Below are 238,473 nucleotides of genomic sequence, written 5' to 3'. Positions count from 1 at the left end.
TCCTTTTCTTTTTAAAAATAATATAATTACTGAGGGCTGCTGCACCTTTGAATTCCCAAATAGTTGTCAAACATTAATATGGAATAAAGTGAACATATGTGCACATATAAATAAAATCCTATTGCTAAGAGTATTTTTAATGTTTATTTACAGTAGGTGAGTGTTTAGAAATTGCGACCTAAAGTTCATACTTAGGTGGTTAAACCTACTGTAGCCTCTCCACTTCTGTTTTAAGATAAAAGTTTGCCTGTTTGAAACATTACTTTTCCCAGAGACAGATGTTATGCATTGTATATATCTTTGATGAAACTATGGGAATATGTATATCAGAAAACAGTGTTGAGTACTATAGCCTGAAAACATGACTGTGAACTTGCACAGGAAGGGAAAGCAGTCACATCACGTATAACTTGTTATATGGCAACTAGTGTCTTGTAAAAAAAAAAAAAGCATTGCCCCCCAAAAAATCCAAAAGAAAAATCAAAAATACACTTTTTATTTTTAAATACACTTTCTGTTCCCTGGAGAATGCACTTTTACGCTTTTTTTTTTCTTAAATCTTTTTGAAGCATGTGCAAATGATCGCAGCAGCTACCTTAATCTTTCAGATGATACTGGAATTTGCATTAACATGTTATGTTTTGGAATCCTGAATTTGACATAAAAGATTTTTGTAAGTATATCCCCATCTGGATAGTTAGTTTTTAGAGTGTCTTGTTCATAATCTATATGCCTCAATGATCCAGAAATTGCATTTTTCTATGTGGACAAAGTAAAATGTGTGAATTAATCTGTCTGTTACAGACTGGGAATTCCTTTTCCTGGTTAATATATCCAGGAAGAAGGAGAACAAAATGAACTGATAATGCAGAAATGCTGTTATAAGGTCTCTAAGAAAATACATTTTCAGGTATAATAAATATATGAAGGGCTAAACTAGATGTAACACAAATAAGTATCATTTAATGCTATTGGTGGCATTCCCAGGATAATCCCTTTAAAGAAAACCCTGCAAGAATGAGCAATGTGTCAAAGATTAATATTTTGGGATGTGTTTTTTCAGTTGTTTAGTTGTGGAAGGTTTCTGATTTCTGCTCATTTTTCTACCAGTTAGGGACTAACTTAATGTTTATCTTCAGCAAGGGTCTAAACCTCAGTTTGTTTTATCATCTTTTATATGCTGTACTGAAGTGGCTCTGAACACCACATTCATTAGGAGGTTCATTTCAAAGGTAAAAAAAATCAAAGCCTTTACAGAAATACTGCATGGAAAAAGGAATGGAAAACTGTTGCAGACCTTAACTCTGCAGAACTGTGGATGTCAATAAAAGCACTTAATTTAGTTGATTACAGAAATCTTGGATCTTGAGGCCAAATATAAATCTGATTAAAGATTAGGTCTGAATGTCAAAAGGCAATTAAAAAAATCCACAACCAACCATCAAGAAACCCCATCCAAATACATTGCAAAGCTATGTTCAATTTGTCTTGTTTACAATTTCTTAATAATGCTGTATATGTGCACCACGTCTGAATGGTGCTAAGCAGAGAACATACCACAGAATAATAGGTATTTTTTAAAAAAATTCTCTATTTTTGCTTATTAGCATTAGTTTCTTGTTATACTCCACTTACTTCAGACAAGTAGGATTAATTTCCCCCATTATGTTAAATGTTTGGGAATGATGAACAGTTTTATGTTAGATCCTGTTCAGCTCATCTCCACTGTTCTGGCTATGCAACATAGCCAAAAAGCAGGTGCAACCGTTTATATCTAAAGACCTGCAATACCGCTAGATAGTATGGGTTCTCACACCACATGAGATCTTGTTGCTTGTCTGCCACAACCTCTCAGGGACTTGTAGCTGCCGGTACTGCCTCTGTGCTGTTGGCAGCTCATCCTAGGACCAAAGAAACACAAGTGTAATTTATACACACTTTCTTCCTCATTGCCTGGTCTTGCACAAGCAAAGCTCAGCTGCAACAATACCTCTGACAGTTTCTGTTATTTTTCAAATGCAGGCATGGGAAGAAGTAGTAACCATCAAAGATGGTTTAGATTTTTTGGGGGGAAATGTAGAGTTGTCAAAAAGATTGCCTTACATGGACCTTCATAAACAGTACGTGCATCTAAATGCTAAGGGGAGAAGACCTACACTGACAAGATATAAGTGTAATCTGCATGTATGGATTCCCCCTTTTGAGTTATATTAAATAAGGTCATGCAGATATTTGCAAACTTAAGTTTTTCAGAGAGAGAACAAGACCTTTGAAATTCTCTGAGTCTGTATTGTATTTTGTTAAATAATGACAGGAATTTTCTCTAAAAAAAACAAAGGAAATGGGAAGCAAAATGATTTTGTACTTCCCTGCAAGAGAGCTATCATAGCCCTTAACTGTGGATGGAAATGTGAAAATTTAAATCTTTCTCTGCATCTGAATATACAGTTCTTTTTTGTAATTCTAGCAGTGTTTCTCAGGAACCAGAAATATGACTTAAAAAGCAGTGAAAGGCACAGTGTTCTCTTCAACTTTAACTTAGTGAGAGGAGCCAGAACAGTAATGTGCGCAACTCAAGTAGTATCTAGTGTGAACATCCTGCACCAAAGTCCCTACTGCTCAGCCTCACTGCTACACCCTGATAGCTATGTGGAAGCTTGCTCAAATGTGGCTGCACTTGCTGTCTGTCCCAGAGGCATCCCTAGAGGATTTGTTGTCCTTTGTTCAGAAGCTGCTGGTTGTGTTGTAGCCCTTTTGCTCCAGAGCATTCTGCACATTTGCTGATTTGCATGCAGGAGATGAAAACAGAGGGGAAATTTTGTTCAACAGATCTGAGAGAAGCAGAATAATGTGCTGGGTTGATATAAGCACCTTTTCCCCACCTCTTTGAAAGAAGAAGGAAAAAAAAAGCATTATTTGGGGCGGTTCTTATTTTAATTTAAACCTACAAAGTCAAAACTTTTTTACCCTATTTTTCATGTATTTTTCCTTTTTTGTGTCTATGTTCTTTTTGCCTGCATAACATGGAACAGCTAAGCACATATTTACAATAAATATAATAAACTGCTTATGGAACCAAATACATAAAAATCCAGTGCCCTGCTTACCAGGCAGGCACATCAGCAACCCAAATGAAAAGCACAGAAAAGATAGCTGTAGGTATGGGGTGCTGCCTGTTGTGTCTGAACTTTTCTTAGCCTCAGCTAAGGAGTCAGACAACCAAAGAAGCTGAGAGAAGAGGCAACAAGGAAGCATCAGGAAGTATTTTGAGTCAAAGCTGGCTAAAACAGTGAGCAATGCAAGTATTTTCAGAAGTCAGGAGTCTGTATGCTTTTTATTGATGATGACTGCTTTTCAGAAATAGAAAATTCCTATAATGTGTGTTAAACTCCTAAAGTCAAAATACAGTAATGTGTCAGGACTGTCAGGCTGTTTTCAAAAGAAATTAAGCTGATTTTCCTGCTAAAACAAAGGGATCATATACCAGGCAGCAAAACTTCCTGTCAAGCCGGAGGATTTCAATCATCACCTAGGGTAGGAGACTGGTATATTTCAAAGGAATTAGAGCAATATTTGGAAACTTCCCTGAGAGAACCAGAAAAAGATGAGCACGGAGCTCTGTACAGCAGCTGCAATGTGCCTGAGTCTGACTAGGAAATTTACCTACAAGACTTCCAATCTGGACTGGCAGGATGGGTAGGTAGCAAACTGTGCTGTAGGTTCAAAGGTTCATAGAATTATAGAATGCCAAGTTGGAAGGGACTTCAAGGATCATCTGATCCAACCTTTCTTAGCAAAAGCACAGTCTAGACAAGATAGCCCAGCACCCTGTCCAGCTGAATTTTAAAAGTGTCCAATGTTGAGGAATTCACCACTTCACTGAGGAGATTATTCCAATGGCTAATTGTTCTCATTGTGAAAATTTTTCCTCTTGTGTCCAACTGGAATCTCCCCAGAAGTAACTTGTACCCATTACCCCTCCTCTTTTCCATATGACTCCTTGTAAAAAGGGAGTCTCCATCTTTGTAGTCACCCTTTAAATACTGGAATATTGATAAGGGCTCCCCTAAGTCTTCTTTTCTCAAGGCTGAACAAACCCAGTTCTCTCAGCCTTTCCTCATGTGGCAGACTTTCCAGTCCTTTGATTATCTTTGTGGCCCTTCTCTGGATCCTCTCCAGCCTGTCCACATCTCTTTTTGCGTAGCAGGGACCAAAACTGAACACAGTATTCCAGGTGTGGCCTGACAAGCGCTGAGTAGAGTGGGATAATGACTTCTTTATCTCTGCTGGTGATGCCCTTGTTGATGCAACCCAGCATCCTGTTGGCTTACTTTGCTGCAGCAGCACACTGTTCACTCATATTGAGCTTGCTGTCCACTAGGACCTGCAGGTCCCTTTCCACAGAGCTGCTTGCTCCCTAGCTGGGTAGATCCCAGCCTGTGCTGCACCCCCAAGTGCTGAGGGAGCTGGCAGATGTTATTGCTAAGTTAGTCTCCATCATCTTTGAAAGGTCATGGAGGGCAGGAGAGGTGCCTGAGGACTGGAGGAAAGCCAATGTCACTCCAGTCTTCCAAAAGGGCAAGAAGGAGGACCCAGGAAACTACAGGCCAGTCAGCTTCACCTCCAGGTGATGGAACAGCTCATCCAGGAGGTCATCTTTAAGCATGTGGAGGAAAAGGCAGCTATAAGGAGTAGTCAACATGGATTCACCAAGGGGAAATCATGCCTGACCAAACTAATAGCCTTCTATGATGGAATGACTGTCTGGGTAGACAAGGGGAGAGTGGTGGATGTTGTCTACCTTGACCTCAGCAAGGCTTTTGATAGTGTCTCCCACAACATCCTCATAGGTAAGCTCAGGCAGTGTGGGTTAGATGAGTGGACAGTGAGGTGGATTAAGAACTGGCTGAATGGCAGAGCTCAGAGGGTTGTGATCAATGGCAGAGTCTAGCTGGAGACCTGTAGCTAGTGGTGTTCCCCAGGGGTCAGTACTGGGTCCAGTCCTATTCAACTTATTCATCAGTGACCTGGATGAAGGGACAGAGTGTTCCCTCAGCAAGCTTGCTGATGATACTAAACTGGGAGGAGTGGCTGATTCACCAGAAGGCTGCACTGCCATTCAGAGAGATCTGGACAGGCTAGACTAGAGAGTTGGGTGGAGAGGAACCTCGTGAAGTTCAACAAAGGCAAGCGTAAGGTCCTGCACCTAGGGAGGAATAATCCCATACACCAATACAGGCTAGGGGTTGATATGTTAGAAGGCAGCTTTGCAGAGAAGGTCCTGGGAGTTCTGGTGGAGAGACTGGGGTGCATGAGGAGGAGTGTGTCCAGCAGGTTGAGGAAGGTTATCCTCCCCCTCTACTCTGCCCTGGTGAGGCCGCATCTGGAGTACTGTGTCCAGTTCTGGGCTCCCCAGTTCAAGAGAGACAGGGAACTACTGGAGAGGGTCCAGCAGAGGGCTATGAAGATGATTAGGGAACTGGAACATCTCCCTTATGAGGAAGACTGACAGAGCTGGGCCTGTTTAGCCTGGAGAAGACTGAGAGGGGATCTTATCAATGTCTACAAATATCTTAAGGGCGAATTTCAAGAGGATGTGGCTAGGCAATTTTCAGTAGTGCCAAGCAACAGGACAAGGGGCAATGGGCACAAACTGCAACACAGGAAGTTCCATCTGAATATGAGGAAGAACTTTTTTACTTTGAGGGTGACAGAGCACTGGAACAGGCTGCCCAGAGAGGTTGTGGTGTCTCCTTCTCTGGACATATTCAAAACCCACCTGGATGCAACTGTGCAACCTGCTCTAGGTGAACCTGCTTTAGTAGGGGTGTTGGACTAGATGATCTCCAGAGGTCCTCTCCAACCCTGACCATCTTGTGATTCTGTGATTATGTTTTCCTAGGTGCAAGACCTTAAATTTTTCCTTGTTGCACTTCATAAGGTTCTTGTTAGCTCACTCATCCAGCCTATTCAGGTCTTCTTTCAGGGTGGCTCTCCCTTCCAAAGTGTCCACTTCCCCACTCAGTTTGGTATCATTGGCAAATTTCATCAGGGTACACTTGATCCCATCATCCAGATCACTTATGAAGATATTAAACAGTGTTGGGCCCAATATTGATCCTTAGGGGACCCCACTTGTGACAGGTTGCCAGTTTGAAAAGGAGCTATTTACCACCATCCTCTGGGTGCGGCCTGTCAGACAGTTCCCCACCCACCACACAGACCACTTGTCTAGACTGTAACACATCAGTTTCTCTAGGAGGAGGCTGTGGGAAACCATACTGAAAGCCTTGGAGAAATCCAGGTAGACAATGTGCACCACTCACCCCACATCAACTGAGAAGGTTAGTTTGTTGTAGAAGGCAATCAGGACTGTCAAGCACGATTTGGCCTTGGAGAATCTATGCTGGCTTTTCCCAATCACGTGCTTCATTTGACTTGTGCTAGCCCCCAGAAGGATTCATTCCCTAACTTTACCAGGGACTGAAATAAGACTGATGGGCATATAATTTCCTGGATCCTCCTTTAAACCCTTCTTGTAGATGGGGGTGACATTAGCCTTCTTCCAGTCTTCTGGGATGTCTCCTGATCTCCATGACTTCTCAAAGATTATGGCGTGCAGCCTCTCAATGACATTGGCCAGCTCTCTTACCCTAGGGTGGATAATATCAGGGCCCATCAATTTGTAGGGGTCAAGCTCCCGTAAGAGTTCACAACCCAACTTTTCCTTCACTGACGGTGGGTCAGTGTTTGCATTAACCTGCATTAACCTGGAATTTTGTTCCCAAGGCCTCGGGCCCAACAGTGCTGGTAAAGATAGATGAAGAAAGTGTTGAGAACCTATGCCTTTTCAGCATTGTAGGTGACTAATTCACCTCTCCTGTTTAACAGCAGGCAAATATTTTCCTTCTGCTTGTTTATGTACGCACAGAACACTTCCTTGTAGTTTTTGTCATCTCTAGCCAATTTCAATTCAAGCTGAGCTTTTGCTTTTCTAACTGCATCTTTGCACAATCTGGCAATTCCCTTGTTATTCTCAATGGGTATTTGGCTGCTTTTCCATCTCTGTTATGCTTCTCTTGGTTTTGAGCAGACTCAGAAGCTTGAAGTTAAACCAAGGGGGGTCTCTTGATCTGCCTACTTCCGTTAGAATAATAGAATGGTTTGGGTTGGAAGGGACCTTAAAGGTCATCTAGTTCCAACACCCCTGCCATGGGCAGGCAAAGAGGGTCCCCCGTGGAGAGTCGGCCAAGTCACGACAATCACACCAATATGGCTACAAGCTACAAAGCTACCCTTTATTAAACAAACAGGTCATATTTATAACTTAAACCGACCGCTCACATGACTCTACACACAGGTGATTGGATAAAGGTTTCCGGCCACGTGGGCGTCTGTGCCGCTGATTGGTGAGCATGCTGCAGGCGCCTGACCAGAGTGTGCCGATGAGAGCGTGTTGATTTCGTGGTTCCCAGGACTTGCTCTGCACCTGGCTTCTTGTTTGTGCATAGCTTGTTTTCTTTCTCACACTGCTTGTTCCCAGGACAATTTATAGTTGCTCTGCAGCTTCAACTAACAGGCCTGGGTTGTCCAACCCAGACAATGGTAACATATGTCCTCGGTCCTTTAAAAATCCCTCTACATATCCCACTTTTTCTTTTTGGAAAACCCATGTCTGTTTCACAATAGAAGTTAAAACTTTCTTCAAACAAGAAAATAAACAGCTAAAAACTAAAAACATTACAACAATGATTATAACAAAGCGTATTCCTTCCGTCAATAACGTCTTTAACCAACCTATTATGCCCAGTCCTCTCAACCATTCCTCAAAGGGATTATCATCAGCAAGAATATGCTTCATGTTTCCCTGCAGTTGTGACAACTTCTTGTGCATCGATATGGAATGATCAGAATGGTTCATACAACACATCCCTTCAAAATCCTCACAACCGTGTCCATGTGCTAATAATAAAAAATCTATTGCAGCTCTATTTTGTAACGTAGCATGCCTAACACTATCTACATCAAACAATAATGAACTTAAAATCTGTAATGTAAGATTAAATATTTTATTTCCCCAGCACGCTAACCTTTGTATATTCTTAGCACTTAATGCTGCCATTGCCCCTGGCATAAATATGAAGGCTAAGACATTTGTTGTTACAGACTGCAGATTGACTCGGTCATTACATGTTTCATCAAAGGTGCGCAGTGCCCTCCGTGATCTATAAGATTATTGAGTCATCTTTACTAAGTCTTTCATATGTGGAGCAAAGAAAGTGAAACGCCCTAAATAACATGGTCCACCGACAGGATACAAAGGAATCCCTGGCCACGCTCTGTCCCCACATATCAAAAAGACTCCCAGTGACAACTGATAGCCCCCTGATACATCTATATGGAAACCCCCAGTTTTTAATTAACCCCAAATAAGTGAACCGGTTAGATTTTAAAAGCCTGTATAAAACCCCCGTTCACCTTGACGTGTTAGCCATAACTGCCATGGGTCACCAAACCAAATTACTCCAGTGCCATTCAGGGGTTGAAGTGGTGATGACATGTGGGTACATCTGCCATATCAGTTGCAGTAACATAAACATATTCAACAGGTACAATGCTAGCCAATGGGTCTAATTCCTGCAAAGGTAAATGATGTGGCTGATTTAAATTCTCAATAACCGTCTTCTGCCATGCTGCATTACGCATAGAAGGCCAAACAAATTGCCCATTTGGACTCATACATGTACCATTCTCATTGGAAGTCAGATCCACTGTTTTAACATTCCAAAAAACCATCAGAATTTGTTTCATTCTCTTGCAGGGGAATACCAATTAAACAAGTTCTAAAGGGGTTCTCTGCCTGTTGCAGACTTAAACAAAAGTTTGTTACTCCCGTGATATTTGCCCATGTCACCCATATGTTTGTCCTAGGCAAGATGTCAAAAATGCTTTGGCCAATGGGTAAAAAATTCATCAAAACCGCAAACCAAGTCCACCACTTAAACATGTTTAGTCCTACAATTGCCACTTTTTTTTTCTGTTTGTTTTTTTTTTGTTTGTTTGTTTTTACATTCCACCCCACAAATCTGTGCCTTCACAGATTCTGATGATGTTGTATACTGTCTCCAATCAGCATGGTATTACACTAGTCATATGTTTTCTCTTGCTTCATACCCAGTTACTAATCAAACACATACACTCTTTACACCATTTACATGTAAGCTTTGGCTTACGGCACCGTTTTACCCCACATAGCATACATTGGCATAATACCCGCAGTTTACATCCCATACAACATAGACAGTTTATTCTGTCTGCTCGCTCTGAGTCTTCTCTTCCGCCTTCTGATCTTGACATGCAGGTCGCACAAACTTGCTAGGGACCCATATAGGTCCTTTATCCGTTGAGATACAAAAATAACCTCTATTGATAAATAACACCGGATTAGGTCCTTCCCATACACCTGAAGCCATATTTTTATACAGAACACTCAAACCAGGAACTGTAGTTGTTTGGTTCCCTCGTGCTGTTTGGTGATGTATAACAACAGGTGGTCCCTCTCTATCCTCCGTAAGGGAGAGAGAGTTTAAGGTAAACAACACCTTAGTCAACCGTTTAGTTACATCTATGTCTTGCGATGCTTTCTGTCTCTGAAGATAATCCTTCAGGGTATGGTTTGCCCTTTCAACAACTGCTTGCCCCATTGGGGAGTGAGGAATCCCTTTAACGTGTTTAATTCCCCAAGTTGTCATAAACCTAGCGACTCGTTGGCTACTATACGCCGGACCATTGTCTGTCTTTATTTCTACAGGAACTCCCATGACAGCAAAACAAGACATTAAGTGTCTCTCCACATGTAATGCCTTTTCACCGGTTTGTGCAGTGGCCCATATAAAATGAGAATAGGTGTCAATTGTGACATGCACATACTTAAGCTTCCCAAAGTCAGGCACATGTGTTACATCCATTTGCCAAACCTGAAGTGCCTTCAGACCTTTTGGGTTAGTGCCCACCCCTAAACCTGGTCCATGATGACTACATTGAGGACAGGAGCGGACAATACCCTTTGCATCTGCTATGGGTATTTGATACTGTTGATGTAAAGACTTTGCATTTTGATGGAACATCTCGTGGCTGTTACGAGCTTCTTCAAACTTCTTTGTTGGAGGAGTTATTGCCAGACAGCTGACTGCTTCATTAGCTCTAGCATTACCTTCGCCCAACCCAATGATCCACTGATGACTTCTAATATGCATAATACAAAATTCATGTTTTCTCTGTCGAAGAGTACTATGCAGTTGTATAAACATTTCACCAAGATGTTGGTTCTTTGTCTCTCTCAACAAGGCATCTTCAATGCGCTGTGCTACACCAACTACGTACAATGAGTCTGATACTATGTTTACAGGTGTATTGTTCCAGCTTCCCAATGCCCAACACACTGCTTTCAGTTCTAAGGTTTGAAGGTTGTCCCCTGATTCACACCTGGTGATCACGTGTTTCTGCCACTGATTATCGGATTGCCAAACACACGCAGCCTTCTTCATCTTTCGTCCTGCATCTGTAAACACCGTTGGCCCTTCAACTGGTCTTTTTGAGCATAACGGTCTCGCAATCCACTGGTAATGTTCCAACATCTTCCAGAGAGGTCCTTTTGGCCGGTTGTTGTGTACAACACCTGTATAACCCATCAAGATTTCTTGTATGGCTGTTGAATGTCTCAGGAGCCACTCATAATCATCCCCACGGACTGGAAAACTGATATCTGCTGGTTCAGTCCCATCAATTTCAACAATCCTGTCTCTTCCTTTTCTCACCAAGGCCGCTACTGCTTCAGGACAACTTAAAATACGATGCCTGGGTTGCAGCGGCAAAAATAACCACTCTAAAATGATCACCGTATTTTCCCCCTTTTTCTTTTGCCATTGTAAAATAAGGGCAAAAGGTGAAGTGGCAACATTACAAACCAAAAAAGATAACATGATTCGCCATTCGGCGACCACACCAGCCAGTCTGAATCTTGCGGGACACAACTTCCAGGGCAGCCCGCTGTTCTGGTGAACAAGTTCAAGGACTGTTGGCTTCTGTGCCATGCAACCAGGATCGGAACGGTTGCAAATCAGCATTAGTGAGGCCAACTATATTACAAACCCACTGTAGGTCTCCTAAAAGCCTTTGCGCATCATGCAGATTTGTTATTTGCGTAGTAAGAGTTACCTTCTGTGGTCGGATCTGAGCATCCTAGATGAGCCAGCCCAAATATTTCCATGGGGCTGAACGCTGAACCTTCTCAGGCGCAAAAATCATACCACATGATAGAAGGTGGTCAACAAGCCATTTCAGTTGATCATCTTAAATCCCTTGTTCAGCAGCCAATAAAATATTGTCCATATAATGGTAGATCAGGACATGAGGCCAACACAGTCATACTGGAACAAGTGCCCAATCTACAAAAGTCTGACACATCATAGGAGAGTTCTTCATTCCTTGTGGTAAAACAACCCATTCATAATGTTTGACCGGAGCGGCACAGTTTATTGATAGCAGAGTGAATGCAACTCTTTGCGTGTCATCAGGATGTAAGGGAATCATAAAGAAACAGTTTTTCAAGTCTATCACAACAATTTGCCAATTCTGAGGGATCATCTTAGGAGTTGGAAGACCAGGCTGCAACGCTCCCATCGCTAACATCTGATCATTAACCTTCTGTAAATCATGTAAGAGTCGCCATTTCCCAGTTTTCTTTGGTATCACAAAAATAGGAGCATTCCAAGTACTTGTAGAAATTCGAATATGACCTATTCTCAGTTGTTCCTGCACCAATTCCTCAGCAATGCGCAGCCGTTCTTTTGTTATAGGCCACTGGTCTACCCAAATTGGCTTTTCTGTTAACCATGTAATCTTCAGTATGGGTGGCTGCCGATCAGTGGCTGTGGTGCAAAATGCTGATCAGTTGTCATAACTAGTCCCAAATGTGACAAAACATCCGCCCCAATCAACCCAGATAATGTGGGTGGGAGTTGCATTACGTATAGCCGAGTTACAATAGCCTGGCCATCTTCAAACTGCAATGTAATCAAGTCTTTACTCTGTTTTGGGACTTTTGCACCTCCTACTCCTACCACTTGGGTGATTGGAGCTTGCCGTTCCCAAGTCTGGGGCCATAGATGTTGATTAATGATGGTGACACCTGCCCCAGAGTCTAATAGAGGTTCCAGACTAATTTGCTGACTGCCTTTCTTCAGCTGAATCTTCTGATATGGTGTTTGATTAAGGTCTAATGTGAAACACACCCCAGGTCTGGTAGATCCAATATTGTCTGCTCCTCCTATCTTAGATGTCTGGCCTTGTTATCTGAGTTGCTCATAAGACTGTCGATGCTCAACAAGACTCTCATAGGGAAGTATTTGAGCAATTTTACTTCCTTTTGGAATAGTAACAGGTGGTTGTAACGCATAAGCCATAACTTGTACGTGTCCTGTAAAATCTGCATCAATTACTCCAGGTAAAACAATTACTCCTTGCCTTCCTGTGGAAGATCTCCCTAATAAAACTCCTCCAACTGGAGAATTCACGTTAGACAAAGGTCCTTTCACTTCAGTTGGAATTAAAGTCACTTTTTTATTATTCAAAGTTACGTCTACTGTGGTTGCCACGTCCTGGCACCCACCCTGGGTGGGTGGGATGCGCTGGTATAAGAAACCACATTTCTCATCTGCGTTGTTGGGGCCTGTACTTGTGTCTTTGCACGTAGACCCGATGCGCTGTGCTGCATGTTTCCCAACCTGTTATATCTACATACAGCAGTAGCATGTGTATCTAAGTTACATTTGTTACACCAGACAGTCTTTGAACAAGTACGCCTCATGTGTCCAGATTCACCACAACGATAACAAATACCAAATCCTGATTTACCATTATTCCCCTTTCGATGTCCACCTATATGATTTGTTAAGGCTGCTGCGATTATATGCCCTTGCTCCCTCAATGCAGCAGTAAAGGCAGCAGCTTGATTATTTCGTTCGGCTCGAGTAGCTCTAATCAACATTTCATCAACAGGACTTCCTTGGGGTAGTGTTGCTAAGATCGCCCTTGTTCTTGGGTTAACCCCTTCACAGGCGAGGGTGCAGAACAAATGTTCCTGCAGGTCCAAAGGTAAATCAGAATTGTCCTTTAATGCTGCAGACAAACCGTCTACAAATTGTCCATAGGGCTCTGTTGTCCCCTGACAAACAGGGGTATAGGAAGCAGGTTTCTTCTTGTCTGGCACAGACAAAAGGGCTCGATGTGCTAAAGTTTGAGCAAGTTGATGCATTTGTACAGGATACTGCAATTGAACCTGCGTAGTAGAGTAAAGCCCCTGCCCAGTTAACATATCTGCCTGTACACCATAAAGTAGATCTCCTATATCTGGATCTTGATGTCTATTTGCTTCCTCTACGGCTAGTCTCTTCCACTCCCTATCAAACATTAGATATTGAGGAGTCAATAACAAAGAAGCAAGTCCAGCACAATCAGCAGGTGAAAGAACGTCTGCTGTGAAAATAAACTGTATGATCTGTTGCGCAGCCTCTGAATGCAGACCACGAGCAGTGACAGTTTGCTTTGCCTGTTGTAATATTTTCCAATCATGTGGCTCCCAAGTATATGGACCAAGATTATTAACTGGACAAGCTAACGAGCTAGTCACCTGCCAGTCACCCTCCAAAATAGCATCACGAACACCACCAGACCAACGCTGTAGAATTGGATCTTTTCCCAAGTTCAGCATCGGAGGGGCAGTTGGGCTAACTGGAGGAACTACAGGTATTGAAGTAGTAGGCAGGTTCATTTCAACTCGCTTTTCCAGGTTTCTTAATTTATCTATTACCTCCTGTAAAGATTTCTCTGTATTGTTATCACAAAGTTTCTCCCCGCCTTCCTCTTCAAATTCGTCTGATGTTGTTTCAGGAAGAGGAGGATATGACATCAGACAGCGCTTTTGCCCCCCCTGATATGACCTATGAGCTGTAGCCACCCTCCATTTTGACCTTGCTCCACCCACAGCTCCAATTGGTGCAGCATGACTCACTGCTCCTCCTTCCTGGGGAGGCTCAGCAGCCTCTTCCGGTTTTGGCTCAGTTACAACAGATCCCAGAGAGTAACTTCCGGTTTGTCCGCTGTCTTATCTAAAAGCACTGTTGAACACGCAGGGGTGGACATACTCTTCATAGGATGAGTATGCCCAACTCTGAAAAATGTAGCCAAGAGAGAAGGCTTAGGTGAATCACCCTTCTGCTCTATTGGCTTTTCTACCACATCTCCTCCCAATGCTTCTATAGCTGCTGCTGCTGCTACTTTTTTTTTCGCCTTCAGAATTTCCAGGGTGTTAATTATAGACCGCCACGTAGCTCCTAACGCTTTAGCTTCTTTTCCTTCTTTGCCTCCCTCGATCGTAGTATCCCAGAGGCAGTTTCCCACTTCTCTCCATTCCGCAATACTAAACAATAACGCGGGCTCGGGGATCTTAATCTTTTTTCGTTTCCAGCGAACTAGTCTCCACTTCTGTCTCTTTAACGCCCTCCCCTCTCTCAAAGAGGATGCTAGTTAACAGTTTAATTGCCGCGTCTAATTCCATCGTGGTCTTCTCAGAGCTCTCCCCTCTCACATAAAGGATATCAATGGGGAGCTCCGCCGCACTTGTTGCGGTCTTCCGTAGTGCCCCCCCCCCCCCCCGCGAGAGGAATTCAGCGGGGAGCCCCACCGCGATTTACTCGAAGCGGTCTTCCTTAATGCCCCCTCCCCCCTCAAAGAAAGGAATTTAGCGGAGAGCCCTGACGCGTTTTACTTGATGCGGTCTTACCACCGGCGGGGGTGCAATCTGCAGCTCTACACCGAACTCTGGACTCCGCTTTTCCCCTCCAGGTTCCGCCCGCCTCCGACCTCCAGCTCCCTAATCGGACAACTTCCCTTCGGGTCCGATGCATGGAGACTTCTGCATTTAAGGGAACAGCATTTAAGCTAAACCGCATTTAAGCGAATAGCATTTAAGCGAATAAATGGGTCCCTGTTCGGGCACCAGATGAAGAGGGTCCTGAGTGGAGAGTCGGCCAAGTCACGACAGTCACACCAATATGGCTCCGTATAAAGGGAGCCGTGCTCCCTTTATTAAACAAACAGGTCATATTTATAACTTAAACCGACCGCTCACACGACTTTACACACAGGTGATTGGATAAAGGTTTCTGGCCACGTGGGCGTCCGTGTCGCTGATCGGTGAGCATGCTGCAGGCGCCTGATCAGAGTGTGCTGATGAGAGTGTGTTGATTCTGCGGTTTCCAGGGCTTGCTCTGCACCTGGCTTCTTGTTTGTGCATAGCTTGTTTTCTTTCTCACACTGCTTGTTCCCAGGACAATTTAAAGTTGCTCTGCAGCTTCAACTAACAGGCCTGGGTTGTCCAACTGATGTGAATAAGTTGTAAATAATATGGTCAAGTTTGTACTCATAAATCAATATTCATTTTAATGCATAAATAAGCTTGTAATTGTATAGCAACAAAGGGGTTAAAATGTCTGAAAGATCATATAGACTGTTCTGGCAAGAAAGTTGCAAATCTCTGAAAGGGGAGCTGTCCTCCCTATCTGCAAAGCAAGCTGCCCTACCAAGGAGATAACGGGACAGCAGGATGGCCTTGAGTCAAATTAACAAGGAGTATTGTAGAAACCCCGGGAAAGATTTCTACAAGTCTGCCAACTCATCACTTTTGAGACCTAAGGTGAAAAGTACACCGTGAGGAAGACCTACGGCCTTCCTCCCATAGACCACTGCCCACATTCTAAAGACCCCGGCCCACAATTTTTGGAAGAATCTGCGCAAGCGTGAAGGACTGATAAGCTAATTAGCATACGAAGCGAGGGTAGGCGGGTTCAGGTGATGAATATGTATAGGCGTTAATGGAATATTCATTGTTTCATTATATAAATATAAGATAATCTGCCCCTCTGGGTGTGTACGATTGGTGGAAGGATCCCCCGTACACCCGGCGCCGACAATAAAGAATACTTAATCACTAAGAAATTCTGAAGACGTTCTTTGAAACACAACCCAGACAATGGTAACATATGTCCTCAGTCCTTTAAAAATCCCTCTACAGGCAGGGACACCTTCCACTAGAACAGGTTGCTCAAAGCCCCATCCAACCCGGCCTTGAACACTCCCAGGGATGGGGCATCCACAGCTTCTCTGGGCAACCTGTTCCAGTGCCTCACCACCCTCACAGTAAAGAATTTCTTCCTTATATCTAATCTAAATCTGTCCTCTTTCAGTTTAAAACCATTCCTCCTTTTCCTATTGCTACATGCCCTTGTAAAAAATCCCTCTCTAGCTTTCTTGTAGGCTCCCTTTAAGACACTGGAAGGCTGCTCTAAGGTCTTCTTGGAGCCTTCCCTTCTCCAGGCTGAACCACCCCAACTCTCTCAGCCTGTCTTCATAGGAAGGTGATCCAGCCCTCTGATCATCTTCATGGCCCTCCTCTGGACTCATTCCAGCAGGTCCATGTCCTTCTTATGTTGGGGGCTCCAGAGCTGAATGCAGTACTGCAGGTAGAGTCTCACCAGAGCAGAGGGGGACAAGCACTTCCTTTGACCTGCTCATCACTCTTCTTTTGATGCAGCCCAGGATACAGTTGACTTTCTGGGCTGCAAGCACACATTGTCAAGCCATGTTGAGCTTTTCATTCACCAGCACCCCCAAGTCCTTCTCCTCAGGGCTGCTCTCAATCCATTCTCCTCCCAGCCTGTATTTGTGCTTGGGATTGCCCTGACCCATGTGCAGGACCTTGCACTTGGACTTGTTGAACATCATGAGGTTCACACAGGTGCACCTCTCAAGCCTGTCAAGGTCCCTTTGGATGGCATCCCTTCCCCCCCAGCATGTTGACCGTACCGCATAGCTTGTGGTCGTTGGCAAACTTGCTGAGAGTGCACTCAATCCCACTGTCCATGTTGCCAACAAAGATGTTAAACAGCACTGGTCCCAGTACGGACCTCTGAGGAATGCCACTTGTCACCGGTCTCCACTTGGACATTGAGCCATTGAAGATAACTCTTTGAGTGCAACCATCCATCCAATTCCTTATCGGCTGAGTGGTCTACCTGTCAAATCCATGTCTCTCCAGTTTAGAGACTCCTTGTCTGTGTGGGACAGTGTCAAAAGCCCTTACCTTTAAAGGGGATGAACTGGTGGTGTGCTTCCAGGAGAGTATTCTTGAAACACCCCCCCCAGCACTTGCTAACTCCTTTATCCTCCATGGAGGCTTCCCACAGAATCCTTTCCAACTGAGCTTTTTTAAGGAAATTGTGACACTTTAGCCAAAGTGTAGCAATGAAGCTGTAACAAGGACATACGTATCTAAAAATAAAATTCAGAAAGGAATGAAGGCATCACAGCAGAAGTCAACTCTGTGGCTGAGCAAGCAACCACACTAGGGACTCTCAGTATGTCCAGACATATGAGATCACCTCTATAACCCTGGCAGAGAGCAGGGTTTTAACTTATAGGATAAAACACCAACAGATTAACCTTCCATCGAAGCTGAATTTACAGTTCAGGAATAGCTACTAGGTGGCTGTGGAATTCACCATGACACTGTAAATCACTCTTTCAATGTGCTGCTCCAGAAAAGGAAGCCACTATTTGAGGAAGTTGTAAGCAAGCTGACCTTCATGACCCCCGTAAGACTATCTCTGTGTCTTATATTGGACAAAAGCTGGGGTATGGCTACTTGGAAAATACTTAACTGGCAGCAGTAGTGACAGTGGTGTTTCAAGGGATCAGGTCTTCATCATCTGGAAGGTCTTGGCAGATATGAGTGAAGAAATTCTCATTTACAGTATTTCAGTATCTTTATGAGATTTTTTTTTTTTAAGGAAACTCCTTGACTTATTATCGCAATGACATGTTGATGGGCTAACAGAAAACATCTTAGTGTAGTCTGTGGAAACACCTAGGCCCCTTCCACTAGTTGAGCTCCAAAGGGAGCAGGAGCTAAATTTTGCATTCAATCATTTAACCAAACTGGTACTGGCAGTACCAAATGCTTTCTTATTCAGATGCATCTCTGAAACCGAGTATCCACTAAGAATTTCAGCAAATTAATGTATCTGGGCTTCATAAAGCAGAAAGACTTTAGACCTGTTGGGTAGTTGATGGCTGGAAGAGAACCCAGGTTTATCCCAAATGGCTGATAGTACAGTCTTGACAAATGCTGGTTGGGACACCGAATTTTCATTTAAAGTTTCTTATCACAAATTGAGATTAAAAGCTAAAGTCTCGAAGGGTTGGGTTTTTTCTGTGAAAATGGACAATATTGACTTGGGACTATAACTGCTTTTGATTATTTAAATGTATTTTAGATGTAATATACGTTAGGTTGTATGCAAAGCTAAGCAAAGCATGTCATGGTAGGCAACTTGCAGATAATGTTTTCCCTGAAAAAGTAGCCTGAGTAGACACATTCTTTTAGAAAAATGACAAACTTTCCCAAACAGAAATTTGCTCTATCAATCAAGCATATTTAACTAATGCTACCTTTTACTGAGGACAAGTCCTGCACTCTTCCCTTCTCCCATCTTTTCCAGGAAAGGATTAAATGAAAGTAGACATGCTGTGAAGTGTCACTTGCTAGCATATGCTTTTCTTGATCCTGTCTGATGGCCATGAGCACCAAAGGAAGCAGCCAAATGGCCAGACCTCCCAAAGGCAGATCCAATAGCACAGCACAGCACAGCATGGCCTGTGTCAAGATGACCCACTGAGTGGGGTTTAATTTAAAAATGAGTGACAGAGCAAGGCAGGGTGGGATGGGAGATGATGGGACACAGAAAAGGCTGTTGCAGAGAGGGTGGAAATAATTTGTTCAGACAGATACAGTGGGCAGGACAAGAAGTAATGACCTTATGTTTCAGATATTAAGAGAAGCCTTCAGTAGGCACTGCAAAGGATCACTTAGAGAGGCTGTGACATTCCATCAGTAGAAGCCCTTAAGAAACTATTTTGGTAATGACATACCTGCTCCTGCAAGAAAGGGATAAGCTATGTGATTTTTATTTTTTAATGCTTACTCAAGACTTTTTTTTATTTCTTTTTTTTTTTTTTTAACAAATCATTAGAAACAAAGAGTAGAGTGCAATGGCTAATTTGTCAAATGGTTTTTGCAGGGCTCTGTCCATTCAGGCAAGTGGAGGGGGGAGGACATCACTTTACGATGCTTCATACAAAGTTGATTCATAAAACATCTGTTGTGTGAATTGTGCAGTTAACATGCATGGCAATTTGAGCATGCATTGATGATTTTGTACACTAAGAGACCAGTTACATTTCTGCTGAAATTTAATGGGATTAAAATGAAGTACTGAGGAAGAAAAATTATAGTTAATACAAATGTTTTGCATGAATTGCATGATTCTTCAATTTTTTCTTATTCCTGTGAATTTCAATCATAATATACAGAGGGAGTGTGATGCAAATTAGAGAAGTTTAATACAAAAGAATGACGTAAAAAGTGAATATGTTTGAAAGACCATGAATGTGCTTGGCCTTATATATGCAATGTGGGACAGTGAGATAGAATCATAGAATCATTTAGGTTGGAAAAGACCCTTAGGATCAATCATCAAGTCCAACCGTTAACCTAGCACACCAAGTCCACCACTAAACCATGTCCCTAAGTGCCATATCTATGTGTCTTTTAAATACCTCCACGGTGGTGACTCAACCACTTCACTGGTGTCCTGGTTTTCGCTGGGATGGAGTTAACTTTCTTCTTAGGAGCTGGGCAGCCTGTTCCAATGCTTGATAATCCTTACAGTGAAGAAATTTTTCCTAATATCCAATCTAAACCTCCCCTGGCAAACCTTGAGGCCATTTCCTCTTGTCGTCTCACTTGGTACTTGGGAGAAGAGACCTACCCCACCTGCCTACAACTTCCTTTCAGGTAGTTGTAGAGAGCAATAAGGTCTCCCCTGAGTCTCCTTTCCTCCAGACTAAACAACCCCAGTTCCCTCAGCCGCTCCTCATAAGACTTGTGCTCTAGACCCTCCACCAGCTTCATTGCCCTTCTTTGGACACACTCCAGCACCTCATTGGCTTTCTTGTAGTGAGGGGCCCAAAAATGAACGCAGTACTTGAGGTGCGGCCTCACCAGTGACGAATACAGGGGGACAATTGCTTCCCTGCTGGCCACGCTATTTCTGATACAAGTCAGGATGCTATTGGCCACCTTGGCCACCTGGGCACACTGCTGCCTCATGTTCAGCTGGCTGTCAACCAGCACCCCCAGGTCCTTTTCTTCCAGGCAGCTTTCCAGCCACTCTTCCCCAAGCCTGTAGCATTGCGTGGAGTTGTTGTGACCCAAGCGCAGGACCCGGCACTTCTCCTTGTTGAACCTCATACAATTGGCCTCGGCCCATCGGTCCAGCCTGTCCAGATCCCTCTGCAGAGCCTTCCTACCCTCCAGCAGATCAACACTCCAGCCCAACTTGGTGTCGTCTGCAAACTTACTGAGGGTGCACTCAGTCCCCTTGTCCAGATTGTCAATAAAGATATTCAACAGGACTGGCCCCAGTACCGAGCCCTGGGGAACACCACTTGTGACCAGCCACCAACTGGATTTAACTCCATTCACCACCACTCTTTGGGCCTGGCCATCCAGCCAGTTTTTTACCCAGCAAACAGTACACCCGTCCAAGCCATGAGCAGCCAGTTTCTCCAGGAGAACGCTGTGGGAGACAGCGTCAAAGGCTTTACTAAGGTCCAGGTAGACAACATCCACAGCCTTTCCCTCATCCACTAGGCAGGTCATCTTGTTGCAGAAGGAGATCGGGTTTGTCAAGCAGGTCCTGCCTTTCATAAACCCATGGTGGCTGGGCCTGAGATGTCTCAGAGAAGTCAAGTCTGCTGCCTTCTGTGGTGAGGAGAAAGTGAAAAGAAGATAATACAGGTGATAGTCTGTGGTGCAAGAGTCTGCAACAATCATACCCACAGACAGCACACAAATATAGTAGGGAGAAAGGGAGAAGGCAGCGGATACAGGGACTAATCTTGAATGTAAGTTTTGTTTTGTTTTACCAGAGTTTTGGTTGATTAATGAGGAGAGAATTAACCCCAGCACTAACACAGACAGGCAATAGCTGTAACAGCACAGATAAGAATCTCTGCCTGGTTTTATCCACTAGCCCTTCTTGTTGTGGCAAGGTTTTGAGGGACATGTGCTGTCTTTTACTGAGTTGATGAAAGTCTGGATAGTCAGCATGACAGTGGTGAAGATTTGCATAAATTTTAGAGAAAATAACAACTGAGAGTCTCAGAGCAAAAGTGGAAAGTGCAAGAAGGCATCTCAGTGGAAATGAGTCAGGTCTACAGTTCTGCAGGATGGAAAGTTGAGCAGTAACTTGCAGTGCTTCTGTCAACAAATTGGGTTATGTGGCAATGCTGCTATAGCAACTTGGTAAAACCTTTGGAATAGTTGTCTACTATCATGCAGTTTGTATTAGCAAAGTTATGCTTGTAACCGTTAAACAGTCTATATAATATGTCTAACATTTACAGAGGCTATTATATAGTTAGATTAATTACATTCCTCCATCCTAAAAGATAAAAACACCATGGTAAAACTCTATAACATTAGACCTAGATAAGCTATCTGTGTTGTGAGCATAAAGCTCAGACTCTGGTGTCGGTGGGGACATGCTAGTGATTTGGTGATTCAGAATTGCTGCAGAAGTCTGGGATTCTTATAAGCTCGTTCCTACAACAGGAAGAGTAAAACCTGTAAAATGGGCTTCTCTCTATGATGGGAATCACCAGTAAGAACTACGAACTGCTGAGAAAAGCAACGGTTCATAGGTGTTGAAAAAAGGGATCTGACAAACTGACTTTCCATTTTTACTTCTCTCCTTTCCCCACATCCCGTCTGCTGAGTAATAACTTGTGTAACAGAAGCAAACCCTACATATACCAATGGTTTCTGTGAAAAAGAGGTGGTTTATTTCTATAAGTTTGAAGACTGTGGCCCAATGAATATTTATTTACGACGTATCTTTCCTTTACATCTGACATGTACCTAACATGAAAAAAAAAAAGGTTCTACCTATCTCCCATCTTCTATGTGTTGTACAAACATTTAGGCCTTATTCCAAGTAGCATACCACTGCCTTCCAAGTGCACCTACAGATTTAATCACTAATTTGGAAATCTGATGCACACATTAAATATACTTCCAACCTGTAGGAATATCCATAAAAGTCATAAAAAATGAGTTACTTACCTACTCAAGCCAGCCAATACCAAACTAGGCACCAGTTGATGGTAGCAAACGTTCTTAGAAGTTTGTTCTGTACAGCAGAACGTGTTAAGGCATGCACACCAGGATCACACACTCTGCTGAGGGCACAGTGAAAGCATTAGGAACAGACCCCAGCTACAAATAAAACCCTCTTCTTTCAAGAGAAGAGTCAGTGATGATCAAAGAATTTGCTTATTTCAAAACACATTTCCTACTTGTTCTGCCACAATCCAAACTTAATAGCATCTGCCATTATCACCAAAAGTGAAAAACAATACTAGAAAACCTAAGCCAGACAGGCCTTGGATTTTGGTAAGATACTTTGTAGTGTAGGTTTGTACTACAAATGCAACCTGTGTTTCACATTGCTATTAGAAATATCGTACCTTTTTCTTGTTTTCTCAGGATTATAATTGCACTGAGCAGTTCTTCTTCCATAAATACACAAATTTTTTTTTCTCATGTTAAGGGACCAGCTGGCCATAGAACCTGCCAACACTGGTGTACATGCAGTGTAGTTCTTGTACCAGAAACACAAGAGTGAAAGGAAAAAGATACACAGTACAAACATATCTCTGCACACCATTAATATTTTCATAAATTTTATGTCTAGATAAATAACAACATAAAGGGCTATAGGAGAAACAAAACAATACAAACCAGATGGCAACTCTAGTCTGGGAAATGATTGGTTGTGTATTTTGGGGTATTCCCTCCCCCTCCCAAAAAAAGATAAAACCCTTCAAAACACTCATAAAGGTACTTCTAAAATAATCTGAGTTCTTCCTATACAACTAGTTTGCTTGTGAAATATTATATTGTACATATACAAAAAAACCCCCACAAATAGTGGAGAAGTCACATGGTTTTGATTTGAGCTTTTCTATTATCATTACAGTTTGAAGTGATTGCAGGTGGAGGCTTGTTTTCTCCATGTAATGGTATTGCCACCAGCTACCTCTAAAAAGAGTAGGAGAGTGTAATAAGGGAACTAGGCTCTTAACATTTCTGGGTTTAAATTTTCATAGAATGTTTTTGTCTTTAGATTAAGAGATGGAAAGTAGGTTTGATTTGTATTTAAGCTCACCTATCCTGCATTATTTAAGAGCAAGATTCTTCTATAATACCTAAATCATTTTTTATTTAGTTTACAAAGATGTTACCTAAATTATTTCCTGCTGCAACATAGCTTAGACACAACCACCTGCCATTAAGCAATGATAGTTAGGCAGCTTGAGGAGTTAAAAAAATAACAATGTAAGCCTAAATGAATGATATATGATTTTTTTTTTTTTGGGGGGGGGGAAATGAAACTGTACTAAAAAATATCTTTTTTACATTGGTACTTATTTAAAATGAAACATCAATCAAATAAATATTTTTTTAATTAAAAAAAAAAAGGAATTACTTTAAAGCACCAAAACTGTGAGTATGATCTTACACCGCATATACAAGAAGGCGAGTTTGGTACTTTGTGTACTAGTTTAAAATTCTGAGTCATATTAAAAACCATTAATACATTAAAACCATTAAATACACAGCAATAAACTTGTATTGCAGAAAAGCTGCACTAAAGAAAAAAGAGCAAGAGGCAGACAGTAGATAGTTAAATCTCTTTTTAGTTTTTAGGTATTGCTAGAAATACTTAGTTTTTTTACTTTTTAAAACATGCTTGTTGCTTAATACTTTATAACATTAAGATTTTTAGCTATAGTAAACTTATTGTTTGCAATAAAATATGCATTTAATATGTTCTTTTGAATATAATGGAGTTAAAAATCTTTCTTAAAGCCAAGCACAATGTACTAGTGTTTAAGACTACCAATAATATTGCACAAAGCTAGTGAATGGCAAATTTGTTTTCTTTTGATTATTTCTCATTTATTTAACAGGCTTAAAAAAGAAGTTAGTTTCATTAACCTTTACTGGCTTCATTCATACAAGAATCTGCAGCCATCTGTATTTCTTGAGCTTTCATCTTAATGATGCTGTATTTGTATATATACAAGATGAAATCCAAAAGACAGCAACCACAGTAACACAGCTGGGAGTTGTTAAGTAAGCATCCCTAATACTCAACACCTATTTCCCAATTCAGAGATCAAAAACAATGTTCCTAAAAGAATCTTAGAAATCAAGCTGGTCTACAGCAAACTAATTACTGAATAGGTGACAGTTTCTTGAATAAAATCTCTGTAGAATTTGGACTATACTCACCAAAATGGCCATCATCCTTCTTACTCTTTCTAAATGGACACACTACTGCTTAATAGCCTTAGATATCAGCTTCAAATAATACTCTACATTAATATTAGAAACTCAGCAGAGTAAAATTAATTGCTTGGTTATTTTCCATATTAGAGGTACAACAGAGCATTCACATTTCAGAATTGAAAGACAGTCTTTTCTGTCACATTCTGAAGCTCTGGGCCACAGAATATAGAAGACCTGAATCACAATAAAAATACACAAATGTCAGGTTGCAGATTCACTACAGTCAGAGCTGGGAGTTATGGATTAATAGTCAAATTGAACAGGAAGTGCAAAGAAACATATATACAACAGCCTCTCCCTAAAATATACTGGCATGTCCACCCACCCTCAATCCTAAAAATTCTAACTTTAAGTACATGTATTAGGCAGCAATTAAATATAAATTTACTTTGTAGGAAAAAAATAAATTACAGTATGTTTAGAGGTTAAAACCAGCTATTACTGTATTTCTTACAGCACTGATAGAAATGTCAGTGTGCTTACTACACCAAAGAACAATTTAAAGTCGTTTAGGATGACCTACTATCTGTCAGCTCTGGTAGCATTGAAATTATGCAACACACTCTCCCAGTAAGGTGCTTCTGTTTACTCCTTTTCTTTGCAAGGAGCTTCACCTGTTAACTTGTTACATTAACCCTGTAGTGCTAAACATAATATATTGTCAATGCTTATGGAATCATTACCAGAAATGTATACAGGTAAGTACAGAAGCCCACACTGGAGCAGGCTCCTGGCAGGACCTGTGGATCCATGGAGAGAGGAGCCCATGCTGGGGCAGGTTTGCTGGCAGGGCTTGTGACCCCACCCCATGGGAGTAGGCTGTTCCTGAAGGACTGTACCCCATGGAAGGGACCCACGCTGGAGCAGTTCATGAAGAACTGTAGCCTATGGGAAGGTCTCACGTTGGAGAAGTTCATGGAGGACTTTCTCCTGTGGGATGGACCCTGCGCTGGAGCAGGGGAAGAGTGTGAGGAATCCTCCCCCTGAGGAGGAAAGAGTAGCAGAGATGTGTGATGAACTGATCACAACCCCATCCCCCTGTGCCACTCAGAAAGAGGAGGTAGAGAAAATCAGGAGTAAAGTTGAGCCCAGGAAGAAGGGAGGTGTGTGTGGGAAGGTGTTTTTAAGATTTAGTTTTTATTTCTCATTAATCTGATTTGATTGGTAATAAATTATCAATCTGTCTATTTTGCCTGTGATGGTAATTGCTGAGTGATCTCTCCCTGTCCTTAACTTGACTCATTATATTTTCTCTCCCCTGTCCAGCTGAGGAGGGAGAGTGATAGAGCGGTTTGGTGGGCACCTGGCATCCAGCCAAGGTCAACCCACCACAATTACACATGCACAGTTTTCATAGAAAATTGGAGGATTATGTGAATAAAAATGCAGGCTGGAAAATAGGAAAAAAAAAAACATAAAAGTTGCTTAATCACCACTACTAATTTAGCAATAAGTTTCAGATTAACTGTATAATCTGAATTACCATTCTACATCATAGTTTTATTTTGTGCTACAGCCAAAAATTTGATTAACTCAGTTTTAAAGTGTGGTGTGACTGGAAGTACAGACAAATGTAGAGCAAAAATATACCACAGCTTACAGTACAGGCAATGTCAAATGAGTATGATAAACTTTGAAATTGCTGTTAATGCTGCATGAACACACTATTAGACAGCTTACAACCACACCGTGTAACTTGGGGTTCAGAGAAGTGGTTTAAGAAAAAAAATAGAACAACAAACATTGTTTAGTTTTAGGTCCCTGGAAAGCCAGTATCAAGTGTTTCATAGAGCTGATCTCAGGACAGAAGAATACAGACCTGACAACTAATACACACAGCAAAATTGATACAACTCTGCAATAATGTTGCTCACAGGTGCTTTGAAAATGAATGTTCACTAACTTTATAAATAAGGCAACAAGGTTATGAAAATGCCTGTCGATAGCAAGGATAAAGTGATATCCTTTTGAGATGTTTGATAGAGCTTTAATTTCAGGACAGCCACAGCTAAACAGCTGAAGGGTCCAACAGCTGAGCTGCTAAGGTAAATTCTCCTGTTCCTATTTATAAAAGTAAATGGCAAGACATGAAATCTACTGTTATAAAAATTAACACAGTACATGATCTATTACATGACAGCAGCAATGCATAACTCCACTTATAAAAAAACAACCACATAGTAGTTAGTCTTTCACAAGAGGAGTGGTGAATGGAACACACTACACAAAGGACAGGGATTGTGTATTTCTCAAACAGTGTATGTCATGCTAGTAAAAATAAAATGCTAGTGAAAATTCAGTTTTCTTAGAATTGTAATAGGCTGACTTTACTGTAATATCACATAGAGTTTCTAGATGGTACAAGGCTATTTGTATTTCAGTACTGACATAACTCTTTAGTACTGTGATATCATAAGAGTAGCTGCCTGCAGCCATTAGTCATGAAGTTTAGGATTACTTCTAAGTAAGTATTCACTGCAGTTGAAGTTGTAACTCTCCTTTAAAAAACCTCAGGATCAAAAGGGAAGTGTTTTGTTTCAGCCAAGAGACTTTTGGGTATGAAATACAAATATTTTTGCAGCCACTAAAGGCAATAATAAAAAACAGCAAGAGAAACATGATTTTCACAACTGAAGTATCAGTATGTATAAGTGTTTTGATCTTTTTTAAAGAAGGCTGTTTACAGTAATCAAAAGCCATTTTAAACCAAAAGAGAAAAATAATTTTAAGTATGAAATTACAAAATATTGCTTCTTATAACAAATGATAAAGTACAACAAGCTTGGTTCAGCATAGCTAAATATTATTTTTAAAAAGCATGAAAATGTCTACTTTAAAAAGGTGTAAGACTATAAATAACCTTCTAAAAAGGTGCTGTAGTATGTCTTGCTAAATGTACCATGCTGACAACAAACACATTCTTGAACATGTACTGAATTCAGCTCTTATTTCTCATTGTGCTGTAGTCACTTGTTATATTTCACACTGACTTACACTTCTTCAAACTAAGAAGAAAAAAACAAATCTTAGTTGCACATTACTGAATTTCAGCTACAGTAGTGCAAATAGGAATTCTGCTCATTCTAGAACATCACACTGCTACATAGCAAGCTTCTCTGCAAGGAGCTATTTAATTAGTTTTTTGAGTAGATGATATATTCAGTGCAGTGAAAGGGAGTTTTTATGGCTGGTTTAATGTCTTAGCTGAATCCCAAAGTTACTCTAACAGCAAGTATTCTCCCAGCTCAAAATGCCCCCTCCCGCTCACTTAACTGGCCACACATTACTAACGCAAATATAAAAAGTGCTTAAGGATTGGGCATTCCTGATTATATAAAATGCACATCTGAACAACTTAGCTTTCTGCCCAAAACAGAATTTTTGGAACAAATTAAAGAAAGAAGTGACCTGAAAATTAACATTTCAGGCCATTTTCCCCACACACTGAATCATTTGACAAAGAAAGACTTTTTCGACAAAGAAAGCCTTCTATAGAATTGATGGTCAAAACTGCTGGTTCTGAATTTTCAGAAATTAAGAGGAAAAGTAATCTTCAACCAGGTTTTCTTTTCTCACTTCAGTGGCTGTGAATCACCTGTTTGGGGGGAGGGAAGCAACATCTGAAAAGCTAAATGGCTGTACAAATTATCTCTGATCAACATATTTGGCAAATCCAACATGCAATACTGAGCAGTGTCTTTAAAAGCCTTGATTCTCTCTTTGCTCCCAGGGTAATGACACTTTAACTCTGGAGCCAGGAGACACAGAGTATGACCAAGTCTTTTTTTGCCTTTTGGTATTATTGGCAATGAACACAGATTAGAGCTTGAAGAGGCCCAAAATACTGGATTAGAAAACTATGGAGAGCAAAAGCTCGCTTCTTCAACCAGTTACACTGTCCATCACTCCCAGGAACCTGGGCTTCGCATTACATACAGTACTCTAAATGTATTGTACTGATTTATGTGTACCATTATGTGCACATACACAGATAGGCTTGGGACACTTTTGATAACCAATAACATTCTGTTTTTTCATACAGAAGCTACCACATCTTTATACTGCTTGTTCATCTGTACTTCAGATACACAGAATGCCTCAACATTTTTGTACATGGGTTACTGTCCATAAGGAAGGAATTGCTCTTAAAAGAAACAAAGTTAGTCGCAACTTTATGTACAAGTTAACTCATAAAGCAGGCAATACAAGTGATGACTATATCTGCAGGAATTAGTTACTATTAGTTTGTCTTGAAACTTCAACAATTAAGGAAATCACTTCAATGTGCATTTTAATACTACTGCTGCACATACATTAAGACACTTTTGGCACTTAATAAACATACGTCATTATATCAGATTTAGCCTCTATTCCTAAGGCAAATAATTACATTACATTTAGCCTATAAGGATGCATATATATTAAGCATAGTTTGTAACATATGTGCCAATATACTTTTGTATAACTGTTTTCAACCTAAAACCTCTATGCCACTGTTTTTTTTGGATGTGCAGAACTTAGTTAAAAATCAGTAGATCAATCTTTTTAATAAAGCATGGTATTAAACCGATACTATTATAATGAAGAATACTATTCTGCAACTTCTACAACAGACTTTTATTAAGATTTTTCTTCTTGTGTAATAACTACTGAGTAACCAATCTATATGTTCAAGCAAGTACACTCAACTATGTGAAAAGTATTTATTCAGCTGAATTTCATGAGGGCTTTGTCTCAATCTCTCTGTTCTCTCAGATTATTTCACAAACTTCCATAGCAGGGGCCCTTTTTTCCTTTCTGAGCTGTTAGCTATTTTGTACAACCATTTTTAAGTCAAATCTGTACTAACTGTTAAACAGTCTCATTTCATGAAAACAAGATTGTTTTCATAAAAAAATATGGTATTGGTAAGAGAAAACAGGTCCCAGGTGTGTGAAAAACTGCAAGGAGCACACACTCAGAACTCTGCATCCTGCTTTAGGTCCAAGTGATTTCCCAGGACCTCAGCATTTGACAGGAGAGCATCTTTAAAAGGGGAAAATGCTATAACTGTAGACTGTTAAAAAGGAGACAACAACTGGTGCACTACAGGTACTGACTGAATGGCAGTGATTTTCAGTCTGCACTCTGAACTGATTCTAAAGGGCTGCAAAAGATAGCAGAGAAAAACACATGTATTTATATTATACAGCGATGTACACAAAAGACTTCTAAGAGGATACTCTTCCAATGGAAAACATTTAGGATGTACACCAACTAGATTAAAAAAAATCAAAGTCACTCTTTGATAATTTTTTTTTTTTTAATGACCCATAGTGTTAAAGAGTATTCTTGCTAAATAATGCAAACAAGATCCCAAAGAATAAGTTAGGTTTACTAAAACCATAAAGTCAAATCACAAAGTTGAAATTTGCTCAGTTATCTAGGAAATTAAAAGAGAATAATTGCACTGAGAAAGCCAAGTAAATTCCAAGGCATGTCTTTTTTTATAGCTATCACTTCATTTCTGAAGGGCTGTGGTAGCGGGAGTTTTCAGTATGCAAAGAACAGAAAAAGTTAGATCCAAGCAAAATTATTCTCACTTTGAGTTTCAGCAAGAGTTAAGTATACCTCCACTCCTGGATTTTCCACTCCAAAACTAACAGTACATTTGGTATAGAAGGAGTATGACATAATTAAACAGTATTAAATCATTAGTGTGGCCAATGGCTAGTTCATGAAGAAATAAAGGCAACATTTATTTTCCTTCTTAAAAAATGATAAATATAATTAATATTTGAAAATAGCATATCAGTGGAACAGTTTGAGACATAGTATTTCATAATCACAACATTCAGCAGATGATGTGCTAAGTCACCATCCCTTTTTAAACAGCTGTAGCACTTTATCAATAGTCACTCTCCAGCTATGGTAATAACTAACCAGGATAGAATAGCCTGATTGTAAACATCCAAGAAGGTTATCTTTTTTTCTACTGCTACCTGTGTTGCAAGGATTATAAATATTGATCTCCCATACTCTTGAAATAACCTTTCATCCCTAAACAAATGTTTAAATTCTTAAGAGATTGTCATACCTCTCTTTTTCCAATTTTAAAATACTTGCAAATAAGTTTAATGGAATCTTTTATTTAGCCTTAAATTCATCCATATGGCAGTAGCAGAAAAGAACTGCCACAGAATAATAGTGCTATATGGTGGTGTTGTAATCAAGAATCTCTTTGTGCTACTGATGGAGCCTTAATTTTGAAAACACAACTCTTGCCAATTTCTGGTTTGTTCTGAAATCAACTTCATCTGCTGAAGTCTAATATCTGTACTTTCAGGCACTATAGCTTAATATAATGCAAGTTCACAGGATTAATATGAGTAACAGAAGTATAAATGATATTTGTATATTTGCTGTTTATAGTCTAGAAATGCAATTAAGTCTGTGTTTACAGATTGAAATCAAGCTAGCAAAGAGTCAGTCACACAAGGTAACCAATGAGATTTCAATGTGTTCAGCAGTCAAATCTCATCATCCATCACTTGGAGCTATTCAGTCTGAAGTGATAAACATGCTAAATTTTTACAAGGCCAGAAGTAATTAGAGAATAAGTGCAGGGTGTGTCCAAGAGAGATTGTGCTGCTTTGTTACTTAAAAGCTTTTTGAAGCATTTTGGTAAGATGCAAACAGTCCCTTCAAATTTAGTAAATAAAATAGAGCTTTTTATAGGAGCAGTTCTGTCACTATTCAGCAAAAGAATTCAAACAATAAATGGCTAAGATGTTGCCTATAAAAAGTTTTCCTTACTATAAACTGTAAATTCCTTTGAAAAGTCAGTGATACTAAATTAATCTGTGCATGTTTTACCACATTGGATGTCAGACAGTTTAGTCACATTCATAGAAAGACTCCTAGAATGCATAACCTGAGGCTTAGCAGCTATTGCTATACAAAAAGCATTGAAGAAATATATTTTCTTAAATGTAGATTAATTACAGTTTAATTTTCCCAGTCTGTGCAAGGCAAACTCTCCTCTTCATCCTCTGATTCAGGTGATGCTTCCTTAATTCGTCGCAATGCTTCATGGATGCTCCTTGTCAGAGGGTCAGTATTGGGCAGAATTGTAAAGGATTCTCTCAAAACATCTTTCTGCACTTTCTTCAATTTCACCCCTTTCCTGATCTGTGTCAAGATGTTTTCGCTATCTTCTTCATCGGGAAAAGGAGGGAGATGTCTCTGCTCAACTTTTCTTAAGTGAAAACTGCCATGCTTCAAGGAAGCTAGCACTTCATCCATTGGGGAACTCACTGCAGAAAAATCAAAAATCCTTCAGTATCATTTCTACTAAATTTATTCAGTCTTTTGTACTGCCTTCCCCTTCTATAACAAGGTCTTACAGCTATTGCCTGTCTGTGTTAGTGCTGGGGTTAATTCTCTCCTCATTAATCAACCAAAACTCTGGTAAAACAAAACAAAACTTACATTCAAGATTAGTCCCTGTATCCGCTGCCTTCTCCCTTTCTCCCTACTATATTTGTGTGCTGTCTGTGGGTATGATTGTTGCAGACTCTTGCACCACAGACTATCACCTGTATTATCTTCTTTTCACTTTCTCCTCACCACAGAAGGCAGCAGACTTGACTTCTCTGAGACATCTCAGGCCCAGCCACCATGGGTTTATGAAAGGCAGGACCTGCTTGACAAACCCGATCTCCTTCTGCAACAAGATGACCTGCCTAGTGGATGAGGGAAAGGCTGTGGATGTTGTCTACCTGGACCTTAGTAAAGCCTTTGACGCTGTCTCCCACAGCGTTCTCCTGGAGAAACTGGCTGCTCATGGCTTGGACGGGTGTACTGTTTGCTGGGTAAAAAACTGGCTGGATGGCCAGGCCCAAAGAGTGGTGGTGAATGGAGTTAAATCCAGTTGGTGGCTGGTCACAAGTGGTGTTCCCCAGGGCTCGGTATTGGGGCCAGTCCTGTTGAATATCTTTATTGACGATCTGGACAAGGGGACTGAGTGCACCCTCAGTAAGTTTGCAGACGACACCAAGTTGGGCTGGAGTGTTGATCTGCTGGAGGGTAGGAAGGCTCTGCAGAGGGGTCTGGACAGGGTGGACCGATGGGCCGAGGCCAATTGTATGAGGTTCAACAAGGAGAAGTGCCGGGTCCTGCGCTTGGGTCACAACAACTCCACGCAATGCTACAGGCTTGGGGAAGAGTGGCTGGAAAGCTGCCTGGAAGAAAAGGACCTGGGGGTGCTGGTTGACAGCCAGCTGAACATGAGGCAGCAGTGTGCCCAGGTGGCCAAGGTGGCCAATAGCATCCTGGCTTGTATCAGAAATAGCGTGGCCAGCAGGGAAGCAATTGTCCCCCTGTATTCGTCACTGGTGAGGCCGCACCTCAAGTACTGCGTTCATTTTTGGGCCCCTCACTACAAGAAAGCCAATGAGGTGCTGGAGTGTGTCCAAAGAAGGGCAATGAAGCTGGTGGAGGGTCTAGAGCACAAGTCTTATGAGGAGCGGCTGAGGGAACTGGGGTTGTTTAGTCTGGAGGAAAGGAGTCTCAGGGGAGACCTTATTGCTCTCTACAACTACCTGAAAGGAAGTTGTAGGCAGGTGGGGTAGGTCTCTTCTCCTATATAACAGCAACAGGATAAGAGGAAATGGCCGCCAGGGAGGTGGTGGAATTGACATCACTGGAGGTGTTTAAAAAATGCGTAGATGTGGTGCTTAGGGATGTGGTTTAGTGATAGACTTGGCAGTCCTGGGTTAACGGTTGGACTTGATGATCTTAAAGGTGTTTTCCTACCTAAATGATTCTATGGTTCTACAGACCAAAAAGTATCCACATACAATTACTGTGATAGTCCCATACCATAAGTTTAAAGGAGACTGTAGTATTTTCAATTTTATCATTCTGTAGCTCTATTATTGTTTTAGCCTCCAAATTTATCTTCCCTATTACTAGGTCAAAACTGGATTATACAGACAATTATAATTTCTGAAACCAAGTAACCTCCTATCAGGCAGGTAGCAGAACTTTTTGAACAAGATGGCTTTCCTGTTTGCACTCAAGAAAATCAAGACAGCTGCAATGAATCCAACATAATGAAGGTGTATATATATTACTTTATATTTCTTGACTTTTAAACTCAGGTAATGAGTATGCATCTTAAGTATTGGACTGTGAAGTCACAGAAATGCAAGCACAGAGAAGAGCCTACATTCTCAGCGCTTGCATTTTGTGGCTGATTTTACCTACTGTATTATTATTAGTATGTGCCAGTGAGGGAAGCAGCAGTACAGTCAACTGCAACAGCATGCATTTTCCTGCTCCTCTGGATTCATGTATGTACCAGCACCTAGTCACAACATGCCTATGTAAATTCCCTTCCTTTATAATTATTTAAAACTGAGAAGTAAGAGCTAATACTTTATCACAAATCCTTCCTTTATTACCAATTTGAAACTAGTTCTCTGCAGAAATAAAAATTGTGCTTTGGCTCTTTGAAGAGCTACAAGTAGGTAAGATCTCTATGTCAGAGAATGCACTATAATAAAGCACAACAGTTCAAAATACCTCCCACACACTAGCACATACGACGTGCATCACGTATCAATCAACAGATGAATATCCATCTCCAGGGTTCTTTTTTATATTTTTGTATATTTTTTAAAAGATGTTTTGCATTTTTGAGTGGACTTTGTCCATCAAACTAATGGACCAGACAGTTGGAATAGACATGAGGAAAAGAGAGAAATAAGAGGAAAACTGCACATTTGAAGGAGAAAGGAAGGACTGACTGTAAAATACTCATCTGTCAGAGACACAAATTTCTGAAGTCACTTGGAGACTTGGAACATCTTGGGGAATACAGAGCAGCAGGTAGAGTACTGCTGCAGATATTAATGATACTCTTAAGAGGGAGGATATAATTTGATTATATATTTGTCATTTTATGATTATATATAGTCAAATTGCACACAAAACACATGCTTTATATAAAATTGAAAAATATCAGAAAAATAAACAATAAGACTACAGAAAAATAAACATGGAGCATTGGCAGCATCAAAATTGATAATGAACTTAAGACACTGTACCTGCGACTTGCAAGACTCGTAAGACCTTAAAAATTCTACAACTATTCAGTTGCCTCAAGGTTTTTCAGTCATTTAAGGACAATTCTAGAAGAAACACTCCTTGTTTCTGCCTGACAGATGAAAACAGTTCTAATTTTGATTTTATCTGGATGAGGGAAAAGGCCAATTGAGGGATGTTTTCTGTAGTTGTAACTGACAGAGCCAGATAGAGCTTTAATAAAAGGTTATTACAACCATATTACAGTAGTGTGAACCAGGGCACACCTGAGGTACTTTTTCTCAGTGACTTCCAGTAAAACAGTTCAGCTGAGTGCTTTTGAAAATCCCATCTTTGATTTTCAAATAAAAGCTTTGCCCTAATATAGCATGTTTCATCGAAACATCAAGATTATTTTGTTCAAACGTGGCTGCCATTCTCCCCATTTTATATATGGGATAAAGGATAAACAGTTAAAAACAAATAGCACAGAATCACAGTGAAGGTGTAACATCTCCCAGCTCAGCCCTGTGCTCTATTCATTCACCTCAGTTTCCAGATAAGTTTTTGATCTTTTAAACTATTTATTAACATGCTTTGCTGAATGATTATAGATGTAATTCTCAGTTGTAGTTAAATGTATATATTCTTACTCAGCTCTCAAGGGGACTTGAGAGTTTGTGAATTTTTGTATGAAAACTTGAAGAAACCTTGAAGAAAGCAGTCTCAAGGTTTCCTATGTCCCAAGACAAGTAATCATTTTACTAGGTCATAAATTATGTAAAATTATGTTATTAAAAAAACCCACTGTGCCCTCAGGTGAAGCATATAATATTTGCAGTGCTAGCTGTAAACAAGATAGGAAAAAGTAAACTTTTAGGCTATGTTTAGCTCCATTTTCCAGCTAGTCTAACGTGGTGTATTGTAAGATCAGTTTCACAAGTGTTTTCTGCCTAACTGAACAAGTATACCGCACGCTGTCATACAGATCTTAACATTTCTTTGAGTTGCCAGCATTTGTCAACTGAAAAGGTTTTAACAACTTTCCCATTAATAATTATAAATAAATCACAGCATACACTTCTCTATATAGCAATTCAAAAGAGGAATTGATATGCATTACAATTAAATACACAGAAATTAAAACATTACCTCTCCTCCTGTGTAAGCCCTCTAGATCACTGGTCTTCTTAAGCTTCTTCTTGGCACTGACTAGCTGACTGCTGTCAAACAGATGTGCTGTTGGGACACTGGAAGAGTGCTGGACTCCCTTCTCCTCACTCTGATGTTTAACAAAACTGTTGCTTTTCTTTAAGGATTTGGTGTCATCTTCCTTGGAGGGCAAAGGTGGAAGTGGAGGTGGGGGTGGTGGAGGCAAAGGGGGTGGAAGCGGTACTACAGTAACAGTCTCTGGTTGAAGCTCATTACTGGCAAGTGGAGAAGTACTAACATGAGGCAGTTCAGAGGTAACACCATTGGGAGGTAACAAGATAACTTGAAATTGTTCGAAGCTTGTGGATTCCTGCACTTGCAAAGGCTGAACTGTATTTTCCAAGTCTACCTCTTCACTTTTCTCTTGGATTTGTATGGTTGCTGGCAAAGATTTAGGCTGATCTACACAGGACACTGAGCTGGCTGCACATTGTCTTCTTGCATGAGCCAGTTGTAGTCTGGTTGATTTAAGTATTACTTGCCCAGGGTACCGCTAAAGTGAAGAGGTTATTTACAATTAGATAACTACATGCAGCACACTATTTTAGATAGTAAGTACTCGTCGTTAGGGTTTGCCTTTCTGCCATTCTGACATTAGAATTCATCTAATTTTTTCATTCATTTTGCTCTGGGCATAAACCCAAAGCAAATATATCCTCACCATTATGCAAAAATGATCTGTTTTCTTAATTTTTATTCTTGGTTAAGCCATAATTTACATGTGATTGGCCTAGTCAAGGATATACATGGGTTAAAGTTAGGATTTCACTAAGAACCAGATTGTACATTTGAAACCTTTTTCTGAAAACTAAAATTCAAAATTCACTCTTGCTTCCCTTTTCTAAAACTGGCCAGTGGTGCTCTGCAGTAACGTCCTCTCTGACCTAATATGCTGGCCTTAGATATGAATCATACTGCTTAAAAAAGGCCTCTCTTGAAAATGTCAAATATTTTGAGAATTTCCAAAGTGTTTTTAATGTAGTTCTTATAATTGCTACTTCAATATCTGTCTTTTCAAATTAGCTTCATCCATAGCCATTTTCATGCAAAAGTAAAAACTGCTTCTGAAATGCTGGTCTAAAACATTTTAGACAATTGTGGCAGGCCTAAAGCAATAGAAATCATATCAATATAAACACACTCATACATAAAGTCAGTTCATTAACAGGTGCTGGTTAAAATAAGTAAATCTGCTTTAATTTACAGAAGCTATGCAATTCAAAAGCCTTGCAAACAATAAGGATATGAAGAGTGTACTGCTAAACAAGACAGCTTTCCAGTAAAGAAACTTCTCATATCTATAATTTTTTTATGTATTCAGCAAAACAAAACAAGTCTTCACCAATTAATATTTTCTATTTACTTGCACTTTCATCCCTCTCCTTATTCTCTCCCCTTCATTCCATCTTCTATTGATTTTCTCATACTTACATTGTAATAGGAAGGGGCAGGTATTGGGAGGTGTTATTGCAATCAGTGGTAGTGGGGGTATGTCAGATGATAATGGTCTTTGTGGGAAACACCATTCAGATCATACTTCTTTTTGTAAAATTTGCTATGTGTCTTGTCACAATGTGTAGATGTGATAGCAAAACAGAAGCTTATTACGACACTGGGAACACAACGTCCAAAGAAATTTACTACCACCAATGACATATTTTTTGTAAATTTTCCAAAGAACACTATACAATGACAGGGAATATCTAATAGCATAGTATAGTCCTGGAATGAGTGAAAATTTCTTTTGCAAAAGAAATTGGCAGAAAAGAACGACTCTTCTTCTGTTACCTGTTTAAACATGCGAAGTCTGTCCAGTGTTTTCTGTCGTTCCTGACTAACCCAGGAGCTCTTTCTTTCCTCTTCATCATGTAGCTGATCTTGCTTCTGGGAAAATATATGTAAAACATGTAAATATCACATCCAATGCTATGGTTAGCATCATTTAAAAACCCCGCAAACCTGAATTAAAATAACTCTTCTACTAATTGTTAGGAATTACCTAACAATCTACTTCTCAAATAAACACATTTCTAACCTTCAGAACTTTGGCTTTGTCTTCCCCTTAAAAGAATATTATGCGTTTCACGTTTTATAACCTTGAAGAAATGCAAAGCTCAGTAAAGAAAGATTTCAATCTGGAACTGGAGCACTTGAAGACCGGAACTTTTTACCTTGAAAGATGATAAATAACTAGAGATGTAACAGAATATTACACTGAAAAAAATTCCCATAAATTTACAATTGTATAAGTTAGCCAGACAGCAAACCAGTATTCATTTTCTCTCATTCCAAAAACAAAATGACAGTTCAAATTGCAAGGTTGCACATTTAAAACAAGTCATATTGAAATTTTTACAGTGCAAGAAATCACAGAACTCAGTGCCACAAAGTTTTGAAGACAATATTGAGCAAATTAAGTAAACATTTTCATTATAACTTACACTAGTAAACTAAAGTTTTATATTTAATTAACTTACACTGTCATTATTTAATCCAGCTTGATTTTCTGTAATCTTTAAATAAAGGTTTGAAGCTCTTCCTTGCAGCTAAGACAGTTATATTATTTTCTTGTTTGGGGATTTTACCTCAGTGAAAACACACATTTGGATCTACCTCCTTCAAATAGTCATTCATTTTCTCAAAACTTCAGCAAAGTTACTACATCTTTGAAACAAAACACTATGTTTCAGTCAAATTTATTGAAAGTGGACAGTAGTTATCAGATGGCAAAAGTCATCGTATGTATAACTTCGGAAGTTATCAGGAAAAGTGATAGAACAGGTGACTATTAAGAAAACCTGAGCAGAAACAGCAGCTTTAATTCTTAAAAGACTCACAGTATTAAGTATTACTTTTAAAAGATGATGATCATTGTCATTAAAAAAATGATGTCCTTTATAAAGGGCCAACTCCTGCGATTTCAAGAAAGAAAAGTATAGATATGTTAGGGAGAGCAAGAAAAGGACATGTCTGAAAAATGGTAAAGACAGGAAACAGGAAAAGGAGAAGAGGACTAGAAGCATGTGGTGAAAAGACAGAAACTGAGCAATGGGGCAAAGAAGTTAAAACAGAAGCATAAAGATTATAGCAAGAAGAAAGAGTAGTTCTACCACCATACCTGCATGTTTCATTTGCAATCAGGTCAAACTGAAGCAGTCTCAAACTCAAGGGTTTTTTTGTCTGTTTTGGGTTTGGTTGTTGTTGTTGGGGGGGAGTGGGGTGTTTTGAGGTTGTTGGGGGGGGGATATTTGTTTTTAAATAAGAATAGTGAAATTGCAATTCTTATTTGGTTTCAGGTTTGGACACCTTTGAGATTATCTTTTCAAAATTCTTCATGAAAACTAGTGGCTGAAAACCTATTTTACAATAATAGCAGAAATTTTCAGTCAAATTATTAACAGAAGACAAAAAAATTAGCATAAGGTTCTTTATGAAGTGCAAGCGGGCAAATATAATGAAAAAGCCCTGTAGTGTTTCAGAGACAAAAAAGTCCTCCAGCTTTGTCATCTTATTTTTAAGAGAGTGATAAATGGACTGCAGTCCACATAGCAAATTCCTTTGCCTTATTGTAAGAATTGAAAATAAATAATCTGTTTTTTTAACTTCCCGAAAGAGTACACCAATACATCCAGTCTTTCACAAGTAGCCTTTTCATAAAATAAATTATGCAGCTGACTTCCTGGACAAATATATCAATGTTAAAAATGTATAAGGATGAAATAGAATCTCTTTTGCTAATCTAATTGAAGCCTGAATTAAAAAGACTTGTATTTCAATGTATCTTTGTCAGTGATCTTTATTAAATATTGATACTATATCAGCTCCCAAGACCTAGCTCAGTATTTGAATATTCTTTAAGATAAAGTCTATCACTATATAAAGTCTAACACAACAGTCAGACTAACTAGCCTATTCTCTGTGATGAGGCTGTGCAGAGAATTGTGGAGCATGCAACTGGAACTACATACTTTATACAATACAAAGTGATTTCTTTTGTAGAGAAAAAATAATGAACAAGCTTATTAAGATTCAAGAACAAATGTGTATGGTTTCTTTACTCATTTCAGCATATCTGAGACTGTACTCAGAGATGTCCAGAATCATCTATGTGCACATGATAACAAACTGCATGCAGCCTAACCCTAGCAGTAATCACTTAGACTGTGAACCCAGTATTAATGAACTGTTTTATTTGCTTGGGTTTAATGTCATCCTAACACAGCTATATACTCCCCCTTACCAGCATAACGAGATACAGAAATCCATGATCCAAAGGTCAAGAATACACACTATCTTTTAAAAACAGCTATCACTTTGAATGTTCTACTAATTAATGTATAATGAGGAATGCAAGCTATTAACTAGAGGCTAAACTGAACAGCAGAAAACTCAAACTTACTAGCTGAACAGTATGGAGCATCTTGTATTCCTCCTCACTCTCGTGATGATGCTGGATCTTTTCATTATGCTTTGTGATACAGATCTCCTGTAGAGACATAAAACATTATTTATAAAATATAAATTTTCAAATATCAATTTACAGTGTATAATGTCATATGTAGCAAACAACACTAAGATTTAGAAAAATAAAAATTACAAAGCCCATCTCAGACAAGCTAATTTAACCAGGCTAATTTAACTTACAATAAAACCATGAAATAGAAACAAACCAAAGAAAAACCAACCCAAACCTATTACTTTTAACTGTCAAAAGAATATATATAAGTAACAGCTGCTTGAAAAGCTTATTCTACAATACTAGTACAAAAGTGGCAAGAAATACTGATTTGTCAAATACTTCATAAAACTGTTGTTGCAACTCCATGTATTTGTATACTTTGATAATAACTAACTCCCAAATATACTACGTATTTCTGTTTAGGCAACTAGGCTGCTTCCTGTTTACAACTGTCAGTTCATCTTTTGCACGTACGATTTGCAAGCATGAACATTGATAAAGTTGTTACAATTTTATGCATACACAAGCAGGTTGACATTATACCAAGTTCATGTCTGTAATGTCTGCTTTAAAAACAAGCATTTATTACATTGCCTGCAAATAAGAACAGGTTAAAAATTAAACAGGACATGTTACAATAGATGCATTGAAGAAGTATGACACTTAAGGTAGATTACATAAAAAGAACTGAATTAAGTATCAATTGCAAAGAAAAGGCATGTGCAGGAATTTATAGTAGCAAAGAGAAAGACAAGATCATAGGACAATACTGAGGGCCAGGAAATCAGACAGTAGGGGCAATGAAATTAAGCCCAGAACAAGCACCAGACAGAACTAGGTCAAACGTGCAGTTAGAAACAGGACTCATGGCTGTATAAGAGGGGGCAGTGTTAGGAAACTGGAGTGTGACTGTAGCTAGAACACCAAAGTGAAGGGCTTTCCAGGCATCAGTCAACTTGACTTACTGGGTGGAGCCAGACAGGAGCTTTGCTGTCACAAGCATTGCTTGAGGCAGCTGATAGAGTATCAGCCATCAAGCAAGATACTACAGTAGTGGCAGAAAGACTCAAAAAACAAGGAGGGGAGGGATAAAAAAGCTCATAGTTTTGGACACGGGGAACTGCAGAAAAAGCTATGTTCTCCTAAAAGCTATGGACATACTGTGATCAAGATTCCTCTACAGGGAAGAAATACCATGCTGTCTTGAATGTTTCTAAACAGTAAGACCATCAATTTTGCTACTGTATACAGGTAACACTCCAACAAGAGCACAGGTTTCTGTAGAAACACTGTCCCAGCTTCATCAGAAGGGGGTGTGTGTGTATCTATATATATCTAAACTCTGCAGGGTTTTATGTTTGTTTGTTTGTGGGGTTTTTTACCTGATGAAAAGAGTTAATCCATTTAATTTGTAACTGCAAAACTAAAAACTACTTATTTTCTACATTTCAAAGACACAGCAATAACTTTGGAACATTATTAGAGAATCTGAAAGATTTTTTGTAATACTACTATTGATTTACCTTTATAGTTTATTCTGTATTTACATGTTAAGTTCAATTAAATGAATATTTAAAGTAACAAGACCATATGTTAGGTTTGGGTTGGTTTTTTGGGGGTTTGTTTTGTTTGGGTTTGTGTGTGTTTGGTTTTTTTTTACAGGTTGGCAAGACTAAAGAAATTGAAACAATACGTAAGATACGTTAATATGCAAATTACAGGAATATACTCTCACAAATACTTGGGGGGGCACACTTTTCTGAAACATTTATCTTTAGCATCAATATTTAAATCTTTCTGATTAAGAGCAATAATGAAAGATATTTTAAGCATGTAAATAAAGAGGTTAAACCAGACCAAAGCACATTTGGTGCTGACTTTCATAGAATCATTTAGGTTGGAAAAAACCTTTAAGATCATTGAGTCCAACTGTTAACCTAACACTGCCAAGTCCCAATAAACCATGTCCCTAAGTGCCACATCTACATGTCTTTTAAATACCTCCAGGGATGGTGATTCCACCACTTCCCTAGGCAGCCTGTTCCAATGCCTGACAACCCTTTTAGTGAATTTTTTCCTAATATCCAATCTAAACCTCCCCTGGCATAACTTGAGGCTGTTTCCTCTTGTCCTATTGCTTGTTACCTGGGAAAAAGAGATAGATAACCACTTCACCACAACCTCCTTTCAGGTAGTTGTAGAGAGCAATAAGGTCTCCCCTGAGCCTCCTTTCCTCCAGACTAAACAATCCCAGTTCCCTCAGCCGCTCCTCATAAGACTCGTGCTCTAGACCCTCCACCAGCTTCATTGCCCTTCTTTGGACACACTCCAGCACCTCATTGTCTTTCTTGTAGTGAGGGGCCCAAAAATGAACACAGTATTTGAGGTGCAACCTCACCAGTGACGAGTACAGGGGGACGATCACTTCCCTAGTCCTGATGGCCACGCTATTTCTGATACAATGCTTATTTGTACTAATAAAGAAACAACCTACTTTCATGTAATTAAATTTCTATAACTTGAAATAATAAAAAAGACTAGGAGGGGCTGAAAACATGTTGCGGCACATCTGAATCATCTTACCTAACTACAGAAATGGCCAAAAAAAACCCCTAATCAAAACAGGTTGCAATTTCATAGGGACAAATACAGGGTTCTTTCTACCTGTAGACAAGATTAAGTGACTGCAAACAAAGGATGAAGAAAAAAATAGCTAGGTGACGATATTAAAGAAAATGATATGGATTATTATGGCAGATGACAAGTGGAACATAAACCAACAATCTCATACTCTGGCAAAAAAGAAAACATCATGATTGGGTGTATGAGGAGAAATATAGCCTGCCACTGTGGTGGTGCACTTCTCCCCCTTCTTTGGGCTGTTCTACGACCCCAGTAGTTGCTGACTAGGCCTTGGTACCTTGAGTAATGAGTTGGGCAGTTAAGCGCCCCTTGACCATATCAGGAACTCCTACTCGGCTAAGGCAGAGAATGGCACTGTCTGTACTGGAACTCCCATTGACTGGTCAAAGCAGGGAACAAGAATGGAAACAATCAATTATTCCCTGACAACCCCAGAACACTCCTGCCCAAATCATAGCCCAAGTGGTAACACGAGTGGAACGATACCATTGTTCTTGGAATTTCTGAGAAAATTACTGACTTGGGTTGTGGCCAGGAAGGAAATTTACAGATGACTAAAGCCAATCATCTCACAGCCTTATAAACAGCAGTCCTAAAGTGAGACCCTTTTGAGATCTCCTGGACTGCAGCGGGCTGCGACCAGCATCTCCCTCTGAGCAGGAAGCCGCTCAGAGCTTGTGAACTAGCAAGTTTGCAATACTAGAGGGACTGTCACAGAAAACTGACGATGGGGCCTGGGCTGATACCCCTGCTCCTCGAGGCTCAACCCTTCGCCCATTGAGGAATGCAAAAGGCATTAGATGTATTTCACTGAACTTGAGGGGAACTTTTAACAGGTATACCTTTGTTCTAATATACATTGCTAGCTTGAAGTAGTTAGGTTATTTTGTGATTTGAACAAATTTTCTTGATTTGCTTTGCTGCTAAAATCCTATGAACACATTCTCTCTCTCTTTCTCTCTCTCCTCCCTTTAGATACAAACCATTGTCCAAGTCTGAGACTAAGATTGGACCTAGCCACACCTAAGCTTTCTAAGAGTTCAGAAAGCAAGGGGGTCCACTCTGAACCTTGTGAATCAACAGTAGAATTCCCCTTACTCTTTATATTTCTCTAGATCTAATCTGTTGTCCAAGTCTGAGACTAGGAATAGATCCAGTCACACCTAAACTCTGTGAGAGCTTAGAAAGCAAGGGGGTCCACTCTAAACCTCGTGACTCAATGGGAGGATCTCCTTTACCCTCTTACACCTTTGATCTTTATAAACTGTTTCCAACTCAATTTTGACTTGATTTCAATTTGATTTATCTCTGTACATTTACTCCATGTAATAAGTAATAGAGTGAACCTTGCCATCGAATCTTGTGCAGTTGCATTTCCACAAATTCATATTAAATCTATTTCACTCAAACCCTTCGGTGGTGATTTTGTAAGTGACCTGACCTAAACCACTCCTTTTGCGACAGCCACACATGTGAAGTAATCCTTCCTTCTCAGCACTGGGAAAGCAAGAGCATTATGTCCAGTTAGAGCCACACTTCAAGAAAGATGTTGACCAACTGTATAGAATTCAGAGAGCATCAAGAAGTAATGTTCATTTCTCTTTTATCAGCTGACTGATTTCTGTAGTATCAAATTGTACTTCTATGGAAAAGATAGAAAGGGAGAGCTGAGCAACCATTTCAACCCTCATCACTGGATACACTACCATGTTTAAGACTAGTAACTTGTAATATATGTAAAAGAGATCTGTATCAGTATTATATTTAACTAGTTCCAGTGAGCCTTGCTTTCAGGTTAAAAAGGATCTCAAGTAAAAAGGTAGCTTCTCATTTAGTAAGCTTAGTATGTGCAGAGATCATATTTTATTGCAAGTATTCTATGTAGTTATGCCCTTATATTATAATAATAATAATAATAATAATAATAATAATAATAATAATAATAATAATAATAATAATAAAGCATACCAAGTAACCCTATGTCAGCTGTCACTACAACTAAGCAACTAAGTAACACTTGTCTTGGCATGGGCTATGGTTTAAACTGTGGGCTTGAAGAGTAGTAAAGGTGTCCTATTAAATGGACATGAGACATGAGGTCATCAAAGCATGTGTTATGAACATACCTCAAACAGTTTCACCAACCAGTTGCTTCTCCCAGTCTGCTCATGATAAGGAATTTGATTTCTTCATAACCCTATTTTTTCAAAGATATTTTTCTAGATGCATTCTACATAATTTATTTTTTTTTACATTGACTCTTTGCTATAGATTTAGCTCCCTAATAAAACAGCTGTTTGTTTCATATGATAACCTAATTAATGCTACTGTGTAGCCAGCAGGGGTAGACTGGGATAACAATAGAGATATTGAGCATGAAAAATCTGTAACTAGCTTTCAAGAAAGAAGAAAAATAATGAGACCGCTATTAAAATCTTATTTTTGAATAACTAACTCAGTCATCAATGCAAAGGAACATCAGGAAATGATTGCTTAACAAATGCAAATAGTTTTATATAACAAAAAAAAGAGAATAATGAGTTTATACTCATGTTAGTACAGTGAAAGAACATCAACCACAGTAAAACCATACCTTTAAAAAATGCTGGCTCAGTAACTCAGAATCACAACTGAAAGAGGTTTCTAACAAATCTTTAGCAAAAGTTTCTATATAAAGGTTTGGTACAATTATTTGACAACATTATTAAAAAATAAAAGCATCAACTGCCAAACCAGGGAAAGAATTACTGGAAAAAAATTAATAGAGACTATAGTCACAGAAGTTTATATTTATATTACATAAAATCTTATTCTACACACAGTAATTGATTCCCTCTCCATTTGTTATCTCCTCAACAGACAAAATTTTCAAATACCCAAGATGATGAAACTACCTCCTCTGAAAAATAAAAAACAACAATAGAGAATTGTTTCCTATTGTTTTCTTAATCGTGATATCTGCTGCTACAAAGGAGGCGTTCTCCTAAGGGAATCTTCAGTCGCGAGGAGGAGGAGGAGCAGTGGTGTTAGGAACACAATCCGAAAAACATTAAGCAGACTCTCATCTCAGTTCAGCAATAAATGTTTCTTAACTGAGAGTTTTACCACATAATATGTACTTTCCAAATCCAACCTAAAAAAATCATCCTTTTCTCCACTTAGCATTCAGTCATCGCTGTGCTCATTATCACCATCTAGACTCCACTTCTGCATCCCATCGAGCTCTTTGTTCTGCATGCTTAAAATAAACTGCAAACTCTTTTAGAATAAGAATCTTTTTTTCCTCACAGATTTCTAAAGTACAATGATCCACATCAGGCACTATAAGTAGTGTTCATTAACAAAAAGTTTTGCAATATCATTAGAATAGTCACTCAAGATACAATGCGTCCATATGTTTGAATCAAACACACAAGAGTCTTGATTTTTCAGGTAATTACTAATAAGCTGTACTGGGTTTGCGTGGCAAGGTTTTGCTAGAAGGGGAGGCTACAGGGGTGGCTTCTGTGAGAAGCTGCTAGAAGCTCCCCCCGTGTCCAACGGAGCCAATGCCAGCCGGCTCCAATACAGACCAAGGCTGAGCCAATCAGCAACGGTGGTAGCACCTCTGTGAGAACATTTTTAAGAAGGGGGAAAAAAATGCTGCACAACAGCAGCCAGAATAGAAGAGTGAGAATATGTGAGAAACAACTCTGCAGACACCAAGGACAGTGAAGAAGGAGGGGGAGGAGGTGCTCCAGGCCCCAAAGCAGAGATTCCCCTGCAGCCTGTGGTGAGGACCGTGGTGAGGCAGGCTGTCGCCTTCACCCCATGGAGGTCCATAGTGGAACAGATATCCACCCTGCAGCCCATGGAGGACCCCATGCCAGAGCAGGTGGATGCGCCTGAAGTAGGCTGTAACCCCATGGAGAGTCCATGCTGGAGCAGTCCGTTCCTGAAGAACTGCACCCTGTGGAAGGGATCCACACTGCAGCAGTGTGTGAAGAACTGCAGCCTGTGAGAAGGACTCACACTGGAGAAGTTCATGGAGGACTGTCTCCCATGGGTGGGACCCTGCACCAGAGCAGGGGAAGAATGTGAGGAAGAAAAAGCAGCAGAGACAACGTGTGATGAACTGACCGCAACCCCCATTCCCCATCCCCCTGTGTTGCTTGGGAGAGAGAAGGTAGATAATTCAGGAGTGCATTTGAGCCTGGGAAGAAGGGAGGGGTGAGGGTAATGTGTTTTAAGATTTGCTCTCATTTCTCATTATTCTTCTCTGATTTGATTGGCAATAAATTAAATTAATTTCCCCGAGTAGAGTCTTTTTTGCCCATAATGGTATTTGGTTAGGGATCTCCCTGTCCTTATCTTGAACCGTGAGCCTTTTGTTGTATTTTTCTCCCCCCGTCCAGCTGAGGAGGGGGAGTGATAGAGTGGCTTGGTGGGCACCTGGTGTCCAGCCAAGGTCAACCCATCACTTAAGCTTAATAGGGCTCCGTGTTATTCAGCAATATTAAGAGCAGCTACAGTAAATACCTCTAACAAAAATATCAATCAAAATGGCTACATTATTTTCTCTCCAAGTGCTGCAAAATGGCACACCACTGGCTCTGCCTATTCTTTTTGCTCAAACATAAGTCTTTGATTTCCTCCTGCAAGGCTAAATACATGTTATTCTAATCTGTGATTTTTTTAGTAGATGAAAGGTAAATATCTCACTGCAGCACTCAACTGCAGATAATGATACACTGGGCAATGAAATCAGTAGAGAGCTGGACCTAGTTCTGAGTGCTGTGATGTCCATGCAAAGACATCCAGCAGTGAAGTTCCACACAGACACATTACCTCAGGTCCTGAAAGCAATATAGCCACATTCTTCCAGAACAATGTTGAGCAGTCATGACTGTATTACTTGCGCACGCAGACCCAGATTAGCATTAGTACCATATACATCTCTGCATCATGTCTCTGTGCACAAGTAGGCATGCTGCAACTAATGTTACAGCCTAGAACAACAAATTCCTTCAGCTTAAACAAGGCATTTTATCATAGCATAGCCTGAAAACAAATGAGCCAGTTGAAGATGACTAGTTAATTACATAGATTAGAAGGCATGCTAAAAAAATCTCTGCTCCTGCTTCAGGGTCATTTCTCAACTTGTTAACTCCCTGTCCTGGTTTCAGCTGGGATAGAGTTAATTTTCTTCTTAGTAGCTGGTGCAGTGCTGTGTTTTGGCTCTGATGTGAGAACAATGTTGATAGGACACTGATGTTTTTAGTTGTTGCTGGGTAATGTTTATACTAAATCAAGGACTTTTCAGTTTCCTGGGCCCTGCCAGCAGATGACTGGAGGGGCACGGGAAACTGGAAGGGGACACAGCCAGGACAGGTGACCCGAACTAACCAAAGAGGTATTCCATACCATATGATGTCATGCTGAGTATATATAAACTGTGGGAAGAAGAAGGAAGGGGGGGACACGACATCTGGCTGTATGGCATTTGTCTTCCTGAGTAACCATTACGCATGATGGAGCCCTGCTTTCCTGGGGATGGCTGAACACCTGCCTGCCCATGGGAAACAGTGAATGAATTTCTTGCTTTGCTTTGCTTGCGTGCACAGTTTTTGCTTTACCTATTAAACTGTCTTTATCTCAACCCTCGAGTCTTCTCACTTTTACTCTTCTGATCATCTCCCTCATCCCACTGTGGGGTAGGTGAGCAAGTGGCTGCGTGGTACTTGGTTGCCAGCCAGGGTTAAACCATGACACTCCCATAAGTTAAGTAAGGAACAGCAACCAGCCTGTTGCTGTTAAACAGGTTTGTGTACTCCATAAGGTGCCAGTAGTGTCTTTTCATATTTAGGAGAAAATAGCGTAACTACCATAATGTAGCCTATATTAATTGGCATGACATGACAGATAGGATCTATTCCTTAAAGTACAAAAAAGTCCAGCTTCTTAATACATTTTTCTTTTTACAAAATCACATAAAACAACCTCAATGACTGAGCAAACTACTTTCCATAACTGGCTAACAGGAGACATTTCTCTTATAATAATTTATTTACAGTCTTCTCCATATTGTGTTAATCAGAGACAAGACAGTGACTGAAGAAATATAAAAAAATCCAAAATACAAGATGTACCAACTACTGTTTGGCTTCAGATTTAGGTATAGAAATAGATATATTACTTATGAAGGAGAGGAAAGATCTGAATGTTTTACCCTCAATGCACTAGAACTGTTTATATAAAGGTGTCATCTCCCTTATCAAGTGATGTGACTGGGAACATACAACCCCAACAACCACCCCAACCCCTGATCCTAATTTAGAATGAGGTCTGAAATGAGACTTATGCATAGCCTTATAGTATATAGCATGGGGTGAAAACCTATTTTTAACAAGTATTACACTGCTCTCTCAAAACTTTGATCTATTCTACTCATTAAGTTATCTCACTTGTTAATAATGCACATTGAAATAACTGCAAACTGGTAGGGAACTGTAAACAAGTCATTCTGGAATAAAGGAATGAACATATTTACCTACTAAATTGTTACACAATTTCAAAACATTAGCTACATTAAAACATTTTTTTGCACAACATCCCATCTGCGGCGAATGAAGAGACGGGACGCAGCTTGATGCAAGCAAGTTGTCCATTTATTAGTGATTTTCTTACAATTATATACGTTTCTACCTTCTACATATTACACACTGATTGGTTAAATCTTAAGCGTAAAAAACACTGATTGGTTGATATTTAAGGCACACCGTTAGAACAATAGGTACTTACTAGTTTATCTTGACCTAGCAATAATTTCTATTCCAAGGTTAGGGAGTTTCTTTCTACGCGGCTTTCTTAATTACATATTGGCGCCATCCGTTCCCTCATCTGGCTACTTGTTTCTCTGTCCGTCTGGTTGCCTCCTCAACTGTGCTGGCTCAGGGGTCTGCAGTTAGCTTGTTCCTTTGCTCCCAGGGCTTGTGCCCTACAAGTTCTAACAAGTCTCTATTCATCAGGCTATCAGTACTTGGACTCTTGTCCTTGAGGCCTTGTCCTACACCCAACCATGTAACACAAAGAAAGTTGACTCTAGTTTTATAAAGTAAGAATATATACTAGATTTCCTGTATATTTCCTGAATATAGAGAATCAATGACACATGACGTAAGTTTAAAAGGATGAGGTGAGAGAATGAATATAGAACTAATTAGCGAGAAAACACCCTTGATTCTCTTCTGCAAATACTACTCTCTGTAAAAACATGCATTCCAGCATGTACTTTCCACATGAAAGTATTCTGATTAGTTAATAGAAACAAGTTTATTTGTTGACTTCTTAGTGATTAAAGGTTCCTTTAAAGCTAAATGGTAAACTGAATCTTAAATATATCAATTTAATAATACATGCTATTGTACTTGGTACTCTCTAAAACAGCTTTTAGTAATAGTAAATATAATTAAAAAAATTGAGAGATTTGGAAGCTGTATATGAAATTAAATCTTTTGAAGTTTTATTAAATTTGCTAATTATGCTAGAAGTTTGCAATTTAATAATACCTTCTTATTTCTGAGGTAGGCTTTCTTGGCTGAAATATGTCCACGCTTTGCTTCCAGTTGGCGGAGTTTTCGTTGTAACTTTTGCATCTCCTCTTTTTGCAAGTGTACAGACGTTGCCATATCCTCTTTTTCAAGCATGGCTTCCATACTTTCATAAGTGTCATAATATACCACTTCATCTCTCTTCTCTGTTTTAAAAATATCAGCAATGAAAAAGTCAAATCAATAGTTTGTATTTGATTAGCATTTTGTTTTGTTCAACAACATCCCCCCTCACTAAGTTACAAGATTTAATGTAGAAGAATGCTATAGTCCTTTCAGATGAAGAGCAAAATCAAAAGGTCAGAGGAAAAGCACTGAAGAGCAAAGCACTGTAGGGCTTTAAAGTTTATACAAAGAACATAAATCAGTACCAATGAAGCACAGCCTGGTATTCAGGTAAGCACAGAGCATTAAAGAACAAATACAACTGTAAATGTATACTTGTGTCTGTAGTCTAACTTGATCACAATGTCCATACATGTTTTTGGGTCTCAACTAATACAAGGGACCCACGATGTGCAGCAATATCCTCTGGTTTTCACTACAAAGTTCGGGATATACAGACTCTCTCAAGTCTTTGGCATGAGATTATTCTGCCACAACCTACTATTCATTTCATGAAAGGGGAATTAGACAATAAAACACCAAAAATCCTCTCTTAGGTTTTTGACCACCCAGTCACTGCTACTGTTCAGAGGCTGCAGTGGGAGGGTAAATTCAAAGCAATCCTTCAAAGCATTACAGGCCTAAAAAGGAAGTCATTACTAATAGTTGTTTCAATACTCATAATTTTTAGTCTCCTAAGTGAAGCATTCAGTATAACATTGAGCTCATTTCTGAATGCTGCCTTCTCATCTCTTGCCAAGAAGGAAAGAGAGATTATTATAAATCCCTTCAGAATGTTGATATGAAAAAGCAGCAAAGGCCTCTTGTTCTTTATTTCACTGGCATACCAAGTAGGATATTTTTGTAATACACCAAGAGGGATATACATTACTGCTGGCTGAAACAGGTAGATACAGCTGGCATGACTGTCAAGTGTCTACTCTGCAGCACCAACAAATCTTCTCATTTCACCTTCATCAAATACCTTTCAGGAAGACTGTAACATCTGCTACTAGATTATTTGGGGAGAGGGGCAGGGTTTTCTTCAGAACACTGTCCATTTTAAAAGCTGTTGTCACTTCATGTTATTTGTGTGCATGGTCTCTGCTGCAACCAAAATTTTGATTGTCATGTTAATTTCAGCTCAGCACAGGATATGGCAGGACCAGAAAAGAAAGAACATCACTATACTAACCTTGAAATAAAAACTAATAGAAACAGACCTACTTGAGTCTTTAGTGATCAGTTAAAAAAAATAAATACATAAAATTTCATCCATTTGTAAAACAGGCAAATCATTAGAACCCACTTTGAGACATCAGCGAGTAAAAACAAAACTCATGGCTAACAACTATATTTTGCTACACCCTTATAAAATGGAAAAATTTACATGCAAATTTTGTTTTAGAATACTTTCATGCAAAGTTAAAGATAGGAATTTACAAGTGAAACCCCAATAGCTCAGCTGCAAACGAGTAAAATCTACCAGTTCTAAAACATAATGCTAAATTATGTTTTACTGTTTGAAAAAAACCCTTGGCAACTCTATTGCAACCTCCATCAAACATTCCAAGAGTTTTCTACAAACGGCTTATAGGCATTTGCAAGGCTCAAAAATTTGGTAAGTGCTTAAGCTTCTAACGACTCCACCACTTACAGTAAAACAATTAGAACGATTCCTCTTTAGATATGATCCACACCATTTGAACTTGTTCAACCCACCCCCAACCAAAGCAGGAACCAACTATCACATTCTCTGTTGATAGCAATACATTCACCACAAAAAAACATCTTACAAGGATTTATGGATAGTTATAAGACCCTTTAAAATTCTAACATTAAGTAAAAAAAGGTCCAAAGGACAGAACTGGATTCAAAATGCTGTATGATTTACCTGTACCATTTCCATAGTTTATAACTACACAGGATATAGTAGGTTCTCAAAACATAAGATCAGTGACATGGCAATACAATGAGTTTCAAAGTTTAGCTGAAGGATTCTGATTTGCAGGAATACCTTTTGAAAACCAGTCACTTCAAAGAAAGGAATAATGCCAATGCAAGGGTTTTTTTAATGAGACAAGTCCAGTAATTAAAACATTTCCTCCTCCATAAATTTAGTTTTCCAAACCTTACATAGTATCTTATATGCTTACTTCCAAACACAGACAATGAGAACCAGACCAAAACTTCTGTATGCCTATGTATATGCCTTATGAACAAGTTAAAATTTTAATTTAATGGTACTTATGTTAGAATATCCAGCTCTTCACATGGTAAAGAAACTGTTCTCATTTCATTCCCACAGGCTTTACTACTCTTAGGAAGAAAATTATCTTTTACAGATTACATCTCAATTAAAATGTATAAAATGCACCTGTCATCAGTCTTCTGATGCTTTCAAGTTGTGCTGTCAGCAGCAGTTCTTCACATTTCAAGATCTCAAACTGCACTTCATATAATTGAAGCTGTAGATCATAATAATCAGCTTCTAACTGGTCCAAATGGGCTATGGCTTCTGTACCACCTTTCAGACTTTGCATCTAAATGGAAAGAGAAAAAAAATAAACACACAACTCCAGAATAAGGAGAACAAACCCACAGACTTTATGATTACAGCTAGATACAGTCTGGTACGCCAAATATACCATGTTAAAATTGAACACATCAAGAGAAAGTTTTGATCAGCCACATACTTTCAGACATCTTAAATACCTGACATTTTTTCTGCATGGTAATAAAAAAAAAAAATCCATGGCATTGGATTGCTCTTTGTGACTGTTTAAGTGGCAAGTCATATAGTGAGTAATGTGAAACAACCCTACCGCTTTTTTACTCTACTACTTGATTCTCTGAAGATACATAATGAAATTAGTATTTTCTTATCTTCAACAGAAAAAGTCTAAAAGCTGTTTTGCTAACAGCGTCTAGAAAACTAGAGTTAAAACTGTCAATTAAGTTGAACTTGAAAATACATGCACTGATCCTCTTGTAATGACAACTTAACTGAGGAGATTCTCTACAAATTAAAAAAAAAAGTGAAGGGGATAAATCAGTGATTTTTACCATATTTTGTATATTTTATTGCATAGTTAGCTTTCTTAAAGCAGAACATCTGTCAAGCCACAGGCTTTTATATTACTTTTCCCAGTTGTGGGAGAAGAGGATAGAGTGCGGCGAATGAGGAGACGGGACGCAGCTTGATGCAAGCAAATGTCGGTTTATTGTACAGGAGCACAACTTTATATACACTTTCAAAGGCTGCGCGTCTTAAACCAATTGGTTCCTGAGGCTAAGCCTTGCATACTAGGCAATCCCTGATTGGCGGCTAATTAACAGCAAGATGTTGCCTTTCCTTGGCGCCAACTTTGGCGCCATCCGTTTCCCGCTCCCCTGTGCTCTGCAAACAGGCCTTATCATGTTAATTGCTGTCTAGACAAGCTCATCATGTTGATTGTTGTCTAGACAAGCCCGAGCACATTCCCCTCAGCTAACTGATTGCCACGCATGGTCCTAGTTTCCAGCCTGCTCCTGCATCTCCCCCTTCCTGTTGCACAAAAAGAACCCCTGAAACCAAGCAAAACCAAGGCACAAGTAATAGAACAAATAAAAAACCAACTAAGACATGATATCAATGTCAAAATAACCCACTGTCCTCGTTCCGTACAATTTTACAATTTCCCCTTTTTGCTTTTTGAACAGCTAGTACCAGGTTTGCCATGTTCTGCAGGGCCCTTGCAAACATGACAGCAACCAAGGCAATAGCAAACAAACAATACTGCCAATTGAGTGAATGAATGCTACAAAGGCTGAAATTTTCTCAGATTTTGATAACATGTTGCTGCAGTGGGGCGCCTAAAATCCACGCAGCACATACCATCCAAATCCTCACAGCCATGTCCCTGAGCCAACAACAAAGGCAGTAGCAATTTTGACTCACATTCTTAACTGCCTACCAAACAAGGTGATTTAACTCTTTAATGCTTTTCCTACAGTTACTCTGGGTAAGATAAGAACCGCTGCGATACACGTTCCTATCATAGCCTCCTACTACATTAACATCTACAGAAAGACAGTTATCGACAAAGTGTAAACAATATCATCTTTCTTTTAAATTAACATTATACATAGATGGAAGGGCACACCAAACAAGAACTGGTTCAATCAAAAAGTTCGAAACAAACATCGCATGCCTTCTTTGAACACACCTCTGGGGTCATTCCCTTCATTCCCTCTCTTTTTTATGCAAAGAGAGACACTTTACCATAACAGAGAAGCCCCTATTTACATCTCTGAGCCCGGACACAAGCCGCAGCTGTATGCGCCACCAGGCTCAGGGCAGAAATCATTCATGTAGTTACATAACTATATCTAAACAGTAATCTTCACACAGTTTTTATTTCATTCTGTAGGGTCGGTGTCGGTATCAGTTGTCTGCAATAAAGGTTCACGGAAAGGTCTTACATTCTTCGCTGGGATCCATCTAGGTCCTTTGACATTTGTTGATAATAAATGAACCGAGGAATCGAGCAACATTACTGTGTGTGAGGTTGCCAGGTCCAATCCTGCGCTGCCTGAGGTTGCTGGACAGAGACTTGAGGTGTCGGTACTTCTCTCCGAGCTTGTTGAAATGTCAGCTGTGGCATTTGTGTCTGCGCGCGTCGCTGCCCCGCGCTCTGCGGTCCGTTTCCCTGTATCGGTTGTCCCTGGAAATCATACTTAGTTCGACATTGATTAGCATAATGACGCCCTTTCCGACATGTCGGACAAACTCCAGGACCAGGAGGTTGTTGTTTATTCCCCGCAGCCCGCGCAAGACAATTTCTCTTTAAATGGCCAGGCTTACCACAACCATAGCAATTCCCCACACCACGCATTGTTGCAAAAGCAGCAGCCATAGCTTCAAACTTATGGTCAACCGTACCGATTCGGTTACATGCTTCCACCATTTCCACCAGAGTGGGGTTTGGGTTGGGAAGAGACTTCAGTAGCCTTTTACAATCAGCATTAGCATTTTCAACAGCTAGTTTTGTTAGCAATATATCCCGAGCTTCCGCATTATCTACTTGACGTTCCAAAGCCTGTTTTAGTCTATCAATAAACTGCATATAAGGTTCTCGAGACTCCTGAGTGATGTTAGTAAAAGCTTTTTGTGGCTTTTGTACATCAGGAACCTGGAAAAAAGCCTTTTTTGCCTCTTCTCTAATTGCCTCGAGAGCCGCACGGGGGCAGTGTTGAGCCTGTGTTACCGGATCAACATGTGCACTGGTGCCCATAAGATGTTCTATTGTTAGTGCAGCTAATACAGGATCATTATGATTAACATACGTGAGCAGGAGTGCTTGCAGTCCTCCTCTCCAATGCGACTCCCACAACGTATACTGAGTCGGGGTTAGTAACAATCGTGCTAAAGATTTCAAATCATGAGGAGTCATGATATAAGTATCAAACACAGAAGATAACAGGCTTATAAAATAGGGAGAAGAAATACCATGTTCTGTAACCGTGCGGCGCAGTTCTTTAACAACCGAAAAAGAAAGAGCCTCCCATCGTGCTCCCCCTGCCCGACCCTGAGAATACAAGACCGGAGCAACTATAGTTTTAGCCATGTCCAAATCCCCCTCCTTTAAGGCTTGTTTCTTTATTTTTGTCCACACATCACGTAGATCAGGAGGGTATAAATCAGGTTCTTTTTCACGGTCTATCGGTCCTGGGTCAAAAGGATCTTCTTCTGGCGGATACCCCACTGCATTGACACCCAGGGGTCTAGAGCACTGTGACTTAGAGGCTGATGAGGAAAGAGCTGTAGGAGCTTGCGATTCCTCCTCCTCTCCTTCCTCTGCTTTCATAGTCTCAAAAATAGCTCTCCACGAAGAGAGCAGACGGTGGGACTCAGTATTGCCCTTTGTCGCAGAATCCCATAATTTCACCCCTGTGTCGTCCCAAAGTTCACGCGTAAAAATTGTAGATGCAGTCACTGCGGGCATATTTACTTGCACCCACCTGAGCATTGCTTTAAGGTCTTGTCCAGAGATATTTTTCTTATGTTTATTAAGAAGACCTTTCATAAGCTCATAAACGTCTCCTTCTGGGGACGAAGCCTGATTCCCCATTACGGATTCCCCACAGCTCACCTCTCACCTCCGGAGGGATTTCTGGCCGGCTCCTGCTTCCTTTCAGCAGATCATTCAAAGTTCTGTGGGATTCGCTGCATGTCGCTCAGATAGGCGATTCGAGAGCCCTTCACGTTAGATCCTTAAACGTATCACGTCGGGGTCACCAATTTGCGGCGAATGAGGAGACGGGACGCAGCTTGATGCAAGCAAATGTCGGTTTATTGTACAGGAGCACAACTTTATATACACTTTCAAAGGCTGCGCATTTTAAACCAATTGGTTCCTGAGGCTAGCCTTGCATACTAGGCAATCCCTGATTGGCGGCTAATTAACAGCAAGATGTTGCCTTTCCTTGGCGCCAACTTTGGCGCCATCCGTTTCCCGCTCCCCTGTGCTCTGCAAACAGGCCTTATCATGTTAATTGCTGTCTAGACAAGCTCATCATGTTGATTGTTGTCTAGACAAGCCCGAGCACATTCCCCTCAGTTAACTGATTGCCACGCATGGTCCTAGTTTCCAGCCTGCTCCTGCAATAGAGAGATGTCTGAAGAGAGATGTATGAGAGGAGGATGGAGATTATCTGATCTGGCAGGAGATGAGAGAACAGCTGGGTATTGTGAAGGAAAGTAAGAAAGATAAACATGGTTATCTAGTAGTCAAAAGGTGTCTGCATGCTTGTAGTGATATATAGCTATGTAACTGCATGAATGGTTTCTCCCTGAGCCTGGTGGTGCATGCAGCTGGATTTTGTATCCGGGCTCAGAGATATAAATATGAGCTTCTCTGTACAATAAAGTGTCTCTGGTTGCACCACAACCTGACTCCGTGCCTTCATACGCCAAACCCAGGGTTTTCTCCAAAATTCTCATAACCTCTATCTATCATTGCAATTTGAAAGGAACAACATGAGAAAATTTAAGAAAACACCAAGTTCTGTCTAATCAGAATGTATTGATTTTTACAGCATCATTTTCTCTGGAGTCTTTCACTGGAGAAAAAAGATCTAGATTAAAATATTTATATATATTTTAGTGCTTATTTGTCATATGTCTGACATAGAAAAGTGACACAAGAAACAACCAAAGAGAACCAAAATCATTCTCTTTCATTCAGCCAAACAAGAATTAACTGATCAGTTGTGCCCGTTGCCAACAGTTGGCCATTCAGACCATATTCAATAAATACTGATATGCAAGGGGATCTTATGTGCTGTCTCACTTTGGAGGGAATTCAAAGCCATGCAGCTCTACAAACTGTGTGCAGAAGAATTAGGGCCACGCTCAAGTTCTCTATCTTCTCAAAAAAGGAAACTCTGGGATTTTCTCTGAGATGAAGGATGAAAGTAATTATAAATTGTACTGAAGATTTTTGATCAATCCACCATTCTAATGAAAGGGGATCTAGTTCCTATATTACAGGCATTCAATAATTAAAAAGGGATGTCTAACAAGGAAAAATAAACGACCTAGCAAACACATTTAAAAAAATATTTGCTAGTAGTTTTTTACATTATGGTGGTTTCTTCAAGGAGTAAAAATGTATCTATAATTAATACCGAAAAAAGGGTTTCCTAGGTTTTATTTATCACATATGCTTAAATATAATTATACTAAACCATAAAGATATGTGTATTGAACCAAACCAAAAATCCATCTTACTCAATACCTTTTTTCGGACAAAGGTTAACAGCAAATATCCAGGAAGACAAAACATAGTAGTCAGTACAGTGATACTTCCCTAAAAAGTTTCACCAGCCTCTAATGCTGACGGCAGCTCAAGACTTCTTAAGCCACAGTGCTGCCTTTTATACTAAATAAACTTACAGGATTTTACTTCATAAATTGTCTTATCCCCTTTTTACAGAACACAAGCTTTTAGCACCTGCATCATTATCCTTTGACGGGGATTTCACAGCTTAATTAAACACTTAAGGAAACAGTTCTCTAAATAATGCTTCTTTCCATATGAGATTGAAAGATGGAAGGCTTGTGAATTAATTTTTGTAATTTCTATTTTAAAAATTTCTTCTACTATATTGTATACTTACTGAATGCATTGTTTGTATATCAATTATTAGCCTGAAAGGATCAATAAGTCTTTAAGTGAGTATCATAAATCTTACAATCAATAATGTATAATTTATGTTACAGCCAACTGTGACACCAAAACGTCTCGCTATGCCATTCTATTACTCTGAATCCATATTAAGTTACTAATCATGACCAAAACAGTAAGTGACAATGATAGAATATTTGGAGTGAATTAGAGGCTAGTTTTCAAGACAAAAGGACTGATTCTCTGGAACCTTCCAGTTTTTTATATGAGAGTGATAATGTTCATTTGCCAGGCAGGATATCCTGGGTTTTGGCATTTTCAAAGGATTTTCTCATCGTAAAAAAAAAATAAAATCACCAAACATAGGAATTATTTTTTTTCGAATTAATGCAATGTCATTCAAACTTCTTACCATGCCTAAGAACTACCACTTTGTTAGTGAACTGTGAAATTCACATATATTTATACTTTTTTTCCTTTAAAAAAGATGTTCCAAATTTAAGTCCACAGACTTTCTATAAAGACTGCATAGAGATATAAATGGGCTGTCTTCAGAAGTATCAGCTAATCATGTTATATCAGCTAAAAATTTCATTCAGCCACACCAGTATCTGCCAGATAAAAGACCTGCCTGACAACTAAATCTTAGCCCTGCAAGCATATATTACAGATGATACAAGCTACCTGGACTGTTTTAGAGGTACAACATCACTGTATTGCATTTTCAGGTGCAACAGTAATTAATGGGAAATTAATATTGTTGTATGGACATCCTAGCTACATAACAGCCCCCTACAAAAAAGAAAAATGGGAACTTTAATTTCAACCTTTGATGTTAAAACTTTGTGAGATACTATATATGTGTGACAATTGTTTGTTAAAAATTTAAGACTGGTTCAATTCTTAATGTTAAAAATTGCTGTCTAATCTGTACTAGTAATTTCCTGCATCCTTGGTAGGAAAGATGAAAAGGTAAAAAAAGGTCTCGGGCTGATCAACAGAGTGAAATCTCTGCTCCTGCTTCAGGGTCATTTCTCAACTTGTTAACTCCCTGTCCTGGTTTCAGCTGGGATAGAGTTAATTTTCTTCTTAGTAGCTAATACAGTGCTGTGTTTTGGCTCTGATGTGAGAACAATGTTGATAACACACTGATGTTTTTAGTTGTTGCTGGGTAATGTTTATACTAAATCAAGGACTTTTCAGTTTCTTGGGCCCTGCCAGTGAGAGGGCTGGAGGGGCACGGGAAACTGGAAGGGGACACAGCCAGGACAGGTGAGCTGAACTAGCCAAAGGGATATTCCATACCATATGACGTCATGCTGAGTATATAAAATGGGGAGAAAAGAAGGAAATGGGGGACATACGGCATTATGGCATTTGTCTTCCCAAGTAACCATTATGCGTGATGGAGCCCTGCTTTCCTGAGGATGGCTGAACATCTGCCTGATGGAAAGTAGTGAATGAATTCCTTGTTTTGCTTTGCTTGCATGCACGGCTTTTGCTTTACCCATTAAATTGTTCTTATCTCAACCCTCAAGTTTTACATTCCTTTCCAATTCTCCTCCCCATCCCTCTGGGTGAGGGGTGAGTGAGCGAGCGGCTGCGTGGTACTTAGTTACCAGCTGGGGTTAAACCACGACAATAACTGTAGAGATAGCATAAAAATAAAATTTAAAAAATAACTAAGCTAATTTTCTCTTCAATTCAGACTTCACATATGTTGTTCGAATTTCAGGTATCTACATCTGTGCAAAGTTACAGCCCATATGCAGCTTCGCCTACTGTACCTGAATTGTTTAAAACCCTTATCACATTATACTTGCAATTACTGTCCTTCCACATATGGAGATGCATTAGTGATATATTAGAATCTCTAGTTTTCCTAGATAAATCAAAATATTAAAATTGTCATTTTATTAAAATTTAGAACACACTATCACTATTTAAAAGACACCATCATTTACATGGACAGCTTCTGCAAGCAGTTTTTGATGTGTGATTGGAGTAGTCTTCAAAGAACCTATACACAAAAAAATCAAATACATTTATTTGGTTTACTTTTTATAAGAGCTTGTCACAATGACAAAGAAATTAAGTGAAGTATTAAAAAGAGGACTCCTCTTAAAGTTCAACTGCTAACTTCAGCAGTTTTATATTATTTTATCCACTAAATAACATCCATGAAGATTCAAAAGAATCAAATACAGCAGACCCGCTGTTCTTCCCTAAAAACTACAGGTAATTCCAAGCAAATAACTTCACAATCAATATAATCTTTTAATGAGAATTTGCACATTACTTTCTAGCAGGGCTTCTTGTACTTCACAAATATCTATTCCCTCCAAACAGAAGGATTAAGTCTCCCTGAAGTGTATGCACCCAGTATAGCTGTTTGGCAGGCCAAGTATCTGCTGCACCAAACAGGTACGCAGAGCAGAAGAGAGGCTGTAGCAAGTCCAGTAGAGGTATAGCTTTAGGAAATTTTGGTCCCATATCTTCATAATGCTACAGATACTTGCTGATACAAGTGGAAGGTGGTGCTAGGTCTCTGTCAGCCTGTCAAGAGTCGGGGGTGACATGGCATCCAATATGGCTCCATAAGTTTTAATCCAAACGATACGTTCACACCAAGACAGAGATAATCACTAATAAACACAAAGAAAAATTCTGAGATTGATCTTTGCTCTGCTACACTAATGAATGTCCTGCACTCTGATCCAACAGTGCTCCTTCCAACACAGTCTGCCCTTAACTCCATCTTACATAGGCTTTATCAATGTTGCAAATTTTTATGCTTCTCTCCATCTTCTCCAACTAAACTTAACACAGTACTTGGAAAACTGTATTGAAACCAAAATCATAACATGCTGTTCCTGCACAGGTAATTATTCTATTATTCTTTTTTTTTTTAATATTATAGAGAAATCCATTTTATTACTACTCAGGTGAGAGGTGATTTGCATATCATAACTTGGAAAATATAGTAGCTCTCTAGATATTTACAGTGTGAACACATTTTAGGAAACAAAAAAATGCCAAGTTAACATACTAAGTGAAAACTACAGAAACAAGGACATTTTTATTGTCCATCTTAAAAAAAAATAAAAAATAATCAGTCAGCAATGTGGCTTTAGATTTGGAGAAGAGGGAATTATTAAGTGCAAGAGAAGCAAATCTATTATTTCCCATGTGTCTCCCTTTCCTACTTAGTGGAGGCAAATTTATATAACCAAGCACAGCAGGAAGGTCTTCACTTCTTAAGGTTCAAGGAGAAACTCTATCACTTTTTTCTTTACTGTCACCTCTTCCAAATACATCAGCTAACATAATCGCCAAATATTTTCTTTATGATAAGACTGTAACCCTTCTTCTCCAATATGGGATTCCCAGTCAATTTTGTTACATCCAATTCTGCATACTTAGGGCTATGACATTTCAGAACAGTTGTTGGTCTTGATATCTCCCCATCAACCATGTTTTGATCCAGAGCTGTCTATACCTTGTAACACACTATCCCAAAGCACCATGCCCATGCATGCCCATCAGATTTTCCTCACTCCTCTTTCCCAAAAAGAGGAACCTCTTCAGTTCAGAGCCCTCCATCCTCTCACTATACTGCAACAAATCTCTCCTTTTTCTATCCAACCCCTAATGCTTTTGCACATCAAACCAAACAATCAACTATTTACCAGACTGAGATCTCATTCAACAAAAATTCACAGAAGAACTCCACTGGGGAAAAATAAGATGTGCTAGGGAAAAGACAACTCATGGCTGCCCTAAACTTCTGAACATATTAAATATAATATTTCCAATTGGTACTGTTGGATTCTCTCAACTCTTAGCTGAGAATGGCAGCAGCCTGATAAACTCAGGTTTCCAGACAACTCCTGGCTTTCTAAATATAAAGAGCATTGAAATGAAGCAAATTTTTTATTTTTGTGCTCTGGGTCTTGCTCTCTTCCTTGCAGATCAAGCTGTCTTCTACAGAAGCTCCTAAAATAGGCACATAGTCTATCATGCTTGGAAACTTACCAATCTATACAGTGCTAAAGTCATGAAAAGGTTATCCAGAGAACTCACAACAGAGCCACCAGTTTAGTCAAATTTTGCTGAAAGATTTGAAAAGTGCTATAAAAACCAAGCAACTGATTGGATAAAATGTAAATTAACGTTAGTATGACAGAAAGCTCTTAGCACAGAATATCCATATGATAGCAAAATTTAAAAGAGAATTTACAGCATTTTTGCTTTTGAGGAGGTGCCATAAAATCCAATAAACGTGGGGAGTTTCTGCTAAGACATTTAAGCAGAGTTTAATGCATGCACTCTTTCCCCAGTAAAGCTGCAGCTAGTACAACCCCCTCTGGAAGACTGCCTTAATAATTAGGGTAAGCAGAGACAAAGAGTGCAGTACAACAGGCTAGTCATCTGTATATTTACTAATGTTCAGATACCTTCCATCTGGAATGTCAAAACTACTCCAAAAAGGTGATCATGCCTCCAAGAGCTAAAGTGTGAAGGTTACATAGCAGCAGATTTCTGTTCCTATCCCTTCTCTTCATTTTATTCCATCTCAGTGGATAGCTGTAAACATTAACAGACTGACCAGGAAAAGGTGAACAGAAAGCATAAGTGGAACAAAACTCACCATACCTACACTGCAACTCCATTTGCCTAACATGATAGAATGTGGTAAAAGTTAAAATACAGGCTTTTATTATTAAAAGTGGAAAAATAATTACTTTCAAGTATGTTGGTTTTTGTTGTTTGTTATGGGTCTTTTTTCCCCCAAGTACATCAACATTCTTCAAGGTTTGTTTTTTTCTACGTTTTATTTTTCTATTTATTGGTATGAAAAATTACCTCCTCCTTCAGTGCATGTTTCTTCTGCTCCAAACAGATTTCTTTAGCACACATCAAATGCAAAGTCTCCTTAGAAACTGCATACTGAAGCTTTTCCATACGTTCCGCTGCTGCTGCCCATGCTGCCTTGCCAAATTTTTTCTGGTCTGCTCGCATTCGATCATACACAGCTAGAGAAGGGAAGAAAAAGCAGACAGCTTACCAGTCTACTCTTCAGATCACTAGTGATTCTACTGTAGAGACTATGCACACATTTGTATCCAAAAACATACAAAGTTCTCTTAGCAGAGAGTAGTCATTCTACGGAGCACTAACCTTCATCTCCAAGATGTAAGTACTCTTAGGATTTGTATAAATATGCAATTAGCTATTTGTTGATCATTTAATCATTATAATTCCAATTCTTGTTACCCAAAGAGAAACCATTCTGAATACATAGTACTTGAACACTTGAACCACACATTCAGAACTCTTGACTTAATAAAAATAACTGGTTAATATTACCATGGGGTCTTAAACCACATCCCAAATTTTCCCTGCTTCTGAAAGCCCCAATCATCAGCTACTAAAGTCTCCAGTTTCCCTTGATAACTTTTGCAGTGCAGTCATAAGTTTAACACAAATCTGCAGAGTGAAATAAGAATTACAGTTTAAAACAAAAATTCCAGCTTGAACTCAAGTGTGATTCTGTAAGAATACCAAATTAAATTTAAATAAGAACATTTTTTTTTTACCTCAAAATGCAGGTTCCTTTACAAAATTAACTCAAAATAACTAAACAAAATACAATCTGCCCTTAATATGTAGAGATGAACAAGAATATTTTCAGTAAGAGTTCAGAGTAGCAGTAGTCCCTTGCTCAATTCATACTTTCTCTTCTTGAGCACTAGACATCATCTAGGCTGACACACATGAGACTTTAATAATTTTTTAATATACGGAACAATCATATGATACTGTATGCTTAGCTTTGGAAGCAAAAGCCATGAGAGTCAGAACCAAAGGGGTAGCATTCAGTCCCTAGGTACTAGAAGATATTACATGCTGTCACTAGATAATAAAAAAATACCTTTTTGTTCTCATGTGTTTTTCCTCTGTCATCTGTTAATATTTTGGTATATAAAATCACCCTGTGATCAGCCAGAAGCCAAAAAAATGCAAAAACTAACAAAAAAGGCAAGCAATTTCTACACCAAAGGTCTATGGTTATCAACAGTCTCCAGGCATTTAATTTCCCAGTGTTTTTCCCTACAAACCTGACTGCTGTACATAAAAACAGCATGTAAACAAAATGAAAACTAAATAACTGCAAATATACATTCTCTATCAACTAATGGGGTATTCAACTTGCCTTTGTCATATTAGTAAAGGAACCAAATTGATTAAATACATTCAGAATTTGCTCCAATTAAATTCATTCCAACATTCTTGAAATGGTTTAGTCACTTTTTCAAAATGGTGGGTTTATGTTATCCTTAACTTGGGTTGTCACTGAAAGGAATCATTTTGCAGCAACTGCTTCTCTTGAGACAGATCTAGCAGTCATGCAGGGAGTGCCAGGAAACCTACCCATCAAAAAATATTTTCCCAGGGGTACAGCTCGTTTATCTGGTTGCACAGTCACTATCACCAAGGCAAAGAAACAAACAGGAACCCACACTCAGGCAGGGAAAGAGCAGGAAAAACTGTCAGTGGTAGCCCACAGTCAAACTAAAAGAGGTGACATGAAAGCACATCCCCAGATTTGTTTGCCCTAATAAACTCATTATTTAGGTTAAAATGGTACAAGGATGAGAGTGCAGATGAATACGCAAGTCATATGACCTGGTTTAACTGCACCAACTCTTTAGTAAAACTGATGCATTCTTCAAGTATAGAAATGCCAAGGTTATAACCATGAAGATTTACGAACAACAGAGCAGCTTTCACTGAGTAGTTAAACCGAGTTGTTGATTAATATTTAGAGCTATGAAAAAAATTACTTAAAAGCAGGGGAGACAAGAAAAGGAAATTAACTTAATAGTAATAAACACTATGGTGGTCTGCCATATCAAGTATAGAAGACATAATCCATCAGGGTCTCTATGCTCCCCAAATCCTTTGCAAATGTACAGTGCAGCTAATATAATCACATTGAGAAGGTGGTTGTGAAACTATATTTTAAAATGTCTATTCTGCCTGCTTCTGAGGATGTTCTGAAAAGGCTTATTTGTGAAAAATTCTAATAGACACAGAATAAAAAACAAATGGGAATAACAACTGCATTTTCCTCATGGAGGACTGATGAAAAAAAATCAATCACACAGTAAGATACAGAACATGGTAAACATTAAATAAAATTTTAGAGACTGACTTGTTATTTGAAGTATAGGACAGTAGAAAATAGCTACCTTTCTGTGCTTTAGCTGTTATTTCAAAGTATTTAACTGTAAGGTCTTGAATAGAAAGCACAGACATGTGAGCTTTTCTCTGCCAATCAGCATCTTCTTTTTGTAGACTCTCAATTCTTCTGGGTCCTAGGTAGTCATTCTCTACCGAGATCTGAAAAGAAATCAGTCTATAATACACAACTTAATTAATCGTTGCTATTTTGCCAACAGAAACCAGTTTCAGGGTAGCTAAGAAAGACAAACATAAAGGAGAGAAAACTACCAGCAAATCACCATGGCTTCTATTCAACAGAAAAAACTCTTTCAAGTGCTCCTTTCTGTTGAAAAAGTACACCAATGGTTTCATTTCTATTCTTACTGGAAGCACAACAAACTCAAATGTAAATTTGATCTGCCAGTATCTTTTTGTTAAATATCTTATCTTCAGATAACAAGCATGCTTCATCCAGACTTTCTTTCAGCCTGAAATATTCACCTAGGAGGTGATTGTTCCCCTGTACACTGCACTGCTGTGGCCCCACCTCAAGCACTGTGTGCAGTTTTGGGCACCTCAATATAAGAGGGACATCAAACTATTAGAGTGTGTCCAGAGGAGGGCGACCAAGATGGTGAAAGGTCTCAAGGGCAAGACTTAGGAGTAGCAGCTGAGGTCACTTGGCTTGTTCAGCTTGGAGAAGAGAAGGCTGAGGGGTGACCTCATGGCAGCCTACAACTTCCTCAAGGGGGGCAGCGGAGGGGGAGGTGCTGATCTCCTCTCTCTGGTGACCAGACACATGGAAATGGAATGAAGGTGCATCAGGGGACATTCAGATTGGACATTAGGAAAAGGCTCTTCACTGAGAGGTTGGTCAGTCCCTGGAACAGGCTCCCCAGGGAAGTGGTCACGGCACCAAGCCTGTCAGAGTTTAAAAGCATCTGGACAAAGCTCTTAATCATATGGTTTAGTTTGAGGTAGTCCTGCGATGAGCAGGGGCTTGGATTCAATGATCCTTATGGGTCCCTTCCAACTCAAGATATTCTATGATTCCATTCTGAAGTAAATGAATGCTCTTTAGTCAGAATGAAGCTGGGAAACTGGTCTCAAAGAGCTATTCCACTCTATAATTAAACTACATACAGTAGGTTTTTAAGTGACTTCAGGATCTACCTCTGCATATCCACTTAGCCCATATCTTTAGAGGGATGATTTTTAAAAGTAAAAATATATAGATGCCTTTATGTAATTGTTCATTTATTGAAAAATGTTTAAAGTCGTTTAATAAGGTATTTTAATCTATTTCTTATATATTTCCATAACCCTTAGAAAGGCAACAGGAAAAAAAGTGATCAAATGATAAGTGAATAATAATGTTAGTAGATAGGTTGTAACATGTAATTTGATGAAGCACATATGTACCATGATTTCCACAGGGAATGCTTATGAAAGGACAGACAAGAATTTCCAAATAAACATCAAACTATATGCATGTACCAGTGAATGATGACTGGTGAAGTTAATGCTTTCCGTTTGCACAGAACTCTGAAACAGCAAGTTCCTTTTTGAAGCAGGATAAAACCAATACAGTTAAGTTCTCCTTTTCTATTCCTTGGTAAAGATGAGGTAATTTGATACTGAAATTGACATGGGATCACTGACTAATGTAACATTCTTGTTAGCCATCATTTCTAAAAGAATAAGAAGCCTCAAGGTAACATTTCTTCATAAAGTTTTGCCTACAAAACATTATTCACACACAGTGCAAGCTGGAGAGATTTATGAAAGCACAGTACAATTGTATGTTTTTTCCCTAGAGCAAGTATTTAGAAGTAACAAAAATGGTAAGCACCTTTTCATTAACTGAAATCTATAGTATGTCATCCATACAGTCATTCATGCTGAGGGTATTTGTATGGCAAGGCACAGAAAACCCAAGAAGCCTTTGCTTTAGCAAAACCCATACAAGTATGCATATTTATGTGCGACCTTAAGCAGACTGTCCTGCAAAGCTTTAGAACCTGGGGAAACAAGGAAGAAGATGGTGCTGTAAATGTTTAAGAGGATGTACCAGTTCAAGGTGCTACAGTTACTGATGAATACCTTCCCTTAATGCATCCATTCATATACACATTAACATTTAAAAGACACCTAGCAGCATAATCCACAAATGACTACTGCCTGGAAGGAGGTCCCCAAAGCTGCATGAAGAAGAACAGACCAACATCATGCCTTGAGGCTGCAGCAATAGTAGCATGCTTAACAAAAGCCTGAACAGAGCCCCAGAAAGATACACAGGACAAGCATTTACCTAGTGCTGCTTAAGTTGACCTGCCCTGATGCTTAGCAGTCTTATAGCCTATACCTACACAGCTTGTTATCTAGCAAGACAGTCAAACTCTTAGAATTACTGACCATGAACATGAATGAGGATTCTTCTTGAAGTGTCTTGTAGTACAAGCAAAAGACTAAAGCACATCAAATGTTCATGACACGCAAGAACAATACAGAGAGACACTTCGACCTTTACATTCTGCAGCTTGGATAAGGCACACACACACACAATGTTAGCTTCCTGACTCTGAAGACATGAAATGATGAAGGAAGGAGCAGGCTCTCATTATTTCAAAGGTCCATTCAACAGGTAAAGACAGAATCCAAGTACCAGTGGGGAACAGTCTTTGACAGGTGAAAACCCCCAGCTGCTTCCTTAAGAAAGGTGGCTAGGTAGGAGCTGAGGATCAACCTTAAACTGAAAAGCTTGTTTCTTTCACATCTCACAAGTAGCCTAGGTTAATAGGAAGAGAACTTGGACCATTTGACCATAAAGAAATGGTAAGTTTAGTTCTTACTGCTATTGTTTAGGATATCCATGACCAGAGACCAGAGTACACTGCTTGTCCCAACAACCATTTAACAGATATGCCAGCCAGAGGCAACTGAGGTTCAAGGTGACAAATTCAGAATGAGAAAGTTCAAGAATAAGGGACAAGAGTCCTGGAAATCAAGAGCTGCAAATGCTCAGAAGATCCAGGCTCCCAGGCTGATTCCTGGAGTAAGAGTCCTCAGCCACAGAGATCTTTGTCATTCTTTGGATAGTCTAGTTAATTTCAGGATAACACACTGTGGCCACTTGCTAACAGCAGAAGGCATCTCAGACCACGCATGGGGCAGTAGGAGTCAAATGAATTAAAATTCAGGGAAGTTAACCATTTATCAGCTCGGCATTGTGTATTACATAGTCTTACCTAGAGCAGCCAGAGAGATTCTCATGCAAAGGGAAGGAAAGCAATCAAGTTACCTTAATATTTTACTTCATGAGAGGTTCTCATTTTGTGGAAAGCAGAGTGTCAGGAGACTCCAGAAAGGTATTCAATGAACACACTGCACTGTGTCCTTAAAGGCAGGTCCTTGCTTCTCAGCTTTGTTTCTATTAGGTCAATGACTTTCTGAGTGACAGCAAACCACTTTGGTACTTTGGAAGTTGCAAACCACTCAGAAAGTCATTGATCTAATAGAATAAAATAGAGATTGTAACTTCCATGGTACCTAAGAAGTGTTCCTGCCCAAGCTCAAGGCTTCCTTTTCTGGTTTTGCCTGACATACACACTCTGTGGCCTCTGAGAGCCTCTCAATTGACCTGAACATGCTCCAGTACTCCCCAGGGGAAAAGCAATCTCTTCCCATCCAGTCAGCACATTCCACCTGATTCAATTTCTCTATCAAGAAATGAAACAAATAAAAATTGAGTTATTAAAAAACCCAACAAAATCAATGTAAAAGAAAATACTACTAGCAACCTTTCCAAAGGTAATGAATGTCATTCTTTATAATCTAAGCTCAATAGCTGTGATAAAATAAAAGATAGAGGGCATGCAAACAGCCACATTTGGCCATGTACCTGGCACAGATAGCCATACTGTGAATGTAAATACTGACAATTACCAATCACTTGAGAGAAGAATTATCTGTTTCCAAGTGCAACTTACCTAGAAAATTATTATAATCTCTCATTCATTAATAAAATTTATGCCTGTCATCCTTACAGGACAGCACAGACAATCGCTAGAGAAAACCAGAGATGAACAACTGAGACATAGTGGTAAAATATATATGATCCTCCTTGCCAAATGGCTGGCTGAGAATTAAGTCCCAGTGTCTTCATTTAGACTATACTTCCTTGATAGTGGATTCTGCTTAGCCCAGCATAGCGCCACTACAACAAATATATACAAATATATATTAAATCATAATATTCAATTTAAATAATATATTTTGGATATATTTATATAGGAGATATAAATAATTTAGAGTTGTATCTTATAGTAGGAACTAGAAAGTAGGCCCATGGAAAAAAATGGTAGTTTAATTAAGAGAAGACCACAGCTGTAATAAGGAGAAAAGTTGGGGAGGAAAGAGAGGCAACCCGCCTCTGAAGGTCGCAACTTATGAAAAACATACGGCAGCTTGCCTCCCCACCTACACCACCTTCATGAAATGAAGGAAGAGACCACTCTCTCAAACCTACAGTTTATCCTAGCTGAGAATTTAAAGTGGAAAAGGGAAACACACGTGGACCATTAAATAGCAACAGAAACAGTCTCATGAGTTTTGGAGACTTTCTTTTCTACATTATCTTCAATAATTAATCACTTTTAATAAATATATCTGTGAAGACAATAATTCTCATTATGGAATTAAAAGAAATTCTTATGTGCTTCTGCATTCCATTACAATTTGCAATGCATGCATAACATGTTTATGCTTCATTTTGCTCACTGCATATCTTTATGATGCCAGCATACTTTATTTTTATAGTCCATAAAAGAGCACAGGTCATTTTATAGACTGAACAGAAACATATTATTGGAATAACTATTGTCCATGTTAGATATGACTAAGAAAAGACACCAGAGAATTTAAATGGAAAGAGTGAGGAAAGAAAAACTAAGAAGTGCTGTCATCTAAATTATACTTCTTTTAAACATACATATCTGCTTTCAATTCAGTAAAAAAATATTTTAATTAAAAATTAAGAAACTCTGGTATAGTTTTTTCTAACCTAAAAAGCTTTTTGGTTGCCTACCGTTTTCTCAAATTCACTTTTTGGTCTGGAAATTCCTTATTTAGACTTGAATTTCTGGAGAAAGTATGGTCTAACAGAAAAACCTCTCATCTCACAACTAGATTACATATCCAAATCTACAGTTTCCTTTCTAGTAATTTTTTCTCAAAAAGCCCATTCCAAATAATTCTTCCTAAAAACCCTCCTATATCCTCATTGAGAATAAATCAAGCCCCATGGTAAAACTGGCTAGGATAAAATTATTTTTTTTGTGTGTGAAGATGAGATTCACTTTAAAAGACTCACATTTTGCAAGCTTTACTTCAGATAATGCTTTGAAACTAAGAAAATTATGACAGCTTTCACAAAAAGTGGTTGTTGGAAGGCACAAAAGAAGAGGAAGAAACAGCAGAAGCTTTTTAACTTCATCACATCATGTACACATCTACTTCCATTGGCTATTGCTTCAGAGTAATAAAACATAAAAGAACAAAGTTTTACACCCTATAGAATTATTTCCAAAAGAAAACCAATTAGTTCTTCTGAGGAAACAAACTGAAAGGAGGTCCCTAGTCTATCCTGTGAGCAAGTGAGAATGAAACAGAGAGGCAAGACTCTTATACTGGAGCACAGAAACATTCTCTGGAAAATTTTAGATTGCTATGATGTTGAATTTTGAAGAGAGTAAAGTAAGCTTTACTGTGAAAAGACATAAGAAACAGGTCTTCAACTATAGGATTTTGTTAAGTTTTAAAAATAATATCTTCTAAATAAATAGTCCTCAAGGGTCTTGAATACTTTGCAGGTTCTTTCTGAAAACATCTGGGACAAGAATGGACAAGACTGACAGAAACAGACTTAGACCAGGTCACATCATAGCTTAGGTAAGGATCTGTCAAATCTCTTCAGCTCCCTTCATTATCCTTCTCCTAGATGGACTTGTAATAGGCAGAAAAGGAGGAAAACCTGAAAAGGGTCCCCCGTGGAGAGTCGGCCGAGTCACAACAATCACACAAATATGGCTACATGTCGAGCTCGCTTTATTAAACAATCAGGCTATATTTATAACTTAAGCTAACTGTTCACGCGATACTACACACAGGAGATTGGATAAAAATCTCTGGTCACGCAGGCGTCCGTGTCGCTGATTGGTGAGCATGCTGTAGGCGCCTGATCAGAGTGTGCTGATTTCACGGTTCCCAGGACCTGTTCTGCACCTGGCTTCTTGTTTGTGCATAGCTTGTTTTCGTTCTCACCCTGCTTGTTCCCTGGACAAGTTAAAGTTGCTCTGCAGCTTCAACTAACAGGCCTGGGTTGTCCAACCCGGACAATGGTAACATATGTCCTCGGTCTTTTAAAAATTCCTCTAGACATCCCCCCTTTTCTTTTTGGAAAACCCATGTCTGTTTCACAATAGATGTTAAAACTTTCTTCACACAAGAAAATAAACAGCCAAAAATTAAAAACATTACAACAATGATTATGACAAAGCGTATTCCTTCCATCAATAACGTATTTAACCAACCTGTTATGCCCAGTCCTCTCAACCATTCCTCAAAGGGATTATCATCAGCAAGAATATGCTTCATGTTTCCCTGCAGTTGTGACAACTTCTTGTGCATCGATATGGAATGATCAGAATGGTTCATACAACACATCCCTTCAAAATCCTCACAACCGTGTCCATGTGCTAATAATAAAAAATCTATTGCAGCTCTATTTTGTAACGTAGCATGCCTAACACTATCTACATCAAACAATAATGAACTTAAAATCTGTAATGTAAGATTAAATATTTTATTTCCCCAGCACGCTAACCTTTGTATATTCTTAGCACTTAATGCTGCCATTGCCCCTGGCATAAATATGAAGGCTAAGACATTTGTTGTTACAGACTGCAGATTGACTCGGTCATTACATGTTTCATCAAAGGTGCGCAGTGCCCTCCGTGATCTATAAGATTATTGAGTCATCTTTACTAAGTCTTTCATATGTGGAGCAAAGAAAGTTAAACGCCCTAAATAACATGGTCCACCGACAGGATACAAAGGAATCCCTGGCCACGCTCTGTCCCCACATATCAAACAGACTCCCGGTGGCAACTGATAGCCCCCTGATACATCTACATGGAAACCCCCAGTTTTCAATTCACCCCAAATAGGTGAACCCGTTAGATTTTGAAACCCTGTATAAAACCCCCGTTCACATTGACATGTTAGCCGTATCTGCCAAGGGTCACCAAACCAAATTACTCCAGTGCCATTCACGGGTTGAAGTGGTGATGACATGTGGGTACAGTCTGCCATGTCTGTTGCAGTAACATTGACATATTCAAAAGGTACAACTGTTGCGACGGAGGGAAGACACAGTCGCTCAATATGAGTGATCAGCAGACTTCGTTTATTGTACCTTACAGTCACCTTTTATGCCTTCTTATAATTAGCTCATACATATTACAAAAGTTAAGCTCATTATTGGTTAGTTGCCTAAATACCAAGCCCGCCCCTTGTTTCTCTTCTGTAGTTATCTGTTCCCACCTGCAACATTCTTTTCCCACCAAAATCTTCCTGTTACTGTGTAACAAGAACAGCCAAAGACAGTTATTTTTGCTTTACTTCAGATAAGCTGAGAGCAATGTGCATTTTTGTCCAGCCAGCTGGACTATGTCTATGTGACCCTTTTCAGCTAGCCAGTTATCCACAATTCCCCCGTTTTTATTTTGGGCGACATAGGCTTGGTTGACCATTTTCAATAACAGCATTTTAACACAGGAAAATACACAGCCAACTTATAAAATCTCAGTTCAGAAGTATAATTCCTGAAATACTTGAAAAATAAAGTTAGCTTGAAGCTTTGATTTAGATGCTCTTTCTGTTCCAGTGATATAAAAAGTTTAAAAAATTCAAAGGTAATTTTAAAGTTCTGAACATGGACTAATGCAAGCTCAAAACCCAAAAAGAAACCAAACTGATGTTTGACTAGGAATATTTGCAAATATTTTAGTGGAAAATCCCTGACCATTAACAATTTTCTGTCCAAATAACAACTGCCCTTATGCAACCAACCAGTCCATACATTTTCTGAAGAATTCCTCATCGATATCAAAGAATTAACAAAGGGAAAAAATTAGTTCTAAGCTATATACATTCATAAGGGGATTTTTCAATAGTTACATACAGATTTACACACTAAGCCATAATGGCTTGTAGGTGATACACACAAGAAGAGTACGTTGCTTATCTGTCTGAATGTCTATGCTAAATTTGACAACTGTGCCACAAGCCAAGCCTACATGGGTGCTGTATGTTATGCACGTTCCTTAACAAACAGAAGTATAATAGACAAATTCCCAAGACCTAGTCCCCAACCTAATTATATTATTTTATAGCCAATTAAGGAAAATAACACAAATGTGCATATCTGCATGTGCACACACCTTTTAGTTCAGAACCAATCTGTGATAAAAGGCCTTAGCCTTATGGCATCATCGAATCTTAACGAGTACAGTAATTAAAAATGCAGTCTTACTGTAAGGGCGATTTATGCTGACATTCCCTCAAATGCTACACGTGAGTATTTCTCACTCAACTGCCTCAAGTTAAAATAGTAGTATTTGTTAATATGTATTAAAAAAATCATTAATTCTCTACAATAGCAGTTGACTTCCATAACACTATGTAAGCAAAAGAGGCCTAAGATGGGTTTTCTGAATACTAACAATTTATTTTAGACTGTCTAAACTCAGGTCTTGAAAGATTTCACTCTGCCAGACGTAGAAACACTGTTGCACTCCAGTTGTGATATCCCTTTTCCCAAGTTGTCACATGCACATCTCGCTCAAGCAACATTATTGTCAAAGTTTCTCTCTGCTACATAAAAGCATGTTGCACTTGTAGATATAAAAGACAGCACCCTTACTTAGATTATTACCTTATTACCTCATAACTCTTAGTATACCTTGTATCTCTGATTTCATCACTTCAAAAATTCACCAGAAGCAGATAAAACCACAGCCTCAGACTAAACTACACCTTAACTGCTGATTCAGATAAAGGCATTCTCTTCCAGATATGCCTAATGCTTACAAATAATTTTGGCTGGTTTTGATCAAGAAACTATTATTACAATAATGATCAAAAATAATAATCCCATTTGCAAAATGCCTTTAAGCCAGCCTCCTAGTCCCAACCAATTTCCACATTCAGAATACAGCATAAATACAGAATACAGAATAAATTATCTCCATCAAGGCAAAAAGGCTTCTCTTTAAGCACAGAGATGTTTGCTAGTTCAAGGCAGAAACCCATTTCTTGTAGGGGACATCTGAAGCACTTTTTTTGGTGGGTTTGTACTCAATTCCGTATTTTTCCTTCAGAAGCTTAAGCTGTTCCTCTTGTTTCAGGAGTGTTTCCAACTCTGATTTGTCGAATAGGTCCGTATTTCCCAAAGATATCCTACATTTCCTCCGCTGTGATTTCATACGGCAGGTTCCGAATATAGAGGATCCGATTGACCTCTGGGGGCAGCCAGATGTTAGCTCGCTTGGCCGCTTGCATCGCCATGGCGCCGATCGGAGCGGGGGGGGTGGAGGGGGGGGGGTGCAGCCTCGGAGAGAAACCGCGGCCGGGAAGGGGCCTGCCGGGCCGCGCCGCCGCTCGCCGCTGCCGCGGGGGTCCCGGATGCTATCCCATACGCTAATAACCCGAGTAATTCCTTTTTACAATCTATGTCCTGAACGCTCCGCTTTTCTAAAAAGCATATGAGCGAATCGTACGTCGCTTGTCTCTCCACACCTTCGTCAGCGCTGTTGCAGCCTTTGCGAGACTTCGGCGACGCGTGGCCGGCGGGACCCTCTGTAGGTGCTCCCGGGCGCGGGGACTGTGCCCTTCCGCCTCCTGCGCTGCTTTCAGGACCGGTACCCGAATCTCCGTCGATCCGTGGCTCGCAGGTTCAGCCCTCTCTAGGGTCCCTGTTCGGGCGCCATTTGTCGCGACGGAGGGAAGACACAGTCGCTCAATATGAGTGATCAGCAGACTTCGTTTATTGTACCTTACAGTCACCTTTTATGCCTTCTTATAATTAGCTCATACATATTACAAAAGTTAAGCTCATTATTGGTTAGTTGCCTAAATACCAAGCCCGCCCCTTGTTTCTCTTCTGTAGTTATCTGTTCCCACCTGCAACATTCTTTTCCCACCAAAATCTTCCTGTTACTGTGTAACAAGAACAGCCAAAGACAGTTATTTTTGCTTTACTTCAGATAAGCTGAGAGCAATGTGCATTTTTGTCCAGCCAGCTGGACTATGTCTATGTGACCCTTTTCAGCTAGTCAGTTATCCACATACAACGCTAGCCAATAGGTCTAACTCCTGTAAAGGTAAATGATGTGGCTGATTTAAATTCTCAATAACCATTTTCTGCCACGCTGCATTACGCATAGAAGGCCAAACAAATTGCCCATTTGGACTCATACATGTACCATTCTCACTGGAAGTCAGATCCACTGTTTTAACATTCCAAAAAACATCAAAATTTGTTTCATTCTCTTGCAGGGGAATACCAATTAAACAAGTTCTAAAGGGGTTGTCTGCCTGTTGTAGACTTAAACAAAAACCTGTTATTCCCATGACATTTCCCTATGTCACCCATATGTTTGTCCTAGGCAAAATGTTGAAAATACTTTGGCCTATAGGTAAAAAATTCATTAAGACCGTAAACAAAGTCCACCACTCAAACATGTTTATTCCTACAATTTCTACATATTATTTTTATATAGCCAAATCATTTTAAACAAATTATTTCACTTTCTTCCAAATCCTGCTCTAAAACAGACCAAATATCAGGTACAAAAATGGGTTTATTACGTTCCACACCACAAATCTGTACTATCGCAGATTCTGATGATGTATACTGTCTCCAATCAGCATGGTATTACACTAGCCGTATGTTTTCTCTTGCTTCATACCCGGTTATTAATCAAATGCACAGTACTCTATTTACTGTCCATACACCCTTCACACCATTTACATTTAAGCTTTGGCTTACAGTACCATTTTACCCCACATAGCATACATTGGCATAATATGCGCGGGTTACATCCCTTACAACATAGACAGTTTATTCTGTCTGCTCACTCTGAGTCTTCTCTTCCGTCTTCTGATCTTGACATACAGGTCGCACAAACTTGCTAGGGACCCATATAGGTCCTTTATCCGTTGAGATACAAAAATAACCTCTATTGATAAATAACACCGGATTAGGTCCTTCCCATACACCTGAAGCCATATTTTCATACAGAACACTCAAACCAGGAACTGTAGTTGTTTGGTTCCCTCGTGCTGTTTGGTGATGTATAACAACAGGTGGTCCCTCTCTATCCTCCGTAAGGGAGAGAGAGTTTAAGGTAAACAACACCTTAGTCAACCGTTTAGTTACATCTATGTCTTGCGATGCTTTCTGTCTCTGAAGATAATCCTTCAGGGTATGGTTTGCCCTTTCAACAACTGCTTGCCCCGTTGGGGAGTGAGGAATCCCTTTAACGTGTTTAATTCCCCAAGTTGTCATAAACCTAGCGACTCGTTGGCTACTATACGCCGGACCATTGTCTGTCTTTATTTCTACAGGAACTCCCATGACAGCAAAACAAGACATTAAGTGTCTCTCCACATGTAATGCCTTTTCACCGGTTTGTGCAGTGGCCCATATAAAATGAGAATAGGTGTCAATTGTGACATGCACATACTTAAGCTTCCCAAAGTCAGGCACATGTGTTACATCCATTTGCCAAACCTGAAGTGCCTTCAGACCTTTTGGGTTAGTGCCCACCCCTAAACCAGGTCCATGATGACTACATGGAGGACAGGAGCGGACAATACCCTTTGCATCTGCTATGGGTATTTGATACTGTTGATGTAAAGACTTTGCATTTTGATGGAACATCTCGTGGCTGTTACGAGCTTCTTCAAACTTCTTTGTTGGAGGAGTTATTGCCAGACAGCTGACTGCTTCATTAGCTCTAGCATTACCTTCGCCCAACCCAATGATCCACTGATGACTTCTAATATGCATAATACAAAATTCATGTGTTCTCTGTCGAAGAGTGCTACGCAGTTGTATAATCATTTCACCAAGATGTTGATTCTTTGTCTCTCTCAACAAGGCATCTTCAATGCGCTGTACTACACCAACTACGTACAATGAGTCTGATACTATGTTTACAGGTGTATTGTTCCAGCTTCCCAATGCCCAACACACTGCTTTCAGTTCTAAGGTTTGAAGGTTGTCCCCTGGTTCACACCCGGTGATCACGTGTTTCTGCCACTGAATATCGGATTGCCAAACACACGCAGCCTTCTTCATCTTTCGTCCTGTATCTGTAAACACCGTTGGCCCTTCAACTGGTCTTTTTGAGCATAATGGTCTCGCAATCCACTGGTAATGTTCTAACATCTTCCAGAGAGGTCCTTTTGGCCGGTTGTTGTGTACAACACCTTTATAATCTATCAAGGCTTCCTGTATGGCTGTTGAATGTCTCAGGAGCCACTCATAATCATCCCCACGGACTGGAATACTGATATCTGCTGGTTCAGTCCCATCAATTTCAACAATCCTGTCTCTTCCTTTTCTCACCAAGGCCGCTACTGCTTCAGGACAACTTAAAATACGATGCCTGGGTTGCAGCGGCAAAAATAACCAATCTAAAACGATCACCGTATTTTCCCCCTTTTTCTTTTGCCATTGTAAAATAAGGGCAAAAGGTGAAGTGGCAACATTACTGACGAGCGAGGGGAAGCAAGCAGCCGACTCAATATGAGTGATAAAGCAAGCTTCGATTTATTACGGCGCGATTATGTCTTATATACAGTTCCAGTTAATTATGCCTACAAATCATCTGCTGATTGGCTAAGCTCTAAAGGGTTACACTTTCATACGTCCTCCTATTTGCGGTTTCTGCGGATAGCTAACTACATATATTTTTTTTTTCCTCTCTTGTCTACGCGAATTCCTCAAAGTTATTTACAACATTAGGCACAAGGTCAGCATGACCTTATCTCTCTTCCCTTATTAGCAAGCCTGGTAATTTTCCATTTTTAGCAAGCCTGGTAATTTTCCATTTCTAGCAAGTCTGGTAATTTCTCGCTGCGGCCTAGCTTGGTTCACTCCAGACTTATGTCAAAAGCTGCATCACACAGTCCTTCTATGGAACCGTGGCCGTTCTCTTTCATCCATTCTGCAACACATTACAAACCAAAAAAGATAACATATGATTCGCCATTCGGCGACCACACCAGCCAGTCTGAATCTTGTGGGACACAACTTCCAGGGCAGCCCGCTGTTCTGGTGAACAAGTTCAAGGACTTTTGGCTTCAGTGCCATGCAACCAGGATCGGAACGGTTGCAAATCAGCATTAGTGAGGCCAACTATATTACAAACCCACTGTAGGTCTCCCAAAAGCCTTTGCGCATCATGCAGATTTGTTATTTGCATAGTAAGAGTTACCTTCTGTGGTCGGATCTGAGCATCCTAGATGAGCCAGCCCAAATATTTCCATGGGGCCGAACGCTGAACCTTCTCAGGCGCAAAAATCATACCACATGATAGAAGGTGGTCAACAAGCCATTTCAGTTGATCATCTGAAATCCCTTGTTCAGCGGCCAATAAAATATTGTCCATATAATGGTAGATCAGGACATGAGGCCAACACAGTCATACTGGAACAAGTGCCCAATCCACAAAAGACTGACACATCATAGGAGAGTTCTTCATTCCCTGTGGTAAAACAACCCATTCATACCGTTTGGCCGGAGCGGCACGGTTTATTGATGGCAGAGTGAATGCAAATCTTTGCGTGTTGTCAGGATGTAAGGGAATCATAAAGAAACAGTCTTTCAAGTCTGTCACGATAATTTGCCAATTCTGAGGGATCGTTGTAGGAGTTGGAAGACCAGGTTGCAACGCTCCCATCTCCAACATCTGATCATTAACCTTCCGTAAATCATGTAAGAGTCACCATTTCCCAGTTTTCTTTGGTATTACAAAAATAGAAGCATTCCAAGGATTTGTGGAAAGTCAAATATGACCTATTTTCAGTTGTTCCTGCACCAATTCCTCAGCAATGCGCAGCCATTCTTCTGTTATCAGCCACTGGTCTGCCTAAATTGGCTTTTCTGTTAACCATGTTATCTTCAGTATGGGTGGCTTCTGGTCACTGGCCGTGGCGCAAAATGCTTATCAGTTGTCATAACTAGTCCCAAATGTGACAAAACATCCCGTCCATTCAACCCTGATAACGTATGTGGGAGTTGCATTACATATAGCCGAACTACAATAGCTTGGCCATCTTCAAACTGCAATGTAACCAAGTCTTTACTCTGTTTTGGCGCTTTTCACTTCCTACTCCTATTGTTACAGATTTCCTAATAAGTTAAGATTGATTGACTTTATTTGATTTTATAAAATCATTTTTTAATAGAAATATAGAGGGATAAGAAATATATTTTAATGAAACTTATAGTTGCACAGTAAAAGCTGCTATGAAATCCTTTGTACAGTCCCGTACCAAGGCCAGAAGAATGGGCTGGAATCATTGTTTAAAACTTAGGTAATAAATTTAGGGTTTGAAAGGTTTCTTTGTAGTTAACTAGTCTTCCGTATGTAGAAAGTGTATTGAAATGTCAGAATATAGGATTAATGGGAACTGGGGAGAGTCGACTGGAACAGCTTGTAGTTACCTGCCAAGAAACTGTGAACTTTAGTAAAAGGTAATTCCGGCAGGGGGAGATCGCGACCACTGACTCATATACCACCTACCCAAATCATACCCCAGACCCATTTCTGGACCTTTCTAACCTTTACTGCGCAGAATCAGATATGGGAGGAGAGTATGTTAATGATTTTCGGGAAATATCATGATTATGCATGAATACTTAATGAATATGTATGAATAAGTTCTACATATGGTGTCTGATTTTGAAGCTTGGTGTGCATTGGTCGTGAGAGGACTCCCTCACGCATCCGGCTGTCAATAAAGAAGTGTCTGCTTATCTACATCTGGTGTCGATAAGTTCTTCATTCTCAGATTTCGGTAACACTATCACTTGGGTGATTGGAGATTACAGCTTCCAATCCTGGGGCCATATATGTTGATTAATGATGGTAACATCTGCCCCGGAGTCTAATAATGGTTCCAGACCAATTTGTTGACTACCTTTCTTCAGTTGAATCTTCTGATATGGCCTCTGATTAAGATCTAATGTGAAAAACACCTCATGTCCGGTAGATCCAAAACCGTCTTCTCCTCTTATCTTAGATGTCTGGCCTTGTTGTCTTAGTTGCTCATAAGATTGTCGATGCGTAACAAAGCTTTCACAGGGAAGTATTTGAGCAATTTTACTACCTTTTGGAATAGTAACAGGTGGTTGTAACGCATAAGCCATAACTTGTATGTGTCCCATAAAATCTGCATCAATTACTCCAGGTAAAACAATTACTCCTTGCCTTCCTGTCGAAGATCTTCCCAATAAAAGCCCTCCAACTGGAGAATTCACATTACACAAAGGTCCTTTGACTTCAGCTGGAATTAAAGTCACTTCTTTATTATTCAAAGTTACGTCTACTGTGGTTGCCACGTCCACCCCGAGACTCCCTCGGGTGGCTGGGACGCGCTGGTATAAGAAACCACATTTCTCATCTGCTTTGTTGGAGCCTGTACTTCTGTCCTCATGCGTTGACCCATCGCACTGTGCTGCATGTTCTCCGACCTTTTATGTCTACAAGCAGCAGCAGCATGTGAATCTGAATTACATGTGTGACACCAAACAGTCTTTGAACAAGCATGCCTTATGTGTCCAGGTTCACCACATCGATAACAATTACCAAATCCTGATTTACCATCTTTCCCTTTTCGATGTCCACCTTTATGATTTGTTAAGGCTGCTGCAATTATATGCCCTTGCTCCCTCAATGCAGCAGTAAAGGCAGCCTCTACGGGACTTCCTTGGGGTAGTGTTGCTAAGATTGCCCTTGTTCTTGGATTAACCCCTTCACAGGCGAGGGTGCGGAAAAAATGTTTCTGAAGATCCAAAGGTAAATCAAAATTGTCCTTTAATGCTGCAGACAAACCGTCTACAAATTGTCCATAGGGCTCCGTTGTCCCCTGACAAACAGGGGTATAGGAAGCAGGTTTCTTCTTGTCTGGCACAGACAAAAGGGCTCGATGTGTTAAAGTTTGAGCAAGTTGATGCATTTGTATAGGATACTGCAATTGAACCTGTGCAGTACAGTCCTCGCCCAGTTAACATATCTGCCTGTACACCATAAAGTAGATCTCCTATATCTGGATCTTGATGTCTATTTGCTTCCTCTACGGCTAGTCTCTTCCACTCCCTATCAAACATTAGATATTGAGGAGTCAATAACAAAGAAGCAAGTCCAGCACAATCAGCAGGTGAAAGAACGTCTGCTGTGAAAATAAACTGTATGATCTGTTGCGCAGCCTCTGAATGCAGACCACGAGCAGTGACAGTTTGCTTTGCCTGTTGTAATATTTTCCAATCATGTGGCTCCCAAGTATATGGACCAAGATTATTAACTGGACAAGCTAACGAGCTAGTCACCTGCCAGTCACCCTCCAAAATAGCATCACGAACACCACCAGACCAACGCTGTAGAATTGGATCTTTTCCCAAGTTCAGCATCGGAGGGGCAGTTGGGCTAACTGGAGGAACTACAGGTATTGAAGTAGTAGGCAGGTTCATTTCAACTCGCTTTTCCAGGTTTCTTAATTTATCTATTACCTCCTGTAAAGATTTCTCTGTATTGTTATCACAAAGTTTCTCCCCGCCTTCCTCTTCAAATTCGTCTGATGTTGTTTCAGGAAGAGGAGGATATGACATCAGACAGCGCTTTTGCCCCCCCTGATATGACCTATGAGCTGTAGCCACCCTCCATTTTGACCTTGCTCCACCCACAGCTCCAATTGGTGCAGCATGACTCACTGCTCCTCCTTCCTGGGGAGGCTCAGCAGCCTCTTCCGGTTTTGGCTCAGTTACAACAGATCCCAGAGAGTAACTTCCGGTTTGTCCGCTGTCTTATCTAAAAGCTCCTGCACTGTTGAACATGCAGGGGTGGACATACTCTTCATAGGACGAGTATGCCCAACTCTGAAAAAGGTAGCCAAGAGAGAAGGCTTAGGCGAATCACCCTTCTGCTCTATTGGCTTTTCTACCACATCTCCTCCCAATGCTTCTATAGCTGCTGCTGCTACTTTCTTTTCCGCCTTCATAGTTTCCAATGGTGTTAATTATAGACCTCCATGTAGCTCCTAACGCTTTAGCTTCTTTTCCTTCTTTGCCTCCCTCGATCGTAGTATCCCAGAGGCAATTCCTCACTTCTCTCCATTCCGTAGTACTAAATAATAATGTGGGCTCAGGAATTTTATCCTATTTTCGTGCCCAGCGAACTAAAGCCTCTACTTCTGTTTCCTTAGTGCTCTCCCCTCTCTTAGAGAGGATATTAGTTGAGAGCCTAACTGCCGCGTTTATTTTCGTCGCGGTATTACCTCAGCAGGGGTGCGATCTGCAGCTCTACACTGAACTCTGGACTTTGCTTTTGCCTTCCAGGTTCCGCCTGTCTCTGACCCTCCAGCTCCCAAATCAGACTACTTCTTCTTTTCAGGTTCAATGCACAGAGACTGCCGTGTTTAGGCGAACCGCTTTGAAGCGTCTTAAAGTGTCCCTGTTCGGGCACCAGATGAAGAGGGTCCCCCATGGAGAGTCGGCCAAATCACAACAATCACACCAATATGGCTACGTGTCGAGCTCACTTTATTAAACAAACAGGTCATATTTATAACTTAAGCTAACTGTTCACATGATTCTACATATAGGTGATTGGATAAAAGTCTCTGGCCACGTGGGCATCCGTGTCGCTGATTGGTGAGCATGCTGCAGGCGCCTGATCAGAGTGTACCGATGAGAGTGTGTTGATTTTGCGGTTCCCAGGACCTGTTCTGCACCCGGCTTCTTGTTTGTGCATAGCTTGTTTTCTTTCTCAAACTGCTTGTTCCAAGGACAATTTAAAGTTGCTCTGCAGCTTCAACTAACAGGCCTGGGTTGTTCAAACCAATGGTAACATATGTCCTCGGTCTTTTAAAAATTCCTCTACAAAACCCCAAAATGTAACAGCAGCAGATTGGTTAATTAGAAGAGGAAGAAGAAAAGAAGGAAAAAAAAAAGGTAAGTTGAGGAAGCAGTACAGATAGCAGAGGCAACAGACAAGAAGGAAAATAGTTTCATAAATAAAGGAATGTTTCAGATCACTTACTTAGCTACCTTCCTTCAACACATTCCAGGAGGCCAAACAACCAATTCCAACCACAGCCTGCTGGATATATTTGCAAGAACACATGCATTTCAGCTTCATCATCCATTCAGGGACTTCTCAAAGTTAGTCTTACAGGTTTTAATTTAACTATGCTCCCAGCTGGTAACATAAACCCAGCACTATTTCCCAAAATGTTATAATTCCATATGTACAGCCTCAAAATATATAAACTGAAAGGACTCAGCTGTAAAATGGATTTTACAGTTTTACTGGTTTTATCCTAACAAATACTAACAAGTACTTTTAATGTTAATACATGCAAGCTAACTTAGATTGAATGGTCTAAAGTCCTTAACATATCTGGAGCCTGGGATTAGCAATACAAACTACAGGGGGTTTGATTATCTGAATCAAGATATAGGAGAAAAACATACACAGTTCAGTAACATATGGACTGTAAAGGTGGTAACAAGCTAAAAAAGCAAACAAGATGTTAGGACATACAGAAAGAAGACTAAACAAGAATGCCATTGTACTGCAAAGTGCAGTGATGAATGTTCTTTCCAGAGCTATGGAGAATGCTGAAAAATTAAGAAGTATTCAGAAGAGAAAAATCATAGAAGATTAAGGTTATGTCAAGAGTAAGAGGAATGACTGGGATTATTCAACTGTTGTTTTTTTCCCAGACACACAGAAGCGTATATAAAGGAGAATTAAAACTGCTAGGGTAAAGTATTTTATATTGGCAATTGAAAAGATTAAAGCTAAATTGTGCACCCTGCATTATGCCTTCCCTATTTATCCATGTGTATGTCATACAACCTTTATTTACATTTCAACTTCCTTGACTGAGCTCCAGGCTAAAAAAAGGTTCACCCTCAAAAGAAGTTCTTATTTTGAAAAAAAAAAAAAGTTTAGGTGTTGGTTATTGTTGTTTTTTAAGACATAGTCTACTAGTTACTTTAAAACTGTTTAAGCTAGTGAGCTTGAGTGTTAAAGGGCTTTGCTGTTTTAGGACATTATAGATTCCTTTTGTGGATGAAAAGGACCAGATGGATTTTTAAATCTTCAGCTAAAAACAATATATACAATAGACAAAGTATTAACACATCCATCAAGAATTCATCAAAATATGGTTGACAATTTTTATATACAGATATACTGAAAAAAGTAAAATAATAAGGACACAAGTATTAGACAAGAAGTTTGAATAAACACATATAAATACCCAAGAATAGTGGTACTTTAATAACTGCAAATAAAGCCCTACCAGATCCAGTATGAAGTCAGCAAACATAGAAAGCTTAAAGAAAACTTTTTCAAGACACTACTGAAAAAGAGTACCAGATTTCAATATATTTACAGATTTAGGTAAACATGGACTTGCAAAATTTATGGTCTTATGATCAAATTTTACTGTATTTGAAGACCTTCATAAGCCCCTTTCCTTGCCCTCCACAACCTGCATAACATTACCTCAAAGTCTCTTCTTTCTTTCTCTTTCCTTCCCTATCTCCAACGCTGTGAAATGGAAAAAAAATAATCATACATCTCCAGTTTCACCCTCCTTTACTCTTATACTCACAGAGACACACAATTTAGTATTTTCTGCATGTAAATCCTTTCAGAGTTTTATAGAGATGCCTTTTGGAATGTAGACTCTGATTCTGCATCTTTCCTCATTATTTCCCCCATACCCTAGTCTTAGGTCAGATCCAAAGCTGTCCTGGTCCTTGCTTCCAACTGTAATAACTAACACTTGGAGAAAAAAACATTAGGACATAATGTATGAATAGAGTGATTATCTCCCAAATTCTGTTACCTGAATGGCTTAAGGGCTTCCTGAGCTTAGGGTTAATCTGAATCTTTGTTAATAGCCGCTGATGGGTCTATCTCTTTCTAGAATACATATATACTTAGTGTCTATAATTAAACTGTGGCAATTATTGCCACAAAGCATGTGAGGTGCATTTAATAAAAGTTTAATTTTATTTTCTTTACTTGCAGGCTGTTTTAAAGCACCACAAGTTTATTGAGGGCCCCCCTAATAATTTTTGGTTTTAGTATGAGAAAGACCAAAAGAAATCGTTCAATATTTCCTTCACCATAGCATTCATGATTTATAGATCTTTCTTATTTTACATGAAGCACATGCTTTCCAAACAAAGGCAATCTGATTCATTTACTCTGCCTTTGCACTGATGCTGTTTGCAGGGAAAAAACCCTTACCATCCTCACTGCCATCCTGTAAGTATTCTGATTCTACAGTATGTTTTTGAGAGGGAGAAACTAAATCTTCAGTGTTTAAGATGCAAGTATACCATGCATATATACAAAGGTAGAATATTGTTTTCAATTTTGTGGGGGTTTGGTGGGCTAGTTTGTTTTGGTTTTTTGGTTGGTTGGTGGTTTTTTTTTTTATTTGTTTTATTTTTAATAATCAAACCCCTTTATTTCATCTGAAAATACTGAAAAGCCAGCTATTTTCAGAGAACCCCCCAAGAGAATTCTCATACCTTTTTCCTCAGGAGCAATAGCTAATTAAGTGCATAAAAATGTGCATATATACTGCTAGAGACTGTCATCACTTTTCTGCACATGCATTACATTTATTGACAATTTCACCTGCCATTTTCTTTATTATCCAGCCCAGTATTTTGTAAGCGAACTTTAAAAAACGCACCAACTTTTGGCATTCAAACATGAGATTTTTCTACAAGTCTTGTTAGTCAGTTTTACAGTTGAACATTCAGAGAAGTTTTGTTCTACATTTACATTGCAGATAGGCAGATTTAAGTAATCAGATACATCCCACAGTTTTCTAGTCATCAATCTCATATCGAGTTCAGGTTCCTCACTGACTCAGACTAGTAGCCTGCCTTCCATCAGATCGCCTGTTTAAAGCACTATTTTTTTAAGGAAACCCATAAAAACTTGATTTTAAGTCAGCAAAACATTTTAGTGTGAGTTCACATAAATAAAAGCTATATAATAAATCCATAGGATTTAAAGTTTAGAATGTAAACAGAAACTGGCAGAAACAGAAACAGCCCTTCCTAAACAGACTTTGAGACTATAAAGACTAACAGAGCATAATTCAGCATATTATACTAGTTCCTCAAACAAGAAAACAATAGTTTAAATAAAGTTTATTACCTTCAATTGCAAATCTAGCCATTTTGCATAAACTTAGATTACCATTTATTCTCTACTCTACAGGTTTTTCAAAAGCCAAGTTTATCTGATTTTTTGATGACGTAAGGACACATCTTCAGCTACAGATATTAAAAAAAAAGCCTTAGGAATAAGGTTCAGCTGACTGTCATGCAAGTAATCTATAAATTTTAAATCAGCGCTGCTTTAGTGTCCTCCAATGCACCTTATGTAGCTTTGTTTTCATGTTTTTCACTGCAAGACTCAAAAATATTGACTTAAAAAACACCAAAAAACATGCACAGTTCAAAAATCTAACACATCAGTTATTCAAGATCCAATGATGGAAACATGGATTTAGTAATACAGAACTGATCCATTTGATATATGGTAACAAGACTACAAAATAAGAGAATGAAGCTGTCATGGTTTAACCGCAGCCAACAACTAAATACCATGCAGCCACTAATTCGCTCCCCCTCCCCTCCCCCAGTGGGTTCTCTGAGAGACAGGGCAAGGTAGACAGCTACTCAATTTCCTCCATCTCCAGAGCAGCTATACCAAAAGCCCACTGATACCCTTTTGGGTCCTTGAAATACCCTCTCCTGAGGTAGTCTATGCCAAGGATACATGGAGCTTCTGGGTCTGTCACAATGGGATGTTTTTGCCATTCATTTCCAGTCAAGCTTATTTCAGCCTCCAAGACTGTTAGCTGTTGGGATCCCCCTGTCACTCCAGAAATACTAATGGGTTCTGCCCCTTCATAGTTTGATGGCATTAGAGTAAACCGTGCACTGGCATCTCCTAGAGCCTTATACTCCTATGGGTTTGATGTGCCAGGCCATCGGATCCACACAGTCCAGTAAATTCAGTTGTCCCTCTCCTCCACCTGGCTGGAGGCAGGGTCCCTCTAGTCCTGGTCATAGGATTCTCCACTTCTTGTAAGAATGGATTAGAACTCCTTTTCACAGCATTGAGAGTAGAATCAGCCTTTCCACTGTCTGGGAAACTGCCCACTAGAGTTCAGAGGAGCAACCTTCCTGGATGAACCCCCATTTGTGATTGTTTTTCCTTGCAATTCACATACTCATGCCTCCAGGATCAAGGTGGTTTTTCCATCCCACTTCCTCATGTCCTCTCCATGGTCCCCTCAGGTAAAACCACAGGGTACCCCATAGTGTGTACCTCCTATATCCTCCCTCTTGAGCAGAAGGACACTTACTGTTAATAGCTGAGATGGGGTCTGTACAGGTGAGGAGTAGAATCTACCATTGTCAAGTTGCTGGACCAGTTACTCCACAGCTCAGATGAGGGAGGAAGAGAGGTTGTTTTTGTATTCCCAGAGTTGGCAAGCCACTTATCCACCATTGGTGTCACGTTGTCTTTCCAGCTCATTATTGCCAATGAGTTGGAATATGATGATGGTGTACTCCATACAAATTTCTGGGTCGTGTGCATGGGACTTCATTGGGATCTGTGGGTAACTGTGCATTGTTCAGGTCATAATAAATCATCTCTAGCACGGCTAATTCCTTCAGGTACTGAATAGGATGCCTCTCTCTATTGCAGTCCACTTGCCTGGGTGACATATAACATCTTCCTTGAAGGGTTACCTTTCCTTCATGCTTGACAGGAGTTGTCTCCAGAAGCTAAGGACTTGTGTTCCTCTTTCAATCGCCTTGTCAATGCCCCCTTCCCTAGAAAGTGATCCCAGCTGCTTGGCTTCCTTTCCCTCTCATTCCAGACTACTAGCCCTGTTATCCCAGCATCGAAGCAGCCAGGTGACAATGTGCTCATCTGGATGACAGCCAAAATCTTTTTGCATATCTCACAGCTCATTCAGGGATAGGGATCAGGTGGTTACCTCTTGTTCTGCCTCTTCCTCCCATTCCTGTGATGGACCTGCTTTGTCCTCCTTTACTAAACAAGCTGACTTTTGTGTCCATTTCTTCTTGTGTATAGGGGTGACACTGGCATGGGTTGGGTCTCTGGTTCAGCTGCAGTGTCTGTTGCTAGGGTTGGAGTAGGCACAGTGCCTGTCGCTTTGCCATCAGATCCATCGACCTTGTTTTTTCCTTCAAGGTACTGAATAGTGTTGAACAGGGCTCAGTAAGCATGGGCATGGCCCCAGCATGTTGCGGTAATTTGTGCCTCTCTGGAATTGCCAGGGTGACAGCATACTTTTCCAAATATTTTACTAGCTTTTCTGGATTCTGTACTTGTTCAGGGGTGAAGTTCCAAAACAGTGGAGGTGCACACTGTTGGAGATACTTGCCCATACTATCCCACACACCCTGCCACTCATAACTATCCAGCTTTGGGGCAGATCTCGGGGTAGTATTCTTAAATAGTTGTTTAACCTTAAACAAGACCTGGAACACATTCAGCATTCCCAGCAATAGAATCATGCTGGTTTCAACATACCAAGGATATTCAAAATTTTCAAAATTCTCAAACACTTCTGTAATTAATCTGGTGGGGAAGGGCAAGATGTGTTAGGATGTCTCCTCTATAGGTTGGCTTTCTGTAGAGAGCTTTATGGCAAGTGCTGGAGGCCACAATGCCTGTGAAGGACCTTGAAGGCTGAATGCCCAGAAGAAAAACGGGATATGAAGCAAGGCTGGAGCAGATGCAAGATGCTACATCGGTGACTGGTTGAGAACATGAAACTCACAGAGATAAGAAGGAAGAAAAAAAAATGCAAGAAGTTCAGTGTGTTTGTAGCTTAGTAATTAACCAATGAAATATAGCCAAGAAGCGTGTGAACAGTATTGATTAACCAATGATATTTTAGTATGGTGCGCATGAACAGCAAACGTGGATATGTAAGCATGGGTTTTGGACTAATAAAAGGTCTTCTGGTTGGATTCAGGAGTCAGTGTCTTCATCTCCTCAGCTTTCCAATCAGAAAAGGCTAAAGTTGTAATTATTAGTAGTTCCCATCAGATGACTCCCAAATACAGAGGTGATGGCAATGCTGAGTACAGAGACCAGACCAGTTTCACAACCAGCAATTCTATCATATCACAAGCCAGTATTACAAAGTGTAACAAAACAAGAACCTTAGCCCAGGCACCAAGGGTGATAAATAGCAAAATAGGGAACACATACTGCAAGTGAGGTGTTATATAATGCAACTCTGAGAACAAGCACAACAACTCTGAGAGCAAATAAATCAACAGTGTGACCAGCAACTATTAAACAAATACAATGAATTCTTATAACAAATTTGTTCTAATGTACTCTGGTCAGATCTGTTGTAATCTCCACCTTTTGAGCCCCAGTTGGACAACAGAAAGGAGTGTTGTGGTTTAACCCCAGTTGACAACTAGATACCACATAGCCACTCACTCACTCCCCTCACCCCCCACACCCCCTGGTGGGACGGGGAGGAGAATCAGAAAAAGGTAAAACCTGTGGGTTAAGAAGAGTTTAATAATTGAAATAAAGTAAAATATATTATTATTAATAATAATAGTAATGAAAAACGAGATAACAAATAGAGAAAGAGAAATAAAACTCAAGGACAAAAACCAAGTGATGCACAATATAATTGCTCACCACCCACTGATCAATGCCCAGCTAGTCCCCAAGCAGCAATCCATCCTCCCCCTGGCCAACTCCCCCCAGTTTTATATACTCAGCATGATGTCATATGGTATGGAATATCCCTTTGGCCAGTTTGGGTCAGCTGTCCTGGCTGTGTCCTCTCCCAATTTCTTGTGCCCCTCCAGCCTTCTCACTGGCAGGGCATGAGAAACTGAAAAGTCCTTGACTTAGTACAAACATTACCCAGCAACAACTAAGAACATCAGTGTGTTATCAACATTATTCTCATCCTAAATCCAAAATACAGTACTGTACCAGCTACTAGGAAGAAAATTAATTCTCCCAGCTGAAACCAGGACAGAAGCATTGATGTCCACTCCCTTCCCAAAAAGATCTTCAGTTGACTCAAGGACTTTTTTTCCCCAAGTATTTCTCTTAAGTAATTTTTAAATAATTCTCTCTGTTTTGCTAGCTATCCTCATCACTAAACTTATGTTCTCCTTTGAACTTGTTTCATATTTTTTAAAAAATAAACTAAAAGTTAAACTGTTCAGTGCAACATAATTTATTTCAAAGTATTTCATTTTACACAAATCAAAGTCAAAATAGCCATAAGAGTCATAACTGCACTTCATCACCAAGTAGTAAACCAACAAATAAATCCATAGACATTTGAACCAGTTAGATATTGAACTACACTAGTATCTGCTTAATGGAGCTTGAAAGAGAAGTACAACATAGACTAATAATTCATTTTTTTGGAATTGTAGAATGCTTTATCAAGCTATATCCAGCTCTCTTATTTCTAGTGCTAGACCTCAACATTAGTATATTTAAAGTCCTTAAAATCCCATCACATTTAAGTAAATTAACATGTCAGTGAAGATACGAAATATGTATTCAATGAAACTAAGAATGCTTTTAAATGTTTAATGTATAACTACATTTTAATGTTATGATTTCCTGAAGATTAATTGAGAGATTATGATGACTGTAGTCTCTCACCTGTATCAAGATATTATCAGTGCTCAGTTAGTTAAGCAAATCCTGTCCAACTCAGACCTTCAAGAATGCTTGTGTCAGCTTTGCTGGCATCTATGTGTAGGTTATATAACTTATTTTACATTTTATCTGTAGTCTAATACGAAGCCCATTTAAAAAAAGAGAAAAAAGCATGAACAAAAGGAAGCCTCCCATTGATTTCACCTGGCCTTTGATCAAACACAGTGCCTACTCACCATGACTGTGAAGTACTGGTCCACAATTCTAAGACCATAAAAATTCAAAGAAGGTATTTTCTTTCTCTGTGAAGGCCAGTGAATACAACTGTACATACGTAAAAGGCTTTGGGGTTTTGCCCATGGATTTATTCTTCTGAAAGATTTATTTTTTTTATTTTTTTTAAATAACCATATTTGGCAACCTCTATCAAAGACCACTTTATATCTTGGTCTTAAAGGGCTTAAGGCTTTATCCTATTAGTTTGTCAGTAAGTTCTATAGCTAAATATCAACCACTAGAACTGGTCCTTCCTCTCCATACTTTCAGAAGAAGACTGCAGTATATATGGAGGATCTGAAAAATATAAGATTTAACTATCTATCTGAAATCAAAGGCACCAAAGCACAGGTGGCTAACTCTGCTTCTTCCAAATTTTAGGAGAAGTATTTCACCTTCAGGTTTCCAGCTACTGATGCCTACTACTTCCCACTTTTCTGCTATGGCAATGTGTATTCTTAATATACAAAAAATTGCTAAATTTTCACAGGGAAATTATCCATTTTGATAAATGAAAAATTTGTGGGTATAAATGTGAAACATTTTTAAGATCAAAAATATTACAGCTTTTTTTAGTTCATTAGAAGTCTGATTTCTAGCAAAAAGAGCATCTTAAAATCCATTTAGAATTCAAAATGCTAGATAAAATATTCTATAAATATTGTTTGCACTCTGGTTTTCAGTTTATACTTGTCTTCAGAATTTTGGTGGAAATATACAGATAGCAAAACATATAATACAACATTTGAATATCAAGCTTCACTTGCCTGGTGCCTATGTTACATCCTAGAGTCTGAAATTAGAAGAAATGGAAAAGTAATCCAAACAGTGAAATTAACATGCTAAAACTCACTGGTTGAATGTCTTTACATATTATTACATCTAAACAAGCAACAGTCCAGAAATAGTGACATTTAAAAATGTCTATACAAATTCAGCACAGCTTTTATATGTATATAAATTACAATACCATCTTCAATTCCTTTATTATACCTTCTCCAGCATTCTGTGAACATAATTACAGTTCTGAGTGTTTGTCTGGTTTATCAATACAACCTTTCACACTTACCATACAAAATATGGTCATACTAGACATACAGAATATGTCTAGTAAGCATATCTTACATTTTAATCTTGAACTGAATACAGCATTGCTTCTTTGGTGAGCATTTCTCAATTTGATAATACAGTTCACTACAAATTGGCTTTTATTTGTGTGTCCCCCAAAGGCCTTGGGGCGAGCAGGATTATTCCCATATTATTTAAAAAACAGAATAGTAGGTCCCAAACACTGCTGTGTTTGCTATGTTCACTTTTTTCAAGAATGCATGATATCTGGTAAGCATTTTGCCATGTTTAGAAGGAGGCCCCCATGGATTTGAGCAGCACTTACAAATATTAAGCATTTCTAAAAACAAAACTAGGTTACTTGAAGCTATGAACCCAAATAAAAGAGAAACATCACTGCTGAATGCATTGTTATAGGGTCTGATGACTAGTACATAATTGAATAGAAATTTTGGCAGAAGTCAGTTTTCCAGAGTTGTACTCCACTTCATAATAAGCCATCCTTTTCTCCTTCCACAATCTTCTACCTTTTTCATTATGTTTTCCAAATTCAGCAATATTTAAGTGCTGCACAGTACAGCTTTCATTCCTCACCCATACTAAACGATCCATCCTTCACACTAAATGAGGCAAAATACACCTGAAAATCTAGCATACAATCAAGATAAAAGATAAAAAGAAAAAGAAAAAAAGACTTCTATCATGGACAACAGTAATCTGCATTTTCAAGTTTCTAAATGTTTGTTATGAACTTTTGTTCTGTTTTTTTCCAAAGAAGGAATCTGCAGAGAATTCAGCTGTCCTACTCTAATGAGGCTCTTCTGAACACACAGAATTTGGTGGGTTTTTTCTCCCTTCCCTCCTGTAGGCTTGTCTCTTGCCTAAAGTTTCACAGCAACAGCAGAAATTTAACACCCAGATGATACATCTTCCATTTTTAGGTCTTGCTCCAAGAGGACACTAAATACTGTTCTCAAAGATTATAGGCAAAGCAATTAATTTCCTCCTGATCTCACCCTGAAAACAAATAAACTAATTAAAATACTTATTTAAAAACCTAAATTCTTAAAAAACTAAAACAACTTCTCCACAAATCAAAGACAGATACCTAATACAGAAAAACTCTAAAAATGTTAAATAAATTACAGAAGGCATAGTCAATCTTGAGTAAATACTGATTTTTTTATTCAAGCTTAATTATTCTTGTAAGTTTTTTCATTTTAGTAACTCATTCTGTAGTTTCTTCCATCCTTACCTTGCCCTATATTCAAACTTATCTTTCTCCTTGTCAGTCTTTATATTTAAATAGTATTGTGTTCACAACTCCCATTTCACTGAGGTATTAAGCATCAGAAATACTCCTGTTATGCATGAAAATGGAGCTAATCCCTGTCATAAGGGTTTACAGAAACCTAAGAATCTTTGTTCCATTATTAAGCCATCCAGAAAAATATACAGCAAGTTAACACAAACCATTGCATGCACAATTTCTGTTTATAAACCAGTTCCTCTACCCTAGCTACCCAGTGTAACATTTTGTCATCATAGATACAAGTACTACTTTCTCTCAAACAACAGAAAAAGAAAGGAAGAAAAAGAAAGAAAAAAAAGATGGCATCTTTCTCTACCATATAATACAGATGACCAAGTTTTATAACTCAAAAATTGCCAAGTTAGGAAGAGAACTTAATGTCCGTAGAAGTAACTATGTACAACTAAAGTAATTAACCACAGAACATGCCCCTGAAGTTTACCAAGGTTATTCTTTCAGGGAAAATAATCTTAATTCATGTTCCATACTCAATATGATATTTATCTTCTGTTGCTTGACAAAAGAACAAAAAAAAATTCAATTAAAAAAAATCTTTTCCTGTGCTACAGCTACAAATTCAGATAAAATGGGAACTATTTCATCAATCTGAAGAAGGATTATTAAATGGATTGTGCATAATCTTCAACAGTATAAAACACCTGCAAAAAATATTCATCCCAGTTCTCTATGCAGCAACATTTATCATTCAGGGGGGAAAAGCACTTTTAGTTCAAATATCATTACATTACCTCACAGAGTTAGTTTCAGATTGCTGAACTTTCTGAAAAATTACCTTATAGACACAACAATAGCTCAAAAGAAAAACTAGTTTTGGAACTGTAAGTCTTCTCGCCTGCCTCCCTCATTCTATACTCAAAGACAGAGAAAAATAGTATATTTTAAAATTGAAACCAGTAAAAACAATGTTGGCTAACTGAATAAGGTGTCAAACAATGACATTTGCAATACAGGTTAAAGGAAGCAAACCCATTCTTCAGTTGGTTATACTTTTTTAGCTCTTCAGAAAATAAACTGTTAAAGTGTTACAACAAATTACATATTTTTAATATGCTTCCATGTTTAAGTGTTTCACAACGTGAGATGAGAAGCTACTGATGTCTTATGGTTTATCAGATTATCTCAGAAAACTACAAAGAAAAGTAAACTTCCTGTAGTATCTTTTAAAAGAATTAACAATCACATAGACACACATACATGTGCCTCTCTCTGTTTTATGTATTAGTATTTCCAGTAATCACAATATTGTAAGTTTCACCTATTAAATTCAACAGTGAATTTAAATAGTCAAACATACTAAGTTAAACAGTTCATGGTTAGCTACATATCAGAGACATTCTCACTCTTCAAAAGCACTCCTCTGAGTGAAAGAACCAGAAAAATAGGGTCAACATTTAGTGGAGAAACCATCACTTCATATACTGCATAATAAAAATAGTAAATAGTAACTGAAAAACATTATTTCCCCATTAATAAGAAGTCCAGTTACCTTTACCATACCTTTATCTGCTGTCTTCTAAGCATTGCAAGTTCCCTCATGTCTCGGAATGGTTGTAGTAAGTATTGGTAGAGCTCCATGGTAGCTTCTGCAAGACTACTGTAGGCTTCATCTTCCATTTGATACAGTTCAAGCAGCTCTACCATGCTTTCCGTGTTCTTATGTTTTTCCAGAAGCTGTAAAAAAAAAAAAAAGTGCTAGTTTTAGTGAATGTGTTCAAAGATTCCTGCTAAGTGACAGTCAATAAAAAAAACAACCATCATTTTTAGCCTATCCTTTTGTATTACCTTCTCTACCCCACAAAATCATCGCTCAGACATTCAATTAAAAACAAAATCTTAAACCCCACCGACATCTTTCATTTAGTCAGTCAAGCATGAGTGCATGTCTGATAAGCTTAACTCAAAATGTGCACCATTTCTATTCATTGCTTCTTTTCAAAAATCTTTGGAAGGTAATGAGTATGAGCACAAAGACAGCAAGGAAAGCAACTTAGTACAACAATCTATAACACAGCAACCAGATAAGATACTTCACACATTTCCCACTGAGGGGAGGAGTGATAGGAAAGGACACAAAAGAGGAGAAGTCACATTATGATCTTCCTAGGCTTTTTTTTTCCTCCTATTCAGTACTTTGGACCTGTAAAACCCCATTATATCAGTGCAGCTCCAGACACAAACGCAGACCAATCTAATCCTGGTCTAGGGACTCCCCACTAGGATGGCAAGCAGTGTGAAACAGATGCAACGTGAAACGGTTCCGCTCACTTATGTCTTGCCAGAATGGGTTAGAATTCCTTTTCACAGGATCAAGAGTAAAGTCAGCCCTATCACTCTGTCTAGGAAAACATCCTCTGGAGACTGGAGCAGAAGCCTTCCTGGAAGACTTTTTACTTGTGATTGGTTTTCCTTGTAGTTCACGCACTCGGGCCTCCAGGACTGAGGTATGTTTTCTACCCCATCTCCTCATGTCCTCCCCATGGTCTCGTAGATAAAACCACAGGGCACCCCGTGGTGTATATTTTCTATATCCTCCCTCCAAAACAGAAGGGCGTCTATGGTTGATAGCTGAGATGCGAGTCTTTAGTGGTGGAAAGTAGGACATATTCTTGTCAAGCCACTGGATCAGACTCTCCACATCTGAGATGATGGAGATAGAGACACTATCTTCATAATCCTGGAGATGATGAACCACTTCATCCACTGTTGGTGGTACGGTGTTTGACCAACCCATTACAGCCAATGAGTTGGCATATGCTGATAGTATGCTCTGTACCAATTTCTACCACATGGGATGTGTGTATCAGACTTCATCAGGATCTGTGGGTGACTGTGGATCATTCAAGTTATAATAGATCATCTCTTTCACAGCTAATTCCCTCAACTACTGAATACCCTTCTCTGTTTCAGTCCACCTGCTTGGGGGACATGTAATATCCTCCTTGTAGGGATAACTTTCCTTCATGCTTGACAGGAGTCACTTCCAAAGACTGATGATTTGCACTCCTTTTCCAATTGCCCTATCAATGCCCCCTTCTTTAGAAAGTGATCCCAGCTGCTTGGCTTCCCTATCCTCCAAGTCTATTCTATTAGCCCCATTATCCCAGCATCAAAGCAACAAACTGAGAATTTGTTCACCTGATTGACAGGCATAATTTTTCTGCATATCCCACAGTTCAAAGATAAGGATTGAGAGGTTACCTCTTGTTTGCTTTCTTCATCTTCTTCACATGATGAGCTTGCGCCTTCATTCTCCTTTACCAAAGGAGCTGCTTCCCATTTCTTTTATCTACAGGGGCCACTAACAATGACACCAGTCAGTCTTCTGCATCATTCATTGTGGGGGCAAAAGTAGCTGGAATACCTGCCACAGGGGTTAGAGTAGCTGCAGTGCTGGCTGCAGTGGCTGGAGCAGGGGCAGCTACAGCACCTGCCACAGGAACTGGAGTGGCCACAGAGGGTGGAGGGGCAGCTGGAGCAGCTGCAGCAGGGACTGGAGTAGTAGTTACAGTTTATTGCTTAGAATTCCACCAGTTCCAGGACATGAAAAGTGCATTCAGTATTCCTATCACTAGGTTCAGGACTGACACTATGGGGCTTCCAGCAAGCCAAAGATACTCAGAGTCTCCTAAAATCCTAAATGTTTTCTAGAGAGCTTTATAGCAAGTGCTGGAGGCCACGATGCTTGTGAAGGACCCTGAAGGCTAAAAAGGAAAGAAAAATAAGGTTGGCTGAACACCTGGAAGAAAAACAGGATATGAAGTGAGGCTGGAGCAGATGCGCGACGCCACTTCAGCAGATAGCTGAGAACATGAAACTCACAGAGATAAGAAAGAAGAGAGGAAAAGAAATGCAAGAAGTTCAGTGTGTTTGTAGATTAGTAATTAACCAATTATATGTGTTGCAGCACAAAAAACCTAGTAGGCTGCAACAAGGCTTTACCATTGGTCAGATTCTACTGTCTGTGTTGTATTTCCTTCCTCCAGAAGTCAAACCACGCTAGTCCTCACCCATTCAACCCTTTACAGTAGGTTAACACATTTAATCCATTAAAGGGCTATTTAAACACTTAGCAGGAATGAGCTACAGCTGCACATCATCCATGTCAACCAAGCCACTGCCTTCTAGGCAAGGCCACAGCTGCATATTATCAATGCTAATCAACCCACTATCTTCATTCCTCTACAATTCCCCCTTTTTGTTTATAACCAAAAACGCTGTGTCTGTCATCCATTGTAGGGCCCTTGGCAGGAGGTGTGGAAAGGCTGTTCAGGTTGAGTTAAGAAGGCACAAAGCTATGTCTGATTCAGGCTCTGCATCAGGGTCACCCAGACATTGTGACTACCCTCTCAAGGGATCTATGGGACAGCCGGTATCTGATGTCCTCTTATCAATTCTAGGATCTGAAACAGGCTTAACACACCTAGCAGGAAACCAACACAGCCCTGCATCTGTGGAGACATAAGCATACCCTCATCCCCAGGTAATTAAATCCCACAGGCCTGTCCATTTTCCTGTCTGTAGGTCTCACATTAAGACCTTTGCTCAGATAGGAGGATCTCCTCCCTGCAAAGACAAGAAATGAGAGATAATCACAGGACATTCTTTCCCAGCCAGCACAGTCAAATAATTCAATGTATACACAGCTTTCCATAGATGAGCACACAGAGTCTCAGAACACATTCCCCCTTTTTGTTTTTCAAGAAGTAGCTTTAAAGGGTGATGAACACATTCCACAATGGCTTGGCCAGTTGGGGAATGCGAATGCCAGTAACATGTTCTACCCCCCAAGAGGCAAGGAATTTGGCCATGCATGCAGATGAATATGCTGGTCCATTGTCTGTCTTGAGATGCTTTGGAACCCCCAGAGCAGCCCAAGCCTGTCAAAGATGTGAAATGGCATCCAGAGCCTTCTCCCCAGTATGGGCCGATGCCCACACGACTTTTGAGAAGGTATCAACGGAGACATGAACATACTGTAAACGACCAAAAGAAGGCACATGTGTGACATCAGTTTGCCACAGATCCAAGGACTGATATCCATGTGGATTGACCCCTCGTGGAAACATCTGTCCAGGATCCAATCGCTGACGCTCTAGACAAGCAGCGATGATGGATTTTGCATCCGCAAAAGATATTCTAAATTGACGGACCAGTGCCTGAGCCCCCTGATGAAAAAAAATGATGAGATATGAGGGCCTGTCGTATCAGATCTGGCACTGGAGGAGTCTAAGTGGGAGCTGCAAGAGCATCAGCACAGGCATTTCCTTCACAGATGAATCCTGGCAATCCGGTGTGATTACAGACATGCAGAACGTAATATCTATGTGTACGCTGACTCACTATTACCCATAATGTTTTTAATAAAAAAAATAGTCGTTCTGAATTTACCTCCTTAAGCAGTGCACGGTCAATGCGTTGCGCAACATCCGCAACATAAGCAGAGTCTGTAACAATGTTTACAGCACATCAAGAAAATGTTTTAAAGGCAACAATGACAACACTAGGTTCAACCAATTGAGGTGACCCCTGTGTCAAGTGTATCAATTCTTGCCATTGCTTCCCATCATACCAAGTGACCACTGCCTCTCCCGATTTCCCAGAACCATCTGTAAAGACTGTAGGGCCGTACACTGGGCTTTCTGCTACCAGCGGCTTTTGAAGTATTTCTATGTCCGAATAAGTTTGTAAGAATTTATAACTGGGAAGATGATAGGATATTTGTCCCTTGAATTCTTACAGATCCAACTGAAATGGTAAACTGTTGGCCAAACACCAGCTTACATAATCACATTCAATGGGAATTATCGAGTAATAGGGATCTTGGCCCGTGAGCTGAACGCACCGTGTACATACTTTGGTGATGATTTTTGATACTGGTTCAATCTGAGTACTCACTGTCTTCTGTGGTTGTACATATAAAAATAACCACTCTAAGACATGTAGCGGATCTTGCCAACACTCATTCCATTGGCCCAACAATCCCATGGTGTTGATGCAGAAGGTTCAAAAACACCTTATACGACCAATGTGATCAAGTTAGTGCCACTTTATTAAAAGACTTACAGCAATTTATACTCCCAGCAAAAGATACACACGCTACGCAGGCTTTGTTATGCAGAAGGTGATAGGCTAAAACTACTTGTTCACACGCTCCCATCTCCCCTATGATTGGTCCTGGTGTGGTGCCCACACGCTGCTCCCCCCTTACGCAGGCATCCTGCTTTTTCTCATCTTTCAGTCCAACTTTCTTATCTCTCTGCCAGTACACAGTTTCTTTGTCTCTCTTGGCCTTGCATATGTCCTTCACAACAGCTGCAGCTTGTTACAGCAGCGGCCTGTTATTACAACAAAGTTACTTGGTCTCGATTGCTCATAATATGCCCATTTTCTTCCAGCCACTCCACAAATCCCCCTTTTTGTTTTGAGCAATCCAGACCCCATTCTCGAACATCCATTTAATTAACCCATTCATCATGTGTTGCAAACATTGAAACAAACAGGGAAGAGACAATATCAAAATCAAAACCACTATCAACACTACCAGTGCTCCTTTAACTACAGTCTGCAACCATCCCCTTAGTCCAAGACCATTGAGCCAGTCAGAAAAAGGATCATGTCCTTCAGTAACATGCTTCATATTCTCGTGCAGTGTTGCCAATTGCTGAGCTATGCTCCTTGAGTGATCAGACAAATTGAAGCAACATATCCCTTCAAAGTCTTCCCAACCATGTCCATGTGCTAACAATAAAAATCTATGGCAGCTCTATTCTACAAAGTAGTATGTCTAACATTATCTACATCAGTAAGTAGCTAACTTATCATTTGTGAAATCAAAATAAATTGTTTCTGGCCCCAACATGCTAATCTGTGGGGTTTTTTTGTTTTTGGGTTTTTTTGCATTTATGGCTGACATTCCTCCTGGGAGGAAAAAGGATGTGGCTATAACAGTGGCTAACGATGGCACCTGTACATCGCCGTTACATGTATCATCAAAGGTTCGAATAGATCTGCATGATCTTTCATGGTTCCTACTGACATTAATGGAATACTAATCAAACAGGTTTGAATAGGGTTATCCGCTTGTTGCAAACTCAGACAAAAATCTGTTACCCCAGCTGTGTTTGCCCATGTTACCCAAATATTCGTTCTGGGTAAAATGTCAAAAATGCCCTCACTACCTGGTAGAAAACAAATTAACATAACTGTGTTCCACTTTTAAGGTGTTGCCATCGTTTTACCTCCTTTTTCCAATTGCTCTGATGCACCTGCCAGCTTCAAGGAATGTTTATTCCGAGTCCACAAACCTTATCAACTATCATTGTTATTCTATTAATACACTGCAAAGCTAAGCGTTATAAAAGCATGAAACTAATTTCTGCTAAAACCCTTTGCCCAAGGTCCTCAATTAAGCTTAAAGCCTCAAAAAACTACTGTTATTCTCTAAGTATTTGTGTTTGCCTTTCTATATTAACAGCAGATTACCGATATGCTGACACACGTACAAAGTCAGACAACCCGCTCGCTTCAGAATAAAACACAACCCATTCACTACATGAGTGACATTTAAACACACTATCCTGATCACATGCACACATGACTCTCCAAGTCTTCTTGTCACACCATGCTCAATGTATTAAAACCCAAGGTCAGCAGTTCAGATCATACTCTCTACAAGCTGTGCCGTTTTCCTTGTTCTGTTCTGTGCTGAGTGGCTGCGTTCACACAGCTGCATGAAACAACGGCAAATCTGGCAAAAGACCAAAAGCTTCACTGTTTGCCAGCGGTAATGCTGTCAGCAACGGGGTCAAGATGCCAAGTTCAGTCGATGTTGGTGTCCTTGAAGTGCCTCAGAACATAAGGCTACCGTTGACATTGACCCATGTCCTGTAAAACATAAAAAATTAAACCTGATCCTCTGCTTCATTATTCTTAAGATCTCCTTTCCAGGGCCGCACCCAGCGACTCAGAATCCATCTAACACCGGTATCTGTAACAATACAAGCATATCCTCGCCCCATCATTTTTAGTTCCGCAGGTCCCTTCCATTCTCCTGTAGAGACATCTCTGTATTGAACAAAAACACTATTTCCACACTGGGTTACCCCAGATCTCAAAACCAAAACTGGCGGTTCATTTCTATCACCTGTAAACCGTAAATAGTTCAATACATATATCGCTTTTGCAGGACGCTCTGCTGGGCCCAATACCTCTCCCTCTTTTTGTTTTTGCAAAAGCGCTTTCAGTGTTTGATGCGCTCATTCCACAACGGCCTGTCCCATGGGGGAGTGTGGTATGCCTGTGATAGGACATATACCCCAAAGTTGACAAAAATGAGTAAAGTTCCGATAAATATAGGCCAGGCCATTATCAGTTTTGATTTGTGCAGGCACTCCAAGTGCCATAATGGCAGCATGCATATGTTTAATTACATGCCGTGCTGTTTCACCAGCTTGCGCCGTTGCCCAGAGCACTAGGGAAAAGGTATCAATCAAAACATGCACATATTTGAGCCTGCCAAATTCTGGGATATGAGTTACATCCATCTGCCAAAGTTGTAGGGGTCGAAGTCCTCGAGGGTTCACCCCCAAACCAAGACCAACTCCTGCCTTCTGACAGTCAGGGCAGGACTGTACAATTTCTCTAGCATCAGCCACAGGAATGTGAAATTGCCTGGCCAACACTTTTGCCGACTGGTGAAAAAACTCATGGGATAACCTAGCTTGTTCAAAGGTTATAACAACAGGACCTGTTCAGGCTGGAGCAACAAGCTGATCAGCCTGAGTGTTACCTAACGCAAGACCTCCACATTTCTGATGACTGCGAATATGCACAATATTCGTCCCGACGTTGGTTCAAAAGCATTAGCAACTGTAACAACAGAGTATACAATACAGGATTTTGCACAGGTTTCACCATACTATGTTCTAAATGCTGTACCGTACCCACAACATATAATGAGTCTGATACCACATTGACAGGTTCTTGAGACCAGTGCCAAAATGCCCAAATAACAGCCCGGAGTTCTAAAGTCTGTAAAGAGTCTCCAGTCACCCCAGGGAGTAGTTTATGTTCCCAAGTTTCTCCTACTTTCCAGGTGACTGCAGCTCTCTGAGATTTTCGTCCAGCATCAGTAAAAACAGTTATCCCTTTTACAGGAACCTCCGATCGCAAAGGCAAATGTTCAATTCGCTGATGAGATAACAATAGCAAAAGTTTGTCCAAAGGGTAACTGTTAGTGAGAGTTCCCAAAAAATCAGCAGCTGCCATTTGAAATTCTGCTGAAGCAGACAACAACCACTCCAAATACAGTTGAGACACAGGTACATATATAACTGTCGGTTCAAGGCCTGAGATATCTACAATTCACTGCCTGCCTTTAATAATAAGCTATGAAAACAATTCAGGGCGCGTAACGACTGTTTTTCTGGGCTGGAATGGGAGAAAAATCCATTCCAAAATTTGTAAACGTGGTCTCCCTTCTCCCAGCTGGATAATAAGCCCTTATGGGTGTTCTCACTCACCTCCTGAGTTAATTATCATAAAAGAGCAAACTTGGTCATCTAATCATCTGCGCGCATAAGTTGTCACTACCTTATTAGCGATCACTTGCAACGCCTGTTGCTGATCCTCATTCAATTGACGGCGCTCCTGAGCCTGCGCAGATGTTCCCAGGAGCAGCATCAATGGTTTCAGATCATCGTTTGTAATTCCACAGATATTACAAACCCACTGGATATCTCCCATTAGTTTTTCCACATCAGACAATGTTTCTATTGCTGTGTTAATTTTCACTTTCTGGGGTCGGATCATTCCATTTGTAATGATCCAACCCAGGTACAACCACGGCCCTTTCTTTTGAATTTTTTCTGGGGCTATCTTCAACCCCCTTTCTCCAAGACTATGTGTGAGCTGACGTAAAATCGTCTCAGAATCCAGCTGTTTTCCTGCTACCAAAATATCATCCAGATAATGATAAATAAGTAAATGAGGATACTGCTTACAAATGGGTTCTAAAGCCCATGCAACAAACAACTGACACATCGTAGGCGAGTTTTTCATTCCCTGCGGTAACACCACCCAGTGATATCTTTTCGCTGGCTCTGCTTTATTTATCGATGGCACTGTAAAAGCAAACCTTTCAGCGTTCTCTGGATGTAAAGGAATTTTAAAGAAACAGTCTTTTGATTCGATAATCACCAAATCCCAATCCTCTGGTAACATAACCGGGGAGGGTAGCCTGGGTTGTAAGGCGCCCATATCACACATAACAGCATTGATTGCTCGTAAGTCATGTAACAGATGCCATTTCCCAGATTTCTTTGGGATTGTAAAAACTAGGGTGTTCCATGGACTAGTTGAAGGCACGATGTGTCCAGCATCTAATTGTTCCTGCACCAAATTATTAACAATCTGCAGCCAGTCTTGCTTTAGCAGCCACTGGTCAATCCAAATTGGATCATCAGTTTTCCAGCTGATTTTTAGGATTGGCTGCTCAACAGTGGCCGCTCCTAAAAAGGCAAAGTAACGAGTCAGGCTCCCACCTGACTGAGCAGATCTCTTTCGATTAGTGCCACAGGTAAGTGCATTACATAGGGGAGTGTAGTTACTACCTTACCATCAGAGAACATAAATGCAATTACATCTCTACTGATGAAGGTAGCTTGAGACCCACCAACCCCCACAATGCCAGCACTCGCTGGCATTAGAGGCCACTGCCTAGGCCACTTAAAAAAAGGTATAATCGTTACATCAGCTCCAGTATCTATAATCATCTGCAATTTGCACATTTGTCCATTAGGATGTCTTATTTCCATTTGTTCCTCCGGCTTTCCCCGACTGATGTCCACAAAACATTGGGCTGACCGGTAGACCCAAAACCTTCTATCCCCCTTTTCTTTTGTTCTGCGTTAGGCACTTCTGCTTCAAAAGGAATTAATTGAGCAATTTTTGATCCCTGCTTAATAGTTATAGGGGGAGTTAGTGTGTAAACCATTATTTTAATCCATCTCTCAAAATCAGCATCAATAAGACCTGGGACCACAAAAATACCTTTCCTAGATACCGAAGAACGCCCAATTAATAAGGCACTTAAACCATGTCCCAAAGGTCCCACAAGATTTGAATCAACTAATTGAACTGTGGTGTCGGTAAGCCTAATAGCTACTGCTGTTGCCAGGTCCATTCCAGTGCTTCCGGAGGTGGTGGCGGAGCAGCGGTCCAAGCACCCTGGACTTGTGTCATAGCGCGAGGGCGAGGCGCACTCTGTGTCTCGTTTTCCTTTTTCTGACAATCGCTAGTGTTATGATTATCTTTCCAACACTGCACACACCATTTCTTTTGCTGTGCACCTGGAGCATTACATTGAGATCTGATATGTCCCATCCTGCCACAATTAAAACATTTTCTATCTTGCTTCCCATTATTATTTTTTCCTTGCACAAGTGGTTTCACTGCGGCTCCTACCGTGGCAGCCATAAAGGCAGCTTTTTCTTGATCAGTCATTCTTTCTGCCGCCTCCAACAGCTGAGCAGCTGACAACCAATGCAGTAGGAGGCTTAAAGCTTTCTTAGTTTTTTCATTAGCATTATCATAAGCAAGCGTATCAAGAAATTTTGCTTTCATATCCTCATTCAAATCAGGGTTACTCATGAGAGCAGCATGCAATCTGTCTATAAATTCTGGATAAAATTCTGTAGGTCCCTGTTTTATCCCCGTAAATGCTGGCGCTATTTTGTCATCATGGAGGGCAAAAAATCGTTTTCAGAGCTAGTTCCTGCGTTAATCGTAACACCTCGGGTCGGAATCCCACTTGCCACTCAGGGTTAGCAGAGGGGCTGGTGCCTGTCAGCATTTGGGCATTCACTCCAAACAGCAGATCCCCCTGCTGACGAGGTGTGGCTGCAGCAGCTTCACTCACTGCCTGCCAGTGTTGAAAAAATTGTATCTGTTGAGAAGCTGTTAACAAAGTTTGTGCAATCATACGCACATCATATGGAGTTAATAAATTTGCCGTAAAAATATGCTGAATTATTGAGTTAGTATATGGAGATTTAAACCCATATTGTGTTACTGCTAATTTCGCTTCTTTAATTACCTTCCAATCTAAGGGTTCCCACTCGTTACCCTGTGGCGTTACTATCACAGGAAATGGCATTGGCCCAAGCTGTCCAAATTGTCCCTCTATAATTGCATCCCGAATAACCCCCCGCCATCGACGTGCTGGATTACTATTACCCCCCACGCCTCCCATTGGAACCGGCGGTGGTAGCAGTTCCACTGCTAATGTCTCCCCAGAACTGCCCACCCCCACTCCACCCTGTAAAAAAGGATTAGTAGAGAAGGAAGATAGTAGCGGTGCTGTAGGAACAGGTTGAGCTGATTCTTGCACCCGCATCTCAAGTTGCTCTAATTTTTTCATGAGATCTTGCAACTGCACATTCTCCAAACCACGGCAACGTTCTGCAGACACTGATCGGGGTGACAGAGGCATGGACAGAGGCAGAGGTGGATAGAAACAGTCTTCCATCGAGACGTTACGTGTGCGTTCCGGGGACTGTTCTCTCAAACTTGGACCGGGAGATTCAAGCGGTGGTGTATTTGTCTCCTTCGGCTCTCGGCCCTTTAACTGCACTACTGCTACATGCAACATATCCCTGTCCCTTCTTTTGGCTTTTGGGAACAAGGATCCCGAGAATGTCATAGCAGTAGCAGAGTCTTTTGCACTAGCACCTTCAGCTTCTGACGACAGGGCAGCGAAAGCAGATGCGGTAGATTGTCGTTCTGCTTTCATCTCTTTCAGAGTCTCTAGGATCAATCTCCACACTGTGGAGAATTTCCCACTGTCTTTAGAGCCTGAACTAATGTCCTCACGCAGTGCTGCACCAATCTTTTCCCAAGTGTCTAGTTCAACGACTGCACGCACTGAGGGGATTAATCCACACTGCCGAGCCCATGACAGCAACCTCTTCAGGCTTCCCTCATCATAAGATAACCCTCTCTTAGAGAGGATATGTTGGAGGAGCTTCACCACTGCTGCTTCCTCTTTGCTCAGCGTGGACCCCATCTCCTCCCCGACCGCTCACCTGATCAGGGCAAGATTCTAACGGTTGTGCACGCCTTCCCAGGCACCGGGGCAGTGCCTGCTACGGCCGGCTTCTTCCGCCCCCCCTGAGCTGCCTCTTCACTCCTGGAAGCATGGACAAGAGGGTCCCTGTTCGGGCACCACTTGTTGATGCAGAAGGTTCAAACACAACTTATACGACCAATGTGATCAAGTTAGTGCCACTTTATTAAAAGACTTACAGCAATTTATACTCCCAGCAAAAGATACACACGCTACGCAGGCTTTGTTATGCAGAAGGTGATAGGCTAAAACTACTTGTTCACACGCTCCCATCTCCCCTATGATTGGTCCTGGTGTGGTGCCCACATGCTGCTCCCCCCTTACGCAGGCATCCTGCTTTTTCTCATCTTTCAGTCCAACTCTCTTATCTCTCTGCCAGTACACAGTTTCTTTGTCTCTCTTGGCCTTGCATATGTCCTTCACAACAGCTGCAGCTTGTTACAGCAGCGGCCTGTTATTACAACAAAGTTACTTGGTCTCGATTGCTCATAATATGCCCATTTTCTTCCAACCACTCCACACCATGGGATTATAGTTAGCAATGACAATATATAAACGTATTGGAGTTTCTAAGTCTACATGGTGTACCTTTTTTGTTGCAGACCATTGGCCGCCCTCTCTAGAACTAAGCTGGCTTCCTCAGTTAGTGATCGGGGAGACATTAAATCAGTGTCACTCTTCAATACATCAAAGAGTGGTTTCAACTGGTCTGTTGTAAGGCCCAAGTATGGCCTTACCCAATTTATGGTCCCTAATAATTTCTGCAAATCATTTAAGGTTCTGACATTTACTTGGAGCTGGATAGACTGTGGCTCAAGCGTTTGATCTAGCACCTTAACTCCCAAGTATTTCCACGGGGCTTGTTGAATCTTTTTTGGTGCTATACATAGCCCAAAGGTAGCCAACAACTGCTGCAAAACTGGATACACTTGCTGAAGTTCAGCCTTATTTGCAGCTGATACAAGAATATCATCCATATAATGATAACAATACACTTGCGGAAATTGTTCCCATACAGGTGACAATGCCTTTGCTACATACCATTGACATATAGGAGGACTGGTTTTCATACCCTGCGGCAACACTGTCCATTGGTATCACTTACAAGGAGTCATATTGTTTCTGCTAGGTATGGATAAAGCAAATTTACATTTATCAGCTTCATGTAAAGGAATAGCAAAAAACCAATCTTTTAAATCAATTACCAAGATGTCCCAGGTTCACAGGATCATCATCGGGGAAGGCATGCCCGATTGCAGGGCTCCCATTCCCTCCATTACACCATTTACCTTCCTTAAATCTTGTAACAGGCACCATTTGCCCGATTTCTTTTTTGTCACAAACACAGGGGTATTCCAAGGACTATGGGAAGGTTCTAGGTGACCCTGCACTAATTGTTCTTCAACTAATTGTTGGAGGGCTAAACATTTTTCCTCAGGAAGGGGCCACTGTTCCACCCAAACAGGGGTATCTGTCTTCCAAGTCAAAGGCAGAGTAGGTCTCTGTATACCCTCCATCACAGTGGCCCCTATTAAAAATCCTTCTGGGTACTGATAATAACTCCCCATTGTCCCAAAACATCCCATCCCCACAACTTCAGAGGGACATCAAGCACATAGGGATGGATTGTTGCTGTCTGGCCCTCAGGGTTTTGAACTTGCACCATATACTGACTTTGGACACTGTGTCACACCACCCACTCCTGCCAATATGGAATCTGCCAAACAGACAGGCCAACAGTGAGGCCAGATGTGCACAGATATAATAGCTACATCTACTCCCGTGTCAATCATTCCAGTCGCCCATATTGTGGAAGGAGTCCCTTTGGCAAAGGTGATTTTACAGGTTAGAGTTGGTTGAGCATTTTGTACACTCCGAGTCCAGAAAACTTGTGGTGTTCCTGTCAAACCAAACCCTTCTTTGCCCCAGACTTTGTCATGGGCATAATTAACTTGCACCCAGAAAGGAATTAATTGTGCAATCCAGCTACCTTCAGGAATTGACACAGGGGGAGTGGGGGTCCAGACCATTGCTTGAATCTGAACCATATAATCAGCATCAACGACTCCTGGTAAGACAAACAAACCTTGTAACGTTACACTAGAACGTCCAAGCAACAGCGCACTCATTTTATTGCCAATGGGTCCCACAGCATTCAGTGGGACCTTATGTACTTTATCATCCTCTATTGTGATGGCGGTTGCTGTGGTAACATGCAATCCGGCACTCCCTGAAGTTCAGGCTGCAAGCATAGCTGCATAAGGCTAGAATTGTTGTGGAGGTTTCATTTGTATCATCGTGTGGTTCCTCCCCGCATTCCTCCCGCGGTTTCCCTTCTTTCTGTTGCCACCTGCAAGTAACTGTCCTTGAGTGTTTAGATCTACAGTATTTTGCAAAATGTCCTGCTTTTTTACATTGACAGCATACCAAACCAGAGCCATCAGCCCTTCCCGATCTCAATCTCTTTGGACAGTCCTTCTTTAGGTGACCTTCTTGCCCACATGTGTAACAATGACGGATGACCCTGACTGCATCAGCAGAGTTCTTTGCCAGACACTCCATTTGGAAGGCAGTGGTTCCCACCTTCCCACATACATCCATTAATTCTATTGAAGTGGGATTGTGATTCACCATGCCTGCAATCACCTTTCTAAAATCCTCATTCACATTGTCCTTAGCTAATTGGACTAACAACACTTCCTTAGCTGCCCCATTCCGTATTTGCCTTTCCAAGACAAATCTCTCAATCTATCCAGGAATGACACATATCCCGCATTTGGGCCTTGCTTTATTGTGGTCCACGACTGTTGTGGAGTGCCATGGTCTGGGACCTGCAATAAAGCTTGGAGAGCTAATTCTTCTCCCTACTGCAGGACTAAAGGATGTAAGCGAGCTTGTAACTGAGGAGAATTAACTGGAGCCTCCCCCATCAATTGTGGAATCCCTGCCCCAAAACATGGGTCATCCTGGGGGTATTCTAAGTTCATCAATGATTGTTCATTTGCCAAGCGCCTCCAACTTGACTCAAAAAGTAACATTTGCATAGGGGTCAATATAATTTGTGCAATCGTACAGCAATCATAAGCTGTAAGCTCTGCTGTGAAAATACTACGTAACAATGATTGAGCATAGGGTGAGCCTATTCCATACTGTACACGGGTTAATCTTAACTCTTCAACTGGGGAGTGATAAAAAGGCTCCCACTCGGGGGGAACATTACCATCCTTTTGAAGTACTGGGCAGGCTAAGACCCTGCCCTCCATGGCAGCTGCAGCATCGATATCCCCTTCCGCGAGTGTTTGCACCCACATCTTTCTCCAGAATGTGGCAGGATCTGGTCCCGATGCTGTAATTTGGACTGGTTGTTGAAAATGACCCCAGATCTCCTCCGATAAGCCTATCACAGATGGCTCAGGATCACAGACAGGCAACAGGACAATGACCAGATCTCCCTGCCACCCCAAAGGGATCTGACTCTGCCCACTTGACCCAGGGCCACTCTGCTCCTCCTGCCGGCCTTGACTGTGTGAATCAGGTGATGGCAGAGAATCCAGTAGCGCCAAAGGTACTTTATTGGGCATCATCTCTGCAACCGGGGATGTGGCTATTTCAGCTGCTGCCTTTGTCTCCCTGTCTGCTTCTGATTGTTCTAGTAAATCTAAAACAAATCTCCATGTTGTCAATGACATTGTAGCAATTTTGTCCCCTCTTGTGGCAGCCCCAAAAAAGTAACAATCCAGCACTTTGCCATATCTGAATGCTGGAGACATTTTTTACTGTAATGGGCAAGTTATTCCTTTTACACCACCCTACCAGAGTTCTTATTGCTATCTCATCATACTTTGTGCCTTTATTTTCAAATATGTTTATTAGCATTGTTATTATAGGGTTTATTTCTCCATCCACTTCTGATTGTTCTAGCAAACCTATGATCAATCTCCATGTTTTTAACGAAGCTCTGGGAATTCTGTCTCCCTTCAAGGCAGCCTCAAAAAGTACCTTTCCAACACCTTGCCATGGCTGAACACTGAAAACCTTTTTTACTGTAACTGGCAAATCACACTTTTTACACCACACTAGCAGAATTCTTATTGCTGTTTTGTCATATTTTACACCTTTTTTCAAATAGATCCATAAGCATTACAAATATAGAATTTGTCTCCCTACCCACATTTCATTTTCCTAGTAGGTCTAAGACTAATCTCAGTCTTGTTAGTGATATTGTTACAATTTTATCACCCCTTGAGACAGTCTCAAAAAGAAATTTTCCAACATTTTGCCATGTTTGAACACAGGAGACATTTTTCAGCATAACTACCACATTATTTACTTTGCACCATCCTAGCAAAGCTCTTATTGACTTCTTGTTATACTTCATGCTTTTTTTTTTCAAATATAAGTATTGTTAACATGGAATTTTCTTCTTCTGCACCCATACCAATTAGTTTTCATCTATGCTGGGTACCAAAAGTTGCAATTTGAATTAAGATGGACAACAAATATTGCAACACACCCATATCAATTAGTTGCCAACAGCTCACCTCTCACAATGCCTGTTATGGGTTGCAGGTTCTCATGCTTATCTTAGCTACATTGGGCACCAGTTGTTGCAGTCAGAGTCCAACTCAATCAGCCTCACACAGGGCACCAAATGTTGCAGCACAAACTAGTAGGCTGCAACAAGACTTTACCCTTGTTTACTTTCTACTGTCTGTACCATATCACCCTCCTCCAGAAATCAAACCACACTACTCCTCACCTAACCCCATCCTCAAGGCTATTTAACCACTTACTGGGAACAAGGTACAGCTGCATATCATCCATGTCAATCAACCCACTGCCTCTGCAACAAGGCCACAGCTGCATGTTATCAATGCTTATCAACCCACTGCCTTCATTCCTCTACATATAGGTAGCCAAGTGTGTGAACAGTATTGATTAACTAATGATATTTTAGTACATTGGGTGTAAACAATAAATGAAGATGTATAGGTTTTGGACTAATAAAGGGTCTCCTGTTCAAATTCAGGAGTCTGTACCTCAATTTTCTCAAATGGTGACCCCCTATGGTGGTGTTCTGAAACCTTAAAATAATAAGGACAGAACTGGATGACAACAATAGTTTATGAAAGAGGACTCCATTCCAGAAGAAACATCTTGGTTGAAGAATCATCCTGCTGGCTGGACCAGACAGACAACCTAAACCCTGGGGATAACACTTGTATGTATTGAGACAGCTGAGTAGCCAAGAAACTTTAGAGATTTAAATATTTGAAAAAATTTTAAGAAGCTTTAGAAACCTGTACACATTAAGACAGGCAAACAGCAAATAAGCTTTAGAATCTTTAAAAATGTTAAGGATTTTTAAGAAATGTTAGAAACTGTAGGAAGTTTTAAGAAACTTTAAAAAATGGGTTCAAATATGTCTGCAGAAGAAAAAAGTATGTTAAGGATGTTTCAGCATATTTTGCACAAAAGAGCAATTGTATATGAAAAAAGTAATCTGGGACTGTTGCTAGCCTGGTTAAAGAGCCAAGGCACCCCAGCTACCTCTACACAAATATTTAACGTTAAAATGTGGGAGTCAGCAGGAGAGCAAATTTGGGAAAAGGCATCTTGAGGAGACTTAACTGCTACCCAAATTATGACTACTTGGAGATTAGTGCTCAAGGCTTCAAAAGAGATGCGTGCAGAAAACCAGCTTGCAGGTATTGCTAAGGAGACTTGGTCGGAGACTGAGAAAAGGCAGGAAGCCAGTGTAATAAAACAAGATGCTGCTCAGCAGACAGAGCCGAATGAGAGCAAGGCTGAGGCTAAAACTGAGTATATTTCTGATAACTAGCAGGAGCAGAGTTAGAGGACTTGGATGAGGATGGTCAAGATGAAAATTTGTTAAATTTGTGGTTGGGGGATTTGTGGTTAAAAAAGGAATACTCAAAAGTAAGGCAGAAGTGACTGGTACGACGGAGTGCTAATAAGGAAAGCAATAGCGATAATGAAAATGATATTGGGAGATGGATTAAAGAAGAGCGGAGGAGAGTGCACTTGGAAAGTATGAAAGAAGGAGTGCACGCGTTTGCTATGATATTACAAGACAGACCCCAGGCCAATATCAGGCGTTTCGCTGGGATATGATTAAAGAACTACGGAAAACTGTAATGCCAAATGGACTATATTCTCCTTTTACACAAACTTTATTAGAGAATGTGATGATGGGTCTGCAGCTAGTGACTCTGTCATGGATCCATTCTAACAAAGTGCTGGACTTTCCACTTGATGGCACTTTGCAAATTCCTGCCTGGCAAGCGGTCAGCAGATAATTGTACAATGCTGCCATGGAGGGGGACTCCATATCGGGAATGCATTTAGCACCTTGGTGGCAAATTCTGACTACTCTTCGTCAAGTGTGGACTAATTCTAATAACAGTGCTAAACCAGGGGAGGCTGTAAACTCCACCAACAGCGTGACTCTTCTCAACACACTGTCAACGATGGTGACTCCAGCCACACCTCCTCTGCCCCCAAAGCTTCTGTCACTGATTGCAGCGACCCTCACAACACAGGACCAAGCACAGGAACAGGACAACTCGGACAAGGATTCCATTGACACTGATAAACCATTTGATCGAGGTCCTATAGATCTGGAAAAGGAGTTAGAACTTTTTCCCTCCCCCCCCCCCGATGCATTGACTGTATTTTTGGGGAGGGTGAAAGGGGGTCTGAGGGACTGGTGGCAGGAATGCAAGTGGGAAGCGCTTAAGCGAGGGGATTTGGGAGTTGCTATGGCATGTTCAGTATTTTGTCAGACAACCTGCAGAGTGGCAGCCTGTGCAATACAAGGCTGTTAAAGGGTTAAGCAAAGCAGTGAGGGAAGGGAGGGTTCACAGTAAATTTGCTATGTCCCTTCTTGAAGTGATGGCAGAGCCTTATACACTCACACCGCATGATTGGAAGTTATTGCTTTGTATGGTACTAACTCTGATACAGTATATGATGTGGTTATCTGATTTTTGTGAGCTATGTGTAGTGGCCTTGACTGAAAACCTTAATCAGGGAATTGCTGCTAACTATGAGCAGTTGGCTGGAGAAAATAATTGTGCCAAATCTGTGACTCAGGCAAGGTGTCCCAGGGACAACTATTTGCAAATGGAGATGGCTATTAAGGCAGTCCGGATGTGGGAGTCTTGCCACAGTCTTGCAGGGTCCTAAAGAGTCATTTACTAACTTTATTGATTGGCTTCAGAATATTTTGCAACAACAAGTCGAGCATGAGGAAGCTCAAGGGTTGCTTTTAAAACAACTAGCTATGATAATGCCAATGAAAATTGTAAACGGGCAACTTGCGCAATTGTAACCCCAACATGTGTCAAATGATTATAACCCAGAATTCACAGCAGACTATAACTCTCAGGCTGAGTTACGGAATGCAGCATCACACATTTTTGCTCCTCTAATCTCTTCTGTAGAATAGTACATGCTCTTAACTTGCTTAGTAAATTAGGCTGCTAGCTTGCTAAAGAAAGTAATACTTCAAATAGTATTTCTTTTTTTTTCTGGCTTATTAACAGATGGTGATTCTGTCCATCATATGTTGCTACAGAACTGAGCTGCTATTGATTTTTATTATTAGCACAGGGACACAAGTGTGAAGACTTTGATAGGATGTGTTATGTGAATCTGAGTGACCACTCTGAATCAATTCACAAAGGCATACAAAACTTAAAAGCCTTAAAGATCTGCAGCAGAGCCAGGGGTGGGATGCCTTTGGTCTCTTCTCACAGCTGGGAAACTCTGGGCTGTGGATCAAAAGTATTACAGGATTTATTATAATTACCTTAACCACCTTACTGATGTTTGCCTTATGTCTCCCATGCCTTTTTTCCTGTATTCAGTGCTTAGTTGATCGTAACATAAATCAGGTCATGGTCACCCAGCTACACACAACCTTTGCCTCATCGCAATTAACAAGCAAAAAAGAGGATAGAGAATGTCTGAAGAGAGATATAGGAGAGGAAGCTGGAGAATATTTAACCTAACAAGAGATGAGAGAACAGCTAAGTATTGTGAAGGAGAGTAGGAAAGATGAACATGGTTATCTAGTGCAAATAGGTGTCTGCATGCTTGTAGTGATATATAGCTATGTAACTGCATGAATGGTTTCTGCCCTGAGCCTAGTGGCAAATACAGCTGCGGTTCGTGTCCAGGCTCAGAGATGTAAATATGGGCTTCTCTGTTACGGTAAAGTGTCTCTGGTTGCCTTAAAAAAAAAAAAAGGGGGGGTGACTAAGCTGTAAATACTGCATACTATTATCTTTCCTTTTTTTTAAGCAACTTCTTTCGTTTTTATTTCCCTGTTTGTGTATAGTTATATATATATATAAAAAAACCCCAACCAACCAACACAAAGCAACCAGAACATTTTGAGAAACTTTTATAGTTAACTTCTAAATTTAATTCCAGCAACAATCTAAAGGTGTCTGTTCAGCTGTTTGTTTAGTTCTAAGTTTTCATTGTATGCTTTCAAGTTCTTTGAAAAGCAGCAATACAGTTGAACAATTATTTAAAGTAAAACCTTGTTCTACACAATTTCCACTTCCATACTTTAGAATGGAGGCACAGTGGAACACCCACCCCAGTGCAAGATTTCAAGAGCTTTTAAGTAGGTTTTAACTTTTTTTTTAGGATAGAAAATGTTTTGTAATAGCTTATATATAGAATTTACAAGTTAAACACAATTTCTCATGCTCATTTATTTGATTAGAAGTTTCTGATGGAACATTTTCATAAAATTTCCATAGCTTATTGCATGTTCTTATAAATAATCATAAACCTATATGTTGACCTCTGTATGGAACGTGCTGATAACAAAAGTTTTACATTTTGTGAACCTGATTGAAATGTACAAATGTACACATAAAATAAGGCTAAAATTGGTAATTAAGTGATGAGAAAAAAAGAAAAAAAAATGAACAGTCCTTAACATGTTAAAGCAACCTTTTTTGGGGGGGGGGGGGAAAAAAACCCCACAACACAAAAAGGGGGAATTGTACTGAACAGAGACAGTGAGTTGTTTTGACATTGATAATGTGCAGCTGTGGCCTTGCTTTGACTATGTGCAGCTGTGATCCTGCAGCAAAGAGGTAAATAACTTTGAGTATGAGAGGAAACTAGGATGAGACAGAAAGAGGAATGTGATCTCACCTCTAGAAGATGAGGAAACAGCATGAACAGCAGAGAGTAGCCTATAGTGAACAGTGCTAAGGAATGTATTGTATGAACCTTTCGGACCATTTGGAGTCAATTCACAGTCATTTACAAAAATTGAAGGACATGTCAAAGGACTTATAGCATGAACTATCGGGAGATTGGGTGCAGAATCTTTTTAAGTCATGGGGAATCACCAGGTGGTTGCAGGAGCTTACAATATGTGGAGGAATGTTGTTATTGGTAATTGTAGTTATATTGATGATTATTCCCTGTATGTTGAATTGTATAAGATCTATGATTCAAAAGCAGTTTAACCTGTATGATGTTTCTGTTCAAAATAAAGAAGGGGGAATTGTAGAGAGCTTTATGGCAAGTGCTGGAGGCCACGATGCCTGTGAAGGACCTTGAAGGCTGAAAGAAAGATAAGGTTGGCTGAATGCCTGGAAGAAAAACGAGATATGAAGTGAGGCTGTAGTGGATGTGCAATGCCACATTGGCAGCTGGCTGAGAACATGAAACTCACAGAGATAAGAAAGAAGAGAGGAAAAAAAAAAATGCAAGAAGTTCAGTGTGTTTGTACCTTAGTAATTAACCAATGATATGTAGCCAAGAAGCATGTAAACAGTATTGATTAACCAATGATATTTTAGTATGTTGCGTGTGAACAACAAATGCGGATATGTAAGCATAGGTTTTGGACTAATAAAAGGTCTTCTGGTCAAATTCAGGAGTCTGTGCCTCAATCTCCTCAATGTTTCATTAATTAGATGTGAGGAGAAGGGGAAGGTGTAGACCCCACCCATAGGCTGATTCTCTGGGAAAGAATACAAAGCCAAAGGTACAGTTGTTGGTATTCCCCTGCAGGGACCACCAGACACAGAAGCAACAATACTGAGTGCACAGATCAGATTAGTTTCATAACCAATGAGCCCATCATATTATAAACTAGTACTATATAGTACAACACTATATTAACTTTAGCCCAGGTCCCAAAGGAAACAAGCAACACTACAGGGAACACATACTGTAAATAAACAAGACAATTCACCCGTGGGACCACGGGCAGCAAATTCAAAAGCAGAGGAGCCAGCATTGTAGCCAGTTATTATTAATATAATACAATTAATATTGCAAACAATTTAATCTAACACAGTCTGATTAGACCTGTTGTTATCTCAACCCTTTGAGCCCCCACATTGGGTGCCAAAAAGGACTGTCATGGTTTAACCCCAGCTGACAACCAAGCACCACACAGCTGCTTGCTCACTCCCCCCACCCAGAGGGGTGGGGAGGAGAATTGGAAAGGAATGTAAAACTCAAGGGTTGAGACAAGAACAATTTATTAATTTAAACAGAATAAAAAGGAAAGAACAATAATAAGTTATAATGGAAAGATGGGGGAAAGGATAAAATCCAAAGGAAAAGGGAGAAAGGAAAACAAGTGATGCACAGTACAACTGCTCACCACTTGCTGACCGATGCCCAGCCAGTTCCCGAGCAACAATCCCCTGGCCCCAGCTAACCCCCCAAGTTTATATACCAAGCATGACATCCCATGGTATGGAATACCTCTTTGGCTGGTTCAGGTCAGCTGACCTGACTGTGTCCCCTCCTGATTTCTTGTGCCACTCCAGCCTTTTCACTGGCAAGGCCTGAGAATTTGAAAAGTCCTTGACTTAGTATAAACATTACCTAGCAACAACTAAAAACATCAGCGCGTTATCACCGTTATTTTCACATCAGATCCAAAACACAGCACTGTAATAACTACTAAGAAGAAAGTTAACTCCATCCCAGCTGAAACCAGAACATTAGTGACCCAAAACAAGAATGATTTCAAATGGGGCCCTAAACAACAACAGGCCTTTGAACATATTAAACAGGAGATAGTTCAAGCAGTAGGCCTTGGGCCAGTCCAGACTGGGAAGATGCAAAAAATGTGCTCTATACTGCAGCCAGGGAGAATGGCCCTACCTGGAGCCTCTGGCAGAAAGCACAAGGGGAGACCTGAGGTCAACCCTTGGGGTTTTGGAGTTGGGGATAGGGAGGATCTGAGGCCCACTATACTCAATATACACCAATTCAGGGCTGACCAAAAGTTAGTCTGTCATTAAGGGCATTGTCCAAATGCCTCTTAAACACTGACAAGTATGGGGCATTGACCACCTCTCATAGGAAGCCTGTTCCAGTGTTTGATAACCCTCTTGGTAAAGAAATGCTTCCTAATGTCAACTCTGAACCTCCCCTGATGCAGCTTTGAACCATTCCCACACATCCTGTCACTGGATACCTGGGAGAAGAGATCAGCACCTCCCTCTCCACTTCTCCTCCTCAGGAAGCTGCAGAGAGCAATGAGGTCACCCCTCAGCCTCCTTTGCTCCAAACTAGACAACCCCAGAGTCCTTAACCACTCCTCATAGGACATTCCTTCCAGCCCTTTCACCAGCTTTGTTGCCCTCCTCTGGATGCATTCAAGGACCTTCACATCCTTCTTAAATTGTCGGGCCCAGAACTGCACACAGTACTCAAGGTGAGGCCACACCAATGCTGAATACAGTGGGCTAATCACCTCTCTTGACCAGCTGGTTATACTGTGTTTGATGCACCCCAGGATGCAGTTTGGCCTCTTGACTACCAGGCCACACTGCTGACTCATATTGAGCCTGCTGTCAACCAGCACCCCCAGATCCCTTTCTGCAGGGCTGCTCTCCAGCCACTCCTCTCCCACTTTATACTTGTGCCCGGTGTTACTCTGTCCCAGGTGCAGAATCTGGCATTTCGACTTCTTAAATTTCATCCCATTAATCATAGCCCAATGCTCCAGTCTATCTAGATCCCTCTGCAAGGTCTCCTGTCCCTCGAGAGTCAACAGCACCTCCCAGTTTGGTATCATAAGCAAACTTGCTAATGGTGCATTCAACTCCTGCATCCAGAGCATCGATAAATATATTGAACAGAACTGGCCCTGGAATTGAACTCTGAGGAACACTGCTGGTGACCAGCCAAATGTAGTCCCATTCACTGTAACACTTTGAGCTCTGCCCCTCTGCCAGTTCTTCACCCAGTGCACTGTGAACCCACTCATCCCACAGTTGGACAACTTGTCCAGAAGGATGCTGTGAGGGTCAGTATGAAAAGCCTTACTAAAATCCACCACCTTCCCCTCACCCACTAGGTGGGTGACTGTGGATAACTGACTAGCTGAAAAGGGTCACATAGACATAGTCCAGCTGGCTGGACAAAAATGCACATCGCTCTCAGCTTATCTGAAGTAAAGCAAAATACACTGTCTTTGGCTGTCCTTGTTACACAATAACAGGAAGATCGCGGTGGGAAAAGAATGTTGCAGGTGGGAACAGATAACTACAGAAGAGAAACTAGGGGCGGGCTTGGTATTTAGGCAACTAACCAATAATGAGCTTAACTTTTGTAATATGTATGAGCTAATTATAACAAGGCATAAAAGGTGACTGTAAGGTACAATAAAGGAAGTCTGCTGATCACTCATATTGAGTGACTGTGTCTTCCCTCCATCGCAACAGGTGACCTTATGATAGAAGGATATCAAATTAGTGAAACAGGACTTTCCCTTTGTGAACCCATGCTGACTGTGCCTGATGATTGCATTGTTCTTTAAATGCCTTTCAGTAGTACCCAGTGTGATCTTCTCCATATTTTTTTCCAGGTACTGAGGTTAGACTAACAAGTCTGTAGTTCCCTGGGTCTTCCCTCACACCCTTTTTGTAGATGGGAACAACATTGTTCCTTGGCTAGCTTCCAGTCAGCAGGGACCTCCCCAGATTCCCAAGAACCTTGGTAGATGATCGAGAGGGGTCCTGCCATAACATTCGCTAGCTCCTTCAGTACTCTGGAATGAATCATGAACCATGAAGCCCCATGGATCTGTGAATATTCAGCTGATACAGATGGTCCTTTACAATTTCAGTGTCCACTAACGGAAAGTCACTGTTCCCAGTCATGGTCCTCTGACTCAGGGGACTGGGCAACCCAAGGTCTATCAGTATTATTAAAGACTGAGACAAAAAACTCATTGAATGCCTCTGCTTTTTCTTCATCCCTGTTAGTCAGATGACCATCTTCAACAAGTATCGGTCCAATGTTTTCTTTAGACCTCCTCTTGCTATTAACATACTTTAAAAAGCCCTTCTTGTTATCTGAAACAACACTGGCCAGTTTCAACTCTAATTGAGCTTTGGCCTTTCATGTCTTCTCCCTGAATATGTGAGCCACAGCTCTGTGCTCTTCCTGCAAAGCCTGACCTCGTGTCCAGAGATCATACAATTTCTTTTTCCTCTTGAGTTCCATGAGGAGTTCCCTGTTCAGCAAAGCTGGTCTGCTGGCCCACTTGCTTGACTTTCAAAACAGTGAAATTGCCTCTTCCTGTGCTTCTAAAAGACTGACCAGCACTTGTGGACTTCTAAACCCCCAAAAAGCAGATTCCCAGGGTACTCTGCTAAATAGCCCCCTGAATAGCTTAAAGTTTGCTCTCCTGAAGTGCAAAGTAGTAACTCTGCTGACCTTTTTTTCACTACACTGAAAATTTTAAACTCAGTCATTGCATGGTCACTGTGGCCGAGACAGCCACCTGCCATCACATGCCCCCCGAGTCCTTTTTTATTCACGAAGAGCAAGTCTAGGAGGGCATCTTTCCTAGTTGGCTCCCTGAGTAACTGTATCAAGAAGTTATTTCCTACAAACTTCAAGAATTACCAAGACCTGCTCATCAGAGCAGTATGGTTTTCCCACTTGATGCCTGGGAAGATGAAACCTACCATAAGGACAAGGGCTACTGATCCAGAGATTTCTCCTAACTGCCTATAGAATAACTCATCAGTGCTTACATCCTGGCTGGGCAATTGGTAGTAAACACCCACTACAACATCTCCCTTGTTTACCATCCCCCTAATCCTCACCCAGAGGCTCTCTACCACATCATCCCTATACTTTAAGGTCTGTACAATCAAACCTCTCCCTTACATACAGTGCAACTCCTCCACCTCACCTGCCCTGCCTATCCCTCCTGAGCAGCCTGTAGTCCTCCATCCCAGCACTCCAGTCATGGGGCTCGTTCCACCAAGTCTTGCTAATATAGTACTGAGAACTAACCAACGCTTCCAGTTCATCCTGTTTATTTCTCATACTGTGTGCATTGGTATACAAGGATTTTGGATATGCTCCTGAGCCCTCCATGCTCCCAGGAACAGTGTAAATATTCCCACTAGCATTTCCACCCCCAGGTGATGCCATGCCAACCCTTGGCTTATTTACTGAAATCCTGTTGGTGGATCCTCTTCCCCCATGGATTCTAGTTTAAAGCTCTCTTGATCAGTCCTGCTAGCTTATACCCAAAGACATGCTTTCCCCATTGGGACAGGTGGATCCCATCAGGCTCCAGCATACCTTATCTCTCAAAGGCTCTTCCATGGTTTAAAACCCCAAAGTTTTGGCAGAGGCACCAGTCCTGGAGCCAGGTATTGATATCCTGGGCTCGCCTGGGTTTCTTCCAAAGTCTCTTCCCATTACTGGGAGGATCGAGGTAAACACTGCCTGTGCTCCTGAAATTTTTAGCATTCTTCCCAATGCTCTGAAATCTCTTTCAGACTTTTTGTTGCAACATCATTAGCACCCATGCAAAAGAGCAGGAATTGACAGTAGTCTGAAGGTTGTACTAGGCTCTTCAGCCTTGTGGTAACATCCCTAATTCAGGCCCCAGGGAGGCTGCAAACTTCCCTGAAAAGAGGGTCCAGTCTGCAAACAGGTGCTTTCACTCCACACAGGAGGGAATCACCAATGACCCTAACTCACTGTTGTTTCTTGGTGGCACTGGTTTTGTTGCAGGGGGTTGGTCTCTCTGACCTTGGCAAGACTGCTTGCATAGTTTCCTCCTCTATCTCATTATGTGCTTCATATACTGTACCCAGGGCCTCATACCTATTCCGTAAGGGTATCTTAGAGTGTAAGGAGGGGTTTATCTTACTGCTCCATACTGCAACCTTCTTCCACCCCTCTTTGTCCCTTGTGATGCTGCCTTCCTCCTGGCACAAAACAGATCCTGGTCCTGCCTCTGTAGTGGCCATGCTGAGTTGGGTTTTATGCATCAGAACTGGCAAAAGCACAGCTCCATTGATCGATCTCCTCCTCAGACTCTTGAATACTCCTCAGCCTGCCCACCTCCTCCTGCAGCTTGGCCACTAAGCAGAGCAGTTCATCTATCTGGTCACACCTCCCACAGGCTTGCTTGCTATCACTTTCCACCTCCAGGAACATCCCTTTGCTGGAAATTTGAGTGGTCACACACTTTGACAAGAGCTCTGCCTGCGTGACTGCATTGGTTCTACCAGGTGTTAGAAGGCTTCTTTTTACAAAATGGTCACCATGCTGCCCACTGCTGGAAAATGTTAGTGCTTACCCATTGCAACCAGCTGGGTTAATTGTTTTAGCCTGTTTAAAATCTCCCGTGCTGCCAGGTGCAGGCTCAGCCCCTTGCTGTCTCATCCAATCAGCATGTCTAGAGTCAGTTGCTTGGGGAATGCCCCCTGTTCAGACAAGCGTTTACTTGTCCACATGTATTCCTCTTTCATCCTCTGCTGCTGCTCCTCTTACTGCTCCACTGTCTGTTGCAATCGGCTGGGCTGATATACCAAAGATTATTTCTGTCTTCAGTATTTAAAAAAAACACAAATCTATTTTGTCCATAAAGCTTTAAAAGCATTACAGAGGACAGTGCAACTATGTGCAAGTTGCCCCCAATTGGGAGTGTAATCCAAAACATGATTTAATCAGTGAAAAATTGAGTCTTACATTTCCTTTGCTATTATTCCCAAAACTTTTGCTGTTATTCCCATTTTATTTTGTGTATTTTATAAAAACATTACAACATGACAAACATCCATTTTTAGATAAAAAAAGTCATTAAGATATTTTTCACTCTCTTCCTAATCTTTTTCATATTTTTGGAATAACAGTAGTTACAGAATACCCTATTCCCCTATGAATTTAGGTTCTCAGAAGCCTGATAGTATTACTTGCCACTTCCAGGAAGAATTCTAAAGATTTTTAATTAGAGAAGCATATTTAAGATCACAGGTAAAACTAAGAATAGTTGTTTGCAGAAAGGAGTACGGCATATAGAGTAGTTTTTAGATAATCCATCCTTTCCACTAAACAGCAGTCCTAAGTATAAAATACCAAATCCTCCTGCTGATACACTTGCAGTGAGCTCCAGACAATGACCTCCAAAGAAGTAAAGCTCCAGAGTAAGTACATAAATTTGGATGCAAAATTTTAGCAACTGAACATAGACTGTGAGGTCTTATATTAGAACATGCTTAAAATTGTTTCTATTCTCTCTCTTTTTAAGCTATTTTTAAACAAACAAACAAATTTTGTTAAAAACAAATACACACAGTCCCACATGTCCTAGTAATGAGCAGGAGTCTCAAGTACATGAAATCTATACTATAGGGAAACTACTTGAATGTCCAGCATATACCTAGAAAAGTCCATAATACGTTGGGTGAACAATTGGCTAATGGGTCAGGCTCAAAGGGTTGTAGTAAATGGGGTTACATCAGGCTAGCAGCCAGTCATCAGTGGGGTTCCGCAGGGCTCAGTTTTAGGGCCAGTGCTCTGATGTTTTTATACATGATCTGGATGCAGGAGTTGAATGTTGTATTGGGTCTGGCTGAGCCCCATAGAAGCCTTTATAGTGCTGTGCTTTGTATTGGTACCTAGAAAGGTGGTGATAACACACCAGTGTTTTGGCTACTGCTGAGCAGTGCTCTCACTACTGCAAGGCTGTCTCTCCAGTATTCCCCCCCTCACCACTAGGCTGGGAGTGGGCAAGATCTTGGGAGGGGACATAGCCAGGACAGCTGACTCAAACTGACCAATGGGATATTCCATACCATATGATGTCTGCTCAGATATAAAAGCTAAGAGAAAGGAGAAGGAAGTGGGGGCATTTGTTATTACATTTGTTGTCTTCCAGAGCAACCACTATGCATGCTGAAGCCCTGCTTCCTGGGAAGTGGCCAAACATCACCTGCTGATGGGAAGTAGAGAATAACATCTTTTGTTTTCCTTTGCTTCTGCATGCACAACCTTTGCTATTGCTTCATTAAACTGCCTTTACCTTGACTCACATTTTTTTTTCCATCTTATTTTCTCCCCACCCCCCACTGTCCTGCTGAGGAGAGGACTGATAGAGTGGCTTGGTGGGCAACTTGGCATCCAGCCAAGGTCAACCCACTACAGTCCCTCTTGGCACCCAACATGGGGCACGAGACAACAGCAGTTTTGTATTAAGTGTGCTCAGTAGTGCTATAGCAGTTATTAAGTGGCAAGCTCCTGTGCGGGTCATGGAATTTGTTGGGTGAACTGCTTCTCTCTTTATTTTGCTAAGCTTGGGAGCATGTTAATAGAAACAATGGCTATGTGCTTTGCCCTGGCATTGATGGTCGTGCTGTGCTGGGGGAGCTGTTTTGTGGAGAAGATGAGGGAATGCATCTCCCTCTCCCTGCCCAGGACTGATGTAGATGGTTTTGTTATGCAGGCTCCTGAGGCCCTTGCTCACCCTTATGTGAGCTCTTTAATACTATTAATTAATACTATTGGCATATTATGAACTTTTTGAAATCTGGTCTCATCCTGGTGTAAGAGGAGACAACTTTTGGGTGAGGCAATACTGAAATGTGCCCTGAGGAAGCCAGTTGCAGAGTGACAGGGAGTGTGGAAGGATTTGGGCAGATTTCTAGGATGGTTATCACCTCCCATAACCTGGGAATTTACACCTGAACAGGCAAGCAACCTTGGCAAACTGGCACACCACCTGATAAAAGGGTGCCTTGTCTACCCCAATTAAAACCAGCAGCTTCTAATACTGTACTAGGGCCTGGGGCCTGTGCCTATTGAGCCACAGTTCAGTACTCTCAGGTGACTGTGGTTGAGGCAGGGACACAAACTGAATCTGAGGACACCATGGTTGACATAGGGACACAAACAACAACTAGAGTAATTTACCCAGTAGTGAAAAAAAAACAGTGGACAGGGAGAACAATGGGTCCATATCATCAATTATAAGGGAGGTGGAAGAAGAGGAAAGATTTGATCAAGAAGCCGGTCCTTTAACAAAGTAATTGGAGGAAGGAGTGAAGTACTGAGGCCTGAGCAACAGGCCCTGAGCCAAAGTTGACCTCTAGATGAACCCGCCAACTGAGTGTTTTATATATATATAGAGAGAGAGTGTATCCAATCATTAGCAAAATATGCATGATCATTAGTGAAAGATGTAGCTTAGACAGAATTTAATCATTAGCAAAGATAAAGTGCATCCTTTCTTGCTTAGAGGCAGGTAGTCAAGGCTATGAAACCAGATATATGGCCTTGTTTGCAAACCAGTGGTTAAAATCAAGTAGATAAGGGAAATTCCCTTGGTTCCTCCCTGAGCCCTGGCCAGGCTTTGGTAGAATCTAAGAGGAGAGTGAAACCAGATGTTTCCGCATTTTAAATTGGTTCAGCTTGTTTATTCAACAGTATAAAAGCTGGACCCTCTTACAGTGGTTTTAGAGACCTCACCTATGAGTGGATGCACTGCATAGAACCTCCCATTTGCTGGGAAAGGCTCGCCAAATCCTCACTGTAACCAGTGCTCCCCAGTGATTGTGGATCTGGATGATGGTAAATTATTAAGGCAACTGGTGATGTATCTTTCTTAACCACTATAGTCAGTCACATGTGGTAGTGATTAGGTGCATTACCTTGTCTTGTTTTATTCTTGCTGTATTATTTGACTTACTATTTATTTCACTTACTATTCTATTGCTTTAAAAGTAAGTAAACTCACTTCTTTAACTAGGTGTCTGTTTCCTTTGTCCTGACCCTGTCTATTGGCAAAACAAGGAGTGAGAGAATGTAGACAGGAAGCAGAAACTACCCAGTCCCTGACATCATCAGAACTTTGAGATATGCAGAAATATTACAGCCACCAGCCAGGTGAACAGATTGCTGCCTGGCTGTTCTGATGCTAGGGGACTGATAGTCAGCAACTGGAAGGTAAGGAAGCCCAACAGCTGGGATCCCTTGCTAGAAACTGGGAAATTGAGAGAGGAATTGGAAAAGAGGCAGCAATCTGCAGTCTCTCAAGTGTGAGGGAGAGATGTCCATTGAAGGAAGACTTTGTGAACTCCCCAAGAAAGTGAACTACTTTAGATGAAGGCATCCAGTATCTGAGAGAACTAGTGGTGCTGGAAGTCATATACAGTGATCTAGATGATGATGAGGTCTCCAAAGATCCAGAGGATGTCCTGTGCATACAGGCTATGTGGAGGAAGGTGATTCAAAGTGCCCCAGTGTCATATTCTAACAGCTTTGCAGTGATGTATTGCCCGGATATGGATACACCAACTGTGGAGAAAGTGTCTTCTTGGCTCCAAAACTTTGAATAAAATCTCTGTACTCCCTTAGCCCCATGGGCCAGCACCCCAGCTATCAGGGGTGCCCCAAGAAATCAGTCCTCTCCTGCTCCAGTCAGAGGGAAAGGGAGCCCCAGGAGCATGCTGTGTGGTACACTGTGGTTCTTCCAGCGTGACTAGGGGGAGGACGTGAGGAACTGGGATGGTGAACCCACCTTTAAGCTGGAAGCCTGTGTACATGAACTGAGAGGGAAGACAGCTGTTAAGAAGGGGTCACCCAAGACGGCTGTCAGCATAGTGGCTGTAGAGACACAAGAAGGCAATCAGCAATATCTCCCAGACACAGAAGAACTGAAATCACCTCCCTTGATCCTGGTGAGGGGACTTCTGGTCTGGCACTGCAAGGGTCAGACAGTGAATACTGTGACCAGGAACAGGAACAAAGCCCCTGCCTTGGGCCAGGAGGAGGAAAGGGATGACCGGGTATGCTGTACTGTGTGGATTCAATGGCCTGGCACATCAGACCCACAGAAGTATAAGGCTTTGGTAGATGCTGGTGCACAGTGTATGCTGGTGCCATCAGGGTATAGGGGCACAGAACCCCTCTGGAGTGACAGGGGGATGCCATGAATTGTCTGTATTGGAGGTTGAGGTGATCTTAGCAGGCGACAAGTGGCAAAAGCACTCCACTGTGACTGGCCCAGAGGCCCCTTGTATCCTTAGCATAGACTACCTCAGGAGAGGGTACTTCAAGGACCCAAAAGGGGTACCAATGGGCTTTTGGTGTAGCCACTGTGAATACAGAGAAGACCAAACAACTATCTACCCTGCCTGGCCTCTCAGAAAATCTCTTTGTTGTGGGGCTGCTGAAGGTTGAAGAACAGCAGGTGCCAACTTCCACCAGGACAATGCACCGACAACAATATCACACAAACTGACACCCTGTGATTCCCATCTATCAACTGGAGAGCCAAGGAGTGATCAGCAAGATTCACTCACCTTTTAATAGTCCCATATGGCCAGTGAAAAAGTCTGACGGGGTGTGGAGGTTAACAATAGACTATCATGGCCTGGATGAAGTGACACCATTACTGAGTTCTCCTGTACTAGACATGTTAGAGCTCCAATATGAACTGGGGGAAGGCAGCCAAGTGGTATGCTACAATTGACATTGCTAACATGTTTTTCTCAATCCCTTTGGCAGTAGAGTGCAGGCCACAGTTTGCTTTCACATGGAGGGGTGTCCAATACACCTGGAATCGGCTGCCCCAGGGGTGGAAGCCCAGTTCTACCATTTGTCATGGACTAATCCAAACTGCACTGGAAAAGGGTGATGCCCCTGAATATCTACAATACATCAATGACATCATTGTGTGGGGCAACAAGGCAGAAGAAATGTTTGAGAAGGGAAAAAGAGTGATTCAGGTTCTTCTGAAAGCTGGTTTTGCCATAAAGAAAAGGAAGGTCAAGGGACCTGCACAGAAGATTCAGTTCTTGAGAATAAAATGGCAGGATGGACACCGTCATGTGCCTATGGATGTGGTCAACAATATAGCAACTATGTCTCCACCAGCTAACAAGAAGGAAACACAAGCTTTCCTACGCCTTGTGGGGTTCTGGAGAATGAACATTCCAGGTGATAGCCAGCTTGTGAGCCCTCTCTATCAAGTAATCTGAAAGAAAAACTATTTTGAGTGGAGCCTTGAACAACAACAGGCCTTTGAGCATATCAAAAAGGAAGTAGCTCGTGCAGTAACTCTTGGGCCTGTCCGGACAGGACCAGCTGTGCAAAATATACTCTGCAGCTGGGGACATGGTCTCACCTGGAGCCTCTGGCAGAAAACATCAGGAGAAACCCCAGGTTGTACCCTGTAAACCATGCCACTGTCTGAAACACCAACTTAGGCCTTGAAAGGCAAATTTCATGGTGACATGGTGTGAGGTTCAGGCTGTTGGTTGGAAAAAACAACAAAGAAGAAGTATGCTGAAGAAGGGAAACTGCCATTGAAGCCATAAGAGAGGAGCAGGACTGGGTAGTTTCTCCTTTCTGAGGCCCTTGAACCCTACTGTGCATATGTGATAGCAATGCCTCACTCACACCCTCAGTCTCAAAAGGAACAAACCCCAAAAGATAAAACTATCAATTGGCTAAGGGGGAGCACACATCCAGTGTCGTAACACCTTTGTGTTGTGTCTAAACTGATAAAAAAGGCTTGTTTATTGAAGTTTTCCATACGAAAAGCCTATGTGACTGCAAGGGTATAAAATCTTGACTCAGAGAGTGCTCAATGGATCTCCCTCTCAGCTGGCCTGAGATTCCCTACCATCGTCACACTGCGCTTTCCCTCTGAGCAGGTCATATGTCTATTTACTTTCTTTCACTTGTAGCTTACTATAATGTTTTAATCAACTGTGTAGTCTATTTCTTTACCTTTCCCTGTGTTGTTTATTATAATACTATCAAGGGTTATCAACACATGATCACTGCCTCCATTATATTAATAGAGATAGTGGTTTGCTTGTGGGGATTGATTTATGGTGTTCATTAAAGTAATCATATTAATCACACTGTGAGTCCTAGTGCGTGTTTGCACTGCCTGGGCCCATAACCAGTGAAATGGATTCCTCATGCTGAGTAGCAGGGGGGAAGTCTGTTGAGTCATGACACATGGTACTCCAGAAGGAATTGAATCAGATAAGGGGACTCATTTCCAAAATAACCTCATAAACTCCTGGGCAAAGAAACATGGCATTGAGTGGGTATATCACATCCCCTATCACCCACAAGCCTATGGAAAAATTGAGAGATATAATGGACTGTTAAAGACTATGCTGAGAGCATTGGGTAATGGGGCACGGATACACGGGGATACAAATTTAGCAAAAGCTATTTGGCTGGTTAACACCAGAGGATCTGCTAACCCTCCTGGTCCTGCCCAAACAAAACCTCTGCATACTGTGGGAGGAGATAAGGTCCCCGTAGTGCACACAAGGAAGTGGCTGGGGAAGACAGTATGGATTGCTTCTCCCATGGGAAAAGACAAACCCATTCATGGGATTGTCTTCGCTCAAGGACCTGGGTGTACTTGGTGGGTAATGTGAAAGGATGCAGAGACCTGGTGTGTGCCTCAAGATTTAACCTTGGGAGAAAAATAATCTGTGATGAAAGTTGTATGTTATAGGAAGGAACGTAGCAGGAATGATCAGAACCAATGAAGAGTGAGTTTTGCAAGGAACCCGATGAGTGCAATAATGGCCCAAATCAAGCTGGTGTTGGTGCCCAACAATCAAACATACTGCTTCTCCTGTCCTAAGCACCTATCTTGACAGATGAGATCCAAGTCATATACTCCTGTGAACACATGAAGGAGTAGAGGAAGCTCATGGAATGGAAAAGTAATATCTAAATGTTAAAGGACAAGGGATAATAGATAATGAGAATGTATAAATCTGTATGTTGGATATAAAGATTAAGTATGTAGTTTAAGTTGTGTTTTTAAGGAGGGATTTCAGTAATGAGAACTAAAAACAATGGAATGGTTAGAAGATATATATAGATATATATATGTATTAAGTTATGTGGGACCTGAACATGATACAAATGGTATAGGATAAGGGGCGGAGATTGTATTGGGTCTGGCTGAGCCCCATAGTAGCCCTCATAGTGCTGTGCTTTGTATTGGTACCTAGAAAGGTGGTGATAACACACCAGCGTTTTGGCTACTGCTGAGCAGTGCTCTCACTACTGCAAGGCTGTCTCTCCAGTATTCCCCCCCTCACCACTAGGCTGGGAGTGGGCAAGATCTTGGGAGGGGACATAGCCAGGACAGCTGACTCAAACTGACCAATGGGATATTCCATACCATATGATGTCTGCTCAGATATAAAAGCTAAGAGAAAGGAGAAGGAAGTGGGGGCATTTGTTATTACATTTGTTGTCTTCCAGAGCAACCACTATGCATGCTGAAGCCCTGCTTCCTGGGAAGTGGCCAAACATCGCCTGCTGATGGGAAGTAGAGAATAACATCTTTTGTTTTCCTTTGCTTCCGTGCACACGACTTCTGCTATTGCTTCATTAAATTGCCTTTCTCTTGAACCATGAGTTCTTTTTTCATCTTATTTTCTCCCTCTCCTGTTCTGCTAAGGAGGACAGTTATAGAGCGGCTTGGTGGGCACCTGGCATCTAGCCAAGGTCAAACCACCACAAATGTACATTTAAGTTTGCCAGTGATACTAAACTAGGAGGAGCTGTGGACTCCCTCAAGGATAGAGAGGCCTTACAGAGAGATCTGGATAGAGTAGAGAGCTGGGCAATCACCAACCGTATGAAATTTAACAAGAGCAACTGCCAGATTCTGCACCTGAGATGGGGTAATCCTGGTTATACATACAAGACAAGAGGCTGGAGAACAGCCCTGCGGAAAGAGATCTGGGGGTTTGGGTTGATGGCAAGTTGAATATGAGTCAACTGTGTGCCCTGGCAGCCAAGAGGGCCAATAAGGTTCTGGAGTACATCAAACACAGCATAGCTAGTTGGTCGAGAGAAGTGATTGTCCCCCTGTACACTGCACTGCTGCGGCCCCACCTCAAGTACTGTGTGCAGTTTTGGGCACCTCAATATAAGAGGGACATCAAACTATTAGAGTGTGTCCAGAGGAGGGCGACCAAGATGGTGAAAGGTCTCAAGGGCAAGACTTAGGAGTAGCAGCTGAGGTCACTTGGCTTGTTCAGCTTGGAGAAGAGAAGGCTGAGGGGTGACCTCATGGCAGCCTACAACTTCCTCAAGGGGGGCAGCGGAGGGGGAGGTGCTGATCTCCTCTCTCTGGTGACCAGCGATAGGACTCATGGAAATGGAATGACGCTGCATCAAGGGAAGTTCAGATTGGACATTAGGAAAAGGCTCTTCACAGAGAGGGTAGTTGGTCCCTGGAACAGGCTCCCCAGGGAAGTGGTCACAGCACCAAGCCTGTCAGAGTTCAAAAGTGTCTGGTCGATGCTCTTAATCATATGGTTTAGTTTGAGGTAGTCCTGCAAGGAGCAGGGAGTTGGACTCAATGGTTCTTATGGGTCCCTTCCAACTTGAGATATTCTATGATTCTACGTTTCTCTTACACACACGGTCCTTTATTTAAATTTCACCTGTTGTGGTTAAAAACAAAAAAAAAACCAAAACAACAACAAAAAAATCAAGCCTTGCCAGAACATTTAGCTTTTTATTTGCACGATCGCATCACCATCAACATCCCTACCTTTGTAGTATAAAAAGACCATTTGCATTTTTGTAGTAGGTGAATGCCCCAGTAATGGACTAAAGCCTGACTCTCCAATAGAGATCTAAAATATATTTTACTGTTAAGACAGAAATCATCTATGAGAATACAAAAGATGGACACAGAGTTGGGAGAGCACAAACAATTAAGTTAATACTGCCTAGTATGAGAAGTTCTGGAATCAGCTCTACATCTGTCTAAACTCTTAAGATTAAATGAAGACACAAATGAGTAAGTTACATATTAAACTCATTTGGAAGCCACACAGTTTATAAGTGGTACATAGAGCAATCATCCACCTACTGAGTGGACAAAAATGTTCAATTTTTCAACCAGGCTTTTGAAGATAGGGAATCAAAGTATATGCTAATGCATAGCAAAATTTATTGTCTGGATTTTGAGGGAATTTTCTGATGGCTGTTTACAGGAAGACTGAACAAATTAAAATAATCAAACCAAATGTACACATAAAACATACTTAACAAACAAGTTATAGTTTGCAGTTACTCTAAGAAACAAACAGTAAACACACATGCACACACAAAAATCCTAAAAGAAGATATTGGGCAGTAAAACAGAGAGTGTTTAAAACACAAGAAATAAAAAGGAACACTTTCATAAGATGTTTCCTGCTGTCTTCTAGACCTGTGAAGAGCTGTTCATATCAAGTGAGCCACATTATTGCTCTTTAAACCCCGTTTAAGACAGTCTTTTACCTGCATGCAGAAAGCCTGCATACCCAAGTACCTGAGTGCAGAGAGCACACCAAAAGGCAAAGACCAGCACACTGCAGGCTGGCAGTCTTGGCCTCCTTTCATTCTTATCAGTTATCTTCATTTACACTTAGGTTAACAGCTCCTAGGACAGTAAAAATTACTTTTGTCAAGTTCATGTACACTGCCTACCAAAATGCACCTTAAACACACTACCTGTAATACAAGTCCACAGAAAAGGAGAACTAAACTACTGGGTAAGAAAAACTGTAGTAGTACTTTAATGTATCTAAGTGAGCTAAAACATTATTTCCATGCACACATCACTACTGAACAATGCATCTTCTCTCCTCCCACACAAAATTCTAAATAGAATTCTCAGCAGAACTCTATGTGTGTGTATGTATAAATAAAAATATATAAATTTGTTAGAATATCAAAAGGCTCAAGCTTAAAGCTGCCAAATCCAATAACAATGCATGGCACACCAGATCTCTTCTGAAAGCTCAAGAGGGAGATGTCAACAATTAAAAACTATGTCTCTCCTTTTTTGTAAACAAGACAAACGTGTAACATCATGGTAAAGTTGCTTTTATTTTAAGATGGTACTTGTCTGACCACCTTACCTTACTGTGTGACACAGCTGTGTGTCATGTTTTAACCCCAGGTGGTAATTAAGTACCATGTAGCCACTTGCTCACTCCCCCCTCACCCAGAGGGGTGGGCAGGAGAATTGGAAAGAAATGTAAAACTCAAGGGTTGAGATAAGAACAACTTAATATTTGAAATAAAATAAAATCCAAAGAACAGTTATAATGAAAAGGAGGGAGAGGGGGAGAGGAATGAAATCCAAAGGGAAGGGATAAAAGAAAACTAGTGATGCACAGTACAACTGCTCATCACCCACTGACCAATGTCCAGCCAGTCCCCAAGAAACAATTGGCAGCCCCAGCAAACACACACACACCCCACACCCCCATTTATATACCAAGCATGACATCCCATGGTATGGAAAACCCCTTTGGCTAGTTCAGGTCAGCTGACCTGGCTGAGTCCCCTTCCAATTTCCTGTGCCCCTCCAGCCATACCTGCAGGCAAGGCCTGAGACACCAAAAAGTCCCCAACCACACTATCCACCAAGGAAGAAAATTAACTCTATCTTGGCCCAAACCAGGATACTGTGCCACTCCCAAGTTACAGTATGATGCCAAATGAGTGCCCAAAAACACAGGTATTTGTTTGAATTTAGTATATTACTTGGAATAGCACAGCCACAAATAAGCTACAGAAATCATGGCAAAAAAGGGCTAACTGTATAGGCCTGCTCACTGTATAGAGCACTAGGCTTTTTTCTGCTGTTAGTAACACAGAAATAAGTATTTACACTGTAATGTAACTTGATGAATAAAATAGATGTTTGCCATATTTCAAAGTTAATATGGCAGTCTTGGTTGGACTCCTTCCCTTTGGAAAGGGGCAATATAACTAAAAGATAAAGTCACAAATGAATCACTGATCAGTTGGAATATGGTAACTCTGAACAAAAAAACTTCTAGGCAACACCTCACACCCTGTAAGCTTGGCAAAGAGCTTTATTTTACTCAAGTCCTAATGAGTTGAGTTCTAAGTAACTTTTTTCTGCAGGAGTCCAATAGAAAAAAAAAATCCAAAGCCAGAAGACTGAGAACATACATTACATAAGTGTTCATGTTCATGCTGTGCTATAAAATACATTAACTTCTGGTCCACAGACCCTCTTCTTCCGTGCTTCTGAACTATGCTATTAGTCAGGAAAACATATTCAAGAGCCTCAAAACTGACAACCATCTAGACAAACTAATACTTACATACAATGAAAACATTTACTTAGCAGGTATTATGACACTACTCTTAAAAATCCCTTACTTTGTGTAAGGTTTGCAATGTCAGGACACATAGGCCTAGCCAAACACCCACTCCACTACAGAACAAATATTCTTCTACAAAAACAAAGGTGAAAATTTGATGAAGAAAAAAAATAATTAAAAGGTATAATTACTCTGAAGTCAACTCATGGAAATCACATCAGCATTGAATTAGTACTCTTACCAGTTAAACAATGCATTTAGCACGATAGAAAACATTCTCAAATGTCTGATATTAATCTAACATTAAGAGATTTAAAAATCTAATTTTAAGGGAGTAAAGCATCATGACAATATCAGATTCAAAACACTGGTAAGGGTAAATTTACTTTTTAAAAGAGATGAGCTAATGTCTTGCTTCTACTGAGAGGAGATCCCACTTCCCATCCCTCTTCCTTTTCTTCCACTTCCACCCCAGTTCCTTGTTCCTTCTACTCTCAGGTAAACTTTTCCTCCACTGCACTGGCTTTGGTATTTCTCAGACCCTTCAACAAAATAGCTTTCTGCCAGATGCTCAGTTATTTCTATAATTTCTCTTGGATTAATTTACTGAGGTTTACTGAGTTGAATCAGCACACTGCAAGGTCAGAGAAGCACAACAGGAAGGAACACAAAGCTGAAAACGGAAGGATGGAAAGAGATAGGATCCCTCCCTTTCAGCATCAGCAAATCGATGATCGAGTTCTTCAACTGCCTTCAACAGTGGGGCTGAGATGCCTTTAAATCAGGGGTCCTCAAACTACGGCCCGCGGGCCGGATATGGCCCCCCCAGGGTCCTCAATCCGGCCCCCGGTATTTACAGAATCCCCCCGCTCCCCCCCGCCAGGGGTTGGGGAGGGAAAACCAAGCAGCCCCAGATGACCTCCTGCCACTTCATCCACGTGCCGGCCCCCTGGTTAAAGAGTTTGAGGACCCCTGCTTTAAATCTTGGACAACAGCTGACAGGTAACTCAAATGGCCCACTGTATGATTTCCCAAGGCTGGTATAGTTCAACACGTTTTCAACCTCTAGAGGACCTTATACAATGGTGAAATCATGGAAAGTCAGGTCTAAGGAGGAAACAGCATTATGCATGACTAAAATTTTTAAAGTTTCTAAGGTAAAATAATGATTTTTTTTATTTAAAAGTTGAATACAAAATCCAAAAAAGTCCAAAAGAAAGAACATATTTACAGTCCACTATTACCAATAAAAGGCTGGATAAAATATCAATCATAGAATCATTTAGGTTGGAAAAGACGTTTAAGATCATCAAATCCAACTGTCAACCTAACACTGCCAAGTCCACGAATAAACCATGCCCTTAAGTGTAATATCTACATGTCTTTTAAATACCTCCAGGGATGGTGACTCAACCACTTCCCTGGAAAGCCTGTTCCAATGCTTCACCACCCTTTCAGTGAAGACGTTTTCATAATATCCAATCTAAACCTCCCCTAGCAAAAGGCTGTTTCCTCTTTTCCTATCGCTTGTTACCTGGGAAAAAGAGACAGACACCCACTTCACCACAACCTCCTTTCAGGTAGTTGTAGAGAGCAATAAGGTCTCCCCTGAGACTCCTTTCCTCCAGACTAAACAACCCCAGTTCCCTCAGCCGCTCCTCATAAGACTTGTGCTCTAGACCCTCCACCAGCTTCATTGCCCTTCTTTGGACGCACTCCAGCACTTCAATGTCTTTCTTGTAGTGAGGGGCCCAAAAATGAACACAGCATTCGAGGTGCGGCCTCACCAGTGACGAATACAGGGGGACAATTGCTTCCCTAGTCCGGCTGGCCACGCTATTTCTGATACAAGCCAGGATGCTATTTGCCGCCTTGGCCACCTGGGCACACTGCTGGCTCATGTTCAGCCAGCTATCGACCAGCACCCCCAGGTCCTTTTCTTCCAGGCAGCTTTCCAGCCATTCTTCCCCGAGCCTGTAGCATTGCGTGGGGTTGTTGTGACCCAAGTGCAGGACCCAGCACTCTCCTCTTTGTTGAACCTCATACAATTAGCCTCGGCCCATCAGTCCAGCCTGTCCAGATACCTCTGCAGAGCCTTCCTACCCTCCAGCAGATCAACACTCCAGCCCAACTTGGTGTCATCTGCAAACTTACTGAAAGTGCACTCAGTCCCCTCACCCAGATCATTGATAAAGATATTAAACAGAACTGGTCCCAATATCAAGCCCTGGAGAACACCATTTGTGTCTGGACACAACTGGATTTAATTCCGTTCACCACAACTCTTTGGGCTTGGCCATCCAGCCAATATTTTACCCAGCAAAGAATACACTCATTCAAGCCATGAGCAGCCAGTTTCTCCAAGAGAATCTGCAGGAAAGATACATCAAGAAACTACTGAAATCTTATATGATGTACACTATTTTTCCTCCTACTCTAACAGTAAATATAATGTAAACAGCAAGCTATAAAATCACTTTCATAACAGCACAGCATTTCAGAAGAGAGCAATTTAAATTAGCGTCAGGCAAACAGATTTTTATTCTGTAGTGTTACCTGTTTGGGTTGGTTTTGTTCCTGTTTTCATGGAGAAATGAGGAGGAAAGGATACACAGATTAAATATTATGGAGAAATAAAATCCATGCATGATAAAGCAGCATAACAGAACACAGCTGAAATAATATATACAATTTACCTATTAATTCAACTCTTCCACAACTGCTCCAATATTGCAAGTAGTTTGGGATTTTTTTAAACTCCTCCCACATATGGATTTTTTGCTGAATTATACTATTCTGAAGTGAAAAAAGAATAGAATTTAAAATTTTGATATCTGATAATTATAAACAAATATCACAGTACTGAAACCTGAAAAATTTGGACTCTGAAGCCACAGTGCTATACGTAGAAAAATTATAAACTTTCAGAAACTTGTAAAACTGATCTACAGATTTTCTCCCTCAAAAGCCTATTGTTCTTTTTTAAAAATTTTCTTAAACCAGATATAAAGCACAGTGTTATTTAAGGTTGTTTTTTTTAAAAAAAAAACAAGCCCTAATCTAAATTAGTTCTACTTTAAGCATGGGGTTCCACTAGAAAACCTGCAGAGGTTCCCTCTAACATAATTATGATTCTAAGTTATTGAAATTTTTTTATAATACCCTCTCCCCTAAAGTAGCTGAAAATAAACCACGATGCAATGCTATTATGTGAGAAGTTGCACTACTACTCATTTTAGATGACCCATATAAATTGTCAGCAAGTCATCACAAACAAATGCTAATTGTATATTTAAAAAACATTTTCAAAGGAAAAGAAACATCCAGTTCTCTCATGCCAATGTCATAGCATTTTTTCCAAAACAAGGTCATATAAATAAATATTTGTCTACAAATGCATTTTAAAATAATACTATAACAGAAATATAAGACAAACAATTTTCAGTATCGCTTCAGAAAGCAGAGGTAACTGAATTTACTTTCAGAAAGAATAAAAAAGGTTGCTGAATGACTGGAAGTGGTTTATAACACCTTTTCAGGAACAACTCATTTACAAAAAATAGTACACTACATATTAAAATTTTTCTGAAAGGGTAATTTTGTCTAACCCATATGTAACAAAAAAAAATATCTATACATTTGATAACTTTCACCATACAAATACCACAAACAGAAAATAATAGATAGAAAGGAAATCCAGAGATAGGGTCTTAACAGAAAACCTATTTGCAACTGGTCAGCTGAGTTTATATCTACTCTGAATGGCTCCAGATGATGATTTTCAAAAACTACCTTGCCAGAGAAGCTGTCTTCACATTAAAATCCCTTTCTGCCTATGACTAGAAGAATTAATCCAAAAGTAAAATTCAAACTACACAAAAGAACCTCAAATAAGAGGTCATTAGGAAATGTCCTGGGTTTGGCTAGGATAGAGTTAATTTTCTTCTTGGTGTCTAGTGCAGTGCTGCGTTTTAGATTTGGTATGGGAAGAGTGTTGATAACACGCTGATGTTTTTGGCTGTTGCTGGGTAGTGTTTGTACTGGGTCAGAGACTTTTTGGTGTCTCAGGCTTTGCTGGCAGGTAGGGCTGGAGGGGCACAGGAAATTGGAAGGGGACTCAGCCAGGTCAGCTGACCTGAACTAGCCAAAGAGGTTTTCCATACCATGGGATGTCATGTTCGGTATATAAATGGGGGAGTGGAGGTGGGGAGTTTGGCTGGGGCTGCCAATCGTTTCTTGGGGACTGGCTGGACATTGGTCAGTGGGTGGTGAGCAGTTGTACTGTACATCACTAGTTTTCTTTTATCCCTTCCCTTTGGATTTCATTCCTCTCCCCTTCTCCCTCTTTTTCATAATAAATGTTTTGTTATCATTACTTTGGATTTTATTTTATTTCAAGTATTAAATTGTTCTTATCTCAACCCTCGAGTTTTACATTCTTTTCTGATTGTCCTCCCCACCTCCCTAGGTGAGGGGGGAGTGAGCAAGCAGCTGGGTGGTACTTAGTTACTGACTGGGGTTAAACCACAACAGGAATAAAGGACACAGTTGACAAGCAAGAGCTAGTAAACAAGGAGACATTTGTAGAGACGTTGCAAGTTAAAATCTAGCAGTGTTAAAATTCTTCATGAAGGCTTCAGACAAACTCGTAACAGTTTGGTTTATATTTCAGGCCCAAATTCTGCAGAAAATGGGAACTGGGCAAGTTTCAACAACAAATTAAAACAAAACCACATTTCCCTTATTAATTTATACAGCTTATGACTGGAAGATACTATGAGACCATCTAATCTCCAGTCCAACAAATTTGGACTATTTTCTTTATTTTTATAATCCTGTTTCAAGTTATGCAAAGGCTTTAACAATTATTATTAAAGACTAACCCATATTCTAGCAGATATCACTAGATTTCTGATGAAATATTACTTCCTGTAAGAGCACAACAATTCTTTCTTCACCATTCATAATAACAAACATGCAAAAATGTTTTAAACAGCACTACATTTAAAGCAGGGATTTTCAGTGAACTATCCAAGATCTTTGTTCTGAATAGTTACAGTTACATTAGTACTATGCAAGATGTATGAGCAATTCAATTAAATTGTTCCAGTGTATATTAACTTTGGCTCCCTTCCTCTCAGTCTTCTAATCTAGATCAGTATATATTACATGGTTAAACCTACAGTTGCTATTAGCCTCATATGCTCCAGTAGCAGGACAAAACTTCTGGACACCCAGTTTTTAACGCAGTAAAATGTTTACAACAGCAGCATAGCTTATTTAGAAGCTTTTACTACATAGTAAGTTAACAATATTTTGTGACAATTTTTTAAAAAATAAACTTAATTGATTTTAGCTGGAGTTTGGGTTTTGGTTTGTTTTGGTTGGTTTGGGTTTTTTTTCTGGGATAGAGAGAAGAAATAACATCACTGTTATATTACTGGCAACTCCTGAGTACTCCAAGTTGCCCCAAAAATCACAAGATATGTTTTAGATGCAGGTTCCTCTACAGAATTCAATACATGTTCATTTGCATCTCTTGCTTTTGTACAGTACTAAAAAATCATTACGGCATTATAGAATCACACATAGTAGATTTATCGTAACACCAAATGTTAATAGTTGATTGTTATTTGGAGATAACAGAGGAAGAGGAGGGAGTTAAGACTTGATGATCCTTATGGGTCCATACCAACTATGATTTTATTTACAAGATACTCTCAACTGTTAAAGCAATAGGCTCAACATCCCACAACGGAACCTTATTCTTCTGCCAACTCCTATTTCACAGATAGAATTCTGTATTAGGTTTGCACGGCACGGTTTTGGTAGCGGGGGGGGGGCCTACAGGGGTGGCTTCTATGAGAAGCTGCTAGAAGCATCCTCTATATCTGATAGGGCAAATGCCAGCTGGCTCCAAGACGGACCCACCACTGGCCAAAGCTGAGCCAATCAGTAACGGTGGTAGCGCCTCTGTGAGGACATATTTAGGAAGGGGAAAAAAACCAAACCCAAAACCTGCAGCAGAACAGTAACCGGTAGAGAGCAGTGAGAATATGTGAGAAAAACAACTCTGCAGACACCAAGGTCAGTGAAGAAGGGGAGGAGGTGCTCCAGATACCGGAGCAGAGATTCTCCTGCAGCCCGTGATGAAGACCATGATGAGACAGGTTGTCCCCCTGCAGCCCCTGGAGGTTAACAGTTGAGCAAATATCCACCTGCAGCCTGCGGAGGACCCACACCGAAGCAGGTAGATGTGCCCAAAGGAGGCTGTGACCCTGTGAACAGCCCACACTGGAGCAGGCTCCTGGCAAGACCTGTAGACCCGTGGAGAGAGAAGCCTATGCTAGACAAGGTTTGCTGGCAGGACTTGTGACCCTGTTGGGGGTACACACTGGGGCAGTCTGTTCCTGAAGAACTGTATCCTGTGGAAAGGGCCCACACTGGAACAGTTCATGAATTGCAGCCTGTGGGAAGGACTCATGTTGGAGAAGTTTATGGAGGACTGCCTCCTGTGGGAGGGACCCCACGCTGGAGCAGGAAAAGTGTGAGGAGTCCTCTGAGGAGCAGCAGAGATGTGATGAACTGACCACAACCCCCATTCCCCATCCCCCTGCACTGCTCAGGGAAAGGAGGTAGAGAATACAGGAGTGAAGTTGAGCCCAGGAAGAAGGGAGGGGTGGAGGGAAGGTGTTTTAAAATTTGGTTTTATTTTCTCATTACCCTATTCTGATTTGATTGGTAATAAATTAATTACCCCATCAGATCTGTTTTGCCCATGACTAATTGTGACTGATCTCCCTGTCCTTATCTCAAGCCACTAGCCTTTAGTTATATTTTCTCTCCCTGTCCAGCTGAGGAGGTAGAGTGATAGAGTGGCTTTGGTAGGCACCTGGCATCCAGCCAGGATCAATCCACCACACATTCTAAGCAACAGCTCAGATATATATACATAACATCACTGAGTTAGTCAATACATATCTTAAAAATATCATCTTTCTCCTTCCTTCTCCTCCTATCCTATCTTTCTTCTCTACCTACCATATTCCTTAAGGCTAAGTTTTCATCTCCTGTAAAGATAAACAACTTTAACAGATGTCTCTTTAGTTGGACCAAATCCCCACTTTGACTGAAGTTGTCACCAATAACAATTTCCCAGTGCACTGCAATGGTATGTTTCTACTAATATTAAAAAGGCATTCTAAAAGCACCTCCCCAAAGAGGAAAAACGGTAGGCACAGATATTTCTGAAAACCTCTGCTTTTCAATAGCTTCTTCAGCTCTGTAGTAGCAATATTTACATATATAAAGAACATAAACCTCACTGATCATCTGTAAGCAGTGTCTTGTCATATTATAGAAAGAACTGTAAAAAGATGCAATCAGAATGAATCTGCTTTCAAATTCTAACTTGCCTGTGAATACTATCTCAGCCAGAAATGGAGAGGAAAAACAGTTACTGGATTTAGTGAGCAGTATTAAAAGGTATTGAGTCGAAGGCCTTGAAGGTTGGATATTCAATTAAAGAGAAAGAAAATAATGCTGGAAAAAATGAGGAAAAAATATGCAAGATGACAAAGTTAAACACGGAGAAAAGACAACCAACATCATCTCTAAAACCTAAGAAATAAAGTGGGCTGTGAACCCCAAGTAGCACAATGGATTATAGAGTGTTTATTACATAGGTGGTACACACCTCTTGAAAATATTCTTGTATATGAAAATGCTGCAACTGCATATAAACTAGAAAAACTTTAAAAGAAAAATAGAGGAAAGTCTATCTCTACATCTAGGGTAACAAACAATTACAATTTTGAAGGGGAATATTAAATAAAATTAAATAAAATAATCCCATCAGAATATTCCCCCAACTAGAATACAAAAATGGTGCCTCAATCCCAGTTCAGACAGTTAAATAGAGCATATATTGCAATTTATTTCCTTTTTTTTTTTTTTTCTCACAGGTATTTAGATAGGGAAATGAACTATGAGACAGGCAAGCTGCTGTCTTCAGTTTCTAAAAATTACGTCTAATCTTACTAAGAGTCATATTGAACAGTATTGCTATATTCTATAGAATGTACTCATAATTTTCATGTAAGACTTAAGTTCTGTCAAGGAGGACCTAATTTTTCAAGCAGAAGTCCTTTTCTTTGTGTACATATCATTTGTACATGCTTTGAAGAAATGTACATTATTTTAAGCATTCTACTGTTTTCAGATACAGTAGCAATATTCATCATCTTCAGCTAGCTCTTGTCAAACTAACAAGGCATTAATAAAACAACGCATGAAGTCTATCTATATATGTATGCCATAAGTGCATAACTCCTTCAAATCCAAAACAAGCATCCTACTGAGACTGGGAAAGAGACAACACAAAAGATGGACAAAAACAAAGACAGTATCCAAAAACCTACAATCACAAGTCTATACATCTCTGAAGCAATTTGCAGCTACGTATAAAACAGAAGTAACAGGGAAGGGCAGTATTAAAAAATAAACATTTACTCAAGAAGATATCAAATGGAAGAAGGATAAAAGATTCCCAATGAAAAGGTAAATTGTTATTTTGCTTAGGACTTAGAGGGTTTTAATACACAGACTAAAGAGAAGCAAATACTGTGCTAACATAGTCTAATGTCCTTTAAACACTGCCATTTTAAAGCATGTATTTTAAAATGGTATGTAATCAGAGCTTAGACTTTCAGCAACTCTAAGTCCACCATATGATTAAGATGTTGCATATTTAATTATCCTTGCTGCTATAAGGGTCCATGAATCTTAAGTGATATAGCCCTCTACCTTACATCCACATCTTCCATGAGTATCACATCATAATTGTTTAACTTGTAACATGTATTTACATATGCAGAACACATTTCAGAAACTCACTGAAACACTTTGAAAACAAAATATCCATGTGACTTGGATTTTTATTATTTGCAGAAAAGGGGAGGGTTGGGAAACCACTCCACATTTAATTCTGCTTATCTGAAAATGTATTGCAGTATCCTTACTATTGGGTTTGATGCTTGCAGGAGTCAGGTGTGAACTTCCAACAATTAAAATGCTGAGCCTTTAAAATATTTATTAACTTAGGACTAGTTTGTAACAACCAGAAATAACTGCCAATGACTCCAGCTGCAGATCAGATAAATAAAAATATGACGGTTGTAACAAGAGTGCAGAAGAAAAACTTTGCATCTAGAAGGCAGAAAAAGTTAAGATTTTAGAAATACTGGCCAAGAAGCTGGAATCCCAAATAAGGATTCAGTGGCATCCTCTCTGTTGAAATAACATCTTTTCATCTGGTCATTAACTGATTCTGTATCATGTCTCCATTTGGGAGCTCAGACCTCTAGGTGAGCACCCAAGGAATTTTTTTTAAACAGGTATAAGCTTAATGAACAAGGGCTCCAAAGAAGTGTTTATTAGCTTTCAAAGATTAGGTAGAACAATATTTACTCCTTTAGATACAAGTTTTTACTTTAACATAAATTAACTGTTCTTAAGTTATTACAGAATTAATAGTTTTATTTGAAAAAAATAAAAGGATATGCTATTTCTAAACTGCAAATTATGCAGTAAAAATTAATTCCAGGTCATACAGTTCCTCTAAAACTATTTTTCTTCCTCATCTTGGATCTGTTTCTACTAGCAACATTCTTCTGGCTTATTAAAGTTTATAATTGAGACAGAGATAATAATGCCTATTAAAAAGAGCAGCAATTATTAACGCTGTGAAAATAAACCGGTTTGTGTGTAACATATGGAAAGCAACAGATAGCCAAGTAGGGGATGCTGAAACAAGGAACACAAGAGGTTTTATTGCTCACTTTGCTTCTCCACCCCTAAGAACATAATCAACAGAGACTGCAAGCATTTCTAACTGCACAGAAGAATTTATCCTCGAAAAAGAGATATATAAAATAATTATAAAACACAGAAGCATGTTTTGAAATGTTAAGCCAAAGTCTTGGAGTTCTAAACTTGGGGGGTTTTGCACAATTTTATATTAATGAAAACCCTCCATATTCGTTATGCTCTTTTATACTATTTTGGTTGCCAGTGCTGCTCAAACCTGTCCCTTTTTCCCCAAAGTTTCTAATAAGAGGTAAAATCGTTTAAAATTGCAGGAATCCAACATTCCCAACAGCTAACAGGCAAACTTCAAGTACAGGTGGAAAAGTAAATTAAAGTGAGATATGAAACACTGATTCAGTAGGTTTTCTTGAAAGTATGAAAAACCTTTACTCCAGAAATACTTCTCAATACTCATTATCAATTGCTTCATTTGCTTAGAATTGCAATGACAAACAATATTAGTATTTGATTAAAAGAAAGACTGTGGACTAAGTAAACCACTAACAGATAAGGAAAAGAGAAACCTGAGAGCCAAAAGGGATACAGCAGGTCATTCTATTGGTTTCTTAAACATTAACTACCTTTAATTAAAGAAGGATCAATTTACACAATTGACGGTAGTACAGCTGTACTAACTTTAGGTACACTACTGGATTGGTTATCATGGGAAAGGAAGGTTGTTCTTTAGTCAAATACATAAATATGCTTTGCCATTTTGTCTGCACCAAGTTCTGAACATTAACAGAGAATAAGATGTTATAGTTTAGAGATTCTGATGGATAAAGCTTGCGTTGCCTCTTGATAACTGATTTATTTTTTGCTGATAGTACTGGTGCTAACAAAATAGAAGTTAAGGTTCTCCAAGAAACAAATAGTTCCTACACAGTAATTCTGATTTAGCATTTCCTCAGAAACACCACACACTTTGAGTTAGGTACCTGGTTCCCAAACTCCACACGTTTAACAGGAACTTCTCTTGTCCTGCTCAGCTCCTTATAAAAACTGCTGAGCTGAATGCTAAGTGAATCTAAGCACACGCTCCCAAGCATTCATGCAGTCAAAGAAAAAAGTAGATGACAACATGCTTTCATAATCTCTGGACTAAAACTACTGCAGAAGACTAATTACCAGCTGTATACCAAAATTAACAAGAATTAATTCAGCCCTTTAAATAGCCATGAAGAAAAAAGAAGTATCACAATGATATATCCTAACACAACCGTTTGGAAATAAATTTATACCTGACAATGCTACATTGAGATGTTCTTATAATGATTTCATCACTGATAAAACAACAATTTTCTCATACTCTGTAACTCCAGTCACTAAGGAAAAGCTGGGCCCAAATCCTACAAAGACTCTAAACTATGCAGTCAAAAACAGCAAGCACATATGCTCATACTCCATCAAGGAAAAAAATCAAAATGTTCACCACCACACATTTTTGAACACACAATATTGGTAGGATATATGTGGGCAGCTGAAGCAGCCAAACTTGACTTATATCCATATGATAGAACATAGATGGTGTTTGCAAAAATAAAAAAATCTATAACATGATTCATACACAGTCGCACCTAGATAGATCCAGGTACATTCTGAACGAAGGCCGTTGAAACATAAAAACAAGTGTAAAATTCTCCTTTTTCACTGGGAAAATCTGGGTCCTTATATACCTCAGTCCAGTGAGAAAAAATTCTCACACACTGATGCTAGAAATTAGCAGAACCTATTCGACTACTTTCATCTAAAGAGTATATGCTATGTTCTGAAACATGCAAGTCTTGTCAGACATTAGCAATGGCATTACAATAAATACTCACTAGGACCACATAGCTTGCTTTTTAAAATCCCAACTGTAAGAATTTAGCTGCTGAACAAGTTGTAGTTACTCCAATTTCACTCGAAAACATCTCACTTCAAATAGCAGATTCAGCACTCAGAGTCTGTAAGAACTTAGAACTTTTTAGCTTCAAGTACCTAAATTGTACTGTCAAAATAAACACCACATGTTGCTGCTCACATTAAACAGAAAAATTCAGACTAAAACACATCCTGGTGCAAAGCAACGCAACAACAAAAATCTGGGAGCAAGATCTTGCCAAATCCATCAGATTCTCGTTCACAAACATCTACGTTCAATTGCACAAAATAAAGTACTGAGCCACACTTTGATGACATGGGAAAACTGCACCACCTTCTTAAATCCTGGCCCTAGAGACCTTGGAAAGGTTAAGCTTCATTTCCTTACTTTGATTCTCAAGGCTTGCCTTTTCTTTTTTTTTTTTTTAACGAAACAGTTTTCCTATACTTTTTTTTGTCTCATGGATCGATTTATTCTGCGAAGGTAGAGGGAAGCAGCTGGAGAGAACATCTAAAAAAAATGTCACAGAGTAAGGAAAAGGTAACACTAAGGCAGAGATATCTGGACCATGCAGTAGCCTCACCTCCTGGATTCGCCTGCGGGCCCGCTGCAACACCTCCTCGTAACCTTTTTGTCGCAGCTCACTCAGACTCTCATAATACTCTTCGGGGTCGTCAGTCTCAGTGAAGAGCAACTGCAAAAGAATCTTCCAGCCACAAGTATCCAAGCTGTGGAGCAAGTAAACTTGCAGTTTGTAACAGAGAGCGTCCATCTCCTGCTCGGGTAGCTCCGGGGCTCCAAACAGCATCGTCCACACTCCTGAAGGCTCCTCGGGGAAGGCAGGCAGGTAGGGTTCCAGCTCCGAGTTCACCGAGCACAGCTGTTGGTGCACAGCCCGCAAGTCTTGGAAGGAGAAGAGGCCGGCCCAGCTGCACTCCTCCCCCCCCACGGGCTCCGCGTCGGGAGCGACCGACTCGTCTGCCCGCAGCGGCGAGGGCGACAGTGAGGCGGCCTCCTCCTTCCCCAGCTCTAACGCTTCTATCTCTTCGACGGCACCTGCCGCCTCCGGGCCCCGTAGCGGCCTCCGGGCCGGGCTGCTCTTGACGCACAGTGGGCTCTTCAGCAGCGCCTCAGCCGCCGCACCCCGCTCGTAGCCCCGCAGCCCCGCCTCGGCGCAAAGGTGCGAGGAGCCGCGCGCCAGGCCGAAGTCCCTACTCCAGGCCTGGCCCCTGTTCACCGTGGGGATGCCGGCCTCGGGGGCGGCAAGGCCGCCGCAGTATAGCTCACGGGAGCCGCTGCGCTGGCGCTGTGCCGTGCGGTTATGGCAGGTGATGGCGAACTTGCCCTCGATCTCGTTCCAAGCCACGATGAAGACGAATTTGTGCTTCTCTCGCTCCTGGAAAGCGTGAGGCCTCACGGCCACCCAGTCGGCCTCCAGCGTTTCCTCCAGGGCGAAGGCGGACATGGCGCCGCGCGGCTTCCCACGCACACACACGCACCTCACCCCACCCCACCGCACCGATCCTGTCCTGTCCTGCCCCGTCAGCCGCCCCCGCCTGCCCCGCCGGGCGCCGGCCGGTAGCAACACCCCGCAGCCCCGCCTCACTGCCCACCATCAGCCATCTTAGCGACGGGGGAACGGGAAAGGCGCTAAGGGAGGAGAATGCGCTGGATCCCGACCGAGACGGCGGGGGTGGGGAGGTAGGACAGAGAAGAATCACTTCCTTTCTGCTCGGTGTCCGCCGCGCACCCACTGCCAGGGAATCCCGCCGCTGCCGCCTTTGGTCATCAACCTGCCGCCGTGGCGGATAATGTCTGGTTGCCCCCACACAAATACCTCACACACATCACGAGAAGCACGATCTGTTTACAAGTGGCGGTGGCGCTGCGGGAACTCAGCGCCAACCCCGCCCCGCGGCCTCCCGAAACCCCGCCCTTCCTACTTCGCGGGTCTCCTTCCCCATTGGCTGTCGCCCTGGTTTCCCCAGCAGATGGAGGTAGGCGGAGCCTCACGCCTTGCCCCTTCTCCGCCGGCCACGCTCGCGTATCTCCCGTCCTCCCTTCTCGCCGCTCTGTGGTGGGTGGGGCAGGGGCGAGGGCGATGTCGATGTCCCGCCCCTTCTCTCGGACGTATAACGCGGCCGTTCGGCTGCTGTGTGCTGTATGGTGGGAAGGATGTGTGTTGGGTTGTAGCCGTTAGGGGACTGGGAGGCTCCGTGGGAGGGGAAGGAAGTGGGGCAGTCGTCATCTGTTTCTCCTGGGGTCAGCTGAGTGGTGGCTGCCTTGTAGAAGCGGGCTGTTCAGGGTGGAATCTGCCAGCCCTGTCGTACTTTGCGCCGTGGTTTCTGGGGGCAGGCTGGGGGGGAGCAGTAGCCTCTGCTTCGGGCAGCTTCTGAGGCAGTGCTGGCTTTGTTTGCTGCGGCTTTCTCTGTCCTTGCTGTAACTCCCCGTCAGATCGTTGCCCGCGTGGGGCCCGTTGGCCTCTGTAGCCCTGCACAGCAGCTCTCCTGACTACTCTCCACTATCTTACAGCTAGTGCTTCTTTCCAGGGCCCCTGCCCCCAAGCTGCCAGAGGATTTTTAAGTTTGGAGGTCTGCAAAGGCAGCAAATCCTCTCACAGGGGAATTATATGTGCAGGGGATTTCTTTCTGCTTTTTCTGTTCCCTGAAGCAGTCTTCTGCATAGTTACAGGAAAGGATGTGGTGCTTCAGCAGCTTGTTTAAGTTCTGTAACTTCATTCTGACTAGAGGTTGAACCAAAGTATTTCAAAGATTAATTATTGAGAGCCCCTAACAGCATGCCATACAGCAGAAGTTTGCACTTGTGGTTAGGCTACAAAAGACTGTAGCACCTGTGATGAGACCTGGAGATGAGGGCATGGTCTAAAATATCTGTTTGGGGCAATTCTGTAATTTTATAACTGAAGTTAATTGATTGCACTGACACATGGTATTACATGCTCATGTTAGCCTATCCTACTTAAGAATTGGCAATGCCTGCAGTGCTCTTGGAGGTTTTCAAGTGTATTGCAGAGCACATAGGTTACAGTAAGACAGCATAGACAACTCTCATAAACATGTCTGAAAGGAATTATTAATCACCTGTGATATTAAGGCCAACAGTTGGTTTCTTTGTGCTCTTCAGGATATTCTATTTCTCTTCTTGTATAAATGAAAAAATATTTCTTACTAAACATTCCTGAAAATTTGAAAAAAAAAAAAAAAGTTCGGTAGAAAATATGCATTGGGCCCATCTGTGATGTTGTTGTCCTGCTCCAAATTAGAGGAATCACTGGAGAAATAAAACATTCTCAATCAAGTTAGCTGGAGAAGCAGAGTGAGTCATAGCTTTCTTTTTAAAGTTACTATATTGACTAGCATCCTGTCCTTGGTAGCTAAAGTATTTGAGGAGAGCCTCTGGCAATCCAAACATTCTCTGGTCATTAACAAAGCATCCTTGTATATTCAGGAGAATCATGGTTATGTCTATTATTATTAATACCCAAAGTTACAGCTGTTAGAAAAAAAGAAGGCGATTATGGCTCAGCAGCCAGAGGTACAACCATGTCTATGTTCTAAAGGTGATGTATGCTGTACATCTCAGAGAACAACATTATTTTCTATTACCATAATTTTAGGCATCAGCTCAGTGCACCTGTGAAGTTATCTGGAAGATTTGATTATACCCCATGTAGAAGTAGCCAAGCAAGCAAGCAAAGAATACATTGGTGGAGGAGATATAGTCTCTTTTTGTTAGGTATTCAGAAACAATTTTTCAGTGGATGAATGTAAGCAACAATCCAATTTTGTCTTCAGTAATGCATGAAAGAAAAACTTAAACAATGAAGATGCAACAGTGTGTATATATGTATCTCTCCAGGCTTAAGATAATTAAACATGGATTCAAAATTTCTCATCAGCTAAAGGATCAGTGCTAGTATTTCAGGAGGATTGCTGTAGAAGCCAAGGTCTTTGAAGTAGTATTAGGCTGGCTGTTCTCAGCGGAGGGTCAAGCTAGTGTGATTTAAAGCAGATATTAGGTAAATGTAATGTGAGATGGATGAAAACTAGTCTGAAAATCATTCAGCTACAATCAAATTTCTAATAGGCCTCTTTTCATGCAGCAGAAAAGCTGCATTGTCAGTTCTCAAGAGCTATTATATTTTGCCAAAAAAAACTATAGGAACAAAAACTTGCAAGGAAATAGCAATCTTTCAAAATCACATTATCAAGGAACACTAAGTAGCCTTCATAGTAACTTCTGTATTGCTAGACATGCATAATTTTTCATTCATAAAGATATAAAGGGCAGACTTTTCATATGTTGATGATTTTTTCTTAAAGGTGGTTTCTGCACTTGGGTCACAACAACCCCACGCAATGCTACAGGCTCGGGGAAGAATGGCTGGAAAGCTGCCTGGAAGAAAAGGACCTGGGGGTGCTGGTCGATAGCTGGCTGAACATGAGCCAGCAGTGTGCCCAGGTGGCCAAGGCGGCAAATAGCATCCTGGCTTGTATCAGAAATAGCGTGGCCAGCCGGACTAGGGAAGCAATTGTCCCCCTGTATTCGTCACTGGTGAGGCTGCACCTCGAATGCTGTGTTCATTTTTGGGCCCCTCACTACAAGAAAGACATTGAAGTGCTGGAGTGCGTCCAAAGAAGGGCAATGAAGCTGGTGGAGGGTCTAGAGCACAAGTCTTATGAGGAGTGGCTGAGGGAACTGGGGTTGTTTAGTCTGGAGGAAAGGAGGCTGAGGGGAGACCTTATTGCTTTCTCCAACTACCTGAAAGGAGGTTGTAGGCAAGGCGAGGTAGGTCTCTTCTCCTAGATAATAGCAACAGGACAAGAGGAAATGGCCTCAAGCTATGCCAGGGGAGGATTAGATTGGATATTATGAAAAATGTCTTCACTGAAAGGGTGGTGAAGCATTGGAACAGGCTGCCCAGGGAAGTGGTAGAATCACCACCCCTGGAAGTGTTTAAAAAAACACATAGATGTGGTTCTTAGGGGCATGGTTTAGTGACGGACTTGGCATTCCTTGGTTAACAGTTGGACTTGAGGTCCAACTAAAGGTCTTTTCCAACCTAAATGTTTTTATGATTCTAAAGGAGATAAGTCACTGATCTCTAGCAAATAAACCAGCAAAAAATTAAAATTATATTTGTAAAGGCTAGTAGTTGCCTTTTGAACAGGACTTGTGGTGGAGTGTACTCTTCAACACTAAGCAGAAGTGGATTAGGTTGCACCCAGTCAGCCTGACTTGTGGTTAATTCCCACACTTTAAAAAGTGACAAGTTTGCAGCATCTGAAACAACTACTGGGGAGTGTCTCCAAAGATAACCCAAGCTGCTTGGAGAGAAGTAAGCTGCTGCCACACTGCTGCCAAGGATGTGGCATTTCAGCACATGTGGCTCCCATCACGAACCTGGAAACTGCATATATGAGAGGCCTAGTTAACCTTATGACCAGGGCTGTTGGAAATAGCAGTTACTCAGCCAACAAGCTGGATTATTATGTTTTGAAGAGCCAAAGCTTTTTGAGAACCACAAGTGTTCTGTCACTAGTGAGTTGAAATGTAAGGTTAGGAATTCAATTTATGTCTTTTTTTTTTTTTTTTTTTTTTTTTTTTTTTAAGAATTGCATCAAGCACCAGAACTTTTAAGGCAGAGTACTCTGAGTCATTGCTATTCCCTGGGTGGTCTCCAAGAAGTGATATTTAATAAAATCTTGAGCTAGTAAGCCAGTGAAGAATAGGTTTGCAAGCTTCCAGGAGTTGTTCTGTGCTTTTTCTGCCTTGCGGTATCATTTCCCTGAGTCTGTATCTGCTGATTCTCAGACATGATCTCAGTTCAGGCTGGTATTGGGAAAACAAGGAAACTACGGAATCCATATTCAGCAGAAAAAGGAGATAATAGCAAAAGGTTTCCAGCTGCATTGATTGTAGCCTGCCTAGGCAGATCCATATATAATCAATGCAGAACCAAGCTGGTGATACGATGAAACCCTATGGAACTGCACATATGTGAGGTGGATTAGTAATTGCCAGGCATAAAAGGGTGGGTCTTCTGTGGATTGAATAACCTGAACCACTGCAAAGTGATCTCACCCAATGCTGCCTAAATTGTCTTCTGGATGCTGATGTTGTGAACAAGAACAGAAATACTCCTGTGTTTGTACAAACATTTCAGCACCTAGCATGTGACTCCTACAGCATGCTGAACCAAAATTATACCCTTCCAAACCTGAATTTTTGAACACCTTGGATAAAACAGCTTTAGTATAAAATGTTTTTGAGAAAAACAGGTCTCATCTGATTTAAAGTTTCATTAATTCCAAATGGCCATTGTTGCAATATGATTTCTGTCCAAATACAAGACTATTGTATTCTCAGTTAACCAGCTGTGCAATTCCTTACAGTAATCAAGATGAAGGGAAGAGGATATTCAATAGCGTGCTTCAAAGTACCATAGCATCAGGTGTATTTTCAGGTGTCCTGAAATTGCTATTAAATATTGTGATTAATACAGCTATGCCAGACAAGTGTTTTTAATAGATTTCTGTTGATAGTATGATTCAAATTTTAATGTGGAAAAGCCAGATAGCAACACCTGTTTGTTGGTAGTGGAAGTCTTTTTCTGGCAAAAGTTTTAAAAGTGTTTTTTAGAGTATGTCTGTGTGTGAAGTGAGACAAGAAGCTGGCAGCAGAAAAGTATTGTTGAGTTTGTGATGGCTTAGTAGCAATGAAACATCTACCCAAAAGTATACTTTATAGTAATAGTTGTATCTGCACTTGAAATTCTCAAAGTGCCTAGTCTTAACAGTTTTGATATAAGAGAAGTTTTGAGGTTGTTTCTAAGTACAAGGAATTGCATTGTACAGCAGAACCAGTATAGCTGCAGTATATGTGATAGCCCATCCATTTTATGGGGGAAAACTGTAAACTTTGCATATTTATGCTGGCTCTAAACTGAAGAATTTTCTGCAACCAAATATTATTGCAGTTGTAGAACATGTGGAGTTATTACTGTGTGGTAAACTTTACAAATGTGTGATAAACTGAACATGTAATGTAATCTCTCTCCTACTGCTGAGGGGACCCAGTAGTTTAAATATAAATCAGTCTTTCCTTGAAAGGAATCATTCATAAAAGTTATTCTTCTCCTTTTCAGGCAAACAAGTACACTGGTAAAGTTAGTTTGTTTAAGTGAAAGGCAGAATGAACTTGATGAAGAAAAATTCTGTTAGTAATACTCAAGAATCCCTCTTTGAAAGCTCAGATGATACAGAACCTAAGTTTCCAATTTAAACATGTCATTGTAGTGAGAAAATTCTAAGTATAATAATTTTACTAAATTGTATGAAAGTAATCAGTAGTCTCTGTGGTAGATAAAAAACAGTTTGCAACAAGAGAGACAATTGGAGCAGTCCTGTCTTGCAGGCTGGATGAGTTGGGAATGATGGTGCTTGCAGCTCTCTTTAGTTGTTTACAAAGCAATTCTTCAATTTGTTTATAGAAACCATATTCTGAGGTACTCCACCCAAGTGCATGGGGATAGGGAAAATGATCCATATGACAGAAAGAACAATTTGTAGCTTTGAGAAATTAAAAGTGTTTTTAAGATTACTTGATTTTTGCATTAAGTGCAAAGATGCAAGCAATATTTCTAACTTTAAAAAATATGCTTAATATCTCATAATTAAACAAAGATAATTTTATCAAGCAGTTCCCCAAAAGTAATATTGTCTTTGAGGACAAGAGTGAAAAAGTCCAGTCATAATATTTTGTGATACCTCAAAATAGATTTATAAAGGAAATGCGTACTTGGCTCTGAATACAGTTGTGGTTTAACCCCAGCTAGCAACCAAGCACCACACAGCTGCTTGCTCACTCCCCCCCACCCGGAGGGGTGGGGAGGAGAATCAGAAAGGAATGTAAAACTCAAGGGTTGAGATAAGAACAATTTAATAATTTAAACAGAATAAAGAGGTAAGAACAACAATAATAATAACAGTTATAATGGAAAGGTGGGGGAAAAGGGTAAAATCCAAAGGAAAAGGGAGAAAGGAAAACAAGTGATGCACAGTACAACTGCTCACCACTTGCTGACCGATGCCCAGCCAGTTCCCGAGCAACAATCCCCTGGCTCCAGCTAATCCCCCAAGTTTATATACCAAACATGACATCCCATGGTATGGAATACCTCTTTGGCTGGTTCAGGTCAGCTGACCTGACTGTGTCCCCTCCTGATTTCTTGTGCCCCTCCAGCCTTTTCACTGGCAAGGCCTGAGAATTTGAAAAGTCCTTGACTTAGTATAAACATTACCTAGCAACAACTAAAAGCATCAGTGTGTTATCAACATTATTTTCACATCAGAGCCAAAACACAGCACTGTAATAGCTACTAAGAAGAAAGTTAACTCCATCCCAGCTGAAACCAGGACAACAGTGTACTGAGCTGTGCAGCAATATCAAGACTATAGTGGAGCACTGGAAGGTGTTATTCAAGGAAAGAGGAAGCAATATGTTTAGCCACATCAACAATTCAACTCAGTTAATCAAGAACATTTGTAACTAGGCAGGGGAAGCCACAAACCACAGAACAAGCATTCATTTAGACAAAATGCCTACATTAATCTAAAAAAAGGAAATTATAGTTCCTGTGGTAGTGAATACAGTCTGCCTTCTGATTAATTAGTGGAACATATGACAAGAAAAGAATTCAGATGTTTTTAAGTAGCCTTAGAGGTTCCATCCTCTCTGTCCCTGATATACTGATGGAGAGATCAATAGACTGATAATCCAGGTCTGTCTGCAAGATCACACCAGGCCTATACTAAAATAATTTGAATGTATGGAAAAAGATTTATCTGAGGATATCTGGATTGCCTTTTGGGTGAAAAGAGTGGGTTGAAGACCACTTAGCTTTCAACCATTTAGCTTTTTAGTGTGCAATCCTGGCATTTTCCATAAACATGTAAGCTGTTGTTCCTTTGGTCTGAGGGAGGAAAACTTTGAGTGCCGGATGAATCACTCTTATTTCCAGTATGTTTCCAGGCCATCTGACCCCTGCAAGATTCTGCAGGCCTTGTGTCATTGTATTATATGCTGGCTGAGATGAGCATAACAAACTATTGTAAGCATAGCCAACAATGCTGTCCTTGGGTCACAATTTGGATGGTAAAATTTCTAAATACATTCTTTAAAAGGCTAAGAATAGATTGAGTAATGGACTTAAATTATGCAATTTGTGATTAAGGGGTAAATATATAATTTCTAGCCAATACTCAGAAGGTCTTAGCTTGAGTCTGATAGATTTCATCTATTAAGGTGACAAAAATCTGCACTGAGCCAAGAAAGCATCAAGATTTGTTTGCATTGTTTGTGACTTTCAAAACTTTCTTATCAGACAAGGAATTTGATTTCCAATTAAGATAACACCTTAGGAGTGTGTCAGGAAACTTGTCTTTTGCTGTTCAATTAATCCTCATTGCTTTCTCTGTATTGCTGAAGATTCTAAGCATGATAAATTACCTAATTAAGTATCTGTGATTTATAAAATCACAAGAACACTGTCATAGTTGGTTTTTTTCCCACCAGAATATTCCAATTTATCATTCTTCCCCTCTTTCATACAGATCAGGGAAGCCCATGGATACTTATTATCTTTATTATTTTCTCCATCTCAAGGATATCTAGTGCATTTTGAGTCACTTGCTAGCCTCACCACAGAAACTAGTGTAAATCCAGCCTGTATGTAATTTCCCTGCTATTTCAGCTATACTATTCTAAATACCCAACCTGCTTATGTTAAAGCTGCCTTGTATATACATTTGTGCTAGGTTGTCATAGCTCTGGCTACAGTGTAGACATACTTAAAACCTTTGAAGAGAAATGTCTTAGAGAATATATACATTCATCTTTGGTTATCACAACAGAGTACACTATTATAGAGGCAGAGTTGGTGCAGAAGCTAAAACAAGGCAGATTAGCACCAGTATTAACAGACTCTGGAACATAAAAAAATTTTAGACCTGTATGATATTTACTAGGCATGGAGTATTTTCCTAGGCGTTTTGAAATTCTGTCTCCTAATAAAATGCAAGTCAGCAGGCTAGAGGGAAGTTTAAAGTCCTACCAGCTTTTGAGCAGAAATAACTACTGAGAGCAGCTGTAGTTTGGAAGATATGTGTTCCAGCATTTTTGGGATCCAATGAGATTGGAGACAGTTCAAGATGGAGAACAGCCTGCTGCATAAAGAAATGCACACTAGTGAGAAAGTCTTGCAACAAAATTCTCCAGAACACTATGGGAACACTCCATACAACAGCACAAACACAGCTTACAGAGTGAAAAGTCACAATAATGCTGCTGATGGTATGGGCAAGCCTTAATCCCGAGTGTTCATATCAAAGCATGTCAGGATGAGACCCCCTACATCTCAGAGATCTGCGATGTTCTCCCTGTACACATCAGTAGAAGGCCTGACATTTAGCCTCACACAAAAGAAGTTCTCATCCTGATTTAAGTCTTCTGGAGAAATACTGGATAGCATCAGCTTCTGTCTGTAGACATAGCTACACCCAAAGCTGCAACGTAGTTGAGTCTGATCCAGTTAGTACAGGAGAAATAGATGGTATCTTCATCTGATTCCATCTTCAGCTGAGTTACCATGTGATCCCACTGTCAGCACTGCAGTAGGGAAACAGTCCTGGTAAAAAGAAGTCCAAATCTTCTGTGCAGGGCCTTGCATGTTTCCCAGCAAATGGGTAAATCCCTCCTTAAAGACAGATGATCAGAATTTGAAGAGTAGCAAAATCCCAGAGTGTGGCATACGAAGGCACGGACTCCAGTTGTGGTGCAACCAGAGACCCTTTATTGTACAGAGAAGCTCATATTTATACCTCTGAGTCCAGATACAAATTCCAGCTGTATGTACCACCAGGCTCAGGGCAGAAACCATTCATGCAGTTACATAGCTATATATCACTACAAGCATGCAGACACCTTTTGACTACTAGATAACCATGTTTATCTTTCTTACTTTCCTTCACAGTACCCAGCTTTTCTCTCATCTCCTGCCAGATCAGACATTCTCCATCCTCCTCTCTCTTATCTCCCATCAGTAATGCTCAGACATTCTCTATACTCTTCTCGCACATCTCTCTTCAGACATTCTCTATCCTTCTCTCCCATACCAGAGAGATCATAGAGAGCTCTAATTTGTAATTTAAACGAGAATGATGAAGGGGAAATGTGGTTTGGTTTGGTTTGTAATATCACTGGCCTTTACTCTTTGGCAAACCTCCAAATAAATTGAGCCCCAGGGTTCAATTTTAGAACCAGTGCTCTTTTTATGTTTTTATAAATGATCTGGATGCAGGAGTCAAATGTACATCAAGTAAGTTTGCCAGTGATACTAAACTAGGAGGAGCTGTGGACTCCCTCAAGGGTAGAGAGGCCTTACAGAGAGATCTGGATAGAGTAGAGAGCTGGGCGATCACCAACCGTATGAAATTTAACAAGAGTAACTGCCAGATTCTGTACCTGGGACGGGGTAATCCTGGTTATACATACAAATTGGGGGACAAGAGGCTGGACAACAGCCCTGCGGAAAGAGATCTGGGGGTTTGGGTTGATGGCAAGTTGAATATGAGTCAACTGTGTGCCCTGGCAGCCAAGAGGGCCAATAAGGTTCTGGAGTACATCAAACACAGCATAGCTAGTTGGTCGAGGGAAGTGATTGTCCCCCTGTACACTGCACTGCTGCGGCCCCACCTCAAGTACTGTGTGCAGTTTTGGGCACCTCAATATAAGAGGGACATCAAACTATTAGAGTGTGTCCAGAGGAGGGCGACCAAGATGGTGAAAGGTCTCAAGGGCAAGACTTAGGAGTAGCAGCTGAGGTCACTTGGCTTGTTCAGCTTGGAGAAGAGAAGGCTGAGGGGTGACCTCATTGATGACCATGTAGATCCTTGCTAATCCACATTTGAACAGAGCAGACTGAGGAAAGATTATGTCAGGAGTTTGGCCAGTAAATATGAAAGAGATGATAAATTCTAAACTTGGTGGCATCAGGGAGGACAAGTAAAAGCAGACACTGTTTTTGCAAGTACAGGTCTAACTATAAAGTAGACGTGCTTTATGGCTTTAGCGTCACTACATTAGATAAGGAATTTGCAGAGAAAAGAAGGCAAGACTGTAGAAGAATGGCTGCAGAAGCATGGCCTTAGAATCTCTGAAGATCTGCACAATCCAGGCCTGGTATTAGAATAGGCTTTAGAATAGGTATTAGAATAATCAGAATTGTACTGAAGTTGCTGTGCTGAAGTTAACAAGAAAGGTAGCCTTGAGCTATTCTTGAATCCTGAGACCAAGAATTATGTTGTGCCAACAGGCCGTGGCTGTAACAAGATACAGATGCTGGGAAAGCAGGTGCAGGGCCAAGAAAGATAGGGAGCGGTATGGGAATATAGGGAGTAACAAACTACAAGGCTGAAGCACAGCAAGACAATTGGCTACATGGATAGAATGCTTATTTTAGTCAAGATAATTAGGGGTGTGAGAACCGCGCGTGTTTAGAGACTACTAACCAATTATATTTCTGCTTTACAAATATGCATGTGTATCGGTTCTATATAAGTAGTGTTAGAAACTAATAAAGTTGAGCAAGATGCATAACTCATATTGAGCGTCTTCTTGACTCCGGCGAACCCTTCTTCCAACACAAGACCTCTTCTGAAAATGAAAGGATTATCTTATTTCTGAGGTTTAGTTATATTGGAAACACTTGGCCATCCAGGGCTAAAGCTTTGTTTATAGCAAAATACTGTCTTTGAGCAGAGGAATCTGTCAGTGCATTATGGATTTATCTGCTTCTTTCCTAGTATCAGGAATGGAGTAGGAAACCAGTTAAGCTATAAAGGACAGAGTTTCCAGGACAAACTTTTGAGGGAATGATCATCACAAAAAACATCAAAACCAAAATTCCCACCAAGAGAAAAATATGCAATTTGACTGTTCCTTTGAAGTCTATAGATGTTTCCATTGTGCATATGAACAGCTCCCTTTTGAAATTGCTGAGAGTTGTATGCGTGTATTTGAGGACTGAATGTGGTCTGCAGTTCCAAGAAGAGAGATTTCAAAATTTCAGGATTCAGGAAATATCAAAAATAGCAGAAAGTTCAAGGATTACAGTGTTGGAGAACAGCTGGATCCTGTGGATAACTGGCTAGCTGAAAAAGGTCTCATAGACATAGTCCAGCTGGCTGGACAAAAATGCACATCGCTCTCAGCTTATCTGAAGTAAAGGAAAAGTTACAAAATAACAGGAAGACTGTGGTGGGAAAAGAATGTTGCAGGTGGGAACAGATAACTACAGAAGAGAAACTAGGGGCGGGCTTGGTATTTAGGCAACTAACCAATAATGAGCTTAACTTTTGTAATATGTATGAGCTAATTATAACAAGGCATAAAAGGTGACTGTAAGGCACAATAAACGAAGTCTGCTGATCACTCATATTGAGTGACTGTGTCTTCCCTCCGTCGCAACAAATGGCGCCCGAACAGGGACCCTAGAGAGGGCTGAACCTGCGAGCCACGGTTCGACGGAGATTCGGGTACCGGTCCTGAAAGCAGCGCAGGAGGCGGAAGGGCACAGTCCCCGCGCCCGGGAGCACCTACAGAGGGTCCCGCCGGCCACGCGTCGCCGAAGTCTCGCAAAGGCTGCAACAGCGCTGACGAAGGTATGGAGAGACAAGCGACGTACGATTCGCTCATATGCTTTTTAGAAAAGCGGAGCGTTCAGGACATAGATTGTAAAAAGGCATTACCCGGGTTATTAGCGTATGGGATAGCATCCGGGTCCCCCGCGGCAGCGGCGAGCGGCGGCGCGCGGCCCGGCAGGCCCCTTCCCGGCCGCGGTTTCTCTCCAAGGCGGCACCCACACACCCCCCCTCCGATCGGCGCCATGGCGATGCAAGCGGCCAAGCGAGCTGACATCCGGCTGCCCCCAGAGGTCAATCGGATCCTTTATATTCGGAACCTGCCGTATAAAATCACAGCGGAGGAAATGTATGATATTTTTGGGAAATACGGACCTATTCGACAAATCAGAGTTGGAAACACTCCTGAAACAAGAGGAACAGCTTAAGCTCCTCAAGGAAAAATACGGAATTCATTACAAACCCACAAAAAAAAAAAAAAAAGTGCTTCAGATGTCCCCTACAAGAAATGGGTTTCTGCCTTGAACTAGCAAACATCTCTGTGCTTAAAGAGAAGCCTTTTTGCCTTGATGGAGATAATTCTGTATTCTGTATTTATGCTGTATTCTGAATGTGGAAATTGGTTGGGACTAGGAGGCTGGCTTAAAGGCATTTTGCAAACAGGATTATTATTTTTGATCATTATTGTAATAATAGTTTTTTGATCAAAACCAGCCAAAATTATTTGTAAGCATTAGGCATATCTGAAGAGAATGCCTTTATTTGAATCAGCAGTTAAGGTGTAGTTTAGTCTGAGGCTGTGGTTTTATCTGCTTCTGGTGAATTTTTGAAGTGATGAAATCAGAGATACAAGGTATGCTAAGAGTTATGAGGTAATAAGGTAATAATCTAAGTAAGGGTGCTGTTTTATATCTACAAGTGCAATATGCTTTTATGTAGCAGGGAGAAACTTTAACAATAATGTTGCTTGAGTGAGATGTGCATGTGACAACTTGGGAAAAGGGATATCACAACTGGAGTGCAACAGTGTTTCTATGTCTGGCAGAGTGAAATCTTTCAAGACCTGAGTTTAGACAGTCTAAAATAAATTGTTAGTATTCAGAAAACCCATCTTAAGCCTCTTTTGCTTACATAGTGTTATGGAAGTCAACTGCTATTGTAGAGAATTAATGATTTTTTAATACATATTAACAAATACTACTATTTTAACTTGAGGCAGTTGAGTGAGAAATACTCACGTGTAGCATCTGAGGGAATGTCAGCATAAATCGCACTTACAGTAAGACTGCATTTTTAATTACTGTACTCGTTAAGATTCGATGATGCCATAAGGCTAAGGCCTTTTATCACAGATTGGTTCTGAACTAAAAGGTGTGTGCACATGTAGATATGCACATTTGTGTTATTTTCCTTAATTGGCTACAAAATAATATAATTAGGTTGGGGACTAGATCTTGGGAATTTACCTATTATACTTCTGTTTGTTAAGGAACGTGCATAACATACAGCACCCATGTAGGCTTGGCTTGTGGCATAGTTGTCAAATTTAGCATAGACATTCAGACAGATAAGCAACGTACTCTTCTTGTGTGTATCACCTACAAGCCATTATGGCTTAGTGTGTAAATCTGTATGTAACTATTGAAAAATCCCCTTATGAATGTATATAGCTTAGAACTAATTTTTTCCCTTTGTTAATTCTTTGATATCAATGAGGTATTCTTCAGAAAATGTATGGACTGGTTGGTTGCATAAGGGCAGTTGTTATTTGAACAGAAAATTGTTAATGGTCAGGGATTTTCCACTAAAATATTTGCAAATATTCCTAGTCAAACATCAGTTTGGTTTCTTTTTGGGTTTTGAGCTTGCATCAGTCCAGGTTCAGAACTTTAAAATTACCTTTGAATTTTTTAAACTTTTTATATCACTGGAACAGAAAGAGCATCTAAATTAAAGCTTCAAGCTAACTTTATTTTTCAAGTATTTCAGGAATTATACTTCTGAACTGAGATTTTATAAGTTGGCTGTGTATTTTCCTGTGTTAAAACGCTGTTATTGAAAATGGTCAACCAAGCCTATGTCGCCCAAAATAAAAACGGGGGAATTGTGGATAACTGGCTAGCTGAAAAGGGTCACATAGACATAGTCCAGCTGGCTGGACAAAAATGCACATCGCTCTCAGCTTATCTGAAGTAAAGCAAAATACACTGTCTTTGGCTGTCCTTGTTACACAGTAACAGGAAGATTTCGGTGGTAAAGAATGTTGCAGGTGGGAACAGAAAACTACAGAAGAGAAACTAGGGGCGGACTTGATATTTAGGTAACTAACCAATAATGAGCTTAACTTTTGTAATATGTATGAGCTAATTATAAGAAGGCATAAAAGGTGACTGTAAGGGACAATAAAGGAAGTCTGCTGATCACTCATATTGAGCGACTGTGTCTTCCCTCCGTCGCGACAGGATCCTGCCAAGAGGAAATTGCGTGACCTTACTGAACTACCATGGTATCTTGCAGGTGTGTTGCAGAGATTCAGACAATGGACGCAATTAGAAGAGAGAATATTTTGGCATGTAGCTGGGAAAAAAAACCAGCCACAAAACCAAACCAATCCACAAATGTCGAATAAAATAATTTTTATTAAATTAAAATTTTTGAGTTTAAGTGCTCCTTGTCACTCAAATGTAGCATCAATGTGACAAAATTAAGAATGGGGACAAAAATATTAGACACGTTGTAAACGCTACATTTTTTTCTGTTTATTTAGAGAAAACAAGTTCAGTTTTATCCAGCTTAACATTCTTTTTCTTAGATTTGGCAGTGTGTTATTTGGCCATTATCACCTGTCACCCAGCAAAGATGTTAAAAAAAATAAGTAAAAAATTACTCTGAAATATTCATTCAGCAAGTATGTTCTCTACCATTTCCCCTTTCTGAAATCATAATCCATTGCTAAAAGCCTTAGATTTATGAAAACTGATTAAATATGCTGCTTAGAAAGTTAAAGGGAAAATTTATTTATATAAACTTCCATTTCTCTTCATTACCTGTATTGCTATGTCACCATGTTACCTTACCAAATAACCCCTTTCGTCCCCTGTAAGCTTGAATTGCATTTAGGAAAAGCTGAGGTAGCTGTTGGGAGAGGCTTGGACATTGCTGAATGTACCTATGCAAGACCAATGCATTTTCCACCTTGTCTGTGAATGCTGAACAAACTTACCTGTTTCATTTCATTGCCATCGCTAGGTGAATGAAACATCCTACAGGAGACAGAATAGTCACAAAAGTAATTACAAAAATCACAAAGTAATTAACCATTTTTTTCCCCTCTGAAGTTTAGGACTAGTGTTATAAAGATTTTTTTTATTTATTTATTCTTTTATTGATGCATTTGGTTTAGAGAATTATTGGGTGGAATTACAATTTTTGTGGTTGATGTGCTTGGTGTAAGAGTTAGCTTAGGGATCGATACTTATTAATGTGCTTGCTGCCCTTTTTTCAAATGTCTGGTGTGGTAGGTAATAACTAAAGAGTTTTGTTTCATTTTAATGTCTTTATGCCAGCAGATGTGTGTTTCTTTCTGCTAGTGAATTGAGCCAAGATATTCTGGGTGTAGCTAGTGCCCCAAGTGACTAAAAACTCAAGTCACTCATCTCAAAGAAAAGTGATGTGAAAAAAGATGTAAATCTGCCCAATTCCCTGAATAAAGTCATAGTTTTCACTGTGTAAAGCCAATGCATGTGCCTATGCTTAATATTAAGAAGAAAAGAAGATATCTGGCCCATAGCAGATGAAATATAAAAGTCATAGGCAGGAGGAGTTGGGCTACTGCTAGACGAGCAAGAATCAGCTGAAATAATCCTGACACTGAATGGTGGACCTGCCACTCCTGCCATTAGGAGCAGACTTCTTAATTTCCCGTGTTGAGGTTTCTGTTGTTCCTGGGTTGGTTGGAGAGTTTCAACACTGGGCAGCTTTCCCTGGCTGCAGGCATTGTTGTTGGAAGGGTTGGCAGCTGCCTACCAGCCCGTCAGCGCTGCCTTCCTGTGCACAGACTCCACTGGGCCACACACAACCCTCTTCTTCCTCCCTAGCCTTTCTCCTAAAATATTTCCCAGCTGTATCCTGATATGCTAAACTGCTTAAATTAGCTCCAGATTGCTCTTTTTATAGTATGCCAGATAAATGACAGAACGCAATTGGAGCAGCCCCCCTGTGTGGATAACTGGCTAGCTGAAAAAGGTCACATAGACATAGTCTAGCTGGCTGGACAAAAATGCACATCGCTCTCAGCTTATCTGAAGTAAAGCAAAAATACACTGTCTTTGGCTGTCCTTGTTACACAATAACAGGAAGATTTCGGTGGGAAAAGAATGTTGCAGGTGGGAACAGATAACTACAGAAGAGAAACTAGGGGCGGGCTTGGTATTTAGGCAACTAACCAATAATGAGCTTAAATTTTGTAATATGTATGAGCTAATTATAACAAGGCATAAAAGGTGACTGTAAGGCACAATAAACGAAGTCTGCTGATCACTCATATTGAGTGACTGTGTCTTCCCTCCGTCGTGACACCCCTGTTTTGCTGATTGACTGGATACCAAGTAAAATTGAATACCAAATCAAATACAAGAATAAATGCAGTTTATTATATTACACTATAAAGGAAAAATAGCATGCAATGTGCTAAAAGGAAACAGTACTACTTATTATGCACAATATGATAAAAGAGCAATAGAAGTAAAGCATCAGATCATTACTGCAAAGCATTACAGAGACTAAAAAAAGAATACATCACCAATTATCGCCTTAACATCATCCAGGCCCACACTTTGGCTGGGAAGCCCATTGCAGCCAGAGCCAGGAGTCTCTTGGTAACTGTGAAAATTCCTACGTGGTGCGTCCACACATAGGTGAGGCTTCTGGCCCATTCCTGGAGCTTGTCCACCTTTATATTCAGTGAAAAACAAAAACAGTTTACACACCTAGTGTATGCAAACTTTTAAGTTTAGGCTAAGCGCCGGTGTGCACTATCTCATTGTTGATGCAGAAGGTTCAAAAACACCTTATACGACCAATGTGATCAAGTTAGTGCCACTTTATTAAAAGACTTACAGCAATTTATACTCCCAGCAAAAGATACACACGCTACGCAGGCTTTGTTATGCAGAAGGTGATAGGCTAAAACTACTTGTTCACACGCTCCCATCTCCCCTATGATTGGTCCTGGTGTGGTGCCCACACGCTGCTCCCCCCTTACGCAGGCATCCTGCTTTTTCTCATCTTTCAGTCCAACTTTCTTATCTCTCTGCCAGTACACAGTTTCTTTGTCTCTCTTGGCCTTGCATATGTCCTTCACAACAGCTGCAGCTTGTTACAGCAGCGGCCTGTTATTACAACAAAGTTACTTGGTCTCGATTGCTCATAATATGCCCATTTTCTTCCAGCCACTCCACAAATCCCCCTTTTTGTTTTGAGCAATCCAGACCCCATTCTCGAACATCCATTTAATTAACCCATTCATCATGTGTTGCAAACATTGAAACAAACAGGGAAGAGACAATATCAAAATCAAAACCACTATCAACACTACCAGTGCTCCTTTAACTACAGTCTGCAACCATCCCCTTAGTCCAAGACCATTGAGCCAGTCAGAAAAAGGATCATGTCCTTCAGTAACATGCTTCATATTCTCGTGCAGTGTTGCCAATTGCTGAGCTATGCTCCTTGAGTGATCAGACAAATTGAAGCAACATATCCCTTCAAAGTCTTCCCAACCATGTCCATGTGCTAACAATAAAAATCTATGGCAGCTCTATTCTACAAAGTAGTATGTCTAACATTATCTACATCAGTAAGTAGCTAACTTATCATTTGTGAAATCAAAATAAATTGTTTCTGGCCCCAACATGCTAATCTGTGGGGTTTTTTTGTTTTTGGGTTTTTTTGCATTTATGGCTGACATTCCTCCTGGGAGGAAAAAGGATGTGGCTATAACAGTGGCTAACGATGGCACCTGTACATCGCCGTTACATGTATCATCAAAGGTTCGAATAGATCTGCATGATCTTTCATGGTTCCTACTGACATTAATGGAATACTAATCAAACAGGTTTGAATAGGGTTATCCGCTTGTTGCAAACTCAGACAAAAATCTGTTACCCCAGCTGTGTTTGCCCATGTTACCCAAATATTCGTTCTGGGTAAAATGTCAAAAATGCCCTCACTACCTGGTAGAAAACAAATTAACATAACTGTGTTCCACTTTTAAGGTGTTGCCATCGTTTTACCTCCTTTTTCCAATTGCTCTGATGCACCTGCCAGCTTCAAGGAATGTTTATTCCGAGTCCACAAACCTTATCAACTATCATTGTTATTCTATTAATACACTGCAAAGCTAAGCGTTATAAAAGCATGAAACTAATTTCTGCTAAAACCCTTTGCCCAAGGTCCTCAATTAAGCTTAAAGCCTCAAAAAACTACTGTTATTCTCTAAGTATTTGTGTTTGCCTTTCTATATTAACAGCAGATTACCGATATGCTGACACACGTACAAAGTCAGACAACCCGCTCGCTTCAGAATAAAACACAACCCATTCACTACATGAGTGACATTTAAACACACTATCCTGATCACATGCACACATGACTCTCCAAGTCTTCTTGTCACACCATGCTCAATGTATTAAAACCCAAGGTCAGCAGTTCAGATCATACTCTCTACAAGCTGTGCCGTTTTCCTTGTTCTGTTCTGTGCTGAGTGGCTGCGTTCACACAGCTGCATGAAACAACGGCAAATCTGGCAAAAGACCAAAAGCTTCACTGTTTGCCAGCGGTAATGCTGTCAGCAACGGGGTCAAGATGCCAAGTTCAGTCGATGTTGGTGTCCTTGAAGTGCCTCAGAACATAAGGCTACCGTTGACATTGACCCATGTCCTGTAAAACATAAAAAATTAAACCTGATCCTCTGCTTCATTATTCTTAAGATCTCCTTTCCAGGGCCGCACCCAGCGACTCAGAATCCATCTAACACCGGTATCTGTAACAATACAAGCATATCCTCGCCCCATCATTTTTAGTTCCGCAGGTCCCTTCCATTCTCCTGTAGAGACATCTCTGTATTGAACAAAAACACTATTTCCACACTGGGTTACCCCAGATCTCAAAACCAAAACTGGCGGTTCATTTCTATCACCTGTAAACCGTAAATAGTTCAATACATATATCGCTTTTGCAGGACGCTCTGCTGGGCCCAATACCTCTCCCTCTTTTTGTTTTTGCAAAAGCGCTTTCAGTGTTTGATGCGCTCATTCCACAACGGCCTGTCCCATGGGGGAGTGTGGTATGCCTGTGATAGGACATATACCCCAAAGTTGACAAAAATGAGTAAAGTTCCGATAAATATAGGCCAGGCCATTATCAGTTTTGATTTGTGCAGGCACTCCAAGTGCCATAATGGCAGCATGCATATGTTTAATTACATGCCGTGCTGTTTCACCAGCTTGCGCCGTTGCCCAGAGCACTAGGGAAAAGGTATCAATCAAAACATGCACATATTTGAGCCTGCCAAATTCTGGGATATGAGTTACATCCATCTGCCAAAGTTGTAGGGGTCGAAGTCCTCGAGGGTTCACCCCCAAACCAAGACCAACTCCTGCCTTCTGACAGTCAGGGCAGGACTGTACAATTTCTCTAGCATCAGCCACAGGAATGTGAAACTGCCTGGCCAACACTTTTGCCGACTGGTGAAAAAACTCATGGGATAACCTAGCTTGTTCAAAGGTTATAACAACAGGACCTGTTCAGGCTGGAGCAACAAGCTGATCAGCCTGAGTGTTACCTAACGCAAGACCTCCACATTTCTGATGACTGCGAATATGCACAATAATCGTCCCGACGTTGGCTCAAAAGCATTAGCAACTGTAACAACAGAGTATACAATACAGGATTTTGCACAGGTTTCACCATACTATGTTCTAAATGCTGTACCGTACTGGAAGGCTGCTATAAGGTCCCTGGAGCCTTCTCTACTCCAGGCTGAACAACCCCAACTCTCTCAGCCTGCCTTCATAGGGAAGGTGCTCCAGCCCTCTGATCATCTTTGTGGCCCTCCTCTGGACTCATTCCAGCAGGTCCATGTCTGTCTTATGCTGGGGGTCCCAGAGCCAAACACAATACTCGTGGGGTCTCATGAGAGCCGAGTAGAGAGGGAGAATCACCTCCCTTGACCTGCTAGTCACACTTATTTTGATGCAGCCTAGGATGCAATTGGCTTTCTGGGCTGTGAGTGCACATTGCTGGCTTGTATTCAGGTTTTCATCTACCAAAACTTTTTGTGTATTCACCAACATGATTGTCCCAAAGGTCCACACTAAACCCAGGGAATACCCTACTGGGTTTTATGCTGGACAACCTGTATCAGTAAAGATGCCCCAAACTGGAACAGTACCAATGGTACTAGCCATCCCTAAAAATCTCTACGCCTGGGAAGCTAGAAATTGCTCAGGAAAAATACATCGAACCAGTACTCCATGGGTTTTACCCTCATTTTAATTAATTCTGCTGGTTGTACTTCCAACCGAGCATATTTCCTTTTCTTTTTACAGGAACTCTGAACAAACCGCACATGGATGGATGAAACAGCCTATCACTCATCTTGAACGTAATACTATTTTTGCTGTGCTTGATCATTTACAGATCTAGGTTCCAAGGACGTCATCTTTGAAATTTAGATCTGTGATGTTATTTTATATCTTGACCATGCAGTTTCTCTTGCTTTGTAGTCAAAATGACCCAGATTGGCCATGGTCCCAAGCTTACATTAAGTATACCAGAAGTATATGGCTGCACTCCAGTGATAAGAATCTGAACTTAGCTACTGTAGTCATGCATGGAACTCATATATTTGAGACACGAGTGGGATTGGGATAGAAAAAGTTGGGTTCCTCTCTTGATAGGAACAGCTGGAGAAAAAATCCAAATAGAATATAGAATGATCAACGAATCTAGACATGAGAAAGCCACTCCAATCACAGTATCAAATAGTACATTAGACCAAAGAACAAAGGATACAAAACTGTTGCAGCACTCTCCAGACTATCAAGCTGCAACAAGGTCTTTTACCCTCTCATACCAGCATACTCTTCACACAGTCCCTCTGCTGCCTTTTCCTCATTTTGCTTCATCCAGGGCATGCATTCTGTCTTTTCTTGCTCTCTCTCTTCCTCGGCTGCTCTCTCTTCATTGTCTCTCAACCACTTAACCAGCCACAGCTGCACCTTATCTACATTGACCAACCCACTGCCCCTGAAGCCAACCCACAGTTGTATATTATCAATGCTAATTAACCCAGCTTCATTCCACTACACAAAACTGTTCCTCTGAACGATTGACCTGTTGGTATAATTTCACCTTAGCACAACCTGTTCTTGCAGTTTGTCTTTGGGCTCATTGTAACACAGGACTGTCATTTAAATTTGAAATAGACATTACTGAGCCTAGTACCTTGATACTAAGCATCTTAACACTAGACTCCAGACCCACAAGTTTGCCAGTGAAAGACATTTTGTCTCCACAATTTTTTATAATTGGACCATATGTGATCAAGAACATAGGCCAACAGCAGGTGTTGTTTAACCCATCATGGTCTCTCAAAAGAGTAGAATTTTCAATGCAAATTAATATTTCTACAACCCAACCAGCTTGTTCACCATTCCTGAAGACTGCTTATGCAGGATGGATGACATGACTGTACAAACTCTTTTTTCCCCCAAAACAAGCAAAAAGAAATGGGACTGGTATCCTGGGAACAGGACTGGGAGTTCTAAATAGCATAGACTCAGAAGTCTTAATGAACAAATTAGTAACAAGTGATTTGAACAAATTGAAGCATCCTTTACACTCTTCCCTTTTGGCTTTAGCAACTAATCAATGGCTTTTATTGGACATATTGCCTCAGTGGGCGGGAATTGATAAAAAAGGACACCTGTTGATGGTAGTTTCACTTGGTGTAGTCCAAGGTAATGTTTCTTTGGCTCTTAGTTGTATCCAAGCTCAATTGTGGACACAATCAATAAAAGCTGCAATTATAAGGGAAGGTGAAGAAGGTACCTTGCCCACTGAAATTTGAAAGGTAATCTGGGATAATGCAATTGAATTTGAAAAGAAATTCCAGTCCTGGTGATATTTGGTCAATTTCACCTATGAATCTATCAGCAACACAGCCACAGCTTTTATTCTGATTATACACAATGCTTCAGCATATACCATTGTGTTAGGATTGAACCACAATGGAGCTGTACTCTATCCACTCAAGCATAGAGTATGGGCCCAACGAAATGGGAATAAATGGCAAACTGCTGATGTCAATGCATGCATTGTGTGAGAACAAGGGTTCATTTGTGAAAGTAATACCGTCAAAGCTCAAGACATTTGTCTTGACACGGAACAAATTGTTTGTCATTTTGAAATACACCCTGATGAAAATCCCAGAACTGTACTTGTGTATATTGGTAAGGGATGTGCTTGTATGAGAACACTTCGCAATTTTGTAGCCGTAGACAACACTACTGTAGATACAAGTAATCACTCTAATGTTTGTGTTTATAATTTTGTTAAGATTATGGGACATGACTTTAATTATTCAGCTCCTATCACAACACAACTGACCAACTGTAACTGTCTAATTATACACTGATTCAAGATTTGCTGCCTACCCCCTTGGAGTGAATATTACATTGGTGAGAAAACTACTAAAACACAAGGATTTGACCTGGTTGCTGAAACAGACAAAGGAAAATCAACAGAATACTCTGATTGCAGCCCATCATGATGCAGAAGAGATCCGTCACGTCCTAGAAAGAGTGAAGAAGGATGGAGAACATTGATGGTGGGACACTCTTTTTGGATGGTCACCAACTGCTACTGTAATGTTCAACAAAATACTTCACCCTGTTGTTTTAATGATACTAACCTATAAAGGATGTAGACAGTGGGTTTAACCTTGATAATGTGCAGCTGTGACCTTGCTTTAATGAGATGCAGCTGTTATCCTGCAGCAAAAAAGTAAGTAACTTTGAGGGAGTGTGAGAAGAAACCCGGAGGGAACAGAAACAAAGGAGGAATATGATCTCACCTGTAGAAGATAAGGAGACAGTGTGAACAGCAGAGAGTAGCCTATAGTGAACAGCAGCTGGGTGCGTGGACAGTAGAGTTTGATCAATAATAAAGCTTTTAGCAGCGCGTGTACAGAGTATAAACTTATAAAACCTGTAACTAACTAACAATAAAAGTCTTTGCTTCACAATCCTTGCAAAGTCCGTGCCTCAGTCACCACAAATGGTGACCCCGATGTGATGGTCAATAAGCCGTGGGCCATAGAGCAGTCGGTGGTGACACCCAGCTGAACTCAAGAAAACAGCAGTACAGAGAGCTGTTCGGTCCAGATCTCATCACCTTTACAGGTGAGCAGCTGGGGACGTTATGAGTTCGTATATGTCAAGCAAAGAAAAATCGATATGCAGTATGATAATGAAAATACTCAAGAGGAGAGAGGTGAAGTATGATGAAGCAGCTGTGAAACTTTTGCTTGCCTGGCTGCACAAGCAGGGACACACTGTGGATGCCACAACAGCATTTCGCACTCAGCTTTGGGAGGAAGCTGGAAAGATGCTATTTGGCGTAGCCTCAAAAGGAGATTCCACAGCCACCTCCTCCTTAACAATGTGGCGCTTAATTTTGGACTCTCTTAAAGAACTTAAGTCCGAGAGGGAGCAGGGGAAAGCTGAAAGCTTGTCAGGTTCGACTGCAGGGGCTGCCTCAGGCACGCATCTGAAAGAGAAAGCTCCAGGTACAGGGACGACTTCCTTACTGGATGCTCCTTTGCCCCCTGAAGTGGGAATGGGGCCCTCCGCTCCTCCGTTACACGACGATGCCGTCGGTTTTGGTTGTTAATCGTGATGTTATAGCAGTATGGGAATGTGTCAGGAATAAGGCGCAAACAGAGGGGGATAATGAACTGGCGGGAAGGTTAATATTCCCTGTCGTTCGTAACATTGTTCATAACGTGGGTAATGGGACAGATGAGTATGACCCCCTGCATTATGGTCTGATTCGCGATTTACAGAAATCAGTTACAGAGAACGGCCTGAGCTTGCCCTATACGCAGAGCTTATTAAGAGGACTTTTTACCAATGAATTGACATTGTTTGATATTCAGCAAATACCCAATGTTATTTTTACGCCATCTCAGCAATTGCTGTTTCAAGGGCATTGGAGGAATGGCTCTCAAGCAGCAGCTATTGAGAATTTGATGCGCCCGGATGGAGATGCGCTGCATGGAGCTGGTTTGCCCCAACTTATGGGTGACCCATCCACATCTGCAAGCTAGATTGAACCCTATGATTTTAGTGCAGGCGTGACATATAGCGTTCCAGGTGATGCTGAAAGTACCTGATGCCAATAAGCCGTTAAAATCTTTTGTTATGATCAAACAGGGAGGAAATGAAAAGTTTATGCAATTTATAGATCACCTACAAGAGGCGCTGAATAAGCAAGTAGAGAATGCCGATGCTCGGGAGGTGTTACTTATGAAGTTAGCAGTCGAAAATGCTAACCCCAAATGCCAAAAGGTGCTCCTGCCTTTGAGAGACCCTTCGCTTGCCGAGATGATAGAAACTTGTCAGCGCATAGGCACCACCTCACATAATATTGAAGCTTTTGCTGCCGCATTTGCGGCTGCACTTAAAGTACAGAAGGGTTGTTTTCGGTGTGGGAAAGCAGGACATTTTTAATGAAATTGCCCCCTGATAACGGAGGTAACTTCCAGAGCGGCATCTAAAGCTCTGCAGTTCTGTCCTCGCTGCAAGAAGAGACTGCACTTAGTCAATCAGTGTCGATTGAAGTTGGACAGAAAAGGCCAGCCATTGGCTCAGTGCTCTACCTTGGGAAACAGGAAAATGAGTGTGAGGACGAGATGCACACAGACACCAAATATTCCGCCCAGTGCTTATCCGATCAATTCTCAGCAAGAACCGCCGGCAGCGCTGGACTGGATGTCACCAGAGCCACCGCATTCACAATAACCGATCAAACAGTACACAAACTTCCCCTTTTGGCACATGGCCCCATAGGATATGGACTAAGTGCACTTTTATTGGGGTGCTCCAGCGCCACTGTTCAAGGGCTTTTTGTGCTGCTGGGGGTGATTGACACTGATTTCACTGGTCAGATTCATGCAATGGTATGGACGCCTTCATCTCCTGTATTTATCCCTGCGGGAAGCTGGGTGGCACAGCTTGTGCCTTTTAAAGCAGCAGTACAAAGAGTAGAAGCAATAGATCGTGGATCTGAAGGTTTTGGATCCATGGGAGCCACATCTCTGTACTGGATACACTGTATCAATGAAAAATGGCTGAACATGATGTATCAAATTATAAAACCTAAGGTGTGCCCAAGCACAGTCACTATGATGGGTATGATGGACACTGGTGCAGATGTAACAGTGATTTCAGAGAAATATTGGCCTCTGTCCTGGCCGACTACAGTTAGTGGAGGTGTTATTTCAGGAGTTGGCGGTGCAGCACAAGCAAGGCAAAGTGCTACCCCGATACAAGTTATCAGTCCTGATGACCAAGTTGCTACCACCCACCCTTATGTCATGGGAGTACCGTTGAATTTATGGGGTAGAGATGTCCTTGGACAATAGGGTGTTACTCTCAGGACAATTTTATAATGGGGGCCACTGTAGCACAGGCACCTAACCAGCGAGCATTGCCACTTCAGTGGAAAACAGAGACACCAGTATGGGTAGACCAGTGGCCCCTTACAGAAGAAAAGACCTGTGCCTTACATGCCCTTGTCAGCGAACAACTTGAAAAAGGGCACACTGTCCCAACCACAAGTCCATGGAACTCCCCTGTATTTGTTATCAAAAAGAAATCAGGAAAGTGGTGGTTGCTACATGACTTGCGATGAATTAATGATGTAATTGAAGATATGGGTGCCTTACAACCAGGACTACCATCCCCAGCCATGATACCCAAAAAGTGGCCTATCACAGTGCTTGATTTGAAAGACTGGTTTTTTACCATTCCTCTTGATCCAGATGATGCCCCTCGCTTTGTCTTTTCGGTACCAGCTAGTAATAATCAAGAACCGATGCAATGTTATTATTGGATCGTGCTCCCTCAGAGGATGAAAAATAGTCCTACTATTTGTCAATGGTATGTGGCCCGTGCCCTATTGCCTATGCGGCGATTATACCCTGAATTATTTTTTTTACCATTATATGGACGATATTCTTGGCAGCCTGAGGAACATAGAGACGAAGTGTTGATGGATACACAGCGACACCTTGTGGACCACGGTTTGGAGATTGCGCCAGAAAAGGTGCAGAAAGTAAAACCGTGGAAGTATCTGAGTTTATCCATTTTAGATAGAACAATTGTGCCCCAACCAGTGTCTATAGAAATGAAAGTGCAGACTTTTAATGATCTTCAAAAACTGCTGGGCACTATAAACTGGCTTAGGCCCTATTTAGGGACAACTACAGAGGAACTTAGCCCCTTGTTTTCTCTTTTGAGTGGAGATACTGACTTGACAGCACTAGGACAGTTAACAAAAGAAGTACAACAAGCCTTAAGCACAGTTAATCGTGCTTTGACTGAGGCCAAGTGAACTGTATCGTTGAAAATGAGCCACTTATTTACCCTACAGGGACCAGTTCAACCAATCAGACTAATAGCTCAATGGGTAAACAGGCATTCTGACCTGCTGAAAATCATTGAATGGACCTTTTTGCCACATCAGGCTACAAAGACCATTCGGGCAATGGATGAAATGTTAGCCGGCATTATTATTAAAGTGCGTAGATGACTAGTACAATTGATGGGACAGGAGCCGAAAAATATCTTTGTTCCTTTGACAGCGGAGCAACTTCAGTGGTGCCTGGCCTCCAGTCCCTATATGCAGCGAGCTCTAGTTGGATAACCCAGGCAAGTCACACATCACTATCCTTCACACAGACTGTTGCAAGGGACTCAAGAAATTGCCTTCCGACACAGTTTTATGCAGAGAATGCATCCTGTTGAAGGTTTGACTATTTTTACTGATGACTCGGGGTGGATGGGTAAAGCAGCTATTGTATGGCAAGAGGGAAGCTGCGGCGAATGAAGAGACGGGACGCAGCTTGATGCAAACAAATGTCAATTTATTGTACAGAAGCACGAGTTTTTATACACTTTCAGAAGCTGCGCGTTTTAAACAGATTGGTTCTTGAAGCTAAGCCTTGCATACTAGGCAATCCCTGATTGGTGGTTAACTACCAGCAATTAACCGCAAGGGCCATCCGTCTCCCACTCCCCTGTGCTCTGTAAACATGCCTCATCGTGTTAATTGTTGTCTAGACAAGCTCGAGCACATTCCCCTCAGCTAACTGATTGCCGCGCATGGTCCTAGTTTCCAGCCCGCTCCTGCATCTCCCCCTTTCTGTTGCACAAAAAGAGCCTTTGAAACCAAACGAGTAAAAACAAGGTATAAGTAATATAACTAAGACATATTATCAGTGTAAAAATAACCCACTGTCTCTGTTCCGTACAATTATACAATTTCCCCTTTTTGTTTTTGAACAGGTAGTACCAGGTTTGCCATGTTCTGCAGGGCCCTTGCAAACATGACAGCAACCAAGGCAATAGCAAACAAACAATACTGCCAATTGAGTGAATGGATGCCAAAAAGGCTGAAATTTTCTCAGATTTTGATAACATGTTGCTGCAATGGGGCGCCTAAAATCCATTCAGCACATACCATCCAAATCCTCACAGCCATGTCCTTGAAGCAACAACAAAAAACAGTGGCAATTTTGACTCACATTCTGAACTGTCTACCAAACAAGGTGATTTAACTCTTTAATGCTTTCCCTGCTGTTACTCTGGATAAGAGAAGAACCGCTGCGACATGTTCCCATCATAGCCTCCTACTACATTAGCATCTACAGAAAGACAATTATCGACATTCAAAGTGTAAACAATATCATCTTCTTTTGGATTAACATTATGCATAGGTGGAAGGGCACAACAAACAAGAACTGGTTCAGTCAAAAAGTTCGAAACAGCATGCCTTCTCTGAACATACCTCTGGGGTCATTCCCTTCATTCCCTCTCTTTTTTATGCAAAGAGAAACACTTTTACCATAACAGAGAACCCCCTATTTACATCTCTGAGCCTGGACACAAACCGCAGCTGTATGCGCCACCAGGCTCAGGGCAGGAATCATTCATATAGTTACATAGCTATATATCTCTACAAGCATGCAGACACCTATTAAACACTAGAGAACCATGTTTATCTTTCCTATTCTCCTTCACAATACCTAGTTGTTCTCTCATTATGAATCCTCCCTTCCCCCACTGCTTTGCTTAACTCTTTAACAGCCTCGTATTGCACAGGCTGCCACTCTCGAGGTTGATCTGTCTGATAAAATACTGAACATGCCCTAGTGACTCCCAAAACCCATCACTTAAGTGCTTCCCACTTGCATTCCTGTCACCAATCCCTCAGATTCCCTTTCAACCCCCCCAAAAATACAATCAATGCATCGGGAGAGACAAGGGGGTGGGGGAAAGGTCTAGCTCCTTTTCCAGATCTATAGGACCTGGATCAAAAGGTTTATCAGTGTCAATGGAATCATTGTCCAAGTTGTCCTGTTCCCGTGCTTGCTCCTGTGTTGTGAGGGTCCCTGCAATCAGTGACAGAAGCTTTGGGGGCAGAGGAGGTGTGGACGGAATCGCCATCGCTGACGGTGTCTTGAGAAGAGTCGCGCTGTCGGTGGAATTTACAGCTTCCTCTGGTTTAGCACCGTTAGTAGAATTAGTCCACACTTGGCAAAGAGTAGTCAGAATTTGCCACCAAGATGTTAAATGCATTCCCGACACGGAGTTCCCCTCCGCGGCAGCATCATACATTTGGCTGCTGTATGTACACACTTTCATTCTTTCAAAGTCTCTAAAGTTTCTTGGCTGCTCACCCGTCTCGATGAATACAGGTTTTATCCTCGGGGTTTAGGTTGTCCGCCTGGTCCAGACAGCAAGACGATCGTTCAGCCAAGCCGTCTCCTCCGGAACGCAGCCCTCTTCCACGAGCTGTCTTTTTTATCGACCAGTTCCGTCCTTATTCTACTGAGGATTCAGAACACCACCATAGGGGTCACCATTTGAGGAGATTGAGGCACGGACTCCCAGATCTGACTAGAAGACCCTTCATGAGTCCATATACGTCTCTTTCTGGGGACGAAGCCTGATTCCCCGTTACGGATTTCCCACAGCTCACCTCTGAACTCCGGAGGGATTTCTGGCCGGCTCCTGCTTCCTTTCAGCAGATCATTCAAAGTTCTGTGGGATTCGCTGCATGTCGCTCAGATAGGCCATTCGAGAGCCCTTCACGTTAGATCCTTAAACGCATCACATCGGGGTCACCAATTTGCGGCGAATGAAGAGATGGGACGCAGCTTGATGCAAGCAAATGTCAATTTATTGTACAGAAGCACGAGTTTTTATACACTTTCAGAAGCTGCGCGTTTTAAACAGATTGGTTCTTGAAGCTAAGCCTTGCATACTAGGCAATCCCTGATTGGTGGTTAACTACCAGCAATTAACCGCAAGGGCCATCCGTCTCCCACTCCCCTGTGCTCTGTAAACATGCCTCATCGTGTTAATTGTTGTCTAGACAAGCTCGAGCACATTCCCCTCAGCTAACTGATTGCCGCGCATGGTCCTAGTTTCCAGCCCGCTCCTGCAGGAAGCCAGTGTAAACATAAAGTATTCCAAGTACAAGGTTCGCCACAGGTCATCAAATTATTTGCTGTGGTCACTGTCTTTCAACTATGGCCCAGAGCTCCTATTAATTTAGTTTCCGATTCACTTTATGTGTGCAATGTTGTTTGGCGACTGGAAAAGGTGTGGTTGAAGGAAGTACCTAACAAACAGCTGTTTTAATTATTTAAAGAACTTTGGATACTGCTGAATGCCCGTGTGGCCACATATTATGTTACATATTCGCAGTCACAGTAATTTACCTGGATTTTTGGTAGAGGGCAATAACAGAGCAGACCGGCTGGTATCGGCTGCTTGCTTTGCTCCTCTCCCAGACAAACTACAGCAAGAGAGTTTATCACACCTTTTTTTTTTTTTTCATCAAGATATAAAAGCACTGAAAGATGAATTTCAACTCACTCAAGCAGAGGCTAGGGACATTGTACAGATGTGTCCAGATTGTCAGCAATTTGGCCAACCCCTGTTACGGGGACAAATCCTTGGGATTTACAGTCACTGGAGTTATGGCAGACAGATGAAACACATATCCTGGAGTTTGGTTGCCTAAAATTTGTGCATGTGTCTATTGATACCTATTCGTCTGCCATGTGGGCCTCAGTGGAGTCTGGAGAAAAAGCCAAAGACGCTGTCAGACATTGGTGGAAAGCCTTCGCTGCCTTGGGTGTGCCTTTTTGCTGATTTAAAGAATCAGTCAGCAATATGCAGGCGAGCGGAGGCTATCTTTATTCGGCAGCGCTGGGTGCATGGGGGATCACTCCACCAATGTCATGCACCCCAAGGGGACTTTTCAGTCCCCCCTTTATACAAGCTACTCATACCTATTCATTAACTTTCCAGGAAATCATTTACATATTCATTACAGTTCTGAGAATTCATTTACATATCCCACGCCTGCGCAATGTCCTTGAGGAGTTGTCTCTGCGCAGACTCTATTCCTTAGCGGCCATGTTTAAAGTCTTCATCTTCGCCACGTTGCATGTACAACAGAAATCTAAGACCAAATGTCCCTTCTAAAGATAACCAACCCAAGGACTTAGCAGTCTGTACATCCGTCATGTGGCAATAAGGGTCCTTGGACATTTCCTGACTTTAACTAAACATAGGTGTGTCATCCTTTAGATAAGTGGTACAGCATTCACTATTCATTCCCCCCTTTTCTAACAGCTATTGTAAATTCTTTTACAACTACCGAAAATCATCATATCTTATGATCATTCTTCGACAGCACCAAACAAAAAATTGAAGTAATATACATATTAATATTCCTAAAACTACTACAATAAGTATTATAACAAAAGCATGCTTTAACCATTCTAAGTTAGGTAACCATGAAGTCAGTTTGCTCCATATAGCTTCAAAACTCCATGATAAATTGTCTTTAGTAATTTCACTATGGGATGTATATCTTCAGTGATTTTATTGATGGCCCTCAAATCCTGAACCAGCCTATAGCTTCTTCCATCTGCCTTTTTGATTAGCAATATGGGTGTATTGTACTCTGATTCACATTCAATTAGTATTCCATACTGTAAAAATTTATCAATTATTTCTTTAATCCCTTTCCTGTCTTCTAACCTCAGAGGATATTGTCTAACCTTAATGGGTTTTTCTCCTGGCTTCAGTTTAATAATTAATGGAACTGCATTTTTAGCTTTTCCAGGAACTTCAGTAGCCCAAATTCCTGGAAATACTTGATCTATAATTTCTGGATGTATCTCACTTTTAGATACAGTTTGTATTAATGCTAGACTTAAAACATTAATTAATTGTTCTTCTCCTATTCTTAATTCCATTTTCCCTTTTTCAAAGACAATTTCTGCTTCTAATTGTTCTAACAAATCTCGACCTAATAAGGATTTTGGAGATCCAGGTAGATATAGAAACATATGTATCCCTATCTGTTTTCCCAATTTATATTTCAGTGGTTTTAAGAAAAAGGCTTTTTCTTGTTGGCCATTAGCTCCTACCACAGTTACAAATTCTTTATCTTCTGGTATCAATTTTTGTTTCAATACTGAATAAGAGGCTCCTGTATCTATCAAAAATTCCATTTCCTGTTCTATATTCCCTAGCTTTATTTTAACCAGGGGATCCACTAGGTTAGACTCCCCCAGTCCTTTTCATTGATCAGAGGTAATGCTGGCTATCACAGGCTGGGCTCCGCGCCTGGGACACTGTCCTTTCCAATGACCTATTTCTTTACATTGATCTGATTTTAAGGGCTGCCGAAGTCCTCCCCGTCTACCAGCTCTCCGACCTCTGCCTCGAAGGGGCCCTTCCTGCTTTCTTAATGCCGCTACTGTGGCTGCAGCAATAGTTTCTCCCAACTTTTGCCTTTCATCCCCTTCTCGATTTCTAAATACTCTCCAAGCCTCCTCCACTAGTCTTTCCAAATCTCTTATATCTGGTTCCTTCAATTTCTGGAGTTTCCACCTTATATCTTTGGCGGATTGTCCTAGAAATAATGAAACCAGTTGTTGTTTGCCCCCCTCAAAAGAAGGATCTAAGGTGGTATACTTTTGCATAGCTGTTCTCAATCGGTCAAGAAATTCTGTGGGGGTTTCAGATTGTCCTTGTTTTATCTTATACAGTCTCGACCAATTAACCGACTTTGGTATCGCATTTTCCAAAGCAGCTCTTATCCATTCCTGATATCTTTTCAATAATCGATAATCATTTTCATTATTGTAATCCAAATTTGGGTCTGCTCTTGGTACATGGACTTCTACTGTACCTGGTAGAACTCCCGTCATTGTTTGAATCTGTACCTGTGTCCAAGCAGTTCTAATCACCAGTTGCTTTTCTGTTTCAGATAATGCATCCAGCATTATATCTATATCTTTCCAGTCTGGATCTAAATTCTTTACAATTAACTCAAATCTTTTAGCAATTGATTCCGGATTATCTCAATACCCTTTTACTGCTTCCTTCCAAGAATCCAAATCATTTGTCGTAAAGGGTATCTTTATTCTGGTAGGACCATTAGTTCCCATAGCTTGCCGTAAGGGGGCTTGAACTATCGGCCCAGCCTTGCTTCGGGTGCGAGCAGTTATTGGAGTAAATTCCTTTTTGCTTACTTCCTCACTCGCCCCTTCAGCTCCCGTTTCTCTACCTGCATCACCATCTGTTCGAGCCGGAGGTGGGGGTGAAACAAAATCCTCCATCCTTTCCTCCAGTTCATTTAATTTCAAACATCTTTGCCCAATACTACATGATGAACAACATCTCTTCATTCTCCCAACATTACCCCCCTCTGTTCCTTTTCCATTGCTAATATTAAAGGATCTTGTGGAGCTAGGTTAATACCACGCTCCTTTTGCCACTCTGAGTGATTCCTCAGAGTGAAAAACATATCAGCATGCATCACTTCATCCCATTTTTCCTCTCACCTCAAGAATAACATTAACTGTAATAAAACATTATAATTCAGTGTCCCATTTAAGGGCCATTTCTCTCCCTCCCCTAACTTATACAGGTGCCACCACTGATTGCAGTACTTAACCAAAGTCCTCTTATTCACACTTCCTCCAGGTTGCCCTCCTATTTCCTTCCAGTGACTTAGAACACATCCCAACGGACTCTTTCTTACTATTCCACCACTTTGTTTTCCCCCCATATTATCTCAATCACTATCCCAGCCACAGACCACTCTAATTTCACTTACAGCTCTCTCTTATCCCAAGGCATCCAAACCTTACAGTTAGGGCATTCAATTTCTTGTCCCCACCATACATAAAATAATTCTTTACACCATATACACTTTAAAACATATAGAGGTTCACATTTACCCCTCAGATGTTCAAGACAATAACCACATACCAACATTCATAATATACCTAATACAGAAATGTTCTCACATTTCCAGCATAAATGAGTATAACAATTATTATTAGTAACCCTATAATTATTAATCCTATATATACAGATTGACTCCAAATTATCAAATGTTTGTTAGCGTCCCGACCAAAATAGAATCAGAGTTCCAATATTACCTCAATATTGGAAAGAATACCAGAACAGAATCAGAGTTCCAATATTACCTTAATACCGGAACGAATACCAGAACAGAATCAGATGTATACCTGGGGTGCTAGCTACCCGGCATATGCCATCCTGCATAAGCATACAATGATCTTATGTCTTACGGACAGCTTTACAGATGGACCGGTCCCAGAACAGAAATATCCCAAACAGTACTGTTCAAAACATACCAGAATATAATATTCGAATAAAGGTAATACCTTTGCTCTGCGAGATGGAGTCCTTGTCTGCTCCTGCAGTGATCCAGATGAGACGAGGAGCCCCTCCGGGAAAAATCCCTGGGGGTACCCTAGGGACTCCCTGCTCTCAATGGGTCCCGCAGCTGAGCTGAGCAGGTCCCATCTGGGTTGCCAAATTGATTTGAAGAATCAGTCACCAATATGCAGGCGAGCGGAGGCTATCTTTATTCGGCAGCGCTGGGTGCATGGGGGATCGCTTCACCAAAGTCATGCACCCCGAGGGGACTTTTCAGTCCCTCCTTTATACAAGCTACTCATACCTATTCATTAACTTTCCAGGAAATTGTTTACATATTCATTACAATTCTGAGAATTCATTTACATATCTCATGCCTGCGCAATGTCCTTGAGGAATTGTCTCTGCACAGACTCTATTCCTTAGCGGCCATGTTTAAAGTCTTTGTCTTTGCCACGTTGCATGTACAACAGGAATCTAAGACCAAATGTCCCTTCTAAAGATAACCAACCCAAGGACTTAGCAGTCTGTACATTCGTCATGTGGCAATAAGGGTCCTTGGACATTTCCCAACTTTTAGCTAAACATAGGTGCGTCATCCTTTAGATAAGTGGTACAGCATTCACTATTCATTGCATAAAAACGGACAATGGGCCAGCTTATGCTAGTCAGTACACAGCTGACTTTTGAAGCTATGGGGTATTACTCAATTTACAGGCATTCCTCACTCTCCCACAGGACAGGAGATTGTGGAGCACTCCCATCTCACCTTAAAAGAAATGTTGATAAAACAAAAAGAGGGAATGTCTGGGGAATCCCCGCAAGCACGATTTTGGAAGACCCTCTATGTGTTGAATTATGTGAACTTTCGTAACGGGGCTAATGTACCTGCTATCTTTGTGCATTTTGCTTCACTGTGCACACCACGAGGGGAAATATCTTGAGGGGTAGCCAAAGTTAACATCCAATCTTTGCAGAGAGGACAATGGGAAGGTCCATTTGATTTGTTAAACTGAGGAAGGGGGTATGCTTGTGTTTCCGCAGGTACGGGATCGCAGTAGGTGCCTGCCCAACACATCAAGCCATGGCTAAGAGCATAATATTCACATCTACTGTTTTGATCATGTGCAAAGACCGACGGTCAGAAGTCTGTGACAGTGGTTTGACCTCCAGTCCTTCTGAGAAAGAGTCAAGCATCAGTGTAAAAAACACTTTGCATGGAAGAGACATTAACTGCTAACCATGACATTGGGCATGGTTTTGCTCCTCGCTCTGGCAACGTCAGTCGCCTTATTCTGGGGTGCACAACCAAAGAAAAATGTGTGGGTTATGTTAGTTAACCTGACAGGTCAGGACTCCATATGTCTTTCAACAGCCACACCAGATAACCCCTTCATGATTTGTTTAGTTGGGGTGCCTCTGGACTCTTGAAGTATGTTTGAGGGTTTAGTCAATACATCGTGGCTAAGAAAAAATGTATCTGAGTTATACAAGAATAGTTCCAACCTGGTGTTGATGATTAACACCTTGTTCGTGGCTGATATAGAACCCCCAGAGATCAATTTACTAGGATATGTAAAAATGGATTATTTTGTGGGTTTTGTAGATGCTACAGAGACGGCTAGAAAAGGGTGAATTAGCAAACAGTCCTTGAATGCTACAGTACCCATATTCCAAAATCACACTGGGTGGTGTAATGAAACCAAGAGGTCAGCCATAAGCGTGGTTAATAATGTTGGAGTACATCCCTGGCATCTTTCTCATGGAATTTTTCTAATTTGTGGAGATCATGCTTGGCCAGGCATACCCTCCCAATCTGTCAGTGGGCCTTGTTCTATCGGATGGCTTACCTTGTTAACGCCCAATATGAGCATGATTTTAAATATATCTTGCCATCGCCACAGAGATAAGTGGATGGCACACGTTTTTGCACATGACTGTAATGATCAAGTGCAGTTTTGGGGAGTGGGAGCTAGAGTTGCATCTTCCTTTTTTTTGCCTGGTGTTGCAGCAGCAAAAGCTTTAGGAGATTTAGATAAGTTAGGATGTTGGCTAGCAAAGCAGACTAATGCTACTTCTAAAGTGTTGAGTGCATTGTTATTAGATGTAAGTTCTGTAAGGCATGCTACATTGCAGAATAAAGCAGCGATTGATATTTTTGCTATTAGTCCAAGGACATGGTTGTAAGGAATTTGAAGGAATGTGTTGTATGAATTTGTCAGATCATTCGGAGTCCATTCACAGAAGTATCCAAACATTAAAGGATGGCTTCAGTTGCTTACAAGTTAATGATGAATGGGGTTGGTTGAATAGGTTATTTGACGGCTGAGGCATAACTGGTTAGCTAAGATTGTTGGTTAAAACAGGCCTGATTTCATTAATGTTGTGTGTTATTTTGCTGGTGATGCCATGCCTGCTGCAGTGTTTGCAACGAACAGTTCGTAACATGTTAAAGCAAGCTTTTTTGGTTGAAAAACAAAAAGGGGGAATTACAGAGGATGGAGACAGTGGTTTTAACCTTGGTAATGTGCAGCTCTGACCTTGCTTTAATGAGATGCAGCTGTTATCCTGCAGCAAAGAAGTAAAATAACTTTGGGGGAGTGTGAGAAGAAACCTGGAGGGAACAGAAACAAAGGAGGAATATGATCTCACCTCTGGAGACAAGGTGAACAGCTGAGAATAGCCTATGTGAACAGTGGTGGGGCGCATGGACAGTAGAGTTTGATCAATAATAAAGCTTTTAGCAGCACATGTACAGAGTATAAACTTATAAAACCTGTAACTAACTAACAATAAAAGTCTTTGCTTCACTCTCCTTGCAAAGTCTGTGCCTCAGTTGCCACATTATTCCTCAAGTTTGGGCACCATTTGTGGCATATGAAGACACGGACCCCAAGTCAGTGAAGAAGTGAGATAGTTTATTGCATACGTAAGTGCTGGTTATATACAATCGCTTATCTACCCAAATTTTGCCCTGGAATGTCCCTACGTGCAGCAGAGCACCTGGGAATTTGTCTATGTGTAGCAAAGCAGTTGCTCATTATGAGCTGTTCACACGCTTGTGGTTTCACTGCCAAATTTGGCTTCTTATCTGTACACTAACAGTTCTGCCAATTCAGCCTTGTTTCTCTACAAAGTCAACTTATTTTCATCCCTTACATGTAAGGTACAAACAGTCCAATTCATTAATTGTGTCAATTTTTTTTAGTGATTTCATCTGGGCAATTATATTTCTATTAAAGAAATGTCCTCATACAGAAGCGTTATTACTCTGCTGGCACTCTGTCAATTGCCACGGAGTCCCTACTCCTTTAACTTTGCAACATTTGAGGGTGGCTTTTGGTTCTATAGTTATATTTGTCAAATTTGGACACAATGCAAAGGTCATCCCTTGCCATCCTGCTAACTTATTCCTGTCTTTCTTAGAGAGGGGTGCCCGCAAAGAACAATTTACAGTGAACCGAATGTCTGCATAAAGGCAAGGATGAGAGGCTGCGCAAAGATTATCTTGCTGCCTTGTCTTAGGTTCCTTGTGCCACCACCACATGAAATTTGAGGTAGTTAGTCCTTTTCTCAAGGGCCAACTGGGAATGAAGGACATTACTATACTAAAGCAAACACACAATACAATCATTAACAGTTTTGAGTCAACTTTACAGATGTAGGTCCTGTAGGTTGGGATTTCCATGGTCCATCAGGCACTTTCTTAATTCTTGAATAGTGGATCCAAGCAGCGTGCTTCTGAAGCTTGACTGCTGTGTAAGTCATGAGCAGAACTTGAAAAGGGCCACTCCACTTTTCTCCAAGAGGATTACCTGAAATAATTTTAATATAAATCCAATTTCCAGGCTTGAACAGACGTACAGGGGAATCTAAATCCCATACTTTAGTAGTTATCACTAGTTTGTTCACTTCCTGTAATTGTTTACCTAATGCAACTAAATACTGCTGTAGTTTCTCCCACTTGGGCGAGATCCTGCCCTTGATATCTAGTTTGAATTGGTCTCTCATACATGATTTCAAAAAGACTCAGTTTCTCCTTAGTTCTTGGTTTGGTTCAAAGCCTCATTAGTGCAATAGGGAGGGCTTGATCCCATCTTAAATTAGTTTCCTGGCAATTTTTACTCAAGTGTGTCTTAATTAAATGGTTCATTTTCTCCACCTGCCCACTTGCTTATGGGTGGTAAGGCATGTGCAGTTTCCAATTAATTTCTAAAAATCTACTAACTGGTTGAATTACTTGTGACACAAAGTGTGGTTCCCTATTAGAGGAGATCACTTCTGGTACTCTGAATCTGGGAATAATTTCCTTCAATAAAATTGTTGTTACCTCTCGAGCCTTATTTGTTCTGCAAGGGAAAGCTTCAGGCCATCCGGAGAAGATATTAGTTAGTACCAATAGATACCTATACCCCCCTTTTCTAGGGAGTTCCAAAAAGTCTATCTGCCAGTTTTGACCTGGAACATTCCCTTTACTGATACTTCCAAATTTTACACGACTTTCTACCTTGGGATTATTCTTTAGGCATACTTCACCCCTTTTAACTATGATTTTAATAGTTTGATACAGTCTTTGGCTGTTATTTGCTTCATAAGGGAGTTATACAAGGCTTCGGTTCCCCCAATGATGTCATCTTATCAAGCAAAATTATGTCAGCATGTTTCATACCTTTCCCTTGAGTAGTTAAGAGTCCTTGTTCTTTCCAAATCGCTCCACGGGCATGGACTACACCAAAGGCATACTTTGAATCTGTCCAAATCTTCACTTGCAGTCCTTTGGCAAGCTCCAATGTTCTTACTAGGGCAATTATTTCAGCTTGTTGTGCAGATGTGCCCTTAGGAAGTGACTTTGCTTCCACCAGCTGGTCTGTGGTGGTCACAGCATATCCTGCCATTCGAACTCCATTCTTTACAAAACTGCTCCCATCAGTATACCACATGTAGTTGGCTTCCTCCAGCGGCTCCTCCTTCAAATCTGGTCTGCTTGTACACACAGTCTCAATAGTTCCTATGCAATCATGTACAACAGCCTCCAATTCCTGTTTGTCACTCAAAAAGAAAGCAGGGTTTAGAAGGGTAGATGTGACCCTTTCTATATCATCCTGTTCCGTTAACACTGCTTGGTATTTCAAGAATCTTGATGGTGAAAGCCAGTGTCCGCCTTTCTGCTCCAAAATGGAGGTTACAGTGTGGGAAGTGTGCACAATCATCTTCTGCCCCAGAGTAAATTTTCAAGCTTCCTGAATGATCAGAACAATGGTGGCTACTGCCCGAAGACAACCTGGCCATCCTTCGCCTACTTCATCCAATTGTTTAGAGAAGTACATTACAGCTCATTTATAAAGGGCCCAGATTTTGAGCCAAAATTCCCAGAGCCACTCCTTGCCTTTCATATGAGAATAACCAGAAGGGCTTAGTTATGTTAGGTAGGCCTAAAGCTGGGGCCCTCATGAGTTCCAATTTCAGTTCTTTAAAAGCTTTCCTGGCTTCACCAGTCCATATTAATTGTGTCTGGCTATTTTTCAGAAGTTCATATAGAAGTTTCACCAAAAGTCCATAATTATAAATCCACAGTGGGCATCAACCTGTCATTCCCCAAAAGGTTCAAAGCTCTTTTACCATGGTCAGTTCTGGGGTCCTGCAGATGGCTTCTTTTCAGTCGTTCCCATGCTTTATCCCTTAGAAATCACGAATCCCGGGTATATTATTTCTTTCTTCAAGATCTGGGCTTTCTGTAATGAGACTCAGTAACTGTTTAGTCCAAGAAATTTCAACAAACCCACAGTCCATTCCTTACACTCTTTGTTCTTCAATGTGGCTATCAACATATCATACACATACTGCAAAAGAATTCCATTTCCCAGAGGCCTCACACAGCTCTCTAATTCCTTGGCTAATTGATTTCCAAACATGGTGGGGCTATTCTTAAATCCTTGAGGTAACACTACCCAGGTTAGTTGGGTTTTCCATCCTGTATCAGGGTTTTCCCATTCAAAGACAAATAAATTGTGGCTTTTGGGAGCCAAGGTGAGGCAAAAGAATGCATATTTTAGGTCTAATAAAGTAAATAATTCATAGGTTTCCCTTAAACTAGTTAGCAGAGTATACGGGTTTGTGTTATGGTTTAACCTCAGCTGGCAACCAAGTACCACACAGCTGCTTGCTCACTCTCCCCACCCACTAGCCCCCCCACCCAGAGGGATGGGGGGAAGAATCGGAAAGGAATGTAAAACTCAAGGGCTGATATAAGAACAATTTAATAAGTAAAACAAAAGCTGCACACACAAGCAAAGCAAAACAAGGAATTCATTCACTATTTCCCATGGGCACGTAGGTGTTCAGCCATATCCAGGAAAGCAGGGCTCCATCACGTGAAACGGTTACTCAGGAAGACAAACACCATAATGCCAGATGTCCCCCCTTCCTTCTTCTTCCCTCAGTTTATATACTCAGCATGACGTCATATGGTATGGAATACCACTTTGGCTAGTTCAGGTCAGCTGTCCTGGCTGTGTCCCCTCCCAAATTCCCTGTGCCGCTCCAGCCCTCTCACTGGCAGGGCCCAAGGAACTGAAAAGTCCTTGATTTAGTATAAACATTACCCAGCAACAACTAAAACCATCAGTGTGTTATCAACATTGTTCTCACATCATAGCCAAAACACAGCACTGTACCAGGTACTAAGAAGGAAGTTAACTCCATCCCAGATGAATCCAGGACAGTATCCACCCCTTATTCCATACCATTTACTTCATGTCACACTTTCCAATACAGCCTTGTTAACCACCATCACTCTTCCCATCCTTTGATATAATACATAGATATCATTCCCCTAGTCTATGCACCACCCCTGTAAAAATGTCTATAAAATGTCCACAAATGTCTACAATATGTCCATTGAGTTCATTTAGTCCATGAACACGATCTCTTATGGTGGTCACTCAGGAGAAGAGAGGTTGTGTGTTGTACGGGGTTATCAGGCATCAAAGCCAGCTCAGGTCAGGTCACTGTTGCACTTGCACTGTTTCTTGTAAGGCTTGTCCTTGAGTGGTTCAGGTGGTTGCTGCTATAGTCACTCCTATAACATGAAACTCAAATCATGGGTTACAATGATTTAAAGGTATATCCATTACAATCTCCACCCCTGGTCCCTTTGGACCACCCCTTAGGGTTCAACACTGCAATGAACTCCTCCCCTTGCCCCTGCTCCGGGTTGGACTTATCCACAGACTGCTGTTCCTTTAAGGCTGTACCTGCTCCAAGTCGAGCCTCAGCTACGAACCACAGTCTCTCCAGCAGCATACCTGCTTCGGCATAGACTCATCCACAGCCACAGTCACTTTGAAGTGCACCTATTCCAACATGGCCTTACCCACGGGCCATGACCATATACCTGCACCAGTGTGGCCTTACCCACAGCCACAGTCCCTTCAGAAGTAAATCAGCTCCAGCATGGCCTTATCCCTGACCACAATCCCTCCAGGGCTGTACCTGCTTTGTTGCGGGCTTATCCATGGCCACATGCTTTGAGGTGCTCCAGCATGACCTCATGCACAGCCACAGATGCTTTGAGGTGTACCTTCTCCAACATGGACTTGCCCTTGGGCCACAATTCCTCCAGAGGTATACCTGCTGCAGCACAGACATAACCATGGCCGCAGACACTCCGAGATGTACCTGCTCAGGCATGGACTTATTCACAGCCACAGGGGCTTTGAGGTGTCCTGCTCCCACGTGGACTCATCCACAGGTCACAGTCCCTTTGAGTCAAGTTCACACTGGAGTTCCAGCCTGTCCAGTACAGCAGCACGGAAACAGCAGAGATGCCCTGGCCACCTGCCAGCTCAGGCGCATTGCCATTGCTGTTATCAAAACGTTCCTGGGCCCAGCACAGTAAGATGAATAGCAGTGCAGTGCAGCAAGCAGCGAAAGCAAGAAGCAGCCACTAGCAAGCACTAGACTCTAATGTACAGTAACGAAGCAAGCCCTATGGTAAGCACAGAAACCTGCCCCTTCATAGCTAGACAGCAATAACAGCTATTAATTTGAACTAGCACATACCAATCAAATTTCTTGTTATCTTGAACCCTTCACACCCCACGTTGGGCACCAAAAAGGAATGTCGTGGTTTAACCCCAGCCGGCAACTAAGCACCACACAGCCGCTTGCTCACTTCCCCCTCACCCAGACGGATGGGGAGAAGAATCGGAAAGGAATGTAAAACTCAAGGACTGATATAAGAACAATTTAATAAGTAAAACAAAAGCCGTGCATGCAAGCAAAGCAAAGCAAGGAATTAATTCACCACTTCCCATGGGCAGGCAGGTGTTCAGCCATCTCCAGGAAAGCAGGGTTCCACCATGCGTAACAGTTACTCGGGAAGAGAAATGCCATAATGCCAGATGTCCCCCCCTTCCTTCTTCCCCCAGTTTATATACTCAGCATGACGTCATATGGTATGGAATATCCCTTTGGATAGTTCAGGTCACCTGTCCTGGCTGTGTCCCCTCCCAGTTTCCCGTGCCCCTCCAGCCCTCTTGCTGGCAAGGCCCAAGGAACTGAAAAATCCTTGATTTAGTATAAACATTACCCAGCAACAACTAAAACCATCAGTGTGTTATCAGCATTGTTCTCACACCAAATCCAAAACACAGCACTGCACCAGCTACTAAGAAGCAAATAAACTCTATCCCATCTGAAAGCAGAATAGTTTGCCACTACCAGATACAAGTCTTCAACTATCTGATTTATTGCTCGCAAATCCTGCACTAATTGATAAGTTTTGCCATCAGGCTTTTTGATAGGTAGAATAGGAGTGTTATATTCTGAAGGGCCCTCAATCAGTAGTCCATATTTTATATATTCTTCTATAATACATTTCACTCCTTGCCTGTCCTCCAATTTCAAGGGATATTACTTTACCCTTACAGGCTGTGCCCCTTCTTTAAGTTTAATAACAACCCATTCTGCATTTTTAAATTTTCCAGGTATTCCTGAGGCCCATACTCCTGGGTATACCTTGTCTTTTATTTCTTGTATAATTTCTTTTCCCCTAATTTTGGGTTCAATAAGAGTTAAACTTAAAATTTCAGTTCAATTTCTCCATCTTTAAACTTTATTTCAACATTTAATCGCTCTAATAAATCCCTTTCTAAAAGTGGTCTAGAAGCCTCAGGCAGGGAGAGAAACCTATGAATCCCCACAATCTTCCCAATTTTGAACTGTAATGGTTTCAAAAAGAAAGCTTTCTCAACTTGTCCAGTTGCCTCCACGATATTAACATTTTGTTCACTTACGGGCAATAAGGTCTGATTTAGTACTGAAAATGTGGCACCCATACCTACTAGAAATTCTACAGGTAACCCTTCTTTCCCTAGCTGAATTTTTACCAAGGGCTCTGCTACGGAAAATCCCCCAGGTTCCCGTTAATCAGCTTCCACATCAGCAACTACCACCAACCTGCCCAGTATCTGACAACCCCCCCTCCAATGCCCCATTTGCTTCTAACAAGCACACTGATCCATCAGGTGTGCTCAATTTCCCTTAGGTGGAGCACCACTCTCCCTCCACCAGTGCTGTCTCCTGATGGGTTTTGAGAGAGCACCCAGCCTCCCTTGGTGGGTAAATCAACCACTGTAGCATTAGCAATCGTCCTGCCCATAGTTTTCTCCTTCTGACTATCTCCACTCTGGTACACCTGCCATGCAACCTCTAGCAATTCCTCCAAATCGTATCCACTTCCCACACTCTCTGCAACCTTCTTCTGATATCATCTGCCGATTATCCCAAAAACAGAAAGTCAGCTGACTCCCTCCTGGGAGGTAAGATCCAAAGGACTATATTTCTGCATCCCTTCTTTTAATCAATTCAGAAAATCAGTAGGGGATTCCTTTTTATCTTGTTTAATTTCGTACAATTTGGACCAATTCACTGGTTTTGAGACAGCATTCCTTATTCCATATGCAATCCATTCCCTGTATCTAATTTCTGGCTGCTCTCACAACCATTCACTTTTCTAACTCACTAAACACCACATCCAACATTGCAAAAGCATCTTTGCCCAATGCTACAAGCCGAGCAACATCTTTTTAACTTCCCATTCTTAGTTTTCTCTTTTCCTATCACCAGGACCTGGGATGCTAAATTAATTCCACATTCCTTTTGCCACTCTAGGTGATTTCACAGAGTAAAGAACAGCTGCATAAACTATCCCATTTACCTTCTCATCTCAGAAATAACATAAGTTGTCAGAGAGTATTATAATTCAGAGTTCCGTTTAAAGGCCATTTTTCTCCATCATCTAACTTATATAAAGGTCACCATTAATTGCAATATTTTATCAGAGTTTTATGGTTCACACTTCCTCTCCAGGTAGTTCCCCAATATCTTCCCAATAAGCCAGAATACAGCCCGAAAGGCTTTGGTTTTTTGTTTTCTTTTTTTTTTTTCCTTTCAAAACCTCGCTCTCTTGGTTTCCCATTCTGAAAATTATACAACACAAGGACAGGGACTAAGACTCAAACACACACAGAGCTGACAATTATTCAGGTTCACACATTTTTCAATCACTTCGTCGTTCTCCAGTTGTTCCCCTCACAGGATAACAGAACCATCAATCCGGACACTGCACTCGCTTCGTACATATTTGTACATCTCACTCACACAATCATATAGGTTTAACTACAAAGTCAAGTTACAATAAACAAATTTCAAATCCAAATGTTCCTTTAAACATTCATTCACCCCCTTAAAAACCTTTCTGCAACCAAAACCTCAGGGAGACAAAAGTACACAGATTACAAAGTTACCAAATGTATGCTTTCAAATCCAAATGTTCCATATATCACCAAAAAAATAAATTCTCAAATCACAAAATTCCACAGATCAACCAAATAGCAAGGACATGTCCAAAGCCAAAATTATCAAAATTCCAAATGCATACCGAAGTATACCCAAATGTATACCAGTAAGGTGCTAGCAACCCGGTATACGCTGTCCAGTGGAAGATCTCTTTCTTGCAGATTACAGGCAGCTCCCAAATTGACACACCCCCCCCCCCCAATAAAATAAAATAAAATGATAATAAAAAAGAATACCTTCATCAGATGGTCCTTGTCTCTTCCCACAGTGATGTGACTGAGGTGAGGAGTCCCTCCAAAGAAATCCCTGGGGGTACCCAAGGGACTCCTGTTCTCAATGGGTCCTGCAGCCGAGCAGAGAGGGTCCCACCTGGGTCACCAGAACTGATACAAAGATTGGCAGCATCCAAACCCCCTTGCTTTCTAACCTCACCAAAGTGGGAAGCTAGGTGCGGCTGGGTAAGGAGTCTGATATAATAAAACTCAATAACAGCAGACTGTTATTAAGTAAGGTATTCCTTATTGCAGCACTGGGGTAGCACTGGGGATAGCTCCTCCATAAGTGCTCCAACAATCTGACAAACTTTTAGAGACTATATACCATAAAGTTACACATATTCGTAAGATTTCCAAGAACTCATTAACACATGCACATGTCTGGTCCGCATGCACAGTCATCTTCCCTGGTGGTCTTTGGATGGTGGTCGGGGCCTTCAGATGAAGGCTTGCAGTCTTCTTCACTGCACCCAGTGATTGACCTTTACTTCTGGGCAAACTCAGTTCTGAGATCAGTAGACCATATCCTAAGAGGCTATTGTTGCCACTCTCTTGTAACTTTCTTATCTCTTGGTCCTGTGTATCCTTTCTCAAGATTGAGTTGTTTACCTGAGATTATCCAGGTGTCCCCTTATCTTACCCCAATCCCTTATTTTACAACTATCCTGAGCCTCTTTTGTTCAACTAAGTATCTAAGGTATTTACATCTTCTTTGGTTTTGGGGCCTTTGGTGTTTAGCATTCCTACTTTCTATTTAATGCATCCTCCAAGACTAGGCCAAACAGGGCAGATAAATTAGTTGTTTCTATAACAATGATGAAAAATGAAATAGTTAATACTGGGCCTGACACTACCAGTTCTGTAGGCCAGTGCCAGTTCTTAGCCAGATCTGTTAGAGTAGGCAGATAAATCAATTTTGGTTATTTAAACCGACAGAATGATGGGTAAGCTTTCATTGGGACTATTTCCAGTGACTCTCTTCTTTGGCCAGCATGCTGGGACAGCTGTGACATGGCCCGGCATGCCGCAGAGTGGGGTGCTCGGCAGAGCACCACCAGGCTGCCGTGGCAGTCGTGCTGGGTCCCCGCCATTAACGGTTACTCAGGAAGACAAAGGCCATAATGCCAGATGTCCTCCCCTTCCTTCTTCTTCCCAAAGTTTATATACTCGGCATGACATCATATGGTATGGAATACCTCTTTGGCTAGTTTGGGTCACCTGTCCTGGCTGTGTCCCCTCCCAATTTCCCATGCCCCTCCAGCCCTCTCGCTAGCAGGGCCCAAGAAACTGAGAAGACCTTGATTTAGTATAAACATCCCCCAGCAACAACTAAAACCATCAGTGTGTTATCAACATTGTTCTCACACCAAATCCAAAACACAGCACTGCACCAGCTACTAAGAAGCAAATTAACTCTATCCCAGCTTAAACCAGGACTCTGCTCATTGCAGGGGGATTGGACTAGATGACCTTTAAACGTCCCTTCCAACCCAAACCATTGTATAGTTCTATGAAACTGGAATTAAGCTGAATTTAGGGCTTTTGTGCAGTCAAGACTGAAAACTAATGTTACTGTCTTTTTATACTGCTGGGGAGATCAAGTCAGATACTTGTAAAGCTGTGTAAAGAGCAGTTTTATTATTTTATTTTCAAGTATCTTCTAAGTAAAGCAAATAGTTTCAGTCATTTTCATTTTATATTCTTGAAAGTAGTTAATGCAGTTGGGAAAATGTTTTACTGCTAATCTACATCTTAATTTTTTTAATTGCCTTTGTTTCTCCCTATGTTTAGACTTCAGGAGGTCAGACATCAACCACAGATAAGCATTTCAACACCAGTTAATCTGAATAGAACAATCAATTTTCTAAGAAGTATTTGCCTAGAAGATGATTTTGTGGGAGGTAATTCCAAAGAAAACAAAATCTACAAAGAAAAATAATTAAAATTATAAATTAATAATAAAATTTTCTGCAGAAGTCAAGCAAACATGTCATGTCTATGTAAGTGGATCAGGAATATATCTGAAATTCTGAACTCCGGGAATACATGTAGGAATTGAACAATTAGATTTTCCATGAATGAGCACAAATAAATCATGGTAGAAGATATTTAGAGACTGTTATGCTGTTGATACAATCAACAGAATCCAGTTTCTGATTCAGTATATGTAATAAAATACAATAAAATCACAGTCTTTTGCTAAAGATGAATTTCTCTGGTTTTCTTTGTCTTCTGGTCCTCATAATCATACTGTCTTTTTCAGCTTGGAGCTCTGTAGCGAAGTTAGAAGTGAGCTCTTCAAAAGAGAATCCAGAATTTTTAGACATAGCTGTATGAGGAGAGTACTATAGTAATATTTGTTCCTTGAAACCTTTCTTTTTTATATTAGTTTAAATGTTGTGACTTAGGGTTTTCTTTGAGGGTTGAGGGCCCATGGTGAAAGCATGGAAACTAAATGATAATCCATGAAAATTAAATACTATAAAAAGAGAAAAAAATCTGTCTTGGACAAAGCATCATATTGTTAGTGCAGCCAGGTGAGAGGACTATAAGTAATAAATTAACCCAGACACACAAGGAAACCTTACTTTAAGCTGATTTTCAGATATTTTAATTTTCACCTTTATACAGATTCTGGTGCTCAGAAAGGATTAATGAAGTGATTTTTCTGCAGCAGCTGTACAGCCTCCTTTGTCATTGGTGTCAATGTCCCATTTCAAATTACTTTGTATTAATACTGTCTTATTATCTTAAAGCAAGGTATTGTTACATTCATGTTTTATACATGGTATCTGACATCTTATCTGTGTAAATGTCTTGGTTTTGAATTGGCATTAGAGTTCACTAATTGGCCTTCATGCTTGCTAATGCAGGTACCTATCGCCACTACCACGGTGCACTGGCAGCAATACTGTACCAACCAAGACTCCCTGATTCCCATCCATAAGCGCATTTGCCAACTAGAGAGCCAAGGAGTGATCAGCAGAACCTGTTCACCCTTTAATAGCCCCATATGGCCAGTGTGAAAGTCTAATGGAAAATGGAGACAGTGGACTTTTGTGGCCTGAATGAAGTCATACCACCATTGAGTACTGCCGTACTAGACATGCTAGAACTTCAATATGAACTGGAATCAAAGGCAGCCAAGTGGTATGGCACCACTGATATCACAAATGTGTTTTTCTCAATCCCTTTGGCTGCAGAGTGCAGGCCAGTTTGCCTTCACTTGGAGGGGCATCCAATACACCTGGAATCGACTGCCCCAGAGTTGGAAACACAGCCCTACCATCTGCCATGGACTGATCTAGGCTGCACGAGAACAGGGTGGAGATCCAGAACATCTGCAATACATTGATGACATCATCATATGGGACAATACAGCAGAAGAAGTTTTTGAGAAAGAGGAGAGAATTATACAAATCCTTCTGAAAACCAGTTTTGCCATAAAAAAAAAAAGTCAAGGGACCTGCTTAGGAAATCCAGTTTTTGGGAATAAAATGGCAAGATGCACATCATAACATCCCAATGGATGTGATCAACAAAATAACAGCTGTGTCTCCACCAACTAATAAGAAACTCAGGCTTTCTTAGGTGTTGTGGGCTTTTGGAGAATGCACATTCCAAACTACAGTATGATTGTAAGCCCTCTTTATCACGTGACCCAAAAGAAGAATGATTTTAAATGGGGCCCTGAACAATGACAAGTTTGAACAAATTAAATGGGAGATAGATTAAGCCCTTGGTCCAGTCTGGACTGGGCAAGATGTAAAGAATGTGCTCTAAACCGCAGCCAGGGAGAATGGCCCTACCTGGAGTCTCTGACAGAAAGCACCAGGGAAGACTTGAGGTTGACCCTTGGGCTTTTGGAGTTGGGGATATAGAGGATCTGAGACCCACTATCCTTCAACTGAAAAAGAGATATTGGCAGCTTATGAAGGGGTTTGAGCTGCTTTTGAAGTGATTGGAAGTGAAGGGCAACTCCACCTGGTGCCACAGTTGCTGTTGCTGAGATGGATGTTTAAAGGGAGGGTTTCCTCTATACATCATGCAATTGATGCTACATCGAGTTAGTTGGTCACATTGATCACACAACAAGCTCGGATAGGAAATCCCAATCCTCCAGGAATTTTTGAAATTATTATGGACTGGCCAGAAGGTAAAAATTTTGGGATGTCATCAGAGGAAGAGGTGGCACATGTTGAAGAAGCCCCGTTGTATAATGAACTCCAGAACATGAGAAGCAATATGCCTTGTTTACTGATGGGTCCTGCCTTATTGTAGGAAAGCATCGGAGGTGGAAGGCAGCTGTATGGAGGCCCCTACAACAAGTAGCAGAAACTGCTGAAGGAGAAGGTGAATTGAGCCAGTTTGCAGAAGTGAAAGCTATCCAGCTGGCTTTAGATGTCACTGAATGAGAAAGGTGGCTGATACTTTACCTCTATACTGATTCATGGATGGTGGCAAATGCCCTGTGGGGGTGGTTAAAGGAATAGAAGCAGAGCAATTGGAAATGCAGAGGTAAACCCATCTGGGCTGTTGCATTATGGCAAGATATTGTTGCTCAGGTGGAGAACCTGGTTGTAAATGTATGTCACATAGATGCTCATGTACCCTAGAGATGAGCCACTGAGGAACATTTAAACAACCATCAGGCAGATCTAGCAGCCAAGACTGAAGTGGCTCAGGTAGATTTGGATTTGCAGCATAAAGGTAAATTATTTATAGCTCGGTGGGCCCATGACACTTCAGGTCATCAAGGAAGAGATGCAAAATATATATGTGCCTGAGATCAAGGGGTGGACTTGACCATGGACACTATTGCACAGGTAATCCATGAATGTGAATCGTGATGCAATTAAGCAAGCTAAGCGGTTAAAGCCTCTCTGGTATGGAAGATGATGGATGAAATATAAATATGGGGAGGCTTGGCAGATTGCCTATATCACACTCCCACAGACCTGCCAAGACAAGCACCTTGTGCTTACAATGGTGGAAGCAACCACAGGATGGCTGGAAACATATCCTGTGTCCCATACCACAGCCTAAAACACTATCCTGGGCCTAGAAAGACAGGTCTTGTGGTGACATGACACCCAGAGAGAACTGAATGAGACAATGGAACTCATTTCCCAAACAATCTCATAGACGCTTGGGCCAAAGAACATGACATTGAGTGGGTATATCACATTCCCTATCATGTGCCAGCCTCTGGGAAAATTGAACGATATAGCGGACTGTTAAAGACTACACTGAAAGCAATGGATGGTGGAACTTTCAGACATTGGGATAAACATTTAGTAAAGGCTACCTGGTTGGTTAATACCAGAGAGTCTGCCAATCGAGCTGGTCCTGCCCAGTCAAAGCTTTTACATACTGTAGATTGGGATAAATTTCCTGTAGCGTACCTTAAAAATATGCTTGGGAAAACAGTCTGGGTCATTCCTGTTCCAGGCAAAGGCAAATCCATTTGTGGGAATGCTTTTTCTCAAGGGCCTGGGAGCACTTGGTGGGTAATGTGGGAGGATGGGAAAGTTCGATGTGTGCCTCAAAGGGTTTTGAATTTGGGTGAAAACAGCCAATGTATTGAGTTTTGTGATGTTAGTGATTACATAATATTGTATATTGTGATTTCTATATGCCTATTACTACTGGGCATTTTGTGGTGCCCATGTCTACCACTTTGGATTTGAAGGTCTGAGCCTGACTCCTTTTCAACTGCCACACCAAGAAAGACTGACTTTGGTGAAACCAGATCGGCACAGCTGTAATAGAATCAGAACTGGCTTCAACATGCAACAATCTAACACCTCGTACCATCTTCCCTATCTAGAAAGATTGTTATAACAGATGGAGCCTAATGTCATGAACTCAACGGACGTTAGAGGAATGGTCAATAGACAAAGGGAATGGTATCTTTGTATTTATGTTAAAGGACAAGAGAGGTGATGATGTATTGGAAAATGTAGCATGAAGTAAATGGTATGGAATAAGGGGTGGATACTGTCCTGGTTTTGGCTGGGATGGAGTTAATTTTCTTTTTAGTAGCTATTACAGTGCTGTGTTTTGGATCTGATGTGAGAACAATTTTGATAACCCACTGATGGTTTTAGTTGTTGCTGGGTAATGTTTATACTAAGTCAAGGATTTTTCAGTTTCTTGGGCCTTGCCAGTGAGAAGGTTGGAGGGGCACAAGAAATTGGGAGGGGACGCAGCCAGGACAGCTGACCCGAACTAGCCAAAGTTATATTCCATATCATATTGTGCTCCGTATATAAACTGGGGGTGTTGGTCAGGGCCTGTGGATCATTGCTCAGGGAGTGGCTGGGCATCAGTCAGCAGGTGGTGAGCAATTGTATTGTGTATTACTTGTTTTCTTTCCTCCATTCCCCTTGGATTTCATTCTTCTCCCCCTCTCCCTCCTTTTCATTATAACTGTTATTATTGTTATTGTTCTTTCATTTTTATTTTATTTCAACTATTAAATTGTTGTTATCTCAACCATTGAGTTTTACATTACTTTCCAATTCTCCTCCCCATCCCACCCCTCTGGGTGAGGGGGGAGTGAGTGGCTGCGTGGCACTAATTAAGTTAAGCCAGGGTTAAACTATGACAATACCTTTCTCCTTCTGAGAGGTGAAAGGGACCAGTGTATTCTACTTGCCAAGTATCCCACAGACCCTTATTGTCCCTTAAGTGTAGGGTTTGATCCTTGAGAGGGTTATGTTTCCCTTATCATATACGGCGCCTCTTTTTAAAGGTCTTTACTTCCCAAATGGCCTTGTTCATTATGTAACTGTACTAACAGATGTTCCCATCCCCCCCCCCCCTTCCACCACTAATGTGGCTAAAGGAGTTAGCAAATCTACTTGATTGTCTAAAAGGTGAGGAAGGTGATCTGTTTGGTGTGCAGCTAGCTACCCATTCTACTAGGAAAGATTTCTGTTTAACAGTGTTGAGGTTTTCTTCCTGTTTTTCTCACTGCCATACCGGTAACTTGATTAACTTCCCATTGGCTTTGTTCCCCAAACGGGAGCCATTCAGTACATCCTTTGAATACAGCATATGAATTGGTATAAATGAACACTGGTTCTTTGCTTTCTGCTTCTCATTTTATCACACTCCAAAGTGCTATCAACTCTCCTACCTGAACACTTCCCTTCCATCATTATTCAGTCCCCTGAATCAATATACAGTGCTACTGCTCAGTATTTTCATACATTACCCTCTCTTTTAGAGGATGCATCAGTGAACCATACATTCTTTAGCTTGGGTTCAAATGGTAGAGCAGGTTTTATAACAGAAGGAGGAGGCTCCTGATCTGGGTGATCAGAGGGTGGATCCTGTATTTGAAGCATCTTAGGTGTTCCCTCCTCTATCTGGTGCGTATGCCAGTAGTGGTCTGTGCATACCGTTTCCTTACTGTTTCTTGCTGTGCAACCCCCACAGGAGGCAGGGTTCCAGCTAATTTCAGTTTCAAGACCTTAAAGGGTCTTCTTAGGATAATTGATTGCTGTCGTATGAATTTTTCAGCTTCTTGCAAAGCTTCAGCACAATCTGTCCAGCCTTTGGCTGCTCCTAGCCTTCCTTTCCACAGGTTTCTTGGACTTGGCCAAGGAGAGGGTCTGTATGAATAGTTCATGTATGAGCAGGCTGCTTTTAACTACCTATTTCCAAATCAGCCCTGTAACCCTTTTTTTGTTAAATCACTGGAAAGAAGAGATTCTGCTTCAAGTCCCAAGGAAAAGATCATAAAAAGGCAGGACTGGAAGAGACCTTATCATAGAAGTAAAGAATGGTTGAGGTTGGAAGGGACCTTGGGAGATCATCTAGTCCACCCCCCCTGCTAAAGCAGGTTCACCTGGAGCAGGTTGCACAGGATTGCATCCAGGTGGGTTTTGAATATCTCCAGAGAAGGAGAATCCACGGTCATGAAGTCATCTAATCCATTCATCTGCCTCAGGTTAGGATCATCTATATAGTTGCAGGTGCAAAATAATGGACTCAACGACATACCAATATGATCCTAGTTGAAGACGCTTTACTTAAGGTTCTGCAAACTTATATACAATTTACATATCCGTACACACATCACACCTTAATTCTATTGGTTACATACACTGTTCACACGCTTCTTGGCTACATATAATTGGTTAATTACTAAGCTACAAACACACTGAACTTCTTGCATTTTTTTTCCTCTCTTCCTTCTTATATTTGTAAGTTTCATGTTCTCAGCCAGCCACCGAGGTGGCATCGTGCATCCGCTCCAGCCTTGCTTCATATCCCGTTTTTCTTCTGGGCATTCAGCCAACCTTATCTTACTTTCTTTCTTCTTTAGCCTTCAAGGTCCTTTACAGGCATCGTGGCCTCCAGCACTTGCCATAAAGCTCTCTACAATTCCCCCTTCTTTATTTTGAACAGAAACATCATACAGGTTAAACTGCTTTTGAATCATAGATCTTATACAATTCAACATACAGGGAATAATCATCAATATAACTACAATTACCAATAACAACATTCCTCCACATATTGTAAGCTCCTGCAACCATCTGGTGATTCCCCATGACTTAAAAAGATTCTGCACCCAATCTCCCGATAGTTCATGCTATAAGTCCTTTGACATGTCCTTCAATTTTTGTAAATGACTGTGAATTGACTCCAAATGGTCCGAAAGGTTCATACAACATATTCCTTAGCGCTGTTCACTATAGGCTACTCTCTGCTGTTCATGCTGTTTCCTCATCTTCTAGAGGTGAGATCACATTCCTCTTTTCTTTCTGTCTCATCCTAGTTTCCTCTCATACTCAAAGTTATTTACCTCTTTGCTGCAGGATCACAGCTGCACATAGTCAAAGCAAGGCCACAGCTGCACATTATCAATGTCAAAACAACTCACTGTCTCTGTTCAGTACAATTCCCCCTTTTTGTGTTGTTTTTTTTTTTTTTTCCCCAAAAGGTTGCTTTAACATGTTATGGACTGTTCATTTTTTTTCTTTTTTTTCTTTCACTTAATTACCAATTTTAGCCTTATTTTATGTGTACATTTGTACATTTCAATCAGGTTCACAAAATGTAAAACTTTTGTTATCAGCACGTTCCATACAGAGGTCAACATATAGGTTTATGATTATTTACAAGAACATGCAATAAGCTTTGTAAATTTTATTAAAATATTCCATCAGAAACTTCTAATCAAATAAATGAGCATGAGAAATTGTGTTTAACTTGTAAATTCTATATATAAGCTGTTACAAAACATTTTCTATCCCCCAGAAAAAGAAAAAAACCTACTTAAAAGCTCTTGAAATCTTGCACTGGGGCGAGTGTTCCACTGTGCCTCCATTCTAAAGTATGGAAGTGGAAACTGTGTAGAACAAAGTTTTACTTTAAATAATTGTTCAGCTGTTATTGCTGCTTTTCAAAGAACTGAAAGCATACAATGAAAACAGAATTAAACAAACAGCTGAACGGACACCTTTAGATTGTTGATGGAATTAAATTTAGAAGTTAACTATAAAAGTTTCTCAAAATGTTCTGGATGCTTTGTGTTGATTTTTTTATATATATAAATATATATATAGAGAGAGACAGAACTATACACAAACAGGGAAATAAAAATGTTGCTTTAAAAAAAAAGGAAAGATAATAGTATACAGTATTTACAGCTTAGTCACCCTTTTTTTTTTTTAATTGCAGATAAACTGTTACCTGAACATGCAGTACATCCACAACTCTGAATGAATACCTTTTTTGTAGTATGATATAGTCCTGTATGAACCATAAATCAACTACATGTTAAATCACTCTTCTCCATCACTGTTGTCACGATCTTTGAGCTTCGTAACAATGCCTAGGTCATGATCCTTTAGTTTAGGCAATTTCATCAGGTGAAACTACAAACATTTATTTCTAATACAAATTTGCAGAATGCATTCTATCTGCAAGACACTTTATGGAGAGATATTGTTACAGATTTGCTAATAAGTTAAGATTGATTGACTTTATTTGGTTTTATAAAATCATTTTTAATAGAAATATAGAGGGATAAGAAATATATTTTAATGAAACTTATAGTTGCACAGTAAAAGCTGTTATGAAATCCTTTGTACAGTCCCGTACCAAGGCCAGAAGAATGGGCTAGAATGATTGTTTAAAACTTAGGTAATAAATTTAGGGTTTGAAAGGTTTCTTTGTAGTTAACTAGCCTTCCATATGTAGAAAGTGTATTGAAATGTCAGAATATAGGATTAATGGGAACTGGGGAGAGTCGACTGGAACAGCTTGTAGTTACCTGCCAAGAAACCGTGAACTTTAGTAAAAGGTAATTCCGGCAGGGGGAGATCGCGACCACCGACTCATATACCACCTACCCAAATCGTACCCCAGACCCATTTCTGGACCTTTCTAACCTTTACTGCGCAGAATCAGATATGGGAGGAGAGTATGTTAATGATTTATGGGAAATATAATGATTATGCATTAATACTTAATGAATATGTATGAATAAGTTCTATATATGGTGTCTGATTTTGAAGCTTGGTGTGCGTTGGTCGTGAGAGGACTCACTCACGCACCCAGCCATCAATAAAGAAGTGTCTGCTTATCTACATCACATTAGTCTCGATAAGTTTTTCATTCTGAGATTTTGGTAACAATATTATGTTGCATTGTGTATGATCTATTAGAAGTAAAAAAAGGGTGTTCCTGAAAGAATACACTTCTTTAGATCATTACTTTAGAACTGGTTTTGTACCTGTTATACTGCAAGAATACCCTAAGCAGTAATGTATCTTTGTGGACTGTGAGATATCTGTGTGATTACATTTAAACTTAACACACAAACTGATTTCAAGTATGACTCTAGGCACAAGTGTGGGAAACGGCATGCTGTTGGGACACAATCATTCTCACTTACAAGGTATCAAATGGTATGTTACTTGGGTTAAAGTCTAACTTCTATGACAACTTCATTTTCACCAAAGGAGTTGTATTTAAGTACACAAACTAATGCAGCTCAACTGAAGTTTCACCGCTGCAATGGAGTACAGAATACTTTTCCCACTGACCTTAGAGGTTGTGGTGGTGGCAATGAAGGTGTGACAGATATTTGACTTTTAACCCAAACCAAATTTTCAGCTGTGTTAAATTCACTTATACATAAAGAACGCTTATTCCTTCTGAAGCAACAGCTGAGTATTTGGACAGTCTTTTCACCTTGAGCTGTTCCCAGTTTAGAGGTTAAGAAGAAAAAGAAAAAATTCAAAAGGTATTCTGTCAATATGCTGATGCAGTTTTATGTTAAATTCTGGTCACACTGAAATAGGGTTATGTTCTAGCATTTATATATATGTAGCACTCCATTCTAATTTATGAATAAAATTCAGAATTTAATTTTATCTCAAATTTCTTGGAATTACATTAGGTTGCAGTTGTCATCCTAAACTAGATTCCACATTTTACCCCTTAACTGAAAAACACACATGATGAAAAAGCATATTTCTAGAAACAGAAGAGTAATTGAAAAAAATTCTTATGTTCACAATTGTTTTTCTAAGTCTCATTAAAGTCACCTTTTTTTTTTTTTTTTTTTTTTTAATGCAACCAGAGATACTTTACCGTAACAGAGAAGCCCATATTTACATCTCTGAGCCTGGACACTAACCGCAGATGCATGCACCACCAGGCTCAGGGCAGAAATCATTCATGCAGTTACATCGCTATATATCACTACAAGCATGCAGACACCTATTTGTCACTAGATAACCATGTTCATCTTTCCTACTCTCCTTCACAATACTTAGCTGTTCTCTCATCTCTTGTTAGGTTAAATATTCTCCAGCTTCCTCTCCTATATATCTCTTCAGACATTCTCTATCCTCCTCTTTTTTGCTTGTTAATTGCGATGAGGCAAAGGTTGTGTGTAGCTGGGTGACCATTACCTGATTTATGTTACGATCAACTAAGCACTGAATACAGGACAAAAGGCATGGGAGACATAAGGCAAACATCAGTAAGGTGGTTAAGGTAATTATAATAAATCCTGTAATACTTTTGATCCACAGCCCAAAGTTTCCCAGCTGTGAGAAGAGACCAAAGGCATCCCACCCCTGGCTCTGCTGCAGATCTTTGTTTAAGGCTTTTAAGTTTTGTATGCTTTTGTGAATTGATTCAGAGTGGTCACTCAGATTCACGTAACACATCCTATCAAAGTCTTCACACTTGTGTCCCTGTGTTACCAGATCAAGGGGCTTGCGAGACAAATGGAATCAATTGAGCGATACGAGCTCCTTTTGCAGTATTTATAGGTGGAGTTATTGTTTTAATCATGATATTTATTACACCAGTTTAGTCGGCATTGATTACTCCTGGTAAAACAAATATTCCTTGTCATGACACTTAGGAGCATCCCAGTAACAATTGCACATGATCCATGACCTAGAGGCCCTTTCATATTTGATGGTACACAATGCACTTTTGTGTCTAACAATGTTATTTCTACTGCTGTTGCCACGTCCACTCCGGCACTTCTTGTTGCTGCGGAGAGGACGCAGTCCAAACACCCTGTATTTGTGTCTGCGCATGCTGGGTTCCCATGCTCTGCTGGAAGTTTTCCAGAGCTTGTCCAGTAATACTGAACTTTGATCGGCATTCTACCACTCTATGCCCAACTTTTCCACATCGATTAGAAGTTCCTGCAAACATACCCCCTGCATTATTTGTTTTAACATTTGCTTTAACATTTCCACCTCCTCCTCTAAGTTTACATTGTGATTTAAAATGATCTACTTTCCCACAATTAAAACAAGTAGAATTTCTCTCACCCTTTTTGTTTTGAATGAAAGGCCGGACAGCAGCTGCGAAAGCAGAAGCCATGAGGGCTGCCTTTTCTTCTAGACCACCAATTCTATCACAAGCTTCCAACATAACTGCCAAAGAAGCACCCTTTGGTAATGTACGTAATATTCTCTTGGTTCTTGTATTAGCATTCTCAAAAGACAAAGATTGTAATAATTTATCTTTCACATCAGCTGACAGATCTGGATGCTTATCTAGTGCATGGGTTAATCTATCAATGAATTTCATATATGATTCATTTCCCCCTTGTCAAACAGTACTATACGGTGGGTTAGTTTTACCACTTTCAGGCACAGTTTTCATTGCTCTAAAAGCCAAATCTTGAGCTTGTCTTAATACTTCTACCACAAAATGAGCCTGCCAGGCAGTGTCAGCAAATGGACCTGTTCCCATTAGCATTTGTGCAGTAGCCTGATACAGCGGATCTCCCTGCTGTCGATTGTGATTTTCAATATCAGCAGCAGCACAGAGTTCTTGCCAATGATGGAAAAAGTGAAACTGTTGTGCCAGTGATAATAACGTATTTGCAATAAGCTTAATATCTCCTGGCACTAATAACATTCCCAAGAAAAGATGTGACAGAATGGCATCAGTATAAGACAATTTCAACCTATACTGTGCTATAGCATTCTTTGCTTCCTTTAAAATTTTCCAATCAAGTGGAGTCCACTGGTTATTCTGAGTATTATCCTCCGGTGCAACAACAACTGGAAAAAGCCATAGGTGTTTGAATTATTTCACCTTCAATTAAAGCATCTCTTATTATTCCCTGCCATTTATGTGGCGGATCACTAGAATCCAGCTCCAGCACAGATGGTTTAGGCATCTGTATTGGAACTGGCCCAGGCATGTGAGTTGGTGGAGGTAGACAAGGATAAAAGGATACAGGTTGCTCCTGACGAATTGCCTCTAATTTTTCTTTCAGCTGTCGTACTTGATCTTCTAAATAATCTTATTATTAAGTTCATCTGGTGTATGTGGTGTTGCTTGTGGCAAAGGAGGATACAAAGACGACACTGTACCACCAGTCATCGTATCATCTTTATATTCTTCTCCACCACCTGTCTTCTCTAATGCAATCACACCATCTGGTGGTGGAGTGGGTGGTGGAGACAGAGCCCTGTCTTATTTTCATGCATAAATTTTGCAGCTTCTAAAGTTAATGTTGATACAGACATATCGGTTAGCTTGTCATCAATAGCCTCAGCCTTAGAGTCAAATGTGGAGGGTTGCTGCTCTTTTGGTCTGTGTGCAGTACCAGGCAAGAACTGATGCAATCCTTGCAGAGCAACTGCTGGTGCCGGTGAAGGTGGATCTACAGTGTCAGAAATACTAATGCCTCCATTCACAGTTTTTGGACAAGTTCCAGTAGTTTTTGGACAAGTTCCAGTAGTTTTTGGAAGAGCTCCAGTATTTGGAGACAAGGCAACAAATGCCGATGAGGTAGCTGTTCTTTCTGCCTTCATTTCTTGTAGGGTCAGTTTAATTAGCTTCCAGAAGGTAACTAACCTCTTTGCTTCTTTAGACCCGTCACTGATCTCATCCCACAGAGCAGTTCCAATTGCTTCCCAAGTACATCGTGCAAAAGCCGCTTCTACTCCAGTTAATAAACTTCTTGCTTTACTCTATTCAAGGAGTTGTTTTAAGCAAGATTCATCATATTTAATTGATCTCTTAGAGCAAACTCCTCTCTTGGAGGAGTTTAACAACCGCTTCTTCTTCTTTAGATAAATTGTTTCCCATTTCTCCTCCCTCCTGACTGCTTACCTCGGTGGGTGATCTGCTGCAGCAACTTCGTCCGAGCCGTTCTCTGACTCTCCACACCAGTCTGGCTGGTCAGTTCTCCGGTCGGGTCCTCCTGCAACTTCCTCAATTTCTTCTTCACTTCATTTTCAATTAGAAAATATAAGGGCTCGGGCGCCAATTGCAGGAGCGAAATAATGGACTTAATGACATACCAATATGATCCTAGTTGAAGACCCTTTGCTTAAGGTTCTGCAAACTTACATACAATTTACATATCCGTACACGCATCACACCTTAATTCTATTGGTTATATACACTGTTCACACGCTTCTTGGCTACATATAATTGGTTAATTACTAAGCTACAAACACACTGAACTTCTTGCATTTTTTTTTCTCTCTTCCTTCTTATATCTGTGAGTTTCCTGTTCTCAGCCAGCTGCTGACGTGGCATTGCACATCTGCTCCAGCCTCGCTTCATATCCCATTTTTCTTCTGGGCGTTCAGCCAACCTTATCTTTCTTTCTTCTATAGCCTTCAAGGTCCTTCACAGGCATTGTGGCCTCCAGCACTTGCCATAAAGCTCTCTACATATAGTCATATGTGACTTGTTCCTAAGGGAAACAACAGTCTTCCCCTATGTCATAGAATCATAGAATCATTTAGTTTTAAGATCACTGAGTCCAACTATTAACCTATCACTGCCAAGTCCACCACTAAACCATGTCCCTAAGCACCACATCTACATGTCTTTTAAATACCTCCAGGGATGGTGACTCAACCACTTCACTGGTCAGCCTGTTCCAATGCTTCACCACCCTTTCAGTAAAGAAATTTTTCCTAATAGCCAATCTAAACCTCCCCTGGTACAACTTGAGGCTGTTTCCTCTTATCCTATTGCTTGGTACTTTGGAGAAGAGGCTGACACTCACCCCACTACAAGCTCCTTTCAGGTAGTTGTAGAGAGCAATAAGATCTCCCCTGAGCTGTGGAGGGATTTTTAAAGAACCGAAGACATATGTTACCATTGTCTGGGTTGGACAACCCAGGCCTGTTAGTTAAAGCTGCAGAGCAACTATAAATTGTCCTGGGAACAAGCAGTGGGAGAAAGAAAACAAGCTCTGCACAAACAAGAAGCCAGGTGCAGGGCAAGCCCTGGGAACCATGGAATCAACACACTCTCATCGGCACACTCTGATCAGGCGCCTGCAGCATGCTCACCAATCAGCGACACTGGATGCCCGCATGGCCAGAGACTTTTATCCAATCACCTGTGTGTAAAGTCGGGTGAGCGGTCGGTTTAAGTTATAAATATGACCTGTTTGTTTAATAAAGTGAGCACGGCATGTAGCCATATTGGTGTGATTGTTGTGACTTGGCCGACTCTCCACGGGGGACCCTCTTTGCTGAGCCTCCTTTTCTCCAGACTAAACACCAGTTCCCTCAGCAACTCCTCTTAAGACTTTTGCTCTAGTCCCTTTACCAGCTTTGTTGCCCTTCTTTGGACACACTCCAGCACCTCATTGTCTTTCTTGTAGTGAGGGGCCCAAAAATGAACACACTATCTGAGGTGCAGTCTCACCAGTGCAGAGTAGAAGGGGACGATAACTTCCCTAGTCCTTCTGGCCACACTGATACAAGCCAGGATGCTACTGGCCGCCTTGGCCACACTGCTAGCTCATGTTCAGCCGGATGTCAATCAGCACTCCCAGGTCCTTTTCTGCCAAGCAGTTTTCCAGCCACTCTTCCCCAAGCCTGTATCATTGCATGGAGTTATTGTGACCCAGTGCAGGACCCAGTACTTCTCCTTGTTGAACCTCATACAATTGGCCCATCAATCCAACCTGTCCAGATCCCTCTGCAGAGCCTTCCTACACTCAAGCAGATCAACACTCCCCCCGAATTTGGTGTCGTCTGCAAACTTACTGAGGATGTACTCAATCCCCTTGTTGAGATCACTGAAAAATATGTTCAACAGGACTGGCCCCAATACTGAGCCCTGGAGAACACCATTTGTGACTGGCCACCCACTGGATTTAACTCCATTCACCACAACTCTTTGGGCCCAGCCATCCAGCCAGTTTTTTACCCTGCAAAGAGTATACCCATCCAAGCCATGAGCAGCCAGTTTCTCCAGGAGAATGCTAGAAAAATATCTCTTGCCATGAAAAAAATTTATTTTCATTTTATCCAAATTACACCTTTCTTGTTGCAGTTAAACAGCAGAACCGCTCATCCTGCATCTGTCTTGCACAATAAAAACAACTGTTTGTCTTCTTACAACGTTTAATGTTTCTTCTTATGTATCATAGCCTGCTGTTTCTTTGAGCTTAATTCTCTGACCTCAGATATACTGTTTTCTGTACACCACTTATTTTTGTTGCTTTTTTTGTGTTGTCTTCCATTATTTCACAACTATTTTGTTTTTTCCAAGTTAAGACTCTGTTCCACTTGAGGTTTTATTGATGTTGAATAAAATGGAATGGGATTCTCTTCATACTTGCTGATATGATGCTTGTCTTTTATGCAGTACTGTGACTCTTTTTCATGTTCAGGCACTGATCCACCAGTTCCTCATCCAAGGAAACATGTTCTAAGAGATTGTTCTCACTGATCGCTTTATAGATGGTTATTTCTGCCTAACTGTAGCATCTTGCACATGTTCTTACTGAAGATGACATATTTTCGGATTATTCCTCCAGTTTGCCATTTTGAACTCTCATCTCTTCCTTTAACAAACATGCTACCTTTTCTAGATTAACGTGGTCTGGTAATATAATAGCTTGCTTTTTTCAGGATCCATATGATGTGATATACTGAAACAAATATTTTTTGGAAACCTTACTTTAAAAAAGGGAAGAAAATTTTAGCTAAGTTTTTTGCTACTTGTAACAATCCTTGTCAGGGAAAGAAATGTAGAGGAGAGAGAAAAATTTAGGACAAAATATTTTCCTTGTAGTGCAAGTGATTTAAATTAGCCATGTGTATTGAAGAATCTGTGGAAAGATTAATTCACCAGACTTCTGGTGATCCTGTGGACTGGGGAAAGCAATTCATGCAGATGTTAATGCTCAGAGGGAAACCTTTCTCCTCAAGTCTTTCCATTAGTTTACAGGTGATAGAGGTAAATATTTTCACAAGAAACTGTTGGCCTCCATCCTTGTCTATTTTGGTATTATTAATACTAGTTCATTGTGTAATCAATGTCTGTTGAAAAATGCGGTTTCAAGGGTAGTAGCTATAGTTGAAAAAATACAAGTTGTGTGTGAAAGAGGAAAACAGACGGGACAAACCCTGGCAAAATCAAACGACCATAAGAAGGCAGTTTAAAAAAGACTTTGAGGAACAAATTGGGGAGCAGGAATTCTGCCAGAAAGTCTGTAGGGTCAACAGATTATCCAGGAATAAAAACATTCAGGGAAGGTAAGACCATAGTAGAAAGACTAAATTAATATTTTGGTTTTCTGGCTTTTCTGTTCATGGTGAAAGAAATTGCTGGAAGTTTCTGACCTGAAGTTCTTTTTTTTTAATGGGAGACTCATTAAACAGTCAGTCTCAAATTGAAATGTTGGCAGGAGATAGAGAAGAACTGACAAAAATGAACAAGAACAAATTGTCAGATTCTGATTCACTCAGAAATGAAATAACTGTTAAATGTGCTGTGACAATTTCTTTAAAATACTTTGGTAGTGAAGGACTGAAAATGGTAAATGCATGGCAGCTTTGGTGGGGAAATTCGGGAACTACAGAGCAATATGCCTACTGTCTGTAATGTGCAGGTGTACCAAGGAGTAGACATAGTGGACACATGCATAAATATGAGGTAATGGGAAAGAGATAACATGAGTTTTTCAAGGAGAAATAACGCCTGATAAACCTAGAGGCACATAGATGATAGAGATCAAGTTGATTTTTAGGATCTGACAATGCCACACCAGGTATTGTTCATCCTCCTTCAGCTGGCATAAAGTCAGTATGAATGCAGTATTCTGCGCTCTGGAAAACTTGACAGAAGTGTGATTGTGTCCACACCCACTTGAGGGTAAATTTGTATTGCATAGTGATTGTACCAGATGGTAATGTACCAGATGGTAATCAAGCATTAATGAAGACAGAGCCATGTGTTGCACATGTATTCTTTACTCTTCTGTCATCTATTGATATATTTAACACACTTTTTCTGGGTTTATCAAAGTGGCTATGAGGGTTAAATTAACAATGCTTTTTACTCCAGACTGTATCTTGCAGGCTTCTTCCTTACCACCTAAATGTTTCCGCTATTCTTGTAATACCAAATAAACAATTTCATCCTCCTTTTCTCTGTAGTCTGAGTCATGGGGGAAAGTAACTTTGCCTGGAGATGGAAAGCCTGGGCAGTGACTGTCACAGAGATTTTTTTCATAGCAGGTATTAGCCCATTCCATGTTACCAGCGCTTGAGTTCCCAGATTATCTTGTGGTGCTGCAGTGGAGGCTGGGTTAAAAAAGCAGGGATCATGCAGGTATTAGGAAGTTCTTTCCTGAACCTTTGTAGTCTGTTCCCACATCTGCTGCTGAAGTAGAATGATCATATTGAAACTCCATACATTTTACTTCACATAACAAAGCAGGCTTTATTGATGTGACTTTGGAGGTGGGGAAGGCAGGACCGCTCAGGGGTCTGAGAGGCAACATTTGGGTTTTTGTTAGGTGAGGCTATTTAAGTTTGTTGTTAATAACTATGAGTGCTCTTTTGCTATTGTTGGGATGTTTGTGTACAGCAACTACTTTGATCTCTGCATGTTGAGTGAATGTTAATTAATGTTACTATGGCAGTTGTTTTATGACTAACTTAAGAATAGGTGACAAGTATACATGAAGCTAGTTTAGATACCTAACGGTTTACCTTTTAGCTGAAGAATAATGCAAGGTTCTTTGCTGGAGTCAGGAAATACATCCAAGGGGCTCATTTAGATATGATCTGTGAAAACAGTCTGAAGGGAATATTTTGAATATTTGGGGTTTTCTCCCCCATTTAATCCTTTGCTGTTGTGTTATGCTGGAAAAGAAAGAAAAGAAGAAAAATTGCCTTGTATTTAGCTATCACTCGATCGATTAATTGATCATTGACCTCAGATTTAGTATCCATTATAGTGTTTTTTCTGCTAAGTTTTTATGTAAACAGACCATATGTTTTAGGAGAAAACTGTTAGACATGCTTTTCTGATGTTAGATTATGGAAGGGAGATCATTAATTAAATGATACTCCAAAGAAGTCTTTACTACCATCCTTTCCTCCTGTGTGGTGGTTTGACCCGGGCTGAATGCCAGGTCCCCACCAAAGCCACTCTATCACTCCCCTCCTCAACCAGACAGGGGAGAGAAAATATAATGAAAGGCTCATGGATTTAGATAAGGACAGGGAGATCACTCAGCAATTGCCATCACAGGCAAAACAGACTCAACTTGGGGAAAATTAGTTTAATTTATTACCATTCAAATCAGGAAAAACACCTTCCCCCTACCCCTCCCTTCTTCCTGGGCTTAACTTCACTCCTGATTTCTCTATGTCCTTCCCCCTGAGCATTGGGAATGGGGGTTATAGTCAGTTCATCACATGTTGTTTCTGCCACTCCTTCCTCCTCACACTCTTCCCCTTCTCCAGCGTGGGGTCCCTCCCATGGGAGACAGTTCTCCATGAACTTCTCCAACATGAATCCTTCCCACAGGCTGCAGTTCTTCATGAACTGCTCCAGCGTGGGTCCTTTCCACTGGGTGCAGTCCTTCAGGAATTGACTGCTCCAGCGTGGGTCCCCCCATGGGGTCACAAGTCCTGCCAGCAAACCTGCTTCAGTGCAGGCTTTCCATGGGTCACAGCCTCCTTTGGGCATCCACCTGTTCTGGCATGGGGTCCTACATGGGCTGCAGGTGGATATCTGCTCCACCATGGACCTCCACGGGCTGCAGGGGGACAGCCTGCCTCACCATGGTCTTCGCCACAAGCTGCAGGGGAATCTGCTCCAGTGCCTAGAGCACCTCCTCCCCCTCCTTCTTCACTGACCTTGGTGTCTGCAGAGTTGTTGCTCTCACATAGGCTCACTCATCTCTCTCACTGGTGCCAATTTTTTTCTCTTCTCTTTCTTCTTAAATGTGCTGTCACAGAGGAGCTACGACCATCACTGATTAGCTCAGCCTTGGCCAGCAGCAGGTCTGTCTTGGAGCCAGTTGGGATTGGCTACATTGGACATGGAAGCTTCTGGCATCTTCTCACAGAAGCCACCCCTGTATCCCCTCTGCTACCAAAATCTTGCCATGCAAACCCACTACATCCTGCAATAATCATAGTTAAAATTTAGAGTGTGGTAATAATAATAATAGTAAGACATAACTTTCAGAGTTGTTCAGATACTATTTTATTCTTCTTTCTATGTATTATGCTTCCTAAATATGTCAGGAACTTGCTCAAATACACAAGAAGTTCTAATGTTGTCATAAAAAATTAATAACCAATTAACAAATCTTTCATTTGAAGTTTTTCATACAGAATCCTTATCTGTGGCCATAGAGTTCTCTGCTGAGTGATAGTCTACATCTTCAGTCAGTTAAGTTTATTCCTTCACTTTCCATTCGTGCTTGCTCTTGTGACTAAACAATATATTATTTTATTGAGTACTTTTTTTTTTTTTTTTTCAGAGAGGATGAAGAGTTGAGATTTGTATCAAACAAGCTAGATAATGTGGAAAATTAATCTGTCCCTTTCCAATCTACTTTCCTCTGCTAGAAGGACTGAACAAAGACTGATGAAAATCAATGCTCTTATTACTCGCTTGTGTTTTTCTGTATCTGATAATGTGAAAAGTTATTTATAAGCACTGGTTAATTCAAATCCAGTGCATCAGACCTGTGTCTGTCTGTCTGGGCTGAGGTATCATTCATCAGCTGAGGGGAGTAGTGTACATGTAGCCATCTTTGCAAACACACATAATATATTCTACATTATCTCAAAAATCCTCAGACATTACAGCCCATTGCAGGAAAATGTTGGTCTGATCAGTGAAGAATGGGCAATTACAGTCCCATTGTGTGGTATGCTGAACCAGTTTACAATCAAGGGGGAAAAAAATTAACCAATACTTATTTATTTTTGGGCTTAGACCATCATGTGCCCCTCCTGAGTCAAGTTCTCAAAAATATAAAGCTTATTTCCCATTTTCTTTTTAGAAAGCAGTGTTTTGTTTTTCACATCACTTTCCCATGATTTCCTGCAGTCTCAGAAGCTCAGAACATCATTATGTATCTTCTTATTCAGAGAGGAAACAGGTAAGGTAAAGTGGATTGTTAAAGGAACCATAATTGATACAAATAGCTAAAAAACATTACATGAAATAGTAACAAATAAGCACTGGCTTATTTGTTAAGAAGAGTCCTGTACACAGGACATTGTCATCGTAAAGAGAGGAACAGACAGAAGGGCTAAGTGATGGTGTGAGAGTGAATGCAAGGGCTCCACATGTGGACTCCAAAATCTGGGCTCCTCTTGGCAAAACCTGCAGCTCTCCTTTCTCTCCAACAGTTTTCTGTGAGTTTCCTTGCTCAGGGCAGAGAGCTCTCTCTTGTCTTTGGATCACCACAAGCATCTCAATTTCACTTGTGAGAGGCAAACGGTGTATCTCCTAATTGGTGTTTATCTCATTACCAGATGATAGAAATAGTCTGTCTGCTGGTCTTGCAGTGAGATTAGTGTCCTGTTTAAAGAATAATAAATATGTCCACCTACTGGTTCTGTCTGCTGTTCACAACTGGCAACTTCTTAAAGTCTCTTTTTTGTACACTACCATTCTAGTTTCGCATATAACTCTAAATTGTTTGATCCTGAATGAATGAGTCCTAGTACCTCTGGATTTAACTAGTTCAAATTAACTATTTCTTTTGTTTTAATATGTGTATGCTGTTACTCCATTAATGGTTGATTAATATAGTAATAGTCTTTGTTTATGAACCGAGAGGAATGAAATTTTCTGCTTAGCATTGCCCTTAGTGGGTAGCAACTGATCCATGTTTTAAGCTTTAAATCTTAATTTTTCCATGCATACTTTATTCTGATTTTGGGGTTTTTTTTTGTCTTCATGTGACTGAGATAAACATTTAAAGGGGTGAATTACTATATATGGCTATAGTCAGCTAAACCTGTCTATGCAGCAGAAGCTTGATCTTTTTTTTTTTCTGTGAAGTTCACATGCTCTCACAGTAGTTGATTCATTAGTTGGTCCCTCCCTGAGGAACATGGCTCTGCTGAGAGCCAAATTTTTGCATGGCTCTTATTTAATCTATTTTTTTTTAAAGATAGGGTACATATGGTTTTTAAAAAGGGCATTTTTATTGCAGTGACATTCCTTATCTGTCAGCCAGTTGGACGAGGAGCAACTACTGAGTGAAAAATTTTGTATTTCTTCTCCTCTAATTTAACATGATCAGGAAGTACTTGGTTTTCCCTTTCCTTTTGCATTGGAGGTATGGATGTTTGTAACTTGTAGGCTGGCACAAATTGATCTGCACCCACTTCTGTGGTTGTTGACTGTGGCTCAGAGCACTCTGCAGCTCTGAAGGCTTTTGCATCTTGGAGTTTAAAAAAATAAATGAAGCAGTCAATGAAAGATTTTGGCTAAAAATGAATTTGTTTCTCCTGTCGTGTTGGAATTATGTGGGGATGCAAGCCTGTGCAGAGGCCTGTAGCTATTGCATCCTCAAATGCTGTTGGGATAGCCAGAGTTCACTCTGGCGATGGTAGTAGTTCTTGAGGTGCTGGTTACCATTTGGTGAACGTTTCTCTCTACTTTTCTAGTTCTATGTAAGTGATCTGAGCATTGCCCTGAGTAGATTAGTTGCTTCATCACTTCTATGTGTGACTTTCTGGAGGGAGTGTGTGGTCCAAGAGATCTCACATTTCCTGCATGTGGCTCTGTCCTGGTTTTGGCTGGGATGGAGTTAACTGTCTTCTTAGTAGCTAGTACAGTGCTGTGTTTTGGCTCTGATGTGAGAACAATGTTGGTAAAGCATTGATGTTTTTAGTTGTTGCTGGGTAATGTTTATACTAAGTCAAGGACTTTTCCGTTTCTCAGGCCTTGCCAGCCAGAGAGCTGGAGGGGCACAAGAGACTGGGAAGGGACACAGCCAGGTCAGCTGACCTGAACCAGCCAAAGAGGTATTCCATACCGTGGGACGTCATGCTTGGTATATAAACTTTGGAGGTTAGCTGGGGCAGGGGGAGATCGTTGCTTGGGGACTGGCTGGGCATGGGTCAGTGGGTGGTGAGCAGTTGTACTGTGCATCACTTGTTTTCCTTTCTCCCTTTTCCTTTGGATTTTATCTTTCCCCCCACCTTTCCATTATAACTGTTATTATTATTGTTATTGTTGTTGTTCTTTCATTTTTATTCTGTTCAAATTATTAAATCGTTCTTATCTCAACCCTTGAGTTTTACATTCCTTTCTGATTCTCCTCCCCACCCCTCTGGGTGGGGGTGGGGTGAGCAAGCGGCTGCATGGTGCTTGGTTTCCTGCTGGGGTTAAACCATGACAGGCTCACACTGTAGTTGCATCTCTTATTTATTATATAATTTCAGAAACAGAAGATAAAATAGTTTACCTAATAATTATGGGTTTTTTCATATGCTTAAATGAATTTCTGCCTTTAGAGGGAAGTTATTTTGGCTCCCTTTCACTTATTTGTCTGTTCTTGCTCAGCTGGAAGATTCACCACTTATGCATTGGTTTGTTCCAGCACAAGGTAGATAGCTATTTACATCTCTGGACAGTTAAATTTTTAAACACATGCATTGTCTGGAAAATATTATAAAAGTAAGTGGCTATGTGTTGCAATTTTTATGATATTTAATGTGATTATTATAATAAATGTGATTACTTGTTATAAAGTAAATTTTTGAGGTGTACTTCCAGTTTTGTGTACACAGGCATAATTTTGTTTAATTGGGCATGTGAAGAAAGTATTATTTGGCCATAATTTCATAAATAATTTTCTACAATTCACAACTGACTCCTGTGCAGAACTAATATATAATTTCTCAGAACAGGAATTTGTTAAGAAAATACCAGCAGAGATAGACATAGTATCATCCCTCATTCAGCATCAAGCCTCCCAAATTAAATTTCAGCAGGAAAAACACTATATTGAGTTTTATCTTGAAAAATGTTGTTTAATGCTATGCAGTTTAAACTAAAAAGCAAATGAGACTGAGAAACCTAAAAACTGATAATATTGAAAGAAATGGGAAAATACATAAAATCTGAGTTTGAGATAGTAACAAAAAAAGATCAATTCCAGTTATGTCTGCAAAAATATTCTATGCACCAAGAAAGGGGAAAATAAAGTGTTTCTTCCCAGTTTTATAACATGCCTCTCTGTCCTGGAATACATTTACATTTGTTTGAATTGCAGGCTGTTTGAGGTACCTGTTATGAAAAGATGTTGACAGAATCAAAGGAATTAAGAAGAAGGTATCAAAAGGATCAAAGGGTTGGTAGGATGATTTATGAGGAAAACGAAGTTACTCTTAATGCCTTTGTTAAACAGTGGTGAAATGAGGTCAAAGAAGTAAGGTGACAATAGGATGAAATGAAAATGTGGGCTGTGTTGGTGTTACTTTGTATATTGAAATCATTTTCTCTGAAACTGTTTCTTGTCAAATACCAAAAATTGCATTAGTCAGATATGATAAAATTTAGTAGGATACTTTGTTCACAAAGCAATGCTGTAACGAGCAGTCTTGCATTGACCTAGACTGACCAGACTGTCTGTTCCCTATCTCCAGTTTCTAAGAACAGTTTGTGGGATTTTTTTTGTGTTTTGTTGTTAAATGAACTTTAGCTTCATTAGTGCTAAAGTTCATTAGTTCTTGAACTTGTGTTAGAAGTTGTGATGGAAATATTGTTTGAATATTGATCTTAATATACAGAACCGGGAGGGACACCACAATATATAGATGTGTAGGTCTGTAGTTAACCCTTGCACTGTCCATCTCTGGGAAACTTTTCCATTTCATGCATTTAAATTAGTATGGTTTCCATGATTTTTCCTGTTTTGTGATTTTCTTTTTTCTTTAATAATGTGTTTGTGCCTGTCATTCCTATCACCTCTCTTTCTTGAGGCCCATCAGTCATAAGCAGAGAGAGGGCACTGAGCTGGATGCAAACTGTATCCTGCCCCCCATGTCTCTCCTTCACAAGGACTCCACAGTCCCACCATGCAGCAGCACTGGGTACTTGTCAGCTGTGGATGTGTGGTCATGTGACCAGAGGACAGATTTGTGGATCATGAAGCCAGAGATAATGCCATACCTGTTACATTAACTAGGATTTATACATTTTTATTGTATGAATATACATATACATATAGTTATTTATGTCTGAATATTTGAGAAGCTATATATCTTGTGGTAGCCAAAAGGGTGGATGCTCCATTTCATTGAATAATCACCCAACATAGCCATGCAATTCTTTTTTCTTAGATCAAGTGCATTTGATGTTACTATTGAACACATAGACTAATACTGGGGACTTGAATATTTTGGATACTAGAGATGGTACAGCTTGTAGAAGAGTTCTCAGTCTTTCATGTGTGATGATATGAAGAGGTGATTTATAACACCTTTCATTAGAAACTTTTAAATGTAACTGACAAACAATGAACTACATGAACAAAACAAGCCAATATGACCACTGCTTTAAAAAATGGGGAAATATTGATGCAGGTTTCTTTAAACAAGAGGAACAGATGAGCTATTTCCATTCTCTTTCTGAACCCTCATAACTAAATCCCCTCTTGTGAATTAATAAGTACTGTTTACAATGTACTTTTCAGATAATTCAGGGGCCAAACATATTGTAGTCATACATTCTTCTGGTGTTTCCTGAAGAGGTGGGATGTGGCATACCACCAGGAAGTGTAGTTTATTAAATTAATTACCTGTAGTAAATGCAAATTTTGAAGATATGAAGCATGAACTTCATAATTTTAGACAGCTTTCTGTGATTCTATCTGCTTTTATTTTTAGTTTGTGGATTTACAATTGATATTTTAAAAAGATGAACGTTATCTAAAAATGAACAAAATTTGTTCCCAAAGGCAAAGTTAGCTTATCCATTTTTACACTTATCTTTTCATCACGTTGTTGAATTATGAGGCTCTTAAAATGCATGAATGTTTTGAGATGGCTGACTTTTAAAACATCAACCAAATCCTCAACCATAAACATTCTGGCATGGCTGCTATTGAGAAAAAGAACTCCTAAGAAACCTCAGTACTCTGAAATGTAACAGAGGGATTGTTGTGGTTAAACCCTGGCTGCCAACCAAGTACCATGCAGCCGCTTGCTCACTCCACCTCACCCAGAGGGATGGAGAGAATTGGAAAGGAATGTAAAATTCAAGGGTTGAGATAAGAACAATTTAATAATTTAAACAGAATAAAGAGGTAAGAACAATAATAACAACAATAATAATAATAACAACAACAAAATGGAAAGGTGGAGAAAAAAACCAGTAAAGCAAAAGCCACGCACACAAGCAAAGCAAAGCAAGGAATTCATTCACTACTTCCCATGAGCAGGCAGGTGTGCAGCCATCCCCAGGAAAGCAGGGTTCCATCACATGTAATGGTTACTCAGGAAGACAAACGCCATAATGCCAAATGTACCACCCCACCCCACCCCACCCTTCTTCTTCCCCCAGTTTATATACTCAGCATGACATCATATGGTATGGAATACCTCTTTGGCTGATTTGGGTCACCTGTCCTGGCTGTGTCCCCTCCCAATTTCCTGTGCCCCTCCAGACCTCTTGCTGGCAGGGCCCAAGGAACTGAAAAGTCCTTGACTTAGTATAAACATCACCCAGCAACAACTAAAACCATCAGTGTCCTATCAACATTGTTCTCACATCAGAGCCAAATCACAGCACTGTACTAACTACTAAGAAGAAAATTAACTCTATCCCAGCTGAAACCAGGACAAGGATAATGTATGATTACTAAAACATGTAGAGCATCAGCGAGGTAATTTTTTTTAGTAAAATCTTTTAAAACAACTTCTGTAATTTTGTAAAACACTTGATTTGGTTGTATTCTAAAATAGGCTCCAATAGTATCTTTGTTATCCTGCCATAAACATGAAGATGCAAAATTAGATTCAAAATTGGAGTTTCCTTTATTTTGGCAGGAACAGGGTAGCAGAAATTTGAGCCATCTTGGCTGGATGGTGTCAGTTTCTAGAAAAAATTTCAAGTATTGATTTTTTGTATTGAAAACGTGCCTGCTAAAGGGAGTCTGTCTTTTGTTTCAGCTGAAATGAAGATACTTGCTTCAAAAGAGTGCATGTTCATTTCAATACCTTCAATTATTTAATCTCCTACCCCTGCAAGATCCTCAGAGCCTGTATTTATTATTCCTTTATTCAATTTATAAAGCTTGTTTAGCATTTGAGAAAGAAATGAGTTCAGGTAACACTGGAAGGTGAGAGATGTTATTTACTTAATATATCTATCTGTTATCAAGGAAGCACATGCATACCTATGTGGTATATATGCTAACATACTTTCCATATGTATGGTATACATTCATGTTCTCTGGGCATATGGTCCCATTTAGTAACACTTTTGATTAGTTCTTCACATCCAGAGCTCATTAGTCTCCCATTCCCAATGGAAAACTCTTGAAATTTTATTCTTTTTCCATCCTGAAGTACAAATTTTCCTTCAGGAATGTGATCGGTGAGTTAGAAATTGTCATACTTACCTCAGTGGTACTTGTGGATATATCACAGCATTGTTATCCTTTTTGTTTGTTTGTGTTTATTTTTATGGTTGGTCTGACTTTGATAGAAAAAGAAAGTTCTGAGACTGCATGTCAGCAGCTTTGGAGAGTGTCGTGTTTTAACCCCAGCAGGAAACCAAGCACCATGCAGCCGCTTGCTCACTCCACCCCCACCCAGAGGGGTGGGGAGGAGAATCAGAAAGGAATGTAAAACTCAAGGGTTGAGATAAGAACAATTTAATAATTTGAACAGAATAAAAATGAAAGAGCAACAACAATAACAATAATAATAACAGTTATAATGGAAAGGTGGGGGGAAAGATAAAATCCAAAGGAAAAGGGAGAAAGGAAAACAAGTGATGCACAGTACAACTGCTCACCACCCACTGACCCATGCCCAGCCAGTCCCCAAGCAACGATCTCCCCCTGCCCCAGCTAACCTCCAAAGTTTATATACCAAGCATGACGTCCCACGGTATGGAATACCTCTTTGGCTGGTTCAGGTCAGCTGACCTGGCTGTGTCCCTTCCCAGTCTCTTGTGCCCCTCCAGTTCTCTGGCTGGCAAGGCCTGAGAAACTGAAAAGTCCTTGACTTAGTATAAACATTACCCAGCAACAACTAAAAACATCAATGCTTTACCAACATTGTTCTCACATCAGAGCCAAAACACAGCACTGTACTAGCTACTAAGAAGACAGTTAACTCCATCCCAGCCAAAACCAGGACAGAGAGGAGGTCCAGTACAGGGGGGCTCATTGGCCAGTAGCAAGTGAACAGGGTATAAACGCCTCCAAGCATTTAATGGCTACTTCCATACTGAAGCTGGAAGTCATGTGCATATGTTGTATTTGCTTTTAATCTCATAATGGCCAAGGGAAAAGCTAACATTCATCTTTTGTCTGTTGCTTTAAACTTCTTCCATTTTTGCAGAGCTTCCCTGCCTTTCAACTTTAGAGCATTGTGAAGGAAACCGCTAGACATAGCTTCGAAAATGTTTGATTTTGCTCAGAAGTGGTTTGAACTGATTGCATTGCCCTAGCTGAGGTCAGGCTTTCTGTGTACCTGGTGAATAAGAATTTTCCTTTGTAAAAATGGGTTGGAAAATAATATTTCAGTCACCTACAGAAGTCTAATTCAATATATACATTTTTTTAATATAGAATTGAAGACACAAATTCAAATTGTTGAAACATGGTAAGCCTAGATATTAGTTACACCATGATATACTTTCAGGTGCTTTCAGGAGAACTGTAGTCATTAAGAGTAAGAGGAAACAGTTTCCATTTGGGGGGGGGTAAAAAAAAACATACAAAAAGAACCAGAGTACATTAAATAATGCTGTGAATATCTACTTCTCTTTCTCATCAAGAGTGATTACTGAGTAATACTGTCTGGAGCTTTTCTTTTTAAGCACTGTTAAGTTCATGTTGATGAGAGTTTGGGGTCTTTTTAACGTTGTCTCAGAAGAGATGTAGTCTTCCATTCCTTTATAAAACTTTGCTTGCTAACTTTATGGGAAAATATTAGCATCAATTTATAACAGGAACTAATGTTGGAAACTTTTAATAACTAGGAATAGCTATAGACAACCTTTAGCTAGGGAGTATTTGTATTTTAAGTTTATATGAATCTGTTGATCTAAAATGAAAGAAAATTACTTTTCTTAAAAGTGTTGAAAGACAGACTATCCATTTGGCAGTGATAGTGTTGCAGTGCCAGTGGAGATCTGACTTAAGAGATATGCAGGGTAAGAGGAAATGAATTGAAATGTATGGTTTCCACCCATCAAGATTATACATGATATATATGTACTTAGGATCACATAAATGAGAAAAAATTAATTCTGCATGTGCAGAAATGCAAAATGTAAACTGGGCTGTTTTATTAAAAAACCCTAATCTAGCATAGCTGATGTAGTTCACTGTTAAAGCCCCTTTTCAGCAGCAACTGCCCCACATCCATTTTCAGTTGTCATAAAATTCTGGAGGAACATCCAGGCTCTTTCTTTGTGAATTATTTGAGAGCAGAGAATTGCCAAAGGGTCTCTGGGTCCCAGAGTCTGGTCCCCAGCTGTTGAATGCAACTATACAGTAGTTTTCTAGTTTTGAGAGGTTTGCAGAGTATCTCTGCCCACTACAACACACAACTCAGAATGCTTCTCAGTGCCACCCACTAAACTCTAGATGTCCATTCATGTCTTAAGATACACTATATCTGCGTTAGGTTCCAAATATACAAAAATAACAGCTTTTTACATTAATCTTTTGTGTTTTAATTTATTAGGGTGGGATAATAATCAGTGTTCTCAGAACTTAGTCTCATTGTGTTTTACCACACAGGTGACTTAAATCTTCGGATACCAACAATGCCTGTTGATAAGTTATCATTATATTGTATAAATATGTTCTCTGTATAGGGATGCACTCAAACTGTTGAAAAAAAAGTAATCAGAACTATATGTTTTAGCTTTTTGTGATAGACCACTATCTGAAAAAGAGGAGCCAGCTACAAAACTTGTTTAAAAGAAACCAAGACTCTGTCCCATGCGTGTGACTGTCCTGATCACTGTGTTCAGGACTGCAGAAGTTGAGTTTATTTTATCAGGAGCAAATTGAACTGCAGCGTTACAGTTGGTGCATTACTTGATAGGAATGGTATAACTGTAAATGAGAACGCAAAACCAGCAAAGATTTTATTAGATAGCATTGTTCAGTACTTGGAAGAGAATATAGCTTTTGTCATGGGTTTATAACAAACCGGATTCCAGTCCAGTAACACCAGCCATTAAACAGCATCCTTTAAAATCAACAGGGCCAAAGAAAGTGCATCCAGAGAATTTGGAAAAGGTGAGCAGTGAGTTCTCTGCTCTTTAGTGCTATTTACATCCCCATCCTCACCCCCCTCTCCCCCCAATTTATTTATTTATCTATTTCACCTCTGGAGAAACTTCAAAGACTAGAAAATTACATCAGTGTTTTGCCTCTAGCTTGTTAGATTACATGTGATGACTTAGTTGTACAACACAGACTTGTGGGCTGGATCTGGGTTTTGTTATGGGCTGCTGGGGAGGAGAGGTTAGGAAGACGGGTGGGTAGATTGCACTATCAGCCCTGAACAGTCAAATTGCTGTTGCTACCTTGAGGAGGTAAGAGCAAATTGATGATGGTGGGCAGTGATACACCAGGAACAGTCATTGACTCCTCTCTCATCGCCAGCAGCTTCAGCCTGACCCTCTGAATCAGGTCATGGTAAGCAGCAATATTTTGCCCCTTGAGTAGTGGGTGCTATCTGAAGACTGCACTCTGCCTCTGCCAGAGAAAACATGCTTGGTGGGCTGGATGGAAATGCTGGAAAAGCCAGACTTCAGGGTAGGTCATCATGCTGTCCATGATGGGACTGAATTAATAGGCACTGAAAGAAGTGTATAAAACTAATACTAACTAGTATGGGTTTGTGGAAAATTTATCTAATAAAAACATTATCAAGTTAATTTTACATGAAGTGACAAGTAGATAAAGATGTAATAGGCTTAGGTCAAGTATTTAATCTTTCAAACCCATTTTTGTTCATGAGGTAGAACAAAGCAAAATCAAAGAATGACAGGTGCCTAATGTAACTGTAAATATGGAGTTGTCATTGTTTAGCTGGGTTTTCAGATAAGCTTCTGGTTCTTCACTGATCTTTTCATTGGTGATACAAAATAAAACATCACATTACCCTTGTCAACATTTGAAGAGTCACAGAACCAGAGCTTGCAAGGCCTGAAAGGACCCCTGTGGTCAGGCAGCCTGACTTCCTGGGCAGTGGAAGCATTAGGACACCTCTGAATCAATTCTTCTTTAAACTGTAACATAAAAAGTGCATTCTGTGTGAATTTAAAAATCACCGGTGATGGAAAAATAATTCCTTTCCCTGCCAATAGTATACAGCAATTAGTGGAATGACTAATAATAAACAGGGACAGTGATGTGGGTAGGTTGGTAAGCTGAGTCTGGTTAATAGCAGTTCTGAAGTCAAATTCATCCTGAAAGGAAGTGAGAATAACTCCCACAGGTATATTCTGTATGAAATGTGGCAACTTTGAATAGAGGGTTGTAGCGAATAATCAACTCAATGTGAGCCTTCAACATAGCAGTATGACCAGAAGGGACTAATGCATTTCCTGGATATTAAAAATGAGGTGCTCTGCCTAGAAGTAGACACTACAGAGGTTATAACATTTGGCACTGGTACAACTGCTACTGGAATACCCTGCTACTGCCCATGAATCAAAGATGGTGTTGACTGTGACCAGAGAAGAGCCAGAGAAATCCATAGTGGACCAAGAACTATGCCCTATAGTGTATTTGTTTGGTTTAGGGTGTCAGTAAGAAAATTATGGGCAACTCTAGAATCAAGTTTACACTTTTTGCCCCCTGAAAAATAATTCAGTGTTGAATTACAGTTTATTTCAGGGAAGTCATGGCTTGAGTTACATAGCAGTCCTTTCTAGCTCCATAAGATATGAATCTATTTCACTTGCTGGTCAGCTTAGCTATATTTCTAGCCATGTGTATTTGCATAGATGCAATCTAGCAAAACCCTGTCTTTCATATGTCAGATTCTGGGCTAATCTATGCACCATACAGTACTGATGAACATTGACGTTCCTTAGGGTGTTGCCCTTTGAAAAATCTTAAAAAAGCTCCGACAGAAAGAAAAAAGCAAAAAAAGCGATGGTTCCAGCACTGCTTTCATGTCAACTAAGGATAACCAGTGTGTCTCTGGATCTGCTTTCTACCCCAGTGAGCTTGTTTTGGGGTAGTCCCTCCTGCAGTGCAGTCACCTACACACAGGTGAAGTATCACCACGTTTAGCTGGCCTGAAGTACTCCACTAGTGCTTACCTTGGCTGCAACCTGTGACACAGAGTTTTTCCCCTTCACAAACCTGAACACTTTTTGGGAGACTTCTCTTGTATGAAATAATACATCCTTGAAGACTTGAATGTAATTGAGAATGTCTGTAAATCCAAATAATTTCTCTAGATATATTACTCTTCAGTAATAAACCATGGCAGCTGGGGGACTGCTTTATTTATACCTCCCATGTCTTATTTCTAGTTTCAAACACCAACATGTATATTTGATTCCTTTTAAAAAAGTTGTCTTCCCAGATGCAAAACTTTTTACTCCTTCAGGCTAGAAGGAAAGATATCTTTCTGAGAGCTTTTGTCATCATAGTCCATTAGTTTTGACATGATCTCATTAGCAGAACACTTGTCATGCCACCAAAGCTCTTTAATTTTTAAGTCTTTTCTTTCCAGCATGACTTCTTGTGTTTCACACATACACCACCACCCCCACCACCCCCCAAAAAATCGAACCAAACAAGACCCCAATAATTCTTGTCTTTTTTGCTCTTCCCTATCAAATTAGCTTTGAGATCCCCTATGGTATAGTAAAATAAAAACAAACTTTGATCTGATGTAGTGCTTTGAAAAAATCCTGTGTACTGAGTCATGCTGTGAAATAAAGCCTTCATAATATATTGATTTGAATATAAACTTCTAGAGACACATCTGCATACTTAGCTTTAAAAATAGATAGTACAATGCTTTATTAGCTGATGTAACCGATTTCAGATGTTGAAAAAGCAAATGAAAAACATGCCTGAGCAATGTAGACTTGCCATTATTTTGAAAATAGGGTAAAAGTGCAAAATAAAGTAAAAATTCTAGAAATATTAAACAAGGTCTGGTTTTAGTTCATGTTAAGATTTTCAGTCTGAGCATGCAATGACATTTACCTAATAAGAAAAGGAGTGAATAATCAGTTATTTCTAGCAATTAACTGATCTGCCGGAAGGATGATAGTTAAAATGAGTCATGCATGTAAAGGGAATCTGAATCTCTCTCTCCTTTGCCTCATTTTTCTTCCATAAATTTGCTTCCTTTAAAATTCTGCCAGAGATTGATATGCCAGTATATTAAGTCATAGAAATGCTAGGTACAATTTCAAAGCAACTACATTTGCAAATCTCACATAGAGCTGAAAAATTTGGCACTTGATTCACATTACCTGAGCTTAGAACCTTCAATGTTTGTAGAGTCAGTAGAGAAAACTGGAGATTTCCAAGGGAATAGTGAGGCTTGCAAAATTAACCTGTGGAAAGTGTTGCTCATCTCCTGCCTACCTTTGGAGAAGAGGCACCTGGCTGGTCAGTGCTGGTCATTTCTACCAGTGTGGGAGCCTCTTCTGAGAACATGTAGGTAAAAGATTTGTCCCCTGCCCTACAGGTGGTAGTGCCATCACCTCCCTTTGCCTGCTAGTCAGGGTGCTTGCACAGAAAAAGGATGACCTATATTCAAATCCCACTGGGGAACCCATGTGTGGTCACCACCTCTGAGTGGTGTGTCCTCACCACCAGGATACAGAATTGTCCAAAAGAGAGGAGTTGGAGTATCTACCTCTCTTATTGAAGCTGACCCACTCATTCTAAGAATAAGAGAGCCAGGAGACCAAGGTGGAAGGAGAAAATGGTTGAGGGGACATGATTCTGTGTGTTTTTTTCAGCTGGGAGTTGGGAGTGGAGAGTTACTGTTTCTGGTCCCTATGCTTAGGAGCATGACTGGTTTTAGGTGACTTGTTAAATATATGAAAATATAAAATGCCCAAAGAGTCTGGGGAGTGTAAAGCATCACATCCATCTCACTATTTAAGCAGATTTTCAAGTTGTTATCTGTGACTGGTGACAAAGGCAGGTGTCAGGCTTCTGGTGCAGTTCTGTGAAAGTTCTGGTGCAGGCATTAGTGAAAAAAACTCTCAAGCCCAGGAAAGAGCCAACTGCTGAGCTGTCAGCGCCATGGGGCAGGTGGGCGGGCTGGCTGATGCTGCATTGGCTCATTAGACTTGTATTTCAGAAACTAACTTCCCCCTAATTCTAATTTTAGGTGCCAGCATAAGCAACTTTATTTTAATTTTACTCACCTAATTACTGACTGTGTGTGAAAATTTCACTCACAGTATCACCAGAAAAAAGGAATTACATGATATTTGCTAGTATATTTTGGAAGTATGTGATGTGATGTATCTTTTGTTTATTGCCATGAGACATTCCTGATATTCAAGGCTTGATTATTTCCAAGGAGCTGAAAACCAATTGCTCCATTAAAAATCAGTAGAAGATGTACTGCTTGCTATTCCTGACCACTTTTTATTGTAAAGTAAAGGGAAGTAATCTTGGTTTTCTTAAATATGGTAGGATTAAAGGTAAAATTCATCTGTTCTTTAGCATACCTTTTGCTTTTGGTGCTTGCTTAAAGACTGTTTACTTGGAGCTGTGCTAATATATGTTAGTTTTTCCAAAGAGATTGTCAAAAATTGATTTTTAAAAAAAGTTTTTTTCTAAAATTGGTAATCCTCTCCTGAAGAAAGATAAGAAAAGACTATGGTCTCTGCTAGTTGAGATTTATCCATCAATTGACTTCAAAATATCACCAGATAAATTTTCAGGAATTTCTTTGTTAGATAAGATTGTAAAGACTTTAATTAAGAAGATGGATTTAAATTATTTTCTCAGATCATAAGGAATCAGAAATAGCATTCAGACCACCAGGTTCCTAGCTGATAATTAAAGTAAACCTTAAAAAAAGTTACCTCGTGTAAATGTTGTCATTTGCTAGTGGCTATTGTATGTATTACCACAAAGGAAATGGGCTGCAAATAGTTTCTAAGGGTAACCAGCTTATACTTTCTGCAGACTGAAAATGTTAATGTTTAAACATGTGGAATCAAGGGGTTATTTTCTCTTTAAGTGATTGTTCAGACTAGTTAAATTTTTTGCCAATTAAGAAGCAATAGATTTTGTCTGACCCTCTGGAGGTAGATGGGGATTGTTAGAGCTTGATCATTTATAGGTTACACTTGCTGTAAGGGATTAATATTTATTAACTGAATTATTGGTTTTAAGAGGTCTTTTTCTGAAATACAGGGTGATCTAATTTTATTTCATGTTGTTGCCAGAGAAGGGTTGTGTCTTGTTTTGTTTTTCCATACCTCCAAATGTTGAAAATACTTTAAGTTACTGATATAATTAGCTAAAGATCCATGGGGCTTTGCTTGCTAGAGATGCAGGTGACATGCACAGACACAGAAATACATATGTATTGGAAGTGAATTAATTTGATTTAAACCAAACTCTTTTGTGGATGAGTTGAAAATCTGGAATATCTTGGAGACTGTTTTGGATTTATCCTGCATTAACTGAGAACTGAGCTTCATTGTATTTAGTGTGTAAGTAGTATACTGGCCACATGAGGCTTAATTAAAACTATGGGCCCCATCAGATTTTTTCTGCAACACCTGTAATAGGAGTTTTACATGGAGAAGAGCTAGAAATAAAAGAATTGGGTTAATTTGGCATCTGATCAGGAAAAGGAGCAGGGTGGGTTTTTTTCTTCCTTTGTAAGAAGGTGGCTGGTTGTAGCCAGGAAAAAGAAAAAAAAAAAACATTTTTTTGAGAAGGTAAGTCTAGCTGTGGTTGGGTAGGAGCAAAGCAGTGGGGCTCTGCTAAAGGCACAGGGGATGGCCTTTTCTTGAGTGCTTTTTCCTTTTTATTTGGGATGCTCATCATCTCAAAGGAACATAGCTGAAGAATATCTTGTGACCCTGTGAACTAAAACATCTGTCCATTTCCAATGGGATCAAATGCATGCAGGTTTTGGGAAGCTTGAAGTAGCCAAGAATGCCACTGGGCCGTTGCTTGTTGAGTTCTGGCTGGTGGTTTGCTCGTGGCATGTGCACTGCTGGACTGAATGCTGTTATTCTACTTACACTGCTTTTGTTATATGCCTGTTTTTCTGTGCAGTATGACTTCATGTGTTTCTGTTGCTCCCAGAATTACAGGAATCTTTGTGTTATTATCTCACCTATTACAAAAAATATTGTATTTATATTACCAACTTGTAAATTTGTGATAACTAGGTGCTATGCTTGAAAGCTTGAAAATTCTTTATAAAAGGGTGGGGGGGTTATTTTGGTTTTGCTTTATTTTTGTAAAATCTGTGCACTCTTAAGAGAAGAGCTTGCTAATTCTCTTGCTTGCAAAGGATGCAAATGAAATCTTATCTGAAAAAAAAATTCTTTGTTGGGACAGGAGGTTCCTCCAGTGTCACAATTTACTTTTTTTATTGCTTAAAAGGATAAAGTCCTGTTTTCCATAATGGCCAGCTCTTGATGTCTTTTAGCTTCAGAGGGTATTTACCCTTGCAGTACTGAAGCTTGGGTATCAAGTTTACCCTGACATAATATTGGCACTCTCCTTTAAGTAGGAGTATTCAGATGGTATAAGGAAATATTTTTTTTTTATTTGACCATTGAAGAACAACTGCTAGTGTTCATAACAGTGGTAAATGAACAGATGTTTTTTTAAGTGTTATCCCTCTAGATTTAAAAATCACACAACAGAAGTGCTTTATCTCTTGGGGTATACTTCAAGTGATCAGATATGTGTTCAGCTATGATCAGATAAATTAGGTTGTTAACTGGCAGATAAGTTCAAGTTATTTAAATTCCTGTTCTTTAAGCTTATAATTATAAACTGCTATTTAAAACACATGTGGTATTCTAAGGCATCCTGGATGCTTGCATAGTGGAAGTGAAAGATGCAGGTTTATGTTTCATTGTAACTAAGTATTCTAAAGAAAGGTAGGTCAGTAAATTATTAGCAGTTATTATTGTACACTTTAAACTTAGTTTTCTCAAACAAAAGAAGGTAAATGGCAGGCACTAGGTTGAGTATTCTGTGGAAGCATCATATTTTCTAACTAAACCATGAAACATGCATTTGTCCCTGAAATGGGATAATTTTTTGCACACATTTGTAAACTACATCTATTTGTTGGTTACTGTGCAAAATACTGTGAATACATCTGTGTTAAAATATTTAGGATGCATAATGCTAGCATGCCCTCATTACTTAATTTACTGATTTTTTTTATTTTAATGAAGTAGCGTGCTACAAACAACTGTGATTGTGTTACTCAATAAGAAAGAACCTGGTTTTGTATATGTTTAACTGTTGTACTCTTCAGTCAGCTAAAACAAACAAGCAAGCTAATAACGTTTTTAGATAGGTGTCTCCTAAATCTGAATGAGTTTCTATTTAGCTTCTGCCATAACTGCAGAAAGACAGCATGAACACTTACCAAGACCATGTATTTTTTCGCTGCTGCAGTCTTAAAAGAAAGCAGAGATGTCTAGAATAATCAGAAAAAAAAAGAGAAAAGCACCTTTTGATGTGCTTTGGAGGCTAAATAGGTTAGTGTGACCAATATTTAAATTAGTGCACTTATGATAGGGTTGTTACTGGCAGGCTGCTTTAGCCAATTAGCGTGTAATAACACATATTAGTAGAGTAATGTCTTCATGATATGCTGAATCCAGTGTTCAGCCTACCTTCTAGGTAACCTGACATTTCCATTTGCTTCAAGTCAGATATGAAAAAAGATTGCCTTCTTGCTGTTCCTGCTGTGTTCTCTGTGCCCTGGCAGGCTGTTGGAATGAATTGTGGGTCTCCTGTCCCTGACAGGATGAGCTGCCTCCTAGTCTCGTGGAGAATTTTTTAACTACAGACCTTTTCAGGCACTTGCATTTGGGGAAACCTTGGCAGGAAAGAGACAGTTCTGACTGCAATTGAGAGCTAACAGAGGTTTCCATTACACAGTAGCCTCCTGCTATAGCAATAAAGAGTGCCTCAGATTGGACCAACGGAGACACCGGCTTCCTGTGCTTTCCCAACAGTACAGCCAAAGGTGATACCCAAGCAAGCCCTTGCTTCACAAATCTGGCCAAAGGGGTTTACTAAGTGGTTCAGAAGTGTATTCTTAAACATCTGTTTAACCAGTCTGTTTTATTGCCACTCAACGTGCTTCTCAAGGTAAGCAATAAGGTTAGTGGCTTAGGATATTTTTTTTCCTACTATCCTTATTTCTTTATTTATTAAGATGTTTGACCCACTGATATCCCCTCAGGCAGCAAACTAGTGAAATTATTCTATCTAGATGGTCAGGAGTAACCCTTAATAAAGTCTAATTTCTCATAATTTTCCTCTCTGTCCTCTCCAGGGACCTCAGCGTACCTATTTAAGCTCTTGTTTGATTAATTTATCTTGCTCTTTCACTGATTTTAATAGCTTACTGTGCTCAGATAAGAACTGGGAGGTTGCAAAACTGAAAAGTCAGCATTGCTCTTCTCTTTGTCAGGGACCCTTTAGTTTGAATCTTCAGAGAGTCATTTTGAGGACAGGAGGAGACTAGAGGACAGGGAAGGGCAAATGTAGAACCAGACTCCCTACATCTTTTCTTCTATGTTTTTTTAAAGGTGCTGTGGAAAATGAAGGGAATTGTAAGCTAGTCAATAAAACCTTAAAGAGGAAAGCAATTATAAACTAGTCAATGAAACCTTAATTCCCACACATTTTTTTAACAAGATATTAAACAGTTGTTTTATAAGCACCTCTGGGATAATAAAATTGATAAGCAGCCAGTATAGATTTATTAAGAATGAACTGTGTCAGACAATTTTAATTTCCTTCCTTGACAGTATAGCTAGCCTAGTAGATAAAAGCTGAGTGATAGATGGATAAGATTGTCGCGACGGAGGGAAGACACAGTCACTCAATATGAGTGATCAGCAGACTTCGTTTATTGTCTCTTACAGTCACCTTTTATGCCTTCTTATAATTAGCTCATACATATTACAAAAGTTAAGCTCATTATTGGTTAGTTGCCTAAATACCAAGCCCGCCCCTAGTTTCTCTTCTGTAGTTATCTGTTCCCACCTGCAACATTCTTTTCCCACCGAAATCTTCCTGTTACTGTGTAACAAGAACAGCCAAAGACAGTGTATTTTTGCTTTACTTCAGATAAGCTGAGAGCGATGTGCATTTTTGTCCAGCCAGCTGGACTATGTCTATGTGAACTTTTTCAGCTAGCCAGTTATCCACATAAGATATCTTGACTTCATTATTTTTTTCATAGAGTGGCTGCATGTGAGATTCTTGATGCTATCACACACATTATTCATAGGAAATATCTGGGGAACTTACATGAAATCATTATAAACTGAATCCACAAATGGTTGAGAATGGTCTCCAAGTGTAGTTGTTGATGACTCATGGACAACTAAGAGGGCGTTTCAGATAGGTCCAGTGTATCATATGTTTGTTCTGTATTTTTATTAGGCACTTGGCTAATAGAATACAGAGAATGTATTTGCGGACAACAGCAAGCTGGTAATGTTGCATTAGTGTGTTGAAAATCAAGATGAGCTCAGAATGATGATGGTAAATGATTTTCAAGATTTGGTCTGCAGACCATGTGAATTGACTGGTTGCTTATAAGGAGTCATGAAGAGATGAAGAGTAACTAACAAAAGCAAGCCTGTTATCAGTATGCCTAAATTAACTGCACAGGGTCCTATGCCTCCACTGGAAAATGTAAAGGGGTTCCCATCTGGGAAAAAGGTTGGCTGAAAAGCAGTTGTCTTGAAAATTTGGAAAGACAATAAGACAATAAGTTGAAATTACAAAAGGTGAGCACAACTCACTATGTTTAGCACAAGTGTTGAAATAGGAATAAAAAAGCTAAAGTAGTGTAGCCATCTATAAACTCCAGGTATTTTATGAAGGACAAATATCATCTGAGATGTATAAACAAGGAATGTCACATGTAAGAGGGGAAGTAGCAAAGTTGGATAGTTATGAGTGGCAGGGTATGTGGGATACTATGGACAAGTACCTAGGACAGTGGGCACCTCCAGTATTTTGGAACTTTACCCCTGAACAAGTGCAGAATCCAGAAAAGCTAGTAAAATATTTGGAAAAAGTATGTTGTCACCCTGGTAATTCCAGAGAGGCACAGATCACTGCAATGTGCTTGGGCCTAGTCCATGCTTACTGAGCCCTGTTCAACATTATTCAGTACCCTGAAGGGGAAGAGGTGGTCTCTGGATCTTATGGCAAATCAACAGGCGCTGCGGCTACTCAAACCCTGGTGACAGGTACTGCAGCTGAACCAGAAGATCGATATATAATGTTGATAACACACTGATGGTTTAGTTGTTGCTAAGTAATGTTTATGCTAAGTCAAAGGATATTCAGTCTTTTAGACCTTGACAGTGAGAAGGCTGGAGGGGCACAAGAAATTGGGAGGGAATGCTGCCAAGAAATTGGGAGGAGATGCTGCCCTGACAACTGACCCTGAGTAGCCACAGTGACAGGCACTGCGGCTACTCCAACCCTGGTGACAGACATTGCAGCTGAACCAGAGGACCAACCCATGCCAGTATCAGTTGCCCCTATATACAAGAAGAAATGGACACAAAAGTCAGCTTGTTTAGTAAAGGAGAACGAAGCAGGGCCACCGCAAGAACAAGAGGAAGAGGCAGAACAAGAGGTAACCACCTGATCCCTATCCCTGAGTGAGCCGCAGGATATACGAAAAGATTTTAATCATCGTTAAGGTGAGCACATTATCACCTCGCTGCTTCAATGCTGGGATAATGGGGCTAATAGTTTTGGAATTAGAGGGTAGGGAAGCCAATCAGCTGGGATCCCTTTCTAGAAAAGGGGGCATTGACAAGGCCAATTAGCTAATTGACTAATTCTACTAACAGTGCTAAACCGGTGGAAGCTGTAAATTCCACCAACAGTGTAAGCACTGAACTAGAGGAGGCTGTAAATTTCACCAACAGCGCAACTCTTCTCAACACACTGTCAACGATGGCGACTTCATCCACACCTCCTCTGCCCCCAAAGCTCCTGTCACTGATTGCAGCAACCCTCACAGCACAGGACCAAGCGCGGGAACAGGACAACACTTGGACAATGATTCCATTGACACTGATAAACCATTTGATCGAGGTCCTATAGATCTGGAAAAGGAGCTAGACCTTTTTCCTCCTCTGCCCCCCCCCCCCCCCCCGCCTCCCCCGATGCATTGACTGTATTTTCAGGGAGGGTGAAAGGGGGTCCGAGGGATCAGTGGCAGGAATGCAAGTGGGAAGCGCTTAAGCCAGGGGATTTGGGTGTCACTATGGCATGTTCAGTATTTTGTCAGACAAATCAACCTCCAGAGTGGCAGCCTGTGCAATAGGAGGCTGTTAAAGAGTTAAGAAAAGCAGTGCGGGAAGGGAGGATTCATAATACATTTGCTATGTCCCTTCTTAAAGTGATGGCAGAGCCTTATACACTCACACTGCATGATTGGAAGTCATTGCTTTGTATGGTACTAACTCTGATACAGTATATGATGTGGTTATCTGATTTTTGTGAGCTATGTCTAGTGGCCTTGATTGAAAACCTTAATCGGGGAATTGTTGTTAACCATGAGCAGTTGGCTGGAGAAAATAATTGTGCCGATTCTATGACTCAGGCAAGGTATCCCAGGGACAACTATTTGCAGTCTGGATACAGGAGTCTGGGCGAGCCTCTAGTGAGTCCTTCGCCATAGTCTTGCAGGGTCCTAGAGAATCATATACTAACTTTATTGATCAGCTTCAGAATATTTTGCAACAACAAGTGGAGCATGAGGAAGCTCAAGGGTTGCTTTTAAAACAACTAGCTATGATAATGCCAAGGAAAATTGTAAACGGGCAACTTTCACAATCACAACCCCAACATGTGTCAAATGATTATAGCGCAGAACTCACAGCAGACTATAACTCTCAGACTGAGTTCTGGAATGCACCGTAACACATTTTTGCTCCTCTAATCTCTTCTGTAAGAATAGTACACGCTCTTAACTTGCTTAGTAAATTAGGCTGCTAGCTTGCTAAAGAAAGTAATACTACAAATACTTTTTTTTTTTTTCTGGCTTATTAACAGATGTCGATTCTGTCTGTCATATGTTGCTACAGAACTGAGCTGCTATTGATTTTTATTATTAGCACAGGGACATGGGTGGTAAATGCCCTGCGGGTGTGGTTATGGCAATGGAAGCAATTGGCAATGCAGAGGTAAACCCATCTGGGCTGCCACATTGTAGCAAGATATTGCTGCCTGGGTGGAGAACTTGATTGTAAACATACATCACGTGGATGCTCATGTACCCAAGAGTCGGGCCACTGAGGAACATTTAAACAACCAGCAGGTAGATCTAGCAGCCAAGATTGAAGTGGCTCAGGTAGATTTGGATTGGCAACATAAAGGTGAATTATTTATAGCTCGGTGGGCCCATGACACTTCAGGACATTAAGGAAGAGATGCAACATATAGATCGTGATTGAGGGGTGAACTTAACCATGGACACTCTTGCACAGGTAATCCATGAATGTGAATCGTGATGCAATTAAGCAAGCTAAGCGATTAAAGCCTCTCTGGTATGGAGGACGATGGCTGAAATATAAATATGGGGAGGCTTGGCAGATTGCCTATATCACACTCCCACAGACCTGCCAAGACAAGCGCCATGTGCTTACAGTGGTGGAAGCAGACACCGGATGGCTGGTACCGTATCCTGTGTCCCATGCCACCACTCAGAATACTATCTTGGACCTTGAAAAGCAGGTCTTATGGTGACATGGCATACCAGAAAGACTGAGTCAGACAACACAAACAACAGGACTCATTTCCGAAACATAGACACCTGGGCCAAAGATCATGTCATTTAGTGGGTCTATCCCATCCCCTATTATGCACCATCCTTTGGGAAAATTGCACGATGTAACAAACTGTTAAAGACTACACTGAAATCAGTGGGTGGTGGAACTTTCAAACATTGGGATAAACATAAAATCTTTTATGTACTGTAGAAGGGGATAAATTTCCTGTAGTGCATATTAAAAATATGCTGGGGAAAACTGTCTGGATCATTCCTGTGTCAGGCAAAGGCAAACCCATTCGTGGGATTGCTTTTGCTCAAGGACGTGGATGCACTTGGTGAGTAATGCGGGAGGATGGAGAAGTTTGATGTGTGCCTCAAGGGTATTTGATTTTGGCT

The 238,473-nt window shown here is 40.7% G+C and overlaps 1 protein-coding gene across 1 annotated transcript; it reads right to left on the bottom strand.

The window, feature by feature from the left end:
• Window positions 1-23,736: 23,736 nt before the first annotated feature.
• Window positions 23,737-149,077, bottom strand: LOC102048148 (junction-mediating and -regulatory protein). Its single transcript, XM_055698194.1, has 10 exons — window positions 147,750-149,077; window positions 96,340-96,513; window positions 66,099-66,249; window positions 63,709-63,878; window positions 53,049-53,214; window positions 50,525-50,712; window positions 40,275-40,361; window positions 37,664-37,759; window positions 35,816-36,368; window positions 23,737-31,890 (listed from the first exon to the last, which is right to left on the bottom strand). The coding sequence occupies exons 1-10, from the start codon at window positions 148,629-148,631 to the stop codon at window positions 31,583-31,585; spliced, it is 2,775 nt and encodes a 924-aa protein (XP_055554169.1). The 5' UTR covers window positions 148,632-149,077; the 3' UTR covers window positions 23,737-31,582.
• Window positions 149,078-238,473: the final 89,396 nt, after the last annotated feature.

The sequence above is a fragment of the Falco cherrug genome, chromosome W (assembly GCF_023634085.1).
Source record: "Falco cherrug isolate bFalChe1 chromosome W, bFalChe1.pri, whole genome shotgun sequence".
NCBI classification, from domain to species: domain Eukaryota; kingdom Metazoa; phylum Chordata; class Aves; order Falconiformes; family Falconidae; genus Falco; species Falco cherrug.
The sequence above is the reverse complement of the archived record's forward strand: the minus strand, read 5'-3'. Positions and strand labels throughout refer to the sequence as shown.

Coding starts and splice junctions, on each gene's coding strand:
- LOC102048148 (XM_055698194.1), bottom strand. CDS start 148,631: ATGTCCGCCTTCGCCCTGGAGGAAACGCTGGAGGCCGACTGGGTGGCC. Junction 63,879..66,098: donor AACAGCTAAAGCACAGAAAG/GTAGCTATTTTC, acceptor TCCCTTCTCTAG/CTGTGTATGATCGAATGCGA. Junction 31,891..35,815: donor GGGCTTACACAGGAGGAGAG/GTAATGTTTTAA, acceptor ATTTTTCTGCAG/TGAGTTCCCCAATGGATGAA.